We start from the raw sequence: 288,358 nt of genomic DNA, 5'->3' as shown, positions 1-288,358 counted from the left end.
TGTATGGCTAGCAAAGCCCATCTCATTCAAATTAACCTGGATTTAATTGAAGGCTTGATGCAATTAATTCATTATCTTCTGTGAATGGAAACACTTGAAAAACTTCACCACTGATAGGAAATCTTTTTTTTAAAAAAGCAATGTTACATATAGAGTGGGGAGGGGGCAGGGGGAAGGAAGAGAAAGAAGAGGATGACAAGACCCCCATTTGAGTGAAAAGGATGTAGGGGGTTTAGTGTATTGTAAGCTCAACATGAATTAGCAGTATGATCCAGCAACCCAGAAAGTTCATGAGAGCCATAGAACTCAAAAGAGTGGAGGTGCTAATCAGGCTGTACTCCGCCCTCTTTACACCATGTCTGAAGCATCATGGGCAATCCCAGGCACCACATTGTTCAAAGATCATTGACAGACTATTTGTGGAAAGGTTGAGTGGACTAATGAGAGAGGATTGCATGAAGTTGTGGTCACTCTCATTTATAGCTCCCCAAACCATTTTTCTAGCCCTGTGCCCCTCCTTTACAGTGAAGTTACTGAGGATTGAGGTATAGGTTGACTTAGGAATGGTCAGATTCTCTATAGAATTTCTCCAGCTGATCTTTAGCACATTTAATTTTTGAATTTCTCCATTTGATCTTTTGGTATATAAACTGGAGTTATCATCATGGTAACTTATTTATGCAGTGTGTGTATGTAAATATGTGTGTATAGATACACGTATCTTGAATACTGTAAGTTGAGATAACAAAGCATTGTGTGAAATGGTTTCTTGTCTTTGGTTGTACAATGACACACACTTCACCAGCTCCTTTACATGTCTCTCCAAGAACCTGTGGGCCATCCTTTCATTTGACAAAAATGTCTTCAAGTGTTCAAAGGCACCAGTGTAGCCCGTAAGCTGCCTCTCTTTTCCTTCACTCTTGCTGATCCTCTCTAGCTACAGATATTATTTATAGTAACAATGTCAGTGGATATGGTTCAGTCCCCTTTTAGTGTTTAGGCTTATAAGAAAAATATTTATTCATTCATTCATAAAGTGCCTATTCTGTCCTAGGCACTGTGCTAACTGTTGGGTATATGAAGACAAAAACCAAAGTCCCTACCCTCAGGGAATTTATATTCTGGGGGCGGGAACAATGTACCCTCAGATAAGTAAATACAAAATCGATACTAAGTAAATATAAAATGATTTCCAGAGGAACAGGATAGTTTTCTAGTAGGAGGCAGCACTTGAGCTGAGCCTGGAAGGAAGCACAAAGGAGGAGGTGCGTTCCGGATATGGGAGATGCTGTGTTCAAAGGCACAGAGACAGGAGATGGAGTGCCGTGTTCAAGGAACAGCAAGTAAACCAGTTTGGCTGGAACATGGGGTATATGAAGAGGAGTAATGTGAAGCAATCCTGGAAAAGCAAACTGGAGCCAGATTGTGGCAGTTTCTACATGCCCGACAGAAGAGTTTGTATTTTATCTTAGAAGCAAGAGGGAACCATGCAGCTTCACAAGTAAAGGGGTGACAGGTCAGCTCTAACCTTTAAGAATATCAGTTTGGTAGCCGTATGGAGGATGGATTTGAAAGGAAAGAGACTAGAGGCTGGGAAGTCAATTAGGAGGCTTTTGGGAATATTCCTGGTGATTAAAAAAAAAAGCTGTATTGATACCTTTTGCATTTCCATCACAGTCATTTCCAGATAGACCATGCAGTGCCTCCTTGATCCTTCAATGAGCAAGGGAAGTGCTATAACAAAAAAAAAAGTTAAGCAAAACCAATGGACTCCAGCAACATTAGGCAGGGTATACAATATTCTACATCCATAGTCCCCCACTTCTCCAATGAAAAGAGAAAAATGCATTTCTTCCTATCTTCTCTGGGACATTCAGATTCCTTTTTCTTTTATTTTTTTCAATATCATAGCCATTGTTTCACTGTCCACTTTGTATCAGTTCATATGAAGCTTCCTTTGCTTCTCTGAATTCCTCATGTTTTCAGTTTTCTTACAGCACAATAATATTCTATTACATTCATGTGTCACAATTTATCTAGCCATATCACAGTTAATGGTTAACTCTCTCCTTTCTTTCTGGTATGTAAAACTTTAAAAAAAATACATTTTAATGCCATGCTTTGTTTTGACATAACCATTTGTATTGTAATCATTGTGCATATTACTTTCCTGGTTCTCCTTACTTAACATTAGTTCATATAAGTCTTCTCATGCTTCTCTGTACTCATCTAATCTATTAAGTTCATAAACCACAGTTTATGAACCATTCCCAGTTGATAGTCATCTGCGTACTTTGTTTCCAGGTCTTTGTGTCATGCAGCACTTTTTGTGACAGCAAAGACTTGGAAACAAACCATATTCCCATTGATTGAGGATTGGCTGAGCAAATTGTGATATGTGAGTATCATGGAATCTTATTGTGTCAACAAATGGACACATAAATGTGAGAAGACAAACTGATACAGAACAAACTGCACAGAACTAAGAAAACAACATACATAACAACAACAATATAAAGAGAACAAAAAACCAGAACAGAACACCTATAATGATCAAGAGAAGAGTGGAGAAATGGCACCTCTTCCTTTCATTCCACAGGTGGGAGACATCTAGAGAGAGATATTGTATCTATCATCAGACATGGGTGACATTGGGTTGGTTTTGCTGAATTGCTTTTCTCTTTTTTCTTTGTTATAAGGCATGCCTTATTGGGTGGTGGAGGAGGAGGAGCATATGTTCAAAAATGAGGGTGAGATCAAGAACAAAAGAGATTAAGACAGACATTTTTTTTCTTTTTAAATAATTTTTTTTCCAGTTACATATAAAGATAGTTTTCAACATTCATTTTTATTATAAGATTCTGAGTTCTAGATTTTCCTCCTCCCTTTCCTCCCCACTCCCCAAGATGAAAAGCAATCAGATATAGGTTATATATGTACCATCACATTAAACATTAAACTTGCTGTTCCTTGAACACGGCACTCCATCACAGCTGATCATCACACAATGTTGCTGTTACTGTGGACAATGTGAGACAGACATTTTTAAATAGAAAAAAATGCTCCTACGAATATTGTGGGACTTTTCTTTGTAACTTTAAGCTCCCTGAGGCCTATGCTCCATAATTGTATTTCTAGGTTAAAGGGCATGAAGAAGGAGTCACTTTTCTCTCATGATTCTAAATTGTTTTCCAAAATAGTTGGACAAATTCAAGTTTTATATGAAGTATATTAGAGTTTCCATCTTCCCTCAGTACCCTGAGCATTGACTGTTTCCATCTTCTGTCATCTTTGTCTATTTGCTGCACAGGCAGTGAAACCTCAAAGCTGTTTTCATTTATATTTCTTTTATTAGTGATCTGGAGCCATCTTTCCTGTGATTGTTAATGGATTGTGATTCTTCCCTTGAAAACTGTCTATTTATATCCTTTGTTTATCTCTTGGAGTGTGGTAGCCAATGTGTTTAAAGAAGAGCTGTTTGTATAACCATTGCTGTTATAGAACCTCAGACGTCCTTTCTTAGAGCACTAACTGCATAGTGAAGACAATGGGAAGTAGAGGAGGAGTCAGGCGGGGTCTTCATGTTTGGATCACCATATGTGTTTGGGTTGTTCTTGTGTCTTATGGGGGCTCCACCCTCCAGAAAGGAAGGAGCAGAGCCTGGTTTGGGGCCCCAGGCTTCTGACTTCTGCTCTTTTCACTACACAAGTGCTTTCACTTAAACTTGCTGACCCTCAGATTTTCTTCATCTGTAAAATGGAGATAATAAGAGAAGAGAAGCAACACAGTGCACATATTATTAATCATGCTAAGGTCCTGGTCAGAAGAAACTTGGGTTCAGATTCCACTATGAGACTTAGAAGCTATCAAAAGCAGCTAGGTGGTACAGTGGAATCAGGAAGACCCGAATTCAAATCCAGACTCAGGTACTAGCTGAGTGACAGACACGTTATTTAATCTCTGTTTGCCTCAGTTTCCTCAGGTATAAACGAGGATAATAATAGCACTTACCTCCATGACAAATAAGGTAATGTTTGTAAAGTGTCTGACACATAGTCAGTGATATATAAATGCTATTATTATTAAGTTAAGTAAGCTTTTGAGCCTCAATTTCTTTGTCTGCAAAATGGGGGTTGTGCCACTTGTAGAATTTACTTTACATGTTTGTTGTAGGATTCAAATGAGATAATATACAGTTCTTTGTAAATCTGAAAGTGCTATCAATGAGTAGCTATTATTATCCTCATTATTATTTATAATTCTATAACTAAAACTGTAAACTGAAGGTGATGATTCCTACTTCACCAGCTTGCTGAGGCAAGAGTTACAGCGCTATATAAAGGTGAATTACAATGGCAATTATTGCATGAGGTCAGAATCAAATACCAGGAAATAGGGAGTTAATCCCTTTATTTAACTGCTGCTTGTAGTGTGGAGGTGCCCCTGGTTCTTGAAAACTGACTCTTGCAGCAGAGCACAAGCCCTAACCAGTTCTGCCCAGTTCCATATACCCTAGCTAGATTAAGAAAAGCTGGTGGTTAGCTTGGCAGCTAGAGGATGGCTCACCACAGCAACTGTTAAAGACCACTGTCAGTTTCTGTGGTCATTGTGATCTGTACTGTTGGAGGGGATACCTGCCCTCGATAGAATCCCAGATCCTTATATTACTAACGTACGGGGTCCATCCTAGCCGAACCAAGAGGCAGGCTTCAGAAAGTAGGCATCAAGCAGGACCACCCCCAGACAGATGGTGCTGAGCTCTCTGGGCTCTTTGCCTCCTCATAAAGGATTGCCGGGGCAAGCATGAGACTCTGGAGCGTGGTCAAGACAGGACTTCGGACGAGAAACCAGATTGAGTCTAGAGAGTGGCTCGCGGCTCGAACTATTCCTGCTCCAGAATGTCTAAGGGCAGAACTCTGTCCTGTAAGAATCACAGATATGTCATTCCCCACCCCCACCCCCCAAGGTGACTATGTTTACTTCTGTTTGGTTTGTTGAACGTTGAATGTTAGATGCGCACTCAGGTTAACTGCTATTGTCCTTTGAGGAATCAATGAATCTCAAACTTGGAGGCAAGCTCAGAGGGCTGCCTGCTCGTCTATCCTGACTCTCAGATATCCTCACTTCCCAGTTCTGTTTACTCATTTCCAAGGACCAACTCCCCCACCCCAGGTCAGCTGGTGACCACACTGTCACCCACAAGTGTTCCCCTTGCATGTCCATGAGCTCTTAAATTCCTTTATCTGATCATAATATTTCATCATTCCAACTTCTCCTCTTCTTTACAGTCCCTAATCCCCTTCCTCCTCCTCACTGAGACCTCCGCTCCCTCTTTTCCTAGTTCTTTCCTGCAGTGGCTAGGTTCTCTTCCCTTCCTTTTCTTGGACATAGGGTGAACCAGTGCATCAATATTACTTTCTTCTTGGGTGGTGCAGTGGATCCAGGAGGACCTGAGTTCAAATTTGGCCTCAGACACTTAACACTTACTATCGGTGTGACCCTGGGCAAGTCACTTAACTTTCATTACCCTGCAACACCCCCACCAAAAAAATGGTTTTTTTTAGTCTCTTCTGATCTTACATCTCCTGCCTCCTCAACCCCGTGCCCATCATACCCTGCCTTGGTTTATACTTGCTATTTACTGCCTTCCTTCCTATTCTCATGCTGCTGGATGCAGCTGAACAAAATCACGAAATGCTGCTGCCTGGGTGCACTAAAGATTGATTACATAGCCTGACTGGACTGTCATTGAGGCAAGGCAATCCTCCATAAGTGGCTCACCTCTCAGCACCTTTTCCAAACCTTTCCATCCCTCTTCCCACCTCCCATGGCTCCCCTTCCCACCACTCTCTCAGCTGAGAACCTTGCCTCCCATTTCGCTAGAAAAATTGAGGCCCTTTGCCAAGGGCTCCCTCTTCTCCCTTCCTTATCTCGTATCATTCAGATGCCTTTCTTCAATATCTCCTCCTTCACCCATCTCACATAAAATGTGGATCTAATTCTTGCCAAGGCAAATCCTTCAACGGGCATATGTGATCTGTCTCCATCTTGTCCCCTCTAGTAGATTTCCCCTCTTATTAACTCCATTCACTAAACTTCACTCTCTCCCTGGCTACTGGCTACTTTCCTGCTGCCTGCAAACACACCTCTATTTCCCCCATCCTTAGAAGCCCATCACTTGGTCCTTCCATCCTTATAGGCCTGTATCTCCTCCTTTTCGTGGCTAAACTCCTTAAGAAGTCCATTTATACTTGATGCCTCCACACATCCTTTCCTCTCATGCTGTTCTTTTTTTTTTTTTTTTTTTTTTTTGGTGAGGCAATTGGGGTTAAGTGACTTGCCCAGGGTCACACAGCTAGTAAGTGTTAAGTGTCTGAGGCCGTATTTGAACTCAGGTCCTCCTGACTCCAGGGCCAGTGCTCTATCCACTACACCACCTAGCTGCCCCTCTCATGCTGTTCTTAACTGTCTTGAGTCTATCTTTCAACCTCATCATTCAGTTGAAACTGCTCACTCCAAAATTATCAGTAATCTCTTAATTGCCTCATTGTCAACCAGTATTTGATTAACTGATATCCTCTGGTTTCAAGTCATTATAATGAGCATTCCAAGTCAAGGGATGATCTAAGGTTCTGTCCAGCCTGAACATCCTCTGGAGTGTATGCCTAGATGTCTTTCAGGTCTAGCATTCCATGTTGTCTTTTCTAAGGTCCCTTCTAATATTGACATTCTTTGAGTTATGTTCTAAGGTTATTCTGTCCCTAATAATCTGTGACTACACAACTATGTCTCCATTTAAAGGGATGACCAGAATAGCAGAAAATCCACTATTTCTCTATTTCTTGGACTAAAGAAAGGACAAGAATAGCATTAGAGGAAGAGGATCCTATGTAGCCAGCATTTTTGTATTGTGCAATTTGAAATCTTCCAAATGGGGAGTTTTCATTATATTTTCTAGGTTCCTATTTAGTTCTTTTTTTTCTTTTCTTTTCTTTTTTTTTTTTTTAGTAAGACAATTGGGGTTAAGTGACTTGCCCAGGGTCACACAGCTAGTAAGTTTTAAGTGTCTGAGGTCGGATTTGAACTCAGGTACTCCTGAATCCAGGGCCAGTGCTCTATCCACTGCGCCATCTAGCTGTCCCTATTTAGTTATTTTTTAATAATATAATCACATGTATTTGGTGGGGGGGTGGCCTAAAGAAGCCCCCAATTGCTTAAAATAGGCTTTAGTGCTATGATTTAACGAACAGATAGTCATTTGAATGTGTGTCAGGAGAACCATACCTAGCATAACATTGCTCCAACCAGTGTTGTTTTATTAATAATTAACATTTACATAATGTTTTTTTTTGTTTGGTTGGGTTTTTTTGGTGAGGCAGTTGGGGTTAAGTGACTTGCCCAGGGTCACACAGCTAGTATGTGTCAAGGGTCTGAAGCCAGATTTGAACTCAGGTCCTCCTGAATCCAGGGCCAGTGCTCTATCCACTGCGCCACCTAGCTGCCCCCTACATAATGGGGGTTTTTTGGTTTTTGTTTTTAGTGAGGCAATTAGGGTTAAGTGACTTGCCCAGGGTCACACAGCTAGTAAGTGTTAAGTGTCTGAGGCCAGATTTGAACTCAGATAGTCCTGAATCCAGGGCTGGTGCTCTATCCACTGCACCACCTAGCTGCCCCTACATAATGTTTTAAAGTCACATGGTGCTTCAGGGATTTTGTTTGCTAACACCACAAGGACTCCATTATAACTGGACTCCACTTTCGTCATAGGAAACTTCTTGATGTTGTCATTTGGGACTGTTACTGAGATGTAAATGGGAGTGCCAGTGACAGAGAGCTAGGCCTTGACAGAGGGTCCTGGCATCATTCTCCTTTGGCATAGGATCCCATTTTCACCTAATAGGTTAATATGAGGTAGGCTGTGTCTACCATTGATATTTTGTCCATTAGCACAGGGACTGTGCTTTACCTAAACTGTGTCTAGTGCAGGGCTCTGTACACAGTAGGTGCTCAAAAGAACCCCTGTGGGAGCTGCTCCTGCAGGGACTGCAGCTACTCCTACTGAAGGCCAACAAAAGAAGGTTCTTGGCCGGTTCAGCATCAGAAACAGACTTGGGGTTTTTTTTTTGTTTTTTGTTTTTGGTGAGGCAATTGGGGTTAAGTGACTTGCCCAGGGTCACACAGCTAGTAAGTGTTAAGTGTCTGAGGCTGGATTTGAACTCAGGTCCTTCTGAATCCAGGGCCGGTGCTCCATCCACTGTGCCACCTAGCTGCCCCCCAGACTTGTTTTTTATCAGTGGAAATGGCTTTAAATATGAGCTATCACCATCTGCTTTGTGAGTGCACCCCAAGGGCCATAAGACTTCTCCATCTGACTTGAAGCTGGATGCTTTCCTATTAGAATGTGAGCTCCTGGAGGGCAGGGATTGTCTGCTTTCCCATCTGTATCCTTAGTGTGCGGCACCTAATTAACACTTAATCAATGCCTTCCTTATTCATTCATTCAGTATATTTTTGTTGAATTTGTGATATTCATTGACTTGTAGTGTGATAGAAAACGATATGGATGAGGAATTCAGAGATTAGTCAGTCAGTTAACAAGCATTTATTAAGAACCTACTGTCTGCCAGGCATGGTACTAGGCACTAGAGATACAAATACAGAGAACACAAGATTCCTTACTCACAAAGAATTTATATTCTACTAGGGGAGACAGCAAGAACACATATAAGTATATACAAACCAAATAAAGAGAATAAATTCAAAGTAGTTAAACACAAGCTGGTGTGTTAAGGCAACTGGGTAGAGTGGATAGGCTGCTGGACCTGAAGTCAGGAAGACCTGAGTTCAAATTCTGCCGTAGATATTTACTAGCTGTGTAACTCTTGTCAAGTCACTTACCCTTTGTTTATCTTAGTTTCTTCAATTGTAAAGTGGGGATCACAATAATAATACAATAATGAGGTAAAATTTGGAAAGTGCTTTGTAAAACCTTAAAGTGCTACATAAATGCTAGCTATGATGGCCCTAGCTGCCGAGATCAAGAAAAGCTGCTTCATTCTTGGGCTGCGTCTTGAAGGAAGAAAGGAATTCTGTGAGATGAGGTCAAGGGCATTCTAGGCAGAGTGGACAGGCAAAGGCGTGGAAATGGGAGATGGAATGTCATGTGTGAGGCTGAATGAGGAGCATGGGAGGACAGGGATGGAAAGATAGATTGGTGCCAGATTCTGAGGGATTTGACAATCTAAACAGAAGCGATAGGAAGCCAGTGTAGTTAAAGGAATAGAGGAGTGACACAGTCAGATCTGTGGGCTGTGGGCTGGCTGGGCGAGAGTACACAGAGACGTGAAGCAAGGAACAATCCAGGTGAGAAGCGATGAAGTCTGAACTCAGATGGGAGGGGTGTGTGTGTGTGTGTGTGTGTGTGTGTGTGTGTGTGTGTGTCTGTGTGTCTGTGTCTGCACGCGCGCGCTGTGGGTAGGGGCATCACGGTAGAAAAGTCAAGATTTAGCAACTGGCTGGGTTCATGAGGGAGAGGGAGAAGACGAGGATAATGCTGAGATTATGCACCTTGTGCCTTGGACAAACATGGTGGTGGTGGTAGTAGTAGTAGTAGTAGTAGTAGTAGTAGTAGTGTTGATCTTGGTCTTGGTCTTGGTCACTAGTGTCCCGCTCTTCATGACCCCATTTGGGGTTTTCTTGACAAAGATACTGTAGTGGTTTGCCATTTCCTTTTCCAGCTCATTTTACAGTTGAGGAAACTGAGGCAGACAGGGGGAAGTGACATGCCCAGCTAGTAACTGCCTGAGGCCAGATTTGAACTCTGGGAGATGAGTCTTCCCAACGCTACCTACTGGAGCTCTAGTCATTGCACCACCTAGCTGCCTTTTGACAGAAATAGGGACTTTTTTAAAAGGGAGGGTTTGTGGGGAAATGGGTTAATTATGACAATAAAATATTGAGTTTTGCTTTGGCCATGTTGAGTTTGAGGTGCCTGTGGGACATTCAGTTTGAAATGTGCAATAAATAATTGGTCGTGTGGGTCTGTTCTCAGAGAAGAGGGTGAGACTGTATGTATAGATCTAGAAGTCACATGGGGGATAATTAGGCAAATGAGAGAAGGGAGAAAGAAGGGAACTGGGCCCACGGCAGAATATTCAGAAATATGCAGAGGTAGGGGCTGTGCTGTGGATGATGAGATAGCAAAAGAGACTGAGAAGGAGCAGCCGGATAGACAGAGGGGAGACCCAGAAGAGTGCAGGGTCAGAGCAGCTGCAAGAGGAGGGTTGGTCAGCATTGCCAAGTAAGGCAGTGGTCGGGTGGGGGTTGGGGGGGGAGAAGACAGAGAAAAGGTGGTTGCCTTGGTGACTTTGGAGAGGGCAGTCCCAGTCAAGGGGAGAGGTCAAGACTCTGATTACAGAGGGTTCAGGCAGCCATGAGTATAGTTGAAGGGTTGACTGAGAAAGGGAGATATAGGACAGTAGCTTGAGGGAATGGCAGTTTTTTAAGGATGAGGGACAAGCTCAAGGGCAGAGCAAAAGGAACCATAGACAGCAAGAATGAAGCTTAGAGACAGACAGGGAAGGAATGATAAGGTGCTGGAGAAGGTGGGAGGGGATGGGACCAAATGCACATGTGGAGGGGTTGGCCTTGGCAAGAGAAGGAAGGACCACTCTTTATTAGAGACTGGAAGAAAGGAGGAAGGGGTGGGTCATGACGGAAAAGGGGTTTTGAGATGGAGAAAATAAAGGGCTATAAGAAATGACAAGCAGAATGATTTCAGAAAAACCTGGAAAGACTCATATGAACTGATGTATAGTGAAGTGAGTAGAACCAGGACATTGTGCACAGTGACAGCAGTATTGTTCTATGAGCAACTGTGAATGACTTGACTACTCTCAGCAATGCAACGATCCAAGACAATCCCAAACGGCTAATGATGAAGCATACTAGCTACTCCCAGAAAAATAACTGATATTGATTGAACACAAACTAAAAAAATAAATGAATGAAGAAAGAAAGAAAGAAGCCTCTGTTTTCTCAGTAAAGGCAGAAGTGTTTGAATCTAGGTTCTGACGCTGCCCATCTGTGTGACATTGCTTGTCCTTTGGCCTTTCTGGACCTTAGTTTCTGTCTCCAAGAGCCATGGTAGGCTCTTCGTAAATGTTGATCGATTGATTGATTAAATGATCTCTGAGGTTTCTTTCAGTTCTCCCAATATAGGAATCTGGGCATTCCCTTGTGAACATTGGAGATTTTTGTTGACATTAAAGATTCTCTAGCTACATGATGGAGCCTTTGTAGATAAATCTCTATTAGCTTTATTTCCTACAACTTCTCGTTTCTCATTTGAGCCTGCATTATCAAAAAAACAAGTCACTTCTACCTAGAGTAAACATTTTAGTTTAATATAGTGTTGTAATAACCTTATTTTTGATGCTTTGTATCTATCTGTTACCTTTAGATGTCACACATTTGTATCAAGGGAGGTTTCTAGACTTTTATAAGGCCTATTCAATAAGCATAGGAAACACTTCACAATGTAATCCAAACCAAAAGACTCTTGAGGGTTCAATAATGAGGCCAGAATCACAGCATTTTAGATTGGGAGGAACATCAGAGGCAATCTAGTTGAACCCATTCCCCTAAAAAGAAAGTCTGCTACATTCTTTTGAATTAAACTGTTTCTCTTTCTCTCTTCTTCCCTCCTTCCTCCCTTCCTCCCTCTCCCCTCCCTCCTTTCTTTCTATTTCTCCTTCTTTAAAGAGGCCCAAAGAAAAATCAACAAAAAGAAAGGAAAACCTCACTGGTTATTCTACAGGTTTGCATCAGGCTTAAAGTATCTCCCAGAGATCTCTGTGAGTTGTCCCCAGGTAGGGACTTAATTATTGGGGCCCCTGAAATGAGAGGCCTGACCACAGCTTGATCCAGATAGAGAATGATAGGTATTCAGCACATCAAAAAATCTGTGTTTCAGGATTATAAAGAACCTTGGAATATAGACCATGGATTGTTGGGGTGGGGAAGGACCTGAGACGAGAGGAAAATACAATGTCAGAGTTGAAGTGGACCTTCGAGATCTCACCATACTGGGGAAACCCTTCTTCCTTCTCCCATCCACAGAGATTTTTTAAAAAGACTTGACATCAAAGAGAGGTGCCCTTGATCTCTGAGCCGCTTTGCTCAAGGACTTAGTGGAAGGTAATGAGTCAGGCACCTGAGGGTGAGGTTCTTGAGCGATGAGGAAGCTCACAGCTCACACTTACTTTTGCAATTCTTTAATTTCACTTAAAATGTTATCAAAACAACCGGATGCCAGCTGTCTGTGCCAGGCAGCTTGGGCAAAATCGTCTGAAAGAACATGTTTCGAGTCATTTCTATCTGTTCATTTCTCAGAACAGCTTATTAGAATGTGTAGTTATCTTCCCCCAACAGATCACGGCTGTGATAATATCATTAATGAGCACCTTTTCCCATAAACAAAATGAACAAACCTCCCAGGTAGAGGAGACTATTCAACTTCGGATGCATCATTCAGAACAAGGGAAGTATATTCCAAGTGGGTTTGTCAGAGGGCTGCCCATAGCACTGCTAGCCAGCATCCACATAGTGCTTTAAGGTTTGCAAAGCACTGTGTTAACTCTTTTTTATCCTCACAACAATCCTGGGAGGTGGGGACTATTATTATCCCCATTTTACAAATGAGGAAATTGAAGCACATAGCAATGAGGTGACTGGCCCATGCTTACACGGCTGCTAAGTGTCTGAGGCAGGATTCAAACCCAGGTCTTCCTGCTTCTGATCCCAACTGATCCCAGCTCTTTGGCTGAAGTGATACATTCAGCTCATTTAAGAGCTCTGTGGCCTGGAAAAAGGCACCGGTTATGGGATCATCCAGTGTAGGATGTGGAGGGAACTTTAGCACATAGGACACAAAATATCCCAGTGGGGAGGAGCTTTGGCCATCACCGCCATTCAGGAGCTTTGTTTTGCAGATGAGGGAGAGGAGACTCTGAGGCAGGAAAGATGCTGCCCGCTGGATTGGTGGCAGAACCAGGGCTAGAGCCCACGTGCACTCCCAGCTCCTGTCTCCTTCTAGTCTGCCAAGATGTCAAGAGCTCTGAGACCCCGTAGGCATGGGGCCTTCCTCCACCAATGTCAGTCCCTGCCCATCCACCCCCTCCCATTGCTGTGTACTTCTTGTCTATGACCTTCCCCCGAGCTTCCACAGAGGATCTGCCCAGGGCATCAGAGGCCTTCCTTCCTCTGGCTCTTTTAATATGTCGTAGGTACTAGTGCAGCCTAAGGAGGGATGTCAGCCATCCTTCCCTCTGCCTATAGGGCCAGAATGGGCCCTTTCTCCTTTTCCCCATCCTAAGCATCCTGGACACAGTCTTTGAAGTGACTCCTAGTGTGCAAGTCATCATTGGTAATACACTGAAGGCTATTTGCCCTCATTGTGTATCTTTCCATTGGTTCCTGGTCACTTGCAGTTATGGTTCTTTAAGATCACGGCATCCATGACTTATAGCCCTTTGGTATTACTGGAAGAATATCAGGGAGGAACTTTGGTGGCAAAAGCAGCTCAGGGTCATTCAAAGGTCCATGTGTGCACTTTCCCAAATGGGATCCCTGTTGATAGACAGACTCAATAGGTTGTGTGTCCAAGTGCCTATCAGTCAGGGCCATGAGTATTTTCCATCCTAGGGTAGGGAGAGAATGGTAGACCCAAATCCAGCCGTGGCCTGTTGAGGGTAGTGGGAGGCGTACTGGGCTTTGAGCCAGGCGAGATCAATTTGAATCCCGTCCTTGACACTTACAACCTGGGTGACCATGAATAAGTCCCTGAACTTCAATTTCCTTATCTGTAAAGTGGGGATGATAAAACACAATAATTATGCTTCACACGTTTGTTGTAAAGATTGTTTGTGATACTGTCTCTGATTTCCCTTTTTGAATTTTAAAGAACCATGCAGATGTTCCGTGTGTGTGTGTGTGTGTGTGTGTCTTAGTGTTCCTGCTTTGTAACTTTTGACCATTTGTGGCAAAATAATTTGTAGATTTCTGTATAGCTCCCAATAGGCTGATGCCCATCACTAAGTGACAGCTGCCCCAGGTTAGCCGAGATGCCTGTGATTCCACAAGGAGGCCCCGACACTGCCAGGACTCAAGACACTACAGCACTTGGACTTTATGTTGATCAATTCAAGCATGATATACAAAAAATGTGTTAGTACTTGCAATGTTTTATTTCCTCCTGAAGAGAACATGCTGTTGTTTGGTAAATTAGTACCATCTGGGGAAAATATACTCAACTCTAGCTACCAGACATTCTGGGAAAAGGCAGTTATTAGTTTGGCCATTTCTTATAGGGTTGCCGTTTCCTAAATGGTTGCAGAAAGAAGTGAACTTTGGCCAGTTCCTCTGGGGAAGTGTCCATAGAAACACAGAGCCTCAACTTTTAAAAATCATCCAGTCTAACCTGCTAATTTCACAGATGGAAAAACTGAGGCCCAGAGTCTGAATATTAAAGAAACCTCAAAGGGTCCTCAAAGATCCTCTAGTCCAGCCTCCTCGCTTTACAGGTAGAGATCCTTAGGCTCAGGGGTGTTCAGCAAGTTGCCCAAGGTCACATCAGGAATTAGTCATTAGTGGAAGGTATGTTTAAGGTGCTTTGAAATGAGAACTCTGTGCACTCTGACACATGGATCAGCAGGTTTGTCTAGTTCCTCAGTGGCTCCCGATAGTGGCACGGTATGCTACTTGGTTCCCTTCGTTTTTTTAAACAGTGAGAGCTTTAGTGAACCATCTTGTACCATTGTGTGCCCCTCTCGCTTCAACAAATGGTCTTAAGAGTGGACCAGATCACTGATGTCAGAGTGGTCTTGCTAAACATGATCTTCAGGCAGGACAGAGCACAGCCACCAGAGGGCCAAGACTGTCATGGTCTGTGGGTCACCAGACTTCCAAATCCTTCCCCACTGTTGATGTCTGAAATCTCACCAGCTTTCTTACACCAACAATAGGTCATCATTAAGAAGCATTCAACAATCCTGAGTCAGATCCTTTCTGGAGAGAAAAGCCGGACAGTGGGAATGGGCTTGAAATCATGAGCTCGAAGGGTGTCCAAAGAATAGGGAAGCTGAGGTTCCCAAAGATATCAGCTGTTTGGGGCTCCCTCTGGCTCTACCACTTCAATCTGGTAAAATCGGGGCTTCTGCCCCATCTATGACTAGGGCGTGTAACTGGGGAGAATGGAGGGCATATGTTTGAGACAGGAGCATCACCCCCCGCCCCCGCCCCTTGCTTGGAAGGAATGGCATCCAAGCTACAGAGTCAGGGCTTGTATCCCTAGAAGAGACCTTAAAAGGGATTCTTTAATTTGTCATCTGCTCTATATGTGATTACTCACCCGTACTCTAAGGGATCTCCTTGATCCACTGGCTCAGAATGAACTTTCATTCAGTCATGAATTAAAAGCTTCCTTTATGTAAATCACTGAGCTCAGCAGTGAGGGAAGGAGCAGGGATTGAATGAATCTGAAGACAACCCCTGTTCTCAAGGAGTTTGCCGTCAAGGAAGGAGGGGAGGACATGCACCAGGTATAGAATCTGGTAGTCCTGTGAGGGGACTATAAAGTGCTTTGAAATCACATGAAGGGGGCAGCTAGGTGGCACAGTGGATAAAGCACTGGCCTTGGATTCAGGAGGACCTGAGTTCAAATCCAGCTTCAGACACTTGACACTTACTAGCTGTGTGACCTTGGGCAAGTCACTTAACCCTCATTGCCCCACCAAAAAAAAAAAAAAAGAAAGAAAGAAATCACATGAAGGAAAGATCCCTGGAGAGAACTCAGGGGAGGCATCATGGAAGCAGAGCATCTCACCCAGGCCTTTGCACAATGGATGTGCTCATGTCGTTGTGAGGCCGGTTGTTGCAGGGCATAGGGACAACCTTAGCAAAGACATAGAGGGGGAAAAGCTCAGGATGGGAATCCATCTGATCTGTGGTGACAGAGGTAGCCACAGTACCCCATGATCTGCTTCCCAGCCCAGCTCTGTGGCTCCCTCTGCACATGAAGATTTAGGTAGGAATCCTTGACAATTCTATTTGCAGGGTACATTCCTGTGAACCGGCTGATGCTTCCCCTCGCCCTGCCAGCAGTCTGGTGCTATCTTGCTGATAGAATTTGTCTTCTGTGTCCAATGTGGCCCAGGAATTTTGATTACTTGTATCTGTCTTCAAACATCACCAACCAGTGACCTCCACTGCGGGATCATATGCTTTGAGGATGGTCCAATGAGGTTTCTTATTCCTGTGCTATCTCCCTAGCAGTAAGTTATAAGCAAACAGTTGTTATGGACAGAGCAGCACATTTGAAAGGAAAGCTTTAAATCTAGTAGTGAAGAGGGCAGCTAGGTGGTGCAGTGGGTAGAGCACCGGCCCTGGAGTCAGGAGTACCTGAGTTCAAATCCGGCCTCAGACACATCACTTACTAGCTGTGTGACCCTGGGCAAGTCACTTAACCCCAATTGCCTCACAAAAAAAAAATCTAGTAGCGAAGGGATGAGATCGTTGCACTTAATTTTGGAGTCAGTGAACAGATATTAACGAGTGATGTCATCCCATGTCTGCAAAGAGGGATACAGCGGCAAACAGTGTGGCCTCTTCCCATAGGGAGCTAGTTGAAGAGGTGGCACATGACCATGAAAGGATGAGTGCTCCCCAGAGCAGGTGCCCAGGAGCTCAGAGGATGAAAAGATCTCTTCTCCGTAAGCCCTAGGTACAGTGTTCATGTGTGCAGAGTCGTGGGTGTCTGAGGAGTTGGTGTGAGTGCCAGCTCTAGGGCTCACTAGCTGCATGGTCTTGGGGGAGTCCCTGCCCCTCTCTGGGCCTTGCTTTCCTCATCTGTAAAAGAGGGGGTTGGACTAGGTGGTCTCTAAGGGCCCTTCTAGCTATGAGTCTTCTGCCATCGTGGTCTTTTACAGAGAAGAAACCAGACTCCGAGAAGGGGGCCTGTGAGGGGCGGGACGCAGGATGATGAGTTCTGGATGACCCTCAGCTCATTCTTAGTAGTAGCTGCAGCCAGCTCTGATTTAATTAAGCAGACATGTTTTAAACATCTACTGTGGGCAGGTCCCCTCCCACTCCCCTCCATACCCTCCTACAATCCTTGGGTGGTCGCTGTATCTCTGTATCCCAGACTTTTAAGAATTATCAAAAAGGGAGCCCTCTCAAAGGAGTCATCAAGCCTGGTTCTGAGACCCAACCCAGCCTAACTCCAGGACTTTTAGATGCAAGTTGATGAGCTGGGTGGGGAGGAGGCAGGGAGCCCATTTTTAAGATGCTGTCTTGGGGGGCAGCTAGGTGGTGCAGTGGATAAAGCACTGGCCCTGGATTCAGGAGGACCCAAGTTCAAATCCGTTCTCAAGACACTTGACACTTATTAGCTGTGTGACCCTGGACAAGTCACTTAACCCTCATTGCCCGGCAAAAAACAAAATAAAGAGAGAAAGATGCTGTCTTTTTTAGCCCTGACAGTGTGTGCCTTAGAGGAAAGAAGTCACTGTGTTCAACTACATTCAACAAATACTTACTTAGCTTCCACTGCCTACAAGGCACTTTACCAGTCTTGGGAATAGAAAGTGCAAAAACAAATGAGTCATCTGACCTCAGAGAGCTTCCTTCCATTCCTCTGGGGGATACTAGGAGTCCCCAGAGGAGTAAATACAAAGTAATACCAGGGGTCTAGAGGGAGAGAGCTTTAATCACGGGGAAAATGCAGAAAGGCCTCAGGTAGAAGATAACACCTTGGCTGGGCTTTGAAGGAAGCAAAGGATTGTGCTAGGTAGAGGGCGAAGGGAGTGTCCCAGTAATGGAAATATCTTGGAGCAGTGACTTGCCCTTTAAGGTATGTGACCTTCCAGTTTACCCAGCCCTCCTCAGATTCAAAGCTTAGACTCTCAGAGCCAGTCTCTACCTTAGAAATCGGTATTCTCATTTTACAGAGAAAGAAGCTGAGACCCAGAAGGATCAAGCAGTGACTTGCTTACAGTCACATAGGATGTCGGTAGCAAATCACCAGAATGTGGTATGACATCGGACTAGTCTCTCTCAACACTGTCTTCATGGGAGATGGAGAGAACAGTCACCACGGGGCCTAGACTCTCCTTGTCTGTGGGTCACTAGACTCCCAAGGACTTCCCTCATTTACTGATCAGTTGATGCCCGAAATCCTGCCTTTAGAACAGCCATTGGTAAAATGCAAATCCTTCCTCCCCCTGCATGATTAAGCTATTCTGCATCAGATCCTTTCTTGAAAGAAAAGCTTGTTATTAGTAATATCAGTAAGGGGGTTGCAATCCCAAGCCCCAAGGTCTCTGAATGAGAGAGGAGGATGGGAAGAAAGAGAGTAAAGGATAGGGAGGCTGGTCCCCCAAAACTGAGCAGTTATTTGGGGCTCACCCTGGCTCTCTCTGGTCAGTTTCTGACTATTATCACTCCAGTCTCCTGATTTTCAATCTAGACTTAGCATACTTGAAATAAAAAATAATAAGTCATGTTGAAAAGTATCCCTTGGTTCCTCCTCCCTCCTGGGTTTTGTTTTCGGTTTGGTTTGGTTTGGTTTTTGCCTGTTCCCTATACACAAGAAGATCTTTTCTCTTCCAGAAGGATACCAAAATACCTGGCTGACTGGCTGGCATTCTTGCAACTTGTAACAGCTGAACATCTCACCAAGAGCCAGGCACAAGGTCAGGTGTCAGAAGCTAGGAAGCAAAATTCCTCCAAATGTCCAAGCCTTCCAGTGTCAAACTGAAAGAGATCAAGCCCCGGTCTCCCTCAGTGACACACATCCTGGGCCAAAGGTGCTCTGCTTTAGGTTTGAGGTCAGGGAGCTAATGGAATAATTGTTGGTGGAGCTGTGAACTGATCCAACCATTCTGGGGAGCAATTTGGAACTATGCCCAAAGGGCTATGGGACTGTACATACCCTTTGACCCAGTAATACCACTACTAGGTCTGTATCCCAAAGAGATCATAAGAGGGAAAAGGACCCACATGTACAAAAATATTTATAGCATCTCTCTTTGTGGAGGCAAAGAATTGGAAATCAAGGGAATGCCCATCATTTGGAGAATGGCTAAACAAGTTGTGGTATATGTATGTAATGGAATACTATTGTACTGTAAGAAACGATGATCATGGGGCAGCTAGATGACGCAGTGGATAAAGCACTGGCCCTGGATTCAGGAGGACCTGAGTTCAAATCCAGCCTCAGATACTTGTACTACCTGTGTGACCCTGGGCAAGTCACTTAACCCTCATTGCCCCACGAAAGAAAGAAAGAAAGAAAGAAAGAAAGAAAGAAAGAAAGAAAGAAAGAAAGAAAGAAAGGAAGGAAGGAAGGAAGGAAGGAAGGAAGGAAGGAGGAGGAAGGAAGGAAGAGAGGAAGGAAGGAAGGAAGAAAGGAAGAAAGGAAGAAAGAAACGATGAGCAGGAGGAGTTCAGAGAAACCTAGAAGGACTTAACATGAACTGATGCTCAGTGAGCTGAGCAGAACCAGGAGAACATTGTACACAGTAACAGCAACATTGTGTGATAATGGAATGATCATAATGCCATGCATTTGCATGTAAGTGCTTTGAACATCCATCATCCCTTCTGCTCCTCACAGCTTTCAGGTAGCCATGATTTCCTAGACTGTTTATATAGAACTTTAAGGTCTGAAAAGCATTTCCAAATATTATCTCATTTGATCTTCACAACAACCTTAGGAGGGAGATGCTATTATTATCCTCATTTTTCAGATGAGGAAACTGAGGCAGCCAGATTTAGTGACATGCCCAGGGTCACACAGCTAGGAAGTGTCTGAGGCCAGTTTTGAACCCAGGTTTTCTTGACCCCAGGCCTCATACTCTGTCTACTAGGACTAGCTGCTGCCTGGATGCGGGTCCTTCCTCTGCTGATGTATTCACAGTGTGGTAACTGGAAAGAACAGTGACTTGTAGTGATGGGCCATCCACTGACCACCCTCCAGTCACTTTATCTCTCTGCATCTGTTTCCTCTGATTCCATGGCTGCTTCTGGCTCATAGTAGATCATCTCTGGGAATTGCTGAGGATGAGAAATGGTACCCCAGCTTATGCACCATCGAAGGCCTGTTGGAGGGTCATGGGGTCATCAGCTCCATAGCAGGATGCAGTGTTAGGAAGTGGAAGACCCTCATAACATCATAAAATTATGGGGGACACTTTTGGAGGATGTCTTGTCCAACCACCTCATGTTACTAATGAGGAGACTGAGGTCAGAGGGGCTACTTAATTTTCCTTGAGTTTCCGCAAGTTCCCCTGACACTGCATGTTTTCCTCTATAGCACCATCCCCCTTTACCAGCAGATAATAGACTAGCATCTGCCTCTTCTTCCTCCCCTTTCCCCTGGACTAGCTTCTGCAGTAGCTTTCTGACTGATCCCCTTACCTCAGGAGTCCTTCCTCTCTGTCTTCCACATGACTGCAGAGCTGATCTCCCCAGAGCACAGGGCTGACCATGTCACTCGCCTGCTCCATAAACTCCCATGGCTCCATCTTGTCTCTGGGGTAAAATACAAACTCCTCAGTTGTTAAATCCCTGATCAGGCTGATGCTCATTTATTTTTCCAGGATGCTTGAACATCACTCTCCATATACTGTACACCCCAACCAGATGGACTCCTTTGCTGTTCTCCATACGTGCCTTTGCACAGGCTACCGCCCCACACACCTGAAATGCACCCTTCCCCCCAGCCCTGCCAGATGATTTTGTTTTGTATTTACTTGTCTATCTGTTTCCTTTCAGTAGAATATAAACTCTTTGAGGGCAAGGCCTGTTTCCCTTTTGTCTTTTTAGCTCAAGATTATCTAGGGAAGTGCCTGGCACTTACTCTAAATTCGTATTAAATTGAGAACTGACTTGTGCAAGATCACACAGCTGCTAGCAAGTGTTGAAGCTGGAATTCAAACTCAAGTCTTCTGAGCCCTAAATATGGTATAATTTCATCAGCCTTTGGAAAACAAAGGGAATGTAAATGGTTAAAAGCCCTGTCCATTTACTGAATTATTTTTGTCATTACAGCTCCATTAAGAAAATAGCCCATTTTTTTCCCCATGCAAAGAAAAAAATATGCCTGGGCATTTTTGACTATTTGCCAGAATTGTGTTTTGACTGGATGAGGGTGTGTGAGTCATACGTCAGTTTCAGACATACCCTACGTGCAGGACCAAAGGAACTCAGGCCAGGCCCATGTGATGCAATAAGGATGCCCTCAATTACCCCACCTCCACCCTAGCCCTGCCCCCCACCTTCCTTCCCAACCTGAGCAAGATTAATCCTTAGCAAGATTAAACTGGTTTTGGCATGGAGTCTGCTTATGTACATTCTCAATTAACATGAAGTGCTCAAGGGAAATATTTTAATGATGGGAATCAGGGCCTAATTAATTTCCATGGAAAATTAGCCTATACTGGTACAGTTAAGGGGAAAACACCAACTTGTCCCCCTGCCTTCTCATGGGTCATAACTGCTCTGAAACATTCTTCTGGGATGGGGGCAGGAGGGTTGATAGGCTGAGAATAGGCTAGAAGCTCTATTTCACTTTGAGAATTAGTTGGTAATAGAAATGATTCTAGGCCTCAACAAAGCATGTGAGAAAGCTGGGACTGAGAGAGCCAGAACTCTGGGGAAAGGAATGAATGGCAACATAGACTCATGGAATGTCAAAGCTGGAAGGGCCCTTAAGATGTAGAATATAGAACTTCAGAGTTAGGAGGATTTTAAGATGTTAGAGCTGGAAGGGACCCCAGAACACGTTGAAGGTGGAAGGGACGTGGGAACACAGACCACAGAGTGGAAGAGGTGGAAGAGACCTTGGAATGAACAATGTCAGAGCTGGATGGGCCCTTAAAAGTGATCCAGCCTGAGTCCTTCATTTTATAGAAGGAAGAACTGGAGCCCGGAGAATGCACATGATTTGTCCAAGACCCCACAGTGAGCTCACGGCAGGACCAGAACCTCTGTGTCCTCACTTCCAGCCTTTCTCCTATAAACAACATTGGAAAGCAGCTGGGGGGGGGGGGCGGGGCAGGGGGGGGTTGGGCAACCCTATAAAGCTTCATTAATTCAGGCTTTACCCATTCCCAGGCTGGGGGGTTTCCTGTAGGGCCTCTCTACCTCCCTGTCCTGATGGGCGTGGCGTCAAGATTCTAGGAGGAATGTTTAAACTCTTTTGGAGCCCAGACTGTCGAAGAGCTCCCCAGCATTCCATCTGCACCCCTCAGCTGGCTGCTAGGCGATCTGCTCAACACGAGTTACTCTCACTTCAGTGGGCCTGTGATCCCCTCGATGGTGTAGCTCCCACCCCATTTGTGACTACTCATGCCGCTTCACACGTGCCGGTGTCCTCCAGAGGGAGGTCACCCAACAGTCTGGCACCTTTACTCTTTGTACGGGAACCACTAGAGCATTTGGGCTGTCCATCTTCTATCCCTCCTTCTTTCCACGTGACTAACCCTCCCTTTCATGATAATGCCTTGTGTTCCTGACTTCAAGTCTGTGAGGTGCTGTTGCTCTTTGACACCTCGGGCCTCTTCATTGCCCTTTGGTTCTTTTCATTTCCCAGAGATTATGAGATTCTTTTCATATGTCGAGTGTGAGGAAGATGAGGTTTTACAAAAGAAAAATTGCAGACTGCTAACGAGTCAAATCAGGAAGTCTTTATTAAGCACCAACTATGTGCTAGACACTGTGCTAATTACTGGGAATATAAAGAAAAGCAAAAGACAATCCCTGCTCTCGAGGAGCTCACAGTCCAATAGGAGACAACATGCCAACAACTATATACAAACAAGAAAAATACAGGATAACTTGGGGGCAGACTTGGGAAGGACATCGGGAAAGCCTTCTTGGAGAAGTTGGGATTTTAGTTGGACTGAAAGATTCTAGGAGACAGAGGTAAGGAGGAAGGGAATTCTAGGCCGTGGCTTGGAGGTGGGGACAACCAGTGAAAACCCACAGTCTTTCTCAGTAGATAAGAGCTGCCAGCATTTCAGCTGGGTTGGTAAATATGGATTGAATGAGCCTCAGAGGAGGAGAGGTTATGGAGTGATGGTGGAGGAGGGAAAGTTCTGAAGTGGCAATGGGGAGGGAAGAGTGTTCTGATTCCCCCAACCTGACCAGTGAGTTGAGGGGTATGAGTGAAATTCCCACCTGTCCTGGAAAGGTTGGCCAGGGAAGGCATCATCAGAAGGGAGCCAGGCCAAGGTGGCTGCAAGAACATGAAGGGAGAAGATGAAAGCAAGCCTATGGAGCAGCATTCCAAAGAGCAGAGTGGAAAGGAGGGAAGGCTTTTGCACTGGACTCTGGGAGAATTTCCTTGAAGGGGTGGGAATAAAGGGAAAGTCAATGGGGATGGAGAACAGGGTTTGAGAATCACTGGGCATGGGGAGGGTATGACCAGCTGGGAGTTTGTTAATCACTGAGGAATGAATTTAGGCAGGTTATCATGATTCCTATGGATTTGGCCTCAGCTGGAAAGGAAAGGGGGTACCCATGAGGGCACAGGTTCAGGCAAGGCAACTGGTGGAGGTGGTGGAGTTGTAGGAAGGTGTAGGAGGTACTGGTAGAAGGTGGGATGGGACGGCTGTCTCAGGAAAGCCAGAGGCAAACATGAAAACAACATAGGAAAAATTGCCTCCAATATTTAATGAGATGTGCAAATCAAAACAACTCTGAAGTTTTCATCTCACACCAGCAAACTGGCAGTGCCAAAATTGGGAATAGTCAATGCTAGGGGGCTTGTGGAAAGACAGGCTCACTAACATGGTGAAACTGTGGATTGTTGCAGCCTTTCTGGAAAGTGATTTGGAATTATGCTAGAAAATGAGTAAAATATCGTTGGTGGCGCTGTGAACTCATCCAACGATTCTGGAGAGCAATTTGGAACTATGCCCAAAGGGCTATAAAACTGTGCAATACCCTTTGACCCAGCAATACCCAAAGAGATCATTAAAAAGGTAAAAGGACCCAAATGTACAAAAATATTTATAGCTGCTCTTTTTGTGGTGGCAAGGAATTGGAAATTGAGGGGATGCCCATCAACTGAGGACTGGCTAAACAAGTTGTGGTATATGAATGTAATGGAATACTATTGTGCTGTAAGAAATAATAAGCAGGCAGATTTCAGAGAAACCTGGAAGGACTTAGATGAACTGATGCTGAGTGAGATGAGCAGAACCAGGAGAACATTCTATATAGTATTAACAACATTGTGTGATGATTAATTGTCATAGACTTAACTCTTCTCAGCAATACAATGGTCCAAGTTAATTCCAAAGGAATCATGATGGAAAATGTTCTCCACATCCAGAAAAAAGAACTGTGGAATCTAGACGCAGATTGAACCATATTGTTTCTACTTTTTATGTTTTTCTTTTTGGGGGTTTTTCCCTTTTGTTCTGATTCTTCTTTCAGAGCATGACTGATATAGTAATATATTTAATGTGATTGTACATATATAACCTTTATCAAATTGCTTGCTGTCTTTAGGGAGGGGGGAGGGAAGGAAGGGAGGGAGAAAAATTTGGAACTAAAAATCTTATAAAGACAAATGTTGAGGGGGCAGCTAGGTGGTGCAGTGGATAAAGCACCAGCCTTTTGGATTCAGGAGTACCTGAGTTCAAATCTGACTTCAGACACTTGACACTTACTAGCTGTGTGACCCTGGGCAAGTCACTTAACCCTTATTGCCCTGCCCCCCCCCCAAATGTTGAAAACCATCTCTACGTGTAACTAGAAAATAATAAAATACTTTTGTGACATATTAAAAAGAATTAAAAAACAAAACAAAAAAGTGAGCAAAATATCTATACCCTTTGACCTAGAAATGCTACTATGAGGAATGTACATCAGTGAGATCAAAGAAAGGTCCCACATATGCCAAAATATGTAGAGTGGCGCTTTTTGTAGGAGCAGAAAACTGGAAACGAATTTGATGCCCATTGATTTTGGAATGCCTAAATAAATTGAGGGACAAGAATGGAATGGAATATTATTATGCTATAAGAAATGATGGATGGTGGCAGCTAGGTGGCACAGTGGATAAAGCACTGTCTCTGGATTCAGGAGGACCTGAGTTCAAATCCAGCCTCAGACACTCGATACTTACTAGCTACATGACCCTGGGTAAGTCACTTAACCCTCACTGCCTTGCCAAAAACAAAAAAAAAAAGAAAGAAAATTTTTAAAAAAGAAATTATGACTATGAAGAATACAGGGAGGCATGGGAAGACATAAAAATTATTAAAGGAATGTAAATAGAAAAAGCAACAAGAAATCAAAACCAAAAGCTTGTAGCTCGGTCTTGAAGAAGAGATATGAGAATGTACCTCCCTTTGCAGAGGTGATCTATGAGTATGGAATAAATGCATATACCAGCAGTTGGCCAATGTGTTGGTTAGTTTGGGTTTTGGGGGGAAGGGGGGACAGGGTTTTTTCCTACTTTTTTCCTTTGTTTTAAAAGATGACTGTGTGGGGTGGGGGGAATGTGGATCAATATTAGAAATTAGTGTGATACACAAATAAAATCAGATCTAAATAACTGGAAAAATATAAATTGCTCATGGATAGGAAGAGCTATTATAATAAAAATGACAATTCTACCTAAATTAATTTACATATTCAGTGCCATATCAATCAGACTACCTAAAAATTATTTTATAGAGCTAGAAAAAATAAAAACAAAATTAATCTGGAAGAACAAAAGGTCACGAATATCAAGGGAACTAATGGAAAAAATACACAGAAAGGTGGGCTAGCTGTACCAAATCTATTTGGTATTGGCTAAGAAATAGAGTAGTGGATCAATGGAATAGGTTAGGTACCGGAGACACAGTAGTAAATGACTATAGTAATGTACTGTTTGATAAACCCAAAGACTCCAGCTTCTGGAATAAAAACTCACTATTTGATAAAAAATGCTAGGAAAACTGAAAAATGGTATGGCAGAAACTAGACATAAACCAACATCTTACACTATATACCAAAATAAGGTCAAAATGGGTACATGATTTAGACATAAAAGGTAATACCATAGGTAAATTAGGAGATGAAGGAATAGTTAATCTCTTAGATTTATGGGAAGGAGAATAGTTTATGACCAAACAAGAGATAGAGAGTATTATGAAATGCAAAATGGATGATTTTGATTACATTAAATTTTAAAAGTTTTGCATAAACAAAAGCAATGCAGCCAAAATTAGAAGGGAGGTAGAAAGCTGGGAAATGATTTTTATAGCCAGTATTTCTGATAAAGGCCTCATTTCTAAAATATATCAGGAACTAAATCAAATTTATAAGAATGCAAATCATTCCCCAATTAAGAAATGGTCAAAAGATATGAACAGGCAGTTTTCAGATGAAGAAATTAAAGCTATCTATTACTATATGAAAAAATGTTCTAAATCACTACTGATGAGAGAAACTCAAATTAGAACAACTCTGAGGTACCACCTCACACCTATCAGATTGGCTATCATGACAAAAAAAGTAAAATAATAAATGTTGAAGAAGCTGTGGAAAAATTGGAACACTGTTGATTGGAGTTGTGAACTGATCCAACCATTCTGGAGAGCAATTTGGAACTATGCCCAAAGGGCTATAAAACTGTGCAATACCCTTTGACCCAGCAATACCATTTTTAGGTCTTTATGCCAAAGAGATCATAGAAAGGAAAAGAATCCACATGTACAAGAATATTTATCGCTGTTCTTTTTGTGGTGGCAAGGAATTGGAAATTGAGGGAATGCCCATCAACTGGGGAATGGCTGAACAAGTTGTGGTATATGAATGTAATGGAATACTACTGTGCTGTAAGAAATGATGAGCATAGTTCCAAAGGACTCATGATGGAAAAGGCTCTCCAAATCCAAAAAAAAGAACTGTGGAATATAGATACAGATTGAACCATAGTATTTCTTTTGTTTTGGGTGCTGTTTTACTTCGTCGAAGTTGTTTGTTTTCCCTCTGATTCTTCTCTTATGACCAATGCAGAAATATGTTTAATGTTATTGTAAAAAAAGAATGCTATCATTACTTGGGTAGCTTGAAAGAGAATATATAGAGAGAATGCTTGATGTTGAGTTGATTATGATGGGATGATCCTCAAAAATGAAATTGGGGAGAGAAGTAAAAAAAAAAAAACCAACCAAAAAAACCCCAAAAACAAATGTTGGCAAAAAACAAAAACAAATGTTGAGGGGGCAGCTAGGTGGTGCAGTGGATAAAGCATTGGCCCTGGATTCAGAAGGACCTGAGTTCAAATCCGGCCTCAGATATTTGACACTTACTAGCTGTGTGACTCTCATTGCCCCACAAAAAACCAAAAAGAAACAAATGTTGAAAACTATCTCTACATGTTATTAGAAAATAATAAAATACTTTTATGATTAAAAAAAGAAATTAGTGTGATATGAAAACAAAAGTTATCATAGAACATTTGAAAAAACAAAATGAAAACCCATCAGCATTGGCAGGTGCACAGTTAATTTGCAGATGTAGCATGTTCAGTCGTTTTCAGTCAGGTCCAACTCATCATGAACTCTCTAGAGTGCTTGCATTTCCTTCTCCTGTTCCTTTTATAGATGAGGAAGCTGAGGCCACCAGAGTCAAGTGACTTACCCAGGGTCACACAGCTAGGAAATGTGTGAGGCCATATTTGAACTCAGGAAGATGAGTCTTCCTGACTCCAGGCCCAGCGCTCTATGCACTGTGCCACCTAGTTGCCCTGTAGATGTAGCATAGTATGTAGTAATCAGTGAATTATCTTTCCCTTACACCCATTAAATTCTTGCTGAATCTCAAAAGTTTAAAAAAATGGGGGTGGGGGGTGGGAAGGGGACCTTGTTTCAGGCAAGTCTAGCTTAAAAAGGCCCAAGGTCGGGCAGCTAGGTGGTGCAGTGGATAAAGCACCAGCCCTGGATTCAGGAGGAACTGAGTTCAAATTCGGCCTCAGACACTTGACACTTACTTACTATCTGTGTGACCCTGGGCAAGTCACTTGACTCTGGTGGCCTCAGCTTCATTGCCTCAAAAATCAACCCTCATTGCCCCACAAAAATAACAATAAAAATAATTTTGGGGCAGCTAGGTGGCACAGTGGATAGAGCACGGGCCCTGGAGTCAGAAGGACCTGAGTTCAAATCCGGCCTCAGACACTTGACACTTACTAGCTGTGTGACCCTGGGCAAGTCACTTAACCCCAATTGCCTCACCAAAAAAAAAAAAAAGGGCCAAGGTCTCTCCGAATGCACTTGGAGCCATCTCTAGTCGTTCTATATCTTGCCACTGGACCCAGATGGCTCTAGTGGAGAGAGTGAGGGTGTTGACTTTTCACGGCCCTCCCTCACTTAAATCCAATCCACTTGCAAGTCATGACATAACTTTCCTGATGTCGTGGTCCTCTTCTAGAAGGAAGGACAAACAATAACAAAGGGTTGAAAGTGCAGCACAGTTTCCCAAATGCAGTCTGGTCTACTGGCTTCCTCCTGTTGAATCCTGGATCCAGCTCCTGTCCCTCTGCAGTGTCTGTCCAAGACAGGCGTGCTGCTGGACTAGTTCACTGGGCTACCCCAGTTTACTGTTTGTCACAGTCCGCACAATAGGTATTGCTCATCCACTTAATTTGATCTTTGTGGATGGTTAGACTAAACTCTTTAGAGTGATTCTGGAATCTCATTTAGGAGGCCCTGCAGTCATGCTTTATTGTTCATTAAACTGAGAAGAGTAAGAACTGCTACTAGGCAACACTTCTAGGTTTGATGTAATTAATTATTACTGCATTTCTTAAAGGAATATTTTATTATTTCTCTTCCCACTAACTCAGATTGGCTTTCTTTCCAATTAGGTTACTAAGTGAGCTCAATTTAGTAAAATTTGGATGGAATAAGATTATATTAAGATTTAGGAAATTTAATTCCTTTATAGTATAGTCCCTTAGGACAAAATAATATCCCCAAGTGAAAGGGTGTGTGTACAGAGGTAATTTAGAAGTGAACAGGCCAGAGTGTTTGTTTACCTTGGCTGAAGAGACAGGGTCAGGGCTTTGGACTGAAAAGGGCTGGCATTTCAGTGATTATTCCTATTTAATAAGATTTAGAGCTAGAAAGTACCCATGAGAGGGCTGAAAGTAGGCTAGAATAACTAGGATTTTGCCTCAGGCCTGTCTGATTTTTTTTTTAAGTGAGGCAATTGGGGTTAAGTGACTTGCCCAGGGTCACACAGCTCGTAAGTGTTAAGTCTCTGAGGCTGGATTTGAACTCAGGTACTCCTGAATCCAGGGCCAGTGCTCTATCTGCTGAGGCCTGTCTGATTTTAAAGGGAATTGGCCTCTAAGTGTGGGGAGAGGGGTATAGAAGGGTGATGCAGGAAGGGTAGGACTATCCCAGGCTCCTACAGCCATCTAGATTCCCGGCACATGGTAAGTGCTTAATAATTGATTTCTCTATTTGTCTGTCTATTCATTTATCCCTCCATCTACAAAGAATTTTCCTTAGCACTCCCTCCACCACGGTCCAGGGAAGTTGAGTTAGGTATTTCTTCTTCCCTTCTTCAAAGAATTGAAGGTGGCTCCAATCCTGAATGCCTCCTACCTGAGCCAAGACCAATGGTCCTCAATCTTTGTCTCTCTTCCACCAAGCAGTGGATGTATGAGCAAGTCCTTAGCCATCAGTCACCTGCCCACTAGGGTCTCATTTTGGACACCTGCCCCAAGAAGAGCCATGGCAGTACTAGCACCCGGGAGCTGGCCACTGTGGGACTGGGTTATCCTCAGGATTCCATTGCCATAAGCTTCCAACCCCTTCTGGCAAGACCTTCTCAAGGAGCTTGGGCATATGAGGAGAGTGTTCAGACACTAGGGGATCTTCAAAAATGGTCCAAGTGATGCACTCCCTCTGCCTCACTCTCCCTGACATACAGTAGGGGGCGATAGGGACAAGTGGGCCTACTTGGACGATGCATTTATTTGACTTGGGTTTGGTTGGATAAGTTACTGCTCTCAGAGCCTTCTTGTCTTGGCTCCAGCCTTTGCTCCCCTGCCTGGGCACTTTGCCACAACCATCGTGAAGGGGGAGAGCTGGGAGTCCCCCTCCTTGGGGACCTCCCCCCACCACATTTCTAGTCTTCTTATTCTTCTTCCCTACCACATACTCTTCAATTCAGTGACACTGCTTCCTTGCACTTTCACAAACCAAATATTCTTTCTCTGACCTCAGGGTATTTCCCCTGGCTGCCCTAGCCTAGAATTCTCCCCCTCCTCACCTCTGCCTCCTGCCTTTACCACCTAAATCTCCTCTATATTGGAACCCTTTCTCAACCTCCCTTAACTCTAGTGCTTTCCCTTGATATTCCCTAATTATCCTGAACAGAGCTTGTTTGTACAAGTATTTGTTTTTCTGTCTCCCCCATTAGATTGTGAGCTCATTGAGAGCAGGGGCTGTCTTTTGCCTCCTTTTGTTTCCCCCAGGCTTAGCATAGTGCCTGGCACCTGATAGGTAGGGATGTTCTCCTGAGCCCCCCCACCCCCACCCCCATTCCTGAACACTTGTTACCAGATTATCGGATTCCAAGACTTGTGATCTTCTCACTGCACCATGCTGATTTTCTTCTGGTGTGTGTGGGGGGTGGGGGGGTGGGGATGTTTTATTTTCTACCTATAAGGAATAGTGAGAGTGGGGTAGAGGACCCAGAGAACATCCCACAGATAAGAAGAAGAGCAAAGGAAAAAATAAGGTATTGACTTACAAGAATCAAGGAATAGGAAAAATGCCCCCAAGTCACTAACAATAAGAAAAAATAAAAATTAAGCTAACTCTGAAACTTAATCTCACACCCATCAGTCTAGCAATGATGACATAAGATAAAAATGGCAGATACTGGGGTGTCTGAAGACTGGCACATTAGTGTCCTGTTGGTGCATCTGTGAATTGGCTCAACAATTCTGGAAAGCATATTAAAATTATATATGGAAAAGTTTATAAGACTGCACCTATCTAGCAATACACTACAAGGCATGCACGTGTGTATTATATATACATATACAACACACACACACACACATATATATATATATATATATGAGATGATCAAAGACAAAGGGGGGAGGGGCCCCATGATAACAAAATGATTTTAGCAACACTTTTTGCAAAGTACTGCAAGGAAAGACAGTGTTCACTGATTAGGAAAATGACAGATAAATTGTGGGCTATGAATGTAATGGGATATTATTGTAGCAGAAGAAACAGCCAATATGAAGAATTCAGAGAAACTGGAGGTTTGTGAGAACTGATACAAGAAAAAAGAAACACCTGCAGAACCATTTACACATAATGTCAGCCATAGTAATGAAAAGGAATCAACACTGAGAGACTTAAGAATTCTGATCAATATGTAGCATCATGTTACAATAATTGTCTCATTCAAAGCCCAGAGGGCAATATAATGTTCCCCAAGACCCACAGGGTTCCTTCCTCTTCAGCTTTAGAGAGTTTTAGATGAAAAGTTATGAGTTTGGGGCAGCTAGGTGGCGCAGTGGATAGAGCACCGGCCCTGGATTCAGGAGGACCTGAGTTCAAATTTGGCCTCAGACACTTAACACTTACTAGCTGTGTGACCCTGGGCAAGTCACTTAACCCCAATTGCCTTACCCCAAAAAAACAAAACAACAAAAAAAAAAAAAAAAGAAAAGAAAAGTTATGAGTTCAGTCACAATTGCTCCAAGCCCCCAATTAAGAAAACTCCTGACGTTGGACTAACTTGACATTTTTATCTATCTCTAGTTAACCCCTGGGCTTTTTGTTGTTGAAGTTTCCTTGAAGTGTTTGAATTATGATCATATTATACTGTTGATAGATAGAAGTTGGGGAAAGACCTTTGCTCAGGATTTTCTCCAGCCTGAATCTTCTCCTCAGAGGTATCTATAAAACCAGCGACCCTCCCTGATACCTCCCTTTTCTGTCACAGTTCCATCCTTCTTTTGTCCTTTGGGCTGTGCTGGAAGGTCTTGTTTGCTCCAGACTCTCAAATCTACACCCTCAGAATCTCTCCCTTGATCCAAGATAACCCCTTCCTTTAAATGCAAACTCATGAGGGTGAGACAAAGTGTCATATGATATGTGTGGAGGCCTTCTTTATGCTGGTTTGGATGGATTTATTCAGTTAAGAAGTATTGTGCCTAATGAGGCAGCTAGGTGGCCCAGTGGATGGAGCACTAGGAGGCCTGGAGTCAGGAAGACCAGAGTTCAGATTTGGCCTCAGACACTTCCTGGCTGTGTGACCTGGGCATGTCTCTGCTGGAGTCAGACACAACTGAATATACATATATGGGGTGTGCAGAGAAGACTGGCATCTCTGGTGGGAGGGCTTGCTGAGCCCTTTTCAGGGCTGCTCATCCACTTTTGGTGTCCATCTTTACCCAGCTCTCACCTGTGGCTCCAAAAAGTCATAGCATGCTCAGTGGCCACATCCTGGGAAAACCACCTCGAACGATGAGCTAAACTAAATTGAGGGTAACAGACAGGCCTCCAAGCTGTCAATGAGATGTCTATTCCAAGCCTGTGAAGACTTTCCCCAGCAGAATGGGCAGAAGAGAGCAATTTGTTCCAATGTGGAGTGCTTAGAGCTTGGTCACACATTAAAGATGCAGCATCCCCGGTCGTACTGTCTCTGGGCTTGGATGACTCTGGAAGAGAACAAGACTGGGGACTCGGTGCAACTCTGCCTCACAGAAATCCAATTTACGAGCAAGTCAAGACATCGCCTGTGAAGTCACTGGTCTTCTTAAAAACCGATTGCCGAACAACAACAATTTATACCTAACAAAGGCAATTATTTTTAAGTGGGCAGGGTTGAAAAGGATCAAGGACTGTCACTCTGTAAAGGCCCTTGGAACAGAGAATGTTTGCTCGAGAAGGTGCCCTAAAACATTGAATACCAAGCTGGATGCTCTTAGAACACGGAATAGCCTATCAGAGCAAGAAGGGGCTTTAGTAAGTGTCTGGTCCACTTCCTCCTTTTTATAGGTAGGAAAGGGGGGATGGTGAGGGAGGGGCAAGGGGCAAGTTGATGGCAGGGCAGGATTCCAATTCAAGTCTCTGTACTGTTGCTCCACTTCTCTTTCTCTAGCTTTAGGATTCCACTACAAATGCTCTCCTTGTCCTCAGTTTTCTTTTTATTCACAATGACCTCATGAGCCCCACCTTCTTTTCTCTTATTTAGCCTTGATTTAAAACTGATCATTTCAGATCCAGAGTAAGGATTGGGTGGTGTTTTTTTTCTCAAGAAAAAGATAGGCTGGGGCAGCTAGGTGGCTCAGTGGATAAAGCACTGGCCCTGAATTCAGGAAGACCTGAGTTCAAATCCGGCCTCACACACTTGACACTTACTAGCTGTGACCCTGGGCAAGTCACTTAACCCTCATTGCCCCACCAAAAAAAAAAAAAAGAAAAAAGGCTATCTTATGCTTGCCAAGGACCAGAAATTCATTCATTCCCAAGGGTGTTTGTAAATCCCTCAGTATGAAAGTGCAGACCTTTTTATAGCATGTCAGCTGGAACAGTTTTCCCATTCCTCCCTCCTGCCCCTATCCTCCCTGGCTATAGTGAGAGAGAGAGAGAGAGAGAGAGAGAGAGAGAGAGAGAGAGAGAGAGAGAGAGAGAGAGAGAGAGAGAGAGAGAGAGAGAGAGAGAGGGAGGAAGTTCTGATCTCTAGCTTCTTTACCTGTTTATCCCCACCACTTCCTTGGCCAGGACCCCAGGTACTTGCAACAATTCAAACTTGAGGCATCTAAGGACTGCATCAGCTTGAGGGTAAATGGGAATAGATTCCTCTTCCCCACTGCAGCCTGAGGGGCCCTGGGAAATAGGCAGGGCAGATCTCTAATGTTTTCTTGTAGGCACATTCAGGCTGAAAGTGACCTTGAAAGATAGAATATTAGTGCTAGAAGAAGCCTCAGAACAGAAAATGTTAGTATTGGAAGGGACCACAGAGATCACTAAGAGATCATGGTGTATCAGTGGAATTTTAATCTGAGGTCCCTCAACTACTTGTTTTTATTAATCTCGGGGTGTGTGTGTGTGTGTGTGTGTGTGTGTACACACCTAAGGGCCTGGCAAAGACAACAAAAGACAAAATCAGCAGATATTAGAGAGGCTAAAGACTTGTACATTTAATGTCCGGTTGATGCATCTGTGAATTGGCTCCACTATTCTGGAGAACAAATTAAAATTTTATTAGAAAAGTTACAAGGCTGTTCCACTACAAGGCATCCATACACATACATGCACACACCCGAGCCTGCACACAAACACACACTATGTATATACATATATACCCATATAATATATATATATATATATATATATCACATATACATATAAACACACAGATAAGTGAATGGATATACTGTAATTAATTTCTTTTGTAATTCTATGTATTTATTCATTTTATTAATTAAAAAATCCAAAAACAAAACCAAAAACAATCCATAGGCTTCACCAGACTGACTGCCAAAGAAGTCCGTGACACACAAAAATAGTTCACCCCTACTCTGGTCCAAGGTTCCTGAATTTATAGAAAGGGAAATTGAAGCTTAGAGAAGCAAGCTGCTCTGGGTCACTTTATCTCCTCAGATACAAGGAGCTTAAATCAGAGCAAGCTCCCAGACCCAACAAGAGAATTAGAGACTGACTCTCTTTAGCACCATGGCTCTAAGAAGATTCCACATTAGCCAGTGGTATCAAGCTCCAAAAGGAATGGAGGCCACTAAACTGTACATAAGCATTCCTGTGGGCCACATATTGACTTAATTTTACAATGTAACGTTATCTGACTTATTGTATTTTTATTTGGCATTCTAGGGAGGCCTATTCTACTTTTAAGTAGTTCTGAGTGTTAGAAAGAGCAGCTATGTGGTATGTTGGCTAAAACACCAGCCATGAAGTTAGAAGGACCTGAGTTCAAATCCAGCCTCAGACACTTAGTAGCTGCATGACCCTGAACAAGTCACTTAGCCCTGTTTGCTTCCATTCTTCATCTGTAAAATGAACTGGAGAAGGAAATGGCAAAGCACTCCAGTATCTCTGCCCAAAACCCAAACAAACAGGCAGCTAGGTGGCATAGGGGATAAAGCACTGGCCCTGGATTCAGGAGGACCTGATTTCAAATCTGACCTCAGACACTTGACACTTACTAGCTGTGTGACCCTGGGCAAGTCACTTAACCCTCATTGCCCCACAAAAAAACAAATAAACAAACAAAAAACCAAACAATCCAAATGGTGTCATGAAGAGTCAGATGTGACTAGCTGACTAAACATCCGCCAACAACATAACCAAGCACATATAACACTGTTAGTGATTATAGGATCTCTCCCCTACTGTGTAGGTACAGCCCTTGCATACCTGAGTTCCCTGGGAAGAGTCGGCTCACAGCCTCTCCTTCCTGGATGGGATCCTCGTGAAGTACCCCTTAGGTGTAGGTCTCCGGTGGGCTCTGACAGTCATTGCCCTTGTAGAGTGCCCACATTGCCTTTCCATGGTGTCTTCAGCCACTGCTGCTCCAAGGACACTGGCATCAGCTCTGATAGACCATTGGACCATCCAGTGGACATTCCAGATCTTGGACATTTGAAATTCACGAGGTCATTAGTGCAAGAGGAGAGAAACACATTCCCCCTCCATCTCCACGCCCTACCAAGACAGCTCCTATCTCAGGAGTCCTTCACCCGGATTTGAGCTGCGGCTGGACTTTGTGATGTTGAACTGGCCTCGTGTTGTGTCCAGTTGAAGCAGACATTTCCTGTGTTGTGTCCTGTGATCAGAGAGTGAATCCCCCTCTCACTAGAGGCTTTCAAGCAAAGGATGGACAAGTACTTTTAGAGAAGAAACCTGTTTAGGTCTCGTTTGGATCAGATGGTCTCTAAGATCTCTTCTGCTTCTGAGGTTTTTTGTCAGTCACTCGGGCAGTCAACAAACATATATTAAGTTCCTCCGTAGCGCCAGATGCTGTGCTTTATGATCCTGTGATTTCTGATTCTGAGAGGGGAGAGATTGGCCAGACCAGTTAGGAAGTTGTTACAACGGCCTCCTTGAGAGGAGATTGAGACCTAAACTGGGGGGAGAGGGAGGGCTGCAGGGTGAGTTGTGCTTGGAATGGTGTACAGGGGAAATCGGTAGGACTTGGTGACTCAGTGGATGTGGTGGTGAGGCAGAGCTCACTCCGAGGTGTGGTGCCCTCCATTTCTTGGAAACTTGTAGTAGGCCGTGCTGTGGAAGGGGCTTGATTTTCTGCTTCTGTTTCCTCCTTCCTTTGGAAGACTGCATGTATCCCTTTAAGAACTGCTGGGTGGGACTCAAAGATCATTCTCTGGGCTTCTTAACCTGGGGTCCAGGACCTCCCAAAGGGACCGTGGCTAGATTTCAGAGGTGGATGAACTTGTATTTTCACTGACCTCTAACTAAAATTTAACATTAAACTTTTTGTTTGTTTTGGTTTTGGGGGGTTTTTTGTGGGGCAGTGAGGGTTAAGTGTCTTGCCCAGGGTCACACAGCTAGTAAGTGTCAAGTTTCTGAGGCCGCATTTGAACTCAGGTCCTCCTGAATCCAGGGCGGGTGCTCTATCCACTGCGCCACCTAGCTGCCCCTAACATTAAGCTTAAAAAAAAAAAAAAGTTATTCTGAGGACTTCACCAAATTTCTGAAAGAGCCCATGGCCAAGAAGGTTCAAAGTTCGTGGCTTTAGCGGGAATGCATGTCCCTTTAGACCACCGATCCAGCATGCCGTCCAGTTCTCAAAGCCCTGCTAGAATAGGTTCATCAATTTTGAACCTCTACATGGCCTTTAGAGGTCATTGAAGCCAACGCCGTCATTTTATAGATGAGGCCATCTGCCCTGTTCAAGGTCATACAGGTATAAATATCAGAGGTGGCGCCTGTATTTCCAAAGCTAATGAACTTTGCATGGTACCACACTGGATAATTGGAGGAGGAGCAGATAGAGAGAACAATATACATTCATTTCTGGGACCTGCTGAGTGTGAGTCACAAACAGATAATTATATAGAGATGAAGAATTAGAGTAGGACTAGATTTAGATTGAGGTCTGAATTGTTTCCACAGGGATAATAATTGAACGCATGGAAGTAAATGATATCACCAAGGAAAAAATGTGGACAGAGAAAGACAAGAAAAGTGCCTGGACGGGGTCTGAGGGGTACACCTGCTCCCACTTGTAAATTTCATAGAACAGGAGGTTGGAGGAAGCTGATGAAGCATCAGAGGAGACAGGAAAAGGATGGTCAGGAAGGAGTACCTGGAGAGAGCAGGGTTGCGGTTATCCAAGTGAGCATCATCCAAGGTAAACATTGCCCTTCCAGGCTCTTTCTCTTATGCAGCCTATCGGCTAGAAGACACACATTCATTTTTTTTTTTTTTTTTAGTGAGGCAGTTGGGGTTAAGTGACTTGCCCAGGGTCACACAGCTAGTAAGTGTTAAGTGTCTGAGGCTGGATTTGAACTCAGGTCCTCCTGACTCCAGGGCCAGTGCTCTATCCACTGTGCCACCTAGCTGCCCCAACACATTCATTTTTGATATTAGCTTTAATACAAACATAATTTTAGGAAGGTCATTATGTTGGCGGGAGCCCGTCGGCTGATGCATTCAAGGCTCAAGCAGAAATGAATGATGTTTTGAATGCCTTCTGTTTAAATCTATAGGATGGTGGGATTTTGAGCCAGGAAGGGATTGGAGAGAACATCTAGTACAGATGGCCAGTTTGCTGAATGAGTAAATCAAGCCTAGAGAGCAGCGAGTTGCCAATGTCACACCAATGGTAAGTAGCAAAGGCAGGACTGAAAATCAGGTCCTCTGACTCCAGTCTAATGCTTTTGCTGCTATACAGCTAGAATCTGGTCATCCACTCAGTATTTAGGAGGTCCTTGTGCTCAGCATATGCACTGCAGAGGTTTCCAATAAGCCAAAGTCCCTAACCCTGCCCCCAGGCTTCTAATCTATGTCTTTATTCATCACTTCTGATGTGGATGGAATTTAAAATGACTGATCCCACAGTTGAGTGGGCTGTTAGAGGCCATCTTTTCCAACCCAATAAACAACACACAAATCCTCCCTATGATATCCCCAAGAAGTTTCTATTTGAACAGTTTCATGGATGGACAGAAAGTTCACTACTTCCTGAAGCATCACACGTTATTTTCAGAAATCTCTCATTGTTAGGAAGTTCTTCCATATAGCAAATTGAAATGTTGAGATTTCAGATCCCTGGAACTTCCACACTATGGCCATAGTTCTAGATCAGGGCTTCTTAAACTTTTTCCACTGATGACCTCTTTTGACCTGAGAATTTTTTTATGGAGCCCCTGGTATATCAGTATATAAAATAGGTATACATAACCTTTTAGGGTTGCCAAATTTTTTGCGGCCCCCACATTCAGTTACGTGACCCCATGTGGGGTTGTGACCCACAGCTTTGGTCTAGAAAACAGTTCCAAAGGGGTGCTTTGAAAATGCTTTCAACAATCATAGCATCACTGGAATTAGTTACAACTTTCCAAGGAAACTTTCAAGAATGACAAGCATTTGTATGTATCAGTTCTGATCTATTTTTGTCTTTTTTCTTCTTAATCATCTTACTTCATATTTCATAGAATCACAGAGTTGGGAGGGTTCTTAGAGGCCAGAATCTAGTTTAATCCGCTAGATTAATCCTCTAACCTATACACTGATGTCCTCTAAAGCATCCTTGAAAAATGAAAATGCTTGCATTAGATTCTCAATGAGGCAGCTAGGTGGCATAGTGAATAGAGTTCAGGGTATGGCCTCAGATACTTAATAGCTCCATGACCCTGGACAAGTCACTTAACGCTATTTGCCTTAGTTTCCTCATCTATGAAATGAGCTAAAGAAGGAAATAGTAAACCACCCCAGTATGTTTGTCAAGAAACCCTTCCCAAAAGAGGATCGCAAAGGGTCAGACATGACTGCAAAGCACCAAAAAAAAAAACCCAACACATGTTACCAGTGATGAGAAACCCAACACCCAATGGGGAGGTAACCAACTACATTGTCAGATAGTTCCAATCGTTAGAAAGTATTTCCTTAAATGGAGTGGAAATTTATTTCCCTGTAAAGTTCCACCCATTAGTCCTTATTCTGCCTCCTGGGACCAAATAGAACATTTTTGTACCCTAGTGTCTCATTTAGATTAGAAATAAGTAAATACCCATCATTTACATGGTGCTTTGCAGTTTCAAAATACTTTACATATATTATTATCTCACTGGATCCTCAGAAGCAACCTGATGAGCTAGGTGCTATTTTTATCCTCATTTGCTAGTAAGTGTTTGAAACAGGATTTGAACCAAGGCCCTCCTGACTTTTAAGTCCAGAACTCTCCATTCCACAAAGTGTTTTTTGGCCCTTCCTGTATTTGAAGACAACAATTATTCCTTCCCCTTCCCACCACAACCCTTGCTTTGGATCTCTTATTCCCTGGCATTGGCATAGTAGGAAAAACATTGGATTTGCAGGCAGGAGAAACCCAAGTTTGAATTTCATCTCACACATTTTTAATAGTATTTTATTTTTTCCAATTACATGTAAAGATAGTTTTCAATATTCACTTTTGTAAAATTTTGAGTTCCAAATTTTTCTCCCTCCCTCTCTTCCTTCTCACCTCCTGAAGCCAGCAAGCAATCTGATATAGTTTATACATTACAATCATGTTAAACATATTTCCACATTAGTCAGGTTGTGAGAGAAGAATCAGAACAGAAGGGGGAAAATAACACAAGAAAGAAGAAACAAACACAACCAAAAAAAAAGTGAAAATAGTATGTTCAATCTACATTCAGACTCCAGAATTCTTTTTCTGGGTGAGGCGAGCATTTTCCATCATGTATCCTTTGGAATTGTCTTGGATCATTGTATTGCTGAGAAGAGCTAAGTCTATCGTAGCTGATCATTGCACAATGTTGCTGTTACTGTTGCACATTTTTTTTTCCCTCTGATGCCAAGTCATTGAATTTATTTTGAGTCTGCAATTCCTTATGTGTAAAATGATCCAAGGAACATCTATCTCACAGAGTTATTGTAAAGACCAAGTGAGATACCATATGTAGAGCTGTTTGCAAGCCTTAAGGCACCATAGAAACCTGTTGTTCTTATTAGAGCCTGGCTCCCAGCTCTCCCAGGGCTGGGGCTGTCTTGTTCACTTCACTTGTGCTGACTTTGACAAAGCTGGTGGTTTTCCCAATGGGGCTGCCATGAGCCTCCTACTCTAATTCTTTTTTGTTTGTGTTTTTGTTTTGTTTTTGCAGGGCAATGAGGGTTAAGTGATTTGCCCAGGGTCACACAGCTAGTAAGTGTCTGAGGCTAGATTTGAACTCAGGTCCTCCTGAATCCAAGGCCAATGCTTTATCCACTGTGCCACCTACCTGCCCCTCCTACTCTAATTCTCTGGGTTATCAGGACAACCCTTGTGGGTGATGTTCTACCAACGCCATAGCTCCTTAGCTCCCCCAGTAATACTCAGTTCCTCTTAAACAAAACATTTACTGAAAATACAAAGCAAATAATATGCCCATAAACTCTCCCACCAATGTATGTAGAGTCCATAGGGAGAATGGGCACATGCCTAAAATCCCAGACCAGTCAGGAACCCATGGAGGGAATACATGTAGCCAGGATACCCCACCTAAAACTAGACTTTTGTGTCCTTTTTCTGCCTCAAGAATTATCCATGAACATTCTTAGATGAGTGTGATCTTTGTGTCCAGAAGACTCTGCTGAGCAAGGCTGAGCTGGTCTACAATATGCTTGCCTAACACCTCACTGGGTGTTAGCCAGGCTAGCTGAGGGCCCAGATGGCTTCTCTGTTCTCTGAGTCTGACCTATTCTTCGGCTCAACTGGATTTACTCCTTAACAAGCAGCTATAATTCATCGCTTCCAGCATCAGGCTTAGCTGGTACCTTGCTTCTTTTAGGAAAAAGTAATAAGATTTGGCTTATCACTGTCCTTCCTAAAGAAGGGACCTAGAACTGGATACAATATTAAGTTAATTTCCACAAACACTTATTAAGTGTCTGCTCTGTATAGGCAAGGCCCTGCGTTAGCTGCTGGGAATATAAAGATAGCTCAGAGTTGGTTGGGATTTGGTCTTAAATTGCAATAAAGTCTAATAAAGGAAAGGAGCAAACACACAGATAACTAGAGGGAGATAAGTGGAAAAGAGATAGCCAAGCAAAGTGCTCTGAAAAATTTAAGAAGGGAGAGATCATTTTCACCTGGGAGGTGAAGGAAGAAGCATCAGAGCTGAGTCCTCAGCAAATGAAGATGGAGGATAAAGGGGATGGGGAGGGCGGGGGAGGGAAGAGAGTCCATTTCAGGCCTAAGAACTGTCATGAATGAATCATGGAAATGGGAAGGAAATGGAAAATAACCCAGCTTGGTGAGAACATATAGCAAATGAAGGGGAGTAGAATGAGATAAGGCCACCCAGATGGAGAGGTGCCAGACTGTGGGAGGCCTTGACGATCAGTAAGCCATCAAGTCAGTAAACCTTTATTAAGAACCTACTTTGTGCCAGGCACTGGGCTAAGCCACAGGGATACAAAAAAAAGGCAAAAGAGGGTCCCTGACCTGAGTTCAAATCCGGCCTCAGACACTTGACACTTACTAGCTGTGTGACCCTGGGCAAGTCACTTAACTCCAATTGCCTCATCCAAAAAATTAATTAATTAATTTTAAAAGGGGGGGGCGGGGGCAGCTAGGTGGTACAGTGGAGCACTGGCCTTGGATTCAGGAGGCCCTGAGTTCAAATCCGGCCTCAGACACTTAACACTTACTAGCTGTGTGACCCTGGGCAAGTCACTTAACCCCAATTGCCTCACCAAAAAAAAAAAAAAAAAAGAGGGTCCCTGCCCTCGGGGAGCTCACAGTCTAATGGGGGCTACAACATGCAAACAACTGTGTACAAACAAGGATGGATAAATTGAATAAATAAACAGGTAAAAGGCACTAGCAGGGGTCGGGGTGGGGAGAAGGGAGTTTGGGAAAGGTTTCCTATTGAAGGTGGGATCCTAGGCAATAGGAAACCATTGACCGTATATGAAGAGAGACTTCATGTGATGATAGTGGTGTGTCAAGATTACTTAGGCAGTTGTGTGGAAGATGGACTGGCTACAGGACAGCCTGCAGTCATGAAGGCCAGTCAGGAGGCAAGAAACAAGAGCCTGAACAAGAGGAACCGCAGTAGGAATGGAGAGGAGGGCTGATGACGTCTGAGCAAACCAGTGAGGATACACTATGTGTTGTCTTTTTCCTAAAATAATAATACTAAGAGCTGACATTTGTGCAAACTGACGTTTACCAGGCACTTTACGTTGGTCCTCACATCAGGCCTGTGAAGTCGGTGCTCCAGGCATGATCATCCCCATTTTATGGAAGAGAAAAATGAGGCCCAGAGACTTTTCTAAGGTCACAGAGCTAGTTAGTGTGTAAGGCAGGATTTGGATCCCAGCCCTTGACTCCCAAGATCAGGGCTTCTCCCACTAGGAAGGACTGCCTCACACACACTATTATCTCTTCAGTAGAAAAGGTGAAGGATTTTTCAAGTCAAAGAGTCTGGGACTGAGGGCTACCTGGTTCATTCCTTGCTCAGGTCACTGACTCATACTTCTGTTTGGGGTGCCTCAGTTTCCCCTCCTGTAAAATGATAAAGTAAAAATACTCCTATGATGGAACTGTCATGAGCTTTAATTAATCTGAGTTTATAAAGTAGTTGGTTAAAAAAAATTTTTTTAAATAAAGTAGTTGGGGGTGAAAAGGAACCTAGAAATAGAAATCATGTCTCTTCCTGGCAGTGAAGCAACTGAAAACACCCTTCCAACAATGTGATGTTGTGGGTAGAATGTTGCCTTTGAACTAACCCATAAAATGAGCTGGCTTCCTTTTATTTATTGCTTGCTGGTCTCAGTCTCTGTCTCAACCCAATAAAGACAAAAGCGTCACACAGTGATTACTCCTTACTTTTATATGGCAGTTTTCATTCAAAGAACTTAAACCTCTTAATAAACTATAATTGTTTTGTACAACACCCAGTGAGATAGTTGTGTTATTATCCCCATTTGAGATCATAGAATGTCGGAACTCTAAGGTACCCTAGAAGACAGGAGAAAAAAACCTTCAAAAACAACCATCCCATTTTAGATATGAAAACAGAAACCCAGAATACCAAAAGGATTTGCCCAACATTAGTTAAAAGGTGACAGAAACAGGATTCGAATGCAGGTCTTTCAACTTGAAATCTAGGGCTCTCCTCCCTCCACTGCTTTCCTCTTAACATTTTTTTTTCCTTTAAAAAACTTTAGGGGGCAGTTAGGTGGTTCAGTGGATAAAGCACAGGCCCTGGATTCAGGAGGACCTGAGTTTAAATCTGGCCTCAGACACTTGACACTTACTAGCTGTGTGACCCTGGGCAAGTCACTTAACCCTCATTGCCCCACAATGAGGCAAACAAAGAAAGAAAAAAAACTTTAGAAACTATAGACCAAGAGAGCCAAATGACTGTTCCTTTGTTCCCTATGGGGAATCATTAGACCCACACTTCTGGCTTCCACTCTTTTCAGCAAGAGCATGGCGGGGGAGGGGGGGCGGGGTTTGCAGGGAATTATTTTGCTATGTGAGTATCATGAGTGTGGATCCAGACCAGGAGCAGATTGTTTGCGGGGAGGGGGATTGTATTAACTCCTCCAGGCAATAAGGGTAAAGAGTTGGCAGGGACCTTGGAAGTCACGGTAGTGAATATCTTCCATTGCTGTAGTTTGTTAACAGTTCTTGCAGGCAGTGCATTAGGATGGGTAGTCAGGGGCCTGGTTGAATACTGACTCCATTATTCTTACTACCTGTGGGGCCATAGGCAAGTCATTTCTTCTCTTGAAGCCTCAGTTTCCTCAACTGTAATATGAACAGATTGAGCTCAATGAACTCTAAGGTCTCTTCTAGCTTTAAATGTTATGATCCTCTGAGCTAAGTAAGCAAATATTATTGCCTACATTTTACAGTTGATGAACCTGAGGAGCAAAAGCTACTTACATAGCTAGTAAATGAATCGAGACCGGAACCAATGTTTAGTCTCCAAAACCAGTGTTGTTTTTTTTCATTACTACAAAATGACTGTATGGACTAAGGGGAATGGACTAGTCAGGAGTGGGGAGACTTTGAACCTTTTTTTCCCTTTCCTTCTTTCTTTCTTTCCTTCTTTCTTTCTTTCTTTCTTTCTTTCTTTCTTTCTTTCTTTCTTTCTTTCTTTCTTTCTTTCTTTCTTTCTTTCTTTCTTTCTTTTTTTCCTTCTCTTTCTTCCTTCCTTCCTTCCTTCCTTCCTTTTTTTGGTGGGGCAATGAGGTTTAAGTGACTTGCCCAGGGTCACACAGCTAGTGTCAAGTGTTTGAAGTCCTATTTCAACTCAGGTTCTCCTGAATCTAGGGCCAGTGCTTTATCCACTGTGCCACCTAGCTGCCCTGAACCTTTTTTTTTTTAATTGAGAACTACTGACCCTAAGCTAAAATAATAATGAATATTCAGGTATGAATACATTATATAAGGTTGGTTTTTTCTATTTAGCCTTAGCTTCACATTTTCTGTGGGTCAGGGACCCCCCCCAAAAAAAAAACTACAATCCCCTAATACCAAACTAGATCATTGGGTCTAGTTCCCATCTGAAGCAGGAATTCCACTTAAAACCTTTTAGTAAGTGGTCATTTATTGTCTAGCAGTACACCGCCAGGGATAGAGTCATTCTCAATCTTTTAAGTCAGTCCATTCTATTTTTAGACCACTCTGTTGGATTGACTGTTGCTAGAGGGGCAGCATTTCTTGACTTTGTATCCAATTTTTATTTTTATTTCACAAATACTCCTCTGACACTCCACGGTAATATGGAGATGATCTTGGATTCTCATAGATTATTGCAAAGAAGCACCAGTCTAACAGGTTCCACTCACAATCTATTGTCCAAGATTAGCCTACCTGAGTGTGGAGAGCAAGGCTTTTTAGCACAATAACTGCAGCATAGTTTTGGTTTTCGATGTGTTAAGGATGAAAGAGCTGTGATCAGTGATCCCACAAATGAAATTACAGGTCCTTGAAGGAGAATAATAACAGTCTATGATATTCTTTCTAACTCTGCGGACACAGATGAGTCACTTCTCCTCTCTGAGCCTCAGTTTCTTAATCTATAGGATGAAGACAATAGTACTTGCATTTCTTATAGCATAGAGTTGTTGTAAAGAAAGCAGTTTCAAACCTTAACATGCCATGATTGTTGTTATTATTACTCACTAGTTATAAATCACTTTACACACACTGTCTCTACTCTCACAATATCCCTGCCTATGTGGGCATTTGTGTGCCGTTTTAGAGCATTTAGAAGAGGTGGTAGAATTGGTTTCATGATGTGCCCAAAGGAGATGAGAAACAACGTCTCTTGGGACTTTTGGTCATCTCACCTTGTTCTGACCACGATGAGCATAAGTCAAAAGACTTCCATGAAGAAAACTGCAACTTCTACACCAGCACCTCCTACAGAGGGTGAGGGGATAGAGAAATCCTCCAAAGACCTTGGTAAGATGCTCCAGACAAGCCAGTGTATACATTAATAAGTGCTGATTTCAGTGCAGAGAGAGAGAGTTCTGATTCCATTTCCTAGACTGACTTCTTCCTGCTTGCAGAGGGGTCCTTCCTGCCTATGGGAGACAGAGAGGAACACCGTTCTGCCACCCAGAGATTCCCCTGGCCTGGTCTGTTTCTGCCTGCAGGGAAAAGAGAAATGCCATTCTGTTGGCTCCCTTCCACTGGTTCTGTGCTTGAGCTGCCTAACACTCTGAGAGGACTCCACTCTGAAACCAAACCCCTAGGGATGTTGATAACCCACCTGAACTCATTTGTCAATGATTAACAAATTCCAACCTGTTCATTCCCTCCCCATCCCAATGACTTTCAACCCCTGGCAGTCGTTATTCAGATGCCATTCTCCCCACTAAGCAATCCCTTATTCTCATCTTCCTTCACCCAATAGCCCCAATGTCCCACTCTGAAGTTATCCTCTGCACTGTGCTCTCTGGAATATCTGTTCCATAAATACCAAACTTACTTTCATCTTTGACCTTTTCCTTTCTCTCTCCTTGCATCTTGGTGAGGCAATTGGGGTTAAGTGACTTGCCCAGGGTCACACAGCTAGTGTTAAGTGTCTGAGGCTGAATTTGAACTCAGGTCCTCCTGAATCCAGGGCTGGTGCTTTATCCACTACGCCACCTAGCTGCCCCCTCTCTCCTTGCATCTTGTGGATCTCCTGGAAAAACTGTCCCCTTGGCAACCCTTTCCAACACTGGTTGTCCTTTCATTCATTGCCCCCCCCTACTGCCCCTGACCAACTGGTTGAAGTGGGGGAGTTGGAATACTGCTTGCTCTCCATTGCCACTTCTAAGTTCACCCCCTACCACCATCACTCAAAAACCTCTCTTCCTTTGAGGTTCACTCAATCCAAATCTCCCACCCAATCAGGATTCTGGTAGCTGTTATCTACTGACCTCTATGACACTCTTGCCTCCTCAACAAATTTAGTGCCTCATTTACAGTCTTTCTCTCCTCTCTACCTTCTGCTCTCATACTAGGGGCCTTCAGCATGCATGTAGATACTTCCTTAAACACCCTAACCTCTCAGTTCCTCAACTTACTCATTTCTCATTATCAGTACTCCATTCTACTTCAACTATAGGCAGGAGTTGTCATACCTTGGATCCTGCCATTACCGACAACTGCACCACTTCTATGCTCATGAACTCTGGAATTCCCTTATCTGATTGTAATCTGTTATGAATCTACCTCTCCCTAAACCTTGTAACTCTCTTCCTCATCCTCACCGTATTCACCAATGCTCAACTCCTCAGGTTTTTTCCCCAGGCTATCGACTGGCTATACTTTCCTACATTCCCCATCTTGATACTTTGATGAATCAATTCAACTCTACCTTGTCTCCTTCTGACCCCCTTATCCCATTGCCAATCTTGCCGTGCTAAGCCTCAGCCTTGGATGACTCCCACCATCTGCTGCCTTTACTGCTACTCATATGCTGTTGAATGTAGCTGGAGAAAATCACAAAATTGTGTTGCTGGTTCCAGACAAATGTATGTAAAAATCTCACTAGGGACCTTGCTGTACAAAGGCAATCCTTCTGTGCCTCTCTAGTTGGCTCACTCTTCCACTCTCCACAGTGGCTCTGCTAAACCTTTTCATCCCTCCTCAAGCCTCCCATGGCTCCCCTTCCCCCATGGTCTCAGCTGAGAACCTTGCCTCATATTTTACAGGAAAAAACCTGAAGCTATTGTCCAGGTGCTCCTTTTCCCCTCTCCTTTCCACATCATTCAGATGTTATCTGCCACTGTCTCCTCCTTCACCCCTGTCTCACCTGAAGAGGTGGCCCTTCTTACCAAGACAAATCCCTCTTACACAAGTGATCCCATTCCATCCCATCTTGTCCAGAAGATTGCTCCTCTCTCATCTCCACTCTCACTTATCGTCAATCTCTTCCTGTCTACTGGTTGCTTCCCCACCACCTGTACAAACAGTCCCATCCTCAAAATATCCCCACTTGAGGGGAGTGGTGCAGTGGATAGAGCACTGACCTTGGAGTCAGGAGTACCTGAGTTCAAATCCAGCCTCAGACACTTGACGCTTACTAGCTGTGTGACCCTGGGCAAGTCACTTAACCCCAATTGCCTCACCCAAAAAAAAATATCCCCACTTGATCTGACCATCCTTACTAGCTGTAATTCCACATCTCTCTTCCCTTTTATGGCCAAATTTATTAAGAAGGTCATCTATAGTAGGGGCCTCTACTTGCTTTACTTTCACTCTCTTCTTAACTGTCTACATACAGTCCGGCTTCCAACCTCATCATTCAAATGAAACTGGTCTCTCCTTCTTGACGTTTCTGTAGCCTTTGACACTGTTGATCACCCTCTTTTACTTGGTAGTCTTCTCTCCAGGTTTCCTCCTATCTATCTGACCATTGGTTAGTTTCTTTTCCTGGATTTTTGTCCAGTTCACACCTCCTAATAGTGGGTATTCTCCAAGGTTCTGTCCTGGGCTCTCTTTTCTTCCCTCTCTATATTATTTTATTTGCTAGAGCCTAAAAAAAAAAAAAAGGCTAAGGCCTTCCCTCTGTTGATTATCTCTGGGTGAGCCTGAATATAGCTTGTTTGTGCAGAGTTATTTGTAATTTGTTTCCCTGATTAGACTATGAGCTCCTTAGGGACAGGGAGTGTCTTCAGCCTTTCTTTGTATGCCCAGCTCTTCACACGGTGACTGGCACAGAATACGTGTTTATTAAATGCTAATTGACTGATTGACCTAGGGAAGGATAGTGTAATATGGGTTGGAAACTGGTTCACTAATAAACAAAGAGACTACAGGTGGTAGATTTCACAGAAGCTTCATGTTTTTATATCATGACTACATTCTTCAAAAAGAGTTGGAAGGGGGCAGCTAGGTGGCACAGTGGATAAAGCACCAGTCCTGGATTCAGGAGTTCCTGAGTTCAAATCTGGCCTCAGACACTTGACACTTACTGGCTGTGTGACCCTGGGCAAGTCACTTAACCCCATTGCCCCATAAAAAAAAAAAAAAGAGTTGGAAGGCTTTTGGTATGATGAGCACTAGCCAACATTGCAAAAACTGCAGTTTACTGTGAGATCCTAGCATACATGAATTGACTGGTTACTGATGGAATCATTTCAAATCAACTGCTTGTGTACAGTTAGGCTGTCAACTTGTTAGAACAAAGATAAGAATCAACACCAAATTAGAAGAAAGGATAAGGATGAGAAGATATAGCAATTAAAACAGATTCAGTCCAAAATTTGCCCAGCCTTTCTGGAAAATTGTGTTGAATTGTGCTTTAAAAATCGACTGAAATATTCATGCCCTTTGACCCAGAGATCCCACTGCTAGACTATGCCCCAAGGAGATCAAAGACACAAAGATGCCATATACATCAAAATATTCATAGCAGCACTTTTCATGGTACCAAAGAACTGGAAATAATTATAGTTAGCATTTGAATAGCACTTTAAAATTTACAAAGCACTTTTACAAATATTATTTCCTTTGCTCCTTACAACAATCTTGGGAGGTAGGTGCTATTATTGCCCCAATTTTTCAGATAAGGAATCTGAGGCAGACAGGTTAGGTGACTTGTTCAAGGTCTCACAGGTAGTAAGTATCTGAGGTAGGATTTGATCTCATGACTTAGAGTGCCTGGAACTTTAGTAAGCACTACAGAAATCTTAGCAACTGGTGGTGGTGATGGTGGTAGTAGTAATAGTAGCAGTAGCAGCAGTAATCCTGACACCAAGTCCAGCACTCTTTCCACTGTGTTACCAAGAATGGCTAATCAAATTGTATCTATGAATATAATAGAAAATTGTTGTACTGTATGAAACAATAAATAGGAAAAATTCAGAGAAGCATGGGAAGATTTGATCCAGAGTTAAAAAAGCAGAATCATGAAAACAATCTATGAGATGATTACAAAAATGAAAATGGAAAAAAAATTTTAATTCTGTTATTATAACGTACTTCCCTCCCTTCTTTGCAGAGATGGAAGACTATGGATAGGGGATACTTTATATACTATCAGATACAATTGATATGTTATTGCTTTAGATGAACTGTTACTTTTTTCTTTATTTTTATTCTTTGTTAGAAAGGATGACTGGGGAGAAGGGCAGGGCAATGAATGTATTTGGAAATGAAGATGATTTTTAAAATGAAAGATATAAAGAAAATAAGATAAAGTAAAACGTCTCCAACCTCACCTATTCAAATAAGCTATTGATGACAAATATGGGAAATGTTTACGGAGGAGACATTGACCCAGATTATAGTCCTTTCCCATGTAAGATTAACAGATGTGAAGCAATTTGCACAATGAAACCAAAAAAAGCTCAGAAACTGCTTCCACCAGAAAACCCTTGTATTCCTTGTCAAGCAGAGACATGGCAGCCAAGGGCAACACAAGTTAGGATATAACCTGATTTGCAGAACCTTATGGAGGAGGATGGTGAAAGATCAAGAGAAGTATTGTCTCGTAAAATAGTGAAGACTGGTAGAGAGAAGAACACATCTGCAGAAAGCTTGCTTCATATGAAGTCCAATTAAACTAGATAATCCCAAGAGTTTTTGTAGGTGATACTGGAAGGACACCAAAGGGATAAAAAATGAAAGGGCTCTATCAGCATTTCTATAATAAATGCTTCTCTTTACCAGTAACAGTGGAAACACCATATTTGGACTCTAAAATTTCAGTTCCTGAAATGAAATCAACGTTCAACGCAGATGGATTGAGGGGGAGACAATAGAAACAGGGATAACCATTATTTGACTAATAGGATAGAGTAGGCAAGAAGTGATAAGGGGGCAGCTAGGTGGTGCAGTGGATAGAGCACCGGCCCTGGATTCAGGAGTACCTGAGTTCAAATCTGACCTCAGACACTTAACACTTACTAGCTGTGTGACCCTGGAGAAGTCACTTAACCCCAATTGCCTCACTAAAAAAAGAAGAAGTGATAAGAGCAGGAACTAAAGTGCTAAGAGTGCGGATGGAGAGAAAAGAACAGATGTAAGAGATCTTGAAATGACAGGGCTGTATCCCTAGCGCCTAGCACTATGTCTATAGTAGTCACAAACATGGAGTGTTAGCTTAGAGATTGGATGTGGGCTGGGAGAAGGGGAAGGGAAAGGAAAGACTCAAGAATAAGATTTGGGACATGTAAGCATAGCATTATACCCCTGGAAATAGTCAAATTTACCAGGAGAGAGGATGTAGAGAGGAGAGAAGAGGGCCCAAGGCTTGTCCAGCATCCCTCAGTCATCAAGTGGCAGAGCTGGGGCTCAATCTCAGATCCCATATCCTTGCCAAGTTGCCCCTCCCGATCTCCTGATCTGGGATCTCTCTCTTCAAGCATTTGGCTGGGCCTGGGAGCTTGAGATGAGCGAAGGAAGCTTCCCTAATTCACTGCAAGGCAGTGGCTGCTGCAGAGCTTGGTGAAACCCATATAAAGTCCAGTCACCATCAAGCTGAGAACACCTTTGAATAAGTATACTATTAAAAGAAAGCCTTCAGGGGACTGCTAGGTGGTGCAGTGGATAAAGCACTGGCCCTGGATTCAGGTGAACCTGAGTTCAAATCTGGTCTCAGACACTTGACACTTACTAGCTGTGTGACCTTGGGCAAGTCACTTAACCCTCATTGCCCACCAAAAAAAGAAAGCCTTGCAAAAGGAGCTCCATTAATACGTGGCATGTTTTTAGAAACAGTGACTCATGGTAGCAGGGTTCTGGCTCTCACCTCAGCCCCAATTCCGTGGGCACTATGGGGTCAGGTCCCCAGAGCTCCTCTCCATCTCCCTTTCACAGTTTTAGGAGTATCTTGAAGGCCGATAAGATTCTTCTAAGGCTAACAGCTTAAGCTCCTATTTCCCTGTGTTCCCTCAATATAAATTGCCAATGCTTGTTGCCCCAATATGTGAAATAATTGATACCGCCTCAGTATCAGCGATAAGCAATTAACAATGCAATTAACATCAACTAGCTTTCACAATGGGATATTTACTGAGAAAATATAACAAGAAGGCAAGTCATACCTCCTTTCCCCTCTCCCCACCAATCAATCAGTAATCAATAAATTAAGTGCCTACCCTGGGGATACAAAAAGAGGCAAAAGGGGCAGCTAGATGGCGCAGTGGATAGAGCACCGGCCCTGGAGTCAGGAGGACCTGAGTTCAAATCTGACCTCAGACACTTAACACTTACTAGCTGTGTGACCCTGGGCAAGTCACTTAACCCCAATTGCCTCACTAAAAAAAAAAAAAGAAAGAAAGAAAGAAAAAGAGGCAAAAGACAGCCCCTGCCCTCAAGGAGCTTACTGTGTAATTGGGTGTGAGGTGATGAGGACCAGCACTAGAGGGCAGGCTGGGCAGCCTAGAGATGGGAACTGAATGAATGGCAGTTGATGAGATCTCCAAGGGAAGCCCTGAGGAGAGTGGGCTCAGCCTTAAAGCAGCTGCTACAAACCATGGGCCCATGGCTGAGGTCACTCCCAGGAGCAGCATTGCCCTGGCAGTTCTTCCCATGCTTGCAGGACTCTCTGCCAGGCTGGGTCAAGCAGGCTTCTCAGGGCCGTGGCAACGCTGTCTGCTGACACCTTCTGTATGGGGGGCTTGATGCCAGGTCAGCCTCACACATCCAGGTGGAGTATCCTGCAGGCTTACAAATATAAGTATAGAGAAGGGCTATCAAGGGAATACAGACACGCATAGACACCTGCACACATACAAGTATGCATGCATATGTGAATATACACACATATGTGGAGCATGTGTGTACACATGCCTATGTGGCCGTATACTCATGCATAGATACAGCTAGACACGCAGGCATGTATCTGTGTGTATATGCATGGGCACACGCTCTCATGTAGGCCGATCTAACGGCCTTTAAAATGCCCAGAGCGAACAGAACAGAGTTTAGGAGGCATCACAGTCAGGACAACTTTGAAAATAGTATGCTAAATGTATTAAATTTTAAAAAACAAACTCTATCATAGTGATTTGTGATTTCACACATGCATTTTCTGAATGGAACTGTTCTCTTTTTTTGGTGTTCGTGAAGTTCTTGATCCTTTTTTTAAATAAGGAAGTGGGGGAGGCCATTGGGCTAGAAGCTTTTTGGGTCCTTTCTAGCTTTAGCTCTTTCTGTGCCTCGGTTTCCTTTTCTGTGAAAAGGGGAGGCAGCCGCGAGGGGCGGCTGGCTCGGACGCTCTCCCCAGTCCCTTCCGCGGCTTCTGCGACCGGCCGCTAGGGGGCCTCCCCAGCGAGTCCGCTGGATCTGAACCGACCGAGGAGAAAGAAACCTGATTCCCACGGCCCAGCCAAGCGCTCCCCTCCCCCACTGCACTCCCCCCGCCCCCACCTTCATCGCAGCTGCCTCCACAAACCTGGTGGCCCAGCCCCGCAGCTGCCACCCTCAGGGGATCTGGGGCGTAGCCCGCCCACCTCAGGTAAGCAGAGAAAATCCTGTTTGGGGAGTTCCGCCCTCCGTGACCCTTGGGGAGCCTAGTGAGATATTAACCAGCTCGGATGCAGTCAGGAGGGGCAGGGGGCAAACTCTGTCCCCCTGCCTCTGGAGGTGCATTTGGTGCTTTGCAAATCCTTCTGGGGCTTTACGGGCAGAGAAGACCCAGTGCCCCGAGAGGTAACTCACACTCGCTAAAGAGCCGGGAAGGCCCCCTGGACACTGGCCTGGCGCCCCTGCCGATCGGCCTGACCTACTTTGCAGAGAGATGTGCCTCTCCCCCCCCCCCCCCACTGGCAGCTCAGCACCCACAGCGTAGGGCAGCAGCGCCGGGGAAGCAGCAGCCACTGGACTTGGGGATGAAGTTTCAGGCCTGGCTGCCTACCTTGGGGCAGGGCCCCGGCTTTCAATTCTCTCTTCTGTGAAGTGAGAAACTTGGACTCTGGGGTCTCTAAGAACCCTGTAAGCGCTCGTGGTCTGGGATCCCATGAGAGGCCGATGATTCCTTGTGGATAAAAACATAAAGAGAAGCGTATTTCAGTGGATTGGGAGCGGTTTGCGGGCCGAAAAGAGTCCGCATTAATGGGTTTGATATGAGGGTGCAAGTGGCATCTGCACCTGCCCCAGGGGCGTTCAACATCTTTGTCAATGGTAGTGGGCCCAATCCAATGCAAAATGCATTGAATTGGGACAATTGGAAAGTTCTACACGGGGGTAAAAAACAAAAAACAAAAAAACCACCAGAGTTGGGGATGTAGCTAGGAGGTAGCTGAGGCCACCTAGGGGTCTGATAAAAGCTCTCTCTCTGGTCTCTTCTCAAAAGCACTTACAGACCTTTGACACAAGCTCTTTCCAAACTCTTGTGAGCCAGAAATCTGTGGCTTAATTTTACAGGGTAGTCTGTCTCTGGAAACCTATCCAAGCGCCAACCAGGAAAATGACAGAGTACCTCGGGAGAAGGCAAACTTTAAGTTTTCCCCATATTCACCACGAAGAGATTGAATTGCATATGGTCTTTGAGGTCCCTTCTAAGCTCTTAAAATTCTATGTTTCAAGATCCCTTCTGGCTGACATTCAGTGTTCTCTTCCAGGAGTCTGACTTTCTCAGTTCTGTGTTCTGAAGTACCTTCTAGCTCTGACTTTTTATAAGGAGGATCTACAAAGATGTGGATGATGTGACCCTTAAAATTGCTTGATCAGGGCAACTAGGTGGCTTAGTGGATAAAGCACCACTCCTGGATACAGGAAGACCTGAGTTCAAATCTGACCCCAGACCCTTGACACTAGCTGTGTGACCTTGGGCAAGTCACTTAACCTTCATTGCCCCACCAAAAAGAAGGAAAAAAGAAGGGGCAGCTAGGTGGCTCAGTGGATAAAGCACCAGTCCTGGATTCAAGAGGACCTGAGTTCAAATCTGGCCTCAGACACTCGACACTTATTAGCTGTGTGACCCTGGGCAAGTCACTTAATCCTCATTGCCCCACCAAAAATAAATAAATAAATAAAAATTAATCTGGCAGCATTATTGAAGAATGCATGGGTTCGGGGGTGGGGTGGGGGTGGGGGTCGTCAGCATTAAAGGATAAAGAATTCTACCTTGTAGTTCCTATCCACAAAGGCCTTAGAGTCATACCAAGGGAACAAGACTTAGGGAGATGGAATAGTTAAACAATCATACCAGGCAGGATGTGAGTGGTCTACATAGCCAGTGTTGTCCAAATGTATCAGCAGGAGAAAGAGCCTAATGGGTGGAGGAAGTCCCAAGAGGTTTCATGTAGACCAGCCTTACGTTTGGTCATGAAAGGATGGATAAGATTCTGATAGCTAGAGTAGAGAATAAAAGGGTCCATCGCAAAGGGAGCAGAGAACAGGGGAGCTTAAGACCACTTGAGCATTGGCGTGTCCATGCCATTAGGATGGGCTCAGGCTTGCAGACAGTGGACAAGATGGTCTGTAGCAAATGGAGAAATCCATGTAATGGGTGCAGAGCGGGCTTTGGTCTTCCTTTTCTTCCCCCTTTCTATGAGTTTACAATTGAACAGGGATCAAGTAATTTTTTTTTAAATCCCACCATCTTTATTTTTTTTTTGGCTTTGTTTCTTGTTTCTGGTTTTTTGTGGGGCAATGATGGTTAAGTAACTTGCCCAGGGTCACACAGCTAGTAAGTGTCAAGTGTCTGAGGCTGGATTTGAACTCAGGTCTACCTGAATCAAGGGCCAGTGCTTTATCCACTGAGCAGCCTAACTGCCCAATTTTTAAAAATTAATTAATTTATTGATTTATGGTGCAGATTAATTAATTAATTTTTTTTTTGGCGGGGCAATGGGAGTTAAGTGACTTGCCCAGGGTCACACAGCTAGTAATTGTTAAGCGTCTGAGGCCGGATTTGAACTCAGGTACTCCTGAATCCAGGGCCGGTGCTTTATCCACTGTGCCACCTAGCTGCCCCGCAGATTAATTTTTAAACGAATTTAGTCATGTCACCCCATTCCCCCCAATCTTCAGTAGCTCCCTATTGCCTGCCAAATAAAATTCAAACTACTCTACCTAGAATTCAAAGCTCTCCACCATCGAGGGCCACCCTCCTTACAAACCTTATTCCATATCATTTGTACAAAGACCGCTAGGTGGTGCAGTGGAGTCAGCAAGACCTGAGCTCATTTTGGTTTCAGGCTCCTGTGTGACGGGGGCAAGTCACTTAGTATCTCTCAGCCTCAATTTCCTCATTTGTAAAACGGGGATAACAAATAGGATGAGAATCAATGAGAATTATCTCATTAGCACAGTGCCTGGCACACTGAAGTCGCTTCATAAATGTTTGGTCCCTCTCCTTCCGTGCGCTCTGCTCTGCACTCAGACCAAACTGGATGACTGCCCGAGTAAGGCACACAGCGCTCCCAACCTTTGCTCACCCTTGCCCGCCGGCCTGGAATGGGAGGCCCTTCTCTGCCTTTTGGATTCTGACCCGCCCTTCAAGGCCGGCTCATATGTCACGTCCATAATCTCCCCTCTGACCTCTCTGCCCCAGTCCTTGATCTTGGGCTCTTACTGGGGACCACAGCGAGCTGTGCGCTAGCTTGGCCTGCCCTTGACTCGGAGCCCTGTGGGGGTAGTGTCTATATCCTCCATAGAATCCGTTCCCAGACGGCGGGTGCTTGGTCGGGGTGTAATGTCTGGCCAATGAAATTGAATTGAATTGAGTGCTACGTTGCCCAGCCCTGCCTTCCCTACACTAATAAGCAGGGAAAGAAGGATGAGCCTGGAATGACTAACAGCCAAACACACCGAGAGGTGTTTTCCCCACCTAACTTTGCTTTCATTTTCCTTTGGTGGCCTGTGATTTTCCTACCAGCTCCCTGAACCTGACCTCTAGTGGTAAGAAAGAACGGTCTGTTTGCCAGCTCAGAGCTAGCTATTACCTAAGCAGCCCCTGCAGAGCTGGGGGCCCTAAGAGATGACCGTTTTGGGGGATGGTGGCTTGGCTGGGTCTCTGGTGCTGCTGCCGCCCCTAGGGATGCTTACAGAGATTCTTCCGACCTGTCGTTTGATAGGCTGAATGTAGAGACAGTGTTGGGCTGCTTCCTGAGGGAGTAAGGTCTCCAGAGCCTCCATGACCATTCCAGGCACATCAAGAAGCAGTTAAGTGGGGGCAGCAGTGGATAGAGCACTGGCCCTGGAGTCAGGAGTACCTGAATTCAAATCCGGCTTCAGATGCTTGACACTTACTAGCTGTGTGACCTTGGGCAAGTCACTTAACCCCCACTGCCTCACCAAAAAAAAAAAGAAAGAAAGAAAGAAGCAGTTAAGTGCCTGAGACTTGTAAGGCACTATGCTAGGCACTGGGGAACACAAGGGCAAGATCCGAAGGAGCTTCTGTACTTCTCAGGGAAAATGACACAGTGAACAAAATGTATGCCAAGTTATTGGTGAGCACCAACACCTGTGGGAAACAAATGCTGGGCTGAGTCTCTTTTCTGCTGCCTGACATGGGCTTAGGATAAATCAGACGTTTCTCCTGTGAGAAGCAAAACCAAAGATGGCCAGATAACAGGATAGACATATGGAGGAATCAAGGGACTATTAAAGTTTAGCTCGGCCAACTAGATATCAGGACAGACATACCTCTAAGAAGTAAGGGGAGATAAAATTCTATAGCAGGGAAGTCCATTAGGCATGGCTACTACAGCCCATTGAGCCTGGAATCAGAAAGTCCTGAGTTCCAGTTCTGCCTCATGTAGTGACCAGCTGTGTTAAGCCTCTCTCAGTGGTTCCTTATCACGAAAATGGGGGTGACAATATTAACACCGGCTTCCCAGGGTTATTATGGTGAGGACCAGACAAGACCATATATGTAGAATTGAACTGAATGCTATATGAGTGCTGGCGATGATGGCAATGGTGACAAAAGCAGCAGGCTCCCCAGAATGACTGCCTCTCCAAAACCACGTCTGTACGGAGGATGGGTGCATGAGGAGCTCTACTTCAAAGCTGATGGGGGAGACCTGGGCTGGGGAACTTTTTCCCCTCAAAAGCTGTTACCTCCAAGGGCTGTGCTTTAGGCCCAGGTTGGTGTGTGTGTGTGGGGGGTGGTAACTGATTCTCTCCGCCAGTCACTAAATGTTTCCTGTGTGGTGTCAGTTACCTTTATCTAGTGGCCAGGACTCTATAATCCCTTCAAATTGATTAAGGAATTTCTCACCTTGTGGGAAAACCAGGCACCTCTTCACACTTACTAGAGAGATAAAGTGATAAAGTGATAAAGTGATAAAGATGTGGCATCTATGGCTTGGATAATCAGGAAAGGCATCCCGAAGGATGTGGCCTGGAGCAGAGCCAGTAGGGAGCTCGGGGCTCCATGAGGTAGAGGGGAGAAGGGGACCAAGGCAGGAGTTGGAGGAGTCAAGGAAATGATAACTAAACTGGTCTGACTGAACCACAGAACGTCAGAGAAAGAGTAATGTAGAAATCAGGCTGGAAACAGTAACTGTGTTGTAAAGGGGGATAGAGACTAAACAGGAGTTATTATGCTGTCTAAGGGGCAGGAGGGAGGGAGGCATTGAAGCTAATTCTTTTTTAATGTTTATTTTTTTCTCAATTATATATGAACAAAAATTTTAAGATTTTTTTTTTTGCAGGGCAATGAGGGTCAAGTGACTTGCCCAGGGTCACACAGCTAGTGTCAAGTGTCTGAGGCTGGATTTGAACTCAGGTCCTTCTGAATCCAGGGCTGGTGCTTTATCCACTATGCCACCTAGCTGCCCCTAAGATTCATTTTTTAAAATTTTGAATTCTGGGGCAGCTAGGTGACACAGTGGATAGAGCACCAGCCCTGGATTCAGGAGGAACTGAGTTCAAATCCGGCCTCAGACACTTGACACTTACTAGCTGTGTGACCCTGGGCAAGTCACTTAACCCCAATTGCCTCACTAAAAAAAAATTTAATTCCATATTCTCTCCTTCCCTCCTTCCCTGCACCCCTCCTTGAGAAGGCAAGCCATTTGATATAGATTATACGTGTACAGTTGTCACAGGGGAAATAGGTTAGTTGGTGGGGGTCCTTAGGTATCTCTCTTTAAAGAATTATACCCTATCGCACACAAATCCAATTGGAATAAAATAATCTTTTTTAAGGCACTAGAGAAAGTTGACCAAGAGAGAAGGCCGGACTTCTCTCATGGGGGGATGGTTCAGAGACCTTCTCTGAGATACCTATCTCCTTGAACAGGAGAAAGGTCATAGCTTTTATAGATGACAGATGGTGGAGGGACAGATGGGGTGATCATCTGACTGTGGAAAGTTCCCTTTGGGGGTGGGGGAAGCTGGAATGAGGGGGTGTGGTCCTGACTTCTGGAGTTATCTGTCCCCTTGGTGCTGCTCAGGCAGCAGCCATGCCTAATGGACTTATCTTTCTTGCTTTTCAAGGTATGTCTGTCCTTCAGTTTAGCTGGCCAGTTTAAACTTTGTTTGTTTTGGAGTTTTTGTTTGTTTGTTTTTTGGGGCAATGAGGGTTAAATGACTTGCCCAGGGTCACACAGCTAGTAAGTGTCAAGTGTCTGAGGCCAGATTTGAACTCAGGTACTCCTGACTCCAGGGCCAGTGCTTTATCCACTGCGCCATCTAGCTGCCCCCAGCTAGTTTAAACTTTAATCCTTACCCCATAACATAGTCATACAAAACATTTCCATATTAGCCATATGAAGACTGGAAAAAAACAACACCAAGATTAATAAGGAAAGTTTAAAAAGTATGCTTCAATCTGCATTCAGACTCCATCATTCTGGAAGGAAATGGTGGTGGTTTGGCTTTCCTGGCACAAGACCCCCTTTTCTTCCTCAGGGTTCCTTGCTTGCTTCGATAAGATTTGGCAATTGATTGAATATTTGGAGCAAGGAACAGTGAGGAGTTCAGGATGACTCCTTGTTGCAAACCTTGACATAGGGTATTTAGGAGGAAAACGGGTTTTGGGGAAAAGATGATAATGATTAAAATTTTACTTTGAAACCGCTGGGTTTGAAATGCCTCAAACTTTGAGATAGGCCAAGTTAGTAGGAACAATATTTACTCCACACAGGACAGGATGGTTTTCCCCTAAAAGGCAATGAAATCATTCCTGAGATTTAATTGGTCCAGAGGATTATGGCTCAGACTATAAACCTAGCTTCCTGGTACCCTTAATATAAAAGCTGCACACATAGGGAGTCAAAGGCTCCTCAGGCTTGACACTTCCTACTCCCTGGGTACACCACCATGACAAATGTGGAGGGAAGGAAACTGCTCCAATTGCATCCATGCTGTATTCTTGCTGAATATCCTTTCCATGTTATTGTTCAATAAGCAGTTTGTTCAATGTTAGATTGGGGGAGGGAGGAGAGGGAACAAGCATTTATTAAGCTCCTACTATATGTCAATTACTATGCTAATCACTCTCAGGAGGTAGATGCTGTAATTATCCTTATTTACAGTTAAGGAAACTGAGGCTGTTCAAGGCTATGTGATTCACCCTGAATCACGCAGCTACTAAGTGTCTGAGGCAGGTTTTGTTTTGTTTTCCAAAACAATAAATTTTTACTTGTTCACAGTTAGACATAAGCAACTGCCTTGACATTTTTAGAATGTTCTAATAAGCACAGCAAAACCTTTTGATTCCTATTCTCATTCACTAAGATTGCACTGTTTTCCCTAGCAGTTCACATTGATGGCATTTACTTTGGATTGTTTTTGACGTGCTTACAAGGGTGAGGCAGGGAACAGATTGAACCTTTTTGACAAAAGATGACATTTTTAGATTTGAACTAAAAGCAGTTAAAAAAGAAATGTTGCCACTTTGCCAAAGGATCCCTTTAAACTGCAGGTCCATTCTATTATTCTGAAGTTCTGTGGTTGACATTTACCAAACTAGATTATGTCCTTAGCCAAAAAAAAAAAATTGTTCCTCTATAATCTTCATGGTCCATAGAAAAACAAAGTCTTCCGAAAAGTGATACCCAATTCTTCCTAGTGTAAAACACCTGGTGGTCCTGGGTAAACCCATATTGGAGTCAACACCATATGACCCTGCTATAAGAAAACCCCCTCCTCTCCAAACATGGTGTCTGGATTCAGCCTACAAGGTTCACTTTCTGAGGAAGTTGGTTTTTTTTGGGGGGGGGCAGGCCAATGGGGGTTAAATGACTTGCCCAGGGTCACACAGCTAGTAAGTGTCAAGTGTCTGAGGTTACATTTGAACTCAGGTCCTCCTGAATCCAGTGCAGATACTTTATTCACTGCGCCACCTAGCTGCCCCCCTGAGGAAGTTTTTAACTCAGATCTTTCTGGCTCTATCCATTGTGCTGCCCAGCTGCCTCAATCTATGAGTGTCTCGTCTGATTCCAGTCCCAAGCCTGAAGCACCAAACTGGCCCGTGTCAGGCCTAGCCCAGAACAGATATCCAGGTAAAGATGTCTAACAAACAGTTGGCGATGCAGGACTGGGCTGAGGAGAGAGATGAGAGTTGGATATTTTGGGGGGTTGTTGGCACCAAAAGGCATGCAGAGGTCACCCAAGTGTACGATGGATGATGATTCTGGAAGGGACCTGGAGAAGAATTGATCAGATGACAGAGCAGTGTGAGGCAGACCCGTGGAGATGGGGGCTTCCAGGAAGAAGGGGTGCTCAGCAATGTCAAGGGATGCAGAAAGTCAGGAAGAATGGGGGCTAAGACAAGGCCTTTGTCATGGCTGGAAAAGGAACACAGGTAACCTGGGAGAAAGCCATGCCAGCCAAGAGGTGGGCAGTGGACACATACAGCTTTGTGACCCTGGGCACATCCCTCAGTCTCTCAGCACCCCTGTCAGCTTTATAAGACTGTAGGCTGTGGACCAGTGGGGTATACACTTGTGGGAGGAGTTTCCTCATTGAGAATGTCCTAAATCAGTGAAATCGCAGGTCTGTACCCCCAAAAAAGGAATGAGTAGGAGGTGAGGATTCAGAAATAGGAAATGTAGATAGCTTTTTATAGGAATTTGACTGAAGGAAGGAGAATTATAAGGCAATAACTTGTGAGTTTGGTTGGGTAGAGGAAAGGCTTTTTGTTTTTGTTTTCATTTTTTTTAAGGATGGGGGAGATCTGGACATGTTGATAGGAATCATCGTGGGAACCAGTGGCTGGGAGGGAAAAGTTGAAAATTAAGGAGGCTGGTGGGGCAGGTAGGTGGCGAAATAGATAGAGCACTGGCCCTGGAGTCAGGAGTACCTGAGTTTAAATCCGGCCACAGACACTTGACACTTACTAGCTGTGTGACCCTAGGCAAGTCACTTAACCCCCATTGCCTCACCAAAAAAAAAAAAAAAGAAAGAAAGAAAAAGAAAATTATGAGGCTGGCATGGGGAGGGTTGATGTCAAAATGGCAGGTGACCTGATTGCCCATGGCGGGAAGGCACTGCTCTTCTCATCAGGAATTGGAGGCTGAAGGGTTAGATGAGATAATGCTGCAGTCTAAACCTGGCTGGTTATAGAGGTTTGTATTGTCCCCATGACTCAGTTTCTATTCCAGGGCCAGTTCCAAAGCTGAATTGAGAACTCCCTCATCCTGGGGTTAGGTTAAGAGGGTCTCTTAAGAATCCCCAAGGGGCAGCTAGGTGGTGCAGTGGATAAAGCACCGGCCCTGGAGTCAGGAGTATCTGAGTTCAAATCTGGCCTCAGACACTTGACACTTACTAGCTGTGTGACCCTGGGCAAGTCACTTAACCCCAATTGCCTCACTTAAAAAAAAAAAAAGAATCCCCAAGGCAACCCTGGGCAAATCACATTTGATACCCCAGATAACTCTCTTAAGGTTATAGGTTGCATGTTGTGCACAGTGACAGCAATATTGTTCGATAAAGAACTGTGAATGACTTAACTATTCTAAGTAATACAATGATCCAAGACAATCCCAAAGGACTAATGATGAAGCATACTATCCACCTCCAGAGAAAGAACTGAGATTGAACGAACACAAACTGGAACATGCTATTTTTTACCTTCTTTCATTTTTTTTATTTGAGTCTTATACAAAATGACTAATATGGTAATGTTTTACATAATTGTACATGTATAACCCACATCTGATTGCTTACTGCCTCCAGGAGGGGGCAGAGGGAGAAGGAGAGATAGAATTGGGAACTCAAAACTTTAAATAAAAATGTTTATAATTTTTTTTGCAACAAACATTTATTTTATTTTTCTAGTTACATGTAAGAGTATTTTTCAACATTCATTTTCATAGGATTTAGAGTTCCAAATTTTCTCCCTCCCTCCCTCCCTTTCCTCTCCCCTCCACAAGACAGCAACCAGGTTATATATGTACAATCCTCAAGTGCTCTTTTTATCAGTTCTTTCTATGGGGGTGCATAGTATGCTTCATCATTAGTTCCTTGGGATTGTCTTGGATCATTGTATTGCTGAGAGCAGTTAAGTCATTCACAATTGCTCATTGAACAATACTGCTGTCACTATGCACAATGTCTGCTTATTATTATTTTTAAAAATACTCAAGCATTAAAGAAAAAGATTATAGACTGCAGGACAATTGTCAGTAGGAGTTGGTGGCAGGAATTTCATCACTGGGAATTTCTTATATCAGTGAAATTATAGGTCTGTGCAAAAAAAAAAAAAGAAGTGGGAGTTGAGGAGGTAGAGACATGAAAAGTGGATAATCCCCTAGTGGTGAGGGGTAGATGATGGTGGTAGTCAAGGCGTTTACCCTGCTGGACCCAAGTGTCTTGTCAAGAGCCAGGGGTTTGATGGTTGAATGGGATGAGGCCCTGGGCCGGGGTCAGTCTGGTTAGAGATGGTTGATTTACTCAGCTTTCATTACTAATGAGTGCAGCTGTGTCCCAGAGTCATCTCTAAGGCTGTGTTGATTAATTGCCTGAGGTGGAGGGGGAGGCAGGATCCCTGGAGGGTCTAGGCAAGAGGTGGTGAAAACCTGAACTAGAGTGGCAGCTATGTGAGAGGAGCAAAGGGCATGGATGTGAAAGGTGCCGGGGAGGCAGAATAACAAGATTGGCAACTGATTGGAGACTAGAAGGATCATGGCATCCTCAATGGCAATAGGGAAGTTAGTTAGAAGGGTGGATTGGGGGTAAAAGATCACGAGTTCTGGGGCAGCTAGATGGAGCAGTGGATAGAGCACCAGCCCTGGAGTCAGGAGGACCTGAGTTCAAATTCAGCCTCAGACACTTGACACTTACTAGCTGTGTGACCCTGGGCAAGTCACTTAACCCCAACTGCAAACAAACAAACAAAAAAACCAAGAAGGATGACAACTGAGAAAAGGTCTTTGGATTTAGAGGTTAGGAGATCATTGCTAATCTTGAAAATATTGGTTAAAATGAATGAACAACATAAAGGACTAAACAAGGATAAACTGCTTACACTCTGATATGGGGAGATGATATGCATCCCCTCTGAACCCTGCCATCATCAGGGGTAAGAGAGAGAATCCAATTATACAATGGGACTGTATGGGCTGTGTGACCCTGGGCAAGTCACTTAACCCCAATTGCCTCACTAAAAAAAAAAAAAAACCAAACAACTATTTATACCTCTTTTTGAGGTAGCAAAGAATGGAAATCTGAAGGGGACCCCCTGGGAAAGGGATAAACAATTTACGGTATACAGATGTGAACGAATACTGTTTTGCTGTAAGAAATGATGAAGGAAATGGTTTCAGAGAAACCTGGGAAGATCTGTATGAATTGATGCAAAGTGAAGGGAGCAGAACTAAAGCAATTCCTATAGCAGCAACAATGTAGTTAAAGCAAACAACTTTGAAAGAATTAAGGACTGATCAGCCTAATGATCAATTGCATTTCCAGAGGACTAATGATGAAACAGAATAACCCACCTCCTGAGAGAGGTAAAGGACTGAGTGTGCAGATTAAGACAAATATTTTTTTTTGGACATGGCCAGTGTGGAAATTTGTTTTGATTGCACGTTTGTAATGGGTTTTGTTTTTCTCTTGTTCTCAATTGCAGTGGGCAAGGGAGTTGAGGTAGGAGAGTCAGAAGGCATATTTTTGCTGATTGGAACAGATAAAACATTTATTTAAAAACGATTTATGGGGGCAGCTAGGTGGCACAGTGGATAGAGCACTGGCCCTGGAGTCAGGAGTACCTGAGTTCAAATCTGGCCTCAGACACTTAACACTTACTAGCTGTGTGACCCTAGGCAAGTCACTTAACCCCAATTGCCTCACCAAAACAAAACAAAACAAAACGATTTATAATACTAGGCAAATACTCCTATAACATGCTACAATGGAGTGTGGACTGAATCGGGCAAACTGTTGTGTCATTAAAGCCCTAAATTCACCCCCCCCAAAAAAAAAAATTCCTCCCACCAAAAAAACCCCCAAAACCACCAACAGCTTCAGCAGTAGTGAGTGGTATCTGAAGCTAAGTGATAAGGACTGAAAGGGAAGGCAAGGAGCCTAGACAGCTTTTCCCAGGTGAGCTGTGAGCAGGAAGAGTGATACAGGACAGCTCCAAGGGGCAGAAGAGGCAGGTGAGGGTATTTGAAATGTTGGCAGGCAGCATGGAGGGACTGTGTGGATGGCACTGAGCCATTTTTGTATACTTTGAGGCAGATGGAGACCATGACCTCCTAAGGTTGTCCCTCATACCCTGGGTTGGCCCTGATTGTTAGGAAATTTTACCTGCTGTGAAATCTAAAGCCACCTCCCTCTGTCCTTTGGGCTCCTCACTCCTGATTGTGCTCTCTGGGGCACAGACAAGTGTAATCCCTCTTCCAGGAGACAGCCCTTAAGATTCATAGGGACAGTGTGACCCTGGGCAAGTCACTTAACCCCAATTGCCTCACTAACAAAAAAAATTCATAGGGACAGCTGCCATGTCCCCCCAGGCTGCCCTTATACAGACTGAATATCTCTAGTTCCTTCAACTGATTTCCCAGAATCCAATGCCATCCTTTGGGTGTGCTCTGATTGGCTCAGAGGACAGAGACCCTCCTTGTCCCCTAGCTCTCAAAGCTGAGAGCCCCTGAATGGTGAGGCAGCATTCACTTTATTGGTGATCCTATCCCACAATCCTCCAGAACCACAATTTTAAGATGAACTGCTTTCTAGTCCTGCCTCCTTTCTCATTTCCCATTCCACACTCGAGCTCTCACATAGTATTACTAGACTCAGTTATTTTGGAAATTCTTGTGTTCGGTTGCGTCTGACTTTTTGTGACCTCATTTGGGGTTTTCTTGGCAAAGGTACTGGAGTGGTCTGCTATTTCCTTCTCCAGCTCATTTTACAGATGAAGAAACTGAGGCAAACAGTTAAGTGACTTGCCCAGGGTCACACAGCTAATAAGTGTCTGAGGCCGGATTTTAACTCAGGTCTTCCTGATTCCAAGCCCAACACTCTATCCACTACTCCATCTACTCCATTGTAGAATGAAGTGTGCTTAACTTGGGACTTGAGAGCCCCTCCCATTGTGACCTCTAATGTTAACTTTGGCCTAGATATGAAATCATTTCTGTGCAAATGAAAAGCCTTGGGGAGCTATCTAATAGGAGCAGTAAAACATTAAATAAATATTGGCAATTAATTGTTAGTTTGTTCATCTAAAGTTTTTTATTTTGTTTTTTAATCACCACCACCCCAGTTTAGATGGAAAAATAAGCAATAAAAAGCCATTCATAAGAAGGACAAGCTTCCCATTCTCACCAAGTGTTCAGGGGACCTGTCTCAGGGCAGCAGAGCCTCCCAGTGACTCAGGTTCCAGTGACAAGGACTAAAGCCACAGACAGAACGGCTCCCACCCTTGGAGGGGCTCTGGCTCAGCCTGAGGCTGGTGAGCCCCCTTCCCAAAGACCTCTGATTACTTTTTTAGCAGCCACAACTCATGAGTATGTTCCTACACCTCTTCACCAGCACAGTGCAGAGAGGAGGTTCCCTCCTGTTAACTGAAAACACATTATAGGGGCAGCTAGGTGGCGCAGTGGATAGAGCACCGGCCCTGGAGTCAGGAGGACCTGAGTTCAAATCCAGCCTCAGACACTTGACTCTTATTAGCTGTGTGACCCTGGGCAAGTCACTTAACCCCCATTGCCCTGCAAAAAAAAAAAAAAAAAGAAAACACATTATGGTGGCTTGTCTCTTCTTCCAGTCCCCCCCCCCCCCAGAAGTTTCACCTTAGGTATTCCTTACCCCTGAGTCTAGTTAGTGTTACGAATCAGGGCCAGTAGCATCCCCTGATATTGTTCCTTCTTCCCCTGTCTTGTCACCATGACTGCATCCCCTTGATACTAACTTCAGTGTCCCAAAGGAATTCAGACTCTCAGCCCCTGCCACAAACCTAGCTCTTGAGACTTCATACCCACTGGGAATGTATTTCTTTATTGGGTGGCTGTGTGTTTGTTGCTTGGCACACTGGAAAATGTAAGTGCCCCACCAAAAAAAAAAGCCAAATAAACAGACAAAACACTATAAGCTAACAGGTTGCTCTGTAGGTAGGTACGAAGGAAGGAAGGAAAGAAAGATAGATAGGTAGGTAGGTGTTGGTATGGCCCATGGGGGCTGATGACGGTAATAATAATTGATGGATACTTATATAGTACTTTATGATTTATAAAATTATTTACATTTATCATTTCCTTATACCATTATATGTGGAACAGAAATGTTATACATGAGGTTTTGAATCATAGAATATACAATATTAGAGCTTGGAGGGCCCTTAGAACACAGGAGGTCAGAGCTGGGAGGGCCCTTAGAACACAGGGTGGCAGAGCTGGGAGGGCCCTTAGAACATAGGGTGTCAGAGCTGGGAGGGCCCTTAGAACACAGGATGTCAGGGCTGGGAGGGCCCTTAGAACACAGGATGTCAGAGCTGGGAGGGCCCTTAGAACACAGGAGGTCAGAGCTGAAAGAGCCCTTAGAATACTAAATGTCAGAGCTGGGAGAGCCCTTAGAACCCAGGATGTCAGAGCTGGGAGGGCCCTTAGAACAGGGAATGTCAGGGCTGGGAGGGCCCTTAGAACCCAAGATGTCACAGCTGGGAGGGCCCTTAGAACACAGGAGGTCAGAGCTGGGAGGGCCCTTAGAACACAGGGTGGCAGAGCTGGGAGACCTTTTGAGACCATCTTGGCCAAACTCCTCAATGAACATACAGGAAAGCTGAAGCCCACAAAGGAACAGTGACTTGCTCAAGTTCTGCTTGCCTGCTCCCCAGCTTAGGAAGTCCTTCTTTTTCCTCCCTTTGCTTTTCTAAGTGAGACATGAGAACAGTGAAGATCGAAGGAGGATGAACAGTAAAACCCTCTTGTCATGGTCTCTCCCTCCCCTACTTTGGAAGCCTCTCTCCCACAGAGCTGGGCGTGGGCTATTTTTTCCCCCAAAGCTAATTTTCTGTGCATGTTTTATTTCTTTGCATGTATATTTCCTATTCATCTTTGACATGTACTTTTGCTCTTTTTTTTTTTAAGCTTCTGACCAGCTACTTGATTAAGCTCCCTCCCCTTCCCTTCGGTGTCTGAATTTTTGTGCTAATGTCATTGAGGCAATGTGTTCCTTCATTCAGCAAATATTTTTGAGCATATTGATTAGGTGAGAAGCACTATTCCAGGTACTGTGAAGAATTAATTCAGAGACAAGGTCCCTGCCCTTCCAGTGATTATAGTCTACTCTAAAAGATAAGCCATGGGGGGCAGCTAGATGGGGCAGTGAAGAATGCATCAGTCCTGGATTCAGGAGGACCTGAGTTCAAATCCAGCCTCAGACACTTGACACTTACTAGCTGTGTGACCCTGGGCAAGTCACTTAACCCTCATTGCCCCCCCCCCAAAAAAAAGATAAGCCATGTCTGGTAAGTGGCATTTGAGTAAACCTCAAAGAACAGACAGGATTTTGGTAAGTGGAGATGAGGTGGGAAGGAAAGGACCTGAAGTTGTACCACTGAGCATCAGTCTGCCACTTACTTCCTGTGTGACTATGGGCAAGTCACTCCTGCTCTCTTGGCTGAGTCAGTATCCTTAGATGTAAAGTAAGGGGATTGGATTTGGGTGATCTCAAAGGTGCATCCTAGCTCTAAAACTCTGTTCTAAGGTTACATACTGTAACCATTCTGACATTCTGTGTCTAAAGGGCCTTTCTAGATCTGACATTCTATAGTTCTGAGAACTTGAGAGATGATTGAGGGATTATGAACTACTAGGTTTGTAGTCTTTGCAATCAAGGAGATTGCTTTGTGGGCAACCATACCTTTATGCAGGGTTTGTAACAGGTCCTTGTATAGGGAAGGTGTCAGTAAAGTTTGTTGAGAAAATGAAAGAGGCACACAGTAGCCTATTGTTTGATAAAACCAAAGACCCCTAGGGGTTAACTGGAGTCATAACTCTTATAAGTCAACAAAAATTGCTCAGAAAGCAGTCTGGCAAAAAAACAGGTATAGACCAACATCTTATACCATACCCAAGGGAAGTTTCAAATGAGTATATGACTCAGACATATTGACATCATAAATTAAAGGAGTAAGAAAAACATTACCTTTCAAATCTGTGGATAAGGGATGAGTCCTCCACCAAATAATAACTAGAGAGAGTCACAGAAGATACAATGGACAGTTTTGATTGTCGTAAATAACAATTCGAGAGTTTTTGCACAAACAAAATAAATGCAGTGAAGATTAGAAGGGAATGGAAAATTTCTCTAATAAGGGTATAATGTCCAACATATATAGGGAACTGATTCGAAATTATAAGAATATAAGCATTTCCCAATAGAAAAATAGTAAAAGTTTATGAACGGTTTTCAGAGAATGAAATCCAAGCTATCAATAGCCATGTGAAAGAATGCTCCAAATTACTAATAATTAGAGAAATCCAAATAAAAGAAAATCTAGGATTCTACCTTGTTATTGTGCTTTAAGACATGATGAAGGGGAGAAGTTTTGGAGAAACATGGGAAGACCTGTACGAACTGATGCAAAATGAAGTGAGCAGATCCAGCAGAACTTATCATTTCCTTTTTTAACAACAACATTGTAAAGACAAACTATTTTGAAAGGCCTGAGAACTCTGATCAATATGGTGACCAGCCATGATTATTTCTATTTACCTCACAATGTTAAGGTTCTTTTCTTCCACTACCTCCTCCCCAATGCCCCCACACCCCAAAAATGTACTCTTAGCCTGAGTGGAGTAGGAGTCCTGTTCAGCTCTCACCACCATTAAGCAATGGAATACTGAACAATTCACCCCTTAGATATGCTGTAAATATGATCCAGATCCCCTTAGGAATAAGAGAGAAAAGCTTTGGATCTCAGGGGTAAGAAATCCCTTGAGAGAAAAGAGCAAAAGGGCTTTGGGCCCCACAGGAATTACCCACAATAAAGTCACTGTGCTGGCAGCAGGGGTCGGGGGAGGTAGGATGGGAAGTTATGGGCCTGACTAAGGCCGCACAGGCCTCTCCCGACCTGTTGCCTGGCTGACAGCCCCCTCATTCCTCTCCACTGACACTCCCTCAGCCAGTTGGACAGAGAAGGAGATAAGCCAGTGTCTTTCCTCCGGCCTACAACAGCTGCCTCCTCCGAGGGCCCAGTGGACCCTGATGTCAGTCCCTTCACTCCCCCTCCCAGGGTGAACACCATGCTCTCCGTGGCTTATGAGGATTGGTCAGGATTTGGTCCCAGCTGGTGTGACCACCTGTTGCTGTCCTTCACTAGTCCTGCCCCAGAAGCAGAGTGAGAAGAGAGCCTTAGCCCCCCAGGCTAGCACACAGGACCTGCACCCACTGCCCCCAGGTAAGGGTGGGCCTTTCCTGCCTTCTGACCCCTTCTCACCCCAGATTCCCCGGGTTGGAAAAGCATGTGGGCCTATGGAATTCCTGACTCTGTGTGGCCAGGTTCTACTGGGCTTGGTGCCGTCCAGGCCTGACAACTGCAATTGGAAAGATTTGGAGTTGTTTGGGAAGGCGCTTTCTTAGTAGCCAGTGGCACTGGGAGGCTTCTGGGTAAAGTTTCAGGTTGAAGGTTCCTCTCTCCCCATGTGGCTAGGGGGAGGAGTGCTTCAAGATGGCCCCTCTTTAAGAACAACTCACCTGGTGGGGGCAGGAGCTACACAAAGGACGACAGTCTTTCCTTTCTGGGGCATCACCTTAGAGGTGAGAACAGGACTGAGATGATTGTCTCCCGGTGTCTGCAGTAATGGGAAGATCCCAGGGCTGAGGCAGGTTCTAGTCCCAGCCAGGCTGCTGACTCACTGTTTGGCCTCTGATAAGTCACTCACCCTCTCTGGGCCTCATTTCCCTCATGGGCAAAACCAAGGGGTTGGACTATTTTGACTCTAAAATCCCTTCTTGCTCTGACTTCTATGACCTCCTGGTGCCAGGAGGCAGTGGGCCTGGGTTCTTTCCTTGGTTCTGTTGCCGACGTTTGGTAAATCTAGTCTCTGAGACTCGGTTTCTTTACCTGTGAAATGGGTAGGTGACTCAGAGATCCTTCCCAGCTTGGCATCCTCTTTTAAGATCTGAGCAAATGTCATAAGATTACAGGATTTAGGCTTGATAGGAATCTTAGAAATCATCTTGTCCCATATCTTTATTTACAGAAAAGAAAACAGGCCCATATAAGTTAAGTGACTTACCTAAGGTCACACTCATAGGGAGTAGAGGCAGAATTAGGGTTGGGATTCAGGTCCCCTCTCTGCAGCCAGGATGCCCTGCCTCTCAAGTCAGGGCCAGTGGACAGCATGGGGGTTGTGTCCATGGGTTATCTTCTCAGAATCAAAGCCCATCCTGTGTTCCAGTCCCTGCCCCTTTCCCATCTACTACTACCCACCATTCCCCAGGTAGGCAGGTTCCTGATCTACCTGAGGAAGATCTACTTAACAAGTAGAAGAATCAAGCAATGCATGGTAGTGAGTTCCCTATCACTAGAAGTGTTTAAACAGTTCAGATGCGTTCTTGTCAGGAAGGTCGCAGAGGAGATTCGTTCTTCAGCTGGGAGGCCTCTTCTAGCTCTATAAAATCTTGCCCCTTTTCACCTTAACCAAGATCAAGAGAATTAAGGCCATTTCCTCATACCAAGTCACCTGCTTGGGACTTTCCACCCTTCCTTCTGCAATGAGAAGGAGAGCAACTAATGGCAACTGGCAGCAGTGATCCATATCAGGACTGTTACCAGACAGGCCAAGAAAGGTGCACACTAGGAAGGTGAGGGAGGGCAGAGGGTGAGGGGTGGGCAGGGACTGTCAGCACAGAGAGGTCAGGGCCCCACAGATGGCCAAGTCTGGAAGGACCGTCACAACACAGGCCCGGGAGAAGCCCTCAAAGGTCATCTGGATCAACGCCTCCTTTTACAGAGGCACAGGCAGGACCAGGAGAGGGAAGCCCCTTGCCAACATCCCACAGGAACCGGGGGCGGGGCTCCAAGCTGGGGGCAAGCCTAGATCCAGGGCTGTTCCCACGCCTTCCTATCACTTCTCACTCCCCAAAATGGGAAACACGCCCTGGTTCCTGTGAGAGCCTTTTCTAGATCTCTTATTCCACAGTTGATCTCAGCTCTTCTCTCTGTCCTTTTGGCTTGATTCACCTCGGACATCACAAGAAAGATTAATAATAATGATGAGGGGGCAGCTAGGTGGCGCAGTGGATAAAGCAAGGGCCCTGGATTCAGGAGGACCCGAGTTCAAATCTGGCCTCAGACATTTGACACTTACTAGCTGTGTGACCCTGGGCAAGTCACTTAACCCTCATTGCCCTGCAAAAAAAACAAAAAGAAAGGAAAAAAAAGAAAAGAAGAAACTGGCAGGGGGAGTGTCTGAAGATCCTTACCTTGAAGAAGTCTGAGGCCTGGGCCTAGGAGTAAGGCCACAGTGCTGAGGAGGACCTGAGGGTCTCAGGGGCTCACTGCACCCCAGATCTGAAGGAGTGTTGTAGGCCCCTGCCTCTGCCTCAGGGCACCCTTGGACACTGGGCCTTGGCTCCAGCTGAGGTGGCAACTCTGAGTGGTGCACCCCCCACCCCCACGTCACACCCTTGACCCTGCAATTTGGCCTTTGGCTGAACCTGCTTGGTGGGAGAGGTGGCAAGAGCCCTGGTCACTGACCCACTGGGTGACCTCTAGCCAGTCATTTTCCTTCCCCTGGCCTCCGACATCCTCATCTGTAAAATGGGAATAACAGGAAGTCACTGGCTTCTGATTTTCATGGTCACATTTGACCTTCAAGGCCCAGGGAGATCACAAGAACAAAGACTGTCATTGGCCTCTCATTTTACTCCCCAGTTTAAGAGCCAAGGACTTAGAGCTGGAAGAGCCTGAGGGAGCATCTCATCTCATCCCATCCTTCATTTTACTGATAAGAAAACTGGCCTGGAGCCTGGAAGGGACTTGGGCAAGGCTGAGTGGCTGAGCCAGGGCTCCTGATCCGAGTCCAGTATTCTTTTGTTTTTTTAATTTTTGCAGGGCAATGAGGGTTAAGTGACTTGCCCAGGGTCACACAGCTAGTAAGTGTCAAGTGTCTGAGGCTGGATTTGAACTCAAGTCCTCCTGAATCCAAGGCCAGTGCTTTATCCACTGCGCCACCTAGCTGCCCCCCCCCCACCAGAGTCCAGTATTCTTTAACTTTTATTGCTTTCAGGAGAAGAGGGGGCTCCGGGGGAGAGCAGGGGGGAGGGTGGCCCTGGGGTTGTTTATTGTAATCCCGGCCTCTCCCTCCTGTGGTGAAGTGAGATCCCCCTCAAAGGGAAGAAAGGCATTGCTATCAGTGCCTGCGAATGAATGATGTGCTCTGGTGATATGCTGGAGAAACAGGAGGGTTAACACTCATCCTCTCTCTCCTTTCACCTCAGTTTCTGATCCTCTGTACCCCAGAGTCCTTTTCCCTGGTGACCCACATTGTTCTAAGTTCAGGCAAAAGCAGGCTGAAGGGCAAAGTCTTGGTGAGTGACCTGCCACCTTCTAGGGCCCAGCAGATGTGACACTCACCATTCTGTATTTGGCATCAGACATGTTATCCACCCACAGGTCAGAAATCCCATTACTTCACTCCCCCTTTGGAGGATCATGCAGTCATTTCCAATGCCCAAGTGTCCAAATCATAGAATATTGGCCTGGGAAGGAATCTTAGAGGTCACCTAATGCAGCCCTTGTGTTGTTGGTTTTTTAAATGGCGTTTTGAGTGACCTTTTGTTGTTAATAGCTTGTTAATACCTTTGCTTCCAAATATGTCCCTCCAATACCCAGCAAGCCATCCTTTGTAAAAAAAAAAAAAAAAAGATTTTAAATGGGAGATTTTAAAAATCAGCTCAGCAGAATTGTCCAATAGGCTTTGTCTAACGGTATATATAATATTCCCCCTGAGTTCAAATCTGGCCTCATGTACTTAATAATAACTGTGTGACCTTGGGAGAGTCTCTTAACCTCTGCTTGCCTCAGTTTCCTCACCTGTAAAATGGGGATAATAATAGCACCTCCCTCCCAGGATTGTTGTGAGGATTAAATGAGATGATATCTGTAAAGTGCTTTTAAGTATAGTGCATGCCACATACTGGTGCATGACAAGGGCTTGTTTCCGCCTTCCACACTCTTTGTCCCTTACATGTGCAGTAAAGAGAGGGAAGTTAGTTTTCTCAACTCTTTTCTGGAGCCACACGATCATTATAATTTCGTGCGTGTGTGTGTGTATGTGGAGGCAATTGGGGTTAAGTGACTTGCCTAGGGTCACACAGTTAGTAAGTGTTAGTGTCTGAGGCCGGATCCAACTCAGGTCCTCCTGACTCCAGGACTGGTGATCTAGCACTGCTCCATCTAGCTGCCCCATCATTATAATTATAATGATAATGACTAACATTTATATAGTGCTTGACAAAGCACTCTCATTATCTTCATTGGATACAATTCTGGGAGGTAGGTGCTGTTATTGTCCCCATGTGACAGATGAGAAAAAGAGGTAGACAGAGGTTAAAGTGACTTACAGGGGCAGCTAGGTGGTGCAGTGGATAGAGCATTGGCCCTGGATTCAGGAGGACCTGAGTTCAAATCCAGCCTCAGACACTTAATACTTACTAGCTGTGTGACTCTGGACAAGTCACTTAACCCCAATTGCCTCAACAAAATTTAAAAAAATTTTTTTAATTAAAAAAAAATTTTAAAATAAAGTGACTTACATAGGGGTCCACACTGCTAGGCATTGGCTAAGGCTGGATTTGAACTAAGTTTTCCTGGACTCCAGGCCCAACACTCTTGCACTGTGCACCCCCAGCACCTCCTTATACAACATTCAGTTTCATTTTTGTGTACATTTCTTTCAAACTGTGTACATTTCATTTCTGTTACATGTTGTGTACATTTTTTTTTGGTTCTGCTCACTCCATTTTGCATCAGTTCATGTAAGTCTTCCCAGGCTTCCCTGAGTTCTTCATATCTGTTATTTCTTATGGCACTGTAATATTCAGCCTTGGAGCCCAGAGGACTGGGTTCAAGGTCCCACCTCCAATGCACACTGACTTTGTGTCCCTGACCAAGAAAATGACTTACCCTCTCAGTGCTCTGAGCAACTCTGTAAGGCAGAAAAGGTGCCAGTCTCCATGGGGGAGTGTCATCATCCAGGAGTTCCATAATCATGGAAACCACCAGGTCCTGTTCATGTACCATAATTTGTTTAGCCATTGCTCAATTATTGCCAGCACCCTCATTTTAACAGAAAGAAATAGAGGCCCAGAGTGTACTAAGGTCACACGGCAAGTTAGTGACAATTCAGTGTGAAACTGATCTAGGCCCAACATCTATCCACTGCAGAAGGCAGGGACTTCAGCTCCCTGCTTTATCCCCAGATTGGTTCCTCCACAACCTCAAGTCAGAATTCCTTGGGCTTCAACTCTTAGTTATGCTACTGAGCCCTATTTAGAGCCCTCCCAGCTCAGACATCCTGTGTTCTAAGGGCCCTCCCAGCTTAGACGGTGTCCTAAGGCCCCAGACCCACTTTGATATTCTGTGTTCTTAGGGCCCTACTAGCCCTAAGATTATTCTTTACTCCAAAATAAAAGTTCCTAGAAAAGCTGCATATAAATTTCAACTATACCTTTTTTTTTTTTTTTTTTTTTGCAGGGCAGTGAGGGTTTAAGTGACTTGCCCAGGGTCACACAGCTAGTAAGTGTCAAGTGTCTGAGACTGGATTTGAACTCAGGTCCTCCTGAATCCAGGGCCGGTACTTTATCCACTGCGCCATCTAGCTTCCCATAAATTTCACTTTTTAAAAATAAAACCCCCATTTTGTAAATAAACTCATTCCCTAATTACAGCCACTTCTTTACAGGGAAAGGGTCTGTGTGAGAAGCGTGTGATGCCCTCTGAGCAACAAATTCTGGTTTTTGAGGAGCCTGGCCTCAACATGGCAACAGGGGACCTTGAGGTGTTGGACAGGGGTCTGGGCTGCCCTGATACCATTGAGGAGCTGACCATGTCAATGGAGAGATCCAGAAAACAATCGCAAGAGGAGAAGGCAAAAGGTACCTGATACTTGGGCTACTTCATTCTGGTTTGTAGGGCTGCTTAACTTTGTATAAAAGACTCATTCTGGAAAAGTGTTTGTTATGAAGCCACCTTATGAGCTCTGGGCTATGGAGAATCATGCCATGAAGCCTTTCTTAAGCAGAGAACTTGCTATAATCATTTCCTCCATTATAGTTTTCTTGTACCTGCTTCTTCATATAGAATTGTGGACTTTAGAATAATGAAATCCAGAATGGGATTGGAAGGATCTTTTTTTTTTTTTTTTTTGGTGAGGCAATTGGGGTTTTAGGACTCTGCCCAGGATCATACAGCCAGTGTCAAGTATCTGAGACTGGATTTGAACTCAGGTCCTCCTGACTCCAGGGCTGGTGCTCTATCCACTGTGCCACCTAGCTGTCCCATGGAAGAGATCTTAGAGCCATCAAGTTAGTCTGTCACTTTTTTCATTTTATTGGATTGTTTAATCCATTCACATCTAAAGTGATGAGGTTTCTATTTTCTTCAGTTTATCCGTAGTATTGGTGTTATTCTGAATTAGGATTTTCCCTACTCTTCTTCTGTAAACACAGTACTTTGTCTCTTCAGTTACTTTAGCTTAATCTATTTTCAATCAACTCCATTCCACCACTTTTCTTCTAACCACCCTCTAGTCCCATCCTTCCATCCCCCATTTGTTACCCCTTTCTTTAGTTTTAGATGTTTGCTTATTAGTTCCCTTTTCTTTTCTTCCTTTTATCTAGTTATTTAATTCTTCCCTTTTCCCCACTCTCAATAAGTAGTGAAGAAAATTCCGCTTACCCCCACTTTAATTTTTTTGTCCATTGGGGGGTTTTGTGGGGTTTTGTTTGGGTTTTGTTGTTGTTGTTTGTTTGTTTGTTTTTTGTGAGGCAATTGGGGTTAAGTGACTTGCCTAGGGTTACACAGCAGTAAGTGTTAGTTCATTAGTTTTTAAAATTTCACTCTCTGTGCCTTTTTCTGAAAAAGATTTTTTTTCTTCATCCTCTGTATAATTCAAATTTTCTTTCCTTTGTATTTGAAGGCCTGGTTGCTTGCAGAATTTGTTGTTTGTCAGTGGTTGTTAAATTTAACCACACACACACAAAAAAATTAAATGAAAAATAAATAAAGGGGCAGCTAGGTGGCGCAGTGGATAAAGCACCAGCCCTGGATTCAGGAGGACCTGAGTTCAAATTCGACCTCAGACACTTGACACTTACTAGCTGTGTGACCCTGGGCAAGTCACTTAACCCTCATTGCCCTGGAAAAAAAAATGGGGAAAAAAAATTTAACCGCCATGTGTCTTGGAATTTGTAGTATGGTTTTTGATTCCTTATGTTGTCTCTGCATCCTAATCTTTGAGAGCAATATGTTTTGCTTGTATGGAAATCACGTTTCCTTTGAATGTTATTGCTTTCACCTCTCCAAGATGATCTTCACTTCTGTGTATTTGCATTCCCAATCTGTAATTTTCTCTTTTGTTTCATTGGTATGACTGCAGATTCACATTTTTCTACTCTGCCAATTACTTCTTCTGTGCAGGCCATAAATTTTGCTTTCAGAGTTCTTAATTTCTCTTTTTAACCATTTGGGAGTACCCTGCTGTGGTTCCATGCTTTCTTGGGGGTATCTTGCCTCATCAGGTGTCTATTCATTTTCCTTTATCTTTCAGTATTTATCATAGATGCCTGAACTCTTTTTTTTGGGGGTTGTTTTTGTGTGGGCAATGAGGGTTAAGTGACTTGCCCAGGGTCACATGGCTAGTAAGTGTCAAGTGTTTGGGGCCAGATTTGAACTCAGGTCCCTCCTGAATCCAGGGCTGGTGCTTTATCCACTGCGCCACCTAGCTGCCCCCTGATGCCTGAACTCTTTTTACCTGATCTGGAGGGCCATATTCCTTTCTGTAGCAATAGCTTTCCCATGGGTTTATCTGCTTATGCTAAAGGTCTTTAACTGAATTTTCTCCCTCCTGAGATCTTTGGTAATTTTTAGTCTTTCCCCTCAAATATTCCCCTATTACTCACTTTTAAAAAAAATTTTTTTTATTACTCACTTTCTAATTCCTCCCTTTTTGATTGTGTTTCCCCTGGGGGCTGGACCTCAAGCAATCTCAGTCCCCTCTCATCTTTTTTTGGTGAGGCAATTGGGGTTTAAGTGACTTGCCCAGGGTCACACAGCTAGTAAGTGTTAAGTGTCTGAGGCCGGATTTGAACTCAGGTACTCCTGAATCCAGGGCCAGTGCTCTATCCACTGCACCCATTAGCTGCCCCCCCTCTCATTCTTGGTAATTCACATTTCACCAGGCTCAGTCTCTGCCCCAACTGACTTCTGGGGGACTGAACTGGCTTCGGCATCAGGCTGCTCTGGCGAACCTGCGCCCCACTCCCCGATCTTCTGTTCTCTAGATGAATGTCTTGCAGTGTGGAGCCCTGTGGTCCCAGCCAGAGTGAGGGGGAGGGGGGGGGGGAGGGACTGCGACTAATGGGTGTAGAGTTGAGTTCCACTGCCAGCCTGTGGGTCTGTTTGTGCAGCCCTAGCAGAGTGTGGTGAGCAGGGCCAGAGGGGCACATTAAGGGTTAGGGACTGGTCTTCTCTGCTGTTTGTTCTTTGGGCGGTCTACCTTGTGGGGGTCCGTGGTGTCCTAAACCATGGAAGCAGCTGAATTGCTTTATTTCCTGCACCGAATTCCCATTTTAGAGAGATTTGAGAAGTTTTAAGGATCAGTCCTCCATCTTGGGGGTGACATCATCCTGGATCTGGCATTCAAGGCCCTCTACAGACTTGCTCCAGACTCTTTCCAGTCTTTGGTGTCACTTCTCTTTGTCACCAGTCTCAGGCCATGGGGTGAGCTTTTTTATCTCAGGAAAGGGTTTTGCTGCTCCTTGGACTACAGTAATTCTTTAATGTGAATAGAGAAAGAGGATGTGGGTGCCTGGAGAGGAGGTGGGGGGGGGGGGGCCTGGCCGTGGCCTTGCTCTACAGTGTCCTTGTGTCCTCCCTAGGTGGTGAGAAGGCAGAAGTAGAGAAGAGGAGAGCAGCCTGGGCCCAGGTACGTAACCCACAGAGAGGTCTTTGGGTGAGGTGTTAAAGCCATAGAATAGAGGTCTACAGGACTGGGAAGGCACAAAGCTCATCCAGAGACTCGGGGGTGAGCCAGAGGACGTCACCCCACCAGACAAGCAGTTGTGTCTTCGAGTGGCAGCGAGGATGTGCGGACATGAGCCCGGCTGGCACAGCCCATCGTCCACACGGCTGCCAAGGCCAAGGCTTCGTCCTTGTCCCTCCCTGGCCCCAAGCAGCTTTGGGGCCCCAGCCTGTTGTCCCCAGCAGAGCACACCACGAGCTCCGAGGAACCCTTCGCTGCCTGGCTCCGGATTCCTTTCCAGACCTGGGTCACGTGACTCCCCTTGGTCCTCACTCCATATCAGCCAAACTGGCCCTGGTCACTCGGTGTGCCCCTTCCTCCCTGTGTGCCTTTGCCCAGGCTGGGCACCACTCCCACAGCGCCCTCCCATCTCTGGTCAGCTCCTCCTCCAAGCCTTCCCCCTACCCCTCCTCAAATGACCTGTTTACATGGTTTATTCTAGAATGGAGAGTAACTCCGGGAGGGTAGGGGCTGGTTTTAGTTTTTGTCTTCGTTCCCCCCACCCCAGCTTTCCATGCAACAGCTATTTAACAAATGCTTATGGAATTGAATGGAGCAGAGAACTGGGTGTTCCAGGCAGGAAGACCAAGCGTCCAGTGAAAATGCAGGGACTTAGATGGGCCTAACTGACTGTGTCTGTGAGTAGGGCAGCGTACTGAACGTGGAGTCACAGAACCTGAGTTCGGATCCTGACTCTGCTGCCTAAATCACTATATAACCTGTTCAAGTCCCTTCCCGAGCTGGGCCACAGTTTCCCTTTTGTTAGAACAAAAAAGCACCGAGTCAGTGCAGGCTATATTATCACGAAGAGAGAGGCGAGGTGGAAGAGGGGACAGAATGCTGGCCGTGGAGCAAGAAGACCCAGGCGTCTGAAGCTCCTCTCAGTGTGCGCCCTCAGTGCCCCAGGGCCAGCTGCTATGTCGGCCAAGCCAGTGAGGGTCTTGTCCCCTGTGAAATCACAGGCCTGCTAAAAAAAGGGGGAAAACCTTATCAATCCTTGTAATAGGCAGCTCTTGGGCAGCTGGTTCAGTGGATAGAAGCACTGGGGTGGTCGGTAAGACAACTTCAAATACAGCTGCAGACACTCTGCCTGCCTTGGTTTCCCCGATTGTACAATTAGGAATAATAAATAGCAGCCACCTCCCAGGGTGGTTGTGAGGATCCAATGAGATAAAATTTGTAAAGCCTTCAGCACATTGTAGGCATTTCATAAATGTTTGTTCCTTTCTCCTTCCCTTCTTTTTAATTTAAAAAAAATTTTTTTTAGTGAGGCAATTGGGGTTAAGTGACTTGCCCAGGGTCACACAGCTAGTAAGTGTTAAGTGTCTGAGGCTGGATTTGAACTCAGGTACTCTCGACTCCAAGGCCAGTGCTCTATCCACTGCGCCACCTAGCTGCCCCTCCTTCCCTTCTTTTTTTTTTTCCTTCCCTTCTTTTAAAAAAAAATAATAAAAGTATTTTATTATTTTCCAGTACATGTAAAGATAGTTTTTAACATTTGTTTTCATAAGATTTTTAGTTCCAAATTTTTCTCCCTCCCTCCCTTTCCACCCCCCTCCCAAGATGGTAAGCAATCTGATATAGGTTATATATGTACAATCACATTAAACATATTTCTGCATTGATCCATGTTGTGAAAAAAGAATCAGAACAAAGGGAAAGACCTCCTTCCCTTCTTAAAAAAGTCAGGCTTCCCAGCAGTGAGTAAGGGCAAGTTCATATTACAGAAGAGACCTTTCACCAGGAATTACGAGCCTGGGTCTCTGCTCACCTCTCAAGCCAGGGCACAGGTTCCCTTCAGAAGAAGGCTTCAAGCAGGGGATGGATGAGCCCTTGCAGGTCATGGAAGGAGGCCCTTTTCTGGGTGTGGGTTGGGAGAGAGGGGCTCTGAGGTTCCTGCCACCTCTTTGCTTCAGTGAGTCTGTGAAAGGGTTGCTTATCCCAGCCCCACAGACAGACTCCCAATTCCCCTCTGACCCTCACCTCCAGGAGATCAGTGATGCCAGAATTGAGTATCCACTGGGGGGCTGTGTCTGTTTCACCTTCAGTGTTGGGCTGATCTACAGGGCCTTGGGTAAGAAAGAGATGTGGTCTGGGCCGGTGGGTTTGGCATACCAGGGTTTCCTTACTGAGGTTCCTAGGGGCAAGGATGGGGAGCGAGGGAAGGATGTCCCTGGCACAAAAGGAAGAACCCCAAGATGGAGAATGCTGGGAAACTCTTTCAAAGGGCTCAGGGCCCTGGGAGCACATGACAGAATCAGAACATTCCCCGGTGGGGAGGAATGGGGCCTTGGAGGGAATCCAGAGGGAGGTCATACCTGAGGCCGGCCTTGTCTGTTAGAACACAGCACCTTGGTTCTGTTGTGAATTCAGCCTTGGCCATAAGCCAACCAGGCAAGACAAATGCCCCCTGCCCCCCCCCAGGCCTCTTCTTCTCTGGGTCCAAGTCCTAGGGTCATCTCTTCCACCTGGGCCCTGTGAGCTGACTCCCGGCACAGATCTCAGGACTTGGAGTCAGCAGGACCTAGGTTCAAATCCTGCCCCGCATATGTCGTGTACTAGAGTCACGTTCAACTTGCTTAACCTGTCTGGGCCTCAGTTTTCTCTAAAATGGAAATGATGCAGTAGCTCTAGAAGATCTAGCAAGATCCCTGCGGCTAGTTCCCCAAACCTCTTCAGTACATTCTGCCCTGGGGCTAGAGGCTGGAGCCACAGACCCCTCTGTGGGAGGAGGGGGCCCCACAGCCCTCTCCTTGGCCAGGGCTTCCTTTCCCATCTGGCTGCACTCATCCTCTTTCTTCCCCGCCATTCCCCTGCCCCCACCCCAGCTTTTCTGCGTTGTCTCCCCCATTAGACCAGAAGCTTCTTGAGGGTAGGTACCATCTTTGCGTTTTGTGTCTGTATCCCCAGCTCTCAGCACAGTTCCTGGCATGTAGGAAGTGCTTCATAAACATTTACTGACCCGCACACGGGGTCCTGGAGAGAACAAAATTTATCATGGTCAAGCGTGGAAGTGTGAGTTATTATATTATTATTGTCCACCTCCTTTCTCCGGCCTAGGAGGAGCTGAACCCAGGACCTGAGCAGGCCCTGGATGGGATCGGGGCAGGTGCCAGTGAGGCAAGGTCCCCCAAGGTGAAGGCAGAGAAGGAGCACGCGGCAGACAAGGGGGGTTCAGCAAAGGAGCGAGGGAAGACGGAGGCAGGTGAGGCAGCAGGAGGGTGGGGGGCAGGGGCAAGGGCTGTAGTAAGGTTCAGACTGGCCTCCCTGGGCTTGGAGCTGGCCTCAGATGCTTATGAGCTGTGAGACCCTGAACGAGTCACAGAGCCACTCTGAACCTCAGTTTCTTCATCTGTAAATCAGGGGGGTTGGACTGGATGGTCTTTCCCAGCTCCTGAGCCTCTGTAGGGGGTAGGAGTGACTGTCTAATTCCTGCTCTGGTGGTTCCCCAGCTCCTAAGAGCGCCCCAGCAAGGAAGAAAACCAAGGCCCATTCCCAGCCCCAGGTGAAGCCCCAACCCCGGACACTCGGGCCCATGAGTGATGAGCTGCCGTGGGGAGAGATCACCCTCAACAAGTGCCTGGCGCTGGCCTCGGTTGTGGCGGTCCTTAGCATGGCCTTCCAGGTATTCCAGGGTAAGCAAGGCCCGGGCCATATGGTGATGCACCAGGCCTCATGGGCTGGACCTCCCAGCATGCCCTGCCTCCAGCCTCAGAGTGGTCAAGATGTGCTGAAGGCTTGGCGGACCTTAGCTCCAGCCTGTTTCAGGCATAAGCCCTCCCTCTGCCTCCTCCCAGCAGGCGGGGTTAAGATGTGGGGGAGAGGAATCATACTCACCCTTAGCCTCCCTAAGCCAATCCTCTTCCCAAGACAAAGCCCAGCAGTGCCTGGCATTGTTGGGGACGGAGGGGGCCTGAAGGAACTGTGACCCCAGAGAGTCCCACGGGGGTCCAAGAAGCAGTCCCAGTACAAAGGGTGGGCCTGAGGCCTCTACTTCTTTACCCAGTGTGGGGAGCCTTGGGATGGATGGATGTGTGTGTGTGTGAAGGGGCTCTACCCTCTACCCAGATCATCAGCCTCCCCTGCTTGTGTCAAGGAGCTGGGGTGGTGGGGGGCCCCACTCTCACGGTGCTGCCTTTGCTGGAGTGGCTGCTATGAGAGAAGGACCCCCCCCTCAGGAGTAAATCAGGGGCTGGGGCTCCAGGTGGTCAGATTTTAAGCAGCAATAAACAGACCTGGGCTGGATTTATAGGTGCCCCTGAGGGGATGAATGACTGTGGTAAGGTCTTATGTCCTCAGGACACCTGCCCCTTTGGTGTTCTCTCCTCTGAGGTCTGGCTGTGCTTTGGACTGGCTCGATAAATGCTGAGAGCTCCCTCTGCCCCCTTGGAACTGACATGGGATGGCCGAGGTAGGGAGGCCGGGACCCAGGCCAAGGACCAGACTGAGCACTGGGTTCTCTTTCCTCAGATGTCATCGATGGAGAGGAAGAGAGCCCTGAGGCTGCCCCTGCCCTGTGGTCCTGGCCAGGCAGCAGTGCCCCGAAGGACAGCGGGCCCAAACTGGTGAGGCCTGGGGGAAAGAGTACTGAATTTGGCCCCGGAGGGTCTCAGCCCTGCCATTGTCTAGCCTTCCCCTTGGAGGGTGTTTCCTCCTCGGTCCAAACCAGGGGTCACCGAGGTGCCTCCTCACTCCAAAGTCTGTGACCCTCGGGGACCGGTCTGTCCCCTCCATTGGGCCTGGGAGCAAGAGGCTGAGAGGGTTGGAAGGATGGCAGCCCCTCATCCAGGGCCCGAGGGCTTTCCCAACAGGGAAGTGATCCCCATGCCTTAGCTCCCTCACCATGGGGTGCAGAGGCAGGCCTGCTCCCAAGGTGAGCCCGGCTTCTGTCCTTCAAGTCCCAATAAAGTCCTGTTCCCCTTGGGCCACCATTGACCTCCTTGACTATTCCACACAAGGGTGACCCTCTCATGACCTTTCTGACCTCAAGGGGAGATCTGCCTCCAGACCAACCCCACGAGGCTGTCCCCTGGCCTCTGCCCCAGACATTAGCATGGCCAAGGTCTCTGTTCTTCCAACAGTCCAAGCCCAGAGACTGGGGGAAGGCACCAGCCCCACCTCCTGGGCCCAAGGCCAACGTGAAAGAGAGGCCCGAGCCTGCCTGGGTCAAGGAGGCCCCACCCAAAGAACAGGAACCCAAGGGGCAGGAGGCAGAGGGGAAGGTGAGCCCTGCCCCGGCCCCAGAAGCAGCCATCCTGCCCGAGGACACCCCCTCCAGCTCCGAGGCGGCTGGGCCTGAGAAGCCATCCTGGGCAGCACTGCCCAAGAAGGAGGAGAAGGCCAGGAACAAGAAGGGCTTCAGAGAGGAGAGGGCCGAGCCCCCATGGCGGGAGAGGAAGGAGGGCGGCCACGGGCTGCGGCCTCGCCGAGAAGGGGCTGAGGAGGCTCCTCGCAGGCCCTGGGAGCGGGAGCGGGAGCACAAGCACCTGGGCAGGCGGGAGGACTCCAAGAAGGCCCGGGAAAGAGCCCAGAGCAAGAGGGAAGAGCATCGAGGGCGTGAGGGGCGTGAGAAGCGCGAGGACAGGGACAGGTTCTTCCCCAAACAGAAGCACCGAGAAGGGAAGCGGAGGGACTGAGGAGGGCCCAGCAGGCCCATCCCCAGCTCCCAGAGGGCACCACACCCCTGCGGCCTGGCAGCAGGCCCCCCGGCTCCCATCTTTCCTGATCTGTGCAGCCTGGCTACCCCACCCCTGGCCCCGGGACTTCTGCTCACAGCCTGGGCTCAAATCTGGGTACATATATTACCTGGTTCCTCTTTGTGTGACTTGGACCTCAGTGTCCCCTTGTAGAAAATGAGGGACTGCTCTGACTGGTGGGGGCTGACCAGGAGTGTGGGGGGTGAGCGTGGCCTCTCTGCTGGGGCTCTAGAGCTACCCCCTACCTGGCTGGCCCCTGCCCAGCCCTGCCACCGTGGCAAGCCCGGATCCTGCCCCCACCTCAGCCTCGGGAGGCGGCTTACCTGTTACACCTGATCTGATTATTAAAGCGAATACTTAAAATAACGCCAGCCTCCAAGCTTATTGCAGGGTTATTTCTGAGCATACAGATGCCAGCTTAACCCCTTCCACCAGCCTAGGTCTGGGTCTGGGTCTGGGTCTGGGCCTGAGCTAGAGCACCGAAGCTGTGTACTGACATTCCCTCTGCCTGGGTCCTGGGAGAACTCCAGAGGCCCTGGCCATGTGGAGGCCGAGGCCCTGCCTGGGCAAATCACCTGATCCCCCCCCCCAAAAAAAGCAGCTGAGGGAGAGGAAGGGAAGGGGGGGCGGGCAAGCAGGTCCTTAAGGGCACCAGCTCCACGGCTCCCTCTGGCTGCACCTCCCAAGGCCAGGAAGGAATTTTCTTTACTTTAGGTCGGTGCTTCTTAAACTTTTCCCACTTACAACCCACTTGTGCCTGAGAAATGTCTACACAACCCCGGGGTATGTAGGTATATAAAATAGGCACACGAATCAAACATTTCTTCCCAAATTTTTCAGAACCCCCACATTCAGTTACGGTGACCCCAGATGGGGTCATGACCCACAGTTTCAGAAGCTTTGCCTTAGAGAGTGGGGGTGCGGGGTCTTCCAGCCACTAGGGTAATGGGGGAGGAGGAAGGACTATCTCCCAGCTGGGGAAGTTTCTCAGGGGAGTGGGCTTCTAGAAGAGAGCTGAGCTGGGAGCTAGAACAAGGGAAGGAGTGGCAGGTTTGAGTGTGTTATGTGTGTGTGGGGGTACTGGTGTGTGTGGGGGTGTTGGGTGGGCAGGGCACACGGTGGGGAAGTCTCTCCTCTCCCTCTCTTTCTCTCCTCTCTTCTCCCTCTCTTCTTTACCCTTTACTCTCTGTCTCTGTCTCTCCTTCTTCTCCCTTCCTCTTCCTCTCTCCCTCTCTCTCTGTCTCCCTCTCTCCCCCCTTTCCCCCCTTCCTTTCCTCTCCTCTTCCCCCCTTCCCTCAGTCCTGGTCATCTCCTCCCCACAGCTGACCAGACCACCAGACCTATAGGGGAAGAGCAGAGTAAGAGAGGGTAGACAGGTCCGAGCCATCAGCTTTGCCTCACAGAGCTCAGCCTCCCCCCCTCCCCTCTGACGCCTCCACTGGTCACAGCCATCAGCCAAATTCTTTCCTTTATTGAACAATGTTGCAGTTGATCCAAATAAATATGGAGCAGGCTTTGGGCTCCCATCTTCTCTCAGTGCCACGGTCGGGCTGGATACTTCCTGAGCACAAAGAGCCTGTTTGGGTGCTGCCCCAACCAGCTCTGGGCCCAATCCCACCTCTCTCCACTGACACTAGTGTCCGGGGCTGCTCTCGTGCCCAATACAGTGCCCACAGCAAAGACCTGGATAGCTGTGACTCCACCCCCTGGCCCAGATCCTCTCATTCCGGGCCTGCTGTGGGCACTGGCTTAGTGAGGGTGGGGAGGTACAAAAGGAGGCTAGGGGAGGGAAGGAGGGGGTGAGGGGAGAAGGCCTGGCCTGGCTACCACAGAGGGCAGGCAGGGCCTTAGCCCCATATATAGGCCATCCGTTGGGGCTGAGGAGAGGGCCGATGCTAGGGACCTCCCCATCTCGGAGGCTACTGTGGGGATGGAGCGATGGTGGTGAGGGGCAGCCTGCCCAGAATCCAGAGAGAGGTTCCAGGCAGGCAGGTGGGTTAGATGTGGGTAGTGGGGGCAGGGAGGGGAAGGCCACTAGCCAGAGTCAGGTCAGGATGGGGCGATGAGGCGGAGGCATCAACGGCAGGCAGGCAGCCAGGACTTGACGGGGTTGGCCGAGCCTACCGGCAACCACACTCTGTAGCTACCATGTTGGGCATGAGGCGGGCACTCAGGCCCTCTTCAGAGAGGCTGATGAGAGTCTTCCCAGCATAAGCAGTGGGCACGCAGCAGGGGGACCGGCCCAGGGGCTCCCCTCTCTCCTGCATCTTTAGCAGCAGCACCACGTGGTTGTTGTAGTTGGGGCTTCGGTCAGACTGCGGCCAGCGGCAGGGGCCCTGGCAGTTGTTGGCCAAGTAAGTCTCTGGGATGAGCACGGATTTCTCGGCCCGTAGGTCCACACTCAGCTCCTGAAGCCGGCACGTACCATCCCTTCCCAGCCTGGCACTTCGGAGGGCCCGGGAAGCCTTCCTCCTCTCTCGCCACTCGGCCTTCAGGCTCTGCAGGGCCTTCAGCAGCAGCAGGGCCCGGAGCTGGCTGGCCGGGGCCTGGGCCTGCCCCTCGGTCTGGCCGCCGCCTCCGCTGCTGTTAGTAGGGGCTGTGCAGAGGGCCAAAAGTTGGTGCAGGAGCTCAGCATGGGGTTGCAGGGCAGGCAGGCCCAGCAGCTCCTTCGCCACAGTCTGCAGCTTGCCCGCCAAGTGCTGGGCTGGACCCTCCCGGGCCTGCCATCGTCGGGCCAGGTCTTCCAGCAGAGCCGGGCTTCCCACAGGAAACAGGAGCAACAGTGGATCCTCCGACTCCACCAATTGTTCCAGGGTGGCAGGGTCGCTGAGATTGAAAACCCAATATGGGAGGGCCTCCAGGGCCTCAGGGTCCAGGGCCAGGCGCAGCGGGTGGGGGCTGGAAGGAGGGCCTAGGACTCCTCGGACCAGGCGGGTCAGGGTCTCCAGGAAGGGGTCTGTGGGACTCGGGGAGGCTGCTGTGGCAGGTGGCTGGGATGATGGCCTGGGGACAAGGAAAAACACAAGGCTGGGGGGCTGTTCTCAGCCGGGGGCCCCTGCAGGTCTAGACTCACCCCCAGCCCCTCGGAGATAGACCAGAGACTAACACCCACCTCACTGTGGTTCAGGGGAACAACCTGCCCTTCCCTGGGTGTCTCAGCTCTCCTACCCACCCAACGGGCCTACGGGTCAGGGAGGCCAGGGAATGAGCCCCAGGCTTGCCCACTCCCCCCAGGCCCCTGCACACCTGGGCAGTGGGTACGGTGCCGTGTCTAGCCGGCCCTCCGCTGGGAGAGGACTGGGGTTGGGCTTAGCCCCCGAGCTGTGCCGCTGCAGCAAGAGCAGGACTGGGGTCATCCTCGTGAAGCACTTGTGGTCGAGACCAAAGAGCAGGGCCTGGAGTGCAGGGGTGGCCAGAGAGGGGCCTGCAGTGGCTGCGCGCAGAATGCAGTCTGGGGTCAGGCAAGAGCCAGGGCCCCGGCTCAGGGGTCTTGCTTCCCAGCCCCCACCTCCTCCCTGGGGGGCCCCAGCTGGCTGCCCCTAGCCCCCTTCCCACGAGACCGAAAGTGTCCCGGTCCCTAGCCCAGCTGCTCCCCCCCAATTCTGACCCTCCGTACCAGCTCCACCCAGGGGCTGCAAAGCAAGGGAGAGCCCATCACCAGCTGTTCCATCCACAGCCAGCACCAGGTATTGGGTGTCCAAGGAGACACAGAGGCTCTGCAGAGACAGGGGAGAAGACGTGCTGTCTGCTCAGTGGTCCAGGCCCTCCCGGAGCAAGCCCGGGCCCAGATCTGGAAGGGAGGGTCCCACCCACACTTGAACAGCAGTCTGCGGCACACGGAGGCTCCAGTGACCTTCCACCCCAGCCTGCTCCCTTCACCCTTGGACAGTGGGTGCTTCCTCATCATAGATCCCGGCTTGATCTCCAGCCTGAGCCAGCCTCCACCCCTATCACTAACAAGGGATACTGCCTGGGGAGGGGATGGGGGCGGGGTGGGACCCCAGCTCCAAGGGCAGCCTGGCCAGAAGGGCAGATTCTGGGAATCATCCTGCCCCAGGACACCCCCCCCCCGCCTCCTTGGACAAATGGACGGGGACTGGGGAGCTGGCATTCTAACACCCCAGGACTCAGCAAAGCTGAATTCTCGTCAAAGAATTGGAGTGGGAAACCCAGCTCTGCCCTTGAGAGGCAAAGCCTCAGCAGGACTTGCAAACAAGTTTAGGCTCTAGAAACCAGCCCAGACCTGGGAATGGGCACCCGGGTGTTACTCCAAGGCCCTTCTCCTGAATCTTTGACCTGACTATGCTCCAAGAAGCCCCAACATTAGCACTCAGGTCCTCTTTCCAGTGCTGGGGGGTGAGGGGGTTGGCATTAGTCTCTGATAGCGAGGGTTCCCCATGAGGGTTCAGAAGACAGCATGCTCATTATCACCCCAGCTCCAGCCTCAGGCTCCCTCCTTCCCCACCCAGTCTGTACCTGCCCAGCGTGTAGTCCGGCTCCAGTGACCTGGAACTCCTGCCCAGGCCGGATTTCGCCTCTCCCTGGCCCAGGATACAGCACCAGCAGGGCCAGCTCTGGGCTGCCGGCTCCTTGAAGTGGTGGGGGGTGCTCCTGGAACCACAGGCTCAACTCGGGCTCCCATGTCACTGCAGGACATGGGCAGGTGTGAGGGAGCTGTGCCGGGGTAGGGGGGGGAGACACCCCAGGAACTCTCTTCTCCCAGGACTTCTTGGGGCAGGATGGGCTTCACCCTCTGTGGAGCCATAAGCTTCCCAAGCAAAAGGCCCCATCAGGGAGAGGAGGAGGGAGCTAGGTGGCACAGTGGATAAAGCATTGGTCCTGGTTTCAGGAGGACCTGAGTTCAAATTCGACCTCAGACACTTGACACTTACTAGCTGTGTGACTCTGGGCAAGTCACTTAACCCTTATTGCCCCGCAAAAAAAACAACCCAGAATCAGGGGAAAGAGAGACCCTCAATTAAAATGCCAAGTCTACCCTTTACTCTCATGTGTGCTTGGGCACATGGGCTCCCTCTGTAAAATGAGGAGACTAGAAGATTTGACTTCTAGGGCCCCTTCTAAGCTCTAAGTCTGTGACCTGAGCCTCTGTCCTCTGAAGAATTCTAGCTCTCCAGTTTCATCTTTTCCCCCTAATGATCCTTACACATTTTAGGCTCATAGGATTTCAGGACTAGAAGGGGTCCAATTTAACTCTCCCATTTTACAGATGAGGCTTGGTGAGGCTAAGAAGCTTGTCCCAGGTCACACAGGTTGTTCTCAGAAAAGAGCTGGGACTCAAGGCCAGGCCTTCCCCATGACACTTTGGTAACAGCACCCGGTGGGATCACAAGGGGGCACTTCCTTCCTCTTTCATAAATGGGGAAACCAGGGCCATGGTTAGAGAAGTAACATGGCCACCAACAGAGCGAGACCCTTGTCTCCCAACTTCCAGGCCAGCTGACTAAGCTGGAAAGATACAGGTGGTTGTTTTCTCCTGTGAGGTTTCAGCTGCCTTTAGCCTCCCCTGGTTTGGTTCTTCTCAGAGCCAGGTCTCTCCAACCAGTGGCCAGTGAGGCCAGGAATGGGGCCTGGCATAAAGAACTGTTGACATTGGCAGCAGAAGGCAGGGTCCAATCGCTGTCCTTTGCATGCCCTAAGGCTGCCCACTGAAGTCACTGGTCAGAAGATGAAGAGAGGTCTTGGAATTTCTAAGATCAGGCCACCCCATCCTGCACATCACCCCCCTACCTCTTACTGCCTCCCTGAAGAGAGGGGCTCCTGAGAGACTTAGTGGGAAAGTCTAGAACTTGCATTTGATCCTCATCTCTACCAGTGACCTTGGAGAAATCACTCGACCTGAGTTTTAAATTCCATTCCCATAACATGAGGATAAAAATTCTGGCCGGCCAGACATTTGTTGCCCCAAACAAAACAAAAACAAGACAAAAAACTCCAAACAAAATTTCAAACCACAACGGTGAAGACCAGAGAAAAAGAGTCAGTCTCCAGTTGTCTGCTTTTGTGGATTACCTAAAGCTCCCTCCCTCCCATCTACCCAGGTGGTATCGGGAAGAAGGGGTCAGGGCTAGGTGCCCAACAGAAACAAGGGCTAAAGCCCAAAACAGTAGCTTTTTGGTTTTATTGTTTTTTGGGGGGAAAAACATTTGTAATTTTTTTTTTTTTTGCGCAAGGCAATGAGGGTTAAGTGACTTGCCCAGGGTCACACAGCTAGTAAGTGTCAAGTGTTTGAGGCCGAATTTGAACTCAGGTCCTCCTGCATCCAGGGCCAGGGCTCTATCCACTGCACCACCTAGCTGCCCCAAATAATGGCTTTTTAAAACAACCACCATATGTTGTATTGAGAGACAGTGTGGCATCATGGGTAGTGATCTGGCCTCAGAACCAGGAAGACCCAGGTTCATGTCTCACACAGTGGATTGTCTATCAGTGAAATTGCCAGTGTAGTTGCTGTCTCAATTTTGTATTTATTATCTGTGTCTTTTCTATCACCACAGGTCTCTTCCCCCTTTGGGCTTCAGATTTCTCAGGAAAGGACCGAACTAAGGCGTCTCTGAGGCCCCTTCCAGTTTTCCTGAGAGCAGATGAAAGCTGAAAGTTTCCTCCAGCCCAGGGAAAAGAGACCTTGTCATGCAGAATGGTGACTTTGCCTGGGGCTGGGAGAACCCGCCTCCAACCTCAGCATCCAGAGCCCAGGACTTGGACCTCATAACTCAGCTAGTGTTTCTATGACATGAGGCCAACCGGTGTCCTTCCTCTGCTGAGCTCGCTGGGACTTCTGCCCAGTGCTTGGAGCTCTGAAGCTGGTTCTTAAGACTGAGGGGCCACTGAGCCCAGGCTGGATGGGGTTTGTTTTCCTTTGTAGGATCTTTAAGAACAGATCTGCTTGGGGGTGGCTAGGTGGCGCAGTGGATAAAGCACTGGCCCTGGATTCAAATCCAGCCTCAGACACTTGACACTTACTAGGTGTGCGACCCTGGGCAAGTCACTTAACTCCCATTGCCCCACAAAAAAAAGAACAGATCTGCTTAACCTCTTTTTGTGTCATGGGCCCCTCTGGTAGTATGGTAAAGCCTATGGGATCCCCCACCACCAAGAATAATGTTTTCACAAACAAACATTATTTGCAGGAAATGCTAAACCAGTTCGAGGTTAGTGAAGATAAAGATGTAACATTTCCCCTTTATATTCAAGTTCACAGACCCCCCCTGAAATCTCTCCGCAGACCCCAGGTTAAGAACCCATTTTTAAGCAATCCCACCAGCCCCTGCCCTTAGAGACAACAGAAAGGAGCCTGGCCCTAGCCCAGCCCTGGACAAAGTCTAGCTGGTCACTCCCTGAGCAGGCTGCCCTGGCATACTACACATTGGGCTAGGAGCCCAGACCTTACTCTAGCCATCCCCTCTGCCCCACCCCTGTTCCAACTCCCCCCCCCCCCTCCCTCCACCTCAATCCACCCAAGGTCTGAAAAATCCATTCTAAAGCCCAGAGTATTCAAAACTTGGAGATCGCTCGGGCCATGGTCAATGAATAAAGCCAACCATGAATCTCTAATTCATAGTGGTGCTAGAGAGAATTTATAGGCTCTGGGGCTAGTCTTATCCCCTACTCTTTCTTTTTTTTTTCTGCAGGCCAATGAGGGTTAAGTGACTTGCCCAGGGTCACACAGCTAGTGTCAAGTGTCTGAGGTCACATTTGACCTCAGGTCCTCCTGAATCCAGGGCTGGTGCTTTATCCACTGTGCCACCTAGCTGCCCCTCCCTTACTTTTTTTTTTTTTTTTAACAAAGGATGAACCAGGACCCAAAGGGGCAGCCGAGACCTACTAGCAGGAGTAATCAAAACCCAGTCCTCTCATTCGGAACCCCAAGCACTCTCTGGACCAGAGGACCAAGCTAATGGCACTCCCAAGTTAGATGGGAGAGCCCTCTGGCCTTCCCCTTGCTGGGATCAGAGCATCCTGGATCAGCCCCTTCGTGAGGACCTAGAGACACACAATACTTTCTAGCAGAAGCCTCCAAGGCTGGCTGCAAGACAGGAGATGACTCCCCGCCACCCCTAAAATGTTCTCCAGCCTTCCCGCTAAGGATGCTGCATCCACAGCAGACCTACCTTCTTCCAGATGTAGAACCACGAGGCTCCACCCGCCCGGCTCCACCAGCCGCGCCCTCAAACGCTGTAGAGAGAGGTGAGCAACTCCTGTGCCCCCCGGGGGGCAGATCCCAAAGGTGGCCAGGTCTTGGTCCCAGCGGGCCTGTCTCAGCGCTTCCACAAAGCCCCTCTCATAACCACTGAGAGCCCCCACCACCTGGAGGGGGCCTGTGGCCCTGTCACCACCCCTGCCCACTTTTACCCAGCACACTGGGTTTTTTAGGCCCCCCAAGGACCAAGGGTGGGGCTTAGGCCCAGTCCATAGATCAGAGGCACTGCCATCCTGGGCAAACAAGGGCCAAGGGAGGTGGACCTCACTCCCAGGGGTCTTTTGGCTCCTTGGGGATGAAGCTCCATTGTGAGGATTTTCCCCATCTGAATTAAGAAGCTTCTCTGACCTCTCCCTCCTCTGGTCCTGGGCCACCAGGCTCTTGGCCACAGTTGGTGGTAACTTGGCATTGCCATCTGCTTGCCCCTTCTTGGGGGGCTCTCCTCTCAGCACAGGAAACATCACTGGCAAGAGCAGGAGCAAAGCCAGAAGTGAACCCCTCATCTTGGGCTGCTTGTGACCAAGCCTTTGGCTAACTGGGGCTTTTATGAGATTAAGGTGGCAGAAATGCCTTCTCCAGACTGTTTGTGAGGGAGGGAGGGATGACTATCTCTTCCCAATGGAGGCGACCTTGAATCGACAATGCAGAGTACATCCTTTGGGACCCTGGGAGACCAACAGTCTGAATGTGAGGGGAGGCCCTTTCAAAGGGCTCTTTCTGTTCTATTTTTGTGCTGGGTATCTTGCTTCTTAGAAGTGATATAAATTTGGGGCTGTTGACCGGATTTGTCAAAATGCTGTCCTTGGCTGATTTTTTAAAAATGCGAGTGGGAATCTGAGCTGGGAGTGTACAGTTCAGACAGACGAGGAACAAACAGTGTGGGGAGGAGGGAGCCAAACCCAAGGAGGTGGGGGAATGAATGTAAATCCTGGTGGTCTGGCCTCTGGGGAACTCCACTGGGCCCTAGGAAGTCAGGGCTCTGCCCATGGGCTGTGTGCATCAGTCAGTTTTCACCAAGGCAGCTACAGCTCCATAAGGACACCACAGCATAGCTAGAAGCCTTGTTTTGGCAAGCTGGGCAATGAGCTTTTTCACAGGAATGTGGCATGGGCTTGGAGTAAATCAGAAGTTTCTCCTTTGAGAAGCAAAACCAAAGATGACCAGACAACAGAACAGCCATATGGAGGAAACAAGGGACTATTAAAGTTTAGATGGACCAGCTCGATATCAGGACGGGCACACCTAAGAAGTATGGGGAGATAAAATCTTACAGCAGAAAAGTCCATTAGGTGTGGCTACTACCTGACCTGAGCTAGGAGACAGAGAATAACCCAAAGGTCAGGACCATCATTCACAAAAAATCTCCCTCGACTTTCAGGAATAGGACAAGCATCCAAGCTTTTCCCACCCCACCCCAAAAGGGAACTTTCCAGTTTTCCAGTGGATACCCCTTCTATCCTCTATGAAAGCTTTTTTCTTCCCTGTGTTCTGGGAGGGAATGTTTCTAAACCCTCCTGGAGGGGTGAAGTCTTTTGACTTCCCACTGGGTCACTTCCCCTAGCACCAAATAAAGAAAACTTTAGTTTTGTTTTTTTAGTGAGGTAATTGGGGTTAAGTGACTTGCCCAGGGTGACACAGCTAATAAGTGTTAAGTGTCTGAGGCCGGATTTGAACTCAGGTACTCCTGATTCCAGGGCCAGTGCTCTATCCTCTTCGCCACCTAGCTGCCCCTTGAGGCTGGATTTGAACTCAGGCCCTCCTGATTCCAGGGCCAATGCTTTATCCACTGTACCACCTAGCTGCCCCGGGTACATATAATTTCCCTTTTTTTTGTGGGGCAATGAGGGTTAAGTGACTTGCCCAAGGTCACACAGCTAGTAAGCGTCAAGTGTCTGGGGTCAAATTTGAACTCAGGTATTCCTGACTCCAGGGCCAGTGCTTTATCCATTGCACTACCTAGCTGCCCCTGGCTGATTGGTTTCTAAACTGAAAATGACAAGAACTTTGTGACAGAGGCGAGAGGATGAAATCTGGGCAGTCTGACATGTACCCAAGGTTCTACATCATCTTTTTAAAAAACTGTGGGATTTTTTTTGTTTTGCTTTTGGAGGCAATCAGGGTTAAGTGACTAGCCCAGGATCACACAGCTAGTGAATATCTGAGGCTTAATTTGAACTCGGGTCTTCCTGACTTGAGGTCCAGTGGTCTACCCACTGCACCAACTAATTGCCCCATAAATAAAAGAAGATGCTTAAAGTTACTGATATGGATGTGTGGGGAACTCAATTTGCCACCAAATTTACCATTACATACTAGAGTAATAAAAGAACAGGCATATACGATAGATAAGTTACTGTTGGTGATCTTAACAAGACCCTGGGAAACAAAAAGCACAACAGCAAGATGTCTTACTTTCAGAGGGTAAAATCTGCAAACTTATAATGTTCTAGAGCGTATTAAGACAGTTTCTGAGGGAAGCACTGATTACTAAAAGCCAATGTGGCTTCAAAAATAGGCCATGTCACGGATGGATGGGCTTGTTTTGCCTAACTAAGCTTTTTTTTTTAAGCCTGTAGGAGTGGGTTTGGGAGGGACTAGTGATATAAAAATGAAAAGGGGAAATAAAAGACAGCCATTGCAGCATTTTAAAAATGTGCAAAGAGAACAGGAAGAGGTTAGATAAGCAGAACAGCTTTTAAACTAACGTGTTGAATTTATGTAATTTTGAAAAGAAATGCAAGCTTACGGAAGGGAGTCTTATGGTTTCATGTGCATTCTTTTTCCTGTTCCAGTATGTAGGTGGAAATGGTTGTTTGATTTTGGGCAAGTGCATAGCAAACAATTATTTTTTTAAGAATAGGCTGTGTCAGACTAACCTCATTTCCATTTTTGACAAAGCTAATTAACTAAACTGGGAGGGCAACTAGGTAGCTTGAGTGCCAGACGGAGTCAGAAAGACTCATCTTCCTTAGTTTAAATCCATTCTTAGACACTTAGCTGTGTGACCCTGGGCAAGTAATCAGTTCGCCACCTGTCAAATGAGTTGGAGAAGGAAATATCGAACTACTCTAGTATCTTTGCCAAGAAAACCCAAAAGGGGTCATGAAGAGTTGAACTGAACATCAACTAGACTAGTAAAGATGTGGGACACTCAGGATTTCTGCAAAGCATCTGATGAGGCCACTCTTGCTATCTTCACAGACAAGATGGAGAGATGCAATTAAATGATAGTACGTATATTTAAGCTAACTTAGAATGTGTTGAATGACTTACTGAAACAATATTCATTAATGGCTGGAAGTGAAAAGTTTCTAGTAGGTCAGACCATATGCTGCTCAACATTTTCATAAATGGTTTAACGTATATTATCTGGCATACTTGTTCGATGTGCAGATGACCAAGCTGTAGGGAACATTCCCATGTTGGAGGAGAATCAGGATCCAAAAAGATCGACAGATCAAAAGGAAGGGTTAGTTTGAGTGAGGTGGAATTTTGGTACAACTGAATACACTGACATTTAATCATGATGAAAAGTGAAATCTTACATTTGGGTTGGAAAAAAAATCATCTTCACTAATACAGACTGGGTGAAGACATGAGTTCAGAAGTAGGAACAACATGGCAGACAGGCAGATTTCAGGTGCTCTAAGGAAAAATAATTAGGCGTGTCCTGAATGCAGCAGATCGCTACAGGTGTTAGCCTTTCTTATTACAGGTCTCCAGACAGAGGCAATACAACTAAACTACTCCTCGAGAGTTACAGAAACTTCTTAAGAATGTTATCCAAGGGATTTCTTGGTCAGATGCGGGCCAGCAACCTTTGAAGTCCCTTCCAACTCCTGACAAAGCTGAAACTAGAAACTGGTTACCGTCCGATGCTATTTTCTCATTGTTGCATATGTGTCTATCTTGCCTTTCCAACTTTTTTTTTTTTTTTTTAGAAAGTCTCCTCATTTCCCCATGCTACCTAATAGGAGGCTGGCCATACCATATGTGAGCAACGTTCTTTGAAAGGAACTGACCACCCACATAAAACTAACTGCACAGAGAAAAAAAGTGAGAAAATTTTTAAGTCTAGGCTTTTGGGGTGGGTGGGAAGAGGAAGTGAAATCCCTCTTTTCCTCTGTAGAACATGGGCTTATGATAGCTGGGAGGGGGAGGGAATTGGAAGGAGATTCTAAGTCACCAACCTACCAGGTTACGTGGGCATGCTTGTGAAACACCTGCCTGGGGTTGGAGCTGAGTATTCGACATAAATGCATGACCTTGGCTCCATTAGTACCAAGCTCAAATTGACAACGCAACAGGAATATAAAATGTCTCTTAAAAACTGGCTTTACAGAGTATTCAAAATCTGCAGCCCACCTAAGGCCCATATCAGATGTTTTCAGAGACATGCATACACCTCCCTCCCCTGACTCTAAGATTCAAGCAAAGTGCTGGAGTTGGGAAGCTATACCTATTAAAAATACAGGATGCAGATCTGCTGTGACAAACTCAAGACTTAATGGGGAAAAGTGTACACAGTGCCTATTCTGGGAAGATGTTTGTTGGATGGAACTCTTGCCAAGGCTTGGGAGGGTGTCAAGAGTCCACCGATTCAACAAGACAAAGGACGAGGGCTATCCGACCCAACATGTTCCTTAGAAACATCTGCATGAGTCATAGCACCAGACAATCAGCAGTTTTCTTCCTCAACCCAATATACATAGTAACTGGAGAAAGGTGATGAAGTGGTTGGCTACTTCCAAGGGACTGCTGACCGGGGCTCTACAGTAGCTTAATGAGACTATTCCACATTACTCCATTCACCGTAAACAAGGTAGAAACCTATTTAATTAACTTTGAGGACAGAGTTCAAAACCCCTGTACAAAAAACACCCAAATTTGTCTTTGGGGAAATGACGCAATGTAGATAAAACCCAATGGAGGGGGAGGAGCAAAAGCTTTTCAATTGGTTGGTGGAGGAGGAGGGATATTTCCAGGTCCTTCCGAGGGAAGAGGGGGCCTCAACATTGGGGGCATAGGAGTTGGGGGATGTACTCCTGGGTTTTGGGGGTGTACACCTGGGGCTTGAGGGTGAACCCCAGGAGCCTGAGGATGAACCCCTGGAGCCTGAGGATGAACCCCAGGAGCCTGGGGATGAACCCCAGGAGCCTGGGGATGTACCCCAGGAGCTTGGGGATGAACCCCTGGTGCTTGGGGGTGTACCCCTGGAGCCTGAGGATGAACCCCAGGTGCTTGAGGGTGTACTCCTGGGGCCTGTGGGTGAACCCCAGGAGCTTGGGGATGAACCCCTGGTGCTTGGGGATGAACTCCTGGTGCTTGGGGGTGTACCCCTGGAGCCTGAGGATGAACCCCAGGAGCTTGGGGGTGTACTCCTGGGGCCTGTGGGTGAACCCCAGGAGCTTGGGGATGAACCCCTGGTGCTTGGGGGTGTACCCCTGGAGCCTGAGGATGAACCCCAGGTGCTTGGGGGTGTACTCCTGGAGCTTGGGGATGTACTCCTGGAGCCTGGGGGTGTACTCCTGGAGCCTGAGGATGAACTCCAGGAGCTTGGGGATGAACCCCTGGTGCTTGGGGGTGTACCCCTGGAGCCTGAGGATGAACCCCAGGAGCTGGGGGATGCACTCCAGGAGCGGGAGGGTGTACCCCAGGAGCGGGAGGGTGTACTCCTGGAGCTGGGGGGTGTACCCCAGGAGCTGGGGGATGAACCCCAGGAGTAGGGGGGTGAACCCCAGGAGCTGCAGGGTGAACCCCAGGAGCAGGGGGATGAACTCCAGGTGCAGGAGGGGGCATCTGAGGAGGCCCAGGAGGTGCAGGCCCACTGGGAGGCATGGGTGGCAGAGGCATGCCGCCTGGAGGCGGTGGTGGCAAAGACTCTGGCAGAGGAGGTCGAGGAGGCAAACCATTCATCAGTGGGGGGGGGGGCCGCTTCACCCCAGGAGGCCCAGCAGGGAGGGCTGGAGGAGCAGGAGGCTTCTCCATCTTAAAATGGAACTGGAGAAAAAACTGAAAGAAAAGAGAAAGATGAAGAAGCAAATCTGAGACCTCACGGTCCTGCAGGCCCCACATTCCCCAGGGAACTTCAATAAGCTTTGCTTGGAGCTGCTTCCTTCCCTCAGAGCAGACGCAGAGGCCTCTCTCTGAGATCTGGAGGGGAAACAAATGTCCAGAGAGGCTCTATTCTAAGCCACAAATTACCGGGCCGACCTCCCGTCTCCCAAGTCTCACTGAGTGAACAACCGTCATGACCCGCACAGGCCAGAGTAGAGGGCTTCCCATTCCTAGCAAGGGCCTCCCTGTGAGCTGCAGTGCTGAGATCTCCAGCTCGCGCTGGGTGCAGACACAGAAGGAAGCTTGTCGCTGGGAGTGCGGATCTTAGCCAGAGAAGCCTCCCCTCTGCACAAGTCAACATTTAGTCACAGGATACAATGGAATTCTGATTTGGTAATGCCTAGCCCTGGGGGACTATCCATCTGGAACCAAGGGGACCACTCTCCTTGCCTGTGAAGTTACTGGCTCACCAGGGGTTACAGAGACCCCCAAATTAGCAAAGAGCTCAACAACATTTAGGCCAATTTTCTTATCTGCTTACCTGCTTGGTTTCTCTGTTCCAGTGGGTCCAAAACTTGCCCTCAGCCTTGTCAATCTCCCTACTTGGCACCTGAGCAAACAGGAAGAGATCAGACAGGGACGGCTGAGCGATAGTCTCTTAGATGTCTGTTTCTATCCCCTCCAGGCACGCTGACATACAGAGATGCTAAGAATGGGGAGGGAAGGGCTCGAGACCATACTGGTACAATGCACAGATCCCATGATATCCCCCATGGAGCCAAAGGCCCCGAGTTCAGAGCAGTAACAGACTAGGATTGCTTCTGAGTCAGAAACGTAAGATGTTAATACTCAGAGCCAAACAGCATCTTCTAATTAGAGCTCTAACGATGCTGGTGGGGGAAAGGACAACAGGTTCATTTATCCCGTCACATGAGTACTTCCGGCCCACCCAGGGAAAGGAATTCCATATGCACAGTCAGAGTTCTGAAGGCTACAAATCCATGGATGTTGTCCCCAGATCTATGCTTAGACCTGGAGGAAGCTGGCTACGTGCCTGTCCAGATGGGATAACCACCCCCCACCCTCACCCTGGCCATCTTTCTTGGGACAAGAATCAACAGGACATATGAGAATGCCTGGAGTGGACATGGGGAAGCCAGTGACAGGCATGGGGATGCCTAGAGGGAGGATTTAAAAATTCTCTCTGCAGGCACACCAGCCCTGACCATCACAATCTGGCTTCTGGGGTTTAACTACCACATCGCCCCTTACTCCCCAACAGAAACCCTTCACTCCAGACAAGGTGCATGTACCCTCCGATTTCTGGTTTCCACTTATTTGTTTTCCAAACTTGAGGTGACACCACCACCCCTCTCTACCCAGCTAAATCCTACCCATTCTGCAAATTCCAGTTCAAGTCTTGTCATTCCAAGAAGCTTCCCTCCCAGCCTGCCACTTTCTAATTCCTATTATACTTAATGATTATAGCACATAATCAGCTCTTGGCTACAAACAAGTGTGGCATAGTGGGAAAAGTGCTCAATTTGCAATCAGAGGTCCTGGGTTCAAATCCTGGTTCTGCCCCTGACCTCCTGTGTACCTCTGGAAAAGTCATCTAAACTTTTTTTTTGGGGGGGGGGGGGCCGGCGGGGCAATGAGGGTTAAGTGACTTGCCCAGGGTCACACAGCTAGTGTGAACTCAGGTTCTCCTGAATCCAGGGCCAGTGCTTTACCCACTGTGTCACCTAGCTGCCCCGTCACCTAAACTTTCTGACCCTCATTTGCCTCATCTGTAAGATGAGGGGGTTGGACTAAATGACCTTTGAGGTCCTTTCAATCAATTGATTAATAAAGTGCCAGGTACAGGTTAGAATCTGTTCTAAATGCCAAGAGTATATACCAAAATGGAACAATTCTTACTCTTAAGAAACAAAGTCTCTCTCAGGAGAGACTGGTGCATGCATGCGTGTGTAAGTTCAATAAATACAAGATTAAACATAAGGCAGTTAAACATAAGGCAGCTTGCAAAGCAGAGTACTACTTGTGAGGCTGTTATTGTTTAGTCTTTTTCAATCGTGTCCAACTCTTCCTGACCCCATTTGGGGTTTTCTTGGCAAAGATACTGGAGTGGTTCTCCAGCTCATTTTACAGATGAGGAAACTGAGGCAAACAGGGTGAAGTGACTCACCCAGGGTCACATAGCTAGCGTCTGAAGCCATATTTGAACCGAGGTCTTCTTGATGATAGACCCAGCACTCTATCATCCACTATGCCACCTACCTGCCCAGTCAAGAGGATCAGGAAAAACTGTATGAGAAGTGCAATTTACTGACTAGAGGAGTGACATGGTCAGATGTCTCCTTAAGAAGCGGCCATTTCAGCAGCTCTTTGGCGGACTGGGAAGGGAAACCAACTGGTAGGCTCTTTCAGTCTAGGTAAGAGGGAATGAAGTCCTGAACTAAGGTGGTGGCTGTGTGAGTAATAAGAATAAGCTGAATGCAAGAGATGGTTATGGGGTGAGGCACAGTAAGGAGCTGTAGATAATACTGAGGTGACAAATCTGGGTGACCGCGCCAGAAACCAGGAAGGAAACTGATGAGTTTGGAGGAAAGAGAATTAATTCTGGTTTTGACATACTAAGTTTAAGAGATGTTTTCACAACATATACTTTGAAATGTCCAATAAGCACAGAGTGATGCTGCAGGACTCTTCAAAGCTTAGGTGAGAAACTGAATATAAAGATCTACATGTCACTTGCCTAGAGGAGGTAATTAAACCATCCAAAGAAGTCACCAAGACAGAAGGCAGAGAGGACAGCAGAGAAGCGGACCCAGGACAAAGAATTAGAGAACACTGGTTGTGCAGGGGCCTGTTGTGGACCATGTGCTAGCCAAGGAGTGACAATAAAAAATGGAGGAGCAGTCAGAGGTAGGATAATTAAGAGAGTGGTCACAGTGTAACTCTGGAGAGTGCAGTCAGTTTCAGAGATGAGGTCAGAATGGACACTGCAAAGGCCTGAGGAGTGAAAAAGGAAATAGAGGCAAGGCGTACAGAGACTGCTTTCTCTAGAGCTATGTTAACAAGAGGAAGGAGAGATAAAGGACAGTAGCTTGAGGGAATGACGGTTCCAGCAAAGGTTTTTTATTTAAGGATAGATGGCAGCAACTTGGGTATGTATGAAGACAGCAGGTTACAGATGGGATGAGGGAGGAACATGCTGGAGAAGATGGGAGGAGATGGGCTCAAGCGCACATCTAGTAGGCTGGCCTTGGCTAGAAGGGCCCTCAACAGTGGATCGGCAGGCATTTGTTAAGTGCCCACCATGTGACAGGTGTGTGTTAAACTCTGGAAATACAAAGAAAGGCAAAAATAGTTCTTGACTTCAAGAAACCTGCACTCTAATGCAAGTTAGAGCTGGCACCATGTCGATAAGTAGGTGCCCACAAGATATGTACAGAATACATGAAAGGCGACCTGAGAGGGAGCTACTTGGACCAAGGCTTGTGAGGGGGGAAGAGCATCGTGGAGAGAAAGTTAGCCAGTGCAAGGGAAAAAGGAGAGATGTGGTGAAGGCAGAAAGGACAATGCCAACAGACTGTAAGGGGAGAGTGAGACATCAAAGATGATGCGCAAGTTATGAACCAGGGTGACTGCAAAGAGGGTGAACCCCTCATCGATATGAAGGAGTATGGAAGTGGGGAGGACTGGAGGGAAAGATAATGGGTTCTGCTTTGGATATGTTGAACTAAGGATGGCCATGGGACAGCTACTTGAAGATGAATAATAGGCAATTGGGAGTGAGACTGGAGCTCAGAAGAAGATTTGGAAGGATAGATGCATCTGGGATCATCCAAGAATGGAAGAAAGTACTAGTGTAAGGGCTAATGTCCAGCTTTAAAATCTACCTACCACCCTATTGTTGTCTTAAAGCATTTTTTCTTATATTCCCGGTATCCTCGAGTGGACTAAATTTTTGAGAGTAGGGATGGATAAATACTCTCACTTACAGGTCATCAGATTTAGAGCAACTGCCCTTGCCTGCCACTGCAGCCCTAAAACAATGTTAGGGCTACCACAGGTTCAATAAACACTGGAGAAACTGCTAGAGGAAGAAGAGAGTGACTCGGTGGGAAGCACAAAAGGGCAAAGGGAAAGAACCCCAACTTCTCCAATGTCCCCCACATTACCTTGAAAGCAATGGTTTCATAGGGCTCGGCTGCCATCAGAAGATACTGCCATCGTCTGTCAGGGGGTTCAATCCTCTGCTCGTATGCAGACATGAACCGGTGGCGTGGCATGATACTCTCAGCGATCTCAGGATAGTCAATCTGTAGGCCAAGAAGCACAACTAAGTACTGTGTAGTTAACGTAACAGGAAGAAGGGGCAAAGTTAGCACCTAAAAGGCATCGACAGGGGCTTCATTTTCTCAGTCAACTTCCTACTAAGAGGGGCAGGGTCGGGGGGAAGCATGGAGATGACGCCTGGGAAATGCTCAGCCAGAACAGTACAGCACAGAGAGGTAGGGTCAGGTTGGAGCCTTTGGCCTCTTTTGAGCCCTGATCACGTGCAGGCCAATCAGAACTCATAAGGAAAAGAGGGATCATGAGCATTTATAAAGGGTGGTGGGGTGTGGGGAGGTCACCTTACCTGGAAGAGGAGGCTCTGCTGGCCCAGCTCCGTGTCCCGCTGCTTGGTCACTGACATAGACAAAGTAGTAGATAGTCATTCCAACAAAGCCCAAATACTGATTTTTCACCAAGGCCACCCCAATGACTTCAGTCTTCTCAGGCTTCCTCTTCTCTGAGCTAGACCACTCAGAGTAGGTCGTGTCCTACACTATTTTCTGGTACAGACCATAAGAAACTTGAAGGCAAAGACCACGCGCTCTTCTATACACTCTGCTGTGTCTAGCACTAGACTAATGGAACACATTCAGAAAGTGGCTCCATGCCTGCTGAATCAAGCATCACCGCCAGGCTGCAAGGGCCAAGCTGTCTGCTCTATTCCAGAAATCCAGGCACCTGCTTCTCACAGACTTACAAAATGTTGCCTGTGGAGAGGGGCACATTCATCTGCCATTTCACAGGCAGCACAAAGAGCTGGCAAACCTGCTATGCTGCCTGCCTGAATGGAGACGGTCATCAAGTACCATCTGATCAAAGCAGATGCTGGATCCTTTGAAAGGTATCCTCTGACCCACGATGAAACACTACACTATCCACCTGAGGGTACTCACTGTTCAGACTCAATCACAGATTTGGGGGGCGTGGTCAATGGGGTAATTATTTTTGCTTGACTATGCATACGTTACAAGGATCTCCCCCAGTTTTTTCCCCAATGGCAGAAGGTAGAGTGGAGAGGAGATTTTTGTTAATTGAAAAAAACTGTAGGGGGCAGCTAGGTGGCACAACAGATAAAAGCATAGGCCCTGGATTCAGGAGGACCTGAGTTCAAATCCGGTCTCAGACACTTGACACTTACTGTGTGACACTGGGCAAGTCACTTAACCCTCATTGCCCTGCAAAAAAAAAAAAAAAAAGAAAGAAAGAAAGAAAAAAAGAAAAAACTGTAAAGACTGAAAAATAAAATTAAAATGTGTCCCTGGCATCTGCAAAGTAGACTAAAACAATATTTACTGTAGGTATACTTCCCTTTGCACTACGCACAAAAGACAGCATAGTACAGTGGAAAGGGCAATGGGTTTCCAGTCAGGAACACCCCAATTCAAACCCTGGCTCTGCTCCTTGCTACCTATGTGACCTCAGAGAAGTTCCTTCACCTTGCCAGGTCTCAGTATGTCCTCTGTAAAACAAGGGCCTTGCACCAGATGGCGCAGAGGGTCTATGACCCTCTGATCCTGTTATCAGGAAAATGTTGCTTAAGTTCCCTCAGGGTGACTCTTCATTCACGAAACATCAAGGGTATACCATGTGCAGAACCACATGGTGCTGGGTACCGGTGAAGACACAAAGATAAACAAACAAGGCATCTAAAGCCTGTATTGTCATAACATCCTCCTGACCCAAGTCTTCTCATTGTCATGCCTCCAATAATCCTTCTTAAGCGTCTCTCTCTGGTCACATTACTCCTCTGCTCAAACACTGTCTGAGGCTCCCTTGTGCCTAACAAGGGAAGCTAGGATACCTTTCCAAGGCATTATTTAAAACCCTCCCAAAGCTGGTATACTCCATCATCACAGCTTTACTTTCCATTCCTTCTTTCTAGCTGAGCAGTCCAGTCCTGGGTCACCCTCAGAGCCCTGCACTCTGCCCCTCAAATGCTGGCACTTTCCTGCCATTACCTGTGCCATCCCCAGTGCTGCACTGTCCTCCTTCCCCTACTGTCTTGCTGAATTCCTACCCATGATGAGAGGTCCAATTAAAATGCTACCTCCCCCAATGCACATGAAAATATAAAGCTACCTTTCATGAAGCTTGCTTTTCCTTTTAAGTAAACAACAAATTCAATACATCACTTAAAAAAAAATGCCCCTTCCCCCATGAAGTTTTCCAAGACTTCCCATGGTAAAAACTGCATTCCTCAGTTCTCACTACCTTGTACCTCTTTGGTTTTTTTTGGTGAGGCAATTGGGGTTAAGTGACTTGCCCAGGGTCACACAGCTAGTAAGTGTCAAGTGTCTGAGGCCAAATTTGAACTCAGGTCCTCCTGAATCCAGGGCCGGTGCTCTATCCATTGTGCCATCTAGCTGCCTCTACCATGTACCTCTTTAAAGCCTATATAATCCTATGTATCATATTCACTGGTGTCTGCATTGTCCCTTCCTACCAGGCTACTTGCTCTCCCTCCACCACTGGGGGTGACCAATAACTTTGCTGGTATGAAGATGTTTCTCAAAATGACAATAACATCAATTGAAACACATAAGAGCAGTAAAGTCAAAGAAGTGTGGCAGGAGAATAACAAATCCTGCCACAAAGCCAAGAGCCTATCTATAAAGATGAAGAAGCTCTCTAAGCTTTTTGTACCAGGCTTTGGATCAGTCTCGCTTAAGATGAAGTGCAAATGACTTGAGTGTCATATGGGTTTCTGGGCGGCTCAGCTCCAAAAAGCTAAGTGCCTGCCCGATAAAGGGTTTTGGGCTTTTGGTTACTGGCTCCATAAAGCAGCCCAGCCGACCTACAGAACTTCCCCCAAGAGCAACTCTCTCTGAAATAAACACCAATAAAGGGGGGGGGGGATATGGATGGTAATCCCCTCAATCATTCATAAATCAGTATAAAAGGAAAAAAGAAAGCCCAGGTTTCTATGCTGGATCTAGAGAAGGATCATTGCTTCTACACTGAGTGCTGTCCTCTAGCAGAAGGGAGGCAGTATCAAGTGGTGTGCCACACAGGGAGCCTGAGACTCCTGTGCCAGAAGGTAAAAATCGCTGACAAGATGGAGAGGCAGAGAAGGGCAAAGGGTATTAAGGTTACACATTAGCCTGAGATGGTTGGCAAAACACTCATTTTAAAGGAAAATGAATAGAACCCTTTTCCCCTTAGCAGCGTTCCTGTTGACCAAGGAGAACTTAACAAGGTAAGATTAAACATAACCCGGTCAGACAGGCTGCCCAGTTCTGAACACCTCACAAAGGAGGGGGAGACAGCTATCAAGTATGGCAGAAAGGTCCATAGAAAGAGCTAGGAGGAGACTTTGGGTAGTTGACTGGATTCCTGGTATGAATTCCAGAGATGAAGAGTCTTTCTATAGGTACAGGGAGGGTTTCAGGGTCATTGATTACAGTAGCTACAAAGCTTACTGAAAATGCAAAAGAGCAGCTGCAGAGACCACCTGCTGCTCCGTACTACAATTCTGCTTTGCCTGAGGGTGCAGAGTCACATACCTTTGTAGCCTGGGCGACCAATCTTCACAAACTTCTTCACTTCCACTTTGACTTTCTCTGGGGCTGGCTGGGCTGGAGCCTCTTTGGCCTCTTTGGCTGCTCTTCGAGCCCTACAGTCAGCCACAACAAAGGGTTAGTATCTTGCTGTGTCTCTAAATTGGTTTTAGGGGGAATTCCCTGATTGTAGTGAAAAGGGTATTGTATTGGGCTAGGGGCCAGGAGGCCTGGGTTGTAGTTTGTCCCTGTCAATTTCTTGTTCTGTGACACTCTCCCCCCCAACTCTAAATTTATCATCTATGGACAGATGTCCATTTCTTATCACCTAGAAACAAATAATCAAATTTGTTTTGCCTGTTTCAAAAGGGTATAGCAAGGATAGAATGAGAAAAAAGGAATGAAGAGTTGGAAAGAAGTTCAGATGTCATCTGACCCTCCATTTCCAGTTAAGTGAAGTGTAAATCTTTATCTACCTAAAGGATTGCAACAACCATTCACTCCCATCTAGGGAGCAGCTAACCAAGTGACTGCCTTGGCACTCCTGCCAAGTGGGCCTTTTGCTAGCAGGGGGTTTATGGGTCTCCAAAGTCACAGAGCTAATCAGTGATATGGTCATGAGTCCCTTTTCCAAACTGTCATGGCTGCCTCTCAGACATCCTTCCCTTCCTTCCTTACCTCAGAGTCCTAAGTTATGACAATCAAAATTGAGCCCCCGACTGTGACAGCTCTGAACTCTGGGATCTTCTCCAAGGCTTTGCTTGTTGCCTCCACTCATCATCTAGTCCCTCTGCTTGTGAATGCATGGACAGCTTGGGTAGAGTGACAAGAATTTTAACAACCTCAATATGACCTCAGCTGGTTTCAAACAATGTTTTGACATATACCTTTCAAGCAATGGTTCTCAAACTTTTTGTAGTAGTAACAGAAACACTTTAAATAAAATTCAGGGGACATCTTGGACCCATGGATGTCCTCTGAGGCTCTGTCCTAGGCCCTCCTCTCCTCTCCCTCTATACTATTTCATTTAATGACCTCATTTCCTATGGATTAAATGATCACTTCTATGAAGATGATTCTCAGATCTATTTACCAAGTCCTAACCTCTTTGTACCACATCTCAAACTGCCTCTTGGACATCCTGAACGAGATATCCCAGACACTTTAAACTCAATGTGTTCAAAACTGAACTCATTATCGTCACCCCCAAGCCCTCCCCTTCTCCCAAGTCACCCCAGCTCACGATCTAGGTGTCATCTTTAACTCCTGCCTGCCTTTAACCCCCATATCTCTTATGAACCCTCTCTCTTCTCTGACATAGCTACCACTCTAGAGTGGGTCCTCATCACTCCCTACCTGGCCTATTGTAAGAGCCTGTCGGGTGGTCTCCCTGCCACAAGTCTTTTCCCACTCCAGACTATCTTCTACTCAGCTGTCAAAAAAATCTTCTAGGGGCAGCTAGGTGGGGCAGTGGATAAAGCACCGGCCCTGGATTCAGGAGGACCCGAGTTCAAATCTGGCCTCAGACACTTGACACATACTAGCTGTGTGACCTTGGGCAAGTCACTTAACCCTCATTGCCCCAACAAAAAACAAAAACAAAACAAAAAAATCTTCTGCATGTCAGGCCACGTCATCTCCCTATGCAATAAATTCCAAAGGCTCCATATTAAAATCTAGGATCAAATATAAAAACTGTTTGGCTTTCAAAGCCCGTCATAACCTGGCCCTCCTCCTACCTTTCTTATATCTTGCTCCTTGGCCCAGATGGCTCTAGAGGAGCGAGTGAGAGTGGTAACTTTGCACAGCCCTCCCCCACTTCAACCTGATTCTCTGCAAGTGAATCGTGAATCGCCTCCTGATGTCATGCCCTCTTCAAGAACAAAGGACAAACACCACCACCACTCTGCTCCCGTCTGAAATTCCATCTGCTGATGCTACACAAGACACTTCTGACTCTTACATTTTCACTAGGTGTCCTCCACGCCGAGCATTTCCTACCACTTCACCTTTGCCTTCATTGATGTCTCAGCTAAAATCAAACCTTTTGCAAGAAAGCCTTTCCAGACAAATGGAATGCTCTTCCTTCCCACTAAGACTATCTCCAATTGACTCTGTATATATCTTGTTTGGACGTATGAGCCCCTTGAAGCCTGGGACTGTTTTGTCTTTCTTTGTACTCCCAGCCCTAATCAGTGCCCGGCACTAATAGTCAACTTAATAAACAAATGCTTGTCAACTAACGCCTTTTAAAATGATTTTGAACTTTAAATGCTCGTGACTATAACTTTGGTACTGCTGTACATAAGACCAATAACTTTAAAAACTTTAAGCCTCAGTCTTAGGACAAATCATAAGCAACTTAGTGAAAAGGATATGACTAATACAATCAGTAAGTATTTTTTAACTGTAACACTGCACATGCTAATTCATCTTTTAAGATGATTCATAACAGTTTTCATTTCCCTTCTGCTTAAACCAGATTTCTGGCTTGGTTTAGTTCATCACAGTTTCACTTTTTTAAAAAGCTGATTTAGAATTTACTATTTTATTTCTAAATTCCTTTGTGATTCTGCTAGAAACACAGAATTTTTTCCTTTTTAAATGTGGCTACATACCACATCAGGATCAACCTGATACAACTATTTTTTTTTTTCTGATATAACTATTTAAAAGTAAATCTGATTTTGTTAACTTCCTTTTCCACCCATTCATCTAAGTTGGCCTATGCTTCTCTGAATTAAGGCACAGTAAAATTTCATCCCTCATGGCATATAGTTTGTTCAGGCAGTCCATGGACACCTCCTTTGTTTCCATGTATGTTTGACCATGCCAAGTACTAGCTCCACTGCACAAAGAACTGGGAAGGAGAAAGAGGATGGTCAATGGCACAGCTAACTACACTGCATGTATGTGGTGTATGAATGATGGAAAATCATTCAGTTGTAAGGAATGATGACTATGATGAATACAGAAGAGACACACGGGAAAACGGAAATTGAGTGAAGGAAGAAGCAGGAAAACAATAGGTACAAGGATGAAAACAATGTTAATGGAAAGAACCCAAGTGAAATGCTGTGCAAATCTAATGGCCAAGCTTGACCCCAAAGAAGGAATCTAAAAGGACACCTCTTTCCCTGCTCCTTGGCCCAGGGGACCAGGAGAACTGAACCCGGCACAAAACCCCAGACAACCTTTTTCACAGATTGGTTACTTTTGCTCAATTTTTTCTTCCTCTTTTTTCCCTTCTTTATTTTAAGAAGCAGCTCTCTGGAAAGAGGGAGTGGGGCTGGGAGGAAAGGAGTACTGTAGGGGATCTAAAAATCTAAATATATCATTGAATTTATTTTTTAAAAAACATAAACCTAAATTGGAGACAGTTAATATTGCTTTTGTATTTCGAAATTGGCATTCAAGTAACATCTTTGGGTGTTTGTTTCACTGCCAGACAATTAACATTTTTGCTTTCTTGTGATTCTTTAGTGTCCTTACTTTCCTCAATTATCTATAATGGATTCTGATGCAAAATTTAAAAAAATATTTTAACAGTAAAAATAGACACCTCATTATTTTATATATATTCTGATTGAGACAAAGTGTCTGACATGAGACATTATTGGAGACAATTAACAATTGCTTCTAGAGCAGGAGTTAGCAAACTATTGCCGTAGGGCAGTTTTTGTAAGGAGAATGGTTTTTGACATTTTTAATTACAATAAAATTTTATTTAAAAAATGTAGAAACCATTGTTAGCAGTCCTACAGTTTGCTAACCCGTGTTCTAGGCCAATAAGAATACATCTTATTAGCTCTATGACCAACTGAGCCTAATTTCCAACTAATTATCCATTTTTTCACATTGACTGATTGCAAGAATACAGTTTTGGGGCTGTGCTTACCTGTAGCTATTGATCTTTTTCTTAGAACCCACAAATGCTTTATAATTCAAGAAATAATGCTTTAAATAAGAGCAGTATGTGTTTCATATTAGCACTGTGAATACTAAATAACCAAGTTAAAAGAAATGGCTGGCAAAATCAGCCTGTCAATGAATATTTATTAAGTGCTTACACCAGGCTAAAGCCCTCAGTGATACAAAAAGAGGCAAAAGACAGACCCCACCCTCAAGGAGCTCGAAAACTAAAACAACTTGCAAACTAATATGTACTACAAACAAGCTATCCAGGATAAAAAGAAAATAATTAACATTGGAGAGGTACTAGAATTAGGAAGTGTTGAAAAAAGTTTCTTGTGAAAGATAGAGTTTTAGTTGGGACTTAAAGACAGGGAAATCAGTGGGTGGAGATAAGAACTATAATTCTACATCAGATCCCTAAAGAGTCTTATTTTAAATACTTACAAATTTGTTTGATGCTTTTTTCCTTGAGTATGCGCTAAGTAACTTCCCTGTGCAGGGGAAAAACACACAAAAGAAATTAGGCTAAATTAAATTATAAGAAGTTTCACAAAGGGAAGCTAGATGGCGAAGTGGATAAGGCACTGACCCTGGATTCAGGAGGACCTGAGTTCAAATGGGGGGGGGGAGAGGTGTCACAAAATCAAACCCCAAGAGAATGGAAACTCAGTAATCATATAATTCAACTGTCAGCCCAAATGTGAATTCTGTTTATCATATGCCTGGAAAAGCCACCTAGCCTTTGCTGAAAGACTTCTAGGCACTAATGTGCCTTATTGGAGAGCTCTAATTATTAAGAGAGATTTCTTATAACAGGCTGAAACCTACTACCCTTTTAAATTCCACTCACCAGTTCTAAGGGACAAATTTAATTCCTTTTTTATTTGACAATTTTTCAAATACTTAAAGACTGCCTATCACTCTGCCCCCCTGCACCCTCCCACTGTCTCTAGCTAGGGGTCTAGTTGTGGCCTGTTGTCCAGTCTTCCTCCTCCTAATCCTGGATGCCCTCCTCTGCTCCACCTGGCCCCTGACCAGAGCAGGATACACTACCACAAAAAGGCTCTGGAAAGGCCCGAGTCCCATATGACCATCGTTCCTGCCTTTAAGTTGCCATGAATACGGCCTAGCACCATGTCTGCTTGTTTTAGCTAACAAAACATACTGCTGAGTTTTATGAAAATTACAGTTCCCTCAAACTCCAGGTCTTTTTCATATGAAACTACTGAATCACACTTCTTATCCTTTACCTATATGGCTGATTTTCTGAACCTAAGTACAGGACTTTGTTTATCCCTATTACATTTCATTTTATTACTTCAACCCATTATCCTAACCAGGTGAGTTTAATTAGGATACAAGGTTATCTAATTCTAATCAAGTATTTTTTTTTAATAAAGATACTTTGATTTTCTCTTTAGAACTAAAATGGGGGGAAAAAAGAAGTAAATGGGTGTAAGAGGAGGAAGGAACAGTTTTTATTTATGTCGCCCCATGTTTTGAAGGTTCCCAAGAACCATCAATCAAACTCACAAACACTGGAGTGAATGCTGGAAGTGTGACTCATATTCCTGAGCATTTTGCAGACCAGTTTTCTACCAGATGTCGAAGACTTGCTCTAGTTTCATGGACTAGAGAGGGATGAGGGAAATGATAGTTTTATATGTAGCCCCTGAGAAATATCTGCCCAGGTTTGACCTCACTCTGCAGGCATACTTAGTGTATTCTGAAGCTGGCCTCTCATCACCCTCCAGGAATTCCCATCTACTTCTGGTCATGGGAAAAAGCCCACAAAGGCTGAAGGCAGCATAGGACTACAGGTACTACTGTGCTCAATCTGTTGTGTTGTTGCTCAGTCATGTCCGACACTTTGTCATCCCAGCTGGGGGTTTCTTGGCAGATAAAGAAGTGGTTTACCATTTCCTTTTCCAGCTCATTTTACAGATGAGGAAACCGAGGCAAACAAGGTGAAATTGATGGAAGAAGCTAAAAAGGGGGTTAACATAAACGGAGGCTTGAGTCCTTATCAATAGTACCTAAAAGGATTAGCAGAGAAGCTAAGGATTGTGTTCTTATAGTAACCAAGAAGGTTTGTCCCTATCAACCCTCACCATCAACAGACTAGGGGCCATTAACCATTAATAGCCATTAATATTCCCAGATGATAGGACACCGAGAAACCAAAAACCAGAGACCCTCTGGGTCTGACAAGTTGAAGCATGCCTTTAGGAACATGTGCAGAAAGGAAGAAATGTCCCCTTAGGTTCACCTTATGACATATAAACCCCCAAGACACACCTCCAAGGAAAAAAGTACCTGTCTCATGGGTTGTCTTAGGACCCCAGGAAATCCAAATTAGGATAAGATCTCCCATGAACCTCCCCACAAGGAGGAGATGACCTACTTTTTCTCACTATGAATATTCTTCTTTTTCCCCCTATCTGAGACACCTATCTCCATGGTGCTCTCCCTCTGGTCAGCACAGTATTTCAATAAAACTTTAGAAACTGAGTCACTGAGATTTGTAATTCTTTGGGACGCCTCATCAATTAAACCCACCCCCCCACAACAAAGTGACCTGCCCAGGGTCACACAGATAGTAAGAGTCTCAGGCCAGATTTGAACTCTGGAAGATAAGTCTTTCTGACTCCAGGCCAAGCGATCTGTCCACAGTGCCACCCAATTGCTTCAGAAAAGGAAACTTTGAAACTCAAAACACAAAGCCAACATAACTCACCTCATTGTTGTGAAGTGTTAAGCAGAGTTTGCATTCATAAGAACCCAAATGGTTCTTCATAAAGTATGGGTCCTAGAAAAGTAAAAATATAACTCATATTAATGAAACAGACACAATAACATGCTCGATGTTATCAGAAGGGCTACTCTGTGCCAAATAAAACAGGAGCCTGTGACCAAAAGAGGCTGGTTTCTCTTGGTTCTTACTATTGTCTTTGCTCAATTCTCTGCCTGAAATAACACAGCCCTTACAGAATGGAAGCGACAGGAAAAATCCTCTTTTCACCAGGCACTCAACTAAGGTTCACCATACTGTTTCTCTGGATATAAGACAGATCTCTTAATGGAGTCACTGATGACTGACACTGTGATCCCACAGACCTGAGCCATCTGAAGGACATGGGAAGGGAGAAAGTTTCTCCTTTTGCCTTTAACAGCAGAATCTTTCTAATTCCTAGGGATGGCTACTTCCCTCTCTTGTGGCCAAGGAGAATGAGGATTAGTTAAACTAAAAACTTCTTAAGAGTCATTTCACTCTAACATTTATTATTTGGATATATGAAAATTTGCTAGGTGTTGAGGACACAAAGACCCATGCCCCCAAAAAGTCCGTTCATGTTCTCAAGGATATCTCGGGAGAGGAGCTTTGGTGTAGAGTGAGGAGTAGCTCATTCTATTAGGGAAAGTAAAGATATTAAACTTGATCATCATTTAATAGACCGCTATTCTTTAAAAGAGATAGAGGTACTAGGAAACATGCTTTCACAAAAAAGATATCAAAGAATTGAAGGACAAGTAAGAGATTACCTTGTCCCACCCTTGGGAAGACAACATATTATTTCCTCCACTTTAGAGATGAGGTGATCAAATCTGAAAAGGCAATGTGACTTTCACGTTCACACGGCCGGACCCAAGTATCCTCAAGTTTCATGAAAACACAATGGTCCACTTCAGTGGCAGACATGGAAAGAGTTAGTAAAATGAAACGAATATGGAAAAGAAAGTGTTATGCACTACTACTTAGGCTGCCATGGACCTAAAACAAGGGAAAGCCACAATTCAACCATGATATCCTCTTCAATTTTGTACCGGCATTTTGCTAGAGCTTGTATTTCATTATTGAAAGGCTTATGATGTTGCCCATCCTGTTTCTGTTACTTCAATTCTTTCAATTGCAATTGATAGGGTCATACAATTTTAGGGGTTGAAAGAAAATTTTAGTGATCACTGTCCAAGCCACTCATTTTATGGTTGAAGAAAACTGAGAAAGAAAGAGGTTAACTTGTCCAAGACAAGTGATGGCGCTGGAAGCAGAACTTAAGTCTCTTGACTCCTAGTCCTATCAGATAGCTTTCTTTTATAACATGCTGCTTCTCAAAATGCAAAGATTCCAGGGGTGGGGTGGGGTGAGAGATTGCTCACATCCACTAATCTGAGATAATATATCAAGCTCTAAAAATTGAGCCAGATGGCTTCCTGTAATTAAGAAACAACTGGATCTTACCTTGTTGATATCAATCGTTTCAAGAGCCAGCTGTCGGAGCCGTTCCCTTCGATCTCGGTTGCTCTCTGAGGATGAAGCCACACCACCACTCCCAGTCTTGCCCCCTGGCCGATGTTGAAAATCCATGATGATGGTCTTTGAACTTCAGTGCACCAAGGAAAGAAATCTGCAATTCGAGATGGGAGGAATGAGTGGAAAATTAACCAAGAACAAAAGTTTTAAATTTCAGAAATTAGACAAATACTCCCCGTACTATTTTGGATTCAATACAACACTACCCTGAATGGCAAAAGCTGTCGATCACCAAGGGAAATGTAACCTTGCTCATAAACACCTTCTATAAATCTAGCCTAAGTCTGCCATTCTCCATTCCTGATCATATGACATCACTTCCCTCATGAAAATTCTCTAAAGAGCCCCACCCCCTCAACACTGCCTTTTCAACATCAGGTTCAAACCTACTTAGCTGATGGAAATATTCACCACATATCCTACCCTCCTGTGAAGCCTTTCCTCATTCCTTCCTCTGAATTCCTGTAGGACTTTTGGTACAATCTGCTTCCCATACTGTCTGTATTGCTAATTCACTTTTTAAGTAGCTCAGTCTCCCCTCCCTCACACCCTCTTTATATGCTACCCACCCCACTTTCGAAAGCCCATGTTTTCTTACAGTCTGGCCTCCCTCCCATTCAGCCTTTATGTTGCTAAATGTAATTCAAATATTTATTAAATGCTTACTTGGTGCTCTGGATATAAAAACACAACATAGCTCCTCATCTCAAGGAACTGACATTCTTGGTGGGGGATGGGGAATAAAATACATGAAAGTATTAAGTAAAATATCTGGTTTAAGAGAGGGAAAAGCACTAACCAACTTGGGATGCAGAAGGGGTACCAAAGGAAAGAAAGAAGGGAAGGCTCCACAGAGGAAGGAGTACCTGTGTCTTTTTTTTTTTTTTTTGGCAGGGCAATGAGGGTTAAGTGACTTGCCCAGGGTCACACAGCTAGTAAGTGTCAAGTGTCTGGGGCTGGATTTGAACTCAGGTTCTCCTGAATCCAAGGCCGGTGCTTTATCCACTGCGCCACCTAGCTGCCCATACCTGTGTCTTGAAGAGGACAGTTTTATAAAATGCATAAGAGGATGGAAGAACAGCTGGTGTAAAGGCAGAGATGATGACAACTAGAATTTATATAGTGTTTTAAAAGTATGAAAAGAATCTGCTATATATTAACTCACAACAAGCCTGGGAGGGAGGAGCTATGATTTTTTTTTTAGTGAGGCAATTGGGGTTAAGTGACTTGCCCAGGGTCACACAGCTAGTTAAGTGTCTGAGGCCGGATTTGAACTCAGGTACTCCTGAATCCAGGGCCAGCATTTTATCCACTGTACCACCTAGCCGGCCCCGAGGAGCTATGATTATTCCTATTTTACAGATGAAGAAACAGAGGCACAAGAGTTTAAGGCATGTCTGGAGCAGGATTTGGCCTCAGGTCTTCCTGACGCCAAAGCCTGAACTGTCTCTATGATGACACCTAACATGACCTGCCTGGCTGAAACCAAATGTGTGAAGGAGAACAATATGATTTGAGGCTATAAGAGGAAGGTTGGAAATAGTTTACGTAGGGGTTTAAATGCCAGGCTGTTACTATTTTATCCTGGAGGCAACAGAAATAAATATGTGCCTTTGAAAGTTGACTTCAGCATCCATGCAGGTTGATAAAAAAAGGAGAGAGCCTAGAAAAGCAAAGAGACCAATTAGGAGGCTATAAAATATTTGAAGTAAAAAGTGAACAGGACTAACTTAAGGTTAGCCAGGTAAAGAAAAAGGACTGAAGAAATGTTGTGGAGATCATATCAACAATACCTGGCAACTGTGATGTTTAAAATCTAAATGTGTGGTCGACTTAAATTAGAAGCTTTAGCACTAGTCTTTGGGCATTAAGCATTTATTAAAGCATACCAGGTATTCACGTGGAGTTCAGAAAGTTAAGAGAAGGCCTATCTAGCCTAGAGTTCCAGCCTGGTCAGGTTCTTTCTCAAGTCCTCTGCCAGGAGCCTGCTTCAACCAAGAACTCCCTCAAACTGAGTGTGGAAGCTTTTTATAGGTCCGGAGCAGAGGCGGTCCCTACACACTGCTTCAAGCTAATTGGTTAGTGTCATCACTGGTCTCCTATTGAGTTCAAAGTCCTTAGCTTCTGAGAAGGATACCAATTTAAGGGCCACCAGGTGTGGTTACAATCTAACTTGAAGTAGGCTAATCAGCAGTCAATCACTCTCACTTAATTCAATCAGTTTATATTAATCTCCAGGTGAGCCTTTGAGTATCTGCCAAATCTCATTTTCTCACACAACTGAAATGAGAGGAAGGGAGAAAGAGTCAAAAGGTGACTGAAGTTGTAAACCCAGATGTCTAGAAGAATGGGGATTCCCATAACCGAAAAAGGGCAAGGGAGAAGAGGAACAAGTCTGGGGTAAAGAGAATTCTATTTTAGAACTGCTGAATTTAAGTTTTCAATAAGACATCTGCATGAAAATTCAGAAGGCAGTTGGTGATGTACACAAAAATATACACTTAAGTATATGGGAGAGAGGAAGCACATTTGGGGAAATTAGGAAAGGCTTTATGGTTCCTGAACTCAATCTTGAAGGAAACTAGGGATTTCAAGAAGTAGAGGTGAAGGGGAAATACATTCCAAACACGGGGAAACCCTTGGGAGCTGATGAACACAAAGAGAGAAAAATCTGGAGAAAGAAGAAAAGTAGCATAGGATAGAATATTATTGAATACCCAAGTTTTGGGGGAGGAAGAGTTTAATGATGATCTAGGAAAAGGAAAACAAGAAAGAAGTCACACAAGCAGGAGAAAAATCGGGATAGAGCAATGTTTAAAAAAAGACTATCCAAGAGATGGGGATGGTTAACAGAGTTAAAAGCAGTAAAAAGGTCAAGCAGAATGAAGACTTAGAAAAGGCTATTGGATTTAACAGTTGGGAGATAACTGGTAACCTTGGACAGAGCGGTTTCAGTCAAGTGGTGGAGCCAGAAGACAGATTACAATAGGCTGAGAAGTAAGTGGGAGGTGAGGAAGTGAAGGCAACAAATATAGACCTTTTTTCCTAGGAATTTGCCTGTGAATGGGTAAGAGAGATAGAGGATGGGGAACAGGGTCAAGTGAAGGGAGAGACCTGGGCATGTTTATACACAATAGGGAAGCCAGTTGATAAGGAGAGATTAAAGATGACAGGAACATACCAGCTGTCAGACTGATCTGCCCCAAGAGCAGTTGTGACTGTTACACCCCCCACCCCCCCCACGCCACTGCCCCATTCAATCAATTGCAATGGCTCCCTCTTACTTCCAGGATCCAATATGAAATCCCCCACTTGGCTTTGAAGCCCTCCATAAGCCAGCCCCTTCCAGTCTTCTCACACCTCACACATATTCTACCATTCAGGGAGACGGGCCTCCAGGCTTGTTCTGTGAATGAGATCCTCCAGTTCCAACTCCTAGTGTGTTTATTGGCTGTCCCTCACCACCCCATCCCCAGGTTTTCCTGGCTTCCTTCAAGTCTTAACTAAAGTCCCCTATAAGCCTTTCCCAAACCCCCTTAACTGCCATTGTAGTCTCTTTCCTCTGTTGGTTACCTCTAATTTATCCTGTCTATATCTTGTTTGTACTTAGTTGTTTGCATGTTATCTTCCCCGCTAGACTATGAGCTCCTCAAAGGCAGGGACTGACGCTTGCCTTTCTTGGTATCCCAGCATTTCACCCACTGCCTGGCACACAGAAAGTACTTAATAAATGTTCCTTGATTAACATTTGCCTTGTAACTTTCCCTGTGAGAAATCTAAGTAGCACGAAGCTCTCCATCTGCCTTGAACTGAACATGAATGCGAGGTGAGCCCTCCTTTCTGTATCTCCCCCAGTGACAAGGTGAGCTCCCCTTTACCACTGCATTCCAGTGACTGATCTGATGAGATGCCAGCAGTGATAGGGGAGAACAGGAGCAAGGGCACATGGAGAATGTTTAGCTTTAGCAAGGGAAATGATCCTCTCATCCTAGGAGACTGGATCAAGGAAGAGAGAACCAGAAACAAGATAATGAGTCCTTAAAATGTGGAACCAGAGAGAAGGATGCCCTCAGTTTTCTCAGAAAGGTAGGAGGTCAAGTCATTCACTGACAGAGATGAAGGACGGGTGGTGTATGCTGGATAGCCATGGAGAACGAGACAATCAGGGAAGAATAAAAGGTATGCTGCAAAGCAGTAAAGGTTCATTTGAAATGGCATAAATTTGTTGGCTGGGGAAAGGGAGTTATACCAAGGTAAGAACAAGCATTTACTATGTATGAGCCAGGCACTGAGGCAGGTGCTGGCATACAAAGCAAACAGTTCACACTCTATCAAGGGAGGGAACATGTCACACATAAATATATCAAGACTATATATAAAATAAAAACAAGGCATCTTTGCTAGGGAGGGCACTAGGTCCAGAGGAGAATGAGGAAAGGTTTCATGGAGAAGGTGGGGGTACTTGAGCTCAATCTCAAAGGAAATTAAGGATTCCAAGAAGTCAGTCAGTCAACAAGCATTCATTAACTATATGCTGGTCACTGTGTTAAGTACTCAGGAAACAAAGAAAAGCAAAAAATAGTCCTGGCTCTTAAGGAGCTCACAATCTAACTGGGAGACAACTATGCATAAACAAGATATAAAGGATACATTTGAGAAAACCAACAGAGGGAAGGTATTAAAGGGGATGAGGAAAAGCTTCTTTCAGTAAGTAGGATTTTAGCTCAGACTTGAAAGAAACCAGGGAAGCCAGGAGGTGGGAGAGGAAGAACAATCTGGGCATGGGAGACAGCCAGAGAAAATGCCCAGATTTGGGACATGGGTTGTCTAATTCAAGGAAAGCAAGGTGGCCAGTGCCACTGGAATGTAAATTACATGAGGGTTAGTACAGTATAAGAAGACGAGAAAGAGAGAAGTGGCCAGGTTATGAAGGTCTTTGAATGTCACAGAAAGGCTTTTATATTAGATCTTGGAGGTGATAAGGAGTTTATTAAATAGGGGAATGACATGTTCACAGCTGCACTTTAGGAAGACTACTTTGGTAACTTAAAAGAGGACAGATTGGATTGGGAAGAGACTCAAGGCAGGAGATTGGAAAGGCTATTGTGATAGCTCCAGTGAGGTGACTACAACCTATACCAGAGTGTTAACAAAACAATATCAATATCAAAGGAGAGAAAGGAGTTAATATAAGACATGTTACAAAGGTAAAACTGACAGGTTCTAGCAACAGATCACATTGGGGGGAGGGAGTGAAGGACACTAACATTGCAAGTTAACTGGGAAAGACAGTGTACACTAGGGAATTTTAGAGGATGGAGGTTTTAGGGGAAAGATGAGATAAGTTTTGGACATGTTGAGTTTAAGATGTCTAAGGGGAGGCTTCTTAAACTTTTTCAACTGGTAACCCCTTTTTACCCAAGAAATTTTTACCCAATCCTGGGTATATGAAATAGTTGCCAAATTTTTCTCCACCCCCCACATTCAATAGGAGATCCCACGTGGGGTCAAGACCCTTTTACAAAAACTAGGAGCTAAAAAAGATCCAGCAAAGGAGACTGAGGAGCAGTCACACGTGTAGGAGAACAAGAACGGAGTAGAATGACAGAAATCTAGGGAAAACTATCAAGGAGAAGAAAGTATGTCAAAGGCTACAGAGAGGTCCAGAAGAATGAGGATTGAGAAAAAGCCATTGGATTTTACAACCAGGAGATAATTTAATAATCTAGGTAACTAGCTAGCATTTATATATAGCTTTAAAATTTGCAAAGGTGCTTTACAAATACTTTATTTTCTCTTCAAATCAACTCTGGGAGAGAAGTAGTATTATTATCCCTATTTTATCAATGAGGAACTGAGGCAGGCAAAAGTTACGTAACCTGTCCATGCAGCTAGGAAGTATATCTAAGGTTAGATGCGAATCAGGTCTTCCTGACTTCGGGTCCAGTGCTCTATCCACAGTAACCATCTAACTTTCTAGAGAAAGCCACTTCAGTGGAATGAGGTTAGAGAGGAGTGTACTTCAGTCATGAATGATAACCAGTAGAAAGGCATTACAGATGAGGAAGACGAAAGACGACCCCAGAGTTCAGGAAGGAGACTGGAAAGTCCAAGATGTGAGACTTCACATGACAGAGTCCTTCCATGTGTTAATGTAGAAGCAGGCCCCCTGCGCACTACTTCTTTGCTAGTTAGGGTGGAGGAATGACACGATCAGACCGGCACTTTAGGAGCTACTGAAAAATCAACTTGCCAAGGTGGAGAAAAGGTTAATTCATTTTCATACTTATCAAGCTTCTTCAACGTGTAAGGTGCGAAACAGACAAAAGTAACAATTCAACAGTGCGTATGATACCTCAAGGAACTTACATAGTACTGGGGAGACTCGAATACATAAAGTTAAACGCAAAATACTTAAAAAAACAAATTTAAATTACTCTCCAAGAAGGGAGGTCCACTAACAAAGAGCGTCCATTAACAAGGGGGGCAATCAGCCTAGGGTACAGTCTCCCCACCAGCCCAGCCTGAGGCCCTTACCAGGCTGCCAGTCTCCACTACGAGCAGCAGAGACCCCCTCCCCCCCCCAACCCTTACCCCTCCAGGCATTCCTCTCCTCGCGTAATTTCCCTCCCAGGGCTAGCCCCCGCCCCCTCCGCGCGCCCTCCCCACTATCCCCTCCCAGTGCACGCCCAGGCCTCTCCACGCGCGCCCCCGCCTCTTCCGCGCTCCATCAACCCGGGCGCCCTCCCCGGCCCCCATCCCCCACCTCCCCGGCGCGATATCCGACCCACACGAGACACGACCCGGGCCTCGGGTCTCGCGACCTCGTTCTTCCCCTTCTCCCCTGGTTCCCTGGCCAAACATACTTCCTCCTTGTCGCCGCGAGGCCCTGGACCTCAAAGCGGCCGCTCCCGTCTCCTCACCGGGAACCTCACAGAAACTCCAAGCGCCGATAAGGGCCAGCACCACGAGCCCCTCCGCCGTTATCTCCGCAGCCAGCTCGTCCTACTGACCCTCCACGCATGCGCGACGCCGCGGCAGCTTCGACCTGCGCACGCGCTACAAGGAGTCCTCGCAAACTTTATTGACCGCTTTGCTCACGGACAGCTGGGTGGTGGCGCGCCCCGCCCACCGAAGCGCCTTTCTTCATTAGAGCGCGGGAAGGGGCTGGGGGCTAGTATCTAACTCGTCTCATCCAGAATTCCAGTACGTCCGGGTCTCTAGAAATCAAGGAAGAAACGAGCGTGGGGAGGACAGAGGCACGCAATCAGGCGTCAACAAAACTTTATTGTATGCTGTGGGCGGGCGCGGCCTCTGCGGAAAAACTTTATTGAGGCCCACCTGACGACGAACACGGACAAAGCGGAGCCCCGGGGGCGGAGAGAACGAGGGAGGGAGGGAGGAAGGGAGGGGCGGAGCGGGGAGCGGCTCGCCGGGGCCTGGCTGGCCGGCAGAGGCCGGAGCCGGAGCCGGAGCCGGAGCCGGAGCCGGAGCCGGATCCCGATCCCGATCCCGATCCCGATCCCGATCCCGATCCCGATCCCGATCCCGATCTCGACCTCGAGGAGGCCGCGAGGCTGCCCGCCTCCCATCGCAGTCGACATGCGGTACAACGAGAAAGAGCTCCAAGCGCTGTCCCGGCAGCCGGCGGAGAAGGCGGCGGAGATCGGGATGCGGGTCCCTAAAAAGGGCAGCGGTAAGAGCGGAGGGGAGGCTGGGCCGGGGCGCGGCGGGAGGGCGCCCCGGAGGCGGCGACCCCAGCCCCCAAGGGGCTGCCCATCTCTGCTCCTGCAGGAGCCCCTAGGCTCAGACCACCAGCCTCAGCCCCTGCCGACAGGGAATCCCCACCTCGCCCGAGCCCCGCCTGCCTGCCCCCGGCCCATCCCCTTGTGGGATCCGCCCCCCGCCGGTTCCCCAGGCGAGCCCCTGTGGACGGGGCCTCCCAGGCCACCAGCCTCAGCAGCCCCCTGAATGCTTCCCGCCCGGCCCCCATCCCAATTGAGCCCCTCCCCCCCTCCTTGGCCCCCCCAGGGACACCCTTGTGTACAGAACCTCCCTCCCCGATCCCCTCCCCCATACACAGCCTCCCAGTCTCAGGTCTCCCCCAGCCCCCCGGTCTCCTCCAGGTCATCGCCTTGTACTCTGCCTCTCAGCTTCAGCCCCAACCAGAGAGTACACCTGCCTGATTCTGCCCCAGCCCCAACCCAATCCTATCAGGGTCATACCTATGTACACAACCTTCAGGGCCCTTACACCTACCTTCCACGGAGTCACCCCTGTCCACATTCTCCCAAGATCCTAGCTCCAGCCACCCTAAACTAAGCCCTACCCCCAACACCCCCCCACCTCTATGTAAATCACCTCCCAGGTTCCTCATCCCCCCCCCCAACCCTCCTCAAGCTGAGTCCTTCTGAGGTAACCTCCCAGTGTAGGTAGCCAGTTCCCTTTATCATCCTGTCTGGGGTTCCCAGCATCACCCACCAGGGTCATATCCTCATATCTACAGCTTCTCAAACACCCCCCCCAAGAAGCCCTCCTGTACCCACCCTTCTGTGCTCTAGTGTTACAACATTCATGTACTTCCATGAATTTCTGTTCCCTAGGCCTCTGAAGTCCTAGGTTCAAATAGTGACTGATATTTGGACCTGTGGGTGCTTTGGCAAGTTACTTAACCTTTTTGTTCCCTCATCTATAAAACTAAGGCATTTTATGAGATAGTCTAAGGTTCCTCCCTGCTCTGAGTCATTGATCTTGTTCATCTGACTTAGCTCCAACCCCCTTTCCCTTCTGAATCCGGGCAAGTTACCCCAACTTGTATACAGCATTCTAAGACCCCAAGTCCTTCCAAAGAGAAATCCCCACCTGGATCTAACCCTTCTTGTTAAACTACTGATGAAGCTGTAAAAATGGAATATAGATATTTGTGGGACAAAAAATAATGGTTCCTCAACTTGCCTTGCAAACACCACCACCACCCCCTAAACAAACAGGAATAATGTTAACAGCTTCCTGGGTGGCACAGTAGAGAGAGCACTGATCTTAGAATCAGGAAATCAGGAAGATTCACATTCATGACTTCCAGTCCAACCTCAGATACTTTGCTAGCTGGCTGACCCTGAGCAAGTCACTTCACCCTGTTTGCCTCAGTTTCCTCATCTGTAAAAATGAGCTGGAGAAGGAAATGGCAAACCGCTCCTCTGGTATTTTTGCCAAGAAAACCCCAAAAAAGGGGTCCTATAGAGTGGGACATGACGGATATGACTGACCAGCCACAGCAGTAGTGTCCTAGGGCCACATTCCCAGACAAAGCCTCCAAGCTGAGCCTCCCCCAGACAGACTCTTCCTGTGTAACCCCCACCTAGGCTCCCCCAGGCTCTCTGCACCAGCTGCCCTTTTACAGAGAACCTCCCTGTCTAGCCTCTCCATAAGACTCAGCCACCTCAGCCTTTGAAGAGTCCCATGCCTGCTTGGTCCTGTCTCCCCACTGACCACCCCTCTCCTGCCCTGCATCTTTCCACATGGTCCAACTTCCACCTCTACCCTTTCTGGAGGGCATTTGTCCTTGGTTTTCATTGTGGCATTGCTGCTGGGGCCACAGTGGGAGCTGGGACTCAAAGCACCTCTAAAATAGCTGTTCTGAGCCAGACAGATGTATTCTGTGCAGATGGTACAGAGAACAGTCCTTCCTTCTTTGGGAGAAGAAGAGGGTGTCGGGGGAACAGGAATTTGTGTTGTGGGGTTTTCCCCATGCCATTGCACCTTGTTTTACTTTGCTGTCCTGCCAGCTGTCTCTTTAAACTAGGTCAGATTCTGCCCTCCAAGAGGCTGTATTTTCCCCCAAATTGAAAGGTTAGGGAAATGCTAGTAAAGGATACTGTCATTTTGGGGAGGACCTAAGGAAAGACGGGGAAGGCTGAGGGGAGAAGCCTGATCTCACCAGTGCTCTGGGCAGGGACTCTCTGGGATTACCCTGCAGTGCCCAACTTCCACATTCTTTTTTGATCTCTTCCCCCAGTGGTGAAACGGAGGCTCGTGAAGCTGGTGGTGAATTTCCTCTTTTATTTCCGGACAGATGAAGCAGAGGTAGGAGGGTCCTGGGCCGTGGTCTCTGATAATAAAGAATCCCTTCCAAGGGCTTCCCCATCTGGTATTTATAGCACCATTTATAGTTCCTAAGCAGGGGAGACCTTTGTACCTAGAACATTTTGATCTGGAAGAAATCTTAGCCATAATATAGTCTGATTCAGAGTGTCAGATACTCAGCCCACAACACTCTTGAGTGGGGCCCCAAACAACTTAAAATGTCATTGGGAAATATTAAACAAAATAAATAAAAACACAGTAGAACGGGGCACCTAGGTGGCGCAGTGGATAGAGCACCAGCCCTGGATAGAGGAGGAGCTGAGTTCAAATCCAGCCTCAGACACTTAACACTTACTAGCTCTGTGACCCTGGGCAAGTCACTTAACCCCAATTGCCTCACCAAAAAAACCAAAAAACAAAAACACACACAGTAGAACATAGATGATGCCATTCTGTGGTTTTCTAAGTCAGTATGTGACCCAGACAGAGCCTTGGGTACCCTGTTTCTCCTTGAGTTTGACCCTAGTGGTCTGCCCTCCTTACTTGATAGATGAGGAAACAGAGGCAGCAGAGAGACCTCACCAGCATTCCCCACTGACACAGTAATGGCACTAGAAGTGGTCTCCCAGTCAGGGCTGTTCCCACTACACCAGGCCAGCTTTTTTCACCCCCATGGTGGTTATTTCATGTGAGACTCACAACACAGCTGGGGAACAGAAAGCTTCAGTCCTCACAGGTTACACAACAGGCTCAATGTCACAGCCCAGCCATGGCAGATCAAGGACCATCAACCAATCAGCCAACAAGGATCGATCTGCTCTGTGAAAGGTCCTAGGCTCCAAGGACATGGAAGGAAATGGCAGCTCACATTCTGAGCAGGGAAACAACGAGTATACATAGAAATATACCTTGAATGAATACAGATATTTGTCAAGTAGTCAAATGCACAGTAGTTTGGGAGAGAAGGTCCTGGCATTTGGGGAGATCAGCAAAGACTTCAGGCAGAAGACGATGCTTAAGGGGCAGCTAGGTGGTGCAATGGATAGAGCCCTGGCCCTGGAGGGCAAGTCACTTAACCCTCATTGCCCTGCCAAAAAAAAAAAGAAAAAAAGAACCCCTTGTGTGGACACAAAGAAAATGAGCTGAATTTTAGACTCTTGAAATGAAGCTGTCTCTGGCCCATCCAGTTCAGAATGTCCAATAGGCAGTCAGTGATGAATGGTCGAAGCTCAGGAGGGATTGAGCTGGATGTATGGATGGGGTAAATCACCTGAAGAGAGATGGTAATTAAGCCATCTGATGAAGGCACTGAACACCCACACAGGTAGGGGTGTGATAGGGATGATGAGCCAACCAGGGAGACTGAGGAGGAGTGGTCAGACAGGAGGCAAGTCAGGAGAGAGTAGTATCCAGGAAGGAAGGGTGGTCAGCAATGGCATGTATAACAGATAGGTCAAGAAGGATGAGTACTGAGAAAAGACCATTGTGTTTGACTTTTTTTTTTTTTGGTAAGACAATTGGGGTTAAGTGACTTGCCCAGGGTCACACAGCTAGTAAGTGTCAAGTGTCTGGGCTGGATTTGAACTCAGGTCCTCCTGACTCCAGGGCTGGTGCTCTATCTACTGCGCCACCTAGCTGCCCCCTGTGTTTGACTTTTTAATCTTGTTCAGTTGTTTCAGCTGTGTTTGACTCTTCTTGACCCTATTTGGGGTTTTCGTGGCAAAGACACTGCAGTGGTTTACATTTCTTTCTCCAGCTCATTTGACAGATGAGGAAATTGAGGCAAATGGGGTTAAGTGACTTGCCCGGGGTCCCACAGCTGGGAAGTGTCTGAGGCTGGATTTGAACTCATGAGATGAGTCTTCCTGACTCCAAGCTCAGTGCTCTATCCCCTGTGCCACCTACCACACTTTATTGGCTGTTAATTTGGCAATTGAGAAATCACTGATAGGGCAGCTAGGTGGCGAAGTAGATAGAGCACCGGCCCTGGAGTCAGGAGTACCTGAGTTCAAATCCAGCCTCAGACACTTAACACTTACTAGCTGTGTGACCCTGGGTAAGTCACTTAACCCCAATTGCCTCACCAAAAAAAAAAAAAAAGAAATCACTGATAAAATTGGAGAGCCAGTTCATTTGAGTGATGAGGTGAGAAGCCAGATTAATGGGTGACTAAGGAGGAAGAGAGAAGAGGAAGTAGAGGTACTAAGTAGACAATTTTTTTTCAAAGAGTTTGAAGAGAGCAAAGATAAAGGATGAAAAAGGGCATGGTATGGTGGGTGTGTGAACTTTTTTTTGTTTGTTTGTTTTTGGTAAGGCAATTGGAGTTAAGTGACTAGCCCAGGGTCACACAGCTAGTAAGTGTCAAGTGTCTGAGGCTGTATCTGAACTCAGGTCTTCCTGACTCCAGGCCCGGTACTTTATCCACTGCGCCACCTAGCTGCCCCATGTGGACGTTTTTTTAAGGATTGGAGAAACCTGGTGGTGTTTGAAGGGAGGGAGGAAAGAACCATTTGGTATGGCGAGGTTGAAAATTTGCGAGAGGGATGATTGAGGATGAAGTCTGCTGGGAGAGACAGGAGGGGCTGGGATCGAGGGCATGTGGAGAAGGGTCAGTCCTGGTAAGAAGAAGGGCCCGAAGACGGGGAGGGAGAGGAGGAAGAGCTGGGGATGATGTCTAGGGGTTATTTGATGAAAAGAGTTGGGGGGAGGAGGAACGCATATTGACGTGCATAAAGTAAGTGGCCCTCTGAGTGGAGAAGGGAACCTTTACAAGTCGGTTCTCTTAAACTGTGGGCCAAGGCAAGCTGTGGAGGGTTCTTAACCTGGAACCTGGAAACGTGTGGGGGTGGGGGTGGGGGTGTGTGGGTGTGGTGGGGGTGGTTTGTTTGTGTAATTATATTTCAACCTAATTGGTTTCCTTTGTAATCCTGTGGTTTTTACTTTATTCAATTAAAAACATTTTGCAAAAGGTTCTAAAGGCTTTCCCAGATGACCAAAGACAAAAAACCATAACAGAAAAAGGTTAGGATCCCTCATGTTGTGTGTTCTTGGCTACCACCCAAGCTGCCCTTTGAAGACAGTTTTGGAAGGTAGAGAGAACCTCCCAGCGTGCACAGTGAAAATGTTTCTGAAGGTCAAGGACCTCTGGACACTTGTCATGGGGCTGGATTTTTTAACTTATACAGTAGAAGGGTTCACTTGGGGCAGGCTTCCTTGTGTTTTGGTAGAGTTTGAGGTGTGGGTCTAGGCACTTGTGTGTCCTAGAGAAGGGCTGTGTGTCCTAGAGAAGGGCATTCGTAGCAAGGGGTTCGGGATGCTGCAGCTGGAGCAGCCGTGGGCAGCACCTGGTAGCAGAAAGAGCCTGGCCCTGAGCTCATGGCACAGATGCGAGCTGGGAGAGATTGAGAAGTCACCTGGTCCAACCCACTGATTTTAGCGATAAGGAAGCTGAAGGCAGAGAGATTCACTGCCAGGGAGTAAATGTCCGGGCCAGATTGGGCTGAGCCAGGACCAGGGCTTGCTCCGAGCCACCCTTTCCTCTCTCATGCACACAGAAGAAATGAGGTCAAAATGAAGGGTGCCAAGCTCTTTGCTGCCAGTGATTGTTTCACTTGTTTTTGGGCATCTCTGCGTTCTGTCCCCGGGGATCCTACTTTCAGAGGCTTGGAGCTGGAAGAGACCACAGAGGAGGCAGAAGAGGCAGGTGACTTCCCACAGAAGTCTGCTCAAGTGGCAGAACCAGGATTTGGAGCCGGGGCACTGGCTCAGAGGAGATGGAACCTTCCTTTCAGGTCAGGGTGCCCTCTGACTCCCTCTCAGCCATCCCTTTTTCCTAAGGTGCCCCAGGCTGCCTTGTAGCGGGAGCCGAAAGGGCCAGAAAGTAGTCATAGGGAGATAGGGGGGATGAGCTTTATTTCTGTCATAATGATGGGTGGGCATTTTTTGAAGCATTTCCTGGAGGCAGCACCTAGAAAGTTTCTGAACTGGGGGCACTTTAAAGATGGGGAAATAGGCCATGAAAGGGAAATGTTTTGCCCAAGGTGGCGGGACGAGGTAGTGGCAGGTATGCAGCTGGCTGGCTCGCAGGTCATTGCTTTTCCCAGCGATCCATGGCTGGCTTCCTCCTTATGTACTCGCATTCTCTGTGAGTCACGTGGATCTGGCCCGATCCATCTCTGGGCTCCCCTCCCCACTTCCTTAGGGTAGGTCATCAGAGAACATCCTGTGCTCTGTAGGCAAAGCAGAATTCAGGTAGCTCAAAAGAAATGCGAGATGTGAGACTTAGCAAACCCACCCCCAATGTTCACGGGGACTATTTGTGTCCAACCTGTGGTAGAGCCTTCTGAGCTCATATTGGTCTGATTGGTCACAGTGCCTTGAGGCCCACGTAAGGGTGTCGTTTTGGTCCTCTTCAAGAACAAAGTACAACTGCCAATGTAGGTTAGAAGAGGAGATGCGTTACCCTTGACTCTGGGGGACGAACCTGGTACAAAGAAGCCCAAGTGAATCGGGTATCAACAAGTGTTAACCTACTGTGTAGGGGCAGCTAGGTGGCACAGTGGATAAAGCACCGTCCCTGGAGTCAGGAGGACCTGAGTTCAAATCCAGCCTCAGACACTTGCTACTTACTAGCTGTGTGACCCTGGGCAAGTCACTTAACCCTCATTGCCCCTCAAAAAAAAAGAAAAAAGGACCTACTGTGTGCCGGGTGCCAAGTGTCAGTGGTGTAGCAAAAAGTACATGAAATGTAGCCAGAAGTCCTGAGTTTGATTCCTGTTACCTGCCAGCTTCATGTTACCTTTTACAAAACTCTCTTGCCATGAATTTCCTCTTCTGAAAAATGGGTTAGATGACCTCGAGGTGCCCTTTATCTCCAAAAAGCTGGGGGGAGGTGGTCCCAGCCACAGAGCTTATTCCCTCCTGCTTAGAATGTCTCCCCCTCCTCCCCAGGCTCTGTGACCCTGAGGGTGCAGTTAATAAGCTCAGGCTTGAAGTTTTTAGATTAGCCTGGGCTGGAACAGATCCCATCCCTGCCCTGGGTGACCTAACCTGGTAGGGTGGCTGCTCCCACTGAGGAGTGTGCCCTTTGACCCTATGCAGTAAATCCCAGGAGCCTTGTTAGAGTGTAAGGATGATACTCATGCGGTCCTAGCCCTGGCTCCCGCCACAGGTTCGTAGGTCACCCTTCAGCCCAGTACTGTCTCTCTGAGCCTCAGTGTCTTTCTCTGTCAAATGTGGAAAGTAGACACGATGATGGAGTTAGGAACCCTAGGCTTGATTCCTGGCTCCATCCCCTCTGTTAGTCTCAGCTTCCCCGTTTGTGACAGGGGGGCTTAGAGCTCTGTCAGCAGCTGCGGATCATAGGCTGTCGAAAGCCTGGAAGACACAGTGATGCCTTGCTTTTCCTCTCCGATTGCTGGGTCTTAAGGCCAGGGTGCTTAGCTCAGCTTTCTCCTCTCTCCATTGTTCTGTCTCACCAGCCCATTGGAGCCCTGCTTCTGGAACATTGCCGGATCACCAAAGAAGAGCCAAGTGGCTTCTCTATCAGTGAGTCTGGAAGGAGGGCTGCTGTCAGACCCCTGGGGGAGGGAAAGGGGGGGGGCTCTTAGAAGGCCTGGTGCCTGCCCCTTTGGCTCCTCAGTCTGATAAGTATGGAGCCAGGGCCTTGGAGTGGGGCGAGAGCAGGGCCAGGGAAGGCTCTCTGACTCTGGCGAAGGGCCCTGTTTCCTGGTGGCCATTCTGGGGTCCCCCAGCTGTCCAGCAGGGAAAGAGGAACTGAGCTGCTTGAGCCTCACCCCTCCCCCTAGCATTGGCCCAGCCTCAGAGACCTGCTCTGCTCAGGCCTCTGAGAAAGGGGGTGGGCTGGGCAGCGGCACAGCATTTCCTTCTCCAGCCCCTCCTCACACCTAGGCCAGGCTTCTCTGCCTGGGTGCCTTGACCTTGTGATAGCAGAGGCTCCAGCCTGGCTCCTCCCAGTCCTCCCAAGAAACAAGTGCCCTTTGTCTGAGAGATCTTCCACACCCAGGGCCCTCCCTCTTCTCAAGGTCAGCCTGAGCTCTCAGCCTTGGCCAGCTACAGCCACTGCACCCACCTGGCAATCCCTTCTGGCCCCCTTGGCCCAAACTTCACAGGGATGTTTCCCCAGTTCTTGTCATCAGGAGGGCCGGCAGCCCTCCCCTCCACCTGTGACCTTCCTTGCCTTCTCTGCCACCATACCCTACAGCTGGCCTGACAAGCCCTGGAAGGCCATCAATGTGTAATGGCGGGGTGGGGAGGAAGTCACCAGGAGACCCCCTGATGCAGTGCGCTGGACTGGAGTGGGAACCGGCTTCAGAATCATGACCCCATAGAGGGCACCGGGCAATCATTTCCCCTCCTCCGGTGCCCCTGGGATGAGGCGGTCAGGCCATATCATCCCCAAGGCCTCTTCCAGCTCTGCACCCTCAGATCTTAAGAGCACTCCCACAGACAGCTGAAATTGGACCTTTTGAACCTTCCCTTTGGGTAAGCATTGCCTTTCTGCAGATGCCTTCCTTACAGTAAAGATATGTTGGAAGGGGAATGGGTGGAGGCCTTAAGCCCACAAGGTAAGTTTAGGCATAGAATCTCAGAGTTGGAAGAAAGGTATCGAATCCAACATGTACAAAGGTTCTGAGTTCTAATCTAGAACATCTCTGGATACCACCAGTGACAGGGAGTTCACAGCCCCCCCCAGCCAGCCCACTCCATAATAGACAGGTGAACAGGTTTTTGCTTGGGTTGAGCCAAAATCTGCCTCCTCTTGTCCTTATTCTGTCCTTTAAACTCAAATGGCAAGTCTTTTCCCAGTGATGGCCCAGGAAGTATTTCAAAACAGCTACTGTGCTTCCCCTAGCTCTTCCCTTCCTCAGGTTAGACATTCTCAGTTCCAACTCCATGGAGGAGAAAAATGATGCCCCCAATTGAGTATGGTGCTTGTTGGTAAGGTTAGGAAGCCGAGTAGGAAGAAGACTGTCTAGGCCCTCAATGAGGACTCGAGATTTCTATTCAGTTTTGGGAGCAGATTTTGAGCGCGTCACACTGTTGACTCCTGGAGTTTGTAGTTCACTAAAATACTTAAGTTTGTTGTTTAAGTACATCTCTCCCTTCCTGTATTTTGTAAGTTGTTTTTTTTTCAAACTCATGTGTAGATTGTTTTTCCCTGTTAATTTTTATCTTGTTGACAATGTTGACACCATTACTCTCATCTAACAGTCTAGTAACCCTTCCCTCCACCTCCAATTTATTACTTGTTTATTTGTAGCAGTCTTTCCTTTTTAAATTGTGCGTTCCAAATCTCCTCTCTTCCTCCCACCCCTCCCCTAACCGCTGAGAAGGCAAGCAATATGCTATCCATCATGTGTGTGAGATTGTACAGAACTTATTTCCGTATTAGCCAAATCGTTTTTTTGTTTTTTTTAAGGAAAGAAAGATAAAGCAAAAAGCTTTTACTTCAGCTTGCACTCAGAGTTCACAAGCTCGCTCTCTCTGGAGGAGACCAGCATCTTTCATCACAGGTCCTTTGGAGTTGTTTTCGATCATCATATTGATCAGAGCAGCCAAGTCTTTCACAGTTGATCTTCATGATCACTTTGCTGTTAGTGTGTACAGTGACCCCCTTTCAAGAATGTTAATGAGGGGCAGCTAGGTGGCTCAGTGGAAAAAGCACCAGCCTTGGATTCAGGAGCACCTGAGTTCAAATCCGGCCTCAAACACTTGACACTTACTAGCTGTGTGACCTTGGGCAAGTCACTTAACCCTCATTGCCCCACAAAAATTTTTTAAAAAACCAAAAATGTTAATGAGGTTGGAGTAGAATGGTTTGTCCTTGATGAACCCACCATGTTATCTTCCAGGAATGACCATTGATTTCCCTGTCCCACAAATTATTTGTCATAAGGAATTCTAGAACTATGCCAGGGCTCAAGGTCTCGCGAGCTCACCGGCCTGGTTTTTTAAGTATTCCTTTTCTTTGTTGGCCATCGGCTCTCTGCCCAGTTGCAGGCCTAGAGCACCCCTCCCATTCTCCGTGACTTCCAAGATCAGCACCAGTCGTTGAGTAAACAAATGCCTTCCCTGCTGGGATACAGTTCATCTATGCTAATGACTTGAATTCATGAAGAACATCATCTCCCCACTTAGCCCGAGTTTCCATTCTGTTCCTTTTTGTTGTGCCCTTCTCAGTTGTAGAAAAAACAGGACAAAAATGGGAGGGAAGGGACAGCTAGGTGGCGCAGTGGATAGAGCACCAGCCCTGGATTCAGAAGGAACTGAGTTCAAATTCGGCCTCAGACACTTGACACTTAACTAGCTGTATGACCCTGTGCAAGTCACTTAACTCCAACTGCCTCACCAAAAAAAATTAAAAAATAAAAATGGGAGGGAAGTTGTGGTATCTCACTGTTCCCCTGTTATCTCCCCAACTGTGACAAGCAGGTCTCCATCAAGGAGCCTGTTCCTTCTGTCACAGCTTTAAGGAGTTTTTGTCAGCCCTTTGCTAGCACATTTGCTGCTGCTCGTTGCATCCGTTAGACGTGCACTGATGAAGATAAGTTTAACCATGTTTGTTTGCTAAGTCCCTCTTGTGACTGCTTCACCACACTGGTGTGGAGCCCCTCTCATGCCGAATTCCCTTTGAGTCTCAGACATATGGTAACTCTTTGAAAGCTGGTGCCCTTGAGTCAAGGGCGTGGCTTAGGAGGCCCAGCTGGCCTCCTCTAACATATGCTGAACTCTCAAGGTGACAGAGTCATCTCCACTTCATCACTTCATGGACCAGTCCTTGAAGGATGAGAATCAAGTCCAGAACAGCCATGGTGCTTGCACCTGTTTTCCTCTCTTCCCTGAAAGATCCCATTCAGGCCCATGAGGCCTCTGATTTTTGTTTTTGTTTTTGTTTTTTGGTGAGGCATTTGTGGTCAAGTGACTTGCCCAGGGTCACACAGCTAGTGTCGAGTGTCAGAGGTTGGATTTGAACTCAGGTCCTCCTGAATCCAGGGCTGATGCTGCCCCGGGGGCCTGTTTTTCAAGGAGACCTTTCCATGTTTAGATAGGCAAAGGCCCCCATCACAGCTGCATCTTATGTGGGGGCAGCTCCCTCTGCTCCAGTGCAGTACCCCAGCTGGCCGGGCAACCTCTAGGGTCCAGACATTTGTGTTCAGGCATGGGGAAGGGCGGCTTCTGCCGGATGTCCCAGGGTGCCACCCTCACTGCTGGGGTTACCCATTGGGTAGGCCCCAGCTCAGAGGGCTCTCTCTCTTGTGCCATACAGGTTTCATTGAAGAACCTGACAGGAAGTACTACTTTGAGTGCAGCAGTGAGGAGCAGTGCCAGGAGTGGATTGATGCCTTGAGGAGAGCAAGGTGGGCTTTGGGGCTGGGTGAAGAAACACTTGCGGGCTGTCATTCACTTAGTAAGCATACTGTGAGGGGGGGGGGCGGGGCCCCCCCCGCGGGCGACAGGCAGACACAGGCTAGAGACAAACAGACCTGAGTTTGTATCCACCTTTCCTTCTGAGACTGCCTGGTGTTGGCTGATTGAGGACGCCTTGAGGCCTGCGGAGGTGTGTGGACGTTGCTAGTTTCCTTCCCAGTATTAGAGTGTCCTCTTCTATCAAAGCTGTGTAGGAACACCCAGCCTTCCTGACTCCCGCTTTGTGCTTCTTGTCACTTCCCAGCTATGAGTTCATGCGGAGAAGCCTCATCTTTTATAGGAACGAGATCCAGAAGATGACGGGAAAGGTGAATATTGCAGGAAAAGACCTGGTCACTTTGAGATCTATATATCTGGATGCTAGTGGTGACATCAGGGGTTTAAGGCCTTCTCCCAACAAGCCTGTTGGGAGGCTAGTATGAGGGACAAAGGCTTGGCTCCTTTCCTTCCTGACTCCCATAAGAGGGACTGCTCCTGGACAGTCACAACATCTTTGCCTAAGTTCTGGCAAACCTACCTGGCCTCAGTGTTCTCCTACCCACCCATTCCAGGAGCCAATTACTGCCTTGACAATTCCAGAAATCTTGGTACCCTTTATAGACTATTTCTTTCTTTCTTTCTTTCTTTTTTTGGTGAGGCAATTGGGGTTAAGTGACTTGCCCAGGGTCACACAGCTAGTAAGTGTCAAGCATCTGAGGCCGAATTTGAACTCAGGTCATCCTGAATCCAAGGCCGGTGCTCTATTCACTGCACCACCTAGCTGCCCCTTATAGACTATTTCTGAAAGTTTATTTTACCCTTAATTTACAAACGGGAAAATGACACTGAGATTTCAAAGTCGCCTGCCCCTTGCCCCTGGGCCTCTCCCCCTCTCCCCCACCTTCCCCCCGGGGCCAAGGCTCTGTGCAAAGACTAAGACTAGCTTTCTTGGTACACTGAATCCTTTCTCCCCTCATCCCTGGCTGTTCCTTCAGGACTCTTCTCCCCCCACAGGACCCCCTGGAGCAGTACGGCATCTCCGAGGAGGCCAGGTTCCAGCTTAACAATCACCAGGCATGAGCATCTCTTCTAAGGAAAAAGTCCAAATTGGTCCAATCCCTGTCTACCAGTGTTCACACCAATGACTATTGGGGGTGGGGGGAAGAGAAGAGGAAAAGCTTTACAAACCTTGGGCCTCCCACAGGAGGCCTTACCCTGGGACTGACAATGGACTGCCTGAATTGCTTCAACCAAGTCTGAGCCCAGAAGGAAGAAGGGGATGAAATGGAGGTTTTCTAATCTGATTGAAAAGCAACCAAGGACTAGAGTCAGGGCACCTCCAAGCATCCTTCACTAGAGCCAGGCAAGGCAGAGTGCTCCCCAGGCTTGAGGGCTGTAGTTGGGGTCTCAGAGGGTCAGGGCTAAGCAGCAATCTTCTTGAACAGATGCCTTCTTTCCTCTGCAGGTGAGTACAAAGTCAATGTGGAAGGGGGAAGGAAGCCATTAATGAGCTTGGTGCTGTTATGGGAGCTGTCCTCCCAGCCCTTCCCAGAATAAGCCTGCTTATCACCTGATCTTAGGGGTTGTGAGACTCAGTTGTGTGGCCTTGGGTAGGTCATTTCCTTATCTGTAAAAAGAGGGCGGACTAGATTCTCTCTTCTGAAGTCTCATGCCATTTGGGCCAGAGGGGTGAGGAAAAGGTAGGACAGACCTAGCAAAAGGCTCTTAGAACATTGGGCAACACCCTCTTCCCTAAAAGCTTGTTTCTGTAGGGTCTCAGTCAAGCCTCACTAACCCTATCGGCGAAGCGGAATTTCCCACTTCTGAACACAAGCCAGAAACTTGGAAGGGGATGCTATAGTTTGAGCAAAGTAAATAAGTCTTGTGTTGGCCCCTGTCCTCCCCAGGCCTCATAGGCTACAGGGGTGATTAAAGGAGCAGATCTGAGAGAAGATGCCCACGGGAGGCTCTCGATTTCTATCTCCCCATCCACTTGAATGGATGATACTAGACGATGCTGTGAATGGCTTTTTTTTGGGGGGTGGGGGGTGGTGGTTGATTCTATTTGGGGCACCATCTACTTGCAAGAAGCTCTGCTTTTCATTTCTGCTTCTGTCAGGGAAATGGCTCTCCAGGTACTATTGTAGGGTCTTGTGGATTTGGAATAAATGTCTTTTTTCAAGATGCCCTTGTGAGCCTCCTCTTTGGTAGGACGAAAGCAGCAGGGTCCTTACACATGGCCCCAAGAGTAACCACAGATAATGTACAGTCCAAGCCATTTGAGAACCAAGACTTCCAAAACTGAGATTCTGGCAAACCTTTGCTTTTTCTCCATCCCAGACAAAAAGAGTGGTTTTTAGGAAAGCTGTGTGGGGCAGAGGAGAACCCGTGGGTCACTGGAGTGACCACCCCACAAGTCTCAGCCCTGACCTCACTTCCCAGGCTTGACTTTTGGTCTTTTTTATGACTCTAGGGAGCTGCTGGACTTCTAGACTTATTTTTAGTTGGTGCCAGGACACCCAGAGACCTAATACAATGAAGTACTGGATGTGACCTCTTAAGTTCCAAAGAATCTTGGGGGGGGGGGGTGAGTGGGAGGGAGGGGAAAAAAAAAAGCAGAACAAGAATAACTTTAAGCCTAGGGGAAAATATACCACAGTTGAGGCTAACAAGGCTACTAGTAGAGGCACCCACGAGTGTTTGGGGGTGGGTGGGTGGGTGGGTGAGAGAGGAAAAAGATGTTGTGACTTCCCGGTCACATTAGGGGACCTCCATTTTTTGTCTGGGTGGTCAGAGGCTCAGGTGGTCTCGGTGCTCTTAGAGCACTAATATCGTAAATACTAACATGAATCTGTGATAAGAAAAAGAGCCATCACATTCCTATCATCTGACTTTCATACTGAATAAAAAGAAAAGTTCCCATTAAAAACAATTACAAATGAAAATAAATATTTTTATTTGAGTCTAGAGGTGGGAATGGAGCATGTTATGGATTTACCCTAGGAAAAGGATGCCTGAAAAGGGAAGCAACACAGCAGATACACACATTTAAAATACAGATTTTAATATAAAGGCAAACTTAAAAGCATCTTTTCAATTACAAATTAAGATACACATGAGGAACTGAAACAGAAGGGAAAAACCTTTTACATTCTGAACTGTGAATTAATTTTACAAGCATGAGAGGGGAAAAGGTTCAGGATTAACTAGTTCCTAATAAAAATGAACGGAATGACAATGTATTGACATAAATTAAGGGAAACAATTTGAATTTTAAATAAGTCACAAATTCATAGGCTAAAGCATATAAACTAATTCCTATTGACTAGGAAACATCCCATAGCACAAGTCCTAAGCAAGACGTGGGTGTATGTGTGTGGGTGGGTTTTTTAAATCCACTCTGGGGAAGGGATTGTTCTAGTTGTTAACTTTAAACTTTAACAAATCAGTAAGAATTTCATCATCTGCTTCATTTCCCTCAACAACCCTCTGCTCTCCGACAGCTCCAAATCCCATGCCTAAAAGCCATCTAGAAAGAAGACCAAAGTGTTTTCATAAATTCAAGTTGACCATTTAGCTAGAGGAATGCAAACCCTGACCTCATTTCTCCCTTCCCCGTTGTCTCTTAAAAAGCACCTTTATGAAAGGCTAAATCTCAGTGAAGCATACAGGTGTACCTTAGAGTCACAGGGCAACCTGAAGAGTTAATAATGGTCAATACATTATTATTATTATCTGTCAGCATTTAAAGTGACACAAACATATTTTTCCTTCAAGGAGTGAATCTTTTTCAATCCCTAAAGAATTTCACAAATGCCATATGCTGAGAGTATAATTCAGTTGAATTTTCGGCGTAAGCTCTGGTAGCCACAGTAATATCTTGTCCTGCAATACTCAGGTCAATATGTGTACGTGTGTGTGTGTGTGTGTACACACGTTTTTTATGTAGAAAGTATAAACAAAAATGGCACCAAACAGTAATTCATCCAATGTGTTTGAGAAACACAACCATTCCCCATTCCCCAGACTGTGCAGTGTGCGAGTACAGGACTCTCAAACTAAGGGTGTCCTTTCTCCTGTTTTAGTGCTGCAATGACAAGTCACAAAGACATGGACTTCTTCCCTCTAGCCCACTGGAACTGAGTACAAGGAATAGGAACTCGGTGAGGGAGGAAAGAGCTATCACCTAATGGCTTCTAGCCAGGAGGAGGTGGAGAAGGACCTGGAAGAGGAAGGAGGGTGCCTGGGTCACGGAGATGGGGGAGATGTGCTGACATCTTGAAACTTGAATATACTCCTTAATATAGGAGGCCAAAAGGGAAAGGAACAACAGGCCTACTTTGTGCAGAAGAGGAGCTGACGATTCCCAGCTCAGCTAAGCACCGCATAGCACCTGGGAGCGAGGGAAGCACCAACTTTATAGGAAGAAGGGAGGGCACAATTTCCCTCTTGAATATTAAGTCTGTTTTCGAAAAGCTGAAAAATAGCACCGTCTTTAGAACTGGTCTTTTGCTCTAAGGCCCAAACTGAGTGTTTTAGTTCCCCAAAGGGTCGGACTGATCCTGTTCCCCACCCTCAAAGTGAGGGGGAGGGCCTTCCCCAATTGTACCAGACAGCCAAGTGAAAAGTGTCCAGGATCGCCCTGTTCACTGCCCTGCCTCTGGCTAAGCCAAAGTGCCAGGCCTTCAGAGTGAGCGGTCACCCTCTGGCAACTCTCTGCAGTTGGGGGCCAGGAGGGTGAGCAGAAAGCAGAAATGCTCCTGAAAAGTCAATACTAGGCCAAGTCTTTGGGGACAATTTGCTGGCTTTTTTGAGGAGGCTCTCTGGTTCTGTTTGCCCTCTCCATGCCCAACTGCATCCAAACCCACAGGGCCTAGTTCAAGGACTACTGAAAATTAGTAGGAGCACTAGGGATGGCTAGAAGTGTTGGCTTTATGAGCACCTTTAACAACATGCCCATAGGGAGCTAAGATCCCTTTCAACATTCAGGACTTCAGGACAGCTGACAAAGAAAGCTAGCTATCCTTTATTTCTGCTCAATAGTAATGGGGGCAGGGGGGAGCAGGCAGACCAAAGAGAGAGAAAGTAACTGGGATCTCAGACTTTTCAGGCCTTTCTTGTCCAACTGGACATACCCTGTTACTCTTGGCCTACTCACTTGATGGGGTCACTTCCTAGGTTTACAGCTGCATCTTATTTCCCCTTAAAGAACAGAGAAGAGCCCCGGGAAACACATTCCCTCACTCCAGAACTGTTCAAACACCTGACACCAAAGCTAATTCAGCACCACTATCCCTCAGAGCCTCTGAGTATCTTCAAGCTTTTCTGCCCCCTTTCCATAAACTGGGATAAATTCTTTGTGAGAGGGGGCTGGTACATCACACACCCTTCACTGGAGAGAAGAGCCAACACATTCTTTTAAAGCTTTTGCCATCGCCGGGGAACCAGCAGAACTTGTCCTGGATAGATTCCTTGTACTTGGAGAAGAGGGCAGCCGGTGGATTTGCAAGGTTGTTTTCTAAAGAACGTTAATTTAGATGGGAAATAACTAACATTCTGAGGATCTGAAAGTTGTGGGAATACAAGGTGCAACTGTGTTTCATTTCCTATTTTAAACTAGTTCCTGAGAGAAAAGACAGGCAGAGCTCAGGCCTTGTTCAGACTCCCCCATGAGGAAAGGGGGAAGTTTCTAGCTGCCAAGGCTTAGAGCTGGCCTCCGGGGGCTGTTCTGGAGGACTTGGTCATAAAGGTTAGAATCACTTCAGAAAAGAGCCTCTCCAGCTGACGCTGGGGAATTCCAACAGAAGAGTGGGTTCCTTTGTTCCACCCAGAAACAGCTTCATTCAGTTTACCCTCTAGGCGAAGCCTCCCCAAGCAGCCTCCCAATATTCTGGCATGAGGTCTCAGGAAAAAAAAGGCAATGACACATGGGGTGCTGAGCACTCTATTAAAACAAACTCTCAGGGATCAAGTTCTAGAATCAGGGCGTTAGATTAGATGTCTGAAGTCCAAAGGCTTTCTTTAGTAGCCTTTAAAAAACAAATCCCCCTCCAGGCCGTCCACATGTGAGCTGATCTTCCCACCAGGACTGCTCTTGGGACTCTGTATGGAAAGGGAGTGGAGGGAAGAATGATGGCAGGTCCAGCTAGGGGTGCTGAACCTCCTGCCAGAGACTGCACAACTGACTGACCAACTCACTCCACGGGCCTCACCTTTCAGCCAGAGACACAGATAAATTTACACATTATTGGGTTTGCCAAAGAGTCACCGGCACATTTTTGATCACCACTAAGTCTGTACCCAGAGCCTGGCTAGCCTCAGGCTTGAGCTGTTCTGGGCAATGATCCCCATTTATACAAACTACAAGAACGGCAATGGCCTCATCATTTTATGTTGCCTTCCCTTCCCCAAGCCCACATCTACTGCCTTATGAGGCAGCAGTTCTATTTATGATGTCATGAGACAAGGTTGCCTCCACTCGGGTTCAGCACATTCTTTCTTGGGGGTTCTCCCAAACCTCAGGGCCCTAAAGATAGCCCCAGGTTTGGCCTCCACAGAACCTGCCCCAGGGGATATGCTTCTCTGGTGGTCATAAGTCATGTGGCTTCTTTCATGACTTCTTGGATTCCAGGGAATACTCCCAGCTTCTACTAGAAGCTGCCGTGTCTGCTGCCCTTCAAGCATCCTCTCCAGCTCCTCCTCCATACACTTCTTCCCAAGAGTCCAACTCAACCTGCTCCTTTTTGCTGAGTACCAACATTGAAACCTTCAAGTCCCTGTGGCTCAGTGCAGGGATGGGGGTGGGGGAAGAGAGAAGAGGGTTGAAGAACAGGAAGAATCACCAGCTGGGGAAATTCTGTAGCAGAGGCAGAAGCTTGGAATACCTAATCCAGCAACTGGAATCTAAACACAATTCTACACTGAGACACTCCCAGACACAACATGCTGGGCTGTAGGCAATAACCTGATTCAGAGACACAAATAAGAAGAAATATTCTCAAGATGAGTCATTTAATTCATTATCAATTAACTGATGAAGCCTAACACGATGTGGCCAAGCAGAAAACAATCAATCAAGGTAGCTAAGAACAGCTGGGGAGGACACTTGTCTCTCCATCCCAGAGCTATGAAAACAGGAAGCTTCAAGAAGCTTTGGAGAAATGGGTCTGAGGAGGCCAAAAGGCTTCCAAAGCCTCTGCCGGCCATGACCAAACACTTGCTTAGGCAGGGGTACACTGGGCCTAGTCGATATACTACCGCAATTCATGGTTATTGCCGTTTCCTATCTGAGTACTTGGTCCAGTCCATGATAACCTAGTCTCAAAATCAGAAGCTTAAAAATGGAACCTATACCCTTTTTTGTGCACTTGAATAAATAAAAACGTTTTGTAATTTTTTCCTCTCTCTTTTTTAAAAGTTTACTGTGCATTATACAATCTAAAAATAAATGAAATCAAGTATATGAAATTTATAAATTTTCATCATATCTCTATAAAATACTGTCACTTCCTTAGCGTGACACTTTTCTGTACACAGAACACCAGGTCGCAAGACAACTAATTTGTTGCCACATCATCAGATCGGTGCGTAATAAGATAGTTATGTGGGATTTGTGTTTGTGTGTGTGTATGTATGTATGTATGTGTGTGAAGAGAACTACCATTTAAATCTACTGAAAAGCAAAGAAATACAAAAGCAAATGCATTTAGTACAAAGGCCAAGCCATCTGGGGGTCAAGTATCAAAAAACTACAAACAAAATATAGAGTACTTTGAACAAAAACGGCAAAAGCTGAGAAACCCAAACTTGCCCCAGCTTGGGAATTCATGTTCAATGTTGCCATGTAAAATTAAATTGGGCCTGACCAACACCAGTAATGATGCACTCTGTTCATATACCAATGACATCCCCAAAACAAAGGGCTAAAAGAATGAGCAGTAGAGCAGGTAAAATTCACAGTGACAGGGGAACTCAGTGATGGGGGCATATGAGGAGGACAAGGAAACTAGCTTACGGTATTCTCAGCTCAAGAAGAACTGTCTGGTTGGATGGTAACCAGGATGCAAGAGCAGGCTGTCTAGCAGCTGCTCGACAAAGTGGAGGACGGTCATCAAACACAAGTAGTTGCTTAATTAAAGGAGTTTTTAAAAATAAAAACAAACAAAAACCACCAAGGCCCCAAACCCACACATCAACTTTTTTGCCCTCACTTTTTCAGGACAGGTAAAGCCTTTGGTAAATGAACAGAGTGACTTGAATAAATAAAGCAGACTTTCCCGAGAACTGTATTTGGCATTGGTCAACCCTCGAAAGTCAGCACCAAGGAGAACTACAGAGGCACAGTTCTGATGGGTGAAATAGCACCGAGAACAGGCTGTTGACATGTCTGCTGGTGTGCCAGTCCTTTATATATATCTTATTTATTTATATATATTCTTATATATTTATATTTTCTTAATAAGTTGCCTTTTTATGACTTAGATGGAATAAAATAAGTCAAAATTGTTTTTACTTTTTAAAAAATGATAAATACTTTATCTAAAACTATCAACAATACAAACTGGAGCCTTTTCTTCTGCAGTTTTTTAAACTCCGATTCACAGTAGAATATTCTTTACTCTGTCGTACTTTAAATTTTTTTTTCGTTTTTGTTTACGTTGTCATCCAGTAGTTTGTGAGTTGAAACCCTTGCAGGCCAGGTGAGCACCTTTCAGTGGAAGCTGAGTGAGTTGGTCCACGATGTCCTTGCATAGGTCACATGGGGTTGAGGTAGAAATTCTAGTTACCTAGACAGACATCAGGGGAAGGAAAGAAAGCAAGCAAAAAATCAGAAATGTATCCCACATTTTTCTAACATTAGGTTGGCCAGGAAAGTCAAAACACTCCTATAAAAAATGCACCCTAGTAACCTCTTGAGGGATGTGCATGGGGAAATGAACACGAACTTCATTTTTTAGAATCAGGATGGAAATAAATGGAAAGGAAACTGAGGCCACAGAGGATTAAGTGACTTATCCCTTTTTACTTAAGTACTGAATTTGGGAGATCTGATGCTTTAAGCCTTCAGAGAATGTATAATTCACTTGCCCTTCCTTTGCCAATAGCCATTGCCGCACTGTTCCCCAAATGTCTGTGAGCGGTTAGGAGCAGGGCTAAAAAGTTACAACTGTCCTCCACTCCCCAGGGAGGCATCGGCTTCTGTGAAAAGGCTTGGCTAGAAGCTGGGAGGTCCCTGGGTGGAGGTGGGGGCTGCCTCTGCTATACCGGACAATCTCTGGGAAACCCTCTCTCTGTCTGTGGCCCAGCCAGCTTGCCTGGGAAATGACCAAAATGCCAGGGGAGCATAAGGACAACAAGGAGATGCACAACAGCAGGAAGAGAATGCTGTCCTCTTCTCCCTTTGGGCATTTTCTGTCCACCAAATCTCCTGCCCTTATTTCGGGAAGGTTTCAACCAGGCCCTTATTTTTTAAGATGGTGTTCCAGTTCTTCCAGATGATGTTGGGGAGTGTGAGCAACGAATGCAGCGCTGCAGCAGCAATAGCAGCTGGATCAAAAAACCAGAGGAAAAGTGAGATTTTCTGAGCAAGGCACCCTCCCTGGGCTAATGGGGTTCAGTCAAATACTAAACTGGTTTGCTCCTGGGTGACTCCTACAGAACTAGGACTACAATCACAGCAAGAGCTGCAAATGAACCAGTCATTATTTCCAAAATATCTACAACATCAGTAAGAATAGTATCACACTTCATTTATCAAGCATCAGGGAGTGGGGAGATGTGAGGGAATGGCAAGAGAAGGGTTAAGTCAGGCTGAAAGACTTCATAGCGACCAGTGTTTCAACCCTGTCAGGACAGTGTCCAAACTACAACATATTCTTGAAGGGTCAGTGATTTCGTGAGGTGCCTTCCCTTCACTGGATGATTTCAATCTCTAAAGTCTTGGTGAGTCGCCCGGAAACCAAGCAGTTGGGGAGCTTCCCCACACAACATATACAGGTTGTTTCAAAGGTCTTAGTGCAGTTTTAAGCTACTGAAACTTTAAAAAAAAAAAAAAAGGACTTTTGAAACCCTCTGTCTCACCCTGCTCAACCAAACTCGAGTCTTTCCATGCTGCCAGCATTGAACTCTGCTGGACGTTTGGGAGGGTGCAGGAACCAGGCACTGGAAGCGTGGTGATACGTGTGTATAGGGCATAAATAATAAAAAGTAATGGCCGAGTCTCTGTTTGTTTGTTTGTTTGTTTCTTGTGTAGGGGGCTCGTCTCTTCTAGAAATTGAGCAGAAGCTTTCATTAAGCAAGCACTGATATGTATGATCACAACTAAGGCAAAACTAAAATAGGTTCAAACAACTGCCCCAGGTCACAATCAAGTGCAAAATTGGGGCCAGACTTATCTACTTGGTTGGCTTCAATGGCGTTCTCTGCAGGTCACTCCCCTGAGTTAATGCCTGACAAGGTGCTGAGTTGAATGAATACTTTAACTGGCTTGCACAAAAGTCTGGCAAGAAGTATTTGCTTCAAGGCAAAATGCAAACTTTTGTACTGTCAGGAAATCAAAACTAGCTGGATTTTCATGTTGACAAGAAAACAGAGTTTTCCTCTGTTGCTATTTTATGTATGAAATGAAATCTCCACAAAGAACAGAAGCCAGTAATATACAGGCAACCCCAATTCTTATACCAATAGTCAACTAGTGGCTGGTCTAAAAATGAACTTTCAACAACAGCAACCTGTATGTACAAAAGGCAGGCATTTCCCTAGTGCCATTGTTACCTGATTTGGAAAAGAAGAGACACTGAAGTTCTGTTTGTTAGTTGTAGAGCACGGGAGCCATTGGGGAGTGGAGTTGGGCCTGGGGCCATTCCATGGACCTCAGCTAGCCCAACATTCTAGATTTCAGGTGTCTTAAGAAAGAATACAGTAAAAATCAACCTTGTTGGTGCCAATGTTAATGCTAACTGACTCTAAATTGCTTGGATAACACTAAAACATCCACCTCCTATGTCTTGCATGGGGTGGGAATTTGACATTTGCTGAATAAATAACTTAGTCCGTCCTATTCCCTTTCCCAAAACACACTTGACCTGCATATAAATCATCTCAAAATACACACCACAAACAGAGGAATGGAAAGATGTCTGAAAAGAACATGGCAATTATCAATGGGACCACCAGTGACTTAAGCTGTTCCCTACAGGATTGTAAATGAGTTGATGGAGCACAAATACTACTTAAAACTTCTATGTTCAAAAAGTATGGTTTATCCCAGGGGACAACCTCCAAATCTTTTTCAGATAGAAAGTGGTAGGAAGACCACAGAGTCTTTCTTATTTGAAATACCTGAAATAGCCCAGGGAAGGAAGACAGACTGAAGTGTGACTTCAGAGAAGCGCTTGTTGACCTGGTAGTAGCCACAAGGGGCATTAAGGACCACTTAGGGCTGAGTTTAGAAAGGTCAGCAGACAAAGCTCTGACTTCTAGCTCATTAGTAGAGAGAGCAAAGGGCTGCTCTCTCAGCCCCAAGCCCCCTGTGAATTCGACTTGACCAGCTGAAAACTCAACTACCAGCCCTGGTACCCCAGAGCCTGCTGGGTGCTGTCGAAGTGCACAAATCTCAGGTCAGGGTGCCATGCTTAAATAGTCAGGTTCCTGGGCAGTACTATCAGCTGAGCCAGCGTAACTATCAGAGTTTCTTCCTCCTCCTCCATCAGCATTGTGCCCCTCAAGCTGTAGTCACCCCCAGTGCCCTTATGCAGGGTAAGGCCCACACAAGGAACGGGCTTCCTTATGGATGTTTGCAGCCTGACCAGGACTCAGGCCTCAGGGGCCAACAGAACGGCCTTCTGGGCCCTCAAGACAGATGAGGATGACAGCTCTGTCACCTCCACAGGGTTTGGAAAGGAGAAAGGGCTCCCCACCTACTTGGCCAGTTTGATCAGCCCCAGGTATCTTCAGGGGCTAAGCATGGTTTTTGGTTTTAGGTTTTAGGTTTTGCCTCCTCGGCATTTGGTTTGGGAATTCCTGATAAGCCCAAGGAAGGAATGCAATAAAACATCCCCCCGCTTCTGGACCCAGAGGGATGCTGATCCCCAAGCCACAGTAAAGCCTGCACTGGCACACCTGAGGCCCCTAGCCTGACCTCAGCTGGCCTCTGGACTCTGTGAAAGGAAGGGAATTCAATTTTGTGCATAAACCACCTAGTTCGGCTCTAGCCTTACCTTACATAATATGGACAGCTAGCTAAGCAAGCTCTTTATCGCGGCTTAACCCCAGAAAGGTGCGAAGCGTAAGGAGACTGCATGCCAAGGGTAACCCACATAGCGGGCGGGCCAGCGGCGTTGGACTGCGGGACCACAGGTGCAGCCTGGGCCAGAGCCAAACGGGGCAGAGGCTGGTGGTGGACTGTGAAGGAGGGTCGGGAAGCTTTGTGGGGGAGGGATGCGAGCTTGATAGACAGAGAAGCGTTAGCCTGGGGAGAAGCAGCCGAGGAGGGCACAACAAAAGCTTTGTTAGCGGAATGGATGTCAGGGGTCTGTGGAATCCCCGGCTCCGGGTTAGAAGCAGCAAGTAATGGAGGGGGTGGAGGTAATGAGACGTTAGCAGGAGGAGGAGGAGGAGGAGCGGGAGGAGAAGGATGCAGGACAGGCTGCACAGGCACTCGGTTCAGGTGCTGGGGGGCTCTAGCCTCACTACATGTTCCTATGCTAGAGGAAGGGGCCTGGAAGGAAGAGGAAGTGGGGGTGACCACAGCCTGCATTGGGTTTAAGCTTAGCATGGTGCTGCTACAGACAGCACTGCTGCGGAAACTGGCTCCAAACTGATGAGAAGAGGCAGAAGGCACCGCATGGTTAAAAACACCTGCAAACAGGAGAGAAAAACTGAGCTTCAACACAGAGGCATTGTCCAGCAATGGTGAAGAGACACAAGTGTGCTGGCGCCTACACACATGTGCCAGCATGCACACAGATGCCCAAGCAAGCATGCCAACACACAATCTCACACACACACACACACACACACACACACACCCCAATACACATGCGTGCCAGCACCTATACATATACTCAAGCAGGTATGCCAAATACATACACACACCCCAACACACTCTTGCCAACATGTGCACACATGTGATAACCACACATACACCCAAGCAGTTGTGCTGACACCCCCCCCACAGATGCACCAACACACACACACACACACACACACACACACACACGTGTCACCACCCACACATACACCCAAGCAGGGGTACCAACACACACATGCAAACACACTCCAATATACGCACACACGGAGCAAAAAGCAAAACTATTAAGGTGAGGGCCTGGTGTAGGGCAGGCAGCACGCCATGGGAGCCAAAGCGTGGGAATTCGTGATGTTGGGAGTGAGGGCTACAGAGCACAACTTACCTTCAAACTCTCTGGGCAGACAAGCAGAGAAGAGGCCCTACCCAAGACGAGGGACAAGGATGGGTCCTGGCCCAAGGAGGCCCCGCTCAAGGCTGGGGGCTGTGCTGGGGAGGGACTGAAGGGGGAAGTGAGGACTGAGGCCAGGCAGCCAGCACTTGGCCATTCTTGTGGAAAAAGAAAACAATTAAAAGGATCTGGGGTCTACTTGCTCCCTGCGTAAGATCATCTCCAGAGAGGACAAGCAGAACCCGTGCAGGGGTGAGCAAAAGCAGCCACACACTCTGCCAAACACCAGCTGAAGAACAGCAACACCATGCCAATGTTCAAACAGCAGTGCCCCCAAACAAAAGGTCTTTATGCTTTAGGGCCAGGGAAGGGATGCAAAGGATGTGTGATCATGACAGAGTTAGGTGGCTATATTCTAGTTAGCAAATTCTGATAGGCAAATCAAATCATTTTGTGAGAAGCAACTAAGTCGAGTAAATTCTGTGTGTTTGATGGAGGGTGGGGCAAGGAAGGGAAGGACAAAGCAATTTAGAGAGGAAGAGGGCTAGAAAGACAGACCAGAATATTCCCTCAAACTGCAACATTTTTGGCTCCTTGTGAAGAGTTTGCTCACTGTGAGTTCATAGGCCTAGGAACAAAAGTCTGGCTTCTGTTATTTACTATACAGTGAACCTAGGCAGTCACTTCTGTCTGGGCCTCAGTTTCCTGATGTGGAAAATGAGGGGGGATTAGAAGAGATGACCTTGAAGGGCCCCTCTGGCTTGGAAATGATCCTAGCACCTTCCCTGCACAGTCAGATTCTCAGAAGTAACCTCTAAGTGGCTCCATGGAAATGAGATGCAAGGCTCTGCCAACCTACCTCCAACTGTTCCACCTGTAACCCCAGAAGAGAAGTTTCCCATAGCGTGAGAATTTGTCAATCTGGTCGCAGCCGATGACACGTGGACCAAACTGGCATGCAGCGGGCATGGAATTAAATAAAGACTGCAATACTGAAGAGCCTGCCACCGAACTGAGGTTGGCCTGCAGGGACATAGGGCCCAGGGGAAACTGGATCCAGTGGTGAAAGTGTTTAGAAAAGGGTGGTGCGTCGAACGGAAGAAGCAGGGTGGCCGGCCGCAGAGGCCGACGTCGAAAGGCCTTTGCCGTTGAGAAGGCCCCCGGGAGGGAACGGCGGCCGCAGCAGCGGAAATGAAAAGATTGTGGCCGTTTTTTAAACTCCAACTCCCTGTCCCGGCTTTGCTAGCCTTGCCATTGTGTTGCAGTGAGCCTTGTCAGAAAGGACCCCCCAGCTGCAGGCCCAGGTCAAGCACCTCTTTGCTTCTCCCTCCTGCTCTCTGTACCTCTTCCCCCTTCATACTTCCCAGGCTGTCCAGGCTGCCTCTTATTCAGAAAAGGGTTGGCATTGAGCTCTCTTTGCTCCGCTGTGCCGTAAACACCAGGGGGGAGCTTAAGCTGGTCACCTCCGGGGTCTTATGAGAAGAGAAGCACATCGTGAAAGCTGTGTACAACTCATGTCAGCAGCAGACAGGCCCCGGCATAGGAGAATCCATTGGAGGAGTTTGTGTTGGGGATGAGGACCATCGTCCTGCAATGAACTGGAGAAGCTTTTCCTCGTGTGCACGAGATCTTGGCATCGATAGCCTTGGATCCTCCGAGGGATGGCCGGAAGGCAAACAGGGAATTCTGGCTCAGGGATGAAGCTGCCTGTAAGGGCTGTCGGATGTTTGGTAAGGTTGATGTCTGATATTGGTGAAAAGGTAGATTTCCATTTACTACTGTTGATGCCTTCAGTCAGCTGGGTTTGCTTCCTTCCTGTAAGGCACCACCACCTAGTTTGGAAAAAAGAACAAAAAATAAATCCCAGTTCAATCAGTCATCTGACAGGGGTGGGGGAAGGTCAGCTTTATCTGAAAGGAGTTTGGGAAGGAGCCCCAAACTGGCTGAGGAAGGAAAATTAGAAGGAAAGAAGAAAGCCACATTGCACTAGATGCCCCAGAATGTTTCTTCCCACATGGCTGAAAAGAATAAGTAACTTGCCGCTCCACTAAATGTAAACATTTCAGTGTCCATGAAATGGCACCATACAACAACATGTGCAAGATGACTTGTGAGCATCTCATCGGTGAAAGCGCAGTCACAAGGGAAAGGTGGATGGTTTATAGCTTGTATGAAACTGAACTAAGAGAGGTTATTCCTTTTGAAGCAAGAACAAGACTATCCCATTGAAGCATGGGAGTTATAAACCTCAACGACAACAGAGTGAGAAGGAAGTGGGAGAGGGAGAGGTGGTGTATGGAGGAAGCACTGCTGGGGTATGAGGTCAAAGCTAAGCCTACCTTGGGCAAGCATCATTGCAGGTTGAACTGAAGCATACTCTCGGTCAGCCAGAGCTAGCAGCAAAGAGCAGTATTTCATTTACTTACCACTTTCTGTTTTCTGGGGAGATTTGCTCTCCAAAGAGATTGTTGCGATTTTCCTTTCAATCCTGAGGGAAAAGGAAATTGTTACTCCATATAGCCACCAGTAATATCCCATTTGACCATTTAGTCTCTCCTCTAATAAAGGTACTTTATGACTACAGTAAATTGGAATATTTTATGTGTTACTAAAGGGAAAGCTAACAGGATCAGTCAACACAGTACTGTCCTACAAAGGAGAGATCTGAAAACATTGGGTTCAACTGTTGGCTCCATTGCTTATATATAGTAATTTGGACAACTCATATCACTTCTATTCTCTTTTTCTAAAATGAATTTAACAATTTTAAAGAATTGTTTAGAGGGTTGTTTGAAGTAAAGGGGTTTGTTTATCCCAAAACACTACAGGAAGAGTTAAAATGATTATCATTTGAATTCACAGGCAGAATATAAATACCATATTAGAATTGTACCATTCTTGGCTAACAAAGACAATTGTTAAGTTTAAATAAGCCTAAAAAATGGTTTTAAAATCAGAAAGAATCAGGGACTTCTAGTGGAAAGAGAGCTTGATTGGATAAATAACATTTGGGTTCAAATTCCATCTCTGGGACATAATGCCTTTGGGATCCTGGATAAAGAATGTATTTACATATTTAGTGTCCCAGGGCAATTCATAATAAGCTTTAAGTTGCACAGAAGCATACTCTTCCAGCTCCCAACATCAACAAAACCAAAATTCTGGATTTCCCTACTGCTCCTCCTCCCAACCCCACTAGAGGTTTAAATTTGCTTAAAAATTAAGTTCTTTAACTCCTGTTTGCTCTGTTACTTGCAAATATGTACACAATTTTCAAAAAGGAAAAACTCCTAACAATATTATAAGCCATGCTGTTATGGAAAAGGATTACTAACAATTAAAAAAAAAAAAAGGCTACGTACTCTTTATCAATGACCTTCCCTGGTGCATAAGATTAGTGGAAGCTCTGGGTCGGCAATTCACAAAGTGTAGTCCTCAGATTCTTGGCTAATTCCAAAGTTCTTTAAGGGGTTCAAAACTATTTTCATAATAAAACTAAGATGTTATTTGCCTATTAAAATACACCTCCCTTTTCCAACTACATGTATCTGTCAGACCGCTCTACATATACCGCAAGCAAAACAACATTGCAACTGATTGAATGCAGCTATTTAAAAAACCTAGTCATCTATCAAGCTAGACATTTAAAAGGATTGCAGAACAGGCAAAACAATATGAGTTTCCTAATTTGTGTTGAAAAATTATTAACTTTCTTTAAAAAAACTATATTCATGTTAAAGCAATGAGTTTATATCATTATTTTTAAATGAGTTAATATTTTAAATTTTTATCAATTCTAATGTCTAATACAGGAACACTGGCTAGATATAAGCCAAATAAACAAAAGAATTTTACAGTTCACAACAACTTTCCACAACAATTAAAGAGATCCTGAAACTTGAGATCAAAGGATATGGGGCACTTTAGTCATCTGCAAAGTCATTACATTCAGCAGAAGTTTATTCTGACTCACAGTTCCATTAACACTGTTCTTGGTGTACCTATCTTCCCATAACCTTGATAATATTGACTTCCCATACTTTGTCATCTTTGCACATTTCCTAAGGGTTGAATTGAGGAACTTAGTAATTTAAAAAATTTTTATTGATATTTTGGTTTTTTTTAATACCAGCAGATATTCTCCCAGTATAACCCCATACCATCCCAGAGAGCCATCTGTAATGATTTTTTTTTCTTTTTTTTTGCTGGGCAATAGGGGTTAAGTGACTTGCCCAGGGTCACACAGCTAGTAAGTGTCAAGTATGAGGCCGGGTTTGAACTCAGGTCCTCCTGAATCCAGGGCCAGTGCTTTTTCCACTGTGCCACATAGCTGCCCCCATCTGTAATGATTTTTAAAGAAAAAAAAAAAAGAAAAAATATCTATCCAAGTCTTAAACTATGTACCACACCCATAGAACCCTAAGTTCCTCAAAGGACTTGCTTTTTCTTTGAAACTCAGCAACATTCATTTTACTTTTGTGTGGTGACTGTTCTTTAGATATTCAGTGTTATGGTCAGTTATCACATAAATTTTACCATGTGTTCTGTCTTCACGAAATTCATTATTTCTTAAAACAGTAATTTTCCATTACATTACTTCAAAACTTATTCATTGAACAGCAGATAGATGGGCACTGGAATGGTTTTTAATTCTTTGCTCCCAGAAAAAGTGCTGCTATACTTAGTGTTAGGCACAATGCCTGGCACATCGCAGGTTCTTTTGAGAACTGTTTGGACATATCTTTTTTTTTTTTTTTTTTAGTGAGGCAATTGGGGCTAAGTGACTTGCCCAGGGTCACACAGCTAGTAAGTGTTAAGTGTCTGAGGCCGGATTTGAACTCAGGTACTCCTGACTCCAGGGCCGGTGCTCTATCCACTGCGCCATCTAGCTGCCCCTTGGACATATCTTTTAATAGCTATTGGAAAATGACTTTTGGAGAGTATGTATGTATTCATGCATATGTATATGCATGGGAGCATATCTATATCTTTCCATATATACATGCATGTATGTATATGTTCTGTGTAGTTATATTGATCTTGGATACAAACAATGATTTTTCCTCATTCTGCTGCTTTCCCTATATGCCCAGACACCTAAATTTTGTTTGTACAGTAGCTTCTCAGTTGCATGTAATCAAAGTTGCTGGTTTTATCTTTTGCCAATTGTTTCCATCCCTTGTTTTCACGGCCAATAACAATGAAAAGTTTATGATCTGATCCACTTCTCTTTTTTTTTTTTTTTGATAGGGGCAATGAAGGTTAAGTGACTTGCCCAGGGTCGCATAGCTAGTGTCAAGTGTCTGAGGCTGGATTTGAACTCAGGTCCTTTTGAGTCCATGGCCGATGCTTTATCTACTGAGCCACCTAGCTGCCCCTCTAATTCTCCCCCCCCCTAATTCTTTTTAATGGTATAATCTTAAATGTTAAAGCTTCACATCCAGTTGAATCTATTATGAAATATAGTTTAAGAATATGCTCTGGGGGCAGTTAGGTGGCACACTGGATAAAAGCACCAGCCCCGGATTCCAGAGGACCTGAGTTCAAATCTGGTCTCAGACACTTGACACTTCCTAGCTGTGTGACCCTGGGCAAATCACTTAACCCTCATTGCCCCGACCAAAAAAAAAAAAAAAAAAAAGAAAAAAGAAAGAAAAAGAATATGCTCTGCCACACTGTTGCCTTTTTATCAAATAGGGATTTTTCCAACTCCTATGGATAAAACCTGAATCCCAATGTTTCTTGATCCTTGCTTATCTGATCTGTTCCACTCATCTATTTTTAAACAATAGTAAATAGTTGATGACTGGCTTACAATCTAATTTATCCCATTAGATATCCCATAGATATTCCAGAGCTTTTTTTCTTGAAATGATTTTTGCCATTATTTTATCAAGTATCCCTTGGAGAGTCTGATGTAAAAATTAAATTGCTAATTTTCTTTCCTAGGATTGAAATTCTTAATAATGGCCCAACCCAGCCATAAGCATTGAATATTCGTCCAAAAATTTAAGTTACTTACTTTTTTTTAGGGAGCATTTTATAATTGAGGCTATCAAATATTTTGCATAATTTTGTCTTTGGATTGCCTTATGTATTTTAAATAGGATATCCATTTCCATCATTTCTTAGATGGAATAGAACAGAACAGCAGAAATGCTGTTGTTGAGTTTATTCTGTAGCCTGTAACCAGGCTGAAGCTATCTTTTAAAGTTGTTTCTTTACTGAAATCCTAGCTTTCCATATAAACCATTATTTGAAAAACAAATGTGGATGCCTTTATGCCATTTTATTTATGTCTTTCTCTTTTTTTTTGGTGAGGCAATTGGGGTTGACTTGCCTAGGATCACACAGCTAGCAAGTGTCAAATGTCTGAGGCCATATTTGAACTCAGGTCCTCCTGACTCCAGGGCTGTCGCTCTATTCACTACGCCACCTAGCTGCCCCCGTGTCTTTCTCTTGCTAGCATTCTAGAACTATAGTGGGGACCCTGAGCATCCTTGCTTTATCATTGTAAGTTGGTTGCTTTTAGTTTTAGATACTTAATTGATTTAAGCCCCTCCACTATGCATAGGCTTCATAGATTTTTAGCATTAATGAGTGTGTAGCTTATCAATGCCTTTTTGTGCACTAATTTGAAATGATCAAGTGGTACTAGACTTTGCTTTCGATTTGAGTAAACAGATTGTTTTCCTAAAGCTGAACCATTCCTTTCCTGTAATAAATCTGACTTGGTCGAAATGAATGTTTAGTAAGATGCTATACTCTGAAAATAATCTTCTAAAACAGTGCTGTCAAGTTCAATTGAAAAAAGTCCCCAAGCACCGAGCCCAGGCCTTGTGGCTACGCACGCTTCTACAATGGATCCTCACAACCACCCTGTGAGGAAGGAAGGTGCTCTTATTATCCCCATTTTACAGCTTAGGAAACCAAGGCAGTCAGAGATAAGGGGATTTGATCAGACTAGTGAGTGAGGGTGGTTTTAACTTGTGAAATCAGAGGCCTAGAGTTCGGCACACTACAATGCCACTTAGCCATTAAAATGTACATAAGGACCTCTATGGGTGAAATATTGAAAACAACATATTAAACTTTTATCTGTGTGTTTTTCTTTATTTTGTTAAATATTTTCCCAATTTTTTACTTTGGTTCCAGGTATAAAAAGAGTATAAGGGTTTTTTTAATTTATACTTTCATCATTAAGATATGAATACATTTTTCTCATGAAAGTAGTCTGGTGGAATCCTGGTGGAATTTGTGAAGTATTGGTACTTTAAAAAAAAAAACAGAATTCTCCTGTGGGTCTCAGTTTCTGTTAGATTCTTTAGAATTAATTCTACTTCCTGTTTTGAGATGGGATTAAAAAGTCTCTATATGGTCTTGTTAGTTTGTGTATTTTATACCTTCACTGGAATTTATCTTATGTGTTCATCCATCCAAAGGATGTCATTCATAAGTCACCATATACACAAAAATATTTATAACAAAACTTCCTGTGGTAGCAAAGAAAAAAGTAGATGCTAATGGATTGGAGAATGTTGCAATTTACCATACTTGTTTAGCCAATCAAAAACTACAAAGAAATAGCATGGCTTGAAAGAAGAGATTGGAGAGAATCCCACTCCTTTGCAGAAGCAAGTGGTATGGCATATTACATACGTTTTCAGAATTTCAACGTAAATGATTTCGCTCATTTGTTACACGAAATGGCTATCTGGAAAGGGGGAAATCAGTCAAATTCTGGTGATACCAATATATCAATAAAAATTTATTTTAAAAAACGTTAGGGAGGAAGTAAAAGATTCCTTCAGTTTTAAAGATAGCAAATTCAAAGAAATGAATTAAGGGCTTACCTTCCTAAAAACCAAACATTTCAGGATATAGTGGATAATGGTGAAATGTACACTAAACTTGCACAAAGAGATATAAGTAACAATCTTAGTTTAGGTCCTCTACTGAATACAGTGGTGTCGAAAATAACTGGAACACAGTAAAAAATTTTAATTTATTGACTTACTATAATTAACCATACAACATTTCACATGAAAAACTTAATAGACAATGTGACCTCCTTGCTGTATTCTCATTTCTTGTTTTACATAATCTGGAAATGAGTTTACAATAAGTTTTTAAAATGTAACTTTTATTTACTTTTTTTCATTCAAATAAGCATTTATTTTTTTTTCTCCCTTTTCCCACCCCACCATATGGTTAAGGGAGTTGTAGGGAGAGACAAAACCTTGTAACAAATACATATAATCACTGGCCATGTCAAAAAATGTCTTATGTGCTCTCTCTCCCACATATATATGTACATATACATATATACATGGGTATGTATGTGCGTTTTTAATTAAAAAAAAAAGTCTCTCCATTCCACCCTATCAAAAATATCATGCATAGTAAAGCAAAACAAATTCCCACAGTGGTCATGTCCAAATATAAGGCTTTATTCTATACCCTGAGTCTATAGCCTCTCAGTCAGGAGGTGAGCAGCACATTTCATCGATGGTTTCTCTGCGTTATAGATGGTCATTGGGCTAGAGTCCTTAAGTCTTTCAAAGTTGTCATTTGATGATGCTGTTGTTATCGTACACGGTGTTTTTCTGTTTCTGTTGATGTCAATCTGTATCAATTCATACAAATCTTTCCAGCTTTCTCTGATACCATCTTTTGTCATTTTTTTGTGTGTGTTTTTTTATTTATTCAGTCACATCCCAACTAAAGTGCATTTCTTTAGTTGAGTTCCTTGTGACTACAAAAAGGGATACTACAAAAAATTTTTGTATACAGGTACCTTTCCTCTTTCTTTGATCTCTTTGGAGTCAAAGGACACACACAGTTTAGTTGCTTTTGGATCATACTTAAAAAATAATTTCCAGATTAGTCAAATTTTCAATGTGGTGGGTTTTCCAGGACACAGTTATATTAATCTCTATCTCTTGGATAAATCTCCTTAAAGCGTATAGCATGGTCCTACAAGGTGTTAGAGTGTATGTTTATCAGAGATTTCCATCCCCTTAAAAGGAGACAAGACTTCCGGGCTCAGTGAAAGGGAAAAAAAAATCCCCAAAACATTGCTCTGTGGGGTAGAAGTTTTAAATATTATAGAAGTGCCCAGATTTGAATGACTTGCCTGGACCACCAAACATGATTTTGATATATCCTTGAATGAAAAAATGGAGCTTCATTTTTATCAATAAACACTGCTTTTCCAGTCTTCAGGACTCTGATCTTTGTACAGTTTTGGCCATAACAATATTTCTTCTTTGTAAGAATTGCAAGTAGCTACGTTTTTTTTCTGGTCTTCTCACTTGTCTTCTAGCTTCAAGAAGTTTTCCTCACACCGTAAGAAAATTGCTACCAGCCCCTTTTGCCACTTGGTGCCTCTGCTGGTCTGCACTTATTTCCTGTAGTTTAATTAGGCTGTCTTGCAAAAAGTTCTTGGCTCCATATTACATTTATGACCCCAATTTCCTTTGTGCTTCATTGTGACTGATGCTGTTTCACTGTGCACTTGAATGATGCTTGAAATGCTTGACTTCCCCACACCAAAAGCTGCTGAAATATCTCTAACAGTCACTGAAGTGTGCTCTTTAAGAGCTACAAATTTTGCACGTTTCCTTGGAGTAACATCCATTCTTAAAAACAACAGAATTAAAAACACAACAAAAGAAAGTAATGAAATTACTTTTGTATAAAATTGCATATTGTATAAAATCTACCACTCAACTGATAGAAAACTAATTAACAATAGTGAAACTATATCAATTTACTTTCATCTGGAAAAGGTCAGACACCCTCAGTCAATTTGGTGTCAGTAGAAGCTCATATACCTGCTTTTACAAAATGGAAACCCTATAAAAATTATGGCTTATGTCAAGTAAATTCACATGTCACCATTCCCCTATGACCTCGGAGATTTTTATCAGTCAAATGAGAGGTTGGCCAACATTCTGACATTCTGTAATTCCTAATTTCCAATGAGCTATTGATTTAGAAAAACTGTATATAGTTTTGGTCCTCTAAATCAATGGTTCCAAAAGTATCTTTCACAAGAGTCCTTTTTGTAATACTAAAGCTCAACATTACTGAGATAGCTCACAAAGGAGGAATGGTCCTACTAAGCCACCTAGGAGAAAGGTTCATCCCAAAGTGAGGCAGGGAAGAGATATAGATCACTGGAGAGAGCAGCCACAACAAGTATTAATAACTCACATATCAAGGAAGCTAGGTGGCGAAGTAGATAAAGCATTGGCCTTGGATTCAGGAGGACCTGAGTTCTAATCTGCCTCAGACACTTGACACATACTAGCTGTGTGACTCCGGGCAATCACTTAACCCTCATTGCCCCAACAAAAAAAAAAATTAAAAATTAAAAAATTAAAATAACTCACATATCTAAAACCTTAAGGCTTACAAAGGTTTGTGGTGGGTTTGTTTTGTTTTGTTTTTAAAGCCCCCAAAACAGGGGCAGCTAAGTGGCGCAGTGGATAGAGCACCAGCCCTGGAGTCAGGAGGACCTGAGTTCTAATCTGGCCTCAGACACTTAACACTTACTAGCTGTGTGAACCTGGGCAAGTCACAACTCCAAATGCCTCACCAAAAAAAAAAGAAAAAAAGAAAAAAAAGTCCCCAAAACAACTCTGATTTAGGTAGTGCAAGCATTATGGTCCCCATTTCAAAAATCAAAGTGCACATGGAAGGGTTACAAAGCTTATTTGATTATACATACTTGTATCTCTCAAAAGATGTACCATGTCTCTCCATAATTTCAGGCCACTGGGCTTTTCTTATCTCATCAAATGAAAATAAATCTCTAGAGAAAAAGAAACTCAAATGGAACATGTGAAGAGTCTATCCCGGGTGTCTGACGTGATCCCCTAGTGGGAAAGAAGTCGAGTTTCGCATACTTACGACGACCTTGAAAAGAAAGCCCCAGGCAGTCAGTGCCATGAGCAGAAGACCAAGCTGGCACGGTGCCCCTGGCTCACCTGATGCTGCTGTGCTCGTCTTCAGACCCCTGCTCCTCGTCCGAGGTCAGGGGTGAGTAGTGCGCCCCATTCGTCTGGACCAAGGGCTTCTCCTTTTTCAGCACCGGAGGCTGGTCGCTGTCCTGGTAAGGAATAGGAGAGTTCTTCAGGGAGTTTTCAGGGGAGGAAATGGCTGTTATTTCTAAAGGCTGATTAATGTTATTGACCTAGGGATCAAAAACAAAACACACACCACAAAAACCCCATTAAATGGATTCTCCAATCAGATCATGTCACCAAAATGTGATTTTAAAATTACATTTGAATGTCACCTCCGAATAACCACCATCAAACTCCTTTTCACCACAAACCTACAGGCCTAGAGTGCTGAGTTTAAAGGTGGGTAAAGAAAAAGGAGCCATGACACAGCAGAAAGAGGACTATATTTTAAGACTGGAGGAGGACGGAATTCCAGCACTGACACGACCAATTTGCCCCTCAGTAAATCATTTAATCTCTCAAGGCCTCAAATGACAGACCTGAAAAACGAAAGGATAAGACAAAATGACCTAAGGCAGGTTCTTTATGGAGCCATTTTATAACAGGCATGCATAAAAGATGGACCTTTAGGTGCTAAATAAGTTTATAACTCAAGGAAAGTTGCCAATCCCTTGTGACGAGTGAGGTCCCATCAGTTCTAAAAGGACTGTTCTGAGTAAGAGCCAAAGCCACTGGTGCCACAACAGACAGACAAATTCCTCATTTCCTGACACAGTCCCATTTCCTGGAGTTTTGTCCACTTGGAATGTCCAGGGTTCAATGCACATCCCAGGCTCTTTTCCCTATAACACACCCATGAGTGACAAACAAAACACAACACATTTCTGGTTGCAGAAACATTCTCAAGTTTAGGGCCTTGTTGCTATCATTTCACCCACAATTTACTGTCAGCTTTAGGAAGTTTTTGAATACTCTGAAATTAGACATTGATTGTATGCACAGCAGCAATATGGATAGTGAGGACTTATGGTTACCCCCAAAGTATCTTTCTGATGACAGAAAACAACATACATATTGTGGAAGGTCAGGACTGTCCTAAATAAGACCAAGGTCAGTAAAAAAGTTGGAGTCAGAGCCCTGGGAAACAGCTTTGCAACTCTACAGCCCAAAGACCAAGGGGAAAGTCAGACCCTTGTTATCAATGGGTTAGTTTCTTGAGCTATAAAATAAATGGCACAGAGAAGAGGATCTGAGCCCTTGGTCCTTAGATTCCATGCATTTAGGATCATACCCCTTCCTCCAACACAGATCAATGCACAAAACAAACCTTTTTCTTACCATGGAGTTGATGTTTGAGGGGTGAGCCTGAAGACTGGGTGAAGAGGCCTGCCACAGACGGTAAGGGCTTGCGCTTGGGAGATACCACACTGTTCGCACTGGGGTTCCCCGTGAAGACCGCTTCCTTCTGCCCCTCTTCTTGCCCTCCCTGCACACCAGCCTGCCCCGCAGTCTGTGCGGATGCTAGTTGTCAGAGGGCTGTGTTTGTTGGAAGGAGACTGCTTCAGGTTCCCTGTATTGGTCGAGATTGTAAAGAGGATTCTTCTCTTGACTTCATTTCAGTTTCTGAAAAGCCTGAATCTAGTGGAAGATCCCCCTTGTTACCTTCAGAGAACAATTTTGTAGCATCCGAGTACTGCAAAATCCCCATCATGCTTTGAGAAGCTCCATTGAGGCGTGGGCTGGCAGCAAGTGGGTGGGCCGGAGAGTTCTGGCCGGAGTTCCGGGACTGCATCATGAGTAAAGAAGGATGCTGTGGTGTAGAACTCCGGGAACCCACAGAATTAAAGAGGCTCCCGGAATTGGAAGAATCATCCAGGGCTACCTGCTCAGCAGCATGATTAAGATGGGCTGGGCTACTGGAAAGCGTGCCATTGACTGCCAAGGAGCCACTATAAGAAAACCTGTTGGAGACATGGGTTATCGTGGCAATATCCCACAACACTTTGCACACCATTTTGAAATACATGGTTCTACCCAAAGTTACAGGAAAAAAAAGAAAGAGAACGTCACTTGTAGCATCTACCTGTTATATATCATCATAGGACTTAGGTGGGGATTTGGAGAAAGAAGCGTTCTTAGGAGAGCATCCAGAACTGTTTCTATATAATTGGTCTCCTTTATATCGCTGTGTACTTCCATATAATTAAAAGCATCCCAGGAGTTCACAGGCTTAACCAGACTGCTAAAATGGCCACCGTCACAAAAAAGACAGATGCCATAGAGAGCTAGCATGATCCAATCCAATGTCACTAAAAGGTAGATAAGGCCCAGAATTTAAGTGACCTGCAGAAACGAATATAGATGAGAAAACTGAGGCCGAGGAAGCTTAAGTGACTTACCCAAAGTACATGGGAAGCAAGGCCCAGAAGCAGGATTTGAAGCCAGCCCTCGTATCCTCAAGGTCTGTGACAGTTCCTACACCACCATTTGGCCCAGAGAGCCTTTTGAGGTCCTACCCAGCTCAAGGTCTATGAGCCTAGGATCTGGATGTGTCAAGTGATCACTAAGTAGAGTGGGATCAGGCCCATATCCTGTTAAACTGAGTCTTGGATACATGACAGCTAAGTGGCTTTGTGGGAGTTAAGTCTCTTACTATCCTGCAACCTGTTAAGATCAAGTGGTGGAAGAGGAAATGGCCGGCGGCCCTAATTCTAATGAAATCACAGGTCTTTTCCCAGCGTCCATCAACAAAAAGGCCCTGTAACAATAGTTTGCCCATATGTCACGGTTCTGTATCTTCAGTGACCAATTATGTCCTAAAAAAAGAGTCAGCCAATTGTAAAATGTTTAAAAGAACCAGTGAGTTAAGACCTCTGAAGAGACAACCTAGGATCAGGACAGAGAAGAGTCACATAAAAATGAATCCCTAAAAAATTTCGACAAATGACAATTTAGTGGCTTCTCTTAGATGTGAGTAAAGGCTTATATTATTAAAGATTACAGCTGTCCTGTCAGCCTGACAAGCTGAAGTGCCTCAGTTACAGGCACTAGGCCTAACTCAGCCCAGAAGATCTTCCCCATTCATGAAGCTCCAGAAAGAATCCTCAGATCTCCTACGGAAGCCAGGTGAAAGCACAACAGAAAACAAGAATTGGAGAGTCCAGCGGATGACTATTTCAAAGCCATATACCTTGCTTTTGGGGCTATGAAGACATGCTGGAAGTCAGAACTCTAGGACCAGAAGGGGTCTTCATGTGCCCCAATATTCAGCTTGGACACGATTCTATACTGTATGGCTTTCCACAGTGACACAAAGGCCAACAACCCCTGAAGCCTCAAGTCCCCCACCCCCATCCCCAACTGAGGCCCAGAGGAGGCACCAGGGAAGGAAATGGACACAGGGAGCTGAAAAAACTGGGCCATGGCCAGAGAGGAGCCACAACCTGACTCAGGGTCAAGCACCTACTTCTAGTGCTCTTTCCTCACTTCCAGCAGACCTTTCTAAGCCTCAGTTTCAGCAGCCACAAAATGTGAGGGTATTCCAGGTACACCTAAGCCTTCATGACAAAAGGTTAATAATGAATAATATACAACTCTAAGTGGGGCTGGAATTTTTACCTATCAGCAATATGAACTACCTATTGTGTGACTGGGACTATTCTCACTGTTGACCACGGGTGAGAAAATAATGGGATTTAGCAGATACTCAAAGGCCCACCTGGAGATTATTTAAATTAAGTGAGAGTGATTGACTTTGCTGATTAGCCTACTTTAAGTTAATTAGATTGTCACTTAACCCTCATTGCCCTGCAAAAACAAACAAAAACCCACCACCACCACCACCACCAACAAAAAAGCTTCCACACTCATTTTGCTCAGGCAGTTCATGGTTGAAGCAGGCTCCTGGTGGAGGACTTGAGGAAGAACCAGACCGGGCTGGAACTCTAGGCTAGATGGACCTTTTCTTAACTTTCTGAAGTCCACATGTTTTCCTTTTTACTAATACCTAGTATGCTTTTAATAAATGCTTAATGTCCAGCTTCTAATTGAAGGCAAACATACATTTAGATTTTTAAAATCACACCATATAGGGACAAACAAACCTAACACAAGAAAATTACATTCAAATGTGGGAAACTATAAGCACATGGCAAATAAATACAACAAAGTGAAGTGCGAATTATCAAAGTGTTCATAAAAAATACTCTGAGAGGAAGGCATGGGCAGCTGGGAAGGGATCCGCAAAGGCTTCCTGAGGAAGTCAGTATTTGAAATTGATCTGAAGAGAGAATTCACGGGGCAACAAAGAGAGGCTTTCCAGGTATATGGGGCAGTCAGGGCAAGGGCACAGAGACAGAAAGATGGGGAACAGCAAGGAGTCAGCCAAAGGCTAAGGTTATAAACCTGGGAAACAAGAAGGAAGGTTTTGGGATCTCTCACAGAAACAGCTCTTTCTGAAGGAAGTATGGGTTTAGGGACTAAGCTAAGTTCAGTTCAAAGAACCACTGAGGTCCTATGGAAGCATCCAACAGGCACTGAGTGGCATGGGATAGAAGCTCAGGGAACAGATGAAAGAGATACAGACATCAGGACTCAGAGAAATAGGACTGAATAGATTCAGTGGGGAATGAGACAGCGAATTGATTAGGGAGAAATAAAAGGGCTACCTTGGTTACTAAGGTTGAATAACATGAATTTGTCAGCAAGGCTGTGAGACTTCCTCTAACAGCCAGTAAGCAGGAACAGGGGAGGCAGAGGGTGGAAGTGATATAGGGTGAGGGTTTAGCAAGAGAAGAGCATCAACAGGACCAGGGAGTAAGGGAGTCCAGAGTGCAGGAAAGTACACAGGTGCAATGGCTGACTGGTGGGCTGAGCCTGGAAAGAGAGGAAAAGAATCGAAAGCAGCAGTCATGCAGGTCTCAATGAGGCAAAGGAAGAAATGGAGGGAAAAGAAATTATAGCCAAAGAGGATGATGGCAGAGTTTCTACTTAGGGAGGCTGAATATGTGTAAGTGATGGCAAGATCTAATATGTTACTGCTTCTATGTGTGGTTAGAGAGGAATGAAGGTCTTGAAATGTGAGGGTAAGGAACTAGGAGGTTATAGAGCATCACTGCAGATGTTCATGTTCAATTCCCCTGAAATAAGGAAAGGAATCAGTGAGGAACAGGAGCTGAAGGTCATGAGAAAGGAGGTAGGATGATGACTGGGGCAGGGAGGAACACGATTGCTTAGTCCTTAGAAGAAATGCAAATGAATGAATAATTAGAGTCTGCACAGAGTACTGAAACAGAAGAGGACTAATGCGGAGTGGGAAGGGACCTAGGAGTGGCAGGATTGAGGGAAGAGTGAAAGGAAATGGGAGAGAGAAAGGCATAGGGAGTAGAGGAACAAGAGAAAAGGAGAGGAAAAAAAAGAAAGATAACGTATGAGACAGAAAGAAAGAGAGAGAGAGGGATGGACAGGTGGAAACACACATGCAAAGTACAGCCAGTAATGGCAAAAAGTCAGGGATACAGGAGTCAGGCCTAGGTAATAATTGACATCGAGAATGGGGTTTTGGGGGTTTTTTACTATGAAAAAGAAATCCCAGCTGGTGGAATGCAAAAGAAACACTGATGACTAATAAATTAACAGAAATATTCCACCCACTTAGAAAGAAAAATAATAAAGCCTTCCAGCACAACACACAAAAGACCCAAATATAGAAATGGTAGACAATTCTACCCCAGCCCAAAGAGAGCAATTCAGAATGAAAGCCCCAAATTAGGCTAGAGCTCAGTGACAATAGTGAAGTTGAGGCCGGTAGAATAACCATACCTGAGGTAGCCAAAGCAAGGGACTTGTTTCCTACAGCACTGTTCATACCATTATGGGAATTAGCACCAAACTGTTTTTCAAGTGTTGCTGAAGTAGACTCTCGATTCTGATGAACTGGACTAGGTGTGTTCCTCTGCAGAGGAAAAGGAGACACAACACCTTGTAATTGAGGGCAAATAACATATACTATCAAACAGCTACTTGCATTTACCAAAAATGGTTTAAAATAACATGTCCTAAAGAATCAAGCTTTGACAACAACATATAACTGAGCAGTATGCACAAGTCAGGCCAAGCACAAGGCTGGAATAACTGCTAGGTGAAAATCAAGGATCATTTCAAACAAACACTTTCAAATGTTCCACGAGTATTTCAGTCCAGTCTTCCCTCTAACACTGCCCCTCACCCAAAGTAAACAAAGAGGAAACTCAATTCAACAATATTTCCAAAAAGAAAGGAGGAAGAGGCTGAGAACCACGGTGACCCTGAGGCAGACTTGTTGACAGGCTAACATGCGGGCACTGAGGTAAGCAGGGCAGCAATGCTGAACAACTTCCTGGGGCCACACTACAACAAGGAGCTGGTCAAGTACTGGCTTCCCACAGCAGGCACATGGGGTGCTGTTGGTGTCATGGGGCTAGTTTGGGCCACTGACTGGTGTCTGATTCTGGATTGGGTACCATACATCAATGGCAAATTTAAGAAGGACAATTAAGCTATCTTTTCAATCTTATGGTCTAGGGATGGAGAACTTTTTGGGGACTGCTCTTCTCAGGGAATCCTGATCAGACACAAATGTGAAATGCTCAGAGTGGACTCCAAGAACCTTGATGTTTTTCAATGAGCAACTTTGATGTATTGGGATAATTAAACCTCCGTTTGAAACATGGAAAAAAAATAGGATGGGGAGAGGGGGTTAATTTTCAGTTATTATATGGGGACTTGAAGAAACGTTTGTTACCCAAGAACATGAGCCATCAAACTGAAAGAGAAGAGACTAACTCACAATATCAGTGGCCATAAAAACAGAAATATCAGCTATAAAACACAATCAGAAATTGAAATTAAGAATATCCTAAGGGGGGCAGCTAGGTGGCGCAGTGAATAGAGCACCAGCCCTGGAGTCAGGAGTACCTGAGTTCAAATCCGGCCTCAGACACCTAACACTTTACTAGCTGTGTGACCTTGGGCAAGTCACCTAACCCCAATTGCCTCACTTAAAAAGGGGGGGGGGAGGAGAGAGCAAACCTTGGTCCTTGGACTCTATTTCCTTTTTTAAAAACTTGAACAACATTTAACAAATTCAAAGGTAAGAAAGAGATAACCAGACACTATTGCATTTTTATGCCTAAAATGAGAATCATAAGAGATTCTTCACTATTTACTCTAAATTCGAGCCTAAGCTAGTGAACTGAAGGTAAAGGGTGGATGGGTCAGACTCAGAAAAAACTCATTAATTCTATTATATGGAAACCCAAGGACACTGAAGGGTTGAGACCATGGGTCTTTGACTAATCCAACTTGCATGCTTCTCAGTGGGCAAGACAATAAGTAACAAGTCAGACTTGGGTCAACTGCAGCAGTGCAAAGAAGTTGAAAGAGAAAGAAAGGAAATAAGGCATTCACACAGGAAAAGAATACATAGATGGACAGACTGTACTCCACACCCCACAGGAGGAGTCCTTCCTACCCTGGTAGGAAGACACCTCCCAAAGGATGAGAAAGCAGAGAGTGGCTGGAAGGAGTATCTGGAATCCCTATTCAGAGCTTGGGTATGGCCCCCAGCACTTCTACTCACCACTTTCTCTGCACGGCTGGGCAACACTACACTGGCCAATGGGATACTGACAGGAAGTTTATTGGGCTGCACTGTGCTGAGAGGAATACTGATAGGTAGGCTGGTGATTGTTTCTCCATTGCTGGCATAGGCTCTCTCTTTTAAAACCTGTAACAGAATGATTTTTTAAAAAAATACAGTAAAAAATGAAATTTCTAAAAGAATAAAACTGAATCCTAACACACTAAAACTCAAGCCAACACACGACAGTTTTGACAACTACAGCTTTATAATAGCATGTGGGGGGGCAGCTAGATGGCGCAGTGGATAGAGCACCGGCCCTGGAGTCAGGAGTACCTGAGTTCAAATCCGGCCTCAGACACTTAACACTTACTAGCTGTGTGACCCTGGGCAAGTCACTTAACCCCAATTGCCTCACTTAAAAAAAAAAAACAAAAACAAACAAACAAACAAAAATAATAGCATGTGGGGGCTGCAGCAAGACTTCCACCTTCATTCCTACTTTTTTCATTATTTCCCTTCATAAAGCCTTCTCTAGGCCTGCAGTTCTGAAGCTTGTGGAGTGCAAGGTGGATGGGGGGGTATCAATAAGGTCAAAACTATTGTCATAAGGTATTTTCACTTCAAAAATAGTAAATATTAGCAGATATAAACCACATAAATAAGTAAGAATTATTTGGGGTCCTCAATAACTTTGAGGAGATGATTTAAAGGGCCCATGAGACCCAAAAGTTTGAGAATCAGTGTTTTAGGTATTCTGATGACTAAAGTACAAAGACTAAAAGTTAATTTAGGTATTATTGTTAGTTTTGTTGTTTGCTGGCACTGGAGAGCCATTAGCAATGAATATTCCTCCACTTCATTCCATATTTATTTCTGAAAGTAATATATTGTAATTGTATCTAACAAGTATGAGGGTGCTAAGTTAGCTTGACAAAGATGTTTTATGCATTTTGCAGCTATTCTGAACTGAATTTCCCTTTTGATTTTTCTCTCCAGTATTTTCTTATCACCAAATAGAAGTATTATAAATGCTTGGCAGGGGCAGCTAGGTGGTGCAGTGGATAAAGCACCAGCCCTGGATTCAGGAGTACCTGGGTTCAAATCCGGCCTCAGACACTTGACACTAGCTGTGTGACCCTGGGCAAGTCACTTAACCCCCATGGCCCCGCAAAAAAAAAAAAAAAAAAGAAAAAATAAATAAATGCTTGGCAGTTTATTTTATATCCTAGGGCTTTGCTGAAGCTATTAATTCCTCAGTTTTTTTCTTTACTGATTTCCCATTAGGAACTAATTTAAAATATAGAAAAATATAGAACAGATCACATAGGGAAGAATCCAAAAGCTGAATAATAACCCAGTGAAGAATAAACCTGAAACACAAATTACCTAGGAAAGAAATTTCTGGCAAGAATTGCTAAGAAAACTTGAAAATGATCTGGAAGGAATTAGGTTTAGCTCAGTATCTTCTCTCATGTACCATGAGTAATTTAGAAGTTGTCTCTCTGATAAGGATCTGCAACCTATAATATATTGGCTACTAACACAAATATACAACAAAAAGCCATTCCCAATAAATTAGTCAACATTAAGAACAAGCTATACTCAAAAGAATTCAACTATGAAAGAAAGCTCCAAATCACTACCAAGAGAAATGCCAATCAAAACAGATCTGAGGTTTCACCTGATTCTCAGCAAGTTAACAATGATGACAAACAGTATGGATAATCAGTGTTAAAGAGGCTGTGGGAAGATGGGCACACTAACATGTCACTGGTAGAGCTGTTAATAGGTCCAACTATTCTGGAAGAAAATGTTGGGATGATGCTCTTGGATCGAGAATTAAATGCTAGACACATGTCCCCCTGCATAGAAGCAAAGAAATGGAAACAAAGCAGATGTCCATTGACTAGAGAAAGGCTAAACAACTGTGTATGTATCACTGCACCAAAAGAAATGAACATGAAGAAACACAGAGATGCACAGGTAGGCTAATGTAGGCTGATGCAAAGGAGTAAACAAAATCAGGAAACAACAATATACACAAGACTAGAACATGTAATGGAAAAAAACCCAAAAACAACTGAAAGATGCAAAAATTATAAACGATGAGGCTGGACCCTAAAATAAAAGTTTTGAAAAGGGCCCATCCTCTATCATCTGAGCAGGATTCAGACCTATAGTGTGGAACAATGCATCAACATCAGATGTTTTGGGTGTGTAGGTTTAGTTTATTTCCCCTCAAAATGTAGGTAATGCACAACACATGTTATAAACACAATTTTATTGGAAAAAAAGTAATCAAAGACAGGCAGGTGCTCAGCAGCAAAGGACACAATTTCTCCAGCAAAATGGAAGCCTAGCCACAGCAATGGAGAATGTTTTGTTAGAAGCCAGGACCCGACCTTCCCTGATCCTCACCTTGTCACTGCTCTTCTCTCCTGCAATCTGTAAGGCAGAGGGGGAAGAAGGCCGAGTGTCCTGAGGGCAGCTTTAGGCCATTTGACATACCAGGGCTCTGAGAGGTCGAAGCCATTCTCTTTTGGCATGTTCAGCTCTGGAATGAGAGGCACCAAGTTCACTTCTGGTTCCAAGTGCCCCCTCCTCCCCCTAGGTACTGCTTCATTAACTACCTGTCAATTTCCCCCTACAAATTAGTGAAACTTCACCCCAGAAGAATGTGAATGACCTGAGGCCAAGGGCTAGCACTGTGACAAGCACACAGTAGGGATGTAAGGGGAGCAGGGTGATCTCTACCAACACATTCATGGGCCTGGGGAGAACAATAAGCTAAACTCTTGATGCTCCTAGGCACAAATGCATACAAGGAAAGCTGAGTCATCATGCTGTTTCCCCTCTTCCCTTCTCTCCCTGACAACCCCAAACACACATTTTTGCTCACACTGTGGTGCATTTCATTAGTTGTAGCTTTTCCATGGACTACATGATCCTGATTCAAGTGTCTCCTTAGGGCTAACTTAGCAGGGAAAACCTGGTGTAATCAGGTAGGACAAGCTCGACAATTTGCTGCCTTCTGCTGCTGTTATGAATGGGGGTGCAAGGAACTATTTCTTGGTCCAGATGGGAGGTCAGATACTGTGGAGTGTTTTGTTTGGAAGAAGGCCGGCTAAGCATACTATGAATCTCATAGGAGGTTGCATGGCCATTCATAGAGAGTTCAGGGCTCAGCTATTGATGTGGGGGCAAAGCCAACTTGGAGCATTCGAGCTCCAACTGGAACCTGGTAGGGTCAGTCTCCAGCTCACGGCTGAAGCTGCTTTTACTTCGCAGGTGGACGGACAAGCCTCATCAGCTTGCGCGTAGGATTTCAGCTGCAGTATTCCTGCTGCCTTTGGCTTTTCTCAAGCTCCACAATGCTGATCTTTACAACAAAGAGGATCAAGGGAGACACAATGAAAGGCGGTGCCCAGAAGACAGAGGATCCCCCCCACCTCCCCAAGACATTTCTATGTACCACTATTAGAGCAAAGCCACTTTGTTGAGGGCCCAAAATAAAAGAAGATTTGATATGCTGCACAGAAAGCATTAGGCTAAATATACCCATACCCCAACATGAGACCAAAAGGCACGTGGGACACAAAAAATTATAATTTAAAAAAAGTTTGCTCTGAAAATATTCCATTTCTTTCAAGTCAAGTAAGTTTAATTCATTTATTCAATGTTTGCTTATCTCAATTCTGAAATGACCAATAATAAAAATGAATAAAGTAAAAATATTAAGCCCATTCAAATATTTAGATAGTGGAACAGTTTTATAAAATGCTTTCCTGATGATGTCTTGAGGTAAGTTGTACTGCTATCCCTATCTTTGACAAATGAGAAAAACTGAGGCTAAGATCACATGGCTAGTAATAGCTTGGTTTTATATACAGCTTTCTAAGGTTGGAAATGTTCCATCCATAGATATCATCTCTTTGACCCTCCCAAGAGCCCAATGAGCCATAATGATAATCCTTCACAGATGGGGAATCTGAGGATAAGGAAAGCTTCTTAGGTTGCCCACGGTGAGACAGGTAGGGCTGACATTGGATTCCAAATGGGTGGGGGGAGTGGGTTCCTGTTCTCTCCACTATGCCCCATCCACCTTTATAGTCTAAGTACACAGTAAGTACATATCAAAACCATGTCCTTATAAAATGGTCCCTAAAAGGGGCCTAAGTTAAGAACCACATTAACACTAACTGAAACCAAACCAAAGAACATACATGGCATTCACTGCCAGGGCCATTTATTGAGCCATCTATTCCACTGCCCTGAGTTGCTTTACCAGTGTTCTAACAATACAAAGTGCCAGGAAGCCAGCCCATGCAAAGCTAACCAATGTGCTGGATTCTCCCTACCCTGCCCATCGGCTCCCCATGGATCCCCAAGGCAGAATCATATGGAGAAGCCCATTGAGTCAGATTAGAGAAAGGGACTTTGAGACTGCAAGGGTGATACATGTGGGGAAACTACCCTGCTTTTCTTGCCAGAAAGAAAATCTGAATTAAAAAATGAGGCCAACCAGCTTGGTGAGACACTTATTAATACTAGTGATATTTCAGACTAACTTGCTCCATAAAGTAAAACCGAAAGTGTTAAAAACTCTGAACGTATGGTACATGCTTCAGATCTTGGAATCTTAATTCTAGTCACAGAATGCACATGATGCCACGATAAACCCAAACCAAGAGATGCAAGTCATTCTAACATCCACAGGCACTCTGAATACTGCGTATGTTCAGGGAATTCATTAGCCAGCTTCTTCTTTGTGCTACTATATTTAAGAATGACAGGACTCTACCATACCCCTGAGCCACCGAGTATTCACGATGAAGGATTCTCCTTTGTCCTGTTACATGTCTTTCTGATGTTTACGACTATTGAAGGGTAAAAACAATGGATCTGGGCTCAAGTCCTGTTTCTGGTAAGTCAGACTAATTCTGAGACCTTGGGAAAATCCCTCAAACCCTCCAGACTTCTATTTCATCCCTTCAGGTAGTTGAAGTGATATGATAATGAGGAAGGCTGCAGCCATTTAGCAACAAGGCCTACCTGAAGCTCCAGACAGTGCTTTTGCTTCTCGGAAATTTGATTCTTCAGTGCTTGCTTCTCCTTCATGCAAATTTTCCAGTGAGAGAGTAGACCAATCCAGCTTCAGCTCTTCACACCGAGCCTTAAGCTACAGGAATAGTTAGAGAGGGATTAGTAAGAACACAAAAGCTGCAACAACATTCCCTTGTACTTTTCTTCTCCTCTCAAAAATGTGAGCATCGGCCATAAAAAGTGGAAAATGCCGACACATTTCAAGGTTTAATCAAAGCATTAAGATAAATCTTGCTGCTAACCACCATACCATTCCTTCCACATATCACAGAGAAAAAGTACTAAGGCAGAGAAGTGCCTGTAGCTAAAATGAAACAAAATAGGCACTACAACTATTAGGCACTTATGGATGCAGCTGCTGAGTTACAATTAGGATATAAGAACAATGGGGAGAACACAAAGATGCATAATTCCCAAGACTTGGGTACACATGTAAATGTCCTAATTTGAGTAATTATGGAATGTATTATTAAAGGATGATTTATAATACTCAGAGAAAGGGAAGCAGTGAAGACCTAAGGCAGCACAGACTCATCAAGAGAAAAACATGCCAGAATACCTTCTTGACAAAATGAGTTAACAGATACTTCCAACAATCCTGGAACAGGAGACTTGTCTTCTACAAACCATTGACTACTCCCCATCTTCTACCATCTTTGCCAATTGTTGGGTATGAGGGAAAATGTCTGGCCTGTTGTGATTTGCATTTCTCTTGTTCTTTCCTAGTGTTTCTAGTACGAGTACTAATACAGTCAAAGACAAACCATATTTCCGCCATTTCAAATGATCAAGTCCTGAATAAAATACAGCTAACAGTCACTATTATCCTAGAAAACAGTATCTAATGACGAGAAGAGAAAAGATACTTAACACCAACTTCTGACCCATCATTCCCACTATTAGGTTATATCCAAATCCAAGGAGAAAAAAGAAAAAGAACACACCCTTTTTATGGTGGGGGAAAAAAAAATCAGCTCATCATCTGGGAAAGTTATGTTTCAAAAATGTAATGGAATGTTTACTTTATAGTAAAAAATGACTATTATGTGAACTCCAAAGTCTTCCCAGGTTTCTCTGAATAGAAGCAGGGTGTGGGGAAAGTAAAACAAGGAGAATATACAAAGTGACTTATGAGAGTGTACATGAATAAACAAATTCAGATATCTGATCTGAATATGTGACAATTGTGACAAATGCTGGCTCCCCATGACTAGAAATACCTTTTGGCTTATTGTGATGAAATTGCAAAGCTAGAACTGAAATGTTACATGTTCAAGAAAATCTGACCTGTCAAATTATTTTAAATTTTTTAAAATTTTAATCAAATGAAACATGAGTGGTTACCAAGAGATAAAACAATGTTAAATGTTAAAAAAAATGTTAAAACAATTTATCACCAAAACAAGCTTTAACTTTAAAAATCCATATAGCTCATAGGAATGCTGAACTCAAACATAAGATTCATTTGTAAAGAAGAATTGATTTTTACTTAATATTTTTTCCACTCAAATACACAAAGTTGGGTTTATGACATCCTCCAGTTCTTGGTTGGCAGGCACTTGAGTTACAGAAATGTCCTTACCAGTTGCAAGCTTTGGTTCCTGAGTTCACTGTTATCACTTTCTAGCTGCTTTGTCTGTTCTTTTAGCTGTTGGTTGTGAGCAGAGATCTTCTTCTGGGCTTGTATCAGATCATTGTAGGTCAGAGCTTAACTCCCAACTGGAAGAAAATACATTTACCACAGATGCATTAAGTACATAATGATGAAGGCTAGCCCTTCCCCACCTAACAAAGAATCAAGAATCCTAGAGCTGAAAGGACCCATCAGTCATCTAAGGTCCTTGAGAATGAGCTAAGTGGTAGTGAGGCTCCGTGAAGCATTCCAAAGATGTGGGGCCTACTAACCCAAAGAGGCAGGAAAAAAACCTGCTGCTTCAGGCAGCCTTTAATTGTTTGCAAATTCTTCTTGACATCCAGCCTTAATTTGCCTCTTTGCAACTTCTGGCCATCTGGTTACTTCATGGTGTAGCACACAAAGCCAACTCTAGCACACGCTGACAGGGCAAGATACTGGGCTCTAGCAGCAGCAAGAACCAAGAGGGCATCGGGAAGGGAAGTGACTTCTTACAGATCGCACACAGTCACAGTCTTATGAATATACAAATCCAATGACTCCCAGGTGGGCCCACACTCCAACCCAACTGTCCCCATACCTCATCAAGTTTTTGCTGGAAAAGTCTCTTGATCTCCTCTTTCTGAGCCTGACAGTGGCTGAACAACTGCTGGGCAGTACCTAACAACTGAGTGTTCTTTTCCTGCAAGGAAAGGGAACACAAAGAAATAGGAAGGGGCCACAACCCATATTAAGACAAGCACACAGCATCAGAAAAGATGGGGGAAGCTGAGGTTATGAAAACAAACAAAATCAAATAGAAATCAAATTGCAAGGCAGCTTGGTATAGGACAAAAAGTAGGGTCTATACCTGATGCCATCCCTGCTACTGTGTGACCAAATTAGAGGACACTGGAGCAGCCTCAATTTCTTCTTCTTCTTCCTTTTTTTTTGCAGGGCAATGGGAGTTAAGTGACTTGCCCAGGGTCACACAGCTAGTAAGTGTTAAGTGTCCTGAAGCCGGATTTGAACTCAAGTCCTCCTGACTCCAGGGCAGCACTTTAACCGACTGTGCCAATCTATCTGCCCCCTCAAATTTCTTCTTAAATACCAGATGAAGAAAACAGAACTGGGCCAGGGGAGCTTCAACGTGCTTTCCTCCACCATGACTCCAAGGCTTCATCTATTAATAAAGGCCGAGAGCGGGTCCAAGTGCTTCTTTCTCCTGATTTCTATGACTTTTTTCCTCTGGGAAATCATAGCTAAATTCATTAGCAATAGACAGATGATAAATATCATCCTCATACTGACCCATGAAAAGCTGGAACACACGATAAGAGGCTCTTCTTATAAAAAGGAATATTACTTTATTCTCTTTGAGGAGAATAGATGTCTATTACCACAATGCCTCACAAGCTCCATCAATGCTTAAACTGAATTAAGAAAATCATCTACTGTGGCCAAGGAATAGACTGTTCTAGTCAAGTGAGAGAAAGACAGTTAAGCGTGCATTAGAAAACCAGGAAAGATTCAGGTTCAATTCTTTTTTTGGGGGGTGGGGGGACGGGGTGGAAGGGGGTGCCAACTAATCCAGGGCCAGTGCTTTATCCACTGTGCCACCTAGGTACCCCGTTCATATCTAAATAAAAATTAAATTTGGGCTCCGATAAATCGCAAAGCACTTCACAATTTTAAATCCAACATTAAATTTTTCATTAAAAAGAACTGGTGGGGGCAGCTAGGTGGTACAGTGGATAAAGCACCAGCCCGGGATTCAGAAGGACCTGAGTTCAAATCCGGCCACAGACACTTGACACTTACTAGCTGTGTGACCCTGGGCAAGTCACTTAACCCAGACAGCCCTGACAAAAAAAAAAAAAAAGAAAGAAAGAAAGAAATGGTGACACTAAAACAGAGGAGCCAGGAAGAACCAGAAGGAAATAAGATTCAGATAACTGACAGGGGGAAGGGACAGCATACAGGGAACTAAACTTTGGCACTCCAAGTATGAAAAATGATGTCATTCTTTCTTGAAAACAAAGATAAACAAAGAGTTAACAGGTACCCTACTTGATTTGTAATAGACTGGAAGGGGGAAGGGGGAAGGGGAACCTTGCCTTCTTCCACTCTGTCAAGATGGCATGCACAGACCTAGTTTAAACCACGTTTGACAGTGCTTGGTAAGCAAAAGACAGCAGATACTTCAAAGGGACAGTTTAGGCTGTACACGACCACAAATGGCCATGACATATCAAGATATCCTGAACTGGAGTCATGTCCCTAATACCTTCCATTCGGTTCTGTTTGGACACCTTCTTCCTCGCCATTTTTCTGATTTATGTTGTGTCTCAAGATTGGGCTGCATTAAGGGCAAGATGGTGGTCTTTGCCACATTCTGCCACACTTACCTTCTCCTGCTCCACCAACTGCTGCAGGTTTGCTTGTACTGGAGGGGGTTTTCATGTAGGCCAGGAACTGCAGGTACTGACCTTAAATGATTCTATAAAGAAAGGTAATAAAAGTGCATTCAATTAAAGCAACTAATGAAGCAGCAAGTACTCATTAAATAAGCATCTACTATAAGATACACAAAGGTCCGTACGTACCATTTTAGTGTAAATGATTCGTGTTCAAATAGGAGCAAAACAAACACTTAGAATCAAGGGACTTGACCAGTGTCACTGGGGAGTCAGTGGCAAAGCTGAGGCTCAAACTCGTGTGCTGATTCCAAATCAACTGGGTTACAAGTGAATACTGTCTTCAGATCCAGTGCTTTCCTAATCCTGTTGGAGTCAATCTGAATGCAAAATGGAAGTCCTTAAATTCTGATCATCTAACTTTAAATTCTACTTGTTAGTTTTGAGAAAAAAAACAAGTTTAACAAGTGTCACCATTAACCATTGCTCACCAATTAAAAGAATCATGACGTTTATATACAACCAGTTATTTCAGATTTGGACAATCTGTTCATAAAGTGCCTTTGGCTCCAGGTTGACATTCTAATGGTCATTTATCTCCTGCCCAGTGAAGCGAAAAAATATATGCTTTTACATCATCAGTTAGCATCTGAACACCTCTGTCTCCCAGAACTTCCCTTTAATTTCAATAAGCAAGGCCCAAGGGGAAAAGAGCATTAATTGAAGTTTTTAATTAGTGATCTATTCTCCCCACCTTCTTCCTCCCTATCTTTTCCACTCCTTTTCATTTAAGTGGCTTAATTTAAAAATATCCACTCCCTTCTAACCCCTCTAATTTCTATGAGAATTTCTGAGTGAGTCCATTTGCAGTACAAGGGGGGTGGTGGCTGCAAAGCAACTGAGCGTTAAGTAACTTGCCCAGGGTCACGCAGCTAGTAAGTGTCATGTATCTAGGACTGGATTTGAACTCAGGTCCTCCTAACTCGAGGACCCATACTCTATCTACTGAGCCACCTAGCTGCCCCAAGTGACTTCATTTTTTTTCTAAGAATAGTATCTCTGCTTTTCTATTCCTGTGTATTGTGAAACTATATTCTCTGACAGTCTAAAGTCTTCTGTATTATTTAATATTTTTCTGCTCCTCATGGAGTTACTTTCTGAAACACGTAATTTCAACATTCTCTTCTAACCGAAGCCTATATAAATTGAGTTAGAATTCATACCATTATCCCATTTTTCATGTTGTGCCTCATTCATAAAATATTAAATCATGAAGGAAGTAGGGTGAACAGAAGTATTATCCCATGGTAGAAAATATAATGTCTCAAATCACGTGGTATGATTCTACTCCAATATCACCATGACATTCTCTTTCCCATCGGCACTACTATTTTATCTCTTAGTTCATATCACTCATCCACAACCCAATTTTCTGGGTGGTACCTGCCCCTAAGAGACTCTCCTGCAGCAGGATATTGCTCATGAAGGCATAACACTCAGTGAATGGAATCTCCCAATACACCAAATGATTCCAGATTAAACCAACTGTAAGGTTCCCATCTACTATCACAGGCATACACCCCTTCTGCTAATAGAGGATGACCCTTTACTGGATTTCACTCCCACTTCTTCCAACTTCCTGTGGTCCCTCTTCTTGCTGAAAAGAACCCATGACAGAAATTACCTTGTGTCCCAAAAATCACATGGTCCAGTTCTAACCCCAGTCCTGTTGTGATTATTTTATTTCCCACTGGCTCTGACATCTCTCTAATCTCTAGCAACATCTCTCCTCCACTTCAGTTAATCTTCTCATTTTTATTTGTTATTATAAGGTATGGATCTCAAGGGTTACAGTGGTTAACTCTCAAGGGTTACAAGAATTTACCAAGATAACAATACACACTTTTTTTTAAAGCAGTGAGTCTGCTTAGCTAGATCCACACTAGTCATGAATCAGATGGAGAAAGGGTATACTAAAAAATCACTGAAACATTTTTATGACCTACAAAACTTTCAGCTGTCATCTATGCAGAAACATTTTGGAAGCGCTTGAACCAACAAGTAGACAGGTAGCAATGAGAACATTTCTCAAAATTCCACTGAATGGGAAAAAAAAATTCTAGTGAATGGAATGGAATGAAATGACATCTTAGAAATCATGAGACTATCACTGGTGTGCTAGTATAACCTGAGGTAAGTGTGGAACAAAAGGCCAGATTTAACTTGTTTTGGCAAAGGTTTCCTCTCATTCTTAGCCACCGTGAGACTTTCCAAAATATGGGAACTAGTATATTACCTAAAGAAAAATAATTAAGAATGGATAACTATTAAATTACTTTAGCAGACAATCATAATAAGCCTGCTCTGAGGACACTGGTGACCTGAACAAAGAAGGCTCTGGCTCTATGTACTGATCCCTCAAATGACCTATGACTCTTCCAACTCAAAGTAGAAACTCAAAGAAGCCTGATTCACAGCAACATTGGAAGGCAGAGGCCAGATGACAGAACAAAAGCATTTTTATTACTGAATCTGTAGACAAAAGGGACATTACCTAACAGCTTCTGGAGTGCAGGCGGTGTTGGTGTTGCTAATAGCTGGTTGGAGGAATGCCGTTGTACTTTAGGAGGTAGTTGATAATATGGACTATGAGGTGACTTGTATGCATCTAAGGAGAGAGAACAAACCAACATGTTCTATTTGAAAAAGAAACTGGAGAAGTCAAAAGCCTTGCTGAATTTTATCCTGTGGGTTTTCATTTGTTTATTGGATGGACCAACTCCCTATATCTCATAAATGTGAAGGTGAATTGTCCTCACAGCATCCAAATAAATAACCCTGAACTGCCACTTCCCAATTTGGTTATATGACAATATTATGGAGAAATATTATACAAGCAATGAAGGAGAGAAGAGGGAAGGTGACTGCAAATGTATCAAAGTGAGAATCATGGAGGAAGGTGAGAGCACCAGATTTTTATTTACACAACAGTAGCAAAGAAAAAAAGGGACTGTCCAGGGACAGTGCTCTCTCCACTGCTCCACCTAGCTGCCTCCCTGCTCCCTATAATTCTTACAAGAGTTTCTTAGAAGCTGCCATAATTGATCATCATGTTTGTTCAATATTTGCATGATTATGATTATGAAATCAACTTTACATAACATTTTAGAGATCAGGAAACTGTGGCAGTGAGGTTACATGGGCCTAAGATTCTCAGGGGTTCAGATGAGAAAACCACAAAAAACCCCTACCCATGCAGATAAACAAAAGCTAGGCAATTATATAGTTTATGAATTGTTTTGGGCACTGAGAGAGAAAATGATTGGCCTAGAGTCCCACAACCAGCATCTATTGAAAGTGAGACATGTATGCAGTTCTTTAAGACTGCACTGTTTTCAGATACACAATTATTTGCTGAAAGAAGTGTTTCTAGTGGAGAAATGGAAACAGGAAAGCAGAAATAAGTTTGCCCTTAGAAATGGACAAGATCCCCCACTTCATCGCCTATCCACTTCTCCCAAGTAAAAGCTTGCTATGGCTCTCTGGCTTTTGAATGTTATAACTATGCAAAGCAGGTCCTATTACCCTTGGCATTGCTGAGGATCCAACAGCCCTTACCCTGAGGAGAGGATGCGAGCTGCCTGGGACACAGTCTGAGCATGCAAAAGCTCCAGTGCAGTCGAGTCTTCTTCGGTTTTTCGTTCAGGGTTTGCAGCACTCATGTTTCTTGGGACGTACCACGTTTTCTTCCGTGCCATCTTCCTTCCCTTATTTGTTATTTCTTTTTCGAGGCTTGGAAGGAGATGGCTTTTAAGGAGCAGCCGTCCCATTTTGTTATCTTCTTCAGCCCAGAATCCTAAAAGAAAAGGGGGCAGGGGTGGTGAAATACAAAAAAAAAAAGTACAAGAAACAAGGCTCCCACAAAGCAAGAGGTAGGGGAGGATGGGACAGTTCAGAATGAATTTTCCTAGCCTAAAGTTCTAAGTACAGAGGCACTTTAATCACCAACTACACACTTCAATTCTTGCTTTCTTGGTCAATTGCCATTTTTCTTCTCCAAATCAAATAAAAAAAGGTTTCATGAAGGAGCATGTGCTCTATATTGACTATTAAGGCATATGGCAGCTGCACGTTAGTGGTTATTACTTGAGGCCTCTACAAGTTGGTGTTTGCTTTAGCTACATGAAAGGAATGAGGTGGTGGTAGTGATGATGGTGATCCACATTTCTAGAGTGCTTTTGAGATTTGCAAAGCAATTGATAGCTATTATTTGATCATCAAAATAACCCTGTAAGGGGGCAGCTAGGTGGTGCAGTGGATAAAGCACCGGCCCTGGAGTCAGGAGTACCTGAGTTCAAATCCGGCCTCAGACACTTAACACTTACTAGCTGTGTGACCCTGGGCAAGTCACTTAAACCCCAATTGCCACACTAAAAAACAAAAACAAAAACAAAAACAAACAAACAAACAAAAAAAAAAAACCCTGTAGGGGCAGCTAGGTTGTCGCAGTGGATTCAAAGAACCTGAGTCAAATCTGGCCTCAGACACTTGACACTTACTGGCTGTGACCCTGGACAAGTCAATTTACCCTCACTATGCCCCTGCAAAAAACCAAAACTAACCCTGTAAAATGTAGGCTACTAATATATTCATTTTCCAAAGAGGAACTTAAGGCTGACCGAATTTCTATCATGTCTTGCCCAGGGACACACAGCTAGCCTGAGACAGCATTTAGAGCCAAGCCTCCAGATTCCAAGTACAGCCTTCTAACAACTAGGTTCAGATGCTCTCCCTCTCCATGCAAACAACTTCCACTTGCAAACATACCATGGCTATAATTAGCCCAAAGGACATGGTCTCAAAGACATATGAAAAACCTACAAGGTCGGATGACACTTGGCATTTTGTGCCGTAACATCATTTTCCTGAAGTAAGGTCCTGCACAGTGTTGGGAAGGGTGCACAGACAGACAGACAGTTACCACTCGAGGCTCCAAGGCAACAGCTCCTTTGTTTTCCTGGACCTTCGTTGGGGTCGTTGTGTTGCTCTTGCTTTCTCTCTGCTGCCGTCGGCGGGCTGCCTCCTGCTCCTCCTAGGAGGGGATGTCATAATCAGTGTTCATTATCAAGTGTCAATTCTAAAGGACAAAGTGTGACCACCTGAATGCACAACTGCCCACCACTGTGCCTCCAACCTCAGTCCCAGAAAGAGTCAAGCATACACATACAAGCATTCTCACTATCTGACTGATTTCATCTGTGTAGGAAACTCTCACAGATCAACAACTTATCTGTAACTGAGAGTTGCATGGTCGGGTTAAGTGACTTGCTGTTGCTCATACAGGTACCAATATTCTTTTAAATGAGGCTTCTAGAGTAGAAAAAATGTAACTCAACAACACAAGGTAGGGGATAGCAAAAGGTAGAGAGGATGGAAATGCACAGTGATCTAGCACTTTGAAGCCAATACCAGACAATTGTTTCTAACCAGCTGCTATCTTGAAGAAAGTTAATACTTGAGCCAGAACTGTGGAAACATACCCTTGTGACAACAAAAAGTCACCCCCCCCAAACCCTGTGCTTTATCATCTCCAAAAGGAAATCATTCCAAACTTTGAGATTATTTGCATAATACATATATAAACTAGTATTACTATTTACTATAAACGAGAACAAAAAGTTCTACTATGTGAAAAAAAACTTACCCTGAGTTTTGGATTTTTGAGACTAGAAAAATAGTTTTCAAGCTGAAAGGGGGAGAAAAAAGTTGATTATTTTTAATTACTCGTTTCTGTTGAGCCCTCAATCAAGATCTGCCCAACTATTAAGGAGTTTTTTTTCTGTGATAAGGAATCATAATTAGCTTTATGGGTCAAGAGGCCAATCTCAACTGGAATAAAGCTGTACCTGATTACAAACCCCCCCCCCCCACCTAGAAGCCAATTCCTTTCTTCCTCCACTATCTCCAACTGTTCTGTGGACCACCACTAGGTGAGTTACCATTTATTGTCTCTAAAATTGACATATATATTGATATCTGTATCTATTATCTCATTCCATTTACAAGACTTGAGGGCAGGGATTACTGTTCTTCACCACTGGACATACAAAGTACTTCTATAAATGTGCGTTAAATTTAACTGAAGTCTCACCTCTCCAATAGAAAAAGAGCTGGGGCACAAAGCAGGTCAGTCAAAGGAAATCACTAAGAGTAGGGTAAAAATGGAAGAACAGGGCAAAAAACACAGACTACATTGAAGATTAAATAAAAGCATGAATTTGCCAATTTAACACTGATAAATAGTGACTAGATGGAACAAATGACAAAGAAAGAAAAGCAAGCAGGCAATCTGTTAGTATTTAGAAGAGAATGGCTGTTGAAAAGTAATTCTAGTGCAGTTCTGACAGGAGAGACCTATCTGCTCTGGCACAGTAGGCTCATGTTCTTATCATGGGGCAGGTGTAGGCTGAGTGGGAATGAGATGGACTATCCTCAACTCCAAAATGCAAAAGTGAAAGAAAAGAGAATAAGTGAGCCACAAACACGTGTCTCTGGTGATACTTACTATGGTTCGATCAATAGTATGCAGGTAGTAAGAAACTGGCTTGCCAGTCCATGAAACCGACCCTTTCAGTGGCGATAGTTCCACAACTCTCATTATAGTGCCAATATCTAAAGATAAAAAAGCTGGTTAGTTAAGATTATTTCAGCAGCCAGAGACGAGCCCTTGACAATAGTACCTTGCCTTCCATGCACACACTCCAACAAAAAGAGAAAAAGAACCTATACCAGGTAGAGACAGAAAAGAGTTTTCCTCTGTTACTTCCCCATCCCCAGTTCAAAAGTAGAAAGTCAATGGATGAACGACAGGTTGTGATAAAAACCCAACCTCTTCTAAGTTTCCAAAGGTTCAGGAGAAAAGAGCAGCTTTGCTCTGCAGAGTTCAGTCTGGCAGCATGTGACAGTCCCCCCCTTGACAATGAGTGGGGTTGATTGCTCTGGACTGGGATTTAGTTATGTTCTATACATTCTGCAGTGCTTACATTTGTCTATCTAGACTTACAAAACAGGTAAAGAAAATTTTGAAACAAACTCTGATTCTTTATCTTGTACCATGTACTGATAGTATTTTTGCTAGAGTTCTTCCTTAGAAGCATTTGATTTGAATATAAAAAAGAGCAAGGATAGAGGTGGTCAATATTTATTCAAATGAGATATGCGAAAAGGTTATCTGTTGAGGGGAAAAGAGCCAGCATTTAAATAGTGCTTTAAAGTTAACAAACACTTTTACAAAGTATTTTATTTTATCCTCTCAAAACCTAATCACAGGTGCTATTATTATCTCTATATTACAGATAAGGTAATTGAGAGACTAAATGACTTTCCCAGGGTGGCACAGAACTAGGAAGTGCTTGAGGCCAGATTTGAACTCAGGTCTTCCAGACTTCAAGGTCCAGTCCCTGTCTACTGTGCTATGTCAGCATTCCATTCAACTCCTTCTAATGGGTTACATATATTAATAGCTTAATAACAATACAGACTCTTAGCCACTCAAGTTTCTACTGTTTAATTCTAAAGTTTAGAGGTGCAAAGGTTTGGAGGACACGATTCTGCCACCTGAAACACAAAGATAAATCATTACCACATCGAGTCACAAAATACAATGGGATGACAGGTGAAGAGGAGAAAACAGGAATGGTTGACAGCAGACACTTCTACAAAAATTCAAGTTGCACTGAGCCCACCACTTCCAAAGCCACACCTACACTAGCACATTCTCCTTTCCACAATGAGCAGGGTGGGATTCAGAAAAACTGTGATAGGGGCTGGCTGGCTACCACCCACCCATTACTACTCAAGTCCTAGAGTGTAGCTCTGCAAAAGCCTGAACACACACAAGCACGTACTTCTTCCAGTGAGTGCTAAGATAAGCTGCAAGTTTAACAGGACAAAAGGCAGCTTTTGGCAAAGTCATCTTCTGATACCACATAGGGCCTCAGGAGACATGGCGACCCTATCACCTATCACACCAATGTGGAGTCAAAGCCAGAGTGAAGACAAGCAATCCCAAGCTCAGCCACGGTATGGGCAGAGGAAAAGTCATGTCCCATCAATCGTGAAGAAGCAAAACCATTTTCTTTCCAAGAAAAAAAAAAAAAACATCTAAGGATTTTATTGATAAATTGTATATCTTTAATGAGGGTGTCATCCATGACAACAATGTCCCTTCCTTGGTTCCCTAACACGAGACAGGGACAGTCACCTGGAGAAATGATAGCTTTTAGAGCTTTAAAAGCTATGTCATTTTTGCTACAAAGCAAATATTGGAAAAATATTGCTACTGGGACCTGGATGGCCATGGACATGGTGATTTGAGCTATCTAATGAACTGTGGTGATGTGTCTATTGGCTTATTATGGAAACTCTTTAACGAGAAGCAAACCAAAGTCCTCTGGCTCATGGTCAAAATGCAACAACTAGCTTGAGTAAAGCGTATAGAGTATGTCGTTTAAGTAGAGCTTCTCCACCAATTTCATATACTGTAATATTTCCCCTTCCTTAAGGAGAAAGGGGACAAAAGTCAACAGAATTTTATTTATGTCATACAAAAAGAAAATATAGGTCAAGTGTCAACTGAAATGAACACACACCTATCTCCCAAAGACATTTATACCCCAGGTCTGTAAACTCTACATGGTAGGTCCTGGTGCCAGGCAGTTGGCTCCAGCCAACTCTCCCTAGTGAGCAGGGATGACCACCATTGCTCTAAAGTTCTTATCTCAACTGCTCTTCAGACATCAGTCCAGATGAAAAAAAAAAAAATCAATAAAAAAAACACCCTGTGAGTTCTGACTGTGGAGGAAGGGGGTGGCTATGTGATCTCCTTGGTGCCAAATTTACCCAGCTTGGGTATCTCTAAGCCAGAGATACAAGGCCAGCATATTTAAGAGGCAGGACTTGAACGTGGACATTCTAGCTCTTTAAGCACCACCCCCACCACAATGACTGTTAGTAGACATGTATTCTCCAGAGATCCTAAGGCCTACAGATTTGAGCTTTCTACCAATTTCAGAGTTCACAAATATTTTGGAAGCTATGTACAGGTAATTCTGATCATTAAAAAAAATTGTTTTCTTATAATGCTAGAAGTTAAGAGCTCCATACTGACAACCAAATAGAAAGTTCTTCTGATTCAGCAACAAGTTTGCAAGGACACTTAGAAAAGTAAACGTTTTTAAACTAAAGTCTTAAAAAGTACTCACTTTGAGCATAACCCAATGTTTATAATGTTTAATGACAATAATGTTTAGCCAGGACAAAATACTTATTAGAAGATACACCAATTCAATTTAAAAAGCACCTTTACAATGTATTTTTAGTGACACAATTAATAGCCATAACAGCATGTTCAATGCCCAGAGGACAAAGGGACCTTGTTTGGTTTTGTTTTGAGAAGGGGGTGGGGTGCATAAAAGGGGAGAGAAGAGAAGCAGAGTGAAGGAAAAGGCCTTACCTTCCTTCATGTTAGCAAATCGTTCCTTCAGTTGGTGATCCACCTCAGGACCAAAGGCAAAATATTCACAAAAATAACACTGGCAAGACAATACTCTAGTTAGAAGAATACAAAGTAAAATTCTTCCTTAAAGCCCCTCCAATGTCCATCTCTTATTCCTATAAACATGCTTGCACACTCAACATCTTTTGAAAAAGGAACCCTAGACAAATGTTTTGAGATTGGAATTTGGGAAGCAGCGTGCTCCCCAAATGCAGCCATTTTCATTTTCACAGAGCCAGTCCAGTTTCTTAAACACTGGCCAAGTCAAAACTACTGCAAGGACAGGTATTGGTATCAGAACCTAACTCCTCCAAATGCAGACAACCATCTTAAGGTATCATTCTCTGTTCAGACCGCCAGAATAAACATCTCAAACAACATTGCCAAGAGTGCGATTCCCACTAAGGGACTCCTTGAATATTTCACCAGCCTCTTTCCAAAGGGGCTTTCAAGGTAATGTAAAAGCTAAATGGTCATCAACTTAACAGGAAGCATTTTATGACTATAAACAAGCCAACTTCTCTACCAGTAAACCAGAAGGAAAAAAGGTAAACAAATGATTAGTAAGATTAATTCAATCTGTCATTAATTGCTCAAGAATAACTTCAACCATATATAGATCAATGAAAATCGGGGAAAGGGGTGCAGGGGTACAGGGGAGAAATGAGACCAGCTCTGACAAGTAAAAAGGTGACACACCCTCTCATCTAACAAACCCCATATGAGCCTCTGATGGCTGGGAGTCTGCAAAGGAAGTATTTTTTTTAAGGTTGTAAAAGGGAAAAATGACATTTTTAGAAGCCTTTTCTAAATTCTTACAATTTTGCATTTAAAGCTTAAAATACTTCAGTAGAAAGTTTATTTTCAGTCCTGGAAGTACTATACAAAAAGATGCCCTCCCACTGGCACGCATCACTGCCCGCCCCCCATCTGCACATATTCAACAACTATCGTCCTCCAGAGGTACTTCCTTCAATCTTGATGTTATGTTAATCAAAAGAAGGTCCACCAAGGCAGACCGGTTCCCCCAACAACCCAAGGTATCAATAACCAGGATCATGAGCTGTGATGTAGCAAACAGAACAATAATAAAGAAAGAGAGAAGGGGAAGGAAAGGAAATCAAGGTCAGCAAAGAACATTGAGAGGACTTGTTCTGAAGATCGGGCATAGTAACCATAGAGCCAAAAACCCAGTCCCACCCCCACCCCCTTCCCCTTCATGTGCAAATGCAAAGAAGAGGCAGGGACAAGAAATGGTCATATTTTAACACAGGAATGAAGGCCAGCAATGACATCAGGGTGATGGGATGGTTTGAAAAGGACACACAATATCTATAATAGCATTTTCCAAAGGGGGGATTTTCTCTATGGGAATACTGTGAATTGCAAACTTTAGAAATTCAGCCCATCCAGTGGTCTCCTTGGTTAATTACCAAATGGCTTTTCCCAGAGCACACCTTCTCACTTAACTCGATCCTGCAGGACTCTCAGGGCCAGATTCTGCCCTCTGCAAACTACTCAGCATCCATTCTGTGGCTTGGTCTTATCACAGGATTATGGCATGGCTGGCATGGTAGAGGAGGAGCTTGAGAAGTTCAAGGTACTAAAGGTGCTGGGAACCTGAAAGCCAGGAGATATCTTCAGGAATGAGTATTTATTGGGGGGGCTGCTGTATACAGGCAGACTCTAAAAACCCCACATTTCCTCTTCTGTGAGTGGTAGATTAAAAACACGTTCATCCTTTGAATAAAACAGAGGATAGTACTCACAGAATTAAGCTGACGACCACTGTCAAAAGTCATCACAGCTTAAACCAAGTCCCTGTACGGGGTCACTAGGTTTTGATTGGGTAGCTTTTATTTTGGTTTTGTCATATGATAGGGGAGAAGGGAGATCACTGGGTGCACACTGCAGAGGAAGATCGGACCCAGGACTCCAGAGCTGATGAAACAAGTCGTTGTCATGGAAAGCATTGGCCATGTGCAAAACAGAGGACAACTCCCCAGTGCAGTAGAACAAGCAAAGAGAGAGAGCTGTAAGCAAGACTGAATGCAACGGGGTGGTGAGCAAATCTGCCAACGTCAGTAGCTTCTGGACACCCAATTCCAGTTGCCCTAGAACCATTTCCCCCCGAGCTTTTTCCAGCTTTGGAGGACAGTCAGGTATGGAAACCAAAGGGGTCCAAAATGTAAAGTTCTCAAATAGTACAAAGACAGGCAAGTCATTCTACTAATGGGGAAAAAAAATTATTCAAAACCCAAAACTGTTAACAGTAGTATGCAAGACCTAACAGTAATTATAGCTCACTGAAGAAACTAACAGCTACTCAACACCTAGGCACAACTTAAATGAAGCTTAGATTTGGGTTAGGTACAATGGTCTGTGCTCCCTGAATTCTGACTAAAGCTCCATTTACTTTGCTCAACAGTAAACAGGTTAAAATCATTGGGGCAAAGCAGTAGAGCTGGCCACAGTGTATATAGAGGCACACAGAAGGGATGGGAGACACTTACTAGGCCTGGAAATGACAAGCAACTTCACTGAGAAGTACCAGTGGCTTGCAGCAAGAGTTAGCTGACCCATTCCCACTTGTACCTTTTAAACAAGTTAGTACATGTGTGCTTTGGAATGACACCTCTCAAAGGCCGACAACTCCAGCTTAATGGGATAATTACTTCAAAAACAAACTGAAAATATATGCTTTATTGTGATGATTCCCTGCCAATGACAGAAGCTCACAGGAGGGAAGTTGTAACCAATAAGCAAAAGCTCACATTCTAGAAAAAAAGGGTTTTTTATAAAAAGGTCAGGAGAAGAGGGGATCTCTCCCCACCAAAGGCACTCATTTGTATGGTGCTGTAAAGACTACCAGGGCACTTCCTTCAGCCCTATCCAACAGGGATCCCTGAGAAGTAACTGGCCCCTGATTCCCTAATAGCCACAAGAGACCAGTGCCAGGATAGAAGTGGAGGCACGTTGATCCCAAACGCAAGAATCTGTAAAGCACATTGTCTTTGCATGAGATTTATGTTTGCTTACTACCACAAAACAAATTAAAATAAACACAACAAGATTTGTCCAAATAAGAAAGAGTCTATGCCAAGAGATAACGTTTTAAATCCAGCTGGTATTTTGATTGGGAAACACTGTTAGACAGAGTTGAGGGCGCTAGGTGGCACAGTGGATAGAGCACCAGCCCTGGATTCAGGAGTACTGAGTTCAAATATACCTCAGACACTTGACACTTACTAGCTGTGTGACCTTGGGCAGTCACGTAACCCCCATTGCCCCACAAAAAAATTAAAAAAAAAAAAAAGACAGAGTTGAGACTTAGGATTCTAAATACATCAATAACTTCCATTTCTCCAATTGAGAAACAGGAAAATGATGTGTATTGGGAATTTGTTGTACTAAGATAGATTAGTTTTCCTAAATACAACTAATTCCAACAAATAATGCGCACCTTCAGAAATTTTCCCAAACTTGCTGAAGCCAAAGACTGTACCTTTTAAATATTTAGAAATATACTAGAATAGTATGTGTCAATATGCCAGTGATACCACAGTATGGATTATCACCAAAACACTGAGAGCAAATACAATGCCCACAACCATAGTCCCCCCACCTCTTTGCTGTCTCCTTCAAATGTTTTCCTTGTCATATACACCTTTAGTAACCTTGAATTTTGATGGCTACCATGCTAATTCTAATTCCAATAGATACAGAATCTAATTCTCAGTTAAGTGAAAATATGAACAATGTTTTAGACTCAAGTAGTAGGAATGGAATGGGAACCTTTTTAGACCTGGTACTGAGATTTTTCCATTTTATAGAAAATAACTTGGAAGACAGGCACAAATATGCCAATTATGCTGTGACATAAAACTGATAAAGATCATGGCTGATATCACTAAGACGTCATTATACATATTTTGTTGCATGGTTATGTTTTTCTTTTCTATTGGGGAAGATAGGATGGAGAAAAGTGAGTTTTTCTTCATTTTTTTTAAAAGGATAAATTTAATTTAAAAATACAGGATTAATGTGCTCAGATGGCAAAAAGACACAGGATTTAGAAGTGAAAATGACCTTAAATCATCTTGCACAGTAGTCCTCAAAGTGTGGTTCAGGGGGTTCTGTGGAGTTAAAACTATTTTCATACAAATATGTTTTAGTTTCCAATTCTGTAAATATCAATAATTATAAACTATAAATATCAATAAACTGTATCTTAAACAAGTCCTCTCTGCAATGTTCAACAAATCTGAATTAGTGCAAAGAGGCCCCAAGACTGTAAAGTCTGAGAATGCTAATCTAGTCAATGTTCAATGCTCTCACTTCAGGACATTGAGAACCCAAAATCGTAAAGCTGCAAGGCAACCATGGAGAGTCCAGTCAAAAGTGTGTGTGCCTTCAGTTACACTGAGTATTAGTATACTCATAATGAAATGTACATAAGATCTAATTCAATGTAAAATGCAAAACACACTTAAGAAAAAATTTCAGCAAAAGGCTGCAAGCTAAAAGCACAGGAAACAAAAGTCCAGGGTCAAGGAGAGGGTCCTCCCAAATGAATACAAATCAGAAAGTTGGGTTATTAAAAAGCTACAACACTGGAGGATAAAGACATGCAGAATTGGAACAGGAGTTAGTTGCTTAAAGGATATAGCTTAGAAACCACATGGATCCACACCAGAATTCTCCTATCCTTTAGGGATCCTAAGGTCGATTCTGGTTTTCAAAAGGGGGATGGGGGAAACAAATGACAAAAGGAACCAATCAAAATGATTAAGGGAGGGGCAGTTAGCTGGCTCAGTGGATAAAGCAACTGCCCTGGATTCAGGAGGACATGAGTTCAAATCTGGCCTCAGACACTTGGCATTTACTAGCTGTGTGACCTTGGGCAAGTCACTTAACCTTCATTGCCCCGCAAAACCAAAAAGAAAAAAAAAAAAAGACTAAGGGAAATGGGAAAAAATGGCCACTAAGAAGAAAAGAAAAGAAGTTACTTAAAAAGCAACTTAAGGTAAAGACTAAGGCAGATTCTGATTTGCTGTTGACCTCTTTAAAACAAATCTACATAAAATGGATCTAAATGGCAAAGGTGAAACTTGGGTAAAATTGGAGAAATAAGTTCCCAGTTGTGAGTGTGCTCAATAGGCCACCCCTGAAGAACCCAGGAAAGTGGTCTCTTCTGTTATTTTAGAATAACTTAAGGCAGGGGAGGTTCCAAGGGCAGTCTTTGATCTCTAGGAGTTCCATTCCAGATTTCAGAAGAATTGAGTCATTCCTCCCATGAATAATCAAGGAAGTGGATCACTCAGCCTCAGGAGTAAAAAAAAAGGGCCCTCAGGATTCTCCAACCACACCCCCACATATAATAAAGATCCCTCAGCCACATGAATAAAAGGACTGAGTCATGGTCAGAAGCACCACTAACCCTCCCTCCCCCCAAAAGAATGTGATATACTCTTAATTCTCCTTTGAAAGGAAGACAGCCACAGCACAAGTATCAGTCCTAATGTTCTTCCATCTAAAGCAAATTCCCAATGAGGATACAGACCCACAAGGATTCCTAAGCAACTTAGAATTCCTAAGCAACTTAGAGATCTAGAACTAGTCATACCTCGTGTTTGCAATTCTTTCCCGCCATTCTTCTGAAAGGAAGTCACCTCTTTCCAGCTAAAGAAAAAGGAAAGGAAGAAAGATTATTCCTTGCTGGGGCTACACATCTTCACTCCCAACCAAAAATAATTAAGGTCTGATCAAAACCATTTAAGTGAAAGCTATCATATGCCCAGTGTGTGGTAGATGCCCAGAGGAACTTAAAAAATCTTGCTGTGTACAAGAAAAAAACAAAGTTAAAGATTTAGGACAAAAAAAAAAAAGCAAATACTTTTTTTTTCAGAAAATCACTGATCTTGATGGGCAATATACAAAGATCACGTGGAAGCAGATTTAGAAATTCCATTTATAGTAAAAACCTTAAAATATTAGGAAATATTATTTCTCTATGAAGTCCCTTCCCAAACTGTTTTTAAAAAAAAAAAGCCTTTTGCAAGTGGGTGGCAGATAAGGGCAAAAGGGAGAAAAGGCCTTTCATGAGGTGATAACCAAATCTTTCTTCATATCATATCTTCCTATCTCAGAGGAAAGATTGGCTGGGGACCCACTCTACTGCTTAAGAATACTGAAGTGAATGAGGAATTCCAGGAAGAATGGCATATTGACTTGGTTGCTTAATTAGCGTGATAAAATATCGTTTTTAGATCCAGCCATTCTGGAGAGCAACTGGAACTATACCCACAGGGCTATAGAACTGAATATACCTTTTGATCCAGCAGTATTCCTCTCACTGCTAGATTTATATCCCAAAGACATCCCCAAAAACAGAAAAGAACAAATTTGTACAAAAATACTTATAGCAGTTCTTTTTGTGGTGGCTAAGAATCAGAAATCAAAGGAATGCTCATCAATTGGGGAATGGCTATATGATGGCATATGATGAGAAATGACAAGCAGGATGATTACAGAAAAGCCTGGACTTATATGAAATAATGTACGGTAAAGTGAGCAGAACCAAGAGAGTATTGTGTGCAGAGACAGAATATTGTTTAATGAAGAACGGTGAATGACAACTATTCTTGACAATACAATGATCCCCAAGACAATCCCAAAGGATAGATAAATAATAAAAACATTTTTTCTTTCTTGTTCCGTTTCCTTAAATTGTCATGGGGTACTTGACACTTTACTAGCTGTGTGACCCTGGGCAAGTCACTTAACCCCCATTGCCCTGCAAAAAAAAAAAAAAAAAAGCCAAAAACAAACAAACAAACAAAAAAAATTGTCATGGGGTAGTCATGTCATTGGGGCACGAGTGACAATATCATTTGAACATCTCTCCAAGCTAAAAATGGCTTTAACATGGATTAATAATAAATTAAGTATAATTATCTCAGGCGGCCTTGACATTTAAGGCTTAAGCTGTGTTTTAATGATGACTCCTGTTAATGCTGTACAAGCAATGGAATGACTAATTCACAAAAACTCTTCCAAGGTAAAATTCAACTTAGGGAATCTGTCTCAAATCAATGTTGAAAGCTGTCAGTCACAGATCAAATATACTTCACTAACTCAGCTGCAGACCTACACTGCAACAAGGTCCTCAGATTCCAGACTGCTTTTCTTATTGACCTCTGCATATTAGTTCAATTATCATAGCCCTGCAAAAAAAAAAAAAAAAAAAAGGGGGGGGGGGAGAGGGATGCGCCCCACAGCTGGTGAACATCAAGAAAAAGGAAATGATCATGACTTGACAACCAGCCACACCACAATGCTTCGATGGTTCAAGCATACTGCCTCTTGGATAATAAATTGACAAAAAGGCCCACCTCCTGAGACAGATATCCATAGCTAGGCATTAATCCTGGGAAGGGAAGGATAAAGACGTCTTCTACATCAATGTATTTATTTGTGGAGGGAAAGTGTATGTGAGACAAAACAGAGAGAAACCCCAAACTGAAGATAAACTGAAAAGCACAAGATGCCCAATGACTGAAGGAAATTCTGGTGAAAAGGAACTCAGGAACTTTATACTTAAAGTGGCCTAGAGTGAGGAACACAGTGGAGGACAATATACACAATGATAATGTAAAGAATAAAGTCTTAAAAAAATTTTTTTAAGTCTAAAAATAAGTCTACTATGAACATTTGTAATGAAGAGTTTTGTTTGATTCCAGAAAACTACTTACTAAACAAAAAGGTGAAACTTTAGATTTGGAAAAGAGTCTGTACTAACAGATGTGGTGGCGGTGTTGATTGCATTTCCACTTGGGATTATAAGGTACCCAAGGGAAAATAACTATAGGGTAAAAGTAAAAGGCAATCAAAAACCCATTTTTAATGCAAAGACCACTTTGCCCTGGATCCTTCCCATTAGTAGTACATGAGAGGTCCTTTTGCTATCTGATAGGATGCCATTGCATCAGGCTCCAGAGCACGTGTGCGCGCGCGCGCGCACACACACACACACACACACACACACACACGTGTGTGGGAAAGCTCTCCTGCCTAGGAAAGCCAATTTACTTGGTTCAACAACAACAAAAGTCAATTCTGCCTGAAAAAGTACATGGTTATTTTTAGAGCCCTGCTTAATTTAAAAATAACTAAAGGCAAGAATCCAAGTCTCAAAAACATGGCATCTTGTCCAAGCCACAGGGGATGTTTGGAGGGCTTTTCGAATACCAAAACATATTACATTTCCCGCTGAAACTGTAAATTTGAATTCACAGTTGCCAGGAGAAACACCATGTATTTCCAACCAGGAAATGCTTAACCATTAAACAGAAAATATTCTAAGCAACGGATACAGGGTCTAAAAGTAAGTGGTAAATGCTCATTTTAATAAACAAAATGGATGTCCTCCGCATTAATACAGCTTCCTTCTAATACCCTCGTTATGCCGTTATAAATGCTGGGGTAATTGTGAGATTACCAGCAGGTTTGCCATGCCAATGTGTGAGTGAGATTTTCCCCATCCCTTAGTTATAAGAGATTTACTATAGTTTTTAGTGATTTGATTAAGATAATAATCAATATATATTAACTAAAAAAATTGTGATTCATATAGATTGCATAAGGTTAAGGTTAAGGTCTTTTCCCATATTTCCCAATGAACATGGTGTTGCTGATCGTGTGATAGCTGCATTAGGTAACATCGCAGGATCTGGTGGTGGTCAGCAATACTGCTATAAGAGTTCACGCTGCTGACCAGTGGCCTAACAATGACCCACCCTATTGTCATCATAATGCTGATATTTCCTAAGAATATGTTCTAATTTTAGAAGTGTTTGGAAGGGTATATAAACCATGAATTTTGTGATTCTGGGTCTTTCAGGTCCAACGCCTGGATGACCGGTTTTGTTGAGGGACTGGCCCTCTCTCAATAAACCTATTTGCTTCAGCCTGGAAACTTTGTTATTTTCGTTCTTCTGTCGGACTTAATTTTTTCGCGACAAATGCTCACCTCTCAAAGGTGACCACAGAGACAGAGAGAGGCCAATAGAAGCTTAATGTCAGGTACCAGATTTGGAAAACAGTCTGCACAAGCATGGGAAAAGGAAAACTCTTAAAAAATAAGTGCCAATCTAGAGACTTAAAAATCCAGCTGTTCTCTCTTCTACAACATGATGTGCTTTTATACCACCTTGTAGCTACCTAAGAAGTTGTGATTCAAGGATTTCAACCCAAGGACCAAATACCACATTTGACCTGACCAGCAAAACTTTTTTTTTTTTTGGTGTGTGTGAGGCAATTGGGGTTAAGTGACTTGCCCAGCTAGTAAGTGTCAAGTGTCCTAGGCCAGATTTAAACTCAGGTCCTCCTGAATCCAGGGCCGGTACTCTACCCACTGCGCCATATAGCTGCCCCTAAAACTCCTTAATCCATTTCTGGTCTGATCTCCCCAACCCCCCAATAAAGGTTAAGTGATTTGCCCAAGGTCATACAACTAGTAAGTGTCAAGTGTCTGAGGCCAGATTTGAGCTCAGGCCCTCCTGAATCCAGGGCCAGTGCTTTATCCACTGTGCCACCTAGCTGCTGCCCCGCTTAATCCATTTTTTACAGCAAGGAAAAGGTCACTCTGGTCTCCCTGGCAAGCAGTCACTAGTACTGGATGTTTTGGAAAACAAACTCAGAGGGTGAGGACTAAGGCCCTCCAATTATAGCTACAAATGTCATGACTTATTATCATCCTGTGTCCAATGCTTCCCAGGGAGGCATGTCCTACAACAAATCACTGTGTCCAATAGTAGCCAACATTTATACAATGCTTTGAGGTTTGTGAAAAATTTTATATTTATATTTTTATAAATAGCACTTTGTATCCTAAAAACCTTTGTGGTAAAAGATTAATATTCCTGTTTTTAGCTAACTCATTTGGGAGGGCCACACCTGGCCCACCCTGAGGCTACTTATGCTACTGATCTCAGAAAGGTAGCCCCCCCAAGGCAGCTTTTGAAGGACCTCCCCTTTTGGAGGCAGGCCTTGTGCTGCTCGTGCGCCAATATTAAGGCAAGTCACCCAAATAACTCTCCGTATATCAAATTTTGGCCCTCATACGTTGGATATAGTCTGAATATCACTCCCCCCTTCCCCCCCCATAAGGAAACTAAGGCAGGCAGAGGTGAAGATGACTTGCCCAGGGTCACACAGCTAGTGATTATCTAAGGCCACATTTAAATTCAGATCTTCTTGATTCCTGATCTAGGGCTCCATTCACTCTGCCACCTAAGTCTGTTAAGAGCAGAAACTTTCGTGGTCTTTATAACCCCAGGGCCTAACAGTTCCTGGCACACAATAAATCCTTCTTAAATAAAAATGAATTTTAAAATGTTTTATATGTGTTTTTAAATTAACCCAACTCACAGCATTAAAACAAAGATCTCCTAAATTCTAAACCTGGTACTCTAATCATCACATCAGAGGGCCTCAGATTGAGGCCACTAAATAGAAATCATTCCACACTGATTCTTTGATAACAGAAAATAAATCTATTCATCAAGATCATCCCAGAGGACAGGCCAGGATCAGCAGTCCAGAAACACCTTTACTCATCCCATGGATTATAAAGAAAATGATGAGAGTTAACATGGTGCTTACCATGTGTACCAGGTCCTGGGCTAAGGGATTTAAGTGCTTATTTAAGTGTTATTATTATACCCATTTAACAGATAAGGAAACTGAAGTAAACAGAGGCTAAGTGACTCCACCAGGGTCACACTGCTGGTGGCTGAGGCAAGTTTTGAATTAACGTTTTACTGAATCCAGGCCTGGTGCACTATCGACGATGCCACCCAGCTGCCCCAGTGGAGCATAGTGTACAACAGCCTGATTTGTTGATTGTATGTAGAATCCCTTCCAAAGAACACTCCAGAAGGAAGGCGGCCAGCCACACCATACAGAGTTGCTGGGAGGACAGGAGAATGGGTTTGGGTCAATATACCGCTCCCATTCTTACCAGGTCTGAGTGGAACTACAAGGAAACCAGAGGGTTTCCCTAAAGAGTCCAAAGCCTGCCCTCTTCTTCCCTGCAGACAAGGAAAAACAACCCCAAACCACAAGTTTGAGAGGTGGTACTGACAGCTGCACAGGGCAGGGGATGGGGTCAGGAGAGGCTATCTGCCCTGTCAATTTTCTCACAGGCTTGTCCTCCCTCCACTCCACTATCTGGACTCCTCTCTGAAATCCCCAGGCCCCTTATCATATGGCTATAAAAGCCAGTCAAAAAAAAAAAATGTCTCTGCCTTGGATCACTATCACCTTTGTACTACATTATATGCTTCTGAACAAAGATGGATAAAACAATACAACTCTTCTTCTGACTGGATCCACTACAAATTTATACCACCTCAATTGGATCCTCACCACTGCCAGGCAATCCTTTACCAACTCACTCTCCTACCCTTCAGAGCACTTCTCCCAAACCTTGTCACCCCATCTCAAACTTCCTATTGTATGCCCTCTCTCAGATGAGGACCTGGCTTCCCAATTTAGAAAAAGCGGGGGGGAAAAAAAAAAGGGGGGGGGAGGAGAGAGAGAGAGAGAGAGAGAGAGAGAGAGAGAGAGAGAGAGAGAGAGATGGCCTTTCCCTAAGCTCTCTTCCTCATCTAGCCCTTGGATGCCTTCAGTGATGTTCTCCTTCATCCCTGCCTCTCACACATTATAAAATGACCTTACCAATGTTAACTCCTCTAGTTGTTCAAGCAATCCATCCCATCTCCTCCAAAAAATTGCCCCGTCATCCCCATTCTTTCACTTGTCTTTAATCACTCCCTGTCTAATGGCTAATTTCCTACTGCCTATGAATAAGCCCATGTCTCCTCCACTCTCAGAAAAGCCTCACTTGATCTTTCTACCCCCTACAGGATGATGGCAGACTTCTGCCCAGGTCATATATAACACACGCTTCAGCTGGTGGGGCAGGTCCTGGAGTCAGAAGATTCATCTTCCTGGGTTCAAATCTGGCCTCAGACACTTACTACTGTTTGGCCTCGGATAAGTCAAACTTGTTAGCCTCAGTTTCCCCATATGTAAATGAGCTGGAAAAGGCAAAACACAACCAGTATCATTGCCAAGAAAACCCCAAATGGGGTCAAAGAGTAAGACATGAAAGAAAATAACTGAACCCTGAGAATACATGCTTACACTTTTTCTCCTCTCACTATTGTAACTACTCTGGCTTCTGACATCTTCATTCCAACGAAAATGCTTCTTCCAAAGTAACCAATCCCATGGCCTTTTTCTCAGTCCTCATCCTCTCCAACCACTCTGCAGCCTCGGACACTGTGCATCACTCTCTTCGATACCCTCTTGGCTCACCTGGTTCTCCTTCCACTTCTGTGACCGCTCCTTCTCGGCCTCATTTGCTAGATGCTCAAGATAATACCCAAGATAAAAGCATAGGTGCCCATCCGTCAGGGTTCTGTCTCTATTCTCTTTCAGCCCCTCTGGATTTAAATACCAAGATGACAACCCTCAAGTCTGTCTCTGCTGCTTCAAATTCTCCCCTGAGGCCTCACAGAATGTATCCAATGGCCATTCAGACATCTCAAACTGGATGTGCAGAGGTTATCCTAAACTAAACTCCTGATCTTCCCTGTTCAATCCCCTTCCCATTCTCTCCCACTCCTCGCCATCATTACGACAGAGGACAAACACTATCCCAGTCCTCCTGGACTCCTCTGTATCTCCCCCCCCCCCCATATCCAGGCTGTTGCAAAACCCTGTTGATTATACCTCCGGCACTTCTGAAATATGCCCCCAGTTCTTTCCTCCAGGACTATTAGTGACTCCAGTGCAGAGCCTCACCACCTCGTGTCTAGATTACTGTAATAGCCTTCAGGTGGGTCTCCGTGCCTCAACACTCTCAGCTATTGGAGTGATTGTCCTGATCTAATCTTGTCGGACCCACTTGGTAGAATCCAGTGTCTCTCTATTGCCTCCCAAGATCATATTCAAAATGCTTTTTTGGGAAGCCCTTTAGAACCTATCCCCATCTCACACCTCTCCTGACACGCACACTTTACTCCAGTGACAATGGCCTCCTGGCTTTCCACAAACAAGACCTGCCATCTCTTGGTTCCAGGCACTCTCTCAAATTTTCCATGCCTGTCCAATGCACTCCCTCCTCTACTCTGCGGGCCTCATTGACTTCCTTTAAATTAAATCCCAACTAAAATTCAGTACAGCTAGGCAGTGCAGTGGATAGAGTGTCAGTCCTGGAGTCAGGAGGACCCAAGTTAAAATCCAGCCTCAGACACTTGACACTTACTAGCTGTGTGACCTTGGACAAGTCACTTAACCCTCATTGTCCCACAAAAAAAAAAGAGAGAGAGATATGTTTGTTACCTTCATTCATAATTAAAGGAAATGTTAATTTCATTTGACAGTTACTAATAATAAAGATATAGTTTTTTTTAAAAAGCATTTATTAAACATAAGCTCTGTGGGGGCAGCTAGATAGCGCAGTGGTAAAGCACCGGCCCTGGATTCAGGAGGACCTGAGTTCAAATCCGGCCTCAGACACTTGACACTTACTAGCTGTGTGACCCTGGGCAAGTCACTTAACCCTCATTGCCCTGCAAAAAACAAACAAAAAAAACCAAAACAAACATAAGCTCTGTGACCATGGGCAAGTCACTTCATGCTGTTTGCCTCAGTTTCCTCATCTATAAAATGAGCTGGAGAAGGGAATAGCAAAGCACACCAGTATCTTTGCCAAGAAAACCCCAAACACGGTCAGAAGGAGTCAGACACAACAAAACAAATGGAAAAACAAAAATCCTACTCCCACAGGAAGCGTTCCCCAAAGATACTAATTATAGTGTCTGTTATTTCCTATTTATCCAGTATAGCTTGTTTAGTATCTAGCTGTACATGCACATAGCTCTAATGTTGGCAGGCTTAGAGGTTACTACTATGTAGATAGGCAAGAAGCATGGGCTATAGCGTGAGCTTCCAATAAACACCCTAAATAAACACTTTAGTGGGTTACCAAAGAATTGCCCTAGAAACGTTAAGGATGTGGCCTAAGACGCTGTCTACAGCTGAGAGACTATGAAATACCATCTGTCTGTGTTAATTGCAATACTCAAATTTTAAGCTGGATTTGGTAACTGAACACAAATTCCCAAAGAAAGGCTGTAATTACTTATACTCAAATAGTCCCCTAACTCAAACTGCTTTGAGAACACTGCGATCCACCCCCTTCTTTTTCCTCCTATGTATAAGTAGCTTTTAAAAGGTACCTGACCATTGAAAAAAGAGGCAGAACATGTAGAATCTAAATAATAACCATTGGGACTGAATGCACATTAGATCATCAAGTCCTTTTGGAAGAATTACCATCACACCCCCAGCATTTACCACAATGCTCAGAATAAATGGGGACCTAACAAAACAGAGATAGCATGTGTCCCTCAACAATTCCAAAAAAGTTGCCATAATATCCAAAATTTTTAAAGCTTACAGGTAATCTAGTCAATTGGAGACAGCTAGATGATCCATTGGATAGAACACCAGTCCTGTAGTCAGAAGACTTGAGCTCAAAACCAGTCTCAGACTCTCCCTAGCCCAAGTGATCTTGGGCAAGTCACTTAACCTCTGCTTTCCTTAACCAATTGGAGGAAATGGCAAACCACTTCATTATCTTTGCCAAGAAAGCCCCACATGGGGAGGGCCCAACAAAAATCTAATCCATGACCTTCTTTTAAAGATGATTAAATTGAGGATTAGAGAAACTGAATTAACTTGAAAAGTCATGCAGGTAGACCAATGATGTAAATCCTGATTTTGAGGAGCTGGGAATTGGCTAGATTTGTGTGGAATTAAGACAGGAATATGAGAAAGAACCCTAAATTTGAAGTGTGTTATCTGGCACTTCTACCTGGCTACCCCAACCTTATCATAACTTACCATAGGAGTTCCTCCCCACTGCCTCAAGACACAAAAATACTTTCAACCAGACAATTACAGAATCTTTGTAATAGATGTCTGTTTGTTTGGTTTTTTGTGGGGCAATGAGGGTTAAGTGACTTGCCCAGGGTCACAAAGCTAGTGTCAAGTGTCTGAGGCCGATTTTGAACTCAGGTCCTCCTGAATCCAGGGCCAATGCTTTATCCACTGAACCATCTAGCTGCCCCCTATAATAGATGTCTGTAGATGTCTGAACATTATTTTACTTTGAAACAATGAAGAACTACAATTTAAAACATCTCCAACAAAATGAAAAACATTTACTAGAGAACCAGCAGGATCAAATTCAGAAAATTCTACCTAGGTAGCACAAATCATGGACAGGAAGACACCCTCTAGTCTTTATCTTTCTCCTTCCTCAAGGTTAGCTCAGGAAGGATGGAATGCCCACAAGCTTTTGGAACAGGTGTCAAGACCAGACTATACTGCAGCAAACCAGAAGGTGGTGCACTCCTCAAGGAAATTGTTGGGTTGGTTCAGTCATGACCTTATTTGGGGCTTTCCTGGCAAGATACTGGAGTGGTTTGCCATTTCATTCTCCAGTTCATTTTACAAATGAGGAAACTAAGGCAAAATGGGTTAAGTGACTTGCCCAGGACAATATAGCTAGTAGATGTGAGGCCAGATTTGAAGTCAGGAACTCTCCACTCAAGGGACTGTGCCACCCAGCTCGCCCTCACTTTCAAAGGAAAAGCATATAGTAAGTATATGACAGAACTTTCAAGTACATTTGTTTCTATGTCCGAAGCATTTCCTTAGGAAGGGCTATGCTACCTACTGGGTGATACTGAAAAACCACAAGGACTTAAGTGGACACTTCAGGAAGAACAAGATATACTTGCCACTGCTTGGACACTTGTCCTCTCCACAGGAGCTGGCAGTCTGAACAATGGAAATCCTACCTGCTTATCTATCTATGGTTTTTGTAAACACCCTCCAGAGCCATAGGACAATTGGAAATAAAGAAAACCCTCTACCTGGTCATCATGGTTTTCACTGTGGAACCAATGTGATATTATTTCAATCACAGCTTATTTTAAGGGTTTTATTCCCTTTTAAAATTAGAGGCAGAGGGGCAGCTAGATGGCACAGTGGATAAAGCACTGGTGCCACTTGGATTCAGGAGGACCTGAGTTCAAATCCGGCCTCAAACACTTGACACATACTAGCTAGTGTGACCCTGGACGAGTCACTTAACCCTCATTGCCCTGCAAAATGAATGAATGAAATTAATTGTAAGGGATGGCTGGAGGGAGGGATACAGTGTGAAATCACTAAAACCAGGTTCCCGCCTTGATGATGCAGGCTTCCTGGCCAGCCACTCTTTCTAATACCAGCTACACCTCCACTCATTCCCTTCACTTCACTGAAACACTCCTTGCTCTCCATTACCACTTCAAAGTTCTATTCCCATTTCCATCACTCAGGAAACAATTTCTGGGAGGTCCATACAATGCACATCTTCCACATAATCAAAATCCTCATAAAGTCTGCAGACTGCTACAACACTCCCCAAAGGCCCCGCTTCCTCAAAGCTTTCGCTACATGGCTCACAATTTAATCTCCTCTAACATACTGCCTCCCTCAAAACACACAAACCACTAAGTTCTTTAACCTGCTCACTGCCTATGACTCTGTATTGTGGAGTTGAACTGGTTCACCAGAGGGTGGAGAGAGGAGAGAGGAAAGAGCAATGGTGATGGCCTGTGAGAGAGCTGAGGGCACAGTGTGGATAAAGAGTCAATTATGGTCTGGAAGGCAGAGAGAGAAATGGAAGGAAATATATAGTACAAAATTCCCCTGACTCATTCTTGGGATAATTGTCACTGAGAGCTCATTATGGTTACGGTTAATGTAAACAGAATTTGTACTGCCCCTTCTCTGTGGTAGTCTTGTCTCTAAGGAAGGGAGAACACTTAATGTGTTATATTTGATGATTTGCTCAGGAGAGCTCCAAAGAGTAGGACTAGAAGACGACAAGGGGAGCATAGACTGGGAGAGAAGTTTTGCTCCTTAGGCGATCCTACTATACCTGCCCTATCGACTCACTCTCCTGCTCTCCACGGAGTCTCTTCCAGGTCTTATCACGCCCTGTACTTCTCACCTGAAAACCCTGGTGATGCCTCTTCTGCTACCGTCACCTCCTTCATCCCTCTCCCATATAAGGAGGTGGCTTTATTCCTCCCCAAGGCTAACCCCTCCACCTGCACAAGCAGTCCCACTGTCCCATCCAACTCCTCCACCAGACTTGTCCCCTCTGTCATCCATACTCTAGCCTTTGTTTTTTCTCCCTTTCTCCCCTTTCTCTCTCTCTCTCTCTCTCTCTCTCTCTCTCTCTCTCTCTCTCACCACCTTTTAGACATCTCAAACTGAATATCCAATACACTCCTTAAACTCAGCTCATTATCTTTCCATTGAAACCGTCCCCTCATCCCACACTTCCCTGTTTTTCTCCAGGACACCCCCATCCTCCCATTCCCCCAGGCTCACAACCTGGCTCTCGCTCACTTCTGCCCCCTACCCCATGCCCAAGCTATTGCCACAAGGCCTGTCAATTTCACCTTCTCCCCTTGTGCACTGCGCCACTACCGTAGGGCTGGTCCTCATCGCTTCATACCTGGATTACTCCAACAACATGTGGGTAGGTAGGTAGGTAGGGTCTGCTTGTCTCAAGTCTCTCCCCACTCCATTCTATCCATCATTCGGCTGCCAATCTAAAGTACCAGTCCTCTCATTATCCTATTCAATATACTTTAATGGCTCCTTATTGCCTTTAGGATCAAGTACAAAATGGTGTTTGGGAATTCAAAGCCCTTCATAGCCTAGCCTTTTCCTACCTTTCCAGTACTCCCCAATCCAGAAATCCCAATGCTTTATGTGCTCTTTGATCTAAGACACTGGCTCACGGCTATTCCATGAATCACTCAGTTCTGGCCATTTTCTCTGGCTATCCCCCACAACTACAACGCTCTCCCTCTTCATCTCTGTGTCCTTCAAGGCCCAATTCTATGGGAAGACTTCCCATTTCCTTTTAATTCTAGTGCCTTCTCTCCACTATTTCCTACTTATCTTGTACACAGCTTTTGACACCTATCTGCTTAGAAATGTCTGATTGTGGGCAGGAAATGTCTTTTGCCATTCTTTGCAGGCCTAATGCTTAGTACACTGCAAGGTACATAGCAGTTATATTTTAAAAATGCTAACTGACCAACTGACAAGAAATGTAAAGTAATATAAAAACAAGGAATTTATTAATTAACATTTTAAAAATCAAACATTTTTTTAAAATTTAATTTGAACCCCCCTCAGAAAAACATAAAAGGATAAGAATTCAAGTTTACTGTGTCCCCTGCCACCAAAAAAAAAGATCCCCAAACAACCAAAAACCAAACCTTCCAAATCAGTATGGTAACTTACTGTGTATTCTGCATGTTTCTTCCCATACCATTTCATCCATTTTCTAAATTCTCTGTCCATTGTCTAAAAGAGGAAAAGAAACAGTTCAGGATAAAATACTGCATTCCCAGGTAAATTAGGCAAAGAAGCAACCCCAATGAATATTTTACAAAACTTGCCCTTTTTTACCCACAATCTCGCCCTCCCCATTAAAAAGGATAAGACTAAGATTGATTCTTTCCACGTTTCAATGCTTTGCCATAACAAAGGACTGTTGGTCAAGATGAGAAAGGGGTTAAAAATATACTCAGTAGCAAGTCTCTATTATGACCAATCCCCCCCCCCACAGACACACACACACACACACAGTCCTCTCCAATCAGAAGCTGAATCTCTCAAGGCTATGACAACAAAGACAGTATAATAAGAAATCTCTACCTCCCACACAATGCATTTCATCTATGTGTGCAAAGACTAAGCTCCTAGAGGCCTGCAGCACTGTTTCCACAACTGTATCCCCCCGAGCACCTGGAACAGACTCTGACACTAGTTGGTGCCTCCACCCTCTTACCTCCTGTGCAGGATCACTCTTTATTCCCAGCCTCTTCTTGGACCTTGCTGTCCTTTACTTCTCTGACGCACAACACTACAGACAACCTCTTCCTCCTCCCAGATTTATTCAAGAAATTGTTCTATCGTGTCTCACACCCTGCAGGGCGTCCTTGACTCTTGCTCATCCCCACTCAATCCCATCCGATCTGCTGGCATTTAAACTGCTTTACAAGCTGGCTCTAGCCTATCTTCCCCCTCCCTCTTCCTTGTTATTCCTCATGTACCCCTCCTATCTTCTGTCACTAGCTGTGCTCTCTCTCTTCACCTCTGCTTCTTGGAACCCCTACTCAAAGTGACCTGTCTCTGCGGACTATATCTTAAAATTAATAACTGACGGCACTGAGAGGATCATTAACTTGTTCAAGGTCACGAAGCAGGCCATGTTAGGCTTTACATGGCAAGACATGAATCAAGATCTCTTCTCTATCCGCTACATCTTGCTGTTGATAAACCATGTGTCTTGCACATGTAAGCATTGACTGAACCTAGAAAACCATCCTTTTATCTCAGAACTTTGGATCTGCTGCCCCAACAAACCTTTTAGGAAGAGTTCTTAAACAAAATGGTTTGAATCTTTCTTCTTTTTATACACTAGGACAGCCCCCAAAGGACTTCACAACTCAGTCCTTAGAGTACACTCAAGGACAAGAAATCTATGGTCCAAAGTCACACAGCTGGCCTTCCTGACTCCATGCCTAGTAATCTATCGTCTGAGCCATCTCAGTGCCCCAGAATGAGAATTCTAAGAGCTAGTCCAACCGTCTTGGTTTGCCTTGTTTGCCCACTTACACTGGCCACCAGGAGAACAAAGAGATTAAATTCAGGGCAATTCTCTAACAAGCAGATCTGGGAACAACAACTTGCTGTATCACCCCACAGCAAAAAAAAATACAGTTAAGTCCATCACAGATTTCCAACACAGAAGGAATTTTTCTCACCTCAGCATACTTCGCTGGGATGTCTGCTTTCTCCACACCATAATGATGTTTGCAGTTTGTGGCTGCAGCAACTTGCAAAACCACCTGCCCCACTCCTTCAGAGAGAGAGAAAGATTAGTTACAACAACTTCCATTGGGAAGTTCAGAGGAGACCCTCCACAATTTTTATAGCTTATCAGAAAGGGGAAAACAATAAAAAAACATTATAATCAATCTGAACCCTGTGGGAGCTGAAAAGATATTTAGCAGAAACTGTGACTGGTAAAGGAATCTGATTAATACTAAAGGTATATTTCCACTGATTTTGAAATGAGTCAACCCAACATAGTACACTCCATATAGGGATAGGTACTATTCAAAACATTCCTTAAATAAAGAATAACTTAACTGAAAGAATGTTCAGTGTCCATGACTAGGATGTGTCAATATAATAAAAACATCAATATTCAAGTTAATTCACAGACAAGTGACTTGCTACACCAAAATAGTAAATGTATACTCCACAGAGCTAGACAAAATTAATTTCAATTGAAGGAAAAATAGATCTAGATTAATGAGAAATGCAGGAAGAGCACTTCCAGACTTCAAGAGATATTATTCAACAGAAATCATCAAGGATCAGAAACAACTGTACCTTAAGTGTCAGATAAATATAAAACATCAATTCCCTATTTAACAAGAGCTTCTTATGGGGAGAGCTGGAAACAACTCAGGCAGAGATGGGGCAGGCAGAGAAGAGGCCTGGACCCATAGACTAAGCCAGGACTTCTTAAAATTGTTTTCTACCTCGACCCCTTTTTACCCGAGAATTTTGTGTGACCACAGGTATGCAGGTATATAAAATAGGTATATATAACCTTTTACTGTTGCCAAATTTTTCACAAACCCCACATTCAATTATGTAACCCCATATGGGTTATTTTTCGATCAGTTTAAGAAGCTAGGGTCTAGTCCATATTTCATTATACATTCAAAATGGTGACCAAACCATGAAAGATCACAACATTAAAAAAGCAAAAGAGAGACAAAAAGGGGGGGGGGGGGAGGGGGGAGAGAAGAGAGAGACCACACCATGTGAATGGCATGAATTATTCAACAAGGAAGAAAGGCAGTTACCAAAGGAAAAAAAAAAGCCCATTTTTTTTTTCATGATACTGAAAAGCTTTTGCATAAACAGAAGTAATGCAAATAGGATAAACAGTAGAAGTAATCAACTGAGGGTGGAAAATTCTAAACCTAAATCAGGAAGCATGGCATGAAGATATGAAGACACATATGGGGGTCTAGGCAAATCATTTAACCTCAGAAGGCCCCAGACCACTCCCTGAGGTTGTAAATTGCAAAGAACATAGTAAACTACTTTCAGAGGAGATTATCCCTCAGGAAGTTCCATACAGTAATGATACAATGAGTAAAATCCCTATAATTTTAACCAAATGATATATAGATGCTACACTTATCAAAACAGGAGAGGAAACAACCTGGGAAGGCTTGCTAACAAACTGGATGACAAATCTGGGTCCACAAAGAAGAACAATTGAACAGTCCCCATCCTATAAAAAAGACAGGTAGACCACTGATAGAAATTCATTCCCCAAAAAGGGAGAGGTCAAAGGATAAGAATAAACACGATCATTTACATGAAAGAACCCTCCAAATTACTAGTAAGGAGAACACAAATTAAAATAACCCTATGGTTCACCTCACACACAAAACTGAACTGGTAAAGATGACAAAAGATGGGATGACAATGTTGAATAAACTACAAAGAAAGGCAAACTAGTGAATAGTCTGAAACTGAGTTGGTCCAAACAACTGGGAAGCAATTTGTGAATATGCTACAAAGGGTGAGAGAAGTGTTCATCCCCAGAGACTCCACTGTGAGGTATACATCCCAAAGGGACTGCTTACATGAAGATGCACCAAATTGTCTATAAAGCAGCATTTGTCAGGGCAGCAAAGAACTGGAAACCATGTATATGCTCAGGCAATGCAAAAAGAAAAAAAAAAGAATTTTTTTTAAACCTATACTTTGTGGTAAATAAAAGTAAATAAAATAAATGCTGGGGGATAGCTAAACAAATTATGGTGCAAGAGAGTAATGGAAGATTAGTGTGCTGTAAGAAATAATGGATATGGGGCAGCTAGATGGCGTAGTGGATAGAGCACCGGCCCTGGAGTCAGGAGTACCTGAGTTCAAATCTGGCCTCATACACTTAACACTTACTAGCTGTGTGACCCTGGGAAAGTCACTTAACCCCAATTGCCTCACTAAAAAAAAAAAAAAGGATGATGAATACAAAGAAGCATGAGAAGTTTCACATGAACAGATGCAGAAGTAAGCAGAGCCAAGAAAAAATTCTATAGAATGACCATAAAATATGTAGAAACAACAATGCTGAGAAATTCAAATGGCACCCAAGAAGAGCCAGGAGAAGGATCCATCCCCAATTCAAGTAATTTGAAGAGATTGAGGATCATGGCTTTCTGATAATGTATAAAACTTTTCTGATCTACAACAAGCTTTTTGGTGTTCACTTTCCTGGTTATTTTCTTCCTCTTTTTAAAATTCTTTATTATAAAGGAATGGTACACTAGAAAGAAGATGAAGTGAAGGTACAGTGGGAAATGTAGGTGATAAAAATCTAAATGTTGAAATTTTAATTATATACGTATGTATATACAGAAGCAAATACCACATAGGCCTCACCATAAGGTTGAAAGACAAAGCTGGTGATTTTCAGTTCCTAAAAGGTCCCCCAAAAACTTAAATACTATGAAAATATTTCATGTTGTTGAAATAAACAAAAGTTAATGTCAGCATACAAGACCTGAATTATGTTCAAGTTGACTATTAATTATCAATCAGAATCAGGTCTGAAACCCATTCAGATTGAGATTGGGTAGAGTTTTTAAATGAAGCAGAGGAAAAAAAGTGCCATGCATCAGATCAAAATATATTAGAAAGCTGAAATATTTGTTAATGGCTTCAATATGCAATGTTACTGAGGTTTTATGACCCATATGTTATCAGTTCATTAAAAAAAATTATTGGGTCAAAGGCAAAATTTGGCTGCTCCTCACACATCTTATCTGAATCACATCAAGAATATTCTAAAAGAATTCATGCCAAACTTCTCCTTATGCTCACAAGCCAAAATCTTTTTTGAAATAATCCTCTCCGTAGCACTATAATTATATTCCCTTTTAGACAGTATGTGCCAGAGTGTGATGGCAGACTGAACTATTTTAGTATTTTCTCCTAAGATTTTACTTCTTGCAAACGCACTAATGCATTGAATAGCATTAATAAAATAGGCACAGAAACTGCTCTACATACACAACAGACAGAAAAGCAGTTAGCTAAAATTACTGTGTAAATACTGTTGCTAAGGCAAAGCCTTAGACTCAGTCTAGTCCTAGCCCTGCCAATAACCACCTCTGGGACTTTGGATAAGACCTCCTAATCAGAATTTCAATTTTTCCATCTATCAAATGGGACTAAATGATCTCTATCCGAGCCTCAACAACTCTGGAAGAATTACTCTACAGAAAGACAACAAGTTCAAAGGAAAATTGGAGGGAAGGGGTGTTAAAATGAAGAGAATGGACTACATGAGTTCTGGGGTCCCTTAGAGATCTATAATTCTCTGACAGCTCTAAAAGTGTCCAAAGTTTTCCAGTGTTCTCTGTTAAACTTCATTCCGCCTACCTAGAACTTCTCTTAAATTAGACTGGTTTTAGATGACCTTTCCTTTTCAGTTCTTGACTATGGTCTATAATAGCTGCAATGTGCCACCCCAGAAATGACCATGATTGTGGAGCAAGGAATCATCCCTGTACATGTGCATGAAATAAATTCAAGTTATTGTCCTGCCAATCAAAGGTAACACCATCCAGTGCGTATCCAACCCGCATCTCAGGCGTGTAACCGCTGCAGTTACATGGTCACTATATTTGTACTGTCTTATCTTCATTTTATTCCCCTAAATCCCAAGTAGCATAAACTCAGCCTCCGACTCCTCACCTAATCCCAAAACTTGGGCTTTACCAAAATAAAAATCATTAAATATCAACACCAAGAACAATCCAGCAAAGTGAGCAAAACCTATAAAATGTATACGACTATAAAGGAAAGGTGAGAGAGTAAACAGTCATGACTTCAGAGAGCCACGTGTGAAGAAGCCTCTAAATAGAAAACAAAGAATATATACAAATATAGTCAGCGTGTTCGTTTTTTGCTCCATCACACTCAGTGGTCCCAAGATATGCAAAGCAACAGTAATTAACAGGCTGGAAGAACTGGGATAACCCCTCTGACGCTTCTTAGCCTGCACAAACATAAGCGAGTCATTTAACATCTCTGAGCCTCAGTTGCCTCATTTGTAAAATGAGGGAGACTGAACTGGGATGGCCCATCTGTAAGCCTAAGCCAATCAAGAGAGGGTGCATAGTGGGGAAGATGGGGAATTAACAGGAATTAACGAAGCACTATAATGAGTCAGGAAAGAGCAAGAAAAAGAACACTAGAAGTGGAGTTAGAACCTGACCTCAGGCAAGTCAACTCCTGTGGGCCTCAGTTTCCTCATTTGTAATTGCAGGGTCAGGATGGGGAAGTGGGCTAAATTTCTTGAGTTCTTTGGAACTCTGACCCTACAATCCTAGTAATCATCATCGTATTTATTACTTGACATGCCCAACCAAAGGCAATATTGCCACCAAATAAGGGCTTATCTCCTACAAATACGCAGATATTTCAATTTACATTTCTATGAAATAATAATAATATTAAAGTAAAAGTTTAGTACACTGAATATTACTGATCTATACTGTCAAATTAGAAATATATTCCTATGATCCAGCCAGGAGATGTGCATAAAAAAAATCTATCTCAAGAAAGGAAATGAATTGGGAATGGGCTAGCCATTTCACTGCCTGAAAAAAATGCAAACAGCTGGGGGGTTAGGGCTTTAAAAAGTGTCATTTGGAAGAATGAAATGGTAAAAGTATCTTCATTGCTAGTATTTTAAGATACCTTTTCACAGGATTATGTCGCACACCAGGTTACATGCATAGTGGGGTACCAGATAACTGAAAAAAGACTTAACAAGAAGGGTCCAAGGAAAAATAAAACTAATCTCTCCACTACTAAATAAATTCCATTAAAAGCGCTGCCTTTATTTGCAATGATAGTTATAGCCATCTAGACTTGCTCTATCCTAACATGCATATAAAGGAAAAGCAAATCTCTATGTAGGGATAGATCTGCCTTTTGCTCAAAGACCATTACTAGAGATGCACGCCCTACCCTTGCCCCAGATTCTTTTAGATCAAATCTCAGGGGGTTCAAAACTTCAGCTGTTCTAAAAAGTTCTTGTTTTAGAACAAGGAAAAGGAATCCTAGATAAAGGTCCAAAAGTTAGGGTTGTTAGCAAGGAAGTAAGTGAACATCCAATAACACCAAGAAGACTTTGTATTCCCAACACTTGGCACAATATGTGGGGCATGTTTGTTGAGGAACCAAGACTTTCTCCAGTGTAACTTCCTTTTTAGCCCTCAGGCCCCACCCTCAGTTTCTGTGGCCATCAGGGTGGCCGTCTGGGTCACGGCTGTGGTCAGCTTAGTGTGCTGCTCCCACTAGCATCCTAGGACTTCCATTATGCTTTACTAGTCCATGAAACTTATCCCCTGGGCATAATTAGTCTGTCACATTCCACATTTTTTGGATAACATGGAATCACCAAACATTTAATAATACATACTCACCACTGCCCAAATCAACAAACAAATCATCCTCGGTCATTTTAATCTCATCAATCATTTGGGCAACTAAGTCGAATGAAGTTTCTCCATACACCTCTGGAGAAAAGGGCTCATAGTTGTTGAGTTTCTCTGGATCTGTGACTGAGTGGTTATATACTTGCTGCAAGATATGTCGAAGAAGCCCATTGGATGGCCGAGTGTTCAATTTCATGGGCTGGGTTGTTCCTTTCCACTAAAAGGAATTGGAGGGAAAGGAATAGTAGAAAAACAATGACAAAAAAATTGGGTCAAGTCATAAGTAATAATTCACATTCAAATCCTTTTTCCTAAAGGTAAAAGTTGGACACTTAAAATATCCCTAGAATGGGATACATGAAAGAGCCTCTCTCAATTTTTAGTTGTAAAAAAACTACAACAGTAGGGGCAGCGAGGTGGCACAGTAGCTAGAGCACCAGCCCTGGAGTCAGGAGGACCTGAGTTCAAATCCAGCCTCAGACACTTAACACTTACTAGCTGAGTTGCTTCACAAAAAAACAAACAACAACAAAAAAAACTATAGCAGAATCAGTCAGAAATGGCTTTAAATCCTTCAAAAAGTCCCATTTACTCAATGGCTTGTGGGCCACAGAATCTTATCTATCCACTGCCCCCAACTAACCAAGAAAGGAACCTTGGAGGTCTTGAAGTCCAATGCACACTTATTTTAAAGACAAAGAACTGAGGCTCAGTGGGGTTAAGTAGTATGTCCAAGGTCCTTCATATGTCAGTGGCAGCAGTGAAACCACCCACACAGGGCATCTCACTCCTAATCCAGCATCCTCTCCAATGTGAAATATCATCTTCTATTCCAAACAAAATAAGATGATAAGAAGTAGGACTCTAAGGTGACTCAGAAACAATGTAAAAAAGGAAAAAGAGGCCATGAAAATGAGTAAGAACTTGAATTCAAAGCCGCATTGAACTCCAAGGTCGCTATTTTTTCCATTGTACCACAATGATTCTAATCACATCAGTTAATCTATCCACATTTCAGATTTCTCAAGGGTGAAATCCTACTGCCCACTCATGATGATTTTTTTTTACTAATATAGTACCAAATGCCATGCTTAGGCTAGTCTTTCAAAGCTTTTATTTAAGCATAAGACAAGCTTTTAAAAAAAGAGAACATGCAGATGACTAGTTACTAGGTTATGAATTCAATAATAAATGCAATTTCTGAGACATTGAATGATATACTGGATTTCTCAAATTATCCCCCCCCAAATTAAGTTACTTCCTTTCCTAACCTCTCCCCACTTGCCTTCCACACACACCCATTTCAGATCTATTTTCCTAACTGGTTCTTAATTATATCAACTTTAAAATTCACCTGCTCTACTACTATAAGTAATGTCAAGTATTTCATGATGGGAGTATTGGCACAATCTAGGACAAAAAATTCCTGTGTATCCTGAGGCTCCCTTTTCTTTTTCCTCTACCTGTTAATTTCATCAGCTCAATTATCACCTCTATGCATATGATTCACAGATCTGTATATCTAGCCCTAGTCTCTCTGAACTACTACTTATCACACCAATAAGTCTACTGGACATTTCAAAACAGATGTCCTAGAAGCATCAAATTATACTAATTATCTTTCACCCAACAAGTAATTGTTAATTAAATGCCTCCATCCCAAAACCACTGTCAACCCCCAACTGTTCACTTTACCCTACAAATTCAACACCTCTCCTTTTTACAGTATCTCTTCTATGCCCCCCCTTCTCTCCACTCAAAAAAGCCAACACTACTTCAGACCCCTGCTACTTCTCATTGTCACTATATTGATGTTTTGCAACAACTGCCCCCTCATTGTGTTTCATAAACTTAAATTTGTATTTGTAGGAATGTACATGATATTAGAACAGTATCAAAGTTTTCAAAAGGCTGGTAAGATACAACAGTAGTAAAAACAATTCTCATCTATGGAAGCAGTTTTCCTCACAACAACAATACTTCCATAAAAAGTCATTCCTATTTACAAAGGAGGAAACTGAGGTCCAGACAATTAAGTGACTTGCTCGTGGAATCCCACAGACTTTCAAAAATCCAGGTCTCTAGATTCTAAGTCTAATCTCCCTATTCAATGTATTTAAATATTTTATTATGTATTACTTATGCAAATAAGCAAATTCTTAGTACAATCAGTCAAATACTTGCTGTCCCAAGTAGATACAGTACCCACAACAATTTACAAGGGCTCAAGTTAAGAAACTAGCATTTTCAAGGAGGCATAGAGTCAGGAGCGTGGTTGAAACATTCAGTTCTAATATTAATTAGTGAGAGGATGGATGCACACACACCGATTTCACCTCTATGAGCCCTGATTTCATCAGATGCAAAATAGGGACTGTTTATGCTGCCTCCATTATAAAAGTGAGAAAACATTAAAAGTGAAATCGATTCTAAATATCCTCTACAATGGCCCAACACATATAATTTCACTATATTCAAGTAATGACACTAGTGATTCCTAGATTAAAGGTACTAGCTTCTCCTAAGCATTTAAGGGACCTTTAACCTATATTCATGAACAAGTAGTTTGGAAGCTGGATGTTCTAATAAAATTTCTTTAAAAAAGTATCAGGGAGCCAAACTAGCTAGCTCATTCATTCCAGATGCAAAGACTAAAGACCTGGTGGCTAAACTTTACTAGTTAGGGGAGAGCAATTTAATTCTCCCCAACACTAGATCTTTAAGAGGTGAGTACTGTCAGTATCATCATTATTTATCCCAAAATGAATAAAAATAAGGATCTGGTTCAGAGAGCATATTAGGAAGGCATTCCAATGTAGATGAACTTGAAACTCCCAACTAGCACAAAACCAGGAGCAATACAAAGTCAATACTTACCAGTTGATGAATGCTATCAATGGCTCGGTTATACTTGTCACAGAGTCTCTGCATGCTTTCAAAGCTGAAAACAGTGAAGTTTCATCATCACTTAACAATTCAAAAGAAAGCATTAACAAAACCAGTAGCACCCAGGAAAGACACATAATAATCAGGGTTAGTAGATCCTATATGAATTATCCAGGCTTTTAGGCCATAAAAGAAAGAACAAAAATCTCAAGCTCATCGATTTTCAAAGATAAATCTTTCCTTCTCCCAACTTCTAGAAAGTAATGGAGTAGGTCCCCTTCAGTCAGACTTATTAATAAGCCCAAAATTTTTGTAGAGCACCTTAAATTTGATCTCTCTCTCATTATCTTTTCCAAGATAAAACTAGGAATCAAAAGGGTCTATGTGGATGGGGCTAGTAAAGTTCAATTCAATTCCGCATTCAGTCAAACACCTCCATGGAGTAAGCCACTCTGCCAGGCTCTGAAGATAGAAAAACAAAAGGAAACAGTTTTTCCTCAAGGAAAGTGTATTTTTCCAGGAGATACATCACATGTGTATCTAGTTAAGTGAATGACTGGGTGACTGGCCTGCAAATACAGCCACAGAGCAGACATCTCTATCTTCAGATTGATGGGCAATTCTGGTAAGGTGGGCTCAGGTTTTCTGTCAGGACCTTGGTCCTGGCTCACTTTTGGCCTTCCCATTATGAAGAATCTCTCTGATTTCCAGTAAATGGGTAAAAGATGCAATTTGGCAAAGAACCAATCCTGTTGATGAACAACAGCTGCGACCAAAGAGGTGGGCCCAAGCAAGCCCTCACCAGAAGGGACAGGCTGCTGTGTGGCTCATCGGAACTCTGGTTCCAGCTGCATCACTAAGACATAGGGATGCCCCTACATGAGGTGGCTTAGACTCAGACAAAGGATATCCAATCATGGGTAAGAAGAGCAGAGCCATTCCATCTGGGCTCCCAGAAAGACACTCATTTTTCCCAATTCCATTAAAGGAATTTCTATTAAATGCTTACTATGTGCCAAGACTGAGGCTCTAGCCTGGGGATACAAATACAAAAAATAAAACCAAGAAAATGACATGAGCCCTACCCATAAAGAGTTTACACTGTGCAGAGACAAATACAAACAGGAAATGTTCACAGCAGGTATTGCCCCCATTCTGAAGCTAATAAGAGGCCCAGAGAGCATAAGTGACACACTGCTAGGCACACCAAGTAAACGTCAGAAGTAGAGCAAGGCACCCCAGTCTCTTCAGATGACCATTCCTCTCAGAAGCCAACTGCCTTCTCTAGACCTCATAGAAAACTAGGCTTTGTCACCCTATAAATCAGTAGGGTGTGCAATCCTGCAGCCTTATCTCCCTATGAGGCTGAGCTCTATGAGCATAGATCCCACTTCCTCTTTTAACCTTGAACCTTGTCTGGCTCCTCATCACACTGCTCTTCATACATTTGTTGAATGAATTCATGAATGGCTGTCTCAGAAGAATTAGTAGAGTGTATGACTAGACTGCAGAAGAGCTGGGGAAGGGGCAGGATTTGCCTTGGCCAATTAGCTGTGAAACCATGAGCAAGTCACTTCATACCTCAAGGGCCTCTAAGACAACTCTCCAACTAAAAGGTACAGAAGAGGCCTAAAAAATACCAAGTTCAACAGGGGGATTGGCCCACACAAGAAAGCACAAGTCCTAGGCCCAGACCAAAAACAAATTCAACATAGGAGCCTTGCTAGGCAGAGAGCTCCCCTTCCCCAACACCTTTTCACTGATGCAGGAGGCAAGCCCCTTCAAAATTAACTGATTATTAGTGAGCTAGCTTTGGGAACTTTGACTCCTTCTCAAATGCAGAATGTCTTTTGGCTGTTTGTTGTGGGTAACAAATCTTATCTAAGAAATTCCATACAAGATTTTTTTAAACAATTCAACTGCTTCCCCTGTTATCAGGGGAAGACTCTTTGGGGTTTTTTTCTTTGTTTTTTACTCTGTGACAGTTTTCATTGAATATACAAATGCAGAATAACTCCACTGAGCTATTTAGGACCAATTTTTAAGTGCATTTTCACACACAAAACCTCATAATTAAATTTGACTTATCCCTTATTCCAGTATACTACTGAATTGCACCATTACTTCCAGGAGAGAAGACTCTCGTCTCCTTAAATTATTTTCTTAAATTGTAACCAAGGTAGGGCAGCTAAGTGGGCAGTGAATAAAGGACCCACTCTGGATTCAGGAGGACCCAAGTTCAAATCTGACCTCACACACTTGACACTTACGAGCTGTGTGACCCTGGGCTAGTCACTTAACCCTCATTGCCAAGCCAAAAAAAATATAACCAAGGAAAAGCAGATTATAATAGAAAACAACTGACAATTTAAACTGAAAATCTCAAATGCCAATTCTGAAATACATCAAGATGGTCTCTGAATAGAGTGCACTGTTTGTACAGAAACTTTCCAATATCATGGAATCAAAATCATCTTTTTTAACAAAGGCAACCAAGGGGCACAGAGGAGAGCCAAGGACCAGGGTTCAAAGCTGGCCCTGATGCCATCTGCCTAAATCCTCTCCTCTCCATCTATAAAATGGTAAGAACAAAGTCCACCTCTCAGTGCGAGGATCAAATGAAGTAATATGTGTCATGGTCTTTGCAAACGTGAAAAATTTATATACATAACTAGCTGTTATTATTATTCCTTCTGTTGGGTTTTTTCCTAAGACTAAATCTTGGTTCCTCTTCCCTTTCAAATTGAAATTTTCTATGGCTTCAAATATTAGATTTATGCAGTTTGTTGCCAAGTTCAAAGTTTGCAAAACATTTAAGAGCTAGCAATCATTACTTTGGGTAGCTAAATAGTGCAATGGATAGAGTGCTAGGAAGTCAGGAAGACTTCCCCAAGTTCAAATCTGGACTTAGACACTTACTATCTGTGTGACCTTGGTCAAGTCACTTCACCCTGTTTGCCTCAGTTTCCTAATCTGTGAAATGAAATGTCAAACCACTCCAGTGTCTTTGCCAAAAAAAAAGAAAACCAACCCCCAAATGGGGTTGAGGATGAAGAGGTGAATAAGACTAACTAATAACAAATAAATGCTTACAGACTAAAATGCTACTAGAAACTATGATTATGAATAAGGAAGTAAGGAAAGATCTACCTAAACTGAAACAAACAGACCACTATACACAATGACTAGAACCAAGCAAATGAAAAAAACTACCATAAAAGACGAGTCAATGTTTTGAAGAACAAGCATGGTCCCAAAGAGGACATAAGAGGAAGCACTCCTGCCCTGCCCTGCCCCCCGCCTGGCTTCTATAGGGTGGGCCAAAAGTCACAAAGGGGTCTGATGTTTAAACTTTTTAAAAATTATCTTTTCTTTGTTTCCTATATATGTATTTCCCATATGTACACTGTATGATGCTACCGTATTGTAATTTTAAAAACACAAAATAAAGGAGTTATTAAATATTGAAACTCCTTCATGACTTTTGACTCACTCTTTACTTCTATGCCAAAGAAGTCACAAGAACAAAAAAAAGCATCTTCTTCACAGGGTTTTTGTAAGGTTTAAAAAGGAAAATTGATCTAAAGGCTTTAAAGTGACAAATAATAAAGCAAAATTCAATATAAAGCCAGCAGGTATTGAAAATGTACTAAAAAAAGAAAATGTACCAGGATTTATAAACATTAAGTAGGTCAAAACAGACCTAGGAGAGTACAAATTTCCTAAATGTTTAAATTTGTCAAGGCAGAAATCCGTGGTTTTCTTTCCTCTTACTCAAGAGTTTGTAGAGGAAAAGACAAAAAAGCCGATTCCCAAAATTGGTTTGTACTGGGGAAATGATTTTTTAAAATTCAAAATTAATCAGCTTAGTATTTTAATAAGGGGAAGAAGGAAGGAAATGTAGAAGAAAAGGTTCCAATATCTGAAGACAAACTGAAGAGCCCTGCAAACTAATCAAGGGGTTTAATGTAGCCATAAACAGCAAGCCAAGAACAAAGACTTCCCTTCAAAAGATAAAAAGGAGCCCAGAATACAGTCAAATGAAACCTGGATGTGGAATCAAACTGGCCTCTTCAAGGTCACCTGGAGAGTACCTGGGCCTTCCCAGTGGAGCACCCCTGGTTTTGTTTAGCTAACCCCCATATCAATTTCACACATGCTAAAAGCTACCACAGGAGCAGGTGAAATAAATAGTTGTTTCTCTACTTCATCACAAGAAACAAAAGTTCCAGAAAGACATTCCAGAGACAGGCTCCTCCCACTGCCATTCTCTACGTAAAATTGTCCCTCCACTATAAAATTACAGGAGACATCCAAGCACTTCCCAGGTCTTCTTTAGAGCAGCTATAATGGATAACAAAAATGAACTTCAGAATTGACATAGTATTTCCCCCAATCCTCAAAATGCAGCAGCACTCAAAAACCCTTTGCCTCCCAGATCTATATCACCAATCACACTTTAAGCAAACCCCAACTAGGGAGGACTTCCATTATGCCCTTACAGTTCTGCTTATCTGAAGCTAGTTCCATAAAGCAGAGAATCATTTCTTCTTAAGCTTTCAATCTCCCTCAGCACAAAGCTCTGGAGGCAACAGGCTCACAAGAATTGTTTGCCCACTATAAAGTACCTTTCTGCTTGGTCAAGGAACAGGCATAACTGTTGTACATTATTTAATCATTTATTATATTGTTCAGAAAACATCATTAAATATTGTTTAAATCTAACTAGATAGTTTGCACCCAGAATGTGTCTCTGATCTCAGTAACAATCCAGGAAATGCCAGAGATAGCCGGCTAAGATGAATTTTTGGGTTCCCCCTGGTCCTGCTTTCACCCAAAAATTCTTGTTTGGGTTTCCACACCTAGGTTTTATTTTGGATCCACCCACGATTATGTTTTAGGCTCCACCTGTATCTTGACTTCACCCAAATTTTATTGAATGTTTACACTTACTCAATCCACCTTACTTTACAAATTGACCTCTAAGCAAAATTGTTTAACTACATTATGTGTGGTTCCTGTGCAGGTACATTTGTCTAAATCCTATATAACGTAAACCTTCCAGAGCCTGCAAGAAACAAATCAGTCCACAAAGTGTGATGTGATTTCAGATTTGGGGATAGAGCCAGTACAAAGATAGGAGTCCTGGCTCTATCTACTTGATAGCTGTCACCAATCTCCAGAAGCCTTACTCATGGGAGGTATATTCAGAGGTAAACTGAGGCTATTACTACTTGCTCTGATGGATTTCAAGCCTTAGGACCTAGATTCAAATGAAGCACAAAGCTTTGATCCTTCAGCTGTGATCCTGTCATTTGGCAAAGATACTGGAGTGGTTTGCCATTTCCTTCTCCAGTGGACTTAGGAAAAAAAAGAGGTGAAGTGACTTGCCCACAATCACACAGCTAGTTAAGTGTCTGAGGCCAAATTTGAACTCAGGTCTTTCTGATTCTGATCCTTACATCTCCTATATGTGACTCCCTCTATGGGAGTTAGCTTCCTAACCTTTCACCTGTCAGAGAAGGATGGACTTAAATAATCTCTCACAAGATCCCTGCTAATTCTAAATTCCAACTAGCAGCAAGGAAGACAGGATATAATGTTGAACCAAGAAGCAGGCTTGGAGGGCACAATGACACAAGACCACCAACACATCCCTTCCTCATCTGCAACATGGATAACAACATCTGGAGGATGCTCCCCACGGGGTTATAATATCTGAGACTCAGGACTAATAGGACTTGGTAAGCTCATAAGTACTAGATAAATGCCACTTATTATTGCCATGTGATCCTCTTCCCAGGGCTGTTGTGGGAAAATCGTAAAGTACTACAGACCTGCGAAAATTTAGCATTGTCACAGCTTATGTACCTGGGGTGGCAGCAGCAGGAGAAAGGTAGCTGTTTGCAAATGCAAGGTGAATCTACTTCTAAGAAGGGGTTTCTGATGTAATACAAGTAAGAGCTCTGAATTTCTAGAGAACCAGATCAAACCCCACACCTGAGCACCACCCATTTGGAGATGCTGATCATGTTGCTGGGTGAGCAATTCCAACATATAACAGCTCACTCACAGGGTCATTTTCAATTATGTATTCAATCTGACAGCCTCTGCCAGTCCTTCTTCTGCCCGTATCTCCTACCCAAAGAATGTTGGAGACCCAAATACCATTTTAAAAGGTCTCTAGGGGGCAGCTAGGTGGCGCAGTGGATAGAGCACTGGCCCTGGATTCAGGAGGACCTGAATTCAGTTCTGGCCTCAAACACTTGACACTTACTAGCTGTGTGACCCTGGGCAAGTCACTTAACCCTCACTGCCCCACCAAAAAAAAAAAAAAAAAAAGGTTTCTAGCCAGGAAGCATGCATGGATAACTAATCACATGCTGCTATGTCACAAAGCATTTAACCCATCCACAGTGTGAAGTGAAAAACACAGAATATGCAGCTTACCTTTTAGTATCATAGTCAATTAAAACGTAATTTTCCATGGCAAGCTTGAGATCCGGTATTTCTTCGCAGACCCATCTGAAGCACAAAAGAAGTCAGAATGAGCAGAGCACTCACCTCAAGTCATGCCTTGTGGAGGGAAACTGTGATTGTTTCAGGAAAAAACTGCAAGCAAAGTACCTGACAACTCAAGCCAGGCCCTGACTAATGGAGATACATAAAGATAAATCCCCACTGTGTCAGTAAGCTTGACTGGCTTTGTTTCCCACCGCCTTTCTCCTTTTGAAAAACTAACTTTCATGAAGAAGAGCTCTCTGGAAGTGGAAGAGGGAAACATAAGGAAATTTAGGAAATGGAAAAGCAAAAGATAGTAATAAAAACCTACTATTAAGAAAACAAAATCAATAGGTGCAGGAGGGGTGGGAGACAGAGAATTTTTTTAAATGCTAAAAACAAATAATAAAAATTTAAGAAAAAAAAGAAAACATGGTAATAACTTAAAATATAAACCTGCAGAATTACTAGCATGGACATTCTGGCACAAAGACGCGTATTCATGTTACATTAACATAACACTATTTATACCTTAGCAAATTTGATACAAGAGTTGTATTACCTAAAAGAACAATCATCTAAAAGCTAAATTTCTAGTAATGAGACTCTACTTAGCTTGGCTGGTTATTGGAAACGAGCAGAACTCAAGGTCAGGGCAGTTAGGTGGCGCAGTGGATAGAACACTGGCCCTGGATTCAGGAGTACCTGAGTTCTGTTAAGGGGTAAAATTCTAGCTAAACTGTCTAAAATATCTAATGAGAGGTCGCCAATAAATTATAAGCTTTAGCAAGAGTTAGACTTTTAAGCATTTATTAAGGAGAATAAGAATTTTGGTAAAGAGAGAGAAAGGCCTAGATTCCTATCTATTAAAGGGAGAGCACATTTCTAGCTCCCTTCTCCACCAGAGTCCAGAGGAAAGAGCCCGAGACTGAGCGCCAGTCTCTTCCTTCCTCCTCCCACTAGCCCGCATCACTTCCTGACACCAAAGAAAAGACTCCTGGTCTTGCCCTCAAAGACCTTCCCTTCATGGGCAGAACTCTTTTACAGTAAGTATCCAGCAGGTGGCGTTATTCCAATCGTTACAGTTCAAATCCAGCCTCAGACACTTAACACTTACTAGCTGTGTGACCCAGGGCAAGTCACTTAATCCCAACTGCCTCACTAAAAATTAAAAAAAGAAAAAGAAAAGAAAAAAAAGAACAAGGTCAATCAATGGAAAGAGAGGACAAGAATTAAGAGAACCTCGATGGGTTATAATCGGGAAGCAGAGAATATACTCTGCTTTCCCAGGAAATCAGAGAGGCAAGACTGGAGAGAGTAAGACTGGAAAATTATAAAAGTACAGGATAAGAAATGAAGACTATAATTAGGAAAACGGAAGACTCAAAGAGCTACACCTGAAAATGGGAGAATAAGGAGTAGATAGTAGAAATTAATTCACTGTAAGTGATTTGCTCCATTTCATTTTCAATCTTCAAAAAAGCAAAGGGGAGGGGCAGCTAGGTGGTGCAGTGGATAGAGCACCGGCCCTGGATTCAGGAGGACCTGAGTTCAAATCCAGCCTCAGACCCTTGACACTTACTAGCTATGTGATCTTGGGGAAGTCACTTAACCCCAATTGCCTCACCAAAAAAAAAAAAATCTTACAAAAACAAATGCTGAAAATTATCTTATAAAGGGGCAGCTAGGTGGCACAGTGGATAAAGCACTGGCCCTGGATTCAGGAGGACCTGAGTTCAAAGCCAGCCTCAGACACTTGACACTAACTAGCTGTGTGACCCTGGGCAAGTCACTTAACCCCCATTGCCCCGCAAAAAAAAAAAAAAAAAAGCAAAGGGGGGCAGCTAGATAGCACAGTGGATAGAGCATCGGTCCTGGAGTCAGGAGTACCTGAGTTCAAATAAAGCCTCAGACACTTAACACTAGCTGTGTGACCCTGGGCAAGTCACTTAACCCCAATTGCCTCACTAAAACAAAAAAAACAAAAAAGCAAAGGGACCGTTTCTTTAAGTCAAGGGCTCAAGTGAGTAAGATACTGACTACTAAGGAAGTATCTGCAATCCTTTGACCTCCAAGTCAGGAAAAAACATGGAGAAAAACTAATGTATTTATGTTATCTTTAGGCACCATGTCTATTGACATCAATTATCAGTGCAAATATGAATTTCTTATAATTTATGATAAACTGAGCACACTCAAATAATCCATTACAAAGTGTCTTAAAGTTGGCATAATCAATATTTGCTCTTAGGAAATGTTAGCCTGACAATCAAGGACTGGGTCTATATCCTAAGGAGGGTATTGAAAACCAGAACAGTTATTATTTGTGATAAAAGACAGGAAAGGTTGTGGCCAATGAATACAGAATCACTAAACAAATCAAGGCATGTGAATAAAAACAAGGGGAATGGCAAGTATCAAAAATTCTAAAAAAATAGCAAAACTTATGAAGTCAGAGTAAGCAAAATGAAGTGAGAAGTGACTACAATAATGTAAATTCTAACACAACATGGAGTAGCACCAAAGCTGTATTGGTTACAAAACTCAATTTTAGTATCATGCACTCCAAGTAAGACACAGTCCTTATTCTGTCAAATAAATAGTAACTTAAGAAAATACATTTTGTAAGAGACTGTGGGTGTTGGTTTTGAAAGGAGCACTTATTTGAGACAAATCTGTACCTAAAGAAAAAAATTAACAAATAAAAGGAAGTTATCCTTTTTAAAACATTAAATCAAGATTCTGAGGCTTTTGGAAAACATGCAATTTCTTGACAAGGCATGTGTCAATTTTTTAAACTGCAAGAATTCTGATTTGCTAGGACACAGCTAATATTTTCTCCCAAGCCAGTTTTAGTTAACTATAATTATCTCAAAACAGCTACTAGTCTTAGTAATTTTTAGGCAAGCCCCCAGATATTAGTAGAATGATGGTAAAAATGCAATCCCCCCCCCCCCAAAATTGTATATCCTAGAAACTTAGAGGATGTTTTAAAGAATGCCTATACAAGGGACAGCTAGGTGGCGCAGTTGATAGAGCACCAGCCCTGGATTCAGGAGGATCTGAGTTCAAATCCAACCTCAGACACTTTACACAATTACTAGCTGTGTGACCCTAGGCAAGTCACTTAACCCCAATTGCCTCACCAAAACAAAAAGAATGCCTATACAATAAAGCCTTAAATATTACTCTGATTTCTTTCTCATTTGCATGTTATGAACCTGACAAACATGAACATTTCCACATAGAATAGAAATTAAGTATATAGATTTATATTGTAAATTTAATATAGTATTTCCAATACTGTTCTACTTGTAGATAGCAACTTCTGACCTTTCTCCACTATTCTGTACAAATTTTTTAAAGTTTCATTGACACTTTTCTTCCTTTGAGAGGATATCACTATTTCCTTCCTCTTCCTCCAAGCAGGGGCAGCTAGGTGGCACAGTGGATAAAGCACTGACCCTGGATTCAGACACTTGACACTGTGACTCTAGGCAAGAACTTAACCTTCACTGTTGGAGATGTGGAAAAATTGGAACACTAACACATTGTTGATGGAACTGTGAACTGATCCAACCTTTCTGGAGAGCAATTTAGAACTATGCCCAAAGGGCTATAAAACTGTGCATACCCTTTGACCCACCAATAACACTATTAGGTCTATATCCCAAAGAGATCACAAAAAAGGGGAAAGGACCCACATGTGCAAAAATAGCTGAACAAGTTGTGGTATATGAATATAATGGAATAATATTGTACTGTAAGAAATTATGAAAAGGCAGATTTCAATAAAACCTGTAAGGACAAGAACTGATGATACTGAATGAAGTGAGCAGAACCAGGAGAACACCTCACTGTATACAGTAAGAGCAACATTGTGTGATGATCAACTGTGAAAGACTTAGCTCTTCTCAACAATATAATGATCCAAAACAATCCCAGAAGACTCATGATGGAAAATGCTCTCCATAACCAGAGAAAGAACTCTGGTGCCTGAATGCAGATCAAAGCAGACAATTTTAATTTTTTTGTTGTTGTTTTTGTTCCTTTCTTCTTTCTTGTGACTTTTCCCTTTTCTTCTGATTCTTCTCTTACAACATGACTAATGTGGAAATATGTTTAACATGACTAGGAGGTAACCTATATCAGGCTACTTGATGGCTTCAGAAGTGGGGGGAGGGAGAAAAATTCAGAACTCAAAATCTTACAAAAATGAATCAAAACTATAAAATACCATTAAAAACATAGTCAAACAAAACATTTACACAATGATCAAGTTTGAAAACATAGATAGATAGATATAGATGTTTCTCATTTAGCACTTCTTTTATCCACCAGCTCTTTGCCAAGAGGCCATTCTACTCCTCTGAAGTTTTAACTGGCAATTCCACTGATCAAAGCCCCTGCTTTCACAGTTGTTTTCCTTTACAACCTTGCAGTCATTGTACATATAGCTGTTCTTATGGTCTTGCTCACTTCATTATTCATCAGTTCATACAAATCCTCTCAGGTTTTACCTTACTTCAAGGTTTGTAAAGTACTTTGAAGAAAGTACACACCACTTACATTTTGGGTCTCATTCAACATAAACTTCTTAAAAATTCTAACCTAGGCTGAGGTTCTTAGAAATGTCCTTGGGAATAGAAAACCAAACTCATAAGATTATGAGTTATTTATTCTGCCTTGTACTTTTTCACAATACTGAAAATGTTCAACTTATTTAAAAGTGACTCTGTAATTCCCACAAGGGTAAAAAAGGTAACCAAATCAAAACCATTGTGTGGTTCTCAAGAATTACATTTGAGACACATTTTTAAAACTTTTACTCAAAGTTTTGAAATTATTTTGAAGATATTTAATATTAACCAAAAGGTCCTTTACTAAACAGAAACCAAAAGGATTAACCTAAATATGGGGAAAAGAAATACCTGTAGTAAGGGTTCCAAAGGCTCCAGATACGGAAACATACCAATACATCAATCATCCTCACAGAGCCCCCCAAAATTAACAGCATGTTAAGGGCAAGATGATAATATAGGGGTTTATTCTGTGCAACATGAGCTGAATTAAAGATGGGCTACCTAATGTCTGCAAAAACTAGCCTCAAAACCAAGAAGACCTGTATTCAAAAACCCACTTCTGACACGTATAGATGTAGGGTCCTGAACACTTAATTCTCTCAGTGCTCTAAGCACCTCTGTAAGACTAGAAATTCCTGATCTACAGTAGTGAAAGTTTCCTCACCTGGGAGTTCCCTGTACCACTGAAATCAGCAGGCTAGTCCATACTACAGATGCTGAGAAACTCAAACACCACCTTGGTTTTACATGAGGGGAAGGGGAAAATTAGGAAATTTTCCCAGCTGATTACCAGCATGTGAAACACCTGAAAAGACTTCCATTCCACAACTACACCCAGAGGACATCCCAAGAATCATCTGAGAAAAGACTTCCAAAGCCTTATATGGACATTTTCCTGTTTTCCTTTTCCACACTGTTTCCACTGTTTATAATGTCCATGCCCCTTTTAGTTTTTCTGTTTGTAATGTCCACCTGCTAATAGGGGGGTGCCCCCTTTAATCTTTGTCAATGCGTCTGAATTTCTTTCTCTTTTTTCATTCCCTTTACTTAGTCATAAGCATCTGTAATGTTATTGCTTCATGTGAGGAAACATGTTTCTTTGCATGAAGCACAGGGGGGGACTGTGAGAATTAGAGCTCTACCAACATGCTGAGAAAGATATTGCAGGGAAGCTCTACCAGGAGGAGAAAGCATGTGACTTGGAATCCACCTGTGACAGCGTTTGTCTGGAAGTTACCGCCTGTTAGTTGTGTCAATCAAAGTTACCAGCCAATTAGCTTGGAGCTGTGTTCAAGGATGGTCCAGCTTCCTGTCTGACAGGGGGTTTCTGGGAGAGGGGGGGAGGATCTGGGCCAAGTGTCCAGGCTTGGGCTTGGCGCCAGAGGCAGCAGGGACAAGCAGAATAGGGATACTTTATCCATGTAGTTCTCTTTACTAACTCCTAATATACTTTAACAAATACTTAATGCCCAAAGATATATAGCACCAACGTTTTCTAATTTAAGGTGACTACTCATTAGATTTTAGACATCACAGCTAGAATTTTAGGCCCTTACAGATGAACAAACTCACAGAATGATTTTCTAGAAAAAAAAAAAACACCACCCAACTTTCAGACCAAAGATATGCTTCGGGGGCGGCTAGGTGGTGCAGAGGATAAAGCACCGGCCCTGGATTCAGGAGGACCTGAGTTCAAATCCGACCTCAGACACTTGACACTAGCTGTCTGACCCTTGGAGAGTCACTTACCTGCCAAAAAACAAACAAACAAACCCAAAGATATGCTTCAAATCCAGCAGCACGAAGTTATTTGTCCTATGTGCTTCTCTCTATTTTTTTTTAAGTGAGGCAATGGGGGTTAAGTGACTTGCCCAGGGTCACACAGTAAGTGTTAAGTAGCTGAGGACGGATTTGAACTCAGGTACTCCTGACTCCAGGGCCGGTGCTCTATCCATTGTGCCATCTAGCTGCCCCTGCTTCTCATTTTTATGAGGATAATATGAAGTGACACATATTAAGGGACCCTGCAACTGTAACACACAATACAATTCGAGGCTTCCAGTGACTGATTTTACTGATGTCCAGAGTCAAGCTGCGAGGGCTCTTCATCAGTTATCATTTCTTTTCATCTCTATCTACTCCCCTCTGCTATTATTTACACAAATAACAGACTCCTGTATGTAGATTCATTTTATGTGCTAAATAAAGCACAGGATTCATGTCCGCAGAACGTCTGCAATTTCTGGTAGGCCAAAAGACATTATTAATACAAGGCATTGAGTAACATTAAGAAAGACTTTCAGCATGAAAGAGATGGTGGGGAAGACAGAGAGACAAGTGAACACCCTCTATGCTTCCCAAGTATACATTTATTTCTTCTCTACACAGCATTTAGACAGCTACCAGTTCCAAGAAACCAGGCCACAGAGCAGTAAACAAGCTGCTGCTCCCACTGTGTTCAACACAGTGGTCATCTCAAAGCCCACATCCCCTCTCAGTGTAGGCTATCTTGCTACTAGAGTCTTCACCTTGATATATTGCACTTAACTGTCACCTTTATATCAGCATGAAAAATCAGTGAAAGGCCAACAAAAGGGACCAGGGAGACTGAAAAGGTGCCATATATCAAGCTATATACAAAGCAGTAACAAAAACTATTTAGTGGTGCTTAAAAAATAATAGTTGCTTAAGATTAGGTAAACAAGGCTAAGAAGCAACCATAGCAGCACAGTATGAGAGAAATTGGGCTTAGTTTCTTAGCTTCTTAAAACCATATACCACAATAAATTCCAAGGATCCATGCTCCAAATATAAAACACATCATTTAAAAAATGATTTTAACAGATACTTTTCTTAACTAGGGCAAAAGGGAGAATTCTGAACAATGAATAGAGGTTATCAGAAGATCAAACAAAAATTGAAAAGCTTTTTACAAATAAGCAAAATCAGGGCAGCTAGGTGGTGAAGTAAATAAAGCACCAGCCCTGGATTCAGGAGTACCAGAGTTCAAATCCGAACTCAGAAACATCACACTTACTATAGCTGTGTGACCCTGCACAAGTCACTTAACCCTCACTGCCCCAAAAAGACAAAACAAAAAAAATTGGTAAAAAAAAAAATACAAAAAGAAAACTAAAAAGCAACATCACTACAAAGAATTAGAAGAGTAATTAACAAAAAAAAAATTCTTTGCCAAAAATTTGTCAAAGAAATGATATCCCATTGAGCAGCTAGGTGGTGCAGTGGATAGAGCACTGGCCCTGGATTAAGAAGGACCTGAGTACAATTCTGGCCTCAGACACTTAACACTAGCTGTGTGACCCTGGGCAAGTCACTTAACATCAATTGCCTGCCTCTCTCTCTCTCTCTCTCACTCTCTCTCGCTCTCGCTCTCACAGACACACACAAATTTTTTAAATTTAAAAAAAAAATGATATCCCAGATATCATTTAATAATAATTTAATTTAATACTCCAAATCACTAATAAGAAACACAAATTTAAATAACCAAGGGTAAACCTATCAATTTCTCTTCATATCAAATATATAGGTAAAGATCACAAACAAGGAAAATGATAATTGTTGAATAAGGCCACAGAAAAGGAATACTAATTAACGTAGCCCCAGTTGAGGAAGGTTTGACTCCATCCAACCATTTTAGAAAGCTATTTAGAGGGGGTGGCTAGGTGGTGCAGTGGATAAAGCACCAGCCCTGGATTCAGGAGTACTTGAGTTCAAATCCGGCCTCAGACACTTGACACTTACTAGCTATGTGACCCTGGGCAAGTCACTTAACCCCCATTTCCCCACAAAAAAAACAAAAACAAAACAAAACAAAACTTTGGGGCAGCTAGGTGGCGCAGTGGATAGAGCACCGACCCTGGAGTCAGGAGTACCTGAGTTCAATTCCGGCCTCAGACACTTAACACACACTTACTAGCTGTGTGATCCTGGGCAAGTCACTTAACCCCAATTGCCTCACTAAAAAAAAAAAAAGAAAGAAAGAAAGCTATTTAGAAAGAATACCAATAGTGGGTGGTATCTACTTCAAGGTGGTCAAAGAACAGAGAACAGCAGTATTTGCTGTGGGAGTAAAGAAATGGAAGTGAGTACTCCCATTAATTAGGAAATGACTGAACAAAATGGTATATGAATGCAAAAGTATACTGTTGCAAAGACTTATGAGTTGATACAGAAGAAAATGAGCAAAACACATAGAACAATGAACAACAGTAACCAATGTTGACTTTGGAAGATGACAAAGTTTGCCTCTCACTTGGTGGAAGACATTTTCAAACATGGTCAAAGGGTGCATTTGTTTTGCTTCATTATGTTTATTATAGAAGCCTCTCTTGTAACAAATGTGTATGAGAGAACTTCTATTGGGGTAGGGGGAGTGTTAGTACTCATATGAAAGAAAAATAATACAGACAAGAAATGGAAAAGGACACAAACAGGGCAATTCTTTGTTTCCCGGATAGGAGATCATCTCCTTCAGAACGGCCACTGTTTCATTCATTCTATGCATATCCCCAGTGTATACATAGCACAAGGGCTGAAAGAGTAAGTGCTTTAACAAATACTTGTTGATTGATACTACCTTGTCAAATTTAATATGTAGCTGAAAAAAAAACCCAACTGTATATAACAGAATTGCCCAATTTCACATACAATCTTTTTGTTCAGCAAAAACAATTCAGTACATAGATGCAATGCAAACTTCTACAGAGTAAGGCAATGGCTGGCTGTGATGGACACATGCCTGTCATCCTTGCTACTAGGGAGGCTAAAGATGGTACTAGGGTCTTTAAAGCTGTACTGGGTTATAAGCTGTCCTAGGGCTTTACTTGATTAGATGCTCCACACCAATATGGTGAGGCCCAGAAGCAAGAAGCCCAGGAAGCAGGGTGCTTAGTAACAGAAGAGACCCAAGTCAGAACTGCAGCAGGTAAAGCCTTCCATGACAACCTGAAGTGGAGTTGGGGCCACAAAAGGCCATTGCACTTCCAGACTGAGATTGGAAAACAATCTACACAACCACCACACTCAACCCCTCCTTCCCTCCTCCCCTCCCAAAAAAGATAAAGAAACCTAAAGCAGGGGTAGCTAGGTGGCACAGTGGATAGAGCACTGGCCCTGGAGTCAGGAGTACCTGAGTTCAAATGTGGCCTCAGACACCTGACACTTACTAGCTGTGTGACCCTGGGCAAGTTACTTAACACCAATTGCCTCGCCAAAAAGAAAGAATGAAATGTAAAGCAAAGACAATATCAATAGGACAAAACTCTGCCAGACCTCTTTCAGGTGACAATTACTTGTTGGGCAGCTCTAAAAACTAATGTGGACAACATATAAAGCAAGAAAACCACAGCTCAAAGAGAAATATAATCATGTAGTCATAGTATATTGTCTCCTGAAAGATGGCTGTGTTTTTCTGTTGTGTCCATTTAGAATGTAAGGACTGGAACCCATGTGAAAGAAAGTGCTAATGTGAAAACCAACATAATAGCGTTATCGTTTTTAAAAAACAATTTCCGGGGGCAGCTAGGTGGCGCAGTGGATAGAGCACCAGCCCTGGAGTCAGGAGGACCTGAGTTCAAATCTGACCTCAGACACTTGACACTTATTAGCTGTGTGACCCTGGGCAAGTCACTTAACCCTCATTGCCCCGCCAAAAAACCACCAATTTCCCCCACATTTTTTCGTTAATCATCTCCCCTTCTGTCTCAACTTTGTGGATCTGCTAAGGTACAATCCAGTTGACTGATCACACTAACAATCCACAATGACCTAACTATGGCCACACCCATGTCTAGTAACGTAAGGTCCAACATACATTGACTATATACCAACTCTGCTGCTATAATCCTGAACAAGCCCAAAAGAAAGTTCAACAAGTAAAGGGGCCTAAAGGTTTTCTAATAATAGTAGGAAGGGGAAAAGCTTTAAAAGCAGAAATGTGGAAACATAGGAAGAGGATGTGAGAAGAGCAAATAAAGAACTAAGCTATTTAAATGGAAGTATCTACAAATTTAGAGTAAGTTGACAGTTATCTAGATGCCCCACACACACATCTCTTTGCCAGTATGAAATGAAGCTAAATGTATTACAAAATAATCTGAATAGAAGTACAGAGTCATCAAAGCTGGTGGTTATAAAAATGTTGATTAACTCATCACTTTGTAAACAGATTCATCTCTGTAAGTATCCTGACATGGGAGAAAAACACAGATGACATTCCAATAGAAGATACTAAATAATGCTTACCGAATGGTCTCAATGATTTCATGAGCAGCATCATGGTGTTTGTCCTAGGAGGGAAGGAAAAAAGGATCATTTTATTCACTCATCTTGTACCATGAGATTGACAGTCTTTAAAGTAGACTAAAAGAAAGTATACCAGGGAGAATTATTACCCATTTTATTATATTAACAATACTGTATCATTTATAAAATGGTCTGGAGTCATAAAGACCCAAGTTAAATCCAGTCTCACACATTTTACTAGCTGTGTGAGCCTGAGCAAGTCACTTAACCTCTTTGCCTCAGTTTCCTCATCAACAAAATGGGGTTACTAAAATACCTACTTCTAAAGGTTGATGTATCAAATGAGATAACTATAAAAGGGATAGCACAGTGCCTGGCATATAGTAAGCAGTATATAAATGTCCACTATTACTATCTATGAAGAAAAGATTCTCATGTGAAACAAAGATATGTGGCAGTATCATGTACTAATATTAGCTAGCCTTTAATAGTACTTAAAGTTTGCAAAGCACTTTATATATGTTGTATCATTTAATTGGCATAACAACCACGTGAGATCCCCATTTCACAAATAAGGAAACTGAAGCTGAGATTCAATGTCTTGTCCAGAGCCAACTCAGTAAGTGTGGGAGTCAGAATTCAAACTCAGGTCTTCCACTCCAAATCTAACATTCTATCCACTACGCTACCTAGCTACTTCATGTCATAGATAAATAACACATTAGAATTCAATTTAATAGAAGAAAAAAGTAGATAAAAATACCTTATCCTGATGAAAAAGACTGTCAAATTAGTCTTATCAATAAATGTATTTAACAACCAACACTGCAGATGATCATAGGTGCCCAGAATTGAATAAAAGAATCAGATTAAAATGCATTTAGGAAATCAATGCTTTCAACAATTCCAAACTCTTCATTATTGCAAAGGTCCTGATAACCAATATTTTCTTGATGATACAATTAATATGATTTCATGACTAGAAAACTCATCAGAAAAATTAAAATGATAGAAAACCCAAAGGGCAATGAAAAGACCTACGGTGAGAAAAGGAGGCCATGACATGTCAAAGGAAACATGCACATGGACAATGGGCTAGAACACCATATCATGATAAAGGATGACAGCTGGAAAATGGAGATATAAATATAAATGGGATGGCAGAAACTAGGCACAGACCAACATCTTACACCTTATACTAAAATATAAGGTCAAAATGGGTACATGATTTAGACATAAAAGGTAAACTGGGAGAGGAAGGAATTACCTCTCAGATCTTTGGAAAGGAGAACAGTTTATGCCCAAGACACAGAGATTATGAAATGCAAAATGGATAATTTTGATTACATTAAAAATTAGAAGCCCATAAAGATAAGCTGGAGAAAGGTTGTGAAAGTCTCAAAATTCCAAAAAGGAATCTGCATTTGATTCAAGTTACCAAAAAGCCACCATTTATATACCTTACTAAGCAAAGCTTATGGAAGACAGTTATTGAACAGTGTCATATTTTTGCATCCCTAATTTACACACTGTGGCAAAATACCTATCTACAAATACTATCTACTCAAATGCTTAAGCTTTCTCCAAGTTTTCTTATGCATAAATGGGAAACTACCTTCCATCAGGGCTATGGGAGAAAAGGGCACACTAATGCAACTGATGGTGGAGCTGTGAACTAGTTTAACCATTCTAGAAAGCAATTTGGGGGGCAGCTAGGTGGTGCAGTAGATACAGCACCAGCCCTGAAGTCAGGAGGACCTGAGTTCAAATCTGACCTCAGACACTTGACACTAGCTCTGTGACCCTGGGCAAGTCATTTAACCCTAATTGCCCCCCCCTCACCCTCTCTCTCTCTCTCTCTCTCTCTCTCTCTCTCTCTCTCTCTCTCTCTCTCTCTCTCTCTCTCTCTCTCTCACACACACACACACCCCAATCTGGAACTATGGCACCAAAGCTATTAAAGTGTACATACCCTTTGATCTAGCAATATACCACTACTAGGTCTTTATCTTTGAGGAGATCAAAGAAAGAGGAAACTCACCCATGTGTACAAAATAACTCTTTTTGTAATGGCAAAAAATTGGAAACTGAGGGGATACCCATCAATTGGGGAACGCCTGAGCAAAACTATGGCATATGAACGTGCTTGAATACTATTGTGCTATAGGAAGTGATTATTAAGGGGATGGTTTCAAAAAAAAACCTAGAAATATTTGTGTGAATTTAAAGTGGAGTGAGCGGAACCAGGAGAACTTATACAACAGCAGCAAATTTTGTTTTGCACATGGGTTTGTTTTTCTTGCCTTATTAATGGGGGTGGGGGAAAGGAAGAAGAAAAAATTCAAAATACTACCTTTCTCCACTTATCTGAAAGGCATACCATGAAGATAAAAAATACTTCTAGTCTTTTAATGTTAAATAATTATTGTGGGGGCAGCTAGATGGCGCAGTGGATAGAGCACTGGCCCTGAAGTCAGGAGTACCTGAGTTCAAATCTGGCCTCAGACACTTAACACTTACTAGCTGTGTGACCCTGGGCAAGTCACTTAACCCCAACTGCCTCACTAAAAAAATTAAAAATAAAAAAATAATAATTATTGTGGTTTTATAGTGAACATTTCAACTCTAAGCAATGAAGATTTGTAAAATGAACTTACCTGAACTAGAGCAGAAAACATTACAAAAGCCAAATCTACAAACCTAATCCAAAACTCAGCATCACCAATATCATCAATATTTCAATGGCAACCACATTAGTTTTTTTTCCTGAATTTTCAATGACCATGTTTATTTCTAAAGTGAGTCACTCAGAGAAGCATGGAGAAACTAATATGTTGAAAAATGAGCCCCCTTTCTACCTTCAGAATGACGAGAAACCACAAAGACTCTGATTAATTAAATAGGTATATATTCATTGTTCTTTGCTGGGTGTTGGGGGTGGGAAATCACTAGAATTTTTCTATACTGAAATTTTACATGAAAGTTCAGTTCAGTTCAACTAAAGCGTATTCAGCACCTGCTAAGAGTACTAGGTGCCACACTAGACAACAAGAAGCCAAAACTCATCACAGTCCTTTGCCTTCAAAGAGCTTAGATAGAGGAGATTGGGGGTAGGGGGGTGAAGCAGTACACCAGAGTAGACAGTGCAGTGGGTTCACAGCTAGCACCTTCCCAGGTATGCCTGGGTGATGGATCTCACACAAGTGACTTGCCTACCCTCTCTGGGTCTCAGGGTCTTCACGTAAAATGAGAATGGCCTCTAGGGTCTCTTCAATGCTCTATGACACTGAACACTAAACTATATCATGCAGATAAAACCTTCCTGGAAAGGTCTGACAAAAGTTGAGACATCTAAAATTGACCATGATGGAGATTGTTTAAATAGCTGCACAAGTCATTTTCCTAAAATACAAATCTAGGAGTGTCACAATGACTTTCCAACCAAACTCATGTTTGCGGCATTTAAAACACTTCAAATGCAGGCTTCAACCAATGACTGTAGATGGTGAGACACACACTGCTCTCCTTTACTCTGGTGTCCCCAGAGCTCCTGATTTCAGAGAATCCAGCCCTGGCTTCCCACCAGGCTCAACTCAAGTTCCAGCTGAGCCCTCACACTTGGCTTTATTTTGTATTTTGTATAGTATTTTATAGCTAGATATATTGCTGTCCTCTTATAAAATGTCAGTTCCTTGTGGGCAAGGACTATTTCAAGTTTTTTCTTTTTATGCCCAGCTGTCTGACACACAGACACTTAATAAATATTTTTTGGAGAAGGAACATGACATAAGGACAGAGCTGTTTCTCTGACATCACACCAGCTATGTGACCCTGAGCAAGTCACTTAACTTCTAGGTCCTAAGCAACTCTCCAAGACTATCTAAGCTGCAGAGTAGGTGTTGATCTGCAAGGGCACAGGGAGTTCTTTACCAGCACTCAGTCAGTCAAACAATGGTCAATATCTAATAATTAGTCAATTAGTATGTACCAGGGGCATTGTGCTAAAGGCTGCCCTCAAGTAGGGGCAAAAGGACATGTGCCTAATGACACAAAATACTTACAGTGTAGTAAATGGGAGGGAAATTAGGAAATCACAAGGTTAATCCAAAAAAAAAGTTATCAAAAACACTTTCCTCACCAATCCTTGTAAGACTTTACAAGTTATATTATTCCCACATTAGAGATGAGGAACACACACCCAAAGTTAAATGGCTTGTCCCAGAACACAGATTAGTGAATGATTCAATCCCAAAGCCAACTCTCCACTAAACTGTACTTCCTCTCCACAGGGGAAAAAGAACTCATGAGGAATTTTGTAAAGCCTTCCTTTTGGGGAAGGACATTGACAAACTAAAGGACACCCAGGAGGGCAATTAGGAAGGTGAAGTCATGTCCTAAGAGATTAAAACAAGATATGGAGCCTAGAGGGAAGTAAGAGGGGGCACATCATTACAACACAAGAGGGATTGAACCTGTCCTGCTTGGCACCAGAAGGCAGAACTAGGAATCACTGTTTTGGGTTGGTGTTTGTTTGTTTTTTTTGGGGGGGGGTCCCTACCAATTAAGATGATCCAAAAAACACACCAGTGCATCCTCACCAAGGTCCTTCCTTCAAGGAGAAGCCGGATGACTCTTTTGTTGGGGGTGTTGTGTAGGGAGAACTCTCAGAGGTGAGGCCTTAGAAGTGATTAGGATAATCTATGAAACCCAAACTCCCACATCCTTTCTGTCCATTGATGGTAATTGCAAAATATCTCCTACCTCTAACCTTTATAATTCTAACCCTGAGGTGCTTAGAAATTATCAGAGATAAACAGAAATAAAGGACTTTAGGCCACCTTACACAAACTAGTCCAAACCCCACGTTTTACAAATGGAGGAAACTAATACATAGAGGTTAAGCAATCTGCCCAAAGTTGGACGGGTCCTATGTTCACCATTTTGGCCTTGGAAAGGAAGGAAAGTAGAACATGACACTTTCCAAAGATTTTCAATAAGGGTTTAAAAATAGGATGTTCCCAAAGTCTCAGGGCTGTTTTAAACTTTAACAGCTTAAAACTGCACTGAGACATTTAGAACACCCTGTATATAATTCAATTAACCCAAACATCCTATTCTCTGAAGGTATTCTAATTAACCATACACCTACATTTCCCAGATACAGACTATGCCAAAGTTCAGGCAACGACAGCATTCTCTATTATGAACTCAAGAAAGACAACACATTCTAATGGAAAACAGAATGAAATAACAGGTCTTGAAATTCTGGAGCTCTAATTCTGCCCCCCAGCACATGCTCTTGCACCTTAGAGAATATTCTACATTTACAAATTCAGGAGAACTATATGCTCTATTGATTTCATCCACTTGTAGTGAATAAGTTATAATGAAAAATCTGGGGGCAGCTAGGTGGCACAGTGGATAGAGCACCGGCCCGGAGTCAGGAGGACCTGAGTTCAAATCCAGCCTTGGACACTTAACCCTTACTAGCCGTGTGACCCTAAGGCAAGTCACTTAACCCCAATTGCCTCACTTTAAAAAAAAAATCTGGGGGCAGGAGATGTGTTTTCTCAAGGCAATATTTATCTTCCTAGAGTTAGCCACCTTTAGTGGTTCTCTCAGGACAAAAATCTCAAATCACAGGTGTTGTGTGCAGACATATAGATGTATGTATGTATGTATGCATGCTGTAATGATTGGAATGACGACAACTGCTGGAAAAGCTCCGCCATGAGGAGAAGGCATCTGAGAGCAAGCCGTGGGGCTTTTCTTTGGCGTCAGGAAGTGACATTTGCTTGTGGAAGGAAGAGGGGGCAAGGCTGGGTCTCACTCTTTTTTCGTCTGGACTCTGGTGGAGAGTGGAGCTAAAAATGCACTCTCCCCTTTGATAAATAGATGAATCTAAGCCTCTCTTCACCAAATTCTTATTCTTCTTAATAAATGCTTAAAAGTCTAACTCTTGCTAAAGCTTATAATTTTAGGTGACTACTCATTAGATATTTTAGACAGACTAGGCAGAATTTTAGTCCCTTACAATGCACATATAGAAATAGATCTCATTCTTCAATGCTTTCCTCCTAATTCATACATGGAATATGTATTTTTTGAGAAATATTTCTATTTCCTTGAAGAAATAAAATATGCTGTCTCTGGAATACCTAACATCAGGAAGCAGTTATCTGAGCTCTGAGTTATATGAGCACTATGGTGTTTCAAACAGATCCAAAGACTGAGAAAGAAGTACAAGAGATCTCTGAAAATAAATCTCCAGCTTCGGAAAGGCTGCTTTGAGGGTGTCTGATGTTGTGACTGACCCCTCAGCACTCTAATTCAGTGTGTAAGTGTACAGAAGTATTACACCTGCCCAGATCACAAGAGTGGATTATCTACCATTCAAAATATAAGTATCAATACATCTCTCAGTAAAGATACCTAGCCCCATCAATTTCATTCCCTGCTATTGTGAAGTCGTCTTTACAAATGGAATCTGTGCCATTGTATGTAGTTTTATTTGCTGGACTTACATGATAAAATAAATTTTTGTAAAAATAAGAGACCTCTATCTAAGTAGGCTAGATCAATGTAATTGTGTCCATTCAGTGAAACCTGAACTCTATTCATAGGAGTAAGTCCCTCAGAACCACTGATTCTTACTTTACATACAAGTCTAACAAATCTGGTTATCTGAGTTAGCCCATAAAAAATAAGATACCATAGGCAAATATTAAGAGGAAGACAATGACACCAGATTAAGGAGGAAGTATTAAAAAAAAGAAAAAGGAAGAATGACAAAGTGCCTCTTTCTGCTTTTATTTTCAAATTTGACGTGCTCTCCTACCTCCCTCCTGTCCTTCACCCCCAAACCCCTCCCCCTTCCCAGGAACACACGTATTCAGAAGGCAAGAAAGCAATAAATTCATATATTGGTGTGCGGATGGCCCCACCAGGCATGGGGAAAAAAAAAAAAGACCTCCCAAACTCAAACAAACAACTCCAACACACCTTGAAACCACTGATATCACTCAACGTAATACCATGGTATTTCTAACAAAGGTTTTCCATTTCAAAAACAAATACAATTTTTCAAAAGAAAAGAAAAACAAACAAAAACCAAATAGCATAAATCTCCATAGCCTTTGAGGACTTTCCCCAATAACCAACTACACGGTTCCCTAAAGTCTTTCCATTCTCCACAATGATAGAACTAGAAATTCAAACCGGAGCTTCTGAGTTCAGTGCCCATTCCACCACCCTAGAGATCATCTATTTAACATCTAGTGTTACAACTCCAACGAAGTTAAGTGACTTACACAAAGTCACAAAGTAACTCAGCAGAGCCAGAATTCCATGCTGTCCTTGGTCTCCAACCTGAAAACTGAAACTCTCTACAACCTTGTTCTCCTACCTCACCCCACACCAAGCCAGCAACATTCCTTGAGCAGTGGGCACTCAAGCATTTTTAAAGGGCAGCTAGATGGCACAGTGGATAAAGCACCAGTCCTGGATTCAGGAGTACCTGAGTTCAAATGTGAACTCAGACACTTGACACTTACTAGCTGTGTGACCCTGGGCAAGTCACTTAACCCCAACTGCCTCACCAAAAAAAAAATAAAAATAGATAAATAGATAAGTAAATAACTAAATAAAAAACAAGTTAATTAAAAAACAGAAAATGGGGGGGGGGGGTTTGACCCCATCTGGGAAAAATTCAATCAGGTTGAATACAATTCATTTCCAATTAAATTATGCCAAATCACTGAGTGACTGTCCGTTAGTTGCAGAGTACTGCAACTGCAATCAGTAGTGTTTACCAAAGGCATGTAGTCTGTTCTTGAATTCAGCAGGCACCAATAATGATGGCAAACCCCAGCTTAAATCTGGGACCCGATATTATTCCCAATGGCCAAGAACTGTAAAGAACCTCTGGGTCACATCTAGGCTTACATTCCAGGTCTGATTTATCTCTGGCTCCCGTCCAGACTGTGGAGGCATTCAAACATGAAATCAATGACACACAAAGGGCTAAAGTCACAACCTAAAAGTGGGGAAACACATAGTCACATAGCAGGGTCACAAGGGGATGGCCATTCGAGCTTTGCTACACCCTTGGCTCCTCAACCAAACTGAAAGCTTGGGTTTGTGACCAGTGAGGAGAACAATTCCCAGGTTGAATCTGGGTTAAGGCCAGTGTCTGTCAACACATCTCTCCTGCAGCACTAGCTGCCCCCAGTTTGGCAGGGTGACCTCATGACCAGAAAAGGAGGTAGGACATGCCAATGCAGCAGTCATATCTAGGATCATCACGTCCTTGCCCTGTATTTAAACTTTCCTTTCAGGAATAGCATCTGGGACATTGCCAAACTATTATAACTTCACGCCAAAGATGCCACTTGTACCTGATCAAGCCACTCAACTTGAGGGTAACCCAAAAGCCTGTAAGTAGATAGAGTGTGGGGTATATAAATCCCCCTTGGCCATGGCCTTCTTTAAAAAAAAATAAAATAAAATAACCCTATTAACCAATATTTCTTCGCTTTAGTGAGACACCATCACATTAGATATTGGCAGATAACTCCAGTATCTTGTCTTAAGATACCAAAAAGCACAATAAATATGTGAAAAAGAAAATAATCCAAAGAGAACCATCTTTAAGATGTCTATGAAAAACTATTAAAATTTATTAAGTAAATTTCAACAAGGATACCAGTTTGTCTCACAAAATGAGATTTAAATCCACTATTTCCATTTTTAAATGAGGAAAACAAGATAAGGAAATCTGGCAAAATGAGACCATTGGACGAATCTATAAAACGAACAAGTTGGACAGGCTAATGAAAATTCCTGCCCTGCTCTAAAATTTTAGGTCCCTGTCCTCAAAGAGCTTACAATCTAAGGGGGGTAGGGGCAGCTAGATGGCGCAGTGGATAAAGCACCAGCCCTGAATTCAGGAGGTCCTGAGTTCAAATCTGTCCACAGACACTTGACACTTAACTAGCTGTGTGACCTTGGGCAAGTCACTTGACCCTCATTGCCCCACAAAAAAAAAACCAAACAAAAACAATCTAAGCGGGGTTGGGGGGGGGGGTTAGAGAGACAACATGCAAACTATACAAAGCAAGCTCTACACAGGATCAATAGGAAATAATCAACCGAGGGAAGGCACTGGAATTAAGAGAAGCTGAGGAAGGCTTCCTGTAGATGATGGAATTTCAGTGGGGCTTAAAGGAAGCCATCGAGGTGGAAAAGGGAGAACTTCCAAGCATGGGGAACCGGTGAATGAAGTGGGGGAGGGATGTTCTAGGAGGGCTTTAAACAGAACATTTGAATTTGATCCCAGAGACAACAGAAGCCACTGAAGTTTGTTGAGTAGGAAGAGGTGACTTGATTGCGAAATCACTTTTAGTGGTTGAATACTCATCAGAAAAGGCTCTAAAACCTAAAGCTCAACAGAGTTGCCGCAAGGAGAGACTAACACACACACCCAACTGGGTGGAGTAATCTATTCAATCAGTGGTTGAACAAGGGATGTATGGACAGGAGCAGGGAGAGACATGAAGCAGGACACCCACAAACCCACCCACCACACCCACACCAGATACCCCAGTAGTGCAGGTGTGAAGTGATGAGGGTCTGCACTAGAGGGGTGGCAGCGTCCAAGGAGAGATACAATCAACAGGCCTTGGATGTGGTGGTACACGGGTGAGAGGTAGAGAGGAATCCAAGATGACTCTTATGTTGTGAGCCTGAGGGATGGGGAGGATGGTGTTGCTAACTCTACAATAGTAGGGAGTAGAGGGAGGGGGAGGGTTAGAGGGAAAGATGTCTACTGGACATGAGAGATGTCTGGAAAATGTCTGAAGATGTCTGAAAGGCAGTTGGAGATTGGAGGTCAACAGAGACTGGGTCAGGAAAAGTAGATTTATTTGAAAATCACCAGCACACAGCTGAGATATAACCCAAACACTGCCCATTACTGGGGTTTTAAAGAACTACCCAATACCTCTTCAAATACGCCCCAATTCCAACCAATATAGGTTTTTAAAAAACCTTCGTTTGGTCTCTCAAAAAGAGCCCTTTGCGCCTCCTAACAAATTTGGCTACCCTAAAAAAGGTTTTCTGGAGCAGCTAGGTGGCGCAGGGGATAAAGCACTGGCCCTGGAGTCAGGAGGACCCGAGTTCAAATCCAGCCTCAAGACACTTGACATTTACTAGCCGTGTGACCCTGGGCAAGTCACTTACCTTGCCGAAAGGAAGGAAGGAAGGAAGGAAGGAAGGAAGGAAGGAAGGAAGGAAGGAAGGAAGGAAGGAAGGAAGGAAGGAAGGAAGGAAGGAAGGAAGGAAGGAAGGAAGGAAGGAAAAAGAAGAAAGGAAAAGGAAAAGAAAAAAAGCATTCTTTTCTCTCTTCTATAGTGAAGTGAAGTCCCTATTCCTAGTCTTTGGTTCCACATTTAGCTCTCTCCATCTGGCTATGGGTCCACTATTATTCTAGCCTACCAATTGCAGCTCAGCAGTTTCACTGTATACTCCTAGACCAAAGGCCCCATAGTTTTTCAATATATGTTTTCCAGTAAAAAAAAAAAGCCATCCACTTCCTTTAGCCATCTAACAATACTTAAGACCCTCCCTATTTTGGAAAAGGGGGCTTCTATCCAACATGCCACAAGTTTAAGCAATTACTTCAATGACATTCATAAAGATATTCAGTGACTTATCGAATCTGAAGTTTTTTCAGTTGCATTCCAATGATGGAATATCATGTTTGAGTGTGCAGAAATGGGAGTCACACCAATTCAAAAAAGTTTTAACAGTTTAATCATCAAGTGGGCTAGAAAGAAATGCAACAGGAGGACAAAAATCGTTGACGCTGCTTCAATTAATGTACTCAGACAAGGAGATGAGTCAATGATCTAGTAAGTGCTTTCTATCATTGATAGCTATGATTCATTCTGCCTCCCATGGAATGTTTTTTTGCTCAGGGAAGAGGCCTCGGTGAGAAAAACAACTCAGCAGTGAATCATCTACACAACTCCAATCCAGCCAAAGGCTGCTATGGGACAGCAACTACTCCCTAGTGCAACAGGACACTTTCTCCTTTGCTTGTACCAACCAAACTCAAATGTGTAGCCACTTGAAGCCAATGATGGGGGGGGAGAAGAGACACTATAAAAAGTATATGAAGCCTAGCTGTGTGACTCTGGGCAAGTCACTTAACCCCAATTGCCTCCAAAAAAAAAAGTATATGAAGAAAAAACTGTGGGCATGAGAAAATGTTTGCAAAAACATACTTGAGGGGGCAGGTAGGTAGCACTGTGGATGAAACACTGGCCCTGGATTTAGGAGGACCTGAGTTCAAATGTGACCACAGACACTTGAGACGTACTAGCTGTGTGACCTTGGGAAAGTCACTTAACCCTTACTGCCTGACAAAAAACAAAAACAAAGCAAAAACATACTTGAGATCTCTCTGATGGTTGACATGAAATCTCTAAGATTGGAGAAAGGACTAATTTCCCTCAAATACGTAAAAGACTATAAAAGATCATAATAGGAAAAAAGAACCTAAAAATTAGGGTGCATTAGACTTTCTAGGTTATCAATAGCACTGTATGCTCATTGAGTCAACTGACCACAAGCTAGGCTAAAAAAAAAAAATCCACCAGGGGGAAACTAGGTGGCACAGTGGATAAAGCACCAGCCCTGGAATCAGGAGGACCTGAGTTCAAATCCAGCCTCAGACACTTGACACTTACTAGCTGAGTGACCCTGGGCAAGTCACTTAACCTCACTGCCCCCCCCAAAAAAGGGGGGGAGTCCACCCTAAAATTAGTCTGAATTAATAGAAGCATATTTAAAAATTAAGGAAAGCAGTTTCACGGTACTATGCAGGTAGGTCAGCCTTATCCACGACATTTTTAAGAGAGAAAGGGGAACAGAACATACCTCACCTGAGCCCTTACTTATTCTGATAGTGTGTAATTTAAGATTCTAAATGTGGATTCTAATGTGTTCCCCCAGTTTGGGGGAAACTGACTAAAAATCACTGATAAAACGAGTTTAGGTTTTTAAGGGTTTATTGGAAAATAGAAAGAAAAAGATTGAGAACAGAATTCTAACAGCCTGGCATTCCTATCTTTCCTCAAATTTCCTGTGAAGTCCTCTGCCGCCACCACCATCAAGTCAGGAAGCCAAAAAAAGGCAGCACTCTCTGCGCAGGCTCCCTTTCCTCCTTCCTGTCTCCTCCCAGACCATAGGAGGCTCCTCCAGTTGATTGGCTAGTAGACTTGATAGACAGCACCCATGAGCAAACGTCATTTCCTGACGCCAAGGAAAGGCCACAATGCCTCTGAGGCATTTTCCTCATGGTGGAGCTCTCCACAGCAAGTCTCCAGTAGGTGGCGTCATTCCAATCATTACAATAGGCAGGATGGAGAGCTACCATCTTCTAGTAGGCATATATGCAAAAGGAATCAAAGACATGGGAAAAGGGCCCATGAATACAAAAAAACTTTACAGCAGCTTTTACGCTATCAAAGACATCCTTAGATCTAAGGATTGGGTGCCCACAAATTAGAGACTTGCAGAACAAATCTTAGAATATAAATAATGAATTCTTACTACCCTACAACAAAATGAAACCTGGGAGGTTTCACATGAACTGATGCAAAGTGAAATGAGCAGAACAACTTAGACAATGACCACAGTAATATCAATTAAACACGTTTAAAAGGCTTTCCAAATGATGGTGGATGCAATGAAAGAGTTGCTTCCCCCTCTTGAAGGGAAGTGATGCACTTGAGAAGCAAAATGAAGCCTACATTTCCAGAAATGTTTTTGCTTGATTTGACAAAAGCTGGAGGAGGGAGGTGAAGGAAATTTAGAAGGGGACTCAGGCAAGCAGGACAGCATTGTATCATCTTATTAAATTAAAATAATAACTCTGCCAGAGAAGACTAGATGACCCAGGGTAAACTAGCCTCTATGACACTGTCAATTTGTACACATCAGTGAGACAACAAAACCTGCCCACACAGAAAGAATGCTTTGTGAACCCTTCAGCCAGGAGGTGCCAAGTGATAAACACTTACTGGTGGGCTGAGTTCCCAACTGTGTCATCCACTTGCTGTTGTGCCCAGGCACTGCCATCAGCCCTGTTAGATGTGAGCTTGTGGAAATCAGGTGCTGACTAACTTCTCTATTTATAGCCCTAGCTCAGTGCTTGGGACACAGTAAGCACTTAATAAGTGTTTTTTTCATTCATTAATCTCTAGAGAGGAATTGGCTGTGGCGAGAAGGGCCGTATCTTTGTCAGAAACTAGAGTAAAGAAATAGATAGGAGATGATGTCAAGGGATTGTGAGATGCCTATGAGAGAGGCAAGGTCTACCACTCAGAGGGTCAGTCAGCCAACGAGCACTTACTACTATGCTAGGGGCTGGGGTGGAGATAAGGGCATTGAGAGAGGCTTACAGAGAGAAAAGGTTTGAAAGGACTGCTGAAATGAATGGGATAAAGAATCCCCTCATTAAACAGTGAGGATCCAGTACACATGATTTAATTTCCCTCAGTACAGCAGGAGCAGATGGGGCAAATGATGACAGTAATTCAGAGTTGGGGGTTGGTGAGGCGTAAATGGCAACTGATAAGGGAGCAAGGTATTCAAGTGTAGAAGAGAGTAGAGAGTTAATTGGTTCATTAAGAGGGTCAAAACTGGGAAAGGAGAAAGAAGAGCATATACAGAGGAAGCATGATAGTCTAGAAAAGTACTACAAGGTAGGGTTTAGAAGTCACAGTGAGAACTAGTAATCATTAGGGAAAAATAAAATAAGAGGAAAGTATAATCTGACAGGAATTTCAGAGCATGCTTTTGAGGACAAACCAAAAGTGGAGAAGTTGGTCAGAGGAATTTGAAGAGATTTGAGGACCTAAGCTATAATGGAATATCACTATCAAGAGAATAATGTGTATGTTGAAGTCCCTCAATGTGAGAGCAGGAGTTTGAGCAGAGAGAGAAAGAAGTTATGAGTCAGGCACAGAGAAAAGACACTCCAACAACAAAAAAAAAACCCAACCTAAAAATAACCCCAGAACAAATGACAATAAGGAAATCCAGTGAGGAGTTAGCGTTACTTCATCTACCCTAACTGTACAAAAAGTCTGCCAGAAGCTCACAGGTAATAAGAAAATGACATTTTAAAAATAAAAATGAAAATAAAATTTTTTAATTAAAAAAAATGAAATGGCCAAAAAGCTAGTACCAAGAGCAGACAAACCTACAAGCAAAACAAGAGATACTAAAATAAAAATCGAAAAAAGATTGAAAAAAAATTTTAATCCATATAAAAACCCCAATATAAAGAACTGACAAGAGCTTTCCACAACCAGAGAGACCAGTCAGAGAAACCTATAGTCTCCCAAGGCTCTCTGTAGCCTGTGACATTGAAAACAGAGGGCTCTCATGAAAAGCCCCAATGTGGTCAGACAGCTTCAGTATGGACCTTGGAAGTTACAGCAAGCCACTAAAATTGGCAACCCTGGCACTTCCTAAGTCCCCCAGGGCAAAATCTGGACATAACCCAAAATTCCAATTCAGAAAGAAAGCCCGTAAAAAAAACCAAGACACCAACCACTATAAGGAATTGTTATAGGTCAAGAAACAACCAAAATTCAAAATGAAAAGAGATTAATTCCACTACAACTGCCAAAAGACTCAGGAAAAATGGATTTTTTTTACAAAGAATTGCATGAATACCTAATAATGATGAAAACAAAAGATGAACAAAGAAATAAAAGGTCATGAATTAAAACCTGGAAACAAAAGAGCCTAGAAGAGAAAGTGTCAAATTTGGCTAAAGAAATATCTTGATTTTAGCCTAGATCAAACAGAGATCAGAGACTGTATGAAAAACCAAGAAAACCAAAACCTAAAGACTGAAAAAAATTAAATAAAAATTCTGATATAAAAAACTGATCTGAAAATGGTTCAAGGAGATAATTTTGCAATCATCTGACTCCCTGAAAAAAGTTACTTAAAATACAAGACATTCTATTTTGAGAAATCATTACTGCCCACACATCTACCACAGCTACAAAAATAGAGAGAATGCATGGATTTAACCAAGAACCAGGATTATCATAGTCAAAATCCAGGGTTTCCAGGTCAAAGAAAAAATACTGCAAGCCAGCCAGAAAAGGAGTTCCAATACCAAACAAGGAAGCAAGTACAATGGGGAACATCATACCAAACCTGGCACCTTCGGTAAACAGGTATACTGGAATACAACATTCCAAAGAGCAAAAAATATGGACTTAGAAGCAAGAATGATTTGAGTAGATCCTCCTCAGGAGGAAAAAAAAAAGGGGGGGGGGAATCTTTAATGAAATAGAGCCTAACTTTTTAAACTGTGGGTCTCAACCCCATATGGGGTTCCACAATTGAATGTGGGGGGGTCCCCACAAAAAATTTAACAGTAAAAGGTTATGCCTATTTTACATATCTATATACTCAGAATGACATAAAAATCTTGGGTGAAAAGGGGTTCCAAGTGGAAAAAGTTTTAAAAGCCCTGAAACAGAGGACCACCAAATATTTCAGATGTAAGATCAAAGACCAAGTAGAAACTGAAATATACTCAAAAGAGTGAAAGGCAAAAATCTGAGTAACTGGTAGGGGCTGATGATGAAATACTATGGGGTTAAATGACTTGCCCAGGGTCACACAGCTAGTAAGTGTTAAGTGTCTGAGGCCAGATTTGAAACTCAGGTCCTCCTGACTCCAGGGCCTGTGCTCTATCCACTGCACCACCTAGCTGCCCCCAATATAAACTCTTCTATTTAACTTTTTTTTTTAAGTGAGGCAATTGGGGTTAAGTGACTTGCCCAGGGTCACACAAATGTCTGAGGCCACAATTGAACTCAGGTCCTCCTGAATCCAGGGCCAGTGCTTTATCCACTGCACCACCTAGCTGCCCTCTGAAATACTAAATCTAATGGGAGAAACAACTGTTCCTTAAGAACCTTACTTTCAAAGGGCAGAAACCCTAAGGGTGGATGGGTGCTGTGATGGTTGTTTAAGAGGGGAAAGAAGGTAAAAGGAATATACATACTAGTGGAGAAAAGAGTGAAAAGAATAGAACTATTTTTCATGTTTGGAGTACACAAGAGTTTAAACATGGAGAAAGAGGAAGGAGAAGTAGGCATTAGATGATTCTGACAAAGCAGAGTTAAGTGTAGTTGTACAAAGAGTTTCATGCAGAAATACAAATTCAATGGTGAAAACAACTTTGAAAGACTTAAAACCTCTGATCAAAGCAATCTAGAAAATCCGTGATAAAGCATGTTCCTCTTCTTCCCTTTGGTGGCTAAAGGTGTGCCTCCACTTTTTCTCATCACTTTTTTTTTCCTTTTTCTTTTTTCCTTTTTTGGTGGGGCAATGAGGGTTAAGTGACTTGCCCAGGGTCACACTGCTAGTAAGTGTCAAGTGTCTGAAGTCAAATTTGAACTCAGGTCCTCCTGAATCCGGGGCTGGTGCTTTATCCACTGTGCCACCTAGCTGCCCCCATCACTCTTCTTAACTCTCTGTATTCTAGCTTCGGGACTCATCATTCCACTGACACTGCTCTCTCCAAAGTTACTAAGGCTCTCTTAGCTGACAAATCCAATGGTCTTTTCTCCATCCTCATTCTTGACTTTTCTGTGGCCTCTCACTCAATCACTTCCTTCAAACTATCCTCCACAAGTTTTTGTGACACTGCTCTCTCCTGATTCTCCTCCTATCTGACAGATCCTTCTCTAGTCTTCCCTTTATTGTATCTTCATCCAGGTCACTCCTACTAACCCTGGGTGTGCCCCAGGGCTCTCCCCTGAGCCCTCTTCCCCTTCTAATTCTAGTCCATTTGGTGCTCTCATCAGCTCCCATGATTTCAATGATCATATGCTGATGGTTCTCAGATCTACCAATCCAGCTCTAAACTCTCTTCTGACCCCCAGTTTCACATCCCCAGCTGCCTTTTAGACATCTCAGATCAGATGTCCTTAGACACTGAAACTCAAAATGTCCACAACTAAATTCATTATCCCACCCGCACCCCCATATCTTCATTTCTTCCTAAATTCTCTATTACTATTGAGGGCATCACTATGCTCCTACTCACCAAAGCTTACAATCTAGTCGACTCCTTACTCTCTCACCCATTATCATATCCAATTAGTTACCAAGTCTTGTCTTTTTTCTGCCTTCATAACATCCCTCATATAGAACATCTTTCCCCCCCAACACTGCCACCACTGCCCTGATGCAGGCCAGTCCTCATCACCTCACACTTAGTCTTTTACTCTAGCCTTCCTTCAGGCTGGGTCTCCTGACACCAGTCCCTCTTTCACTCAACACAGGTATTTCTGAAATAAAATTTTCAAAGTGTCCTATAATTTTTAAAGTATGATCTATTTAGTTCAAATTTTTAGAAGACATTTTACATACTGTTTTTAGGTACACAAAGCACTTTAAATAGTTATTAAAGGAGTCTCACAAATTCACATGGTAAATACTGTAAACATTATTCCTGTTTTACAGATAAGGAAATTGAGAGCTAAAGGGGTCACTGTACCCCAGGGTTTGACAGCTACTAAGTGTCCAAGGATGGATTGGAATTGAGTTGTTCCTGACTACAAGGTGTGCACTCTATTCACCAAATTAAAATTTAATTTTTAGTACAGTTTCTGAAGTCCAAAAAAAAAAATCATTTAAATTCGAAGAGAAAATAGCTTATTCTTAGAAATAAATTTCTAGGAGCAGCTAGGTGGCGCAGTGATAGAGCACCGGCCTTGGAATCAGGAGAACCTGAGTTCGAATCCCAACTCTTGACACTTAGCTGTGTGACCCTGGGCAAATTATTTAACCCCAATTGCCTCACCAAAAAAAAAAAAAAAAATCAAGAAAGAGAGAAAAGGGGCAGCTAGGTGGCACCAGCCCTGGATTCAGGAGGACCTGAGTTCAAATCCAGCCTCAGGCACTTAACACTTACTAGCTGTGTGACCCTGGGCAAGTCACTTAACCCCAATTGCCTCAGCAAAAAAAAAGTTTATGGACTTGGGGGATAAAGCAGTGCACCAGCCCTGGATTCAGGAGGACCCGAGTTCAAATCTGGCCTCAGACACTTGACACTTACTGGCTGTGTGATCTTGGGCAAGTCACTTAACCCTCGTTGCCCCACCAAAAAAAAAAATTTATGGATTCCATGAAAATAACCTTTGGTACAGAGGCTTTGGTGAGGAAAAAGGTAACCTCCTCTGAAATAGAGTAAGAAGAGGAAGGTATGAGGTAAGACGTCAGGGTCTTTGGAAACTGGGGGGAGGAGAGTTCATGACAGTATTCCAGTTGCTTCAAGCAAAAAAGTCATTCTAAGTCATCACCTAACACCTCCAAGTAGCCTCCTCATCGAATTAAGAATGGGTTTTTTTAGCCTTGATTTGTAAGGTATGAGAGCATTTGAACATACTTGGTCAGGTAGAACAAGAAATCCCTACTCACAAGAACACTTAAGGAGGCTGAAGGCAAGAAGGGGTAGCACAATAGGCCGTTCATGAGGTAGTAGGTCAGTTACTGAGATTTGGGAAAGGCAAACCACATGGGAACACTGGGGAATCCAAGGGCAAGTAAATGAGTTCATTTTTAGGCAAGTCCTGTTTTAAAGAGTTGACAGGATGCACTATGGACAAGGGCTAAAAGTGAAAATGTGGGTTTCATTCACTTAGAAATAAACTAAATGGGGGGCAGCTAGGTGGCGCAGTAGATAGAGCACCGGCCCTGGAGTCAAAAGGACCTGAGTTCAAATGTGGCCTAGACACTTAACACTTACTAGCTGTGCAAGTCACTTAACCCCAATTGCCTCACCAAAAAAAAAAAAAAAAAAGAAATAAACTATATGTTCCACGTAAGCGGAGAAGGCAGGAAAAGACATATATAGAACTACAAACAGAGCATGGTAAATGGGCAAGGGAAGAAAGGCTCCTCAAAGAAAAAAAGAAAAAAAAGTGGAAAGGATCACAGAAAAGGTCAAAAGGAGTATCTATTTTCAAAATCCCAAAAGCATTTACTGACAAAAGCAGCAAATGAGGTACAGAAAAAATAAGAGATAATGAGTGGATCTAACAGAAAGCCACTGGTCACTGTGGCAAGAGCAGTTCGACAGCCTGGTTAGACAGCACTCTATCCAACAATTCTGAGGCTTTAGCAGTCTGCAACGCCCATGTGCTAGGGCAATAAGAAGTCACACAGCAGCCAAATCAGTAAATGCAATTTACAAAAGGGGCAGAACTGCTAGCAATGAGGAAGTGATAGTCCCTCTTACAGGCCCCAGACACAGTGTAAGACACTGATAACCGGGAGAGACAACCAGGAAGGGAAAGGCCCAGAATCCACCATCAGGAGAATAGTCTGAACCACAGGGGAATATTTAGCATGAAAAAGAGGCAAGGTAGGGCTAAAGTCTTTCCTTTGAAAGAAGGATGTGACTTGCCCAACCAGGGGCAGAAAGAAGAACAATGAGCCTAAATTGCAAGAAGGTCAATTTAGGCTCCATACTACTTCACCATGGTCCAAGGGTGTAATGGGCTGACCAGGCTCACTGGAGACACTTAAGAAGAGGCTGGAGTCCACTTCTTGACACCCAGTGAGGATTCCTTTTCTGGTCGAATCTAGACAAGATGACCCTTAAAGTCCTTTCCAACTCTAAACTCCTGGTGGGGAAGGAAAGTCTAGATTATACCTTTCAGGCAGCTGAGCTATGAATGAAAAAAGAAAAAGTACATCAGATAAAGTGGGGGCGGAGACAAGTAGTGGTTTGTTTGGCTTTCAAAACTAGAGAGAGCTAGACATACCTTAAAAGGAGAAGAACTGGATAATTGTGTCTTAAAAGGATGGAGAAACCTGTTCAGTAGGTAGACAGACTGAAAGTTTGTGTTGACCTAGCCCAATGCCTCATTTGTTCTTAAAATGTGGAAAATGAAATCCAGAGAGACAAATGACTTACCTAAAGGTCACATTACAATACAGGGGCAGGAAAGGGACTATAACCCAGGGTCAGTGTTCTCTTCCCACTAAACCAGCCTTACTGCATTCAGTTATTATGCTTAACACTCCAGCTCCCTGGATTTAATTACTATCTCTATGTTAATGATTCTCAAACCAACTTATCCAGTCCCAAACTCTGGGACCTCCAATCTCCAACTGCTTAATGAATGTTATATTTAAATGACATAAATACCAAGAAAAGCTTTAATCCTATTTGTGGCATCTACTTCTAAATAGCAATTTCCACCACTTAGTTTTCCTTCTTTAAACTTATTGTTATTGTCCACCAAAAGAAGTCAAAGAGTTAATTTATACTTCTGTAAGAGTAAACCCATTTGAGCTCTGATTAAGGAGGGCACTCATAAAAATGGAGGTCAGCATCAGAAAATATTTTCTGAGTCACAGGGAGAGATTACTCACCATGCTCTATTCAACACAGCCCGGTGAGGACACAACTGCTCACCATGTATTCATTAGAAAATCAGGGCCTTTCCCTTTGAAGGAAGCAGAAGGCGGGGGGAAAAAGTCATACTTTCAGTTTTGTATATAAGCCAGTGGGAGGCTCTATCTGAAACACCCTTGCATCCCCTCCCACAGCCTTAATGAGTCTTGAAGGGAAATATATGTTTCACATCATCTTCTTAGGTTCTTTCCAAGTCCCGACAGGCATATGGGTGTTAGCTAAAAAAAGTTGTTTTCAATCTATTTAAATAGGTTAGAGCTCCTATCTTGGAAGTGGCTCTAACACTGCTTTAAAAAAAAAAAAAGGATGCAATAGACTAAATAAATAGCAGGGTTAATTCTTTATGAAATCTGACTATCCACTTAATGTGAGAAAAAGGTTTTTGTATTTACCTGCAATTAACTGAGACCTCCATTTTCTGTGGATGAATATGTCAAGAGTTTGGAATGAGAAATGGAAGAATCTTGGAAGTCCATGACTTAAACAGGCATGAGGAAATGGAGTCCCAGAAGTGACTTGCCTAAAGCCACTCATTTGCTAAACAAATTAGTAGCAAAGCTAAGCCTGAGTCCAAATATGAATAACCATGTTTTGTTTGCTCCTAAACATTAAAATATTCTAAATTCCTTCAACTTTAATTCAAGTGAGTAATTCCATAACATTTCAAGAATCATTCATTTTCTTCAAGTTGGTCCTCACAAAATAAGAGTTTCATGAGATTAGTATTCCACAAAATACATTTTTCTTTAAGAGAAAGATCACCCATTTTCCTTTGGAAATTTTTCCGTTCCGAAAATGGAATAAGCAAGGCTAAAAAAAAACTATGAAAGGTGCCACTTCAGATTAAGGCGTGTTAAATACTGTCCTCTGGAGCTAAGAATCTAATCTGGGGGAGAAGAGCAAATATACAAAATCAGAACCTCTGTGTCCTCCTACCACCCAGGAACCTAAAGCAAAATGTGCAGTGAAACTAAGAAATGTTCGGCTGACGTCAAACAGCTCTGGAAGGACCGCAACACACACGTACCCCACTCCTGCCAAATGCAGCTTGAGCCAGGGAGGGAAAAAGTCTGTAGTTCAGGATAGCAGAACATTAGAAAGCCAGGGGACTGCAATGTTTAAACAGTTCTTCCTAACCCAGGAAGCCAAAAAGCTATGATTGCACCACAAAATACCCTTTTCCCCTTACACCATTAAAAAAAGGCATATGGTCTCTTCAACCAAGCTGCTGGAAAGAAAATATTCCACTGTCTCCAGATGACACTTCATTTTTGTAAAAATGCAACCCAGCAAGACAAATTCATCCAAATAACAGGATGTTTCTTAAATTTATAATTATCCCCCCCAAAAAAAGCCCACAAAGAGAAATGCAAACGTAAAGAATGGCATGTAAATCTCTTTAACATGCTTTAAAATATCACTTATTTTATCTTTTTTTTTAAAAAGGCAATTAATTAACCACAACTAGTATGTACCTGAAGGCAACCAGCACTATTTCCCCGGAAACATTTGTCTATAATCTAGTAAGATTAGGTGACAAGGTTAAAAAAAGCTTTCCTTATTACACTGTCAACTGAAAGATTTCCCCTCCCCCTCTGTCTATACTGTATACACAGACCCAAACACACCCAGAGCTGCCCTACAGGAAAAGCTACATTAACTGCTTGAGTGCTGGAAGGCTCAACATCTCTCTGGAAACAGGATGACCAGAAATATAAAGTTCGGGTATAGGCAGGGTTTTGGGAAACCACAGTTGCACAGAATTAGGCACCCAAGAACCCTGGCAAATGTTGGCCATTTCTATCTACACCACCCCAAAGCAAGATGTTTCCCATAATTCATACACATATACAAATGTATTTTTCCGTTCCAAAAGAGGAATGGCCTATCAGGGATTTTCTTAGATTGAGCTCCAGTACATTTGATTCTAGCAGCCATCTCTCCACCCCCACCCAACAAAAGTTTCAAAGTAAAATGACACCAAAATAGATATCATTTGTTGCTATTTTATTTTCTTTCTACAATACACTCAATTCAGCCTGTAGAGTCTAAGAAACATAATATTTCCATTCTGAGGGTAGAGGAGAGTTGTACCAATAACTGTACCGGGTTTTATCAAGTATGTGAACATTTGTAAATTTCCACTTGGTGAGAGGCTTTTCTGGTTTAAACATAGATGTTGTCATGGAGTGTGGGGGGAGGGATCATTAAACAGGTCCTACAATTCACAAGGAGGCAAGTATCCCATTCTAAAATAAAAATACAAAACGAAGGGAGAAAAGCTGTTTGTTCACCCTAAGGAACAATCTGAGTTGCTTGTAAACTATAATACAACAGATTAAAAACAAGAACCATCTTAAATCCACTCAACTGGAAGATAATTTATTGAGTTTCTATATAATGAATATTAAACAAAAATACAGGTAGGTAGAACAGACATTGGGGGAAAAAAAGTCATGCATAAACACTTCAATTTCCCAAGAGAATGAGAGAAGCAGGAGAAAAACACTAAGAGGTGTGCGCTGATGGACTGATTGCCCCTATGAACCAACCTCGACTGACACAAATGCATCATCTTAGAAAGTTTCAGAAACCCACATTGCAGCTGTGGAAAATTGTGAGCTCTTCTAGGAAAAGAAAAATTTTTAACTTTTCCCCCTTTCATTAGTCATTCTTCTTTCCCTTCTCCACCCCAACCCTTTGCTTATCTGTCAAGACGGATGAGCCATTTTAGAAACCAAATTCCCCTATTGCTTCTGCATTTTTCTTTTTTAAAAAGGAATCATACCCACATGACTGAAGGGGAGGGGGGAGAGGAGGAGCAGAAAACCAGGGGGGAAAATTATAAAAATAACTTCAACTGCCCAATTTCACAGGCTGCTTTGGCTCCTGGGTACTGCGTGTGATTGATGAGAGAATGCGGTGCCCTCAGTGACTTGCCGCCCACCTCCACCCTCATTATATACCGCAGAAGACTAGCCAAATACCCAAGTAACCCCACCAACAAAAACAGGGCAGTGGGAGAGTGGGCAGACACAGGGCTGAGAGAAACCTGCCTAGATGAGACTGAATCGTTGTGGAAAGAGAGTCTGGAATTAGTGTGGGTTATTTTGGACAGGGAAAGGAAAGGGAAGGGAAGGGGTGGGTGGGAAATGTTCTGGGCGTGGAAGACGTGCAAGTGGAGAACGAGGGGGGGGGGGCCCAGGAGGGGAGGGGGGCTTGGCCGGGACAAGGCAGAAAACGCTTAGTGTCTAGGTAATGGGGGGGGGGGAACGAAACAGGTAAACAGAGCAAGAGAGGGTTTAGAAAGAACAAGGGTTCATACAAAATCATAGGGTTGGGAGAAACATGTATGGAATTGAAGAAAAATCCAAAGGGGCAAAAGGGTGGTAACCCCATAAAGGGCTTACCAGGGGGTTTGGGGGAAGAATTCAGGAGGGGATTGTATAGAATTAAAAGGAGGAGGGGGAGGTGAATGGGCAATTAAAGAATAGGAGCTAAGAGAGGTCAACCAAGAAGGTTGGCTTAGCACAGTGCTAAGCACACAGTGGGCGCTTAATAAATGTTTACTGACTGATTCCATTGAATTGAAAGGGTTTACGGAGCCTTCTGAAAGTGATCCTGTGAGCCAAGTGGTATGGCCAGAAGTTTTGATGGGGGGAGGGTTTTGGGAGGGAGAAGTGATTAGAAAGAGGGTGCTCAAGGGCATGAGGGTGGTAGCCCAAGCAAGGGGCTTGGCAGGAGCCTGGAAATGAGGGGGTACAAGGGGAGTTTGGAAGCAGAGAGCGGGGGGTTGAAAGGAGAGAGTCTCGCTGTGGGATACAAGCAGGGTAGCCCAAGCCAAGGGCTAGGAAGGAGCCTGCAAGTTTGGGGAGAGGGCTGTCCGGAGTTGGGGTGGGGGGCTCGGAGGGAGAGAAGGGGCAGCCCGGAGCCGGGCGTTTTGAGGACGCAGAGAAGGGTGCCTGGAGACAGACCGAAGGGGAGGAGGCAACCCGGGGCTGGGGAGGGAGCAGGGCTCTGGGGGGCACACGTCCGGAGCGGGGCCCAGCGGGGCCAGGGCACACGCACCCTCGCGGCCCCGCGGGGTCGGGCTGGGGACACGCTAGCACACGCACACGCAGGGCACCGCGGGGCCGGGGCGCGGATACTCACATAGACCGGCAGGGGCCACGGGTACACGGCGGGCTCGGCTCCCACGGGCGACTTGAGCCTCAGTTCCAGCTTCTCACCCATGATCGCGAGCGCGGCCGCCGCTGCACCATACTAGTGGGCGCGGGCGCGGGGCGGGCGCAGCGGGGCCGGCGGGCGGGCAGGCGGGCGGGCGACCGCGGGGACGGTTGGCCGAGGGAGGGCAGCTGGGGGCGGGCGGGCAACGAGGGAGGAGGGGCGCGAGAGGCGGCGGCGGGGGCAGGGGGAGGCGGAGGCCCGGGAGTCACGACCGGCGGCGGCGGCAGCAGCGGAGCCGCAGGCTCTCTCCCTCCCACCCTCCCTCGCTCCCTCCTTTGCTGGCTCGCTGGCTCTTTTGTAGTTACAGCCCCCGGGTCTCCAGCGCCGCCGCCATCTTGGGCCGGCGTGAGGCGAGCACAATGAGCCAGGGGCTGGGCGAAACCACTCCTCCGACGCGAGGGGGGGAGGGCCGAAGAGCGAAGGGGCGGAGCCGAGCGGCACGCACGGCCCCGGAGGGCCCGCCCTCCCTCCTTCGTTCTCTCCTCCCCCGCCCCCTTAGGCTCTCCCTTCCTGTCCTCAGCTGCCCTCCCCCCTCCCCTCCCGCGGCCAGCCTCGGGGATGCCTGCACGAGCTGTTGAGTTGCTCCTCCTCCTCGGCTGCTTGCAAAAGATGGGGGCGGGGGATGAAAGCTTAGACACACCAGCTCCTGCTGGCACTTGAAAGAGGCTTTAAAGACCCCCTTTATACAAACGGGGAAACTGAGGCCATCAGAGGGAAAGTGAGTTGTCCAAGGTGGCAAAGGGTACCAAGGGCGAGATTCGAACCCCAGTGGTCCAAGGGCTTCTGCTTACATTGGGCAGGTGGCTTTAGCAAGGGGCCCGGAGTCCAGTGGGTCTGCACACCCAGGCAAAGGGAGAAAAGGGAGTAGCCCGGATTGAGGATGCAGATGGCACCTCCTGCCATGTGCTTCCTGGATCCCTGCAAGGGAGGGGAGAGGGGGCCGGGGGACGCATTTCAGAGACGGATGCAATCTTAGGGTATCCATCAGAAACTTTATTTTCTTTCGGACTGCACTCCACCCCCAGCACCAACACCGTCCAAGCTATTTGGGGAAGGGGAAACTGAGTCTTCCTGCCTATCTTCCCCCTTGCTGGAGGATTTGGAGGGTTTTACCGAAGGTTTTGTCAGATTTTATGTCTGAAGAATCTGATAAGGTCAAAGGTAGGTGGCGCACACTTGGAGGCACTATAGTGTAATAGGGAAAAACACTGGCTTGGCAGGTAGGGAACTTGGTTTCTAATCTCTGTGCTGGTCCATAACTGGCAGGATGACTTGCGACGAAATCGTGTCTCTCTGGAACTCAGTTTCCCCATAGGTAAAGTAGGGGAAGTTTCCTTATTTGACATTTATAAGTATTTATTAAATTTAATTCAATTGATGGAGTGAGGCTAGCTAGATCTTATGATTTCTTATTCCTTCAGGTAAACGTTTAGGGATCCATTATGTGCCAAATGCTGAATATTTTATTCTGGTTTGTATATTTGGGGAATGGGAGGTTTAGATAGGTCAGAACAGAGAAACTGGGAAAATTCATTTATTTCGTGATTTTGTGTCCTGGACAGGCCCAGGTTCAGGATATTATTTATTACTTGCCTTTCTAAGCCTCCGGCCTCTCACTCAGCAAATCCTGCTATGGGAATCTTAGAGATAAAAAGGGATCATAGGATTTACAATTGGGAGCAGACCATAAAGAGCATCTGGTCCAACCCCATCCTTTTACTGGTGAGAAAACTGAGACCCATAAATGAGATGTGTCCTCCCCAAAGTCAGGAGGATCAAGCTTCAAGTTCTCTTCACATTTAATGCATTCTCTTCATGACCTTAAAGTCCATGTAGGCTGCTGTCCTACCCCATGGAAAGATTCCTCCTGTAAAAACATCCTTAACGTGGCCATCAACCCTCTACTTAAAACACATTTAGGGAGAGCTCACTGCCTAGTTCCATGACTGACCATGTATAATTGGCGGGACCCATGTCTATATTTATTTTATTTTATTTATTTTTTTTTTTTTAGTGAGGCAATTGGGGTTAAGTGACTTGCCCAGGGTCACACAGCTAGTAAGTGTTAAGTGTCTGAGACCGGATTTGAACTCAGATACTCCTGACTCCAGGGCCGGTGCTCTATCCACTACGCCATGTCTATATTTAGTCATGTTTTCCATCACATTCAGTTCTCCCCGGATCCATACCTAAGGTAGTATGATCAGGGCTTTGGCTCATGGTACCCATGGTAAAAGATGCTGATCACTCTGATGAGTAGTCCTTCCATTGTGTGGGAATAACTAAACAGCACCTAGTAGCAAGAATCATGAGTTGTAGAAAGTTCCATCCCTGATCCACCTGGCTCATCATGCCTGACTCACCAGCACTCTGACCTTAACCCAAATATCTCAGCTCTGCCTACCTCCCTACCAACCAAACTGTTCCCCCGGCCCTCACCCAACTGGCAGCATGTTTCATGTTCTTTGTCTCTATAAAGGTTCTTGGAACTTGTCCCTAGCACACAAATTCCTACTTAGGGCTCTGTTTCCAACCCATTGGTCCTGATTCTGCCCTGTGAAGGGCCAAAACCTTTGATACCTACGCTACCCAGGCTTAGTGCCCAGCATCTGCTCAGCAAGTCTGGCTGAGCCCAAGGAATTTCCCGAAGGCCTTAAGGCAGCAGCATTGTGGTAGTGTCCATTAGCCAGCAGAGTGAAGCAGGATTACATAACAGGGCCAATCTCAGGCCATCTATTTTAAGCAACCATCCTCAAGAATGCAACGGTAGACCAGAAAGCTAGTGTCAGGCTCTGTGTCCCAGGAAAACCTTTAGATAACACAGGCTCAAAACATTTATCCCTAGAGTGTTCCTTGAGGCTCGTTTATGCCACAGTGACAGCATTAAGATGCATCTGTGCTGAAACCTACATATATCAGGCAGGAGGGGAGAGATTAGAGAATCACAAAAACTGCAGCAATCGTTCTTGTTGCAGCAATTAGATCATCTGGATGCACCTTTCTGTCTCTGTCTAGGGAATTGAAACTGATTCAAGATACAATCGAAGCATTTTGAAGCTTCCGTGTTTATCATCTGTAAAATGAGAGGCAAGCATAAAACAATCAACAATTACCATTCTGGATTTGTAGTTAGGAAGATCTGAGTTCAAGTTCTATCATCCACTCATGGATTCACTTACATCTCGATGCTGATGATTTTCAAATCTCTTTACCAACGCCTAGGCTCTCTGCTGAGGTCTTACATCTCTACCTGCCTATTAGACCCATAGACATCTTAAATTCAACATGTCCAGAACTGAACTCGATCTTTCCCCCCCAAACCATCCATCCCCCAACTTCCAAACTTCCTTCTTATAATCAAAGAGTACCAACTATCTCCCAGTTCCTCAGACTCCCAAGCTAGGTGTCATCTTCAACTCTTCACTAGAGCTCACTCCCATCCTCATCCCCCATTCCAATCTGATACCAAGGCCTATGGATTTCACCTTTGTACATCTTGGGAATATACCCACTTCTCTCCTCTGATCCTGCTATCCCTCTGGTGCAGGCCCTTATCACCTGATAATTGGCCTGTTATAATAGTCTGCTGGTGTGTTGACCTAGGACAAGTCTCTCCCTGCTCCAATCCATCCTTTACTTAGCTGTCAAAGTGGTCTTCCTAAAGTGTGGGTCTGGCCATGTCACCCCCTACTCAACAAACTTGAGGGATTACTTGATATTGAGATTTCAGATCAAAAGTAAAACGGGGGGGGGGGGGGGGAGGGCAGCTAGGTGGCGCAGTGGATAGAGCACTGGCCCTGGAGTCAGGAGTACCTGAGTTCAAATCCGGCCTCAGACACTTAACACTTACTAGCTGTGTGACCCTGGGCAAGTCACTTAACCCCAATTGTCTCACTAAAAAAAAAAAAAAAAAAAAGGAAAACCCTCCAGTTTTCCAAGCCCTTCATAACACCTGCCCATTCTTCTAATACCTCTTCCCCTCCACCACCACCACCACCATGCACTCTTCTATCCAATGACCGTGGCCTCCTTGTTGTTCCTCAAATAAATCCCTCCATCTTTCTGCTCCAGGAATTTTCCTTGGCTGTACTCCAAGGCTGGGATTCTCTCCCTCCCTTTTCATCTCTACCTCTTGGCTTTCCTGGCCTCCTTCGCTAAAGTCCCACCTTCTACAACAAAACCTTTCTAGGTTCTCCTTAAACTTATTGCCTTCCCTCCGGGACCACTCCTGATTGACCCTTTATGTGCCTTATTTATATACAGCTGTTTTTGGATTGTCTCCCCCATTAGGTTATGAGCGCCTGGAGATCTGGGACCATCTTTTACCTTTGTATGCTCTGAGCTTAGCACAGTACCTGGCATATAGTAGGTGCTCAATAAATGCGTACTGACTAACTAACTGTGGGCAAGTCACTACATTCTTCTGTGTGCCTCAGAATATTCCTCAGGATTGATCTAAGACCTAAGTCATAAAGTGAATGGGATTTCAATATGTAGATTCACTTATAGAATAAAAGATTATAAAAAAATCTGTTGTAGCTATAGCTGTTGAGTTGTTTCAGTGATGACCGAGTCTTCATGACCCCATTTGGGGTTTTCTTGGCAGAGATACTAGAGTGGTTTGCCATTTCCTTCTCTAACTCATTTTACAGATGAGGAAATGGAGGCAAACAGGGTCAAGTGACTTGCCCAAGATCACACAGCTAGTAGGTGTCTGAGGTCGGATTTGAACTCAGGTCCTCCTGACTCTAGGGCCAGTGCTCTATCCGCTGCATCACCTAGCTGCCCCGAGCCATGCGTTTTTTAAAAATTGGAAAACATATAAAAAATAATAATTTATAAATGTATTTTCCACAGCTGTAGCTTTTTCTGGGTCAGAGCTTGAATTTCAGGACCTTCCCCTGATTTAGAGTACTCAGGTTTTCAAAAATATCTGCAAAGTACAAAATTATTAGTAGGAGATTTGGGGGTTTTATCCTTATTAATATCACATTGAGGGGCAGCTAGGTGGTACAGTGGATAGAGCACTGGCCCTGAAGTCAGGAGGACCTGAGTTCAAATTCGGCCTCAGACACTTAACACTTACTAGCTGTGTGACCCTAGGCAAGTCACTTAACCCCAACTGCCTCACCAAAAAAAAAAAATATTACATTGAAAATGACAATTTCTTCTTTTAGTTCAAACTGTCTTCGAACTATTGCTAGGAGAAAGCCAGCATGTTTCACAGTTTTACAGAAGTGTCCCATAGTCGACCCCCTTATCATCACACAACTTTGTAAAGAGCCTGCCTTTTAAAGTGCTTAAAAAACAACAATAAAGTTGATTTCTCTTTAAGAACTTCATAGGAGAATAGATTAAGAACCTTAAAGACCAACTTTAAAAACTGTATATATTTCCTCACTCATGTTTTTTGTTCAAGTGATTGTGAAGCATGCAATGCATTCCAGTTGTATTAGAGGCCACAGTTTCAACCTTTGCTCTTTGGTAACCTTCCTCCTCCCTGCTCTTCATCTTCTCCTATGAGATTATGAGCTCTTCAAGGGCAGAGACTTTCTTATGCCTTTCTTTGTATTCCCTGGCTCAGAACAGTACCTAGCACAGAGTAGTCCCTTATTGAATAGTTATGGACTAAGGTGGCATGGTGGATAGAGTGCCAGCCCTGGAGTCAGAAGGACTTGAGTTCAAATCTGGCCTCAGACACCTAATAGCTATGTGACCCTGGTCAAGTCACTTAATCCTGTTTGCTTCAGTTTCCTTATTTGTAAAATGAGCCAGAGAAGGAAACGGCAAACTGCTCCAGTATCTTTGCAAAGAAAACCCGAATGGGGTCACAAAAATTGGACACAACAACAACAACAAGAGGCAAAGGTGAGGGGGCAGCTAGGTGACGCAGTGGATAGAGTACCAGCCCTGGATTCAGGAGAACCTGAGTTCAAATCCGGCCTCAGACACTTTACACACTTACTAGCTGTGTGACCCTGGTCAAGTCACTTAACTCCAATTGCCTCACCAAAAAAAAAAAAAAAAGGGCAAAGGTGAAGGGATAGGGAACATTTTAAACATGAGGAACAGACAGGACAAAAAGGCAGATACAGAAGATAAAGTGTCAAGTAAGCTAATGTAGTTGGACCATAAAGTGTGTAGAGTAGAGTCAACAAATATAAGTGCAGTTTAAGAAGAAAGGAGGAAGGGGCCAGGTAATGAAGATCTCTAAATGTCAAACAGAGAAGTTTGTATTTAATCCTAGGTGTCATAGGGAGCCACTGTAGTACATTGAGTAAGTGGAGTGAAAAGGTCAAACCTATGATTTAGGAAAATCACCATAGCAGCTGAATAGAATATAGATTGGGGTGAGGAGAAACTTGAGGCAGGTGAACCTGTTAGAAGGCTTACTACAATAATGGAAGTGTGAAGTGGGTAGAGTACTGACACTGGAATCAGGAGGACTTGAGTTCAAATCCAACCTCAGATACGTGACCCTGTGTGTGTGACCCTGGGCAAGTCACTTAACCCCAAATTGCCTATGCCCTCCCCCCTCAAAAAAAGAAGTGGTAGATGAGAAGGGCTTAAACTAAGGTTGCAGTTGTATGAATGAAGAGAAGAGGATATATATGAGAGATGTGAAGGTAGAAACGATAAAATTTGGTAATGTTGGATATATAAAGTGAGTAAGAATGAAAAATTAAGGATGACCCTGAGGTTGCAAGGCTTGATAACTGGAAGGCTGATACCTTTAATTGAGAAGTTGCAAAGAGAGGAGCATTTGTAAAGGAAAGATACATTTTGTTGCAGATATGTTTAGTTTAAGATTCCTTGAGGACATCTAATTCCAAATATCCAAAAGGCAGCTGGTGGATTCAGAGAGAGGTTAGGACTGGATATATAAATCTGAACATCAACTGCTTAAATACAATCAAACCAACCAGAGCTAATGGATATAGAGGGAGAAATGATGACAGCCTAGGACCAAGTCTCGAGCCCCCATTGCTGGGCATGACCAGGATAAAGATCCAGCAAAGGTGACTGAGAATGAATGGTCAGACAGGACATCTTCATAGAATCACAGAATTGTGGATTTGAGGCTGGAAATTGAAAGAGAACTTAAAAATGATCTCATTCAATTGAAGGCCATTAATTTGCCCAAGGTCCCAGGTAGTAAGTTCCAGAGCTGGGATAGGTGGTATAGTAGATAGAGTGATAACTTTGGAATCAGGAAGACCTAACTAAGTTCACATTCTGCCTTAGACCCTTATTATTAGTGTGACCCTGAACAGGTTACTTGACCTCTTCCGGCCTCAGTTTTCTCATCTATAAAATGGGGATAAGACCTGCCTCACAGGGTTTTGAAGATCAAATCAACTAAACCCTCCTTTCCCGATAGTAAGTGTCTGAGGCCAGATTTGAACTCAAGAAGATGAATCTTCTTCACTCCAGGCCCAGCACGCTATCCACTGTACCACCCAGCTGCCCCTAGTAGACATGATTGGCTCTTAGCAAAACATTTACCAAGACGATATAATGAAAACTAGCTCCAAACCTTCTTCTCCTCCATAAATTTGAGGTATACTCTCCTACTCAATTTACCTTCCATAAAAAGGGTGGGCACGGGGCAGCTAGGTGGTGCAGTGGATAGAGCACTGGCCCTGGAGTCAGGAGGACCTGAGTTCAAATCTGACCTCAGACACTTGCCACTTACTAGCTGTGTGACCCTGGGCAAGTCACTTAACCCCCATTGCCCAGCCAAAAAAAAAATTTAAAAGGGTGGGCACAAACTCTGGTGTATCACACCTTGTATCTTGTGATTACAGGCATACCTTGTTCTATTGCACTTGGCAGATATTGCATTCTTTACAAATTGAATGTTTGTGGCAGCATTGTGACCATCAAGTCTATCATATCAACTCCCTTTTCCCAACAGTGTGCATTCACATCGTGTCTCTGTCACATTTTGGTAATTGACAATATTTCAAACTTTTTTGTTACCTGTGTTACAGTGATCTGTTGTCAGTGATCTTTGATGGGTCTATTGTAATATGGAGGAGAAACACCACAAATCATGCCCATAAAAGACGGCGATATTAATCGATAAATATTGTGTGTGTTCTGACTGTTCTACAGAGCAGGAATTCTGTTCCCTGGCTCCACCCTCTTCTCAAGTCTCCCTGTTCCCTGAGACACAATATTGAAATTCAGGCGATTAATAACCCTACAATGGCCTCTAAGTGTTGAACAGAAGAGTCAGTTCATATGGCAAACTTCATTGTTGTCTTATTTTAAGAAATTCCCCCAGCCACCCTGACCTTCAGCAGTCACCAACTGATCAGTCTGCAGCCATCAAAACAAGGACAAGATTGTCCACCAGAAAAAAGATTTTGACTCCCTGAAGGCTCAGGAGATGGTAAGCATTTTTTAGCAATAAAATAGTTTTAATTAAGATATGTACATTTTTTATCCATTATAATATGGCACACTTATAGACTACAGTATAGTGTAAACACAACTATTATAGGCACTGGGAAACCAAAAACTTGCGTGACTGTCTTTATTGCACTATTCACTTTACTGTGGGTGGTCTGGGACTCAGTCGAAGATATATATATATATATATATATATATATATATATATATATATATATATATATATATATATATATTTTTTTTTTTTTTTTAGTGAGGCATTTGGGGTTAAGTGACTTGCCCAGGGTCGCACAGCTAGTAAGTGTTAAGTGTCTGAGGCCGCTGGATTTGAACTCAGGTCCTCCTGACTCCAGGGCCAGTGCTTTAACCACTGCGCCTCCTAGCTGCTCCAAGTCGAAGATATTTTAAAGGTATGTATGTAAATGGACTGGGGTTGGGGAAATCAACTGGTCAAGAACCAATCACTTCTTCCATAAATGTAATATTGTCCCCAAGCTCAAACTTTGAATACTAGAAGTCACTTTAGATTGATGAGTCTCTATTTTATTATCTGTAAAATAAGGAAAAACCATGTAGTGCGACTTCTCATCCATGAGAATTATGGCTGAGCATCTTCCAGTCTTAGCTTGAACACCAACCAGGGAGCCCACAATATCTAGAGAGATTCCCATTGCTGGACAATGCTAGTGTTTAGGAAGTTTTTCTTTATCCTGAAATGAAATCTGCCTCTTATGGGAGTAGTTAGACCTGCCTGGCCTGGCCTAGCTTGGCCTGTACAACCCAGGTACAGGGTAGATCATTTGGCCAACTTTGGAGCCAAGGGGAGGGACTGAAAATAGCTCTGTAAAGCCACAGATAAAAACACACAGCAATTCTTGGGCTGGGCCTGGTGTTAGAACACTGGCTTCCTCAGCCACACCCACATAGGTGAGTAGCAATTCTATTCCAACAGGTAGTAATTAAACAACCCTCACTTATCCATTCCTGAAACTGGAGCTAAACTGGTTTCCCAAGCTCTAGTCAATTCATAGCATTATAGAATGTCAGAATTGGAAGAAACTCAGTGTTGGGAGATGGGAAGTAGCGAACAGGGCTATGCTTAGAACACAGAATGTCAGAAATAGAAAGGAAATTAGAACACAAGGTGTCAGACCTCAGAAGGCCATGGGAACTTGGAAGTTCAGAGCAAGGAAGACCCTTAGAACACGGGATATCAGAACTAGGAAGGACCTTAGAATGAGAAATGTCAGGACTAGGAGGGTTCCTAGAACATAGGATGTCAGAGCAGGGAAAACTCTTAGAATAGAGAATGGCAGGGCTGGGAGGGACCTCGGAGCACAGAATGGCAGAGCTGAAAGGGCCCTTAGGACACAATGTCAGAACTGGGAGGGACCTTAGAGCACCGGATGTCAGAGACAGGAAGGACCTTAAGAAATAGGATATCAGAGCTGGAAGCAACCTAATCCGAACCACTAATTTTACAGATGAGGAAATTTAGCTTAAGGGAAGGTTAAGACATAGAAGAGATAATATATTCAAAGAGCTTTGAGGGGCAGCTAGGTGGCACAGAGGATAGAGCACCGCTCCTGGAGTCAGGAGGACCTGAGTTCAAATCCGACCTCAGACACTTGACACTTACTAGCTGTGTGACCCTGGGCAAGTCACTTAACCCTAATTGCCTCACTAAAAAAAAAAACCAAAACACAAAGAGCTTTGAAAACTTTACATATTTAATATAAATGCTATGGGGGAGAGAGGGGAGAACATTACACATCTAGAAAGAGGCATAGTAGGGACTTAAGCCAATTTCTCTGTCAGTGCAATGCCCTTTCTCTTCTACCAAGGTTCCCTCTTTTAGAGCTCAACTCAACACACACTTATTAATCATTTACTGTGTGTAGAACATTGTTGGGCTCTAGAGGAAGGTGAAACCCTAGATAAGGAACTCTGCTTGCCCCATGAAGCGTACAGTCAACCTGGATGACACATAGAAACAAAACTACTATGCCCATTATAGAAGTAACTACATTGAAAAAGGTGCAAACCGGACCTCGAGTCAGGAAGACCTGAGCTCAAATCTGGTCTCAGATACACTGTGTGACCCTTGGCAAGTCACTTAACCCCAATTGCCTCAAAAAAAAAAAAAAACCACAGAAAAAAAAAGGTACAAACAAAATTCTATTCAAGATCCAGTAGAGATCACTTCAAAGTAACAGAGAGGGCATGGTGGCACTGAGGAGAGACTTTAAGCAGAAAGTAGCATTTTCATTTGTCTTTAAAGTAACCGTGGGATTTTAAAATGTTTAAGAGAAGCTGGGGAAAAGAAGAGCCAATGGAAATAGTGTTCTAGGCATGGGGAACTGCATGTGCAAAGACACAGAGGCTGGAAAACATGTTCAGGGGTTTGCATATAGGAGAAATGTGAGATAAGACTGGAAAGGGAGGATGGGGTCAGATTGGGGAGGCCTTGAGTAGCAGATCAAAGTGATTTCAATTGGATTCAAAAAGGAAAAGGGAAGCCATTGAAGCTTTGGAGCAGAAATGACCAGATGGAGACAATTTGATTTCCTCAGCCTGGAATTCTCTCAAACATTACTGCTCTGGGAAGCAACAGAGCCCAGAGAGAAAAGTCTGTTAGTTGACAGGCTTTTACTAAGCATTTAAGGCCCTGAGCTAAGAATGCAAATACCAATGGAAAGAAAGACAGTCCTAACATCCAAAAGAGTTTCTATCCTAAAGGAGGAAGACTACCCAGAGAGGGAATCTAAGAAGGGGTGGGGCAGACAAAGAGCCAGGCCTCTGGGCTTGAGAGAGAAAGTCGGATGTATAGTGTAGAGAGGAATGAGACCTGAGTGGCCTGGATGGCCTCCTTAAATAGGGCTTCGGGAAGGAGCCCTCTGATCAGAGGGAGAGGTAGAAGGTGGACCCGCCTTATTTCCAAAGTGTGACATCCAGGGCTGGAATGAGGCTTCCAACAGGTCAGCTGCTGTATTGTCTGCCCACCACTGTGCTAAGCATTGGAGATATAGGGGAAAGCAAAAGGCAGACGCTGCTCTCAAAGAGCTCATAATCTAATGGGGAAGACACCATGCGAACAGCTATGTATGAATGATAATATTGGTTTTTGTCCTTCCTTCTCCAAGAGGACTATGAATTGGACTGAAGGGAGGGAGGGCTGTGCAAGGTCTCCAGCCTCACTCTCTCCTCCAGAGCCATCTGGGTCCAGTGGCATGATATAGATCAGCACTACTGGAGATGGTCCCAGATGTTTAAGTGACTTGTCCAGGGTCACACAGCTAGTAAGTGTCTGAGGTAATATTTGAACTCAGGTCCTCCCAACTTCAAGGCCAGTTCTCTATCCACTGAGTGACCTAGCTTCCCCTATGAACAATAATATAATAAATAAAAGAGTCTTGGATTTGGAATGAGAGCTTTTGCTGTTGTTCAGTCATTTCAGTTGTGACCAACTTTTCACGACCCCATCTCAGGTTTTATTGACAAAGACACAGGAGTGGTTTGTCATTTCCTTTTCCAGCTCATTTTACAGATGAGGAAACTGAGGCAAAGAGGGTTTAGTGACTTGCACAGGATCCCTCTGCCAGGAAGTGTCTGGGGTCAGATTTGATCTCAGATCTTCCTGATTCCAGTCCCAACACTCTATCCTCTGCTACCCAGATGCTCTAACAATGATGTTTAAATTACGTCCATTTCTTTTTTCTTTTCTTTTTTCTTTTTTTTTTTTTTCGTGAGGCAGTTGAGGTTAAGTGACTTGCCCAGGGTCACACAGCTAGTAAGTGTTAAGTGTCTGAGGTCAGATTTGAACTCAGGTCCTCCTGAATCCAGGGCCAGTGCTCTATGCACTGCGCCACCTAGCTGCCCCAGCAATGATGTTTAAACAGTAATATAATAAATTAAAGAGCGCTGGATTTGGAATGAAGGAACCCAGATTCAAATCCCACCTCGGCCAAATACTGTCTGTGTGACCTAGCCAGAATCTCTGGGCCTCAGTTTCCTCATGTGTAAAATGATAAGGCGAGGGGTTAAAATCCAGATCCAAAGTGACCTCACAGCATGTCCCCAGCTGGAGTTGGGATGAGATCCAGGAAAGTCCACAGGAAAGACATGTTCCTCTCAAACACTGGGTGGAACCCAGTTTCCAAAAATAGTTCTTTGGGCACATCCCAGCTCCATGCCTTACATACTTATGGACATTTATAGCAGGTTAAAAACCATATCTGAATAGCACATAGAACAGAGTCTGGGGGCTGTTGCTGTATCATTCAAAATATTCAGATGGCCTGACTTGGCCTCAGAGGGCAAACTAGGAACAAATAGTAGAAATTCCAAACAAACAAAAAATAAACCCAAAAAACAGAGCAGCTAGGCAGCACAGTGGATAGAGCACTGGCCCGGGAGTCAGGAGGACCTGAATTCAAATCCGGCCTCAGACAATTGACACTTACTAGCTGTGTGACCCTGGGCAAGTCACTTAACCCCAATTGCCTCACAAAAAGAACTCCCCAAAACCCCCAAAGAGTAGAAGTTGTAGTAAGGGGAAAAAAGCCTAAAAAATGAGAGGTCTCTTCCCTGATTCAGGAATATTGAGGATCAAGTCAATGGATACATGGAAAAATCTGAATTACATCATATTTTAGAGATAAATTCTATTTTATTTTGAGTACACAAAGTTTCCTTAAAGTGTTGCCAAGTATTGCCTCCTAAGTTTCCTGCTTCTCTCTCTTTCTCTCTCTCTCTCTCTCTCTTTTTTTTTTTTTGTGGGGCAATGAGGGTTAAGTGACTTGCCCAGGGTCACACAGCTAGTAAGTGTCAAGTGTCTGAGGCTCAATTTAAACTCAGGTCCTCCTGAATCCAGGGCTGGTGCTTTATCCACTGCACTGCCTAGCTGCCCTCCTATGTTTCCTGCTTAATTCAATTCAGTTGCAGTGGGTGGAGCACAGGCTCTAGAGTCAGGAGGACCTGAGTTCAAATATTACCTCAGACTCTAGCTGTGAGACCCTAAGCAAGTCACTTAACCCCAATTGCCTTAAAATATCCGGGGCCATCTCCAGTCATCCTGATGTATATCTTGCCACTGAACCCAGATGGCTCTGGAGGAGAGAGTGAGGTTGGTGACCTTGCACAGCCCTGCCTCACTTAAATCCAACTCACTGCAAGTCATGACATCTCCTTGACATCCCCATCCTCTTCCAGAACAAAGGACATACAACAACATGTGAAGAACCTTTTATATAGAAGACCTTATGTTGGAACTTGGCTTTAATGCTAATGCCTTCCCTCTCTTGATCATTACCAAATGTCTTTTCTTTTCTTTTTTTTTTTTGCAGGCAATGGGGGTTAAATGACTTGCCCAGGGTCACACAGCTAGTAAGTGTCAAGTGTCTGAGGTGGAATTTGAACTCAGGTCCTCTTGAATCCAGGGCCAGTGCTTTATCCACTGCGCCACCTAGCTGCCCCACCAATTTCTTCTCTGTATATCTTGTTTGTATATAATTATTTTTATGTTGTCTCTCCTGAGTGCTCTTTGACCACAGAGATTGATTTGTGACTTTCTCTGTATCTCTACCTTTAGCACTGTACCTAGAATACATAGCATGATATAGTTAGTTACCCGATCACTGGGCTTGATAACAATATCAGGAAGACACCTTGTCCTTCCTCCCTTCCTTTCTTGACTGAGTGTCCCTATCTTGAGCGAGCTGGAAGTAGAGTGGCCACTCACGATCTTGATCCCCCAAGCAGTGGCTTGGTCCCACTACTGATGAGCATGAAAGTTTTGAGCTGTTGGGCTCACCGTATCAGTGCTTAATTTAGTGCAGATACCAGATCAGTGATGGTCTAACCAACTGCAGCTCAGAACTCCTGAGCTCCTATGTTCCATTAGCTTCAGCCTTTCTAGGAGCAGGGACCTTTAAACTCCTCATCCATAAAATGGGGATAACAATGGCATCCATCACATAAAGTTTTTGTGAGGATCAAATAAAATAACATAGGTAAAGTGCTTTTCTTTCTTCCTTCCTTCCTTCCTTCCTTCCTTCCTTCCTTCCTTCCTTTCTTTCTTTTTTCTTTCTTCCTTCCTTCCTTCCTCCCTCCCTTCCTTCCTTCCTTCCTTCCTTCCTTTCTTTTTTCTTTCTTTCTTTCTTCCTTCCTTCCTTCCTTCCTCCCTTCCTTCCTTTCTTCCTTCCTTTCTTTCTTTCTTTTTCTTCCTTCCTTCCTTCCTTCCTTCCTTCCTTCCTTCCTTCCTTCCTTCCTTCCTTCCTTCCTTCCTTCCTTCCTTCCTTCCTTCCTTCCTTTCTTTCTTTGCAGGGCAATGAGGGTTAAGTGACTTGCCCAGGATTGCACAGCTAGTAAGTGTCAAGTGTCTGAGGCAGGATTTGAACTCAGGTCCTCCTGAATCCAGGGCTAGTGCTTTATCCACTGCATCACCTAACTGCCTCACGTAAAGTGCTTTTCAACCCCTAAGGTGCTATACAAATGCTAGCTTATTATTATTAACAATAACATTGAGCTGTTCCAAAGTGTAATGGGCTTTATCGGACAGGTAGTAAGTGCCTCCCTAATGGAAGTCTTCAAGCAATAGCTGAATTAAAATGCATTGAGTATGAGAGGGGAAATTCTGCTTAAGGATAGATTGGACTAGATGGTCCTCCTAACTTGGAGAGTCTGCTAATCTGTGCTCTAATGGAGAAAAGAGGAACATATGTATCAATAAATATGATGCAAAGCAGGGAGAACAAGATAAGTAAAAAGGAAGTAGTTCAGTCCCAGTGCTGAGAAACTTGAAGATGACTCAGTCACACGGGATTGAGAGCTACCAAACATCACATAAATGAGGGAAGTATTATATATGCATATAATGTGTATGATGGAGTGAGACATTTGCTCATTTGCTCTACTTGTTTGAGCCCCCATCTGCAACCCTTCATTTTCTTCTGGCACCAAACCACTTCCACCTGAGTAGATGGTAAGAGGGAAGGAAAGGCTTCAAGTAGGAAACTGGCCACCTGGGTAGGAATTTAAGCACACAGAAAGGTCAGGATAGGGTGATAGTTGGCAGGCATTGGGAAGGGCCCTTGAGATCACCACCTCCATAGATCAGAATGATATGGAATAAGCATGTCAAATATTTCCATGGAAATAGACACTTCTGGGAAATTGAAGTTCAGAGAAGAAGAATGACATCCCAAAGCCACTCACCAAGTCAGTGGTACAGCTAATATTACAAAGGGAGTTTCTTGACTTCAGCCATTAGGCTATTCCCACTACATCCTTGTAAATAGCAAATTAGTTAATATATATAAAGCTCTATTTAATGTTAGTTATTACTACTACTACTACCACCACCATTACCACTATTACTACCACTGCTATTACTACTACTAACACTATCACTAATAGCACCACTATCACTGCTACTACTACTACCATTATTACTGCTACTATTGCTACTACTACCATTACTACCACTACCATTATCAGTGCTACTATCACTATTACTGACACTATCACTAATAGTACCACTATTACTTCCACTACTACCATTATTACTGCTACTATCGCTACTATTAACACTATCACTAATAGTGCCACTATCACTGCTGCTACTACTACTACCGTTATTACTGCTACTATTGCTACTACTACCATTACTACTACTAACACTACCATTATTACTGCTACTATCACTGATGCTACTACTAATACTATTATTACTGCTACTATTGCTACTACTATCATTACTACTACTTAACACTACCATTATTACTGTTACTATCACTACTATTACCATTATTACCGCTACTATTACTACTACTACTTCTACTACCACCACTACTGTTACTACTATTACGATTACTACCACTACTATCAGTACTACTATTCATTATATCTGGGGTATCATTGCTGGCAGTTAGCACAGTTAATAGGACAATCAGGAATGATGGGATAATGAGCCTCATTCCAACCTAAGTAAAGTAATCTTTCAATTGTAGACTACTCAGGGGCAAGACACCAGTCTCTCTGTGACCCAAGAGATTAAATAAGTGACTAAGAAGCTTTGAGTTGGAGTAAGGAGGAAGTAGATGACCTTTTATCACTGAGAGCTTAAACAAAGGTTTATTGTTAACCAGCTCTCCTAACTCCCATCCTCATCAGAACAGTTTGCATCAGGCAGCACCAAGTTCAAGTTCACTCATAAAGTGCTAATTGAACTGAGACATGTACAAAACTAAATTTGTTCTTTCCCCCCCAAACCCAAGGCTTTTCCATACAACATCTTAAAAAAACACCGCCTTTTTTCCCCAAACAATGTGACCACCATCTCAGTTCAGTCCTTCTTACCTGGACTATTGCAGTAATCCCCTAATCTGCCTCTGGGCACCCACACAGCTGCCAAAGTAATTGTCCTAAAAAGTAGGTTCTAGGGGGCAGCTAGGTGGAGCAGTGGATAGAGCACAGGCCCTGGATTCAAGAGGACCTGAGTTCAAAGCCAGCCTCAGACACTTGACACTTACTAGCTGTGTGACCCCGGGCAAGTCACTTAACTCCAATTGCCTTACCCCCCCCCCAAAAAAAAAGTAGGTTCCAGCATGTTACCACCCTCTTCATTAAACCCCAGTAGCACAAATACAAACTCCTCTGTCTGGTTTTTAAAGCCTTCTTCAACATGTTTCCAACCTACTTTTCCCCTTTCCACTTTGCTTTCATTCTTTGGTCCAAATAAACCGGATTTCTTATTGTTCCTAAAACATGACACTCATCTTCCACCTCTAGGCCTTTGCACAGGCTGTCTCCCCTGCCTATAATGTACTTCCTTCTCACATATCCCTCTCACAATCTTTACCTACCTTCATAGTTCATCACAAAGCCTCCAACATGAAGCCTTCCCAGATCCCTCTGCTGCTAGGGGCATTCCCAAATACATTGTTCACAGGCTTACTATGGGTACATGTTATCTCTCACTATAAGAGGGAAGCTCCCTCAAGACAAGGATTGTACCTAGCACAGTGGCTATCATATTAGAAGCATTTAATAAATACCAGTTGATTGATGACAAAAATTTATAACACGGGTTTAATGAACAAAACTTACATCATCAAAGAACATAGAACATTAGATCAGGGAGGGCCTTTAGAACACAGAATGTTAGACCTGAAAAGGATCTTAGAGCATAAAAATTAAAATGTCAGAGCTAGGAGAGTACAAATCTAGTACTTTGCATGGCAATAGATTGTTTGATGGCAGTCATTTAATTTTGTTAGTGTTCTCTTCCCTCCAGATGACTTTGTATAGATTGTGTATATTTTGTTTCCCTCCACTAAAATGAAACCTCCTTGAGGGCAGAAAGTTTCATTTTTGTCTTTCCCATGTTGGGCACATAGCACTGTATCTGCCAGGGTATATAATGGGTCCTTAATAAATGCTTGTGGATGAATAAATGAGTGAACAAATGAATAAATGAATGAACACACACTTCAATGGCCTAGAGAATAACCACCTAAATTCCTTAGTTGTCATTCAAGGCCATCCACAAAATGAGTCAACTTCCTTTTTTCCAGTCTCATCCTGGATTCTTCCTTTCTCTACTCCACATACTTAGTATATATGGTCTAGCTAAATTGATTGCTTATCTTTATGAAAACATGGAGCCCTCAGACATTAGGTGTGTTGCTGAAAATATAGGTAAGAGTGTCCTTGTCCAAAGTCCTCAGTGTTCTTAGAGGACCTAATCAGTCTCCCTGGAATGGAAGATATAATCTAATTAGGGAGTGGACTTAATTCCTGCAGTGAATCAGTGTGGGAGTTCCTGGTTTGTCATGGACTAAACTAAGAGTGGGGAGGTCTCTCTCTCTCTCTCTCTCTCTCTCTCTCTCTCTCTCTCTCTCTCTCTCTCCCTTTTTATAAAGCAAAGTAAGACCGGAGGCCCTTTTGTTTACCATTGACCATATTCAAAAGGGAGGAGTAGGCAGTTTCTTTCCTGTAGTTTGTCTCTAGGTGAAGTCATTTCAAAGATGGTTGTGAGAGGCCACATTTACATGAAAAACCCTAACTGAAACTTCCATTCAGTACTTTTTTTGTTTGTTTGTTTGGTTTTTTAAGTGAGGCAATGGGGGTTAAGTGACTTGCCCAGGGTCACACAGCTACTAAGTGCCAAGTGTCTGAGGTCAGATTTGAACTCAGATCTATCTGAATCCAGGGCTGGTGCTTTATCCACTATGCCACCTAGATGCCCCCTCAGTACTTTTGTTTTAAGCTGGCTCTAGAGTTGCTATCTTTTGTGTCACAATTACTGTAAAATGTGAGTTGGGAATCATTTCAGATGGGGGTGGTCTTTTCTGACTAAGTGGGTTCCACTTGGCCCATCAGAACCTCCTTCCAGGCAGATGCTTGGACATTTAATAAATATTGTGTCTCTGACTGATTAAGATAAAATACAAGAGGGGGCAGCTAGGTAGCAGAGTGGATAGAACACCGGCCCTGGAATCAGGAGGACCTGAGTTCAAATCTGACCTCAGACACTTAACACTAACTAGCTATGTGACCCTGGGCAAGTCACTTAACCCCAATTGCCTCACCAAAAAAAAAAAAGAGAGATAAAATATAAGAGAAGACTGGTATTGTTTTCTTTACATACCATCTAACTCCCTCCATGCCTTTGCTTAGGCCTTTCCCTCTGTCTGAAATATTTCCCCTATCTCTGATTCTTGAAATGCTATATCCTTCGAGGATAAATGTCACCTTCTCCCAAAAACCTTCCTGGATACCAGTTAAAAGGGGCAGCTAGGTGACACAGTGGATTGAGTACTGGCCCTGGAGTCAAGAGGATCTGAGTTCACATCTGGCCTCAGACACTTGATATATATAGCTGTGTGATCTTGGGCAAGTCATTTAACCCCGTTTACCTCAGTTTTCTCATCTGTAAAATGAGCTGGAGAAGGAAACAGCAAAACCCTCCAGTATCTTTTGGAGGATGGCTTCTAAGCTCTTATTTTGGTCATGGTTTTCAGGCAGTCCAATGATTTTCAAATTCTCTCTCCTGGATCTGTTTTCCAGATCAGCTGTTTTTCCAAGGAGATATTTCATATCGCCCTCTATTTTTTTTATTCAGTTGGATTTGCTTTACTGTGTCTTGGTTTTGCATAAAGTCACTAGCTTCCATTTGTTCAGTCCTAATTCTTAGGCAATTATTTTCTTGAGAGAACTTTTTTATTTCTTTTCCCATTTGGCTTTTCAAACTGTTGACTTTTTTCTCATGACTTTCCTGCATTGCTCTCATTTCTCTTTGCATTCTTTCCTTCATCTCTCTAAATCTTCCTTCTATCTCCCTTACTTTCTCTTCAAAGTCCTTTTGAGTGCTTTCATGGCCTGAGACCAATTCATATTTTTCTTGGAAGTTTTGAATGTAGGAGCTTTGACTTTGTTATTTTCTTCTTCTGAGGGTGTATTGTGGTCTACCTTTCCCCCAAAGAAGTTTTTGATGGTCTGCTGCTTTCTCTGCCTACTCATCTTGGCTGCCTATTTCTTGGCTTTTAATTCCCTTTTTTTGTTTGTTGTTGTTGGTTTATTTGTTTGTGAAGGGCAATGGGGGTTAAGTGACTTGCCCAGGGTCACACAGCTAGTTAAATGTCAAATGTCTGAGGTCAGATTTGAACTTAGGTCCTCCTGAATCCAGGGCTGGTGCTTTATCCGCTGCGCTACCTAGCTGCACCCGCTTTTAACTCCTTCTTAAAGTGTAGCGCTGCTTCCAGGACATACTGTTCTAGCTACAGCATGGCCCCGGGGGTGATCTGGCTTCTTCTCAACCTGCCTGGCCTGTGAGTAACCACAGCTACTTTCTCTTTGACCTGGAAATAGAAGTCTGATTGAACTCTGATTCTCTACGGTCAGAAGGTTGGCGTGCCTGTGCCCCTCCTCCACTGGGCTACCACCACTCGATTCAGTCCACTGGTTCAGAACCAGGGCGCTTCACCCCAACTCCAGCAGAAACTGCCTCCACTTCACCCCGGCCTACTGCCGAATCCCCTCACCAGTCTGTAATTGGAGCCTCGGAAGCTGCTGGGGCTGAAGACTCTGAGGCACTCTGGAAGCACTGTCTGTTCCTGGCTGGGTCCAGACTGCACGCTGAGCTGTTCAGCCTGATCAGTAGGTGATCGCAATTGCCTTCTTTTGCTGAAAAATAGTCTCACTCTGTTCTTATGTGCATTAGGCTGCTCTGGTTTTTGTTTTGTTTTGTTTTTTACCACATTATTTGGGAGTGAGTGGACGGGTTTATCTGGAGCTTGTGGGAGTCACAGCCTCTCCTCCGCCCCCACCTCTAGTATCTTTGCCAAGAAAATCACAAAATGGCATCATAAAGAGTTGGACACAATTGAAACAACTCAACCACAACCTACCAGTTAAATCCCACTTTCTACAAAAAGCCTTTCCTGCTGCTCCTTGAGGCCAGTGCCTTCCCTTAGTTAATTATCTTCATTTTATTCTGTCCACCATGGTGGGGAAATGGGAGGTGGGGGTCCTTAGGTATTCCTCTTTAAAGAATTATACTCTCACACACAGTTCAAATAGAATTAAAATGGTCCTTTGTTGAGTGCTTGAGAAAGTGACTGAGAGGGAAGTCAATAACTTAGCCTCAAGGGGAGGACATGGCTAAGAAACATTCTCCTCCTGAGACAGAAGGCAAAAGCTTTTATAGAGGAGAGATGGGGTGATCACCTGAAAATGGAAAGTTCCTTTTGGGGGTGGGGTGGGGAAAGATTCCTGAAAGTCACTGGGATTTTCTTCTTTTGGAATGATAGTCCTGACCTCAGGAGTTATCTTCGTCTCCTAGCTCAGTTAGTACCCAAGCCTAATTGACTTTCCTGCTATGGAGTTTTATCTCCCCTTACTTCTTTTTTTTTTTTTTTTTATGTGTGACTGTAAACAGTTTAATCTTTTAATGTCCCTCATGAAGTCTTTTTCCTGTTTACCTTTTTAATTATTCTCCAGGGTCGTATATTTGAAAGTCAAATTTTCTATTCAGTTCAGGTCTTTTCATCACAAATGCCTGAAAGTCCTCTTTTTCATTGAAATTCCATTTTTTCCCCTGAAAAAGTACGAAAAGTTTTGCTGGGTATGTAATTTTTGGCTGTAGTCCCAGTTCCTTTGCCCTCTGGAATATCATATTCCATGCCCTCCATTCCTTTAATGTAGAAGCTGTTAGATCTTGCTTTATCCTTATTGCAGCTCCACAGAATTTGAATTCCTTTTTTCTAGCTGCTTGCAATATTTTCTCCTTGACCTGGGAGTTCTGGTATTTGGCTATAATATTCCTGGAGGTTTTCCTTTTGGGCTCTCTTTCAGGAGGCGATTGGTGGATTCTTTCAATTTCTATTTTAGCTTCTGCTTCTACAATATCAGGGCAATTTTCCCTCACAATGTCTTGGAGGATGGTGTCTAAGGTCTTGTTTTGGTCATGGTTTTCAGGTAGTCCAATTATTTTCAAATTATCTGTCCTGGCGTTATTTTCTGTCATGGGAGGATTATGGGCCCTGGTTACCCCAACAGCTCTCTGGGGAGTTCAAGAAACTTTTTCCTTGAAACCTCAGGAGTTTTCTCTTGAAATTAAGTAGGCTTCTCCTTGAACTCAATCAAGGACATACACACCCAAAAGAGATAAGTGGCACCATATCAAACTGAGCATGCTCCAGGACCACCACCCTGCATTCCAGTCCTCCTGAGCACCTGGATGAGGTAATCTGTTGGGATAGACTACACCAGCAGAAGACCACCTGGAACTGCCCACCAGCAGACTGCTTAGACCCATCAGGACAAAGTTAACGCCCATCACCAGATTGCTCATGAGGGATCCCTTCTACCCCAGCGCAACGCAAGAGGACCCCCAGTCCCTCACCCAATAAGGGACACTCTTACCCACACCATCTAAACCCTATAAAAGGGTGCTCCCCGAGCTAGTCGGGGAGGAAAGCGTTTTGTTTCTCCAAAACCTTCCTCCTGGCCAGTTTCTCTTGTACCCCAATAAACCTCTTTTTTATTCCTAATTAGGTCTTGTGAGAGAGTATAATTCTTTACAGAGGAATCCTAAGGACCCACATGCTTTCTCCCCATATCTTTTCCAAGGAGATATTTCATATTGCCCTCTATTTCTTCTTTCAATTGGATTTGCTTTACTGTGTCTTGGTTTCTTCTAAGGTCAATGGGTTCCATTTGTTCAATCCTAATTCTTAGGCAATTATTTTCATCAGACAGTTTTTTAATCTCCTTTTCCATTTGGTTTTTCAAGCTGTTGACTTTTTTCTCATGACTCTGCTGCATCACTCTCATTTCTCTTTCTTTTTTTTTTTTTTTGGCGAGGCAATTGGCGTTAAGTGACTTGCCCAGGGTCACACAGCCAGTAAGTGTCAAGTGTCTGAGGCTGGATTTGAACTCAGGTCCTCCTGAATCCAGGGCCAGTGCTCTATCCACTGTGCCACCTAGCTGCCCCTCATTTCTCTTTCCATTCTTTCCTCCCTCTCTCTATATCTTCCTTCTATCTCTCCTATTTTTTCTTCAAAGTCCCTTTTGAGAGCTTCCATGGCCTGAGACCAGTTCATATTTTTCTTGGAAGTTTTGGATGTAGGGGCCCTGTGGTTGATTTCCTCATCTGAGGCTGCACCTTGATCTTCCTTGTCGCTAAAATAGTTTTCTATAGATTTGAACTTTCTTTGTTTGGTCATCTTTTAATTGATTTTAAACTCTCCACTGGGAGGGGGGGGGAGCTGCTTCTCGGCTCCACTCCTGTTCCCATGTCCAGAGGGTCCCAGGTGCTCCTGAATCCAGGGCCAGTGCTTTATCCACTGCATCACCTAGCTACCCCCTAGAGCTCATATCTAAATTAGAGCTTGAGTCTTGGGTTTTTCTGTTAACCCTTTTTTTGGCTCCTACATCACCATGAGGTTCGAGCCTTGAGCCTGGATAGGATAGAATTTAAGAGGTTAAAGAGACTAGCAGAAGAATCAAAAGGATTTAGGTGACAAGAGTGCATGTTGAATCCATTGTACTTAAGATGTTTCTGATTCAGTTTTAAAATGCATAACTAATAACAGACAGAAGACAAAGCCAGATGCTTATACACTTTAGTTGTTTAGAATATAAAAAGAGCTAGAATTTTTAGATTAAATAGTTTAAACCTCATACCTACATCTCACTATAGTAACCCATTTGAGTACTAATCTTTAAACTGTATTCATTTTTCATCATAAGTCCTTCAGAGTTGTCTTAAATCATTGTATTGGTGAGAATAGCTGAGTCATTCACAGTTGATCATCCCACCGCATTTCTGTTGTGGTGTACGATAATCTCCCCATTCTGCTCATTTCATTTTGCATCAGTTTATGTAAGTCTTTGCAGGTTTTCCTGAGAGCATCTAGCTTATAATTTCTTATAGCACAATAGTATTTCATCATGACCATATACCACAAATTGTTGAGCCATTTCCCAATTGATGGACATCTTCTCAATTTCCAATTCTTTGTCACCAGAAAAGAGCTGCTATAAATATTTGGGCATACTTCTAAATTGCTCTATGAAATAGTTGAATTAGTTCACAATTCCATCAACAGGGTATTGGTGTCTTAATTTTTCCACATCCCCTTCAACATTTTTCATTTTTCTTTTCTTTCTTAGCCAATCTAATAAACATGAGATAATACCTCAGAATTATATTATCTCTCTCTTCTTTCATCCTGTCCCTCCTTAAAAGCATTTTGCTTCTGACCAATGCCTCCACAATTCTACCCTCTCTTATATAAGCACCCTCTCCTCCTTCTCTTATCCCCTTTCCCTCCTACTTTCCTGTAGGGCAAGACAGATTTCCATACCCAGCTGATTGTGTATGATTTCCCTCTTTGAGACAAGTACAATGAGAGCAAGTTTTAAGCATTCACAGCCAAGTGGACCTATTCTAATATTCTCAGGAGGAGGTGGGGAATGTAACTTTGATTTTACTTCTAACCTGCCCAGCCTTGGGCAATCTAATCAAAGAGTTTATCCCCACCCAAATCTGTGTAGAACACAATGGATTTCCCCACCTGGGTGAGTCTCAATAAGACTGAGGAGAATGTTAATTCTATCTACTCTCATCAGTCCTGTACTTCAGAGGCAGAGCCTTGAAAGAAAGATTTTAGGGGGGAAAAAGTGGGGGGGGGGGCTCTGGATCTCCCCAAATCATGGGTTATTAATAATAATTCCTCATAATTGTGTATATATGATGTCCCCCCTTCCAAGTTAGAATCTTAGTTCCTTGAGAATAGCCTCTGAACTACAGTCCTGCTCTGATACCTCATTGTGGTAGGAAGGTGACCTTGAATTTTGAAGGTTATGCTAGAGTAGTGCAAATTTGGGTGGGTTTTATCAAGCTGGAAGAACTTGGAAAGAAACTATAGTCCCTGAAACAGGCTGGCTGGTTGATTATTGTCAGAAACACAGTCAGATAATGACCTCACTGGACCACTACCCACACACACACAAAAAAATGCCTGCTCATCTCCTACAATTATTTATCTGGTCCATGCATGTAACTACAACATTGCACAAGATTAGGATGGGCCTCAATAAGGAACCCATTTGTTGTTCAGTCATGTCTGACTCTTCCTGATCCTATCTGGGATTTTCTTGGCAGAGATACTAGAGTGGTTTGCCATTTCCTTCTCCAGCTCATTTTACAGATGAGGACATTGAGGGAAACAGGTTGAAGTGACTTGCCTAGGGTCACACAGTTAGTGTCTGAGACCAGATTTGAACTAAGGAAGATAAGTCTGCCTGATTCCAGGCCCAGCACTCTATTGACTGTATCACCTAGAGGCTCCTAGTAGACATGATTCCCTTTTAGCATAGACATTTACCAAGATGACAGAACAAAAACAGTAGCTACAAACCACCTTATAGCTGTCCTATAACATAACATAACAAATTTGCAAATAGATCTTCCTAGTGGATAGAGCCCTGAGTCTGAAGTCAGGAAAACCTGGGTTCAAATCCTGCCTCAGATATTTACTACCTGTGTAACCTTTAACTTCCATTTACCTCAGTTTCCTAAAGAAGTGATAATAATATAATAATAGTATAGTTAGGTGGCATAGTGGATAAAGCACTGGCCTTTGATTCAGGAGGACCTGAGTTCAAATCCAGCCTCAGACACTTGATACTTTCTAGCTGTGTGACCCTGGGCAAGTCACTTAACCCTCATTGCCCAATAATTATAATCATAATAATCATACATACATACATACATACCTCCCCAGGCTTGCTATAAGAATTAAGTGTCAAAATATTTGTAAAGTGCTTGCCACAGTGCCTAGTACATGATTGGTGCTTAATAAATGCTTTTTTCCTTCTTTCCTAGGTCACACGCAGAAACATATTGTGTAGATGTAAAAGATCAGCACACTCACAGCACAACATATGAGTGTATTTAACAGTTCCTAAGATTGTAGATTTATTTGAACATATATCACAGGTCCTATATTTATAGCCACATAATAGAATCTGGCCATTCATAGGATCATAAGTTTTAGAGTTTAGGCATCATCTAGTGTCATCCCCTCATTTGACAAATAAGGAAACTGAGACCCAGAGAGATTGAAAAAACACACCTAGGAGAGCCTGGAATAGAAGCCATGACCCAGGACTTCAAATCCCAAACTCCTTGAGACTAGGGGTAGGTACTTTTGCCTTTCCTTGTATCCCTAGCTTTTAGCACACTGGCCCTCACATAGTGAATGCCTAATTGACCTACACCACCCTGACTGTGGGTTATGAGCAGTATCAGCAGGAAGAATACAATGGTGAAATCACCCCTCCCTCTTACAGTATTTATTCAATCAATTCTCCTTTACACACTGGTGGCTTATCCTTGATAGACAGTGGGCAACTGCTGCCCTCCCTTTTTTATTCTACCTCTCTAATGCTTCTTAATCTCACTAATCCTCTCATCCACCCAACCTCCACTCAGGCTGGGACTCTGTGGCTCCCCAGGCCAAACTGAGGGAGATGCCAAAGAGTTAACATAGAAAAAACACTTTGCAAATCTTAAAAGGTCTCTCTAAATGCTAGCTGATTATTACACCAATTCTTCATGATACCATTTTTCGGGGTTATCTTGGCAAAGAGAGTGGAGTGGTTTTCTATTTCCTTTCCCATCTCATTCTACAGATAAGGAAACTGAGGCAAGCAGTGTTAAGTGACTTACCCAGGGTCATACAGCTAATTAGTATCTAGGGTCAGATTTGAATTTAGGAAGATGAAACTTCCTGCCTTCAGCTGTGGCACTCCATCCAATGTGCCACCTAGCTGTGTGTTTGGACAACAAAATGGGGGTGGGGAGGACAGAAGCAAGGTGGTACAGTGGATAAAGTGAAAGCCCTAGAGTCAGGAGGAACTCAGTTAAAATTTGACCTCAGATAGTTACTAGCTGTGTGACCCTGGATCAGTCACTTAACCCTGGTTTGCCTAGTTCCTCATCTGTAAAATGAACTAGAGAAGGAAATGGCCAATCACTCCAGTATCTCTGCCAAGAAAACTCCAAATGAGGTCATGAAGAATTGGAACACGACTGAACAACAACATTATTATGCCACCAGAGAATATGGTATATTACTGATATCCAAGGTAGCAACTTTGGGTTTCACCCAAAGGAGAATGGAGAATACCAGCATCTTTTCCCAAAGGACTGGAATAGGAATTGTAGGACAGAGAACTAACTATAGGCCTAGATGGGTCATCAAAGATGCTTCTTTGATGTCCCAGTGCAGATGCCTAAAAAAGGTTACCTTCCTCTTACTAGTTCCTAGATCCAATCTTATTGCACCTGGTCCATTTTCTCTTGGTGGCAGCATCCTTCAGACTCTTGGACCCACTGAGAGGAGAGGAATTTGGGGAGATTTAACCTGGACAGCTTGGGACCATTCTTGGGAGTGAGTCAGTCAAGACATATTTATTGACTAAGAGCTAAGAAAGTTTTAAAAAAAATCTCTCCTTAAGAAGCTAACAGTGTAAAGGGGAAGAAAAGAGTGAAATGGTTATGCACAAACAAGCTAAATACACGATCAATTTGAAATAAACAAGAGAGGGAAGGCCCTGCAATTTATGGGGAATAAAGGCATCCTGCAGAAGGTGGGATTTTAGCTGGGACTTGAAGGAAGCCAGGAGGCAGAAATAAAGAGAGAAGGCATTCTTGATATGGAGGACAGACAGAGAAAATGCCCAGAATCAAGAGATGTGTGCCAGCAAGGAGGCCAGTGTCACCAGATCAAAGAGCCCTTAGGGGATTGTTGTTATTGAGTCATTTCAGTCATGTCTGACTTGGTGATCCCATTTGGAGTTTTCTTGGCAAAGGTTTGCCATTTCCTTCTCTAGCTCATTTTATAGGTGAGGAAACTGAGGCAAACAGGGTGAAGTGACTTGCCCAGGGTCACACAGCTAGAATGTGTCTGAGGCCAGATTTGAACTCAAGAAGAAGAGTGTTCTCTGGCCTCAGACACTTAACTGTGTGAACCCAGGTAAGTCATTTAACCTCAATTGCCTCCAAAAACAATTAGTCTTCCTGATTCCAAGCCCAGTGTTCTATTCAATTCAAAACATAGCCCCCCAATATTTTGGGGGAAGGTTATGATATAAGAAGACTATGGGGGCAGCTAGATGGGGCAGTGGATAGAGCACCGGCCCTGGAATCAGGAGGACCTGAGTTCAAATCCGGCTTCAGACACTTAACACTTACTAGCTGTGTGACCCTGGGCAAGTCACTTAACCCCAATTGCCTCACTTAAAAAAAAAAAGAAGACTAGACAGGTGGGAAAGAGAGACAATGAAGGGCTTTGAATGTCAAGTAGAGGACTTGATATTTGATCCCGAAGGTGATAGAAACTGGATTTTATTGAATGGAGGGCTGGGGGTGGGAGAAGCAGTGATCTCACTTTAGGAAAAACAACTTTGACAGCTAAGGGGAAGATGGATTGGAGCAGGGAGACACTTGAAGCAGGCAGACCACTCAGCAGGCTACTGCAATACTCCAAGTGTGAGGTGATAAGGACCTGTACTACCAGATGGTGATCATTGTCAAAGGAGAGAAGGAAGTGTCTGTGACAGATGTTGCGAAGGTGAAATAGACAGGCATCTAAGAGCTGACCACATGCATAGTACAACACAATATGTGTCTATATGAACTTGCATAATGTGGAATAAAAGTCCATATACAAACCTTATAAGGCATTGAACCAAGTCCAATTTATCAAATGAAGCCCAAGAGGACAGACAAAAGATGCTTTTGTTCCTTGTCCCTTTCTAATGCTGGCTGAAGTTCAATTAAAATAAATTCAACTCAACAGCCATTTATTAAATGCATGCCCAGGACCAGAATCTTCAAGACAAGGGAAAAACAGTTCCTGCCCTCAAGGCTTGCATTTTGCTAGGCTTATATGAGAAGTTTTACTACCTTTGCCTAAATCCAGATAATATGGGTGTATTTGTCCAGACCTATGATTGAATCAGGGTAGGAGACTGCCTCTGGTAATAAACATCTACAATAGTTCTTTACCTTCTAGGTTAGAGAGGTGCCTGGGATATGGAGAATTTAAGGAACTTGCCAGGGGTCAAACAGCCAGTCTATTTCAGAGTCAGGATTTGAACCTAGCTTTTTTTTTTTTTTTTTTAGTGAGGCAATTGGGGTTAAGTGACTTGCCTAGGGTCACACAGCTAGTAAGTGTTAAGTGTCTGAGGCCAGATTTGAACTCAGGTACTCCCGACTCCAGGACTGGTGCTCTATCCACTGCACCACCTAGCTGCCCCTGAACCTAGCTTTTTGTGACACCCAGGTTTGCTCTCTATCCACTGCACTTCACTGTTGGAGTTCTCTACACCAAAGAAGCTACAGGTCTGGACAACTATGAAATATATATGCACATAATACATATATGTATTTATGCCTGGATATACATGTATTCATACACAAGTATGAAATACAAAGTCAAAGGACTAGGGGGCAGCTAGGTGGCTCAGTGTGGATAATGCACCGTCCCTTGATTCAGGAGGACCTGAGTCTCAGACACTTGATACTTACTAGCTGTGTGACCCTGGGCAAGTCGATTAACCCTCATTTCCCTGAAGAAAAAAAAAAAGGTACTGGGACTTTGAACTTGGCCCAGGAGAGTGTAAGATCCCTGAGGATGGGGACTTTTTTTCATTTGTGTTTGAGCATTGTGTGTGTGTGCACTCACACACAACTTAAATTCTTCAGAGACTCTAATGTAATATGACCCATAATTCCTAACTATATAGTCTAGCCATAGTGTGTACAGGTCTCATTCTCCTGCTCTTGATTTCTATGACCTCATATGGGTTTTTCCATATTTCCTCACACCTTTCATATTCATCAAAATAATATAAGCAGGGGCAGCTAGGTGGCGCAGTGGATAGAGCACTAGCCCTGGATTCAGGAGGACCTTAGTTCAAATCTGCCCTCAGACACTTGACACTTACTAGCTGTGTGACCCTGGGCAAGTCACTTAACCCCAATTGCCTCACCAAAAAAAAAAAAAAAACCCAACAAAAATAAATAAGATCTTTAGGATAATTAACAATAAAATAAATAATAATAAAATAAGTAGGATAATTTATTATATATACACAAATATATATGTGTATGTAAAATACTATATACTATGGATACTGTATACAGTATAGATTCTCTGTCTCTCTAAACACACACACAGAGTTCTGCTATAACATTTGTTTTGAAAACTCAAATTTGTTCTTATGTGATTGATGATTGATATATTAAGGAACAGTCTGAGCATGACTTTGCTTAGACACAATTTTAAGAATGCAGAAAATTGCATCATGATGGTGACACAGGCCCCCTGTTCTTGCTAAGGAGTCACCTCACTGGACAGTTGAGCCTCTGGGAAGAGATGAATGGCTCCGACTTCTCCCCTGATAGGGTTTCCCACAGGACTACCATGGGGAGCCCACTTGCCCTCCAGGTAGAGGAAAGTGCATCTTGTTTATCCCCTACTGAGATATGGAGGAGTGAGAGGTTGGGGATGGGAACAGAGACAGAGAAACAGAAACAGAGACAGACAGACAGAGAGAAACTTAGACAGAGACAGAGAGGCAGAGAAAGAGAGGCACAGACAGACAGACAGACAGACAGAACCCTAGAAAGGGTTTGCAGGCCCCCCTCCCAGACTTATCCTACAATGACCATCTCCCTTGGGAAGAGCCTGGCCTTCCCAGCTGTCCCCCCAGGCACTGAGGGCAAGCCACTGACCTCAGCTGAGTTAGGTCTGCAGGGTAAATCTTGCCTTGCTAGGAGGCTTACATTATCAGTGACCAGACCTCAGTGGGAATTTACAGCTTGAGGCCAAGGATCCCACCAGTATTCATGGCAATATTTATATATTTCTTGTTTTTAAAATTTTATTTTTATTTATTTTTTGTGAGACAATGAGGGTTAAGTGACTTGCCCAGGGTCACACAGCTAGTAAGTGTCAAGTGTCTGAAGCTGGATTTGAACTCAGGGCCTCCTGAATCCAGGGCCAGTGCTTTATCCACTGCACCACCTAGCTGCCCCCAATATATATACATATATATATTTTTGTGTGTATGAGGCAATTGGGGTTAAGTGACTTGCCCAGGGTCACACAGCTAATAAGTGAGTCCGGATTTGAACTCAGGTCTGCCTGACTCCAGGGTCAGTGCTCTATCCACTGTGCCACCTAGCTGCCCCTATTTATAAATTTTAAAACCATTTAACATGTATAAAACTGTGCTACCATTTTTCTTAGGTTCCTATTTTTTTTTTTGGTGAGACAATTGGGGTTAAGTGACTCGCCCAGGGACACACTACTAATATGTGTCAAGTGTCTGACAACCCCAATTGCCTCACCAAAAAAAAAAAAAAAAAGAATTTATATATCATGTTATAGCAGAACTCTGTGTGTGTATACAGATGTTGTATGCATACAAATGTATGTGTGTGTGTGTAAGTAGTGGCTATTGAAGGGTATTTTGGTCTAGGAAGTCACCAGGAATGTGGAGCGGAAACATGGAAGGATAGATTACTACCCTCTTTCCAGAAGCAATAGTAGTATTGATTTTATTTTAATTTCCAGAACAAGCAGAGGAAATGTAGAGGAGGGTATGGGCACAGGAGCAGAATAGATAACAAAAAATTGGCTGGGGTGGATAGTTGGAATTCTGGAGTGTCCTGGAACTAGCTTGAACTGGAGGCTCTGGAGACCAGTTTAAATTTTCTGTGGGAACATTTCCACTTCGAAATCTGCAAAAACAAACAGAGACAAACCCCACTACAAATCAGGGCTTGATTTCTTTTGTTGATTGCCTAAACTTAAGAAAGTGATGGGCGAAGTGTTAATATGCATATTAAACTTAAAAGTGTGTTAGGTACAAGTTTTGTTTTAAGGAAGCCAGTTGTTAAACATTTACAGGCATACCCGAGGTTGGATGAGACTTGAAGCATATTCTGATTGGATCTAAAGCTGAGTGCCCCAGGGCACCATCTCTGGGTGTCTG

At 43.8% G+C, this 288,358-nt stretch overlaps 6 protein-coding genes across 10 annotated transcripts; 3 read left to right on the top strand and 3 right to left on the bottom strand.

The window, feature by feature from the left end:
- Window positions 1–53,099: 53,099 nt before the first annotated feature.
- On the top strand, window positions 53,100–85,397 carry JSRP1 (junctional sarcoplasmic reticulum protein 1). Its single transcript, XM_043978609.1, has 8 exons — window positions 53,100–53,212; window positions 70,337–70,501; window positions 76,015–76,206; window positions 79,210–79,275; window positions 82,429–82,557; window positions 82,805–82,987; window positions 83,823–83,917; window positions 84,434–85,397. Exons 2-8 carry the CDS (start codon window positions 70,363–70,365, stop codon window positions 84,986–84,988), a joined length of 1,359 nt encoding a protein of 452 aa, XP_043834544.1. The 5' UTR covers window positions 53,100–53,212; window positions 70,337–70,362; the 3' UTR covers window positions 84,989–85,397.
- Window positions 85,398–86,521: 1,124 nt separating this feature from the next.
- AMH (anti-Mullerian hormone) lies at window positions 86,522–94,889 on the bottom strand. The gene is made up of 5 exons (XM_043978477.1): window positions 93,178–94,889; window positions 89,525–89,694; window positions 88,665–88,764; window positions 88,295–88,481; window positions 86,522–88,051 (listed from the first exon to the last, which is right to left on the bottom strand). The coding sequence occupies exons 1-5, from the start codon at window positions 93,767–93,769 to the stop codon at window positions 87,169–87,171; spliced, it is 1,932 nt and encodes a 643-aa protein (XP_043834412.1). The 5' UTR covers window positions 93,770–94,889; the 3' UTR covers window positions 86,522–87,168.
- Window positions 94,890–98,069: 3,180 nt separating this feature from the next.
- Window positions 98,070–122,609, bottom strand: SF3A2 (splicing factor 3a subunit 2). The gene is made up of 9 exons (XM_043977784.1): window positions 122,258–122,609; window positions 115,320–115,485; window positions 113,817–113,888; window positions 111,524–111,570; window positions 107,171–107,280; window positions 103,972–104,021; window positions 103,511–103,651; window positions 99,865–99,933; window positions 98,070–99,278 (listed from the first exon to the last, which is right to left on the bottom strand). Exons 2-9 carry the CDS (start codon window positions 115,443–115,445, stop codon window positions 98,217–98,219), a joined length of 1,677 nt encoding a protein of 558 aa, XP_043833719.1. The 5' UTR covers window positions 115,446–115,485; window positions 122,258–122,609; the 3' UTR covers window positions 98,070–98,216.
- A 189-nt stretch (window positions 122,610–122,798) lies between these two features.
- Window positions 122,799–137,089, top strand: PLEKHJ1 (pleckstrin homology domain containing J1). 5 transcript variants are annotated; one of them, XM_043978278.1, is made up of 7 exons: window positions 122,799–122,869; window positions 122,900–123,087; window positions 125,407–125,474; window positions 130,955–131,021; window positions 134,764–134,854; window positions 135,169–135,232; window positions 135,918–137,089. In XM_043978278.1, exons 2-7 carry the CDS (start codon window positions 122,994–122,996, stop codon window positions 135,981–135,983), a joined length of 450 nt encoding a protein of 149 aa, XP_043834213.1. In that variant the 5' UTR covers window positions 122,799–122,869; window positions 122,900–122,993; the 3' UTR covers window positions 135,984–137,089. The 5 variants fall into 5 exon arrangements, with proteins under 5 accessions (XP_043834213.1, XP_043834211.1, XP_043834214.1 ...); XM_043978276.1 differs by having other exon boundaries at window positions 122,807–122,863; window positions 122,894–123,087; XM_043978279.1 differs by having other exon boundaries at window positions 122,812–122,863; window positions 122,906–123,087.
- A 783-nt stretch (window positions 137,090–137,872) lies between these two features.
- DOT1L (DOT1 like histone lysine methyltransferase) lies at window positions 137,873–256,435 on the bottom strand. The gene is given in 46 exon segments (XM_043980640.1): window positions 137,873–145,169; window positions 145,677–147,761; window positions 149,181–149,277; window positions 149,279–149,376; window positions 149,379–149,417; window positions 149,420–149,495; window positions 149,497–149,812; window positions 149,814–150,041; window positions 150,043–150,153; window positions 150,744–150,809; window positions 159,316–159,521; window positions 160,633–160,647; window positions 160,649–160,798; window positions 160,800–160,909; window positions 160,912–161,254; window positions 165,113–165,247; window positions 166,913–167,059; window positions 169,334–169,478; window positions 169,825–169,900; window positions 169,903–170,217; window positions 170,220–170,252; window positions 170,255–170,294; window positions 171,968–172,033; window positions 172,035–172,094; window positions 173,601–173,725; window positions 174,216–174,333; window positions 176,039–176,130; window positions 178,602–178,715; window positions 179,666–179,681; window positions 179,683–179,827; window positions 179,829–179,878; window positions 179,880–179,903; window positions 181,029–181,139; window positions 181,752–181,793; window positions 182,613–182,719; window positions 183,596–183,664; window positions 185,562–185,624; window positions 185,627–185,640; window positions 191,230–191,285; window positions 204,060–204,122; window positions 205,589–205,683; window positions 211,355–211,583; window positions 214,244–214,307; window positions 220,703–220,777; window positions 231,604–231,647; window positions 256,286–256,435. Coding segments are annotated over 45 exon segments (5,274 nt in total). The 5' UTR covers window positions 256,367–256,435; the 3' UTR covers window positions 137,873–145,169; window positions 145,677–147,156.
- LOC122738661 (cytochrome b-c1 complex subunit 10-like) lies at window positions 165,656–165,852 on the top strand. Its single transcript, XM_043980634.1, has one exon. It carries the CDS (start codon window positions 165,656–165,658, stop codon window positions 165,827–165,829), a length of 174 nt encoding a protein of 57 aa, XP_043836569.1. The 3' UTR covers window positions 165,830–165,852.
- Window positions 256,436–288,358: the final 31,923 nt, after the last annotated feature.

Source organism: Dromiciops gliroides, chromosome 1, assembly GCF_019393635.1.
Source record: "Dromiciops gliroides isolate mDroGli1 chromosome 1, mDroGli1.pri, whole genome shotgun sequence".
NCBI lineage: Eukaryota > Metazoa > Chordata > Mammalia > Microbiotheria > Microbiotheriidae > Dromiciops > Dromiciops gliroides.
This window is presented reverse-complemented; position numbering and strand designations above follow the sequence as displayed.

What these genes read in the sequence shown, in the direction of transcription:
- JSRP1 (XM_043978609.1), top strand. Translation starts at nt 70,363, where the DNA reads ATGAGGATTGGTCAGGATTTGGTCCCAGCTGGTGTGACCACCTGTTGC. An exon ending in GCGAGGGAAGACGGAGGCAG is followed by an intron (nt 82,558 to 82,804) that starts GTGAGGCAGCAG and finishes GTGGTTCCCCAG; the next exon opens with CTCCTAAGAGCGCCCCAGCA. An exon ending in AGGACAGCGGGCCCAAACTG is followed by an intron (nt 83,918 to 84,433) that starts GTGAGGCCTGGG and finishes TTCTTCCAACAG; the next exon opens with TCCAAGCCCAGAGACTGGGG.
- AMH (XM_043978477.1), bottom strand. Translation starts at nt 93,769, where the DNA reads ATGAGGGGTTCACTTCTGGCTTTGCTCCTGCTCTTGCCAGTGATGTTT. An exon ending in GGTTCTACATCTGGAAGAAG is followed by an intron (nt 89,695 to 93,177) that starts GTAGGTCTGCTG and finishes CATGTCCTGCAG; the next exon opens with TGACATGGGAGCCCGAGTTG. An exon ending in GCACCGTACCCACTGCCCAG is followed by an intron (nt 88,052 to 88,294) that starts GTGTGCAGGGGC and finishes CCTTGTCCCCAG; the next exon opens with GCCATCATCCCAGCCACCTG.
- SF3A2 (XM_043977784.1), bottom strand. Translation starts at nt 115,445, where the DNA reads ATGGATTTTCAACATCGGCCAGGGGGCAAGACTGGGAGTGGTGGTGTG. An exon ending in TAACACTTCACAACAATGAG is followed by an intron (nt 111,571 to 113,816) that starts GTGAGTTATGTT and finishes TCCCCTGCACAG; the next exon opens with GGAAGTTACTTAGCGCATAC. An exon ending in GGAACAGAGAAACCAAGCAG is followed by an intron (nt 99,279 to 99,864) that starts GTAAGCAGATAA and finishes CTTTTCTTTCAG; the next exon opens with TTTTTTCTCCAGTTCCATTT.
- PLEKHJ1 (XM_043978278.1), top strand. Translation starts at nt 122,994, where the DNA reads ATGCGGTACAACGAGAAAGAGCTCCAAGCGCTGTCCCGGCAGCCGGCG. An exon ending in GATGCCTTGAGGAGAGCAAG is followed by an intron (nt 134,855 to 135,168) that starts GTGGGCTTTGGG and finishes GTCACTTCCCAG; the next exon opens with CTATGAGTTCATGCGGAGAA. An exon ending in TCCAGAAGATGACGGGAAAG is followed by an intron (nt 135,233 to 135,917) that starts GTGAATATTGCA and finishes CTCCCCCCACAG; the next exon opens with GACCCCCTGGAGCAGTACGG.
- LOC122738661 (XM_043980634.1), top strand. Translation starts at nt 165,656, where the DNA reads ATGCTGAACAACTTCCTGGGGCCACACTACAACAAGGAGCTGGTCAAG.